Genomic DNA, 221,914 nt, shown 5'->3' on the forward strand with positions numbered 1-221,914 from the left:
GCAACACGTTTTATTATCAGGGTACAAGGGGGATTGAAAGAAATGCGAACAGCGGAGCACACAGCTTCCGACGCATGCTGCACCGTCTGGCTGCAAAGTCAGTAAACTGGGCGCATGCGCATTTCTTTGAGAGCGTTTGAGATTGTAGCCTATATTTATGGGAAATGCTTGGTCAGGACGCGACGCCGATCGTTTATTGAGAGGCGTCTTTTCACGCTGCGTCGCCACTGTGTAGGGTGATCGTTCAAGGGCATCATGCTAGCTGCAATCACCCTGCTGCGAGCTTGGCTCCCGAATGTAGTAGATAACAATATGCTCAGTGGCGACAGAGCATAAGAAGACGCCCCAAAATACCGGCGTCCCTTCTTTATCAAGCATTTCCACTAACAGTAGGCCATACTCTCAATCACTGTGAAAGAATTACGCATGCGCGCCGTTTACTGACAGTGCAGCCAGACGGTGTGGCATGCGTCGGAGGCTGTGTGCTCCGTTCGTATTTCTTTTAATCCCCCCTGTACACAGGCAAATTCCTCTGGCTGACAGAAATCCGGCGGAATAATTTAACGATGCATACTTTCGTAACCTGATTAAGAACGAACGAATAAATTGCAATGCGAATCCACAAAATAGCTGCAGCATGCAATCAAAAAAGCACAAGTCAAACCTGCACGGTCCAGTCATAGGCACACATCCAGCGCATTAATGGCCGACTGAACACCATTCCCATTGTGATGCAACTTCAAAACGGCATTCACCCTTCCGCGACACGCGACACATCTCCAACACTTCTCGATGACGTGATGCGCACGCTTTCTTCCATGTCAGGCGTTCGTTACACAGCATAGGAGAAGGAGCAAAGATGTTCGAAGCGGCGAGGTGACGGGTCCAAGATGGGTTGCGCGGCGGCCTGGTTCATACTTGCCAAAGTTATGCGAGCGCTAGACACGTCTCTAACACTTCTCGATGACGCGATGCACACGCGTCTGATGTGAAATAATGGTACAAGCTGCTTGCTTCTAGCCGTCTTCTTCCTGAACGTTCACACACGCCAACCGCACTTCAATGTTTGTCGCCATATTGGCTACCCAACGAAGACGATGGCATGGCTTGGCTTGACTTCGTTGCAGTCTTTCCGGGTTAGATTTCTTGCTCTTCTTGCGGCCTCACAGGCACAGCACTTTTAGCACTTTTAGCGCTCTTAGCTCCCATCAGCTCTCTTCATGTCTTCAGCGCATTTTTTAGGAGCGAAAGTGAAAAAAAACAATGTTGACCTATTTTGCATAATATTTTGGTTAGAGATTTACGGAGTTTTAAAACTGAACAATGCGCTTCATAATGTCATACCAAAAAAATTTTATTGTTTAAGGGCCTTCATTTCAACTTTTTGTCGCGTGATTTTTGGGAAAAAATAAAATTCAGGAAATCACTTTGTGGGTCCATTTGTATTAGTTTTTCTTTAAACCAATACGTCTCTACGTACTAGACTCATACAAACTAATAGCTTTTAGGTCTATTAGCGGTCTATTAGATCTATTTGTATTTGTAAACTAATACAATTAACCTTATTGGTTCATTTGTATTACATCTTATACGCGAAACTTATAAAACTGATACAAGTTTGCATAAAACTAATACACGTCTTATACACCCAATACAAAAATGTATACGACTAATACAAGCTTCTATCAGAATTTTTGCTAGGGATACGAGTGTAAAGCCTTTCCTCCATGGTAACGGCAGCGTCAGACGTCCATACGGATTGTACGTGATCCAAAAGAAGTAATACAACGGATCATTTAGGGATCATTCGCAATCCATTATGGTCCAAAATGAGCTCTAGGATGGACCACTGAGGGATCATTTACAGTATCTAATCCTGTGGATGCCCCCTGGACGCCCAGTAAAGGATCCGGGACGTTTAGACCATTTGAGGATGTCCTCAGGACGTTTTGCGTTTACTGGGTAGCAATGTTATACACTTTGCCAGCTCACCTCCGCCCGTTTAGGGCATAATACGCGACATCTATAGTTTCCTAGAAGGGATGGAAGGCAAAAAACGTTCCCACACGTGTGCTCCACACCCCCAACCCACATCAGCCCAGCCGACATAAAAGCAAATAAACAAACAATCAAAACACGCAAAATAGCCCGTACACCATCTTGAGCTAAGAGAAAGCACCCGCGTTGGTCGGCCCCTTTTTTCGGATGCTTTCCCGCTAGACCTTGTGATACCGAAGAACAGAAAAGGTACGAGCCGTATACGCATCCACAGCACGCTATGTGTGACAGCGTAGAACCACTGCCGCATATCAGGTGAGTCACACCGGGCGGTAACCGGCAGTGTTCCCCTAACTGCGCGGCGTGATTCCCCTGTCGCTGATTTATCGAAGCAAGAACCAGTCGCGAAGGAGCCAGTGATAGTGGCATGCATGCAGAACTGGTTGGCCGCATGCACCTGCGCTGTGCGTGGTCTCGACAGCAGGCGACGCTCAACCTGACGGCGCAGCGAGTAGTTTTGGCCACCGCTCCCGTGGTCCGTTTACTTCAGCTCATGGCTGTACGTACAGTCGGACGTTCGAAATTCGATGTATTTTGGATGTTTAGTAAAAATTTCCGGAATCACTAACTAGAAGCACTAGAAGTTCCTACAGTGAATACTGCAGCGCACAAGACCAACCGGCAGACAGGCATACATGAACAGAGTAAACTTCCTTCATGTTTCGTTAGCGGTTCTCAATCTTGACATATCCTTCCCCAAACAGATAATCGTTGGAGACGGTGAGATGCCTCAAAAAACTAAAAAGTTTATCTTAATTTTAGAAATATGCAGATGAAACTTGCAATATACAAGTCAGGGTGTTGATGTACAGAATCTTTTTAGTCGAAACGCAAAGTAGCTTTTGTGTTTTGTCTTTTATATTCAATTTAAGCCATTATTTGATGCTTCGTAGTAACTTTGCACGTCCGCTAGCGGATGTCATTCGGACTTGCACATCCGTTTCTGGACATGTCCACTGTACGTTCAAAACTCTACATCCAAGCATGGACGTACAGTGGCTGTCCAAACTGGGCATTGGATGTTCGGCTGTATCAGCTGTATTTTGGATGTCCAACGGACGTCCATGGTTGCTTGGGTAGGTTGGCGGAGCGGGGTCTGGAAGGCCACTTGTGAAACAGGCTGTGTAGCCCGAACCAGCTCTGTCGTCAGCCGTCGTGATATCTTTCCGTGATGGCTTCCAGGAGATCATATTGAGACTGAAGGAGAAAGCAAGGGTTTGAGGCAAGAATGACCGACAAGTGGACGTCGAAGCATGAATGACGTGACGGGTGGCTAGCCCAATGATCGAGTTCCACCCATTCTACGTAGCCCGGCCATTTATGTGGGTATATGGGCGTGACGTGTTTCAACGGCCTGCCGCCAGAACTGACTATCTATATTCAATGGTAACGCCGAGAAAGTTGACACGATTAACCTATCGAATTGGCATGGCCCCCAAGGTTAACATGAGGCGTGTACTGCCCTTTTCTTTCCCGGGAGCAAAACAATTCTTACCTCCAGATAGCTTCATAGCCCCACCGATGAAAGATCGGTTTGAACTAGAGCCACTAAATAAGCTACGCTCTAGTTTGAACCGGCTATATCCAGTGAAACAAATTCAGACATATTTTTTCGAAATTTGCGTATATCGACCTACAGTCCTTCTTTAGCCACCATTTTCTCATAGGCGAAAATCGTTTTTATTTATTTTCACAATACACAGGTAAGTACCATCGTTGTTCCCGGCATCAAACAAAATAGACCACAAAATGCGTCCTTCGTGGCAAGTTTGAGCGCGAAGAGAGCGGCGGTTCGCTCAGGAATTTTTTTTAAATTCTACGTAGTTATCGTCGCAACACCCTGCTTGTCGCGCGTATTCAATGCACCACTTCAGCCCTTTAAACGGACGAGCAAATGATGCATCTGTTTGCGCCCTTTGTTTGTCTGTAATGTGCTTTTTTTCGAAAAGAAAAAAATAATTTGGTGAGGAAGCAAAAAACGCATTAGACAAAGCTATCGTGCGAACACACGCCTGTGCTCACAGAACAGGGAGGATCCTGTGCTCAACGTTTGCCTGTGCTAGCAGACGGCGAGGAACCAGCTTGAATGTGGTCAGTCACTCCCGCCACTTGGGTAACTTGGGAGTACAGTGAACTAGAATATCTTGATCCAGTGGCGCGAACGGGAGCGCTCTGCCGCGTTCGGCTGAAGCAAAGCGCGTCTACCGCCGCCAGGGGCGCCACTGCGCCTTTTCCGAAAACGGTACCGTGGTTGAACGGGCCGTTGCTTGGGGCGCTCGCCAGCTATTGCCGCTGCCGTTTTTTAGTGTGGTACAGTAATTAACCTTTACGGAAGAAATATGATCACTTTTGTTGTCCCTGTACCTTTCTAGGAACGTTTTGTTGCTTATCAGACCCGTTTGAGCCATCGGGCAACGGCTACAAACGAAGTAGCGCTGTGTCGTCTGCTAGCGGCGCAGACGACACGAGGGGATGTGCGATGCGTTGGCGGCGCTCGGTCGGGCAGACTCTCCGTCTGTTTATGGTCGAGGCCGGCCTTTCATTTTCTGCGTGTTTTACGTTTCCGTGATGTTCCCCTACAGAAGCAAGGGGTATCTAATCGTCAGAAAAATAGTTATTGCGAGTGCTGTCGAATAGAGGTTGGACAGGCGCCGGGTAGCCGCGATGTCAAAACGAAGGACGGACACCTATTCCTTTGCTCCGGGTTGTCACAGTGGTTACCCAGGTGCTCCCAAGGCGTCTTTGTTCGCCGCTCCAATGGACGATGAACTGCGCAAAAAGTGGGAACAAAATTGGGGAAGACTGCACAAACTCTTGACCATATCTTTAGCCGTCGGTGAGCGCCACTTTGGGCCCGGGTGCATATATATTGCGGGATTAAATCCACGTAATAAACGGCTGTGAAGTGCGACTTGCACGCGGGAAGCTGTCACTGGCTCCAGGTGCTGTACCTACCATCCTGCCTACTGTGCGTCGAATTCTGTACGGAGCATGCAGGCGGAAGCCGCAAAGAAAAAGGCGGGCAAAAAAAAAAAAAAAGAGTTCCAGTTTCGGCAGTCAGCAAGAAGCGACAAAGCTGAAGAGCCGAAAAAGATGAGGTGCGCCAGCCACCGAGACTTCTCTCTCTCCGCAGGGCTCATCAAATGAAGGCGCAAGTTCTGTGGAATGGGATGCTTTCACAATTAGCCATCTTCAAGAAGTCAAGCTTCCTTCAAAGCTCTGGTGCCGGCAAAATTTTGCCGGCGATCAAAACGTTCTTGGTGAAATAGATTCCCCAGCTGTTGCAGTGTGCTGCAAGAAGCTGACAGCAGTTCGGCCTGCAAAGGGGCCATGGCGGCTACGGCGTTTAGTGATGTATTGCACGTGCTAACGCCGCATTCAGCCCTAAGTGCCTGGGGAAAGCTTCCTCTAAAGGTAATTTGTTCATTGCAAACTTTGCTGCTGAAAAAATCAGCCGGGTGCTACTGGACGCGTGAATAGGGTATAATTTGCTTCTGTAGAGGCAAATTCACGAGTAGGTTCATGCCGGGACTTTATTACAGTAAATACAAAAAAAGTAAATCCATTCGTAAAGAATTAAACATACCAGTTGTCCGCCGGCAGCACATCGAACGCGTATCGATCATCTGCGCAGGTAGCAGACGACACCAAACAACACGATTTATAGCCGTTTCCCTACCGCTCAAACGGGCAGATTTGCAAAAAAACGTTCCTAGCAAGGTACGGGGATGCCAGACGCGAGTAGCTTTTTTTTTTTTGTAAAGGTTAATTACTACCCAACATCGGAACAACGACAGCCACAACAACTGCAGATCGCCTGAAGTACAGCGACTGCCGCGGCGCCTTTCGAAGAGAGCGCAGCAGCGCCACCTGGTGTTTTCTACACAGAAGAGCACACCCCTTCCTCGCCGTTCGCGCCACTAGTTCACTATACTTGGGAGTGAAAAAAAAAAAAATGCACCATTTGCACAAAATCAAAATTGTAATGTTACATCTGGTATAAAATTGTTTTTTTTTGTTTTTTAAAATCTGACACGTGTAGTTTAAATTATATTCCGCTTTTTGTTGTCATCATCATCATCACAAAATAACAGTTGTAAAAAACAAAAAAACGCATTTTTTTTGAACCTCGGCGGCGGTTGCTGCATTAGCCTCGTATTCGTTGTATACCGAACGTTGTAGGTATCGGTATGCTCTAGAATTGTCGCCTGTTTGACGAGTTTTTCTTGGTTAGCTTAGGTTCTAAGTCGTGGTTTTCTAGCCTTCTGTCACTCTCGACGCCGAAATGGACGATATTGACGAGTATGCCAGGGTAAGCATGAACCCCTTGAGACCGCACCCTTTGTTACTCGGGCTTTTCTCTTTTGGCAGCTGTGTTAGTGCTTGTGTCTGTGTAAGTTCCAATTAGTACACAAATTAATATCTTTACTATTTCTTGCAGAAACTTGCAGAACGTGCGAGGGCCAGAAGTAGAAATCGACAGCACAAAGCAGCTGAACTGCCTCCCCCGAAGCGCAGTTTAACTGCCGATGATTTAAATTCGGAACGTGGTAAGCATTTCAAGAATGGTGTAAAACATTTAATGTGCCATACCTTTTCTGCGTACCACGCGACATGTTACTCTCAACGTTTGCCGCTTTTCAAGTAAGCGAATTGTAGGCGACATAAGTATCTGAAAACGGCGAACGTTGTAGATCGCAGGCGCGTATTTCTAGAATTAAGGTTAAGTATTCAGTATTTTCTTCGTGTTTTACGTTACGTTTTGACTTATATAATCTCTTAATCTGCTTTGTCTCTGTGTGGGTAAACTGCCGGAGACAAGTTCGCTCATCGGTGTTCCGACCCGATGGGTATGACAGGGTGTGGTCTCTCCTATCAACGGCCCCGGAATTTCTGTGCATTGTCCGAAACGCGATCTAACAGCAGTACTGCTCGCGTATTGTAGCACCTATCCACGTGGGTGTCAGCGGCCAATTGTTTAGCCCCGGTACTCTTTGCGAGATCCCCATTGTTCGCCACTTAAATGTTCAACGACACTGGGTTTAGGGGTCATTCAGCTGCGACCCACTGTGTGAGGAGATCGGTACATTTGGTACCGGCGAGATGTGTAATGCGCGAGTGTCAAAGTTTTGACAAATGGACAAACAATGGAGTTTTCCGAACGGATTTCTTTTACGTACTGGGACACTAAGTGTAGATTCCTTTTCGCTGAAGTTTAAAATACAGCATTATCTAACGAAAGTTGTGTGATCCATGTGTTGATCTGACAAAAAAAAAAAAACAAAAAAAACAGATTGCCCTGTTTTGCTCCCACCTCCTTTCACGCTGTACCGAGCATAACAGAGTTTGGTAAATGCGCGAAGGTTTCGCTGCTTACAGGGGGGATTAAAACAAATACGGACAATGGAGAAATACGGACAGCCTCGGACGCATGCCACACCATCTGGCTGCACTGTCAGTAAACTGTGCGCAAGTGTAGTTCTTTCAGAGTGTGTCCTACTGTTAAGAGAAAGGCTTAATAAAGAAGCGACGTCAGTCATTTATTTTGAGGCATCTTTTTATGCTCTGTCGCCACTGACCGTCCTGTTATCTACTACATTCGGGAGCCAACAGGCAGCGGGCTTACTGCAGCTAGCGCAATGCCTTTTAACGATCATCCTGCTCAGTGGCGAAGCAGCATAAAAAGGTGCCTCAAAATAAATGACTGGTGTCACCTCTTGATCAAGCATTTCCCATAAATGTAGGCCACACTTTCAAATGCTGTCGAAGAAGTGCGCATGCACGAAGTTTCCTGACTTTGCAGCCAGATGGTGCAGCATGTGTCAGAGGCTGTGCGCTCCGTTGTTTACGTTTCTTTAAATCCCCCCTGTTCATTGTTTGCAGTGCACAAAAACCTTTTTGGAAAGTGTTATAGCCAACATTAGGTTTCAGGTTTTGATGAAACGAGAGGGAGTCATCTAAAGGGTAACCACATGACGGGATTTTTGGGGACAATATGGCAGCAGGTGACAGCAGTATTCTCCCTCTCGTGCTACAGAACTGAGTGACGCATAAGAAGTTAGCGATGGAGGGCACTGGCGACAGTCTGATCTTGTCGCTCGCACCCATAGTATTGGGTCACAGTATCCATAGAGTTAACATACTGCTGTTGCCTGCAGCATTGCTTGCATATATCACTTCGTATGGTTGCACTGTTAATGAAAGTCCTTGAGAAAATTTTGTAAACATATTTTCATTGCTCTAAAAAGAAAAGCGGTCATGTTTGTTGATTTTTAAGATAAGCATACGAATTTCAACTAGGAAGCTTGCCTTCATTAGACCTCAGTGAAGACAAGGTTCCTTTTTTGGAACACTGTTCATGTTTTGCGAGTGTTATTATGCACCGAGCTCAATTGTTCACTCACAATTTATTAGCAAAAACGGCAGCATTGAAAATTAAGTTTCAGTGTTAGCTTATGTAGGCTAGGCCTTCTCTGACTGCTCGAGTACTTTGGTCTCTGCTACAATTTTTTTAACAGCTACAGCTTCAGTGGTCACAGTTAAAGCATATGGTTGAAAAATTTCTTATCGGGTTTTTATATGTCAGGGCTACACTTGGGCTCTAAAGCGAGGTTAGTGGAGGGTTAGGAATTAATTTGGACCACTTAGAGGTCTTTAACATGGGCCGAAATCTTGCAGACCCAGGTGTTCTCGTTTTTCGTCTCCGTCAGAAAAACGACTGTATTGAACCAGATACCTCATTCTGAGCCGTGCCGGGCCCTTAGCCACTGAGCACTACAGTGCATAAAGCACATGGTATGATGCATTGAAGCTATGTTTGTCGCAAAGTGCAGCTTGTCTTACGTCATTGCATGCTATTAACGTGGCCACTAATCATCTGGTTTCAAGTTATCAAAGTATATTCATAAACATTTGAGCCGGCAAAAACATGTTTGGGTAGGGTTTAGATTCTTGACTTGATGTTACAAGTACATTTACATGAGCAGAATGAATTGCAGCCCGATATAAAGAGATTTAAGTACAGGAATCGTATTGAAGACAAGTGTATCAGTTCTCAGTTATTTTTGCTGTGACAATTATTGTAGTGCATGCCATTGCCGAACACTGAAAATCATTCTGGCGTACAAATATTGAAGTGCATGTAATTAAATATCTTTCTCTATGAGGTAGTTGAATGTACCAAGCATGGATCTGCAAATAGAGAAGTGGTAATACGGTAAAGCCTCGTTACAAGAGACTCTGTTACAAGAGACATTTAAGCACTAACCACGTGCAGCGATTTTGCAAGCGACTTGGGGAGCGACGCGACTAGCGACGAACTACTTTTCGCTGCGGACCAAGTCGCTCAACGAATCACTCGGTTCTGGGCCGCCAGAAATAGTCGCTCGCCTCCTGGAAGTGACCTCAGCGACTAGCCAATAGGAGAGCCCCTACGTAAGCACGCAACCTCCGGTTTTGGAAGAGATTGAGAGGGAGATTTGGCGCGCGCGCAAAATCCGCGCAAACTGTGTTTGCGATGCAGCAGCAAAGAAAGCTTTGCATGGCAAAGCTTGTGTATATGCTGAAGCAGAAGCAAGAAGGCTCCCGCACACACTAGGTGAGACCCGTGTGGCAAAAGTGACGTCAAGAAAGCGAATTCTTCATGGCGTTCTGTTGGAGCCGAGAGACGAGGTGCAGAAGGAAAAGCGCGCGCTATCGCTAACCCAAACCAATTTTAGAGATGCAATAAAGTGCAAAAAGCAAGGTAAGAGGGCGTAATACTTTTTAGTCATGATTTTATGACAAATGAACAGAAAAAAATGTTTGTAAACAACCAGCGTACCAAGCGCGTTACTATGCGCAGTGCGGCAACATTGAAATCGCCGTCCTCAGTCGCTCGAGCTGTTGCTGTCATGTGGTTGCCTCGGCGAGCGACTTCGGATCAGCGACTGCGGATCCTAGTCGCGTCGCTGGAAAAATCGCTCCATGTGGTTAGCGCTTTAGTTATAAGAGACATTTAAAAGAAGTTGGTTTGGTTGGTTTTCCTATGTGAGCAACATCGCATACAAGAGACCTTGGTTATAAGAGACATGTTTCCTGGTCCCTTGAGTGTCTCTTGTAACGAGGTTTCACTGTACTATTATCTTATCTTGGGAAAGGCAAGAGTCTCCAGCAGAATATAATAATGCGGCCTAGTATTACAACAGTCTATTTATTGCAAGTCAAGCACGTAGCCCTAGTCGACAGAACAGTGCATACGCAACAGATGCACATGCCTTTGCTATGGGTTAAAGCTAACAAGAAAGTTGCGGTAAATGATTTTGAGCAAGAGCGCCTTGTTGAACAACTCGTCTTCCTGGCAGCATTATTTCGGCCTTTGCACGCGGTTGCAACCGAGAAAAGCTTACCTGCTGTTTTAGATCAACATAAGTTTGTGCTGCAACGAATCAACTCTGCTTTACAGGCATCTGCTTGAGGCATCCCACCCTGCACAGGGTGGGATGTTGCATTGCACAGGCACAGACCTGTTCTAAAGGTAGAGTGCCGGCCTGAACAGAAGTGGCAGTGTACATCCTCTCTATGGCCTTTGGCAGGCGTCATTTGTGCACATGCAGTGGAGTCTCAGTTTAAAATTCCAGCCCATGCAGTTCTCTAGTCCCTATTAAACAGCTAATTTTATATCACGTACTAGTGCGTGTTCCCTTATCCCAACATTAGCCTCAACTGTACACGGCAAGCCTATGGTCTTGGTAAAGAAAACCTTGGTAGAGATGGAAAAAGTTTTATATGCTGCAAAGCACTGGAACACTTCTGGTTTTTTTATGCTTGTTCTTCTTTCACATCTTGTGGCTTTTTTGTGTAATGCTGAAGTTTCGCACAAATGTCAAGCACATGTAAAATGCTTACCAATTACACATTTAGTACAGGGTAAGTTCCACTTGAGGTCAGATTGCTGTTTGTTCATTTCCACTAAGCACGTCTGCAGAAAACTTTTCCCCCAAAAATAAAAAGAGCAACAGGTGCTCTTATGATGTGGCAATGCATGAGCATCCCGTTTTGACAGCAGGTTGCTGGCTTCAAATTGTAGGTTTGTTCTAGGTTGTGGTTAAGGGTGGCTCATTTTTCATCAACTGAAGCCTGAGTGATGCTCACACATAAAAAATATTGAAGCCAGTTCCACGCCTGGGAAATCTGGTGAAACAGCGGAGCTGACTTGGGCATGCTGCGGCCATCTCCCGCAGAGGTGGGGTCGCTCACAGCGCCACTCACTGCGATATGTATGCACTCGAAGCTGACCCATGAAGGTCTGGTAGTTTATCGCTACATATATATGGAGTGGTAGACCGTAGTCTACCGCGCACCCTGGCGCCCAAGCCGAGATCGCACATTGTATGGCCGTCGAGGCAATGGCGCCATCTGTCGGCCAAGTGGGTATCTTTGCCTGGCATGACAGGCATCATCAATGGACATTGTGAGCTCCTAAATAGCTCCGCTGTTAAACCATACCTTCGAAGTTTAGGAGGGTATAGTGGAAATGCGTCTAGGGTATTGAGAGCACAAAATGATGTATACAGATAGTACATGTTTTAAATATGAAAGCAATGCAGTTGGCCTTCGCAAACATATGAGTCAGCCCCCAACCCAAGGGGGGTGGACTGATATGTTTTAAGCCCTTTCGCACACCCGTAGGACCTTGTTACTTTGGCCACTTATCTAGCGGCTTATCTAGTGGCTCTAGGCATACCGACACATCCATGACACAAAACTGCTGGCTTCTATTTTGACGTACTACTCTGTTATGGGCAAGTGCTTTGTGTTTTTCTCTGTAAACAGGTTCATTAAAGCAATGTGCTGGCTTCCCTATAGATTGCTTAATTAATTTTAACAGCCCCTTGAAAATTGATCACTACGCACTATCAATCATATCTAGACAATTTTCTATCAGACCTTCTTTGAAACAAAATTGCGTAGTTTCTCCAGCTGTTAAATGGTTTGCAGTTTGCCTCAATGCAAACCGGTTTGTTTCTGTCAGTTGCACGTCTACGTGACAAGATTTTATGAGGGAGCACTACGCAATCTTCACTGCCTGTCAAAATTATTATTGATAACTTAACTCTCAATAGTGCTATGTTATTGTGTTAACATTAAATTCCCAAAATTCAACATTTGAGGGCACTAATTTTAGTAGTTTTGTTTACTCGACTTTACAGCCACTCTTTGTAAGGTTTCACTGGGGTGTACTATAAATAGTTTTTGATAGTCTACTATTAATATTTATATTGCAGGTCAGCTATTGATAGCATCTCGAGTTCTGTAGATAATTTAGCACAACTAGCCTAGGTGCAAGTGTCCTATGAGCAACACCATCCCTCAGCTGTTGCTATGACGTTTCATTGGCCACTGCTGCAAAAACTGTGCAAGGGAAGCTAGCAGCCTGCATCCTGAAACACCCTGCGCCACCCGCTTTGTTGTGGTTTGTAATAATAAAACTTTAATTTTAAGCACCCCTTCCAAACAAGCTAATGCTCTTTTCACTGTGTTAGAGTGCTGTGCACATAAAGTAACAAATCCTTCAACACTTGTGCCTTGTAGAGCCAAAACACATGGCCTGGTGATAGCATGATGATGTCTAAAAATTGCTGCCAGTGATTGTTGGGCGATTTGCAGGTGAAAGGCAAGCCATTCGCTACTTATCCAAAGTCTGTAAAATCTCAATTACTACGTTAGAGAACTCCAAAACAGATTACTCTTCAGGAAAATCTCAGCTTGCGGCATATTTAAAAAAATCTTGCTAGTTTCTCAGTCATGGTTATGCTTAACATTGCAGTCAATACTAGCTCGAAAACATGTTGCAAAAGCAGAGGCCACTTATGGGACAGTGCCGAGTCAGTCAGAAGTAAATGTAGTGCCGGTTTGTGAAGTTTGGTAGATTTGTTCGCCATGTGCCAGGCCAGCAGCAGCCTGGGACTCACCTGTTAAAATTCCTATGGGGCTTGCTACTTCATGACGCATGGGTTTAAAAACAATCGGGCTCAAAGTTTTACAAATACAAATACAAAAGAAAAGTTTTAGAAATACATACAAATGTTCACGACCTAGTTTGCTTATTTTTGAAATATTTCGCTTATGTACTGAAATAAATACCCAAAGCTCTCACTTGCTAGGCAGCTGGCGCCATCTAACGAAAACTGGATGAACCAAAACACATCTCTTGTTTATTTTTTATCTCAGTAAAGAAGTAATATGTGTGTAAAGAGAGCAAACTGGGCCATTAGGTGCATTTTTATGAATTCGTAAACCTTTTCGTATTGGTGCACGATGCTTTTTAAGCCCGTGGGTTATGAAGTAGTAAGCCTCGTAGGATTGTGATCAAGCGAGTCCCCCTTAAGGTAGCGTTTAAGTGAATCCTTATGAAATGAAACCCACCCATGCACCCGCAGCATGCACTAGCAGTCGCGTAGTGGGGAAATTCTATTGGGCCCATGAACCCATGCTCTGTTTACTTTTGACTGCACCTGTACATAGAACAGGCCCTTATTTTACACCATTAGAATGGGGTGTGTTGGCAAACCATCAGTTGTGCTGCGTGGAAATCATTTTGGGGACGTGTCATGGCTTGCAGGGGAATGACAATTATGGGAGGGGGAGGGGGTGCACTGTGTGTAGTATCTGCTCTTGGTGTTCAGAATCAAATTGTCTTCATTCTGACAGTGCCTTTAGGCATAGTTTTTCCAGCCAACATGAAATTGTTTTAAGCTCAAATAGCTTTGCGCTGTTTGACGGGATGGTTTGAATGAATGTTATTGTTCAGGTGACTGTGTGGCGACTGAAGCTTCACCACCAAAACGCCAGTGCCTGGAAGATGAGAAAGAGAACATTGCCTCAACCACGCATTTAAAGGATTGTGACGGCGGGCAGCGGTCAAGGGATACTTCATCGGCACTAGGTGAGATGCTGTGCTCCTTGCACACTTTGAATATGGGGGCACATATTTGTGCATACAATCTTACTGTGGGTCTGGGCACGGAGTTGTGTAAAACTAGAAGTTCAGGACTCGGTACGTACCGAGTAGGTTGAGACATCACTTTATGCATTCAAAAATTTTCTCTTGGTATTTGTATCTGCTGCCTGGAATTGTGTTAAAGATGTAAAACTGGTGCCCCCACTTCACGCACGGGGCACCTCGAGCAATCTTGGGGACAGTAGTGGTGGTGCCATGGACTCCGAGCCCCCATGCTTAAGCTGCGACATACCATGGCGGGAAGTTTAGAGGTTCAGGGAAGAAGCCATGAAAGGCCTCCACCTTGGTCAGGTGCCAATTGATGGGCTCCCAGGCGAGCACTCCAGGACCTTGCCGAGTGCAAGGGTTGTACCCTTGTACCCATCCTCTTTCGTTCCATCTTTTATGGTTCTTCTCCAAATGATCAGACCCTAAAAAGGATCCGCACTGAAGTTGCTTTTCCACTGCTATCTGCACCATTGTTAATGCGACCAGACAACTTTCCCTGCTTTCTGATAATAAAGTCCCCCTGGATAAAGAAGTATCAGTCACCCCAAGTTTACTATTAACCCTTTCGCTGTCATTGATGTACTGGTACGTTTTCTCATTTCCCCTCCTCAGTATCACTGACGTACCGGTACGTTCTCCATTGTGCGTTCAAAAATTTGCGCCATAGTGCAAAGCTGGTGCGCCTGGACTACTCGCGCCATCTGTCGAATCTTTCTAGTAGCTCGTATTTTCACTTGCTAGCTCTCTGCGACAGTATATTCAAGAGTATGGAACGACCACGCCCACACTTCGTTGCTGGGGGCGTGGTCGCTCCGTGCGTTGTACTCTGTCAGGATGAGTAACCATGTGGCGTGCGTGCGATTACGGGTGCAAGGGTTGTTTTGCCATGCCCAATGGGTTTCTAGGTTTTTTTCTATTCTGTTCCACAATGGCACGCCAGGTAAGCCCAGCGCGCCGTTGCCTCTCCAATAGACCGAAACATGACTCAATCGTGGTTTTCACTCGCTCGCTGCACCCTCACTTGTTACTGTCAGCAGCAAACGAGGTTGTTGTATTAATGTTGTATCTCCTTTTTATCTCTATCTGCCATCGTGATTTTGCAACACGTTATTTCTGTGCGTTGTGTGGGCTACTGAAAGTGCTTCCTCCGTGCGTGCGGTTGCTTTTGGATGGCTGACTACGCGAGGCCTTCGATTGCGGACAGAAGCGATGGTTCTTCCGATTCCAATTCAAATACGAGTCAAGCTCGGATTCGCATCCTGAGAGCTTCTCATCCGAGGGAGGAGTGTGAGTTTTACAGCGTCAATTCTGATGTTGAAACGGTGGGGTCGTCATCCTGGAAAGCGTGCATGGCCAACTGAAAATATCTAGAAGAAAGGCAATTTCTCACCCACACTTTTTCCTTTCGACGTGTTACGTTCCGGATGCTATCATAGTTGAATATATCACTATGCTCCTTCCCTGATACTCCGGAAAAATTTCTCACCCACGCTCTTTCCTTTCGACGTGTTATGTTCTGGATGCTATCAGAGTCAATTAAATCACTGTGCTCCTTCTGTGATACTCCGGAAACCAAGCCGACACTGGGGTGCGTCATGGCCAGAGAGGGTTAAGACATCTTAATTGTTGGTGTGGGTTATACATGTAAAAATATGGTAACTGTGTCGTATTAAATCATTGAACATGAAAAGTTTCATCATACAGTCCCATGACACTGACTTATTGCTTATTGCTTATTGGAAGTACTCAATAGCTCAGTCAGATTGCACGTCGACTTTGGAAGCATTCTGTACCAGGAGGCATCAAAATTGGCGGTGAAAGTACTCAATGCCCTTCATCACATAGGAGTTTGGATGGCAATTTCCCCTTTGAGTCTTTTTCAGAATATTGTGAAGCCATCCAACTGCCCCCCCGTAGTTGGCGCTTCTGTCTGTGCACATCACATTCTTGTACAACCAGCACACTTCCTGGCAGATGATAAACATATTTTTGACTACTTATCTCATGTTCGATCTTTACAGATCATTTCATATCACACAAAATACTGACACACTTCTTTACCATTGTCATTGAACCTGTTGCTGTGGCTTGGTGGATAAGGTATTGTGCTGCTGAGCCCAAGGGCGTGGGTTCGATTTCAGCTGCAGTGGCGGCTTTCTTTTATGGATGAGAAAAGTGAAAGTGCCCATGTATCAAGATTTTGGCGCACATTAAAGATCCCCGGGTGGTCAAGATTAATCCTGAGCCTTCCACTATGGCGTGACTCGTAGCCCAGGTGTAGCTTTGGTGCGTCAAACCCCTCAATCGATCAACCATTGTCGTTGTCGCCTACCATGGCCATCTACACATTTTGGCCCTTCCCGTCGCCTGAGTGCTGGGGGGAGCACTGTCCAGCTTGGACTCTGACGACCAGTTCTGACTGGTGAAGTGAGACCAAAAGCCGGACGCCTCAAGGTCTCTAGCAATAAGGACTCTTCCCCAAGGCTAGCTGCGCCATAGAGACATTTATTCCTCCTTTCTCTCTTTATGCACCCATGGATCACTTTTAATTGCATCACATCTGTGTCATTATATTTTAGCCACATTGTTTATTAGGACTGACCGTACACCAGATAAAGGGTTTCCCTTCATCATAATTGCATTTGTATTTGGTTTGCATTTTTAATAATTTCTTACAGAAACACGTTAGGTTAGATAGGGAAACCTTAGTAATTAAAAGAAAAAAAAAAAGGTGTTTTCTTCTTGACCTGGTGCTTTGGATTTTCGCGTGTGGGAATGTTGTGAATAATGTAAACAAATGCAATCAATGTTTTTTAGTTGTTATAAACTATGACAGGGAATTTTTTTGCTTTGTCATTTAAATTAGATTCAGCAACTGCGGTGATGCTCCGGAGTGTCAGACAGTGTTTTCTGCTGCTGCAGCTCCCAAGAACAGTGAGGAGTGGGAGCTTGTTCCAGCCCCCAGGCGTGTGTTCAATGGGCAAGACGATCTCGGGGCACCGAGAGGACTGGCCGCCCTCCGGCGAAAGCGGGAGACGTCGCCAGATTCAGCCAGTGAGGAGAGGATGAAGGCGGAGGCCCTGAGACGGGCATTGGCTGTTGACGATGGATTCACGAGGGCGCCCAGGGGGCTTGCAGCTCTCCGGAAGAAGCGAGACCCATCACCCGAGTCGGGTAGGTGGGCCGACAAGCTGGTTGTGCCTTCACCCAAGCCTTCCTCCACATATTCGGTTGTGTTCCTGTGGACATTTGGCTCTTTTGCAGCTGGAATGCGGCAACTCAGTTAATATACTTATATGCAGAGAATGGTTAGAGTGAAATACGTTGGGCTACTTCAATATATCGGTGAGGCTCATGTTGGCACTGCGCGAAATGCCACCCTGAAAACTCGGCCCGTTTGGCTCGCCGCTTGGGAGCGCAGGTGGCTCGGGCAGGAAGAAGGCAAAAGAGAGCACCGACGTCTGCGCCCGTGTGACCTACGGCACTTCTGTCTGATTGGCTCACTCGAGTTCGCAGAAGGCGGCGCACGCAGTGTGCCGCAGAAAATTGGTTTGGGACCCATTCTTGCGTGGCAGCGAAATGTTGCCGCAAAAGCGCATTTTGCGGCGTGTGTTTTTGAGTGCGCGGCGTGGCGTGCACTTATTGCTGCAAGGGAGGACGTACCTTTAGAGTGGTTGTTTAACTCTGAAGAAAAAAATGTCTGAGGACACTTAGGCACTTCTGATGAGTTGTGAATGCAGTCCAGTTAAAGGCCGCAGAGTGCTCCTTCAAAGGGGTATGTTGATGTTGCTGCCAATGGAAACTGGCCATGTGCCTCTGGCGGCAGCTGTCACCATCATTGGCCAATCCTTTTCAGTGGTTATGTGAGAGTTGTGGGTGGTTATGTTGATGTCGGTGACAAATGTAAATTGGGAAATCAAACGAAGGTGAGCTTCTGCTGACGGCAGCTATAATCATCTCTGGCCAATCCACCTGAGTGGGATTGTCGTTATGCCTCTGTTCAGCCTTCTAACGAGATGCTGAGCAACTTCAAACTCATTGTACGTTGAGGTGCGTGTTCACGTCAAAGGCCGCAACACATTCACTAAATCACATCTAGTCAGCTGGAACCATGGAGCTGTGGTATTGAGGATGAGTGCTCTAATCTAATTCTGCAGGTCCTGGGTTCAATTCCCATTCAATCCCAAATTTCATAATTTTCTTTTCAACTCATTTACTATACTTTTATTCTCTCTGCATCGTTGGTCATTTTAGAAGCTGTTCTGCTGCTACAGACCCTCAGACCCTAACGCTGGATGATAGTTTTTTTTTGCCTAATCGGCCATTTAATGCTTTTACATTAAAAATAGCACATTATTAGAGGGAACCTTATCATGGTGCTTAAAGTATTGACAGGTGTTTTTTAGCTGCTGCAGTGGCTTACTGTCCTGGGCATAAGCATGGCGGGGACCAAAGCAGGGTTGTGGTGGGGCTAAGGGGACCATGGTGTCCTGGCCTTCCTCCATCACCCTCCTATATATCCAGCCCACATGCACAGCTATATTCAGTAGCTCAGGGGTTCTGCTGCAGAACATGATGTAGCAGGTTTTAACAGCAGAGCTCGTTTAAGCTTTTAGTTCCACCGTCCAACGTTACTAAAAAAAAATACAAAAAAAAAATGCCGATCGCATGGAAGCGTGCACTTCTTGAGGAGCGCCTGGCGTCGTCCAGGTTTGCGCGTAGGCTTGTGCCACGTGAGGAGCTCGCAAAAAAAAAAAACGAGCTCACGTGAGCGTGTGCCTCGTGAGGAGCACCCGACGTCGGCCTGCTCGGCCTTCAAGAGCAAGGGCACTCTGCTCAGCATTCGTGGCATGATCTCTTGCGTGCTGTTCTTCTCGCCAGTTCACGTGCATTCACGCCTGAAGCGCGCATTAACGTGGTCCGCTTTGGGAGAGATGTGAAAGCCTGCACAGAAGACGATCCGGGCCTGCCAGTCAGGGAGAACTTTCAGCCGCAAGTTTGGAAATCCGTGTGAGGTGCAACAGCCGGGTCTCCGACGAAGGGATATGGGCCGCCAACTGTGCTGTTTCTCCAGCCTTGCACCACTAGTGCAAGCTGCGCCAATTTTTTTTTACCTAGCTGTGTGGGAAAAACATATTTTAATGGAGCCCACCTACAAAAAAGCTTGTCTAAAGACTTCCATGTGGTCTAAATTTATCTTCTACTAATGTGCACTCATAGGCCGGGGTGTACAAAACTCATAATTGTCTGATCAATTAAGTTCTAAATTAGAATTTTTAAAAATATTGCTCCCTAAAGTTGACATTTTACAAGATGTTTTATAGGTTTCTTGTCCTTGCATATTTTTACTCGTACGGAGTTGCTTGCACTATTTCTGCCCTCTAATGATATTCACGAGTACTGACTACGCAAGAACCATTGATCACTGTTGTTGAATAGAAATGCCTTCATTAGGTTTCACTGAATAGGGGAACCAAGTTTCATAAAGTGAAGTTTAATTGTATTCTAAAGCCTAGGAAATTTAATTCGTGCTTGATGTTTATCAGGAATGTTTTTTTTTTTTTTGCCATGAACTTAGTCCTCTTTTTCTGCTGCACACGGCACCTATACAAGCTTTGAGACACATTGAATCTGCCTTATTCAAGGGCAATTAACCTGATATTAACTGATTTAATTTTTTTCAGAGGTTGCACCTGCTACGATACCTGCACCGGAGCCCCCAAGGGCTGCAAAGGCAAGCCCGGACAAGCCGAAGCAGTTGGGCGGCAGTTCTGGGGCAAAGTCCAGCAGTGTCCACGCGGAGCCACCAAGAAAGAATCGCTGGGATCCCAAGGTTATTGCCAGCTTGGTATGCTGTGTCCGCATCAGCCAGAATTGTTTTTCATTTTTCACAGAGCACTGTTGCCTCGGTTTTTACGTTGACGTTAACTGCTCCAAATCAAGGTTCTTCTGCTCCAAAATTAAGATTTCACTGCTCCAAAAACTGCTCCCAAACCTGTTCATGCTGTCTCACCTCTGCATGTGGCTCGTACTCCAATTGCAGGAGGCCCAAGGCTTTACAAAGTCTCCATCGGCTTCAAAGCTGAGCTACTCTTTCAAGCCAGCTGGTGACTCGGTGAAAGCTGAACTGCACGAAGGCTCCCCCAGTGCGGTCCCTGCTCCACCTCCACCCCCCACGCCTTTGCCTCAAGTTACTGCGCCTGGGGTTACCACCTACGTCAAGAAAGCAGAAAAAACGCTGGCGCCCAGTGCAGGGGCCATTCATGGACGACAAGCCAACCATCCCTGTTCAGGTAGGTTCTTCCACTTGGCCCCAGAATTGTTCATAGGCAATGTCACTAGCGCACCATACTACAAACAGGACAGCGACATCACAGTGCTGTGTTGTCTCTCTCAGCTGCCCCTGTGGTATGGTTCGCTTGGGGAGCTGCTTACAACCAAAAGCATTTCGCATCATCACTCTTGGTCAAAAAAGAAAAAGGGCTATGAGGGGGGCTTTAGATGGCAGATTCATGAAAAACTTTAATAGCAAAACGGTAATAAAACAGGGCTTTCCACAACTTTTTTGTCATTTGGGAAACTTTTTTTTTTCTCTGTGACAAGACTGTTTCGTTGTACATCTGTTCATTAGGAGAAATTTTTTTGTGCCCATTGATCATTAAGTAATTTAAGGATCCATCAAACTTTAGCAATTGAAGTAAGTCCAGAATTTTTTATCTGAGGCTAATGTTATGTAGAAATGAGTATTTAATTTCTCAGTTTGCAAAAAACATGCCTTGTAAAAATTTGTAACAGGTGCATGTTGGACAGTAGGCTGGTATAGAAATATTTTTTGGCCATTGTCATGACTCGCTAAAATATTAATGATTTGATGATAATCGACAGAGTTTTGCAGGGAGGGAACCAGGTTCAGGGAAAGCTCTAGTAAAGGCTACATACATACCACTTTGGCTTGAGAAGCTTTAGCTGAAACACAACTGCGCTGCTCCACGTGTACACATCATTAAAGAAGCAGAAGTTCCTAATGGGCTAATAACTAATCCAAACAGGTCATGCTTCGTATAGAAAAAAAAAACAATTCGGAAATCCTGTGAATACTGGGAGCAAAATTTTGGGTTAGGCCCCTCAATATTTTTTCATAATTGGGGGTGAAAATCACTGCATTTCAAAAACCTTAAATTTTTACCTATTACACCATATCTAGCCAACAACCACAGCTATCAATTCCTGTAAATATAATATTTTTAAGGGAATAAAATATTAGTAGATTGCATACTAAGAATGTAAACAAGCCATTTGTAAATGCCATAACTATAAAATCGTATCGGTTCCCAGTTTACTTTTCTCCGCCGTGATTAGGGATTTTACAAATTTTAGACAATGAAATGCAGTAGGCAGAGGTTGTTTAGGCATCTTTGTGAATGAAACAGTGAGTTAAAGACATTGAAACGTGAGACATATCTGGAAACATTTATCTGGAAACTTTCACGGAGCATATAGTTTTCAGAAGACAAACTTAGGTGTTTAAACCCTACCAAATGGCCTGCCTCTCTGCTGCGGTTGGTAAGCTTTGTTTCAGTTTAGATTTCACTCGAATATTTTGCTTTGGTGCATCTAATGTGCAGTCGAAGGTTTTATGCAAGGGAATGTGAGAGCTGTATAATACCTCTTTAGGGCCAGAGTACATGTATGCTGTAGCCAACAGCAGAAGTCATCAGATGTGCAGCTGCCAGTGCATGGAAACCAGCTGTGAGCGTTATTAATCGCCACTCTGTCCAACCGTGTGTGTACTTTCAACACTTCTTTCTAGGTGTTGGCATGTCAGCGACCTATGCGGGTTAGTTTGTAGGTTAGTTTGTAGTTTGCCCGCTGATCAAGAGAGGATGTGCTGCCTTGAGACGAGCGAGTTTGCTGTGAAATAAGCCCACTTTACGGCATGGCTTCACAGCATCTTCATGTGTCTTTCGTACACTCAACTGGCTGGTGATTTATACTTTGTCATGAAGAACAGAACAGGTTGCTCTCATCTGGCATTCTTCGTTCGGTGCTAGTTAGTGCACTTTGTGACTTGCTGTTTTACATGACAAATAAATCGAAGGGGGAGGGGAAAAGGAAATGGGAGGTGTAATTTTTAAACAAACGAAGCACCATTTGTAGATGTGTGCGAATAGGGATCTTTGCCTTCGAAGTTAACACGAAGTGAATAATGATTTCCCTTGAATGTCAAGTGAACTTAGCATTCTCACTTCTTAATTCCGTAAAGGACCTAGAGTTAAGGGAATAATGGATTTATTCCATGTGAACAGTACAGCCTAACGCAAATGCGCTTCTCTCTCTTTTCTCTACTTTGTCATGTCCTATCGCCTCGGCTGCCCATGTTCAAGTTTTGGGTTTCAGGTTCCAAAGCGTGCTTGAAGGAAGGGTAGCTCTATCTGGTCTTCTAGTCTGGTCTGATTTGTAGTCTTGCTTTTGGATGCAACCAGCTCCTTTCTGGTTGGTTCCGTGGTTCCTTGGAACTTTTGTCCCTGCAGTGCAATGTGTTTCCCAAGGGATGCTAAAGTTTGGCTCGAACGAAAGCTTCTTCTCACGGGCCGAAGGATGCTGGGGCGTGCTGCGCATGCCAGATGGGCTGTTCTTGGCGCCGTGTGATCTTGGCCCTGGTCTGTGCAGCTTCCGTGCACCCCGGACCAGTGACCCTGCAGCGGGACCCTAGTGAGCTGTCGCTGCAGGAGCGCAAGGCCCTGTTTGAGGCGGCCGCAGTGCAAGCCGAACAGGAGGAAGACCCAGCCTGCGCGGCCCCCGAGTCATTGTCTGTGGCTGAGCGCAAGGCCCTCTTTGAACGTCAGATGAAGCAGTCCAAGGCAGCCGCAGAGCGTTCCAGGATGGTGAGTGGAATGGTGTCCTTTCCCACTGCGTGCTGCTGCTAGTTAAACTCGTTTACTGACTGACCAGTTTACAAGCTCTGAGCTTGCTTGAAATCAGAGTGCCAGGGCAGCAAAATCACACTTGCACAAAACTGTTTAAACGGGATCGGAACGTGTCCTGGATAGTGGGATGGTATCACAGGCCCACACGACATGGGAAAGTGATGCATGAGGGGCAGAACAGTGTGGACATGCATCTATGTAGATGGCAGGAATGATGGAAGCTGACAGTAGATGACCACTGAATGTCAGGTTAGGAATTAGTGAGGAGGTGGGAAAGCGGTACGCTTCAAACGGTAATGGGTGAGGACGCCCATACTTGTGTGCCAATGGCGACGCCATTGAGTCGCTTGGAGACCACAGCTTGAGCAGCTTCATGGGCTGCTGAGTTTTCGGGTAGCCCAGATGGGAGGGAAAGAGCGGGATTGGGTGTCCCTTGCCTTCAGAAGAACAGACGGAGTTCCTGGGGAAACTCTTCTGCTGAAGAAATTCACTGTGGCTGATTTGTATTCGCCGTGGCTGCCACAGCTTCCATGGTCGGGTAGGTTGCTGCATCTACGTAAAAAGTGGGGGTTCTTTGAGGGTACAACTTTTCAAGGGCTTTCGTGCAAGCAATTCTGCGATCCTCATTGTGTGCGGGATGCATGTATTGTTGGAGGGGTTTGATGGGGAACGTCTGATCTATCGAATGGAGGGTGAATTATTACCAGTAGAAAGTTAGAGGTGGTTGGTGAAATGCCTAAGAAGCTGAGTAAGTGTTGACCTGTGTAAATAATAGGGAGTCTTTCTAACTGGGCCGTGTTTCGGTAAGTGAACAAAAATTTTGTCTCTAGTGTCCCTTTAAACAAGAAGGGTGTTAACTTAAAAATGTGAAAAAATTGGCAAGTTTTTTTTATGCCTTTCTTGTCAAATGCTCTGTTGTGTGAACTGCATTTGAAGTCATTACTGCAGGGCTTGGAGAAATGCTTGTGGGACTTGAGGCAGTTTGATTTCTAACTCCAACTTATGAATGAATTAACTAGGGGTGTGCGAATACTCGAATATTCGAATATGAATCGAATAGTACCTCCTCGAATAATTCGATTCGCGAATCAAATATCTACTATGTATTTGATTTTTCGAATAGTCGAGTGGAGTTTCCGAACATTCCCTGGCTTTGTGAAAGCGAGAGACGTCTGCACACGCTAACCCATTGCTGCTACACCGTTTGCTCGGCAAGTTTCATTCAAATCGCACTTTTGACAACGCACCTTGCAGAGGCTGTAAATTTTATCTTGCTGCATGGAGTAATCTGCGATTGCGTCGATAAGATCTTTTTTTTTCGAGCCGTAGACTTTTGATTTTATACGAAGCCGTCGATTTTATACAAAGTAAAATTTGTTAATGGCGGCACTTTTGGCAGCAATTCTTTTAACAAAAACTCAATTGGCTAGCCACAAAGTCGTTGCCGGCCATGCCACGGCAAACTTCTGGCCGAACTATATGGTATCATCTCCTAGATATTGAGGACGTTGCAGTGATTTGTAGAATTTCAGTGGGTGCAAATACAAACACTTATAAATCATAAACACAGTGTAAGAATAATTTAGGAAATAACATTCTTCTTTCATTTGGGTGTACAGCATGTTGTCCCTGCAAAGGCACACTTGATGTACTAATGCCATCCATCATCCCAAGAGCCCCACAGGGGGCAACTTGACATTCAAGATGTTATGGTGAGTAGCACCACCACGGTCCCCAGCTCTGCAGGAGTGCCACCACTGGGCATTCGGTGCCTTGCAACACCATGGACCTTAGCACGTGTGGGTGGGACCCACCCACGCCCTAGCTGTGCGTTGCTTTGCTGTGTCCGGGGGAAAAAGGGAACCTGGTGTCTGAGCCAAAGCTGGGGTTGTTCTGGACCATTCTGGCCCCCCAGCAGCGGCAACATGCCAATTTGGCCCCCACTTTTTGATTCCCCCCGGTCTGACCCGCCCAGGTGGGAATCAAGGCAGTCGCCTTTTCCTATCCTCTTCTCAATTCTTTCTCTTTCCTAGTTCCTTTCCTAACCCTGTCGTGCCATTTCCTTTCTTCCTTATTACTATGTTCCTCCAGGTGGCGAGGGTTAATCCTGTGCAAAGACATCCCTCTCGATTCTAAGCATAGAGTTATAGCGGCGACTTAGGGGTAGCGTAGGATTCAGTCACGTTCCCTTGTTGGGCTCCATGGTGGACGACCGGCCTTGCTACCGAATGTACACCTTGCATTTATGGCTTTACTTCTTTACCCCAAGGAAAACCAATCAGTCCTTGAAAAGGGGCTGTACCGAAGCAATTAGCCTCAAACCAGCTCTACCAGTCCAGGAGACAAAAATCAAATAGGTCTGGAAGATCAATTACAGATAGCCTGGTTGCTGTTGAATCATATGTGAAAGACACCGTCGCTAATAAACAACACTACTTCTCTGTGTTTTTTGACAGGAGAAGGCGTATGATAAAACATGGCGATATGGTATATTGCTGGATTTGCAGTCATTTGGTCTTAGTGGCAATATGCTCAATGTTGTTAAGGACTATCTATCTGATTGCACATTTCGTGTTTGTGTGGGTAATGTGCTGTCTAGAACGATTGTTCAAGAAAATGGTGTACCCCAAAGGGGAGTACTGTGCTGTGCACTTTTCCTTGTTAAAATGAGTTCGCTAAAAAAATGTTCTTCCCTGAACTGTCTCGTACTCCCCTTATATTGACAACAGTACTCCCCTTACATTGACAACATTGAAGTTAGTTTTAAGTCGTGTATTTCATGTATGTGAACACCACATCCAATTAAGTGTGAACGGACTGGTTACATGGGCTGAGCAGCACGGGTTTATGTTTAACTCTTTTGCGACCATGGAAAAATGGCCGATTGTGCATGCTTCCAGAAAACTTTTTTTTTTTTCTTTTGAGCTACTGGACACATTTAGCATTGCTATGCATGAAATTGTAGCTTATAGATTTCTCTTTCAAACACACAACAGCAGTTTTGTGAAAGGTGTAGTTATTGAGTTTATTGGTCGACGAAACAAAAAAAAGTGCAAAAAAGTGTACACAAAGCACAAATACGTGATTTTACTGAGCCTAAAAATAATTTTATAAATTCTAAGATATACGAAATGTTCCTACGTTCCTAAGCTAGGATTCAATATACAGGGTGTCCCAGCTATCATGCACCAAGTTTTAAAAAAAGAGTAAAGGGGTAACTCGAAGAAAACCTGTTGGTTAATGTTTGCAGTACTGTGAAGAAGCGGTGACTAATTTTTTAGTTAATGAGACTTAACTAATTATTTGTAATTAATTATCTAACTCGATAATTACTGTCCTAATCACTGAAGTGTCAATGAGGCATTTGTAGGTATCGACGAGGGCCATCTAACTGCGGTATTTTCAGCGACGAAATAATTGCGTACTCATTTATTCTGACTGATAAAGAAAACCGGCGAAATATGAAAAATACCACGTGACGGCGCATCCGCGCGCATTGTAAAGCAGCGTCCCCAAATAAGCTGATTGAAAGCAACTGCATCCGGTGTTACCCGCCCGAAGAGACGGCGCATCACCTTGATAAGGCGCGTGTGCAGATAAGGCACAAACTCGGTTGCGATTTCTTCTTTCTTTCTTTTGTTTATTTCATTCTGGCTAACTCAGAGGCAGCTTGTTTGAGGGCGTTGCTTTACTATACGCGCGGACGCGCCGTCACGTGGTATTTTTCATATTTCGCAGGTTTTCTTTATCAGTCAGAATAAATGTGTACGCAATTAGTTCGTCGCTGAAAATACCGCAGTTAGGTGCCCCTCGTGGGTATCTACAAGTGCCTCATTGACACTTTAGTGATTAGGACTGTACTTCGCGAGTTAGATAATTAATTACAATTATTAATTAAGTCTCATTAACGAAAAAAATACTGGCCGCTTCTCCACAGTACTGCAAACATTACCCACTAGGTTTTCTTCGAGTTACACCATTACTCTTTTTTAAAATCTTGGTGCATGATAGCTGGGACACCCTGTATACATCAGTGCTGTACACCAAATTCCGGATTTTTGCGGGCCCACCAGCCTAACGGCCCTGACGGCTGCGCCACTCCACGAAGCCAGTTGAGAGTTAGAAGGTCTCTCTAAAATATGCATCCAAGCATACTCTTTTGTGTTCTCACACAAAATCCTTAGCACTTCAGTGGTAAAAAACACGAAAAAGAATGCATCACTCTTGAGAAGCGTCGCGCATTGCTCTGCAGCGCTAATCTGACACGAACGCCAGGCTATCTTAAAAGTGATAACGTGATGCCGCGCGGTGCATGTGGCAAAATATTCCCCCCGTACTTTGTCCAGACCCTACACATCAAAGTAAAACTGCAGTCGTCAGATAGAAAGCACGTTTTGTTTATAAGTACAGCGCGAAGTAAAAAAAGAACCTACCTGGCAGCACCTATTGAAGTCTGAGGTATTTGAATGGGAGCGTTTTTATCAGAACTAAAATCTAACGAATGCACATTGTTGCTGGAGTCATCACTGCTGCTGGGGTAAAAAAAAAATCAGGAGCAGCAGTGGCCTTTTGTAGCAGTGTCGTAATCGTAGCAGCAGCAGTATCGTAATCGTCAGCCAAATGTTTTGTATGGTGCAGTAAAACCTCGTTACAAGAGACACTGTTACAAGAGACACTTGTTATAGGAGACATTTAAATGAAAACAGTTTGGTTCATTTTCCTGTGTTCGCCATGTTAGCAATATCTCATACAAGTGACCTTTGTTACAAAAGAGATGTTTCCTGGGTCCCTTGAGTGTTTCTTGTAACGAGGTTTCACTTTATTGTTGTTTTTAGGTGCCTGGGAAATTTTTTTTTACTCTATGAAAAAAAAAACAAATACCTTGTTTTGATGTTTATTTTATTTCTAGGTTTCCAGGTAAAATGCAGCCTATTTGTGTGAATACAAAGTGCAATGACCTTGTTAAATTCAAACTGAGGAAAAAAAGTTTGCTTCAACAGTAGCAAGAGATAGAAATGAGAAGTACGGCGAATTTAGACAATTCAGAGTTCGTTATATAGAGATCCCATTGTGTTATCTCAATGTACTGCTTAAAGGAGCCATGAAGAGAAAATGCAAGTTGGTTTTATTCGAAAGATTTCGTGTTTTATAGTGCCCCCAGCGCTTGTCCGGATACAAACGGTGCTTTATTCACTGAGAAATGAAACAATTTAGGTTAAAATTTTGATTTTCCCGCTCAATCGTGCGTTTTCGTGGTCCCAAATGACATCACAGGAACCGACCGCTCTGCAGCCTAGAATACCTTCATTCACGCATCCGCCGTACAGGGTAGAGACACGTATACGCTGGCGCCGCCATTTTCGGTTGCTCGCTCGCCGCCGAAGCAAGTCATTGTGTCAAAACCACGCTAAAATTATTGCCGCAACGCGGTTTACTGAAGAAATTTGAATCATATTGTCTGTTTCGCGTTGCTAGGTCTCGTGGGAAACGAAAAGAATAACACGTTGAGCCCGTTGGCCCGATTGCGGCGGCACGGGACCGTTCAAAGGTTGTCTCCACCCTGTACAGCAATTGTTGGTTGGTTCCCGCGCTTCTTTACGTTCTGTAACCTAGATGGCGCCACCATACCGTGGCAAGTGTTTGGTTTGTTTTTGCCCGCATTTAAACCTGGCTTGTTTTTGTTCTGGGAGAAAATATTCGTTCCCTGAAACAGTGCTCGCTCGACAAATGGGGTCACGTAAGACACCGTTGCTTGCATCAATCGGCCAGTGTCGTCTGAGACAACCCCAAGCCCCGTAGTGCTGTGCAGCTAAACCAAGCATGCTTTGCGCAGTACGAACAGCAGAACGCATCAGTACTTCTATGTTTACATGTGCTTTCGTAACAGCAGAACGCATCAGTACTTCTATGTTTACATGTGCTTTCGTATCTTCCACTGTTTGTGCCATCATTCTTATTGCTTTGTAAAGAATGTGCCCTAAATTTAAGCGCAAATCGCTCGTTCGTCTAGTTTGTAAGCTCTACCTAATTTTCGTCTGCTTCTGCCAGCCTGCGCCAATCGCAGAGCTGAGCTCATGTGACATCATAGGTTCTGTTGCGGGAAATGAGCTGGTGGGTCGCATGACCATTCCCATTTTTCGGAATTATGTAGCTTATTTGAGCGAAGTTTACGTTAAAAGTGGTGTCAGTATGATTCTAACGAGACAATCTTTTGAATGAACCAAACTTGTGTTTTCTCTTCATGGCTCCTTTAAATTAGGAACCATATTTGCCAATTCATGGTAATTTAGTTGCACTGAAATTTTTTTGCAAGTGTTAAGCAAAATATAGAGATATTTTTTCTTTGTGCAGGCTGCAAAACCAAACCAGCCTTGTAGGAAGCCTCCATCGAGCAACCAGGGCACAGGCCTTGTTTCTGCAAGTTGCTGTGAAAAAGAAACTCCAACTGAGCCGGAGCGGCACTGTGGCGTTGCTGAGGCCCGAGCTAGACTGGAAGCCAAACTGGCACAGCAGGGCGATCGGGAGTTGACGCCAGAGTACCACAGCTTCAAGACAGTCACACTGCAGCAGCCGGCTTGTGGTCATGGGGCAACCCTTGGCCAGAGCCCGGTGCTTGATGGCAGGAGTGCCGAAGGCCTTACGTGTGCCCAGGTTCCAGTGGTGGCCACAGCTACAACTGACGAGAGGGCAGGTCTAGGGTCTGGCATGTTGGAAGACTTTGACAAGAGGCCAGTGGATGACACTGCATCCGAGGAGGAATCTGATGGCGAATGTGATGGCTCTGCCTCAGATACGAGTCTGTCAAGAGGGCAAGCTCCAGTCATGAGCTCAGTGGTTTCCCCGTGCATGCCTCCTGAGGAAAGGCCAAACGGACCCTGTGGCACGACTGATTACGATGAGAGATATGCGTTGATGAAGTCATTGGAGGAAGAAATTGCAAGAGAAAAAGCTTCTCTGACTGGGAACGTGGTGCAGAGCGATAATATGTCAACAAACCAACTCGAAGTAGAAGAAACTGCTGTCTCTTCAGAATCTGAGCGGCCTGCAAGCACACTGAGGAAAGAGGTGTCCAAGAACCGCCTGTATCCAGAACTCCCATCTATGGACTGGAATGACGTTCCTGTGTGAGTAGTGGGAAGTCTAACTTACTGTTTTGCCCATTTATTGAGTTATGGGTATTATTTTAGTGATGAGTGTAGTTTTTGTGTAATTCTCAACAAAGGCTATGAGTATGCTCAGTGCAATTTCAGTAGGGCACAGTAAAGACATGTCTTCAAGCAACCTGGTTCGCTACTATGCCAACTTTTAAGAAGAAGCTCCCTAAATTTAATTGTCTGGAACTTTGGGAAGGTGCAACTTTGTTTTGGCAACTGAAGGTGTTGCTGTGTCATGTTAAAAAGTTGAAGTAAGGGTTCAGTGGTTTTGCAGGAATTTGGCACGAAGTGGCTTGTGCAGAGAAGACTGTTTCAGTTCTCTGGAACTCATGTACTTACACAGTTCTTTGTAGCTTACTTGCTGTGCCATTCTGTCCTTTTCTCTTCGCCACCGTCATGTTTTTTTCACAGCCTTTCCCCCTTGCTGGGTGAATGTTATTTATTCCCTGCTTACTGGTCAGTTCTTGGAACTATGAGGAGTGCTTGACAGCAATAATTTATAGAGAAAACGTTAAAGCTGCATTTCAGAGCTCACTGCAAATGAAAGTGACACATCTGATAATATTTAGTTGCATGCAAATGTGTTGCGCATAAATTGGTAAAGCACGATAATGGTGCTTCTTACGAGTTGTGTAAATAATGAAATTTCAGCTTGAATTTAGGACTGAATAGTAAAAGTTTTACTTTAAATTCAAAGTGACAAAATCCTTTTTTCTATTGACATTTTCATCCCAAGGTTACCGAACATGTAATGTGTTAGCTTGGTTTTACACTTGGAGAATTCATATACCTATGCTATTCATATAGCAAGGAGACACATTTTGAAGCATGTCGCTTGCTCAAACCCAACATCAGCGGATTCGGTTACCACTGATGGCTGCGAGCGGCCACGTAGACAGCTACATTGTATAGCACAGCGCTTCCCTTTGAATACTGTCATGACCAGTCAGACACACCTGCAGAGTGGTGATTATGCATACAAGATAAGGGTGATGGAAACAGTGTGCGCACATCCCCAGAAGGCCTCTTGTTGCTTCCCGTCAGCGTTCTTAGGCTGTGCTGCAGTGCCATTCGGCCATTGCTCCTGTGCTCCGCTTGCTCCTGTGCGGACCTGTACATTGAGTAGCATGCATGTCAAATTGTCGAACCTGGATATAACGAGCTGGCAGGAAATAAAAAGAATAAACACATTTGATACTCAACATGCAAGGTGTTGTCATAAGGAAGTTCCGATATTCCAGTTTCACTGTGTTTTTTCAATGCTCGGTGAACCTTCAATGCACCACGAATATGCAAGAATGCTAGGTTAGATTTGGCTAAATACCACTGTACTTCACCAGAATTATGACCTCGCTTCCCGTTCCACTGGGAATTGCATGCCACTGTCTCTTTTCAGTGGGGGGTCTTGAGATCTTGCTCCTTATAGTGTTGCTTGCTCAATGAGTAGCTGGGCTACCAGTCCCACTCATCATTTCATTGTTAACTAGTGTGAGGAGAGGCATTTCACTGTTTCTTCTTAAAAGCAGGATCATATTCCTGTTCCTTGACAAAAAGGAAGGTGTCATTTAGATTGTGAGCAAAGAACACACATGGATTCAGAAAGGTCTGCATCTTATGCATGATACAACTGCTGGCCAGGCGAAGCCTTCTTGAATGCTTGACTGGATTCCTGCTCCCCACGTCCAGGCAGAAAGGGATGAAACGCCACTGCCCCCTCAAAGAATGCCTCAAAGAATGCCATTCTTTCCCTACCAAAACCCCATGCAGTGATTCTGGCAGCAATGCATAGCCACTTTGCTGAGAAGGGTGCAAAAGATGTCTTTTTTTTTTTTTTTTTTTTGTTATTACTAGTTCAGGGCTCTGAGGCGATATAAGCACTGCTCACATTTAGAGAAGGTGTTCGAATGAAGCGGTGCGCCCGTAAATTTGTGCCAAAATAATGAAGGTCCGCTGCCATAGGGCAATGTATATTTTTTAAGGCAGGGAGTTGGAACACCGAGTAATTCAAATTAGAGGGGGCAAATTAATGAAGTTTTACTAACTTGAAGCCCTCCGCAACATCACGCCTAAAATTGGCGCTTTGGTATGCTAAGAGCCGTGTCGTCGTCTGAGCCCACGCTGAAGCAGGCGGTCGCGCACAGTGGGTGCCAAGACTACACAGCCCGCTTCTTCGTCCTGTCTGCAGGGTGGTGCCCCCTCCCAAGCCGAGCAGGGCTCCCCCTTCCCCCGAGGATGACCAGCCCCTGGTGCACACGCAGAGCGTCTACAGGCGCTTCGTGTCCACCCCTGTGCGGCACGTAGAGCCACCTGCCCAGCCACCAGTGGTGCAACTGACACCCACAGCTCAGCGTGCCAGCCAGTTGGGCATACAGGACCAGATTAAGGTAAGTGCAGCGGTCCCCCTACTTGCAATGCAAACAGAATTAGTCGATTAATACTGACAGCTTTCATGTAGAGACGACTGCTGGCCATAAGCACTGGCATTTTACTAACGGCAACACAGAGACTGATAAAAAAGTAATGCTTTTACTGCTGTGCATGCAATGTTGAGGCACCAAAAGAACGACTGTATGGCTGGCGAGCAGCGTCCATTTCTTCTTCACTTTATTTTTTATTTTAAGTTAGCAATAACATTTGCACAGGCCTTTAGTTTTGTGACTGACTATCTGTAACCTGATGAAAAGTGCAGAGAGTAGAACAGAGAAAGGAACTGTCTACCTTTACCTCCTCTTGCATTGCATGAAGCCTTTCTTTCTTTCACTACCCCTGTTTTTAGTAATACCTGTCCTGTGCCTGTGAATGATTCATGGCTACGTAATTACTTGCTTAATTCCAGTGTATTGAAATTGGTGTGTTGAACTGGCAACCAGAATTGAACCTCTATTTTTGCGGAGGCTGAACCCAAAACTGAATCATTATTCTTTCAGCCACTGAACTCAAACTGTAACTGAACCGAAAAAAGAAATAATGGTTACCGGTTCATGGGAAAACGGTTCGACCATGTGCTGTAGTGATGCACGGTTAGTGTCACTTGAGGCCGTTTTCTTTCATGTACCATCAACAACTTGCAGTTGCTCATGAATTTTCTTCCTTTCATTCAATCTGAAGAATATAAATGCTATGTTCTTGGTAATGCAATGAGAAAAGGAATGAGCACCAATATCGAAAGTGTATGTTTCTGCTGGTTGGGCACACAGAGTACAAGGCTGTGAAAGAGATATACCAAACTCTGTAGCCTGCAACCAATATGAAACATGGGCTTTGCCTGGCATAGGTCTAGCTGTGACTGTGGGATCACGCAAGCCACAAGCTTGCTGCATGGCACATCGATGAGGGCCTACACCTTCAAAGTGCCTACTCTTATGTCCGCTGAGTATGTACTGCTAGTGAGTCCGCATGTTTGCTGTTGCATTTCAGGCTCTTCAGAGAGAGGTGGAAGCCCAGGAGGTGGTGATGGCTCAAGCCAGTCGAGCCCTGGAAGTGTGCCGACAAACGATGGAGTTCTCTGGCTCTGCTGAGCGGGTAGAGGGGGAGCGCCTGCTCTTGCTTGCCAGTGAGTCCTCAACATGTTCAGCGCATCGCTTGTGTAGGGGACGTCCCATTGTTTTGCTAGTATCGACCTCGTTAGTTATGTGGGATATCACTGTTGTTCTCCTCAGTGATCCTGTAACTCCCAAAGATGCGCCTAACTTACCCAAAGTTACCACCTAGTCTGCATGTCTTTTTTTTTTTGTTCAAAAAAGCTTGCGTGGTTTTGTTTGTGCATATTGTCACGAAGACAAGGACGATGCAGTTGTGTTGAATGAGAAACACGTTTATTGGAGCGAACTTGTGCTCCCCTAACAACTCAAAAGAATACAGAGGCGGCGAAGCAGCGGTCAACAAAGTGACTTGCACAGGCGAGTGTCGTCGAATCGAATGCCCCGGCGTCCGCACTGCAGGCTTTTTATCTTTTGGCGCGCGTGGTTCTCGAAACGTCGATTCGCATCGAGAACATAGTAGATCCAAGAAGATTATTCTGGGCTGTTCACGTTAGATCGGAATGCTCTCCCTATCACAACAGATAACACATGCGGCACAGAAAGAAAGAATGGAACACGCGCTTCCCTTGGCGCAGAGATAACACAGACCGGTGCAGCCGGGCGGTAAAAGCAAAACACAAATAAACAAACCCAATGTATGGTTCGCGGCAATATGTTATAACAGTCAATACTGAATGTGCAGAAAAATGTCATGCTGGTTCTCACTTTCAAGGAAAGGCTTGAATAGACAAGCAAGAAAACCTGTGGGTTTAAACTGTGAAAAAGTTTCATTGCTCAAGTGCTAAAAAATGGTCTGTTTTTGTGCGCACCACCAGCGGAGCGCAGGAGAGCGTGCCTAGCTGAGGTGGAGCGGCTGAAGACTCGCGGGGGCTGTGGAGAGGGGGACTTAGTGGTTCCGGAACGGGCCTGCCTCACCCTCAGCCAGCTGCAGCTGCCCCTCAAGCGAGAGTTTCTGGCCGCTCAGCTCGAAGGGACCTTGGGTGTGTACTCTGGCTTTGTCCAGTTTTGAGTGCCCAGCTGTGCTCGACCTGGCTCACTGGTGCATGTTCTTTTTGTCTTCTTTTTTTCGGAATAGCTGAAAGTCACTTCATGAACGGCGCAAGCTGTCTGTGCTGTCAAGACACCCAGGAAGTTCATATCATCCTGTAATATTTTATGCACAGGCACCGTACACAGAGTAACACGGCAGAAGGCAATGAGAATGTGATGACAGGACCATTCGTCAACATGCAAGCACATCTGTAGCAGCAGCCAATGCTTTGGTCTCTAACTGCTATCCCACTAGCACGAGCCTGGCTAGGCTGCTGTGACGAACACCACACGGATGTGGTGAATGTAGAGCAGCCGTGCAAAGGGTCACTGCCAGCACCGATGGCTTCCTTCTGTGCATTTGCTATGACGACCGCTTGTCTTGCCTTGTGCACCAACACCAATGCACCACACCTTCCACACTTGAAGGCCCCTTATTCGCGATCTGCTTAGAGTGGCCTTATTCAGAATGCCTTGAAGATGATCAGGCACATTGAGGGGAAAAAAAATACAATACAAGTGAGCTGAATTGGTCTCTGTGCACCATATATGTACTTACGTGGCACAGTCCTCACTACTTTTGCTTACATGCCACCATGTAGTTATCTCTCACACCTGCCAAAAAGACAACTAAGTTAGCAAAAAAAGATATTTAAAAAAAACAAGGGCATTTTTACAAAATGAATCCATATTTCACAGGGGTGTTCATTTACCTATTCCTGCTTTCATTGTGTATCTAATTTTTTTCTTATTTATCAACTTGTTCATTTTATTGTTGGTATAACTGTTTTTCATATTTTTAGCCTGCTTCCAGACAGCCCAATTACTTCAAGTTATTCTGTCTTTGAAGTTGTACTGCTTACCTTATTCTTGGTGCTATGCCAGCTTTTATCACTGAGCTTCGTATGCCTGCAATGCAAATTTTCAAAATTACTGCATATATGCTGACTCGTAAAATTGCAAGTCATTTTTCTCAGGAGAATGTGAATGGTAGCAGCACTTGGGCAGGGGGCAGCGCCACTTGATTTTGTGTGGTGACAGATGATGTGCTTGAAGCGCTCTTACCTGTGGCTACTGGCAGTGCATGAAATGTAAAGCAATTCTCGAGATCCTAACTGGGGCATTGAGAATTGCTTTGCATCTGTTGACAAAGTTCGTGAACTGATGCATGTGAAAGTAAAGGGCCAGTCAAGTTCTCATTGCGGTGTTTATGGCTGCAGCCGGTTGCTTTATTTGTAGCTGTTTGAATTTTGTTACATATAATTTGTTACTGTTCTTTTCAAAATTATTTTAAGGAAAGTTATTATTTATGTTGTACTCGCTTTGCAAGCAAAAATCACATCAGCGAATTCCCACTAGAAATACCTAACCCTTATGAGGCTCACAAGTGTGGCCTAAAGTTCCTAGTACATTTGGAATAACCTTTTTGTAGATCCTATTCCTGGCTGCACACAAGCAATTTGTGAAAAATGATGCAGTGAAATGCCCTGAAATGAAGTGATGCAGTGAAATGAAAGTGCCCTCTGTGACAGGAAAATTTCTCACTGTTGTGATCAGCTTTCACCTGTTACTGCAGCAGCTGTCGTGGTTTCTGAACAAAAATTGTGTGTAAATCCTCTTCAGGCGATGACGTCCATTACTTCCTGTGCCTGGTGAGCCATGGGGCCCAGGTGTTGTCAAGCCAGATGCTGTCGACGGCTGACAATGCTGGCAGCAATGCCCTCTGCTTCAGCAATCACATGACCCTGCGAGATCTGAGGGCAGACTTCACCATCACTGTGCAAGTTTATGCCTTGGTAGGTAGTAGTCGAGTCATCTTAGCACCATTTATTTGCAAACAAAAATAGTGTATACCTTATTCTAAGATAGCTAGAGAAGATCCTAAAGGAAGCGGAACAAATATCAATGTGTGATGTATTGAATGAATAAAGGAATGACCTTTAGTTTGCCATTCTAGAGAAAAAATGACAATGGGCGAAAAACCCCAGTTACACAGGCACACTTAACCATGGTTAAGCAAACCCCGGTTAGACAAAACTGCAGTTTGCTGCGTTACACGACAGACGAAACGGTTATCCCGCTAACCTTAGTTAATGCAAACTGAGCTTAGCCATCTCAATTCGGTCACACAAACCACAGTCGCCGCAGCTGCAGTGTTCAAAATCGCACAAGTCAGTTCAGGTGCAAGTGGCAGCGTATCAGCGGAGGCGGAAAGAAAAAAAAAAAAAAAAAAATCACCTGACGTGCGGAGGAGATGAAGGCCCTCACGGAGCCGAAATAGCGGGTGCCCCAAAGCTGTCCCCATGAGGAGCTTGCGCTCTTTTCGTCTCTCTCGCAGTCAGCGTTGCTGCTCGTGACCACGACTGAAGCGAAAGCAGCGGCTTGTTTCCCGATCTACCCGACAATAGCTGTGCTAAATTTGTAAATTCCACGCGTTGTTCGCCAAAAAATTGGATAAAGCAGGCAATCATGAAACATTTTCAGCACTCTGAAACGATTCACGCGCACGTCGGCTGTGCGTGCCCGCACGGCCCTGGAAGTGGCTCGAACCGGCCCAGACCATAGCAGCAACAGCTTGTCGCCGCTCATTGAAATCAACCTGATCGAAAAAAAGAAGTTGCACATGTGAGAAAGTGGATGTTAGTGTGGTGAACAATTGTGCTATGGATTGTAATTCGCAGTTGTAGAGATAGCAGTGGTTAAATGTGCACCGCGATGGGCTTGGGCCCTGCCACCCGTCTTCAAATTTCCATTATTTCTTATCTTAGAGCCGTTGCACTAAGTATGGTGTAGTTGTAAACTAGATGCATTGTTTTAATGATACAAACCAACTTGTCTGTCATCTTTAGTGTCCCTTTAAATGTGGCAATGGTGGTCACTTGTTTCCTCGATTACCGTTTTGGCTCAGGATTTGGGATTTGAGTGCACCAGTATGTCAGGAGCTAACCACGCTGCAGCATATAAAATCTACCATACTCACTTTCGTGCCAGGTGTCTTAACTTAATGACTTCGACTCACGTATCATGTTCTAGCTATTTGCAGCACTCATTGTTGATTGCACACTTAAGTGTGAGGGAAGTAGCACAGTGGGGCCAACATGTTTTTATCCACCTTTCAAAGGGACACTAAAATAAAATGAAGTTTGTAGAACGAGTCTGCACCTTCACAGCCTTGTTAGCATCTGCTCATTGATGCAGGGCACTCTCTCGACCTGGAGATTGACAATCAAAGCAGGAACTACTTCTCCTCATTTACTATGTTTTCTTTGTGATGTAGGCTGAGACATTACAAATCATGTTGAGGAAGTGGTTCCTACTAGCAGCAATTACACATTCCCTGACCAGTAGTTGCCAAATGCACTGTTTGCTTGTTTGCAAACATATATGCTAAAGGTTTTATTTGGGGCATATTTATATGCTGTAATAACAGGCTTGCATGACTTGTGACATCATAAATCATAGTGCAAAAAAAAAAAGTGATGTGGCAATGCTTAGTACTTTTAAAAAAAAGGTGACTATTCATCACATTGTTAGAGAGTGCACGTCTGCTATGGAGTGTGGTGTACTATATAAAGGATTAAATAGTAGAATAGGCACACTAATCTGTTAGTGTGGACCAACTTGTTTCTTTCCTGAAATACTTGTTCGCACAATTTTTAAGAAAATTGATATGAAACAAAATGTTGTTTGATGTTGTACCTGAATTTTAACTTTTGCATAGGTTGCAAGCAGTAAAAACAAATTTGCATTTCTAATTTTAAAGAAAAAATCAAGTGGTATTGGGGTACAGTCTTCCAAGTGGATGTCATTGCGAAAAATTGCAGATAGAGATAAAGCCTGGAAGTCATGTAAAAGTTGTCTTAGTTGCACTGTTCTCGTATTTTTGTGTTCACACTTGAGGTCATTTCGGTGTGAAACCAAAAGTTGCTCAGAATCTTAGTAGCTCACAATTTTGTACAATTACTTAATATAACATCAGAATAGTTTCTTCGACCATTACCAAAAAAGATTTAGAGAACACTGAACATTGGCAGTTTAATGCTACCTTAAGGACTATCCATTTTAAGTGCATCCTAAAATTTTATTTGGTGGAATTTTTTTGTTCAAAAAGAAAAGAGATGTGCTTCTGAAGTGAATTTGTATTTTGTGCAGCAAACAAAGAAGGAGACCCTGCCCCATCGCCGCAAGTATCGCATTGGTGGAAAGGTATGAAAAGTCCAAAATATTTAAGGGGGAAGAAACTAGAAAAACAGAACAAGAAAGGAAAGTCTTGTGTGTTTTATGTCTATTTTGCTTTCTTATCTTCTGTGTAATTGCTTTTAATTTTAAACTTGATAAATATATGCATATTTAGAAATTTAGGCAGTCTTTGATTGATACAACCTTTTTGGGAATGAGATTTTATTATGCAAAGCATATCTGTGTACTTTCACTTACATAGGTTTATTAGTTCTGAGCTTTCATGCTTGGAGATAATTTGGGCTCTAATTTTCAGATACAAACAAGTGACAGAAACTAAGGGTGCACTTGCTAGTGAATAAGCTATGTTTCGATGCCTGCTGTGGTAGTAGCATGGGCCTGAACACGTCAGCTTTTTTGTTGAATCCCAGATGTTATTACCCCTTCTTGTAGCACCTGCAGGGCACATTGTAAGTCATTCATGATTAGGAACCCTTGAAGCTGATTAAACTTTCTCTACGGTCATCAAACACTTTGAATGTCTAGCAAACGTTGGCATGCATTATCAGGCCGCAAGTGTTGTCAGCTTGATCGTGCCCTGGCTGCTGACACAGATAAGCTGCAGGTCATGCCATGCACTTCATTACTCAGTAACTGTGACTGTGCATATCAGTACTGCAACTCTGAGTCATGGCGGCCTTTTGGGACCAGTTTGTGCCATGGGTACAGTTTAACTTTTAGAAGCATTTCTTCGTACTCTAATTGTCTACCAATATTCACAGAAAGCATACCTTTGTTTTTTCTTGTGTCACTGTAGGATGGCAAGCTTAAATTGACACCTAAAAGCAGCAGCAAAGGAAGTGCTGCCAAGGGTCTCCTGTCCCCTGCCACAGGTAAGGTTCAAGAGCCCATTGTGGAAATCTGGGGGACATTCGCTCACTTGAGGGCAGGCATATGGGAACTCGCACAGCATTCAGTTCTCGTCTACATGTGTATGAAGAACCAAAAACGCGATCAGGAACTGCACATTTAAAAGGTGTTTTTTATCGTGTATGTTCCAACTGCATGCAATATCAAGAGGCCAACTTAACCATAGTAACGATCTTGTGGTGTAAAATTGCGTTTTTCCCGAGAAATTTCCGTTTACGCTTTGCACACAGCAGTGCAACTCATGTAGTATGTGGTTTTACGCATGCGAGCAATGATTATTTTTGAATTGTAATTAAAAAATAAGTAGACAATGTGACCTCAGTAATGCATGGCTGAAAAAATGCTGACTTTTCATCTCATTGTTACCCCAAAGCACGTGATAGGCCCATCTTCCTCATCAGGCATAGCCCTGATGTGCACTGCTTTCAGCAAACTGGTGATTCATGCAGAAGTGGTGCCCAGCCCGTCAGAATTTATCGAGTGCTTTCACCCATGTCCGGGTATGATGATAAGGGAGGGGATCATCTAGGTTTTGCTCGTTGCCAAACGCGATTGCAAAAGGCGGGACAGTGATCCAATCTTCAGACTAACACGGCGAGGGGGTCCCTCTCCTCGATCATGCCACTTCTCATGCTAATGCCTACTGTCATCAGGGGTTGGGAGCTGAAAAGGTTTTATCCAAAATGTACTTTATTGCAGGTACATTACATATTTCCTGCGATGCACATAAACCACTGCTATGCAAATTCAAATCTCTCAAAACACGCATTTCCTTTCCGCCTTTCTCGATATTTGATCGCAGTCTGAGACATGTCAGTCCTCAGAGTCCTTTTTTGCACTAATTTCTGCGGTCCCTCACACTGAAGGACACCATTCCTCCCATCCAAGCCCTTTTTTTGCAATGCTTCCAGAACTGTGTACCCATACTGCTCTGATAGGTGCCAAATTTTGCCAGTTTTGTTTCCCCCTACAGAATAATTCGAAGGCCACTTGCTTTCAATCTTGCCTTTGTTTTTATTGCCACTTTTCTTCAAGGCTGCCTCCCTTGCTGAGGCCTCTGCATGTCATCTACTTATACCTAAACGTCTATCTCTTCCATGAACAGCCCAATGGACTGTGATTTGATGAGAAAGGCTTTGCTTCCTCTGTAGCCACACAATCAATGGCAGCTTCTGTGGCAGAGAAGCATGGGAAAGGATTGATGCGAAGCAAAAATGCCCTATTTTATTACTGTATTTGGTGAGCGATGCATGCTGCTAGTTGCTTTCATGGAATGTACGGGTGAGGAGCAATGCAGCTAGCTCACAGAACCTTCTGCTAGGTAAGGGATCATGGAATGCACTTGAGGAAACTTGGTGTGCATAAAATCCTTGTAAACCACTGAAAGCTACATGTGAAATGGAAAAGGCAAATTCTGCTGGGTTTCGGAAAATGATGTGGTGGGGTTTATTTCTCGTGGGGCCTCACGTGACTGGCTGCACACGCGAAAACGCTACGATAAATGAGCCGGGCAACCAGTCGTGACGCCCCACGAGAAATCAACTCCACTGGATTTTTAAAGCTACGCTTTCTATTTCTCACTGTTGGCGTGACTTGCGTCGAAAACGCGCTGCAGGAAAGCCAATCTTCTCTCGCGGGGATGATGACTGTTGTGGGTGAAGTGAAAGAAAAAAACACTTCCTGTGGTTGGAATCAAACCTGGGTTCCTTGGGTTATGTCTATCCAATTGTGCCAGTGCGACAGGATCAAAGCAATTTGGATCCGGAGATGGGTGCAAGGACATGCAAAATTAGGCGAAAAAATCATACACCCCTTTGTCAAGCAAGGCCGATGGTTGAATGCGAAAACAAATGACGAACGTTCAAAGTCAAAGCCGCTGTGATGAAAAGTTCAAACAGTCTGCGAGTCAGTCTAAGCTCATATGACAACCAAGGTATCCCTATTGAGAAAGCTTCGCTTTCAACCATCATCGCCGTTAGATGGAGGAGTGCACGATTTTTTCTGGCACCCAGCGGGATTTGCCCCCAGGCCTCAAAACCAGATAAATAATCAAATTTTGGTTGGATATACTAAAAGAACGGCTGGCGTATGAGGCGTGCTGCAGTGAATGGCTGTTGATTTGGACCGCCTGGGATTCATTAACATGGGTGCTCTATGGCGAACGCTAACTTTAGAGCAAAGCCACTTTTGCTGATATGTCCCTTATGCTTAACTTGCATGTCTCTATCCGTGTATTTGCACAGCCTGCATGCTTCTGTTTGTGTGCCCGAGACCACCATGGCCCTGTTGGGGCATCTATAACCAATGCACCCCTGGAATCGGAATCTCCATGTCGGTTTTCTGGAATCTGTAGCATACATGCTCCTAGTTCATGGAATCATCACATACATACTTATCTGTGTGGGTAACTGACAAGCACCTGGGTTTTGTTAGCATGCACCTGACCTTGTGGTGCGGCATCAACATTAGTAGTCATCATGAGAGCCAGTACTGGCAATCACATATTATGCCGGGCGGAAGGGGTTCTAGAATTTATGATGCGCGCCTGTTGGTAATATAGTAGTGGGGGTCTGCAAGTCTACCAGACATGTGATAGACTGATGACAGATGTGCCATATGGTTTAGTTGGCACTACGTGTGCAACAGGCTTTTGTACAGGTGCCACTGGTGGAGGTCAGCACCAGCCACCGAAGACGGGAGGGTAAAAATTGCACTGCATGACGCCGCTATTTGCGAGCACATTGATAGCATGAGGGGAGGAGCATTATATTTGCAGTGGGTGGTTGGCCGGCACAAGGCAGTTTACACTACAAGTGCTCAATGCTGCACTCGTGCACCGCTTTTGCCACTTTCTTTGGGCGAGCAATGGGTCATCGTGGCTGCGCACGGCAGACTGGTTATTGTGGGCATTTTACGGAGCAATACCTTCTTTCTGCCGCCCACTCCCTCACTCCAGACGTGGAATGTGCCAATCACTCTCGCTATCGGTGTGCTTGTGAACTGTGCTGGAATTTGGTCACTTGCGGTGATCATTTTCCAGTGCACGCATGCGTCGAGTTTTCAGCCTTGCTCGCTTGTTCACCACCTTAGCCCTTAGCCATTCTCGCAGCTTATTTAGTGGCCCTAATTCTTGCTTCTTCCCCTCGGCCTGGCCGAGCTGCTCACTTGCTTTGTTGCTTGGCCCCTACAGAATTTCGTGCGCTCAACACTGTCTTTCAGGAAAAAGTCCGATGCAGAATTTTAGTTCTTTTTACAGTCGCACATCATGTGGAATATTTAAAGTAAGTTAAAAATATTCGTTTATTGATAAATTGAACTGCTTACATAGGTTTCTTCTCCAGGGGTTGAAGCATTTAATCCCCCCCTTTTTTTTAATTAAAGATTTGAAAAATTTCTACTTGCTGATGACAAAAGGGGATACTTACTTATGTGTGTTTTGACAGTTACAAAAGAAGCGTCACAGTCTTCTTTCTTTTCTTTTTCTCTGCAGTTTGTGCTCCACCTGTGTCGACTGTGAGCACTCCCAGCTTTGGCCTTGTTGGATTTTTACAGATAAGAGTGAGCAATTGTCGAAGGCCAACTTTCGTTCTCGAAAAGGTACAGTGCCGCTCTCATTGTATGGTGGGGAAAGAAGAAAGAGGAAAACCAGCTCATTCATTGAAAGGCTAGTCATTATTCACTAGCCTTTGACAACTGGGGATTGACAAGTTCAAGCGTGGCTAAAACATTAAAATGCCTGTCATCACTAAAACACCAGTCGTTCTGCCCAAACCATGGAAGGTCCTTAAAAAATAGTTATTTTTTGCACCAGCTGCTTTTGTTTCTGTAAACAAATTTCAGCAAATTTCGTCCGGTTAGTAACCCTTTGTGGCAGTGGCTGTTAAACTGTAGCTTGAGCAGGGCAGGAAGAAAAGGCCTAGTTGTATCTGAATGATATCACAAGGTTTAATGCTCCCTTTACGTTTGTGGTTGACTGTTGGAGGAGTCATATTACATGACCTTCCCCATCTAGTCATCGTATGTCGATTATTGTAGACTATTGGCTTTAAGAAAAGGCCTTGCTATACATACCAGCACCACGTTACTGAGTCAGCTTGTCGTTGCTGTTGCCTTGTGGTGCTGTATAACTTGTTTGAAGCCAGTTTGTTTTGTGAAGGTACTGCCCCGTCATTTAATTACCAAATTGTTTGTTATTTTAAAGTGCTTTAGTGGATTATATAATTTACCAAATGTAAAAAGTTGTATGAAGTAAAGAGAACGAGGAGGTAGCTAGTACAGCACATCTAACTCCTGAGGAGCGTTGTTATAATGGCACCAGCGGTGTTTAGAATCTCAGTGAATCAGATTGTGGTGCCCTAATCCGTTTTTTGCTTTTGAGTTTTCTGATTTCATCCCTCCATTTAGTTAATGGTCTACTTCTAGTTGCGTCTCTCAGCACCCACTCGGTTACCCTGGTCTTCCAGTGGTTGTCACTTCCCCACAATACATGCCCAGCCCCAGCCAATTTCTTCCATTAATTTGAAATGCGGTGTCTTCCACCCGAGTCTGTGTGGGATGTTTCCTGTTCCTAAGCATTACTGCTATCACGGCCTAAGGCATCACAAGACGGGAACAGCTGGACAACCATGGGAGAGGTCTTTGTCCCGCAGCAAGCACAAACAGGCTGATGACCATTCAAATTAACATTTACGCCATGCTCCTACTTTGCCACTGTTGTGGAAAGTGTGCGTGTTAGGAGTGCTTAGCTTAGCTTAGCCTGTGCTTAGCTAATGGCAATTTTTTTGTAGCGAAGCTGTCTATGGCTAGGATCCAGCAGATCATCTCCAGCAACAGACCGAGCATATACCAACAATTTTCACTGTATTGGAAAAAAAAAAAAAAAAGAACAGGTCCTGGGCACCCATATTTTGATTAGATGAGGCATCTTGCCCCTGAAAGAGTGCCTTCCCAGCAGAGCGTTTGTGTTTAGAGGTGAAGCCGACTTTAAGGCAATTGGTGTGATCTTAGTCTTTGTAAGCTGGCTTTCCCACATTGTTTGTTGCACAGTGAAGCGTGGCCATCTACGAAGGTAGTATAGTTACAGACCCACTTTATATTTGTCTTCACTGTCGCCGTCTCCTTATCGAGTTGTGTGTACTCAGCACGTGTGGCGTCTCTCTCCCCCTTGACTGCGCAATGCCGTGCGGCACACTAGAACTTATGCCATGATAGCATCCCTAGCAAAAATTACCAATAGACAAAACCAATAGCCTATTGGGTTATTGACACCAATAGCTATTGGTGTATTAGTCTATAGGTGTATTGGTACCTATTGGTGTATTGGTCTAGTCTTATAGGTGTATTGGTACCCATTGGTGTATTGGTCTAGTCCTACAGGTGTATTGGTACCTATAGGTGTATTGGTATCATGGGCCCACTGGAGCACCAATTGAAATATGGCCAAATGCATGCCAAGGCCTTTCGTTCACTGCATTCATTTGGTCATGCTACACTTGGTTCAGCAAGTTTCTAAACGCAACGTGGTCCCACTACCCTTCAAATACCACAAAGCCGTAAGTGCTGGTTGACTGCAGCTTTATTGCCCAACAGGCTGTCGAATTTCCGGTGCATATATTCCTCGAGTCAGAGCTGGAAGACCTGCAAAAACAGTATGGCAATAATTAGAAACTTCCGCAATAACTGCACATTTTTATAAGTGTGTCTAGCTTATCGTCCAGGCGAAACATACCACTCTACGGCAGCACGCCGCTCAACCCCAACGAACTACGGTGCGTGAGTGCGCCGATGTGGTCGGGATGCTTCTAAAGCTAGACATTCCGTTTTGATTCCATCTGGATGAAACATTACCCGCGGCACTTCGTTTCATTTGTACAAAACGCTATATGCCCAGTCGTTAATCGGAACACAAAGTCCTACATGCATTTGTACTCAGTTCACACGTGGTTGCATTGATAGTGGCTTTTCCAAAAATGAAAGCGCCGCTTGTCGACCTTCTCTGCTATTTTTAATAAAAATTTTATCAGGAAATAAAAAGCATCTACAGCTTCACGATGAAAAGAAATGTATACATACCTTCAAATGCAAAAATCCGAGCTGCGTAATGCGTGCACGTTCGTCACCTCGCCGTGCGTGAAGACAATAATCCTTGAATACGAGCGACGTCGAAGGTGTCTTTACATTCTAGGGCTCCACAGATGATGTCCTCGTAACATTAAAACTAACAAATAAAATATGTGGCACTAAAATTCACAAACACGGTGGCTGGCCGCTGAGATGAACGCCCACGCCGGGGATCGTGCCGACGCGCAGGACATGGAAGAAGCCATTTTTCTTTTTCTTGCATACGAAACCTCCGTCAGGTTCATATTTTCAGAGAAGCATTATTGAGCAGTTTTAATTAATGTATTTCACCTTAAAATTATGATGCAATTTTAAAATACGGGGTTAATTATTTTGGTGTTAATTTCGATTTTGTAGGCTTTACTTTCTGCAAACATATATATAAGTACGACACACATCCTAAGAATCGGCCGTTGAATCGGCACCCAACACAAATATGGCCGCTCCGCGGCACAGCGAGGCATGGGTCAAACTCCATGCAGCGAGGTTAGAAAAATTAGAGGCAATGGTTATGAAGGCGAGCGCAGATGCTCGCGAAAAAAAATCTATAACTACTGTAGGCACAGAATCACACGCGCGGTGTTTTTTGCTTGTCGCAAGCATTGCGGGCAACCACCATGCGCCGGCGGCTGCAACTCGTTGCTACCAGGAAATTTTTTAGCGCCGGGACATTATTTTTGAGGCGTGCTAAATGCCATATGCGTGCAGCTAACGTGAATCGAATGTCTTCGGGCAGAAACATTGCTTGCAGGGCTGCAGATTAATTTTGACCACCGGTACCGATCGAGCGCCGCAGCGCGAGATCGACACACGGGCGGTTTTACCTTTCTCCTCGATATGAAAAACAACCGCTGCGGCCGGGAGCGCACCCCCGTCCTTGGGCTTTGCATCACACCGCCTAAAAAATAGCTAACAGCTCTACTTTTTATTAGTGCCTGTAAACCAATAGCACCGAATAATGTATTTGACCAATAGATATCCCCTATTGGTCTATTAGGCTGATACAACCAATAGCTATTGGTCCCACTATCCCAATAGCTTTTGGTCCCAATAGCTATTGGTCTCATTGGGACCAATAGAACCAATACGAATTGGTCTATTGGACCAATACATGTCACTCTATTGGACCAATAAATTTTGTATTGGTCCTATAGATACTCAAATAGAACCAATAGCCTGACCTATAGGACCAATACATTATTTCTATTGGACCAATACAAATTTCTATTGGAATTTTCGCTAGGGATAGCCGTGCTATGATGAAACATCATTGTCTGTTCCCACCAATCACATGTGTCCTTAGTCTGTGGCGTAAAGATTGCGCCACTGCCCTTGTAATTCAACATAGCGAATCCCCAATATAGCTAAACCCCAACATAGCAAAAATCCACCAGAGCGCCAGCTTCACTGGGCTTCCCTCTTTATGTAGTCAAGGGTTTGCATACATATCTATGCGGAATCACTCAGTACGCTGCTGAGTGCTGCATTAACCCGGGACATCCAGCTGGTTGCTTCAGTGTGAACAAGGGAGCTCCTGAAACGTCATTTCTATATCTTGGCTTTAGTCAGTGACCAGTAAACTACTTCAAACGCTTCCCTCTTCAAAGGGTGGAAGGGCGCTGATTGTTTTGTAAGCACTTGCATTCAGACTTGTGAGCAAGAAGGAACAAGAGCGCAATTACAGCGTTCATGTTTCGTGTGCCTTGGTTAGGTCCCGACCAATTCACCCTTGGAGGGGACACTGCTGGTTCAGCTGATGCTGAGGCCTGAGCACCACGATGAGCTTCGGGGCTTCTTGGTAAGTGGACGCACTCATTCCCAAAGCACTATGTCAAGGTTTGAAACATTTTGTTATGCGGGAGCATTTAACTGCTGTAACTTAGCTTACCGTAACTGCTGTGCCACCGAGGCTAATCATGTTCATATTGCTAGAGGAAGGCAGCAGAGTGCTTGCTATGAGTGTGTGCTGCTATTTGTAATGGCCTTCCAAGCTGTCATGGCATTTTCCAAGCTGTCATACCTTGTGCCAACAGAAATCTGATGCATTGTTGCAAATGACATTATTAAGTGCAACTGAGTAGCTATTAGGAAGTAGTCAACTTTTTGGCCCTTCGACAGCTTTTTTAGTGAAGAGGATCTGTGCCCATGGTTCTGCTTAAAGGGACACTCAGGTGAATTTGTCAAGCTCCTGTTTTTGCTTGCACTGCATAGACTGATGCAAATAAACACACTTTTCATCGTTTATCTGGGCGATGAGGCGGTATCTATTTTATAAAGTCTGAAAGAATAAGAACTACCATGCACGGTTTGCGGCTGCCGCATCAACTAACAGCAGTGACGTCAATACAAGGTGCTATGTGATTGGACGATGTCCAAGATGAAAGAATTCAAACCAGTTTTGATTTCGGTTCTGTGAAACAACATGCTTGGCATCCAATGTTATTGTTGGATGGGCATTCTCGATATCTCGGTAATTGGCATACTGTGCTTTTGCCATGTTGTTGGCCGTAAAATGCGTCAGCTATGCCTACCAGCACGGCTTGGAATTGTAACAATCACTAGCCGAGGCGTACGCTGCGGATGAACACCTTCCGCATCACCAGAGACACTCAAATGCGATGCGCTTTTCCCCCATCTTTGGAGCTTTCCTGGCGTGTGCCTGTATCGTAAGAGGCATGTTCGCACCAGGCCAAGAGTCGGCTGATTCAGAACTGTGTCCACGAGCAATCTGTGCTTACGGCAACACCATGCCAATGAGAACTCGCCAGCGCGTCAGTGTCAGTCTGCACGCGTTCTGCGAACTTGCTCGTTAAAGCAACACTGAAGTGATTTGTAAAAATTGTGGGATTACTAGCACAAATTGTAGTCCGGAGTGCACAGGCCATGTTTCTACCATTCTGAGTGCGTTTACGCGAATTTATTTAGTAGAAAAACCAATTAGAAAATGCTGTTCTCCTCTCTGCATCCTCGCCCATTTTCTGTGGCGTTTTCATGTGACGTCAGGAGGAGATGACTTGGCTTGACTGCGCTACTACACGGCTCAGCCGACCTTCCAGCAGAGTCAGTCAGCCCAGCGTTTATGGTGCAGCGTTTAGTCTGCCGGCCACCGACGGGTCATCGCAATTTGTTTGCTCAGTTTAAACTAAGCCATGACACATTTGTGAATGGAAGAATGTGTGTTTCTTTTGTTTGTTAGTTTGTACACTGTATCAAGCTCCCAGTCCAGGTCGCTCCACACAAACGCTGCACAAGCGCACATGCCACATGCGACGCTTCGCTGACTGGTACGCTAGTAGGAAAATCTAAGGCCACTTGAAGGCGGGAGAAGTCAGCGAAGCCAATATAGGTACTAAGGAAATCAAATCAACTGAAACTTTTACCGTACAGCATAAAACTAGGCAGCAGGAAGCACTTTTTTGCGCTGGGTGAACAAGTACAGCGGTCAGCAGCACTACTACGCATCTCCGAATGCTTTTCCGTCTAAGAAATGCAATTGCTAGAAGTGAGATATTGTGGAAATCTGGGGGACGCTTACTGCACGAGCGCTATACAACAAATAGTCACCTAAGCTGCTTGAAACGCTAAAACTAAATAAAAGTGTAAACTTGTTATATATTATATACCTCATATTTCCCTCACTGGCAGCGCTGGCCTGTGGCCGAGTGGTCTGGAGTGCTAGGTATCTTAGAAAGTTGCAAGTTCGAATCCCCGAGGGTGCACTTTTTTTTTTTTAGAGATGATTTATTTGCTTTCGGCCAATGTTTTCTATACTAAGTTCACCATTTTTGGGCCGTAACGTTCACTGCTCCACGAACGAGTTCGCAGAACGCACGCAGACTGACACTGACGCGCTAGTGAGTTCTTGTTGGCATCCTGTTGCCATAAGCACCGACTGTTTGCGGGCAGTGGGCACAGGTCAGAATCAGCAGACCCTTGGCCTGACGCGAACACGCTTTTTACGATACAGGCATGAGTGAGGCAAGCTCCAAATATAGGGGGAAAGCGCATGGCATTTGAGCGTCTGCGGTGACGCGGAGGGCGTTCATCCACTGTGTAGGCCTCGGCTAGTGATTGCTACGATTCCAAGCCATCCTGGGAGGCTTATCTTGGGCATTTTACAGCCGACAACATGGCAGAAGCACGGTATGACGATTACTGAGATATCGAGAATGCTCATCTACAGATAACGTCGGATGTCAAGCATGTTGTTTTGCAGAACCGAAACCGAAACTTGTTTGAATGCTAACCGTGGGCATCGTCCAATCATGGTGCACCTCCTCCTGTCGTCACAGCGTTTAGTTGGTTCGGCCGCCGCAGAATGCACATGGTAGTTTTTCTTCTTTCGAGCTTTATCAAATAATTACTGACTTGTCAACTGGATAAACGATGAAAAGTGTGTTAATTCGAGCCATTCTACGCAGTGCAAGCAAAAACGGGAGCTTGACAAATTCACTTCAGTGTCTCTTTAAGCAGTGAACGTTACAGCGCAAAAATGGTGAAGTCAGTATAGAAAACATTGTCCAAAAACAAAAAAAAAAATCAACCGCAAAAAGCAACAAAAAAGATGCACTATTGGTGATTGGAGCTTGCGACTTGCAAAACAATATACCGTATTTATGCGATTATAAGGTGGTCACTAATATAAGGCGAGAGTGCAGTTTGGAGAGCAAGAAGAAACTGCCATAAAATATACTGAGCTTCGAATATAAGGCGGGGTATGACTTTGAGAATACGGATTTTGGAAAAAAAACCTCGCCTTATATTTGAATAAATACGGTACCTAGTGCTCCTGACCACTCGGCCATAAGGCAGCGACGCCAGGGGTTGAAATATAAAGTATATAATGTATAGCCAGTTTACATTTGGATTTAGTTTTAGCATTTCAAGCAACTTAGATGACCATTTCTGGTACAGCGCTTGTGCAGTAAGTGTCCCCCAAATTCCCGCAATATCTCCTGTCTAGCGACTGCATTCCTTAGTCGGAAAAGTGTTCACAGATGTGTGGTCATGCTGCTGACTGCTGTGCTAGTTCACCCAGCACCGAAAGTGCTTCCCGCGCCCTGGTTTTACGCTGTGCGATAAAAGTTTCGGTTCATTTTAATTCCTTAGTACCTATATTAACTTCTCTGACTCTTCTCCCGCCTTCAATTTCCTTGTGTGCTTGTGCTTGTGTGGAGTGACTTGGACTTAGAGCTTGATAAAGTTTACAAACAAACTAAAGGCTCATTCTTCCTGGCACAAATGTGCCGTGGCTTAGTTTTAACTGAGAGAACGACTTGTGATGACCCACCAGCTGCAGGCACACTAAACACTGGGCTGACTGATTCTGTTAAAGGGTCGGTGAGCCGTGCAGTAGTGCAGTCAAACCAAACTGTCTTGTTTTGACGTCATACGAAACGTCATAGGAAATCAGCAAGGAGGATGCAGAGAGAAGGACAGCATTTTTTAATTGATTTTTCTACTGACTAAAGTCGCGTAGATACAGAGAGAGTGGTCGAAACATGGCCTAGAGTCTCCAGACTACAATTTGCACTAGTAATTTCGCAATGTTTACAAATCAATTCAGTGTCCCTTTAAGACACCTTTAATGTCACACCCTTCTCCTCTAGCCAATGAGGGTGATTGTACTGCCGCATGCTTTCAGATCTCACAAAGTGGACCATGACACTAGAATCGGCTGCAACCGGCAGCGCGAGCTTTTGTGTGCTTGCCACTCGAGGCGCGAGCGCACGTGCAGTGCGAGGAGAAGATCATGCCACGAACGTTGGCAGAGGGTTCTTGAAGATCAAGCGGGACGCAGGGTTTTTCTCTCATCTCTGTTCAGGCACAAGTTCGCCCCTGAATAAAACTCCTTTCTTTACAATTGTCTTATTTTCTATGTGACAGTACGCTCCTCTGCTCATTGATTTTGTTCCTTTCTGCAATAAGCTTATCACTGTGCCAGATATGAGGAATATAATCGGGAGTCATTGAGCATCTTATGGCCAATCAGTAGAACTGCATATTAGGACATAGGTAGCAACTGCTTCATTTTTAGAGTTTTAGTGGGTCGGTTGATGAGCTGTGTTGTCAGTAATGTGCGTCTGGTCGTGGACATTATTACACAAAAAGAAAGAATCCAGATTGCACTTGAAAAGTTCCCGCGAATAATGGAGTAGAGTTGTTTCATTTTGAGGGAGCACACGCTCATGCGGGCTAATGGCAGCAAATTAGGCTGTGCATGAGTGTCTTTTGCCCTAACTGTGCCACTACGTCTCAGAGAATGAAAGGAATGAGGGCTCATAATCAGTGTTGAGCAGAAGGCAAGTACGCCACGCTGAATTGTAAATTAAAATTAACACTTCTTTTTTGCAGGCTTCTTACATTGCAGCTGTGGCGTAAGCGATTTGTCACTTTGCACTGCCGTAATAACCAGGGGCCATTAGTTCTCTAATGCTGTGCTCTCCCGCTTGTCCAGTCCATGTTTGAAGAGGTGGGAGGATTTGGAGCATGGCACAGACGTTGGTGTGTGCTGGCTGAAAACAAGCTGTCGTACTGGCGCTACCCTGAGGACGAAACCACCAAGGCAAGTTGCATTTCTTACTCCCAGGCTTTGCACTCACATGGTAAAGACTTATTTCAACTCGGCTTTGTTTCAAATAGGCCACCAGCTCTCTGCATGATCAGAATAAAGCACGAGAAGGCAAACCAGTCAAAGCATGAAAATCCCTCAACAGCGACCAAAAAATTATAGAACGCATGCAGGCAGGACTTGTTGTACTGCCTTTATAGCGCAGGAGAAAGTTTGCTGTGGGGTGGTTAATGGTAGTTAGTGATGCGTTGTGAAAGGAATGATGAAGGCTAAATAACTTGTGGTGTTAACTTATAGCGCTTTCCATTGGGTGAACAGGAGCACTTCTAACTGCACCCAAAGTGCTCTCGCGAGTTCTGGCATCTTCCAGGGGTCGGGCAGGAGCAGGGGCGTTGTGTTTCATTGGTCGATGAGGAGCACTTTTTTGGCGCCAAGAGCAGTCGAGAGCAGTTCCCGGTGTTCCGTCGCCAGCGGCGGAGTAACAGGGAACGCCGAGGAAGTCACGTGACCTCTTTTGCGTCACTTCTGGTTTTATCCCCGGGTGGCGGAGGAAAAATGGCGGAATCCAGCAGCCACGGTAGTCGCTCAGTGCGTACGGCAGCAGCTAAGCGCGGCCGTATGGACAAGGAATTGCTGCTACTTTTAGATGGTGAAAGCACCACAGATTCAAGCGCAAGCTCATCATCGGACAGCAGCAGCAGCAGCAGCGACGACGGCGGCGACGATTTGACATTGCATGAGTTTATGTTCGAGCACCTGTTCACCCTGCCGGAGCAGCGACCAAAGGTAGAGTCGTATCTGGAAAAGACGGTGGACGCTGTTATCGTTCGCAGCTAATTTTTGGGAGACACGATGGTGACCCCTTTATCATGAACATGAACATCCGCTCGGCTTCTTCATTCGTCGCCATGCGGAAGGCGCACACAAAATCACCGGCACGTATCTGGCAAAACTGGCGAGGAATAACTGCGTGCGGACATCACGAGCGCGCGAAATGCTCCGGGAAGCGAGCGCGGGAAACGTTTGGTCACATGACTCTTGACATCTCACCCTCCCCCGCTTTTCACTGCTCCCGGAGCAGCGCGAATGTTTCATTCGCGGAACGAAAGCTCACGTCCCCGTTACTCCCGTGTGCTGCTCTGGCTGCTCGCTCCACTTGCTCCTGTTCGCCCAATGGAATTCGCCATTAAAGATCACCTATTTCGGAAAGTCAAAGTGTGTGATGAGGAGGCTCTCTCACACCTGGAAGGCATTCATGTTTGCTGCTGGATGTGTAATCTGGGGTGGAAGGAGCTTTGCTTTCTAGGCTGTGAGGCTCCAGTTTTGGGCAAGCTAATTTCAGCTCTGCTTGCAGTGTCCTCTGTGCTCTTTCGGCCTGTTCATGCACCCTCTTTCGTGCTTTACTTCTGCTTGCCTTGTCGCTTGCCTTTTGGCCCACTCCTGTCCTCGTAGACTTTGTCTAGTGCAAACTGGTTGTGCTTTTCTGCATTTTTACACGCATGCTCTCTTTCCTTCGCAGCCATCCCTCATTCTCTTTGTGCCTCTCTTTCAACCTTCTACAGTTAAAACGGCACAGGCAAGTTCTGCCTCCTCACGTGCTTCTTTCTCCTGGCTGACCCACAGATCAGTGCGGGGCAAACTCAACTGGAAGCCCTAAGAGATTAACTTTTTAAAATTCAGTTGGGAAAACTAAATGCTCCAAAATACACAGTCACACTTGCCTTTTGGAACTAGTGGCAACTGTCTAGCCATGCAAGCTTGCAAACGTTCTACTGCCATGAGGCGAGTTTACAACGCGGTGTGAACAACAGTTTCAGGACCATTCTTAGCTCTCAGTGCTTGCTTTGCATCAGTCCTGTCGCAGATGCCAGCGGATATCACGTGACCTGGCATGGTTCTGCTACAAGTGTACAGTAGTCAAAAAAGTTAACAACAAATATTGCGGCACCAGCCTATGCACAGAGCGGCAGCTTGCAATAGCGCCTGGGATGATCAGTGATTTTGGGCGCATTTGGAGAAGCCGAGTTCAGGTCAGCCTTGGTAGCACTGATTATCAGCCACAGAAGATGCGCGGGTGGCTATGGTAAGTGGCTGCACTATGTATAGGGTGGCACCTCAACCTCTGTTGTTGTCAACACTTTTGACGACTGTACATTTGTTTAGCATCAAACAGCCAGCTCCTTTCTTGGTAAGTGCAACTGTGGCACTCTGATGCAGGAACCGGTGGGCTGCCTGCAGCTGAGCCGGTGCACCAGTCCCGATGCCCGGCTCGTGTCGCGGGACGTCTGTGCACGACCGCACACGCTAGTCCTGCGCATTGACGGCCACGACCACCTGCTGTCTGCCGACTCTAAGGAGGAGCGCGAGCGCTGGTGCTCCAGCCTCACCGGAGTGCTCCGGAGCCTGCGCATCTGGGCTGGCATGGGACACAGCTGAGCCAGGCACTCCCACGGTGCACCCACTGAGAGAGTCCTGGACTTGTAGTGGTTGCCACAACCCAGCAAGAAGCACCGGTGTGCCACCCTTTGCGATTTCAGGAGTGCGCTGGGTAGCTGTGCTGATGCCACACCACTAAATGCATTCTATAATTCGGTGCATTGCATGGCGAGTTTTCGCTGGTCATTTCTTGCATTTATTTTTACCTTGTCTGGCATTTAACTCTAACTTTTAGCATTTAACCTTGTAGTCATTAGTTGTGTTTCTTTACATACTCTTTTACATTGTTTACAAATTGTGCTGAATGCTGCTGCTTAATATGTTCTCAGTCTTATTAAGGTGCGATGTTTGGTCTTTGCACCTTGGCCTGTACTGCCTGAGCCTGTTCACCTGGTGTAGCCAAATCGAAGAGGTCCATTGTGGTTGTTGCTGTTTGTCTACAAAGGTGTGTGTAAAATGACGTCCTCCAAACACCCCTTTTGGGTGCTGATGATTGATATGACCATTGTGGTCTTGTCGTCATGCTTTTGTATTTCTCATCCGGTTGTGTTTGTTGTTCTGTTGTCTGGAGGTGTAGAACTATGAATTCTTCATCTTTATGTAATGTGAGACTTGTTCTAAAACCTTCTTTTGTCAGCAATGGATATACTATGCTGCTTTATGACTATAATGATAGGGAATTAAAGGGACACTGAAGTGAATTTGTCAAGCTCCCGGTTTTGCTTGCACTGCGTAGACTAGCTCAAATTAACACACTTTTCATCGATTATCCAATTGATAAGTCGGTAATTACTTTATAAAGCGCGAAAGAAGAAAAACTACTATGTGCGGTCTGCGACGGCCACAACAACTAAAGGCTGTGACGACGGGAGGAGATGCACCTTGATATGTCCAAGGTTAGCATTCAAACAAGTTTCGGTTTCGGTTCTGTAAAACAACATGCTTTACATCCGACAGCATCGTTGGATGGGCGTTCTGGATATCTCAGTAATCGTCGTATCGCGCTTCTGCCATGTTGTCGGCTGTAAAATGCCTAAGATAAGCCTCCCAGGACGGCTTGGAATCGTAGCAATCACTAGCCGAGGCTTATGCAGTGGACGAACGCCCTCCGCGTCCCCGCAGACGCTCAAATGCTTGCCTCACTCATGCCTGTATCGTGAAAAGCATGTTCGCACCAGGCCAAGGGTCTGCTGATTCTGGCCTGTGCCCACTGCCCGCAAGCAGTCAGTGCTTATGGCAACAGCATGCCAACGAGAACTCATTAGCGCGTCAGTGTCAGCCTGCGCGCGTACTGTGAACTAGTTCGTGGAGCAGTGAACGTTACGGCCTAAAAACTGTGAACTCAGTATAGAAAACATTGGCCGAAAACGAAAAAGTCAACTTGCAAAAAAAAAAAAGGGAGAGAGAGAGAGAGAATGTACCCTCGGGGATTCGAACTTGTGACTTCCAAAATAACACACCTAGTGCTCCAAACCATTCGGCCACGGGCCAGCGCTGCCAGCATACAAGGTATATAATGTATAACCAGCTAACACTTCTATTTAGTTTTAGCATTTCAAGCAGCTTAGGTGACTATTTGTTGTATAGCGCTCGTGCAGTAAGCGTCTCCCAAATTTCCACAATATCTCACGCCTAGTGATCGCATTTCTTAGACGGAAAAGCGTTCGCAGATGTGTGGTCGTGCTGCTGACCGCTATGCTTGTTCTCCCAGCGCAAGAAAGTGCTTCGTGCTCCCTAGTTTTACGCTGTACGGTTAAAGTATCAGTTGATTTTATTTCCTTAGTACCTCTATTGACTTCGCTGGCTCTTCTCCCACCTTCAAGTGGCCTTAGATTTCCCTACTAGCATACCAGTCAGCGAAGTGTCACATGTGCGCTTGTGTGGAGCGACCTTGACTTGGAGCTAGATACAGTGTACAAACTAACAAAGTAAAGAAAGGCACATTCTTCCATTCACAAACCTGTCGTGGCTTTACTTCAACTGAGCGAACGAATTGCGACCACCCGTCGGCGGCCGGCGGACTAAACGCTGGGCCGACTGACTCTGCCGGAAGGTGGGCGAGCCGTGCAGTAGCTCAGTCAAGCCAAATCATCTCCTCCCGACGTCACACGAAAACACCACAGATAATGGACGAGGATGCAGTGAGGAGGACATAATTTCCAAATTGATTTTTCTACTAAATAAATTCGCGTATACGCGCTCAGAATGGTCGAAACATGGCTTATGGATACCGGACTACAATTCGCGCTAGTAATCCCGCAATGTTTACAAATCACTTCAGCATCCCTTTAAGCCTTGTTGGAGGTGCCAGCATTTACATGACAATTTGTAAACCTAGTACCTGCATATTTCAGTTGCGTGCATAATTTGTAAACCTAGTACATATTTCGGTTGCGTGCATTCACCTTGAGTAGAAACAAATCACATAAGATGGCATTACGATAACTGGAAACTTTTGTTTACATTTATAAGTAGCGAGAGGAGCACAGATGCGGCAAATGCGGGAGATTTTCGGCATTAAAGCACAATGTTGAACTGAACTCGAGCCAGACCCGAACCGATATTTTTTGTCAGAACTGAACTTAAACCCAAACTATAATTTTGTTTAAGGGGTACGGAAACAAAATTTTGAAGGTGATAATTTCGGAAATAGATTGGTGTGAACACACATACATCATCTGCAAAATATCAGTGGTGAATGCAGCCTAGAACATATTTAAAATCAATTTTAAAGTGTGCGAAACGCAACCGAGCAGCCAGCAGAGGACCTCGCGCAATCGACATACCCTGGATATTTTGTAAGTAAACAACATCCAAACACGTCACAAGTTTGTGTTTGCCGTTTCCGCACTGCCGGCATTTTCCGCCGGCTCACAGCTCCAATCAGAGGGCGGAGCCTCTGCTCTTGAGAACGAACGACCTGATCGTTGGCGGCGGAGGCGCCGTGATTTCGTCGCCTCATCGGGCAGCTGGCCACGACCAAAGTTCTGCAGCGATTCCAGGCACTCTATTTTTATTACTTTTTATTTACATTGGACACGAAAGCGCGCCGGAGACACGAAAAGCCCACTGAGCGAGCCGCACGGTTGCTGTGCAGACGGCGGCCACGGCCGTGAAGTGGTGCAGGCCGGCGCAGGTAGCTTGAGTGATAGCTTGTTACCGCTGCACGAAATTGGACTAAGTCCCAACCATGGCAGCTTATATGAGAAAGGAGTTAATGGTGCGATGGCGGGTAGCATTAAAAATTGTCATCTGCACCGCTTACGAGAGCGGCGCTCCAATATCCGCAGCAGTGCTAAGCCAAACACATCTGTAGGCGGACCTGTAGGCAGACTGGCCGGCTGCTCCCAGCGCGCGTCTTCACCCACTGTCTCGAGCATCGCGCTGGTCACGCATCGTTCTCTAGTCGCGGCAGCATTTGCACTCGCAGCACCTGCGTCACGTCCACGGTCGCTTTTTAATTAAGCGGCTCACGAGATAAGTACGTGGGGGCATTCGCAGAAACTGCCAGTGACGTGGATACAGTGCTACGGGCTACGGCAGCTTTGTTCACACAAAATCCATCGTTTCGCGGCACCCGCTGAAACGTAAACTGCGACTGGCCGGATTGAAAATGCCTCTAATTAAACAACCGCTGCACGCTGAAGCAAATGGTTTCTACTGGTGAAAGTAGGTCACTAGCTACTTATCGCAACAAAAAAAAAAACAAGATGCAAAATTTTTGTGTCTGCACCCCTTTAAAATGCCGAACCTGAGCTTCAACTGAACAGAAAAAAAATATCAGTGCACGGTGAAATGGTTTGAACCACATGTCATTTATAATGTGCTGTCAATGTCATTTGGGGCTTCACTCTGTCATGTACCATATTCCTCATGTATTTATCTCCTCTTGATTGATGACAAGAATATAAATGCTGCATTCTTGGTCACGAAATGGGATAAGAGATGCACAGCGATTGCAAGTGTAGTGTACTTGCACTATTCTAATTGCGCACCTTTTCTCGCTGAAAGTAGCCTGCAAATTTGTGTGTGCGTTAGAATCGGGCTCAAAAGGGAATTTGACCGCAAAGCAGCCAGCAGAATCGCCATAAACACCAACTTTTTTCAAAATCGAGTTTAATGCGATCCAAAACATTCTGTCAACATCACGTCGGTAAATTACGCTGTACTTCATCCTTAGCCAGCTGTTGCATGCACAGGTTGCTGGCTGCTACTGATTCTATTAGCACCTCGTTTCAGTCCGAAGAGGTTCTACTGTGAAGCGCAATTAAAGCATGATGTTATTTTGTTTGCCAAGATCTAGGCGAACTAAATGGCATCACGCTCAGTTGTGTGTCCCAGAGACGCATGTATGATTGGTGTAAACAAGGGAGCGCCACATTTTTATGCAAGGCATCAGCGAAAGTATTCAATGGCCCCAAGTATGGACATTTTGAAGACTCACAGGTGGCATTTGTGAAGGAGTGAAGGAGGAGCCAATGTCCTGTAACACCCCGAATTATGAAGGTCAGGGGGCTTCAATTAGGAGATCCCTTCAACTTCCTTACTGTAGTTTTTAGGCCAGCTGCAACTTGATAAGCGAGCTAAAAGCACAAGGGGTTTTCTCTGCCACAGTTGCATGCGTCCAATAGGTGTCATGTCTTTTACATCTGCATGGTAGAATCGGCGTGAAAGTACTTTTTGAGTTCTCATGAGTGAAATTGCCTGTGTCTCACAGTCAGGGGTGCATTAGTATCGTGCAAATATGGTATGTGCAAGAGAGATATTCTGTTACGTGCAACTTTGCCCTTCCTGTGTGTATACGTCTTACACCAGTTGTACGTAACATGAGAAAGCAGGCCAGAAGGCTGCTGCACTGCACACTGGCGAGAGCCTACAACTTCCAGGTGCCTGCCCGTTTGCTGCATTTCATAATTCATTTAAAAAGATTGCACACCTGGAAAGTGTAAATATCTCAAAAGCTGCTTTTTATGGGAAAAAGGGAAGGAAGGGACATGCACCAAACACAAATACTTCTTGAGCTTGTTTGCTGCTTTCAAACATTAAATAAGCACAGAACGATAACGTTGATTTTGCTTGATTGTAAAGTTTGGAAGGAAGTACACTCAGGTTTGTTAAACTTTTGTTGTGGTGATGGAGTCGTAGATGTAGTACTTCAAATATGTGTATATGAACGCACAAAAAAGTTTGTGTGCCATGATTTTTATGGTGTGATGCACAAGTGGGGTCTGTTTCCCAACAGTTCTTGGTCTCTGGCATTAGGCATGCCAAACTGGTGTAAATCATGTTTGTATGTAGTGTTATACCGTGTTACAGTGGCAGTGCAGCTCATCGGTGCAGAAAGATGAAGGGTCCGTGTATATTTTGGATATGCTGTACTGCTTTTTTTTTTAATTGAGGCCTAATCTGCAGGTTTTTATCAAAGTAATCTATTCTGAGTTATAAGAAAATGTTTGCCCATACTTATGTATGCGCGCTGTCATGGCATCCGGATTGCAATTCTCTGCATTATCGTCATGGTGAAGTGCACAGGGCAATCTCCTTTCTCAAAAGCAAACAGTGGGACTGAAAACTTTGCCTAGCTCTCTACCACACCCAAATTCTGGTTTATAGCGTAAAGTTCCATAGCTATATATGCAGGGTAGGAGTGGTTGAAGGTCCATATAATACTCCTCAGAGTAAGTGGGAGCAGGACAGAGCAAGAACAAGACAGGAGAGGAAACGTTGCTTCCTAGAGCGGCCACAAAAGGTCACAAGCGCTTGGCCGAGGTTAAGCTAGCAGCATCTGTCATGGAAGAAAATGTGCGGCTGCTGCGATCGGCGTTGTGCTGCGCTGTCCCGGAATGAATTGTGGCCGCGATAATTTCGTCCATGTGGTGCCGCTACCCTTCCCTTCTCCGTTGCAGGTACAAAGCTTTGTAGTCCGCCTTGGTTTTCATTGTGACATAATCTGTTCGCTCGCCCACGCCTGCCGCAACGGCCCATTTCGCCTCCTATATATATCCTTGCTCCGTGTCCTAGCCTATGTGGAATATATGTATATTAATACTATATGTACTGCGTGTGCGCATGGCTTTTCTTGTATATGAAAGCACTCGTCACCTGCCATCACGTTCTGTGTTCTTACCAATTACTTACGGTAGCCTTGAAATTTCACCTTTTTACCTTTGACAATGCATTGCAGTTTTACAAACATCTTATAGCATTAGCAAAGAACTTCATTTTGGAATTGCTTGGCTTAAAATGGAGTTGCATGTATCTCACTTGTGGCAGTTAGAAGAAACGTGCTAACAATCACTTTGTGTTGATACATTTCAAAAAGTCGCTAACTCTGCCTTGTTTTATATAACATTTTGCTTTTACTTGCTTGTCTTAGTAACTGCTTGTTGGCTGTTGTGTGTTATACAAAAATATAAAGCAGTGTATTTTGTCTGCTGTCTCATTATTTTTGTGTCAAGTGCGGTTTGGGATCTTCATTTGTTGCACCCATGCATTTACACCACTGTTCTGTTTCACAGTGGTCTTTTGGCAAGTTTTATTATGTGCCTACATTTATTATTTTGGAAGGTTTGTTTTCTCTTAATTTCCCAGAAAAAGTTTTTGTACTAAAGCAGTGATACAATTAGCAATGAAGTCACCATATGTTGTAGCTCTGTGCCACCCCAGAATGAAGGCAGAATCAAGGATGTGGGCCGAATAGTTCTCCAATGCTACGTACCCACCACAATGGCTCAGCGCTAAGGCATTGTGCTGCTGAGCACAATAATGTCCGCTGTCTTCCTGACCATAGGGGCTGTTTTAACACAAAATGAATAAATGCCCCATTGCACAAAATCGGTTTCGGCTATTACAAAGCATTGAATCTAAAAATGGCCATTGGCACCAAGAGAATAAAAGAAAAGAAAACAAAAACTGGGTGAATTTGGGTCTGACATTCAAACCTGTGGCCTAAGAAATGCGAGTCAAAACAGTGTCCCTTACTCCACGGCTGATCCTTGGCTCTAGCCAACTAGAGGGGGTCCAGTGAACGTGCTGCAGCCTTGGACTTGCAAACCTGTGTTACAGACATGTTCCAAGGCCTACAGGAGTGATTTTAAAATGTTAATTACACATGCAGCAAAGCATGTTTACACTTATAGTGTATACGTAGGGCTAACAGGGGTGATTGACCGAGGGTGATTGGTCATAGTAATGGAGCGAAGGACACAGTGGGAAAAGACCCATGAGAATGGTAATCAGCAGACACAACTGCACCTCTTCCCACGCTTCTGTTATGTTCTTCAGGTATAGTATACACTGGCGGCCAGCATGGCTGGCCGAGCGCAGGAAAGAGACATCCACACGCAGCGAAGTCGAGACCCAAAGTGAGTGTTTGTCAGGCACGCACGCTCATCCCTGTTGGCACACCCTCTCTCCAGTGGCAGGCTTCGTGCTACTACACGTCTGCTGTCTTTGGAGGCGTTGTGCTTGCCGATATTAGTTATTGCCGATATTAGAAGCTGGAGGTAAAGCGTTGCGCTGACTTCATGCAGCGCCCACTGCACGTGGGAAGTGCTCGGGCACCCTGGCTCTGCTGCACGTGGCTGGATAAGTTGTGCATTGTGTTCGTCAGCTGCGGTGTCCAGACCAGAAGACGCCCGGACCGGATGTCTTCGCGGGCAGCATTTGGGTCAGGTGCGTTCGGTTTCGCCTTAGCTCCCCCACAGTGGTGGTAACCCAATACGACCGCGGTGTTCCAGCTTCTTTCGATATTTTGCCGGGGCGTTGGGTCTATGATCCAGACATCCTGGTTGGTCAAAATAGCAGGGAGTTGCCTGCCATAGAAACTTGACTCCTATGGCGTTGTCCCGTAAGTAACTCCTGTAGCTGTTTTGGAGCGGCGTTGAGCGGTAGGCGAGAAGCGTTTCGTACGGGTCGTTTAGTTTTTTTCATGGACGCCTTGATAACCTTCACGGCCACTTCTGCCAGTCCTTTGCTCTGTAAGTACTGTGGGCTTGAAGTGATGTGGTGGAAATTGCACTGGCGAGCAAATTCTGCAAAAGCTGACGAGTTTGTGCGCGCGAACTGAGGCCTGTTGTCGGAGGTAACGGTCTCAGAAATTCCATGTTTTGCGAACACTGACTTGCAATGTGCGATTACAGTGTCAGATGACAGGGATTCGAAGCACACGATCTCTGGGTATCTGGAGTAGTAGTCTGTTATTATTAGCCATCAGCGGTTGTTGCAGTAGAAAAGTTCCATTGCTACTCTCTCCCATGGTCAGCTTGGAAGCTCTGTTGGCATCATGGGGAGCTTTCTGTTGGTGTTGCAGACATTGCACACAGTTGCTGATAAGCTGCTGTAAGTTGTCTCCTATGCCTGACCACCAAACTGATTCTTCGGATCGCGTTTTCGTTTTGGTTATGCTGAGGTGACCTGTGTGCAGGTCGTACAGAATTGCTTGGCGTAGGGCTTCGGGCCCAACTATTCTGTTCCCAAACATGAGCACCTCGTCTTTAACTGCTATCATGTGCAGTCCTTCCAGAACGATTTGAGTGCCTCTCTTAGATCTCAGTAGGAATGTGCCAACCATTTGTGCTGAACTTAGCAAGTTGCAGGTAGATGCTGTCCTATTGCTGTTCCTTGATGATTGCCTTGAGGCTTGCGGGTGTAGCCGGTGTCTTTGACATAACAAAGCTCACATAAGCCTCAACTTCAGCGGATAAGTCATCTTCGTGTGTTCCTTTGATGGGCGAGCGAGAAAGGGAGTTGGCTGGAATCGGGTCTTTCTTAGGGATGTATACCACATTGTAGTGGTACCGCATAAGTCGCATGCGAAGCCGTTGTAGTATGGGTGTCAGTTCCTAGAGCTTTTTGCTGCCCATTAATTCAACTAGCGGCTTGTGGTCCGTCTGGAGCTCGAAGGACATACCGAGAAGGTAATCTCTGAATTTCTCACATGCCCAGACAAGTGCCAACACTTCCTTCTCTATATAGGCGCACCTCTCTTCTGTGTCCGTCATGGTGCGTGGCACGTAGGCTACGAACTTCCAAGTGTCATCATGCTGCTTCTGATGAAGTGTGACGCCGAACCATTGTGGGCTTCTTCGGGTCATACAGTGCTAGAACAGGAGGAGAATTTAGGAGCTTTTTCGAAGTGTTGAAAGCTTTCTGCTGAGGTAGGTTTCAGATGAAGTCCTGCTTGGAGCTCAGCATTGAGGTCAACACCGTGATCAAGTCGGCCATGTTGGGTATGAAGTGTGCTAGGTAGGTTGCTATGCATACAAGTTGTCGAAGCTTGGGGTGTTTGCGGCTGCTATTCAGCCAGAACACGGGCACCAGAGCCGCAATCCACCACGTGAACGCCGCTGCAGGTCCAATCAAATTACCAGAAGGTGCCAAGGAAAAGCTCAGAGGCAGGCGATGTCGATGAAGTGCACTTTACTCCACAGTCGGTCAAATGTACACGTTGCCCAGTGTTCGTGGCGTAATCTCTCGCGTGCTGTTCTCCTCACCAGTTCATGTGCATTCGCGCCTGAAGCACGTGCTAATGTGGTCCGCTTTAGGAGAGATGTGAAAGGTTGCGAACAAAACGATCTGGGTCTGCCAATCACGGACAACTTTTGGCTCCAAGTTCGGAAATCCATGTGAGGTGCAACAGCCGGGTCTCCGATGAAGGGAGAGGGGCCGCCAGCTCTGCTGTTTCTCCACTAGTGCAAGCTGCGCCAATTTTTTTTTTTCATCTCTCTTCTTGGGCGGGGCTAGCACGAGCAGCAAAACGGAGGAACCGTAGCAGACAGCACGCATTGTGGTCTCTCGCGTTTACTGCTGATGGAGAAAGGAGGAGGGGGAGGGATGGCTTTCTGCGGTTAGTGGCCCAGAACTGACGGAAAGGATAATGATGAATAAACTTTATTGTTATGAGCCCAGGTGCTGCTGTTAGGGCACCCGTCCTGGGGGAGGCGTATTGAATTTGGGGTGGCTTCGATCTCGCTGGCTACTGAAATGCCCCCTCCCCTAGTCACCACTGGTCCGGTGGGTTAGCACTGGCCTGGAGAAAACAGACAAACGGCAATTAGCTGAGCCAACCATAAAATAACGCTCGAAATGTGTTTTTTTTTAAATCAAATTAGCCATTTTTTTTGCACTAAGTTGGCATTGCTAGGTCGTTGTTTGAACGGATACTAATTAAATGCTTTGCAGACATCGCACGATGCATGGCTCAAGTGCACGTGTGCTCACGGGAATTGGGTATGCCCGTTTCGTTCAATTTCCCATGAGGACGTGCATGGACCGTGCGTGGTCATGGGTCTGGCGCAGCGAGTCTAGATTTCAGATGACGATCGTGATTTTCTTTTCATATTTACTAAGAACTGCTGTTGCTGTCCGGTCAAGACAATGGCTGCCACTGATTACAAAAAAAAAATTGTGATCCAGTGGAATTTGACCCCGGGTCTATGTGGTGTAGCAGACCAATGCGCTATCATGGTGCTGGTATGGTGGCTAGAAGGAGAAGTGTGACGTACGGGAGTGGAGGACTGCACAAAATTGCAATGAAAGACACCAGGCATTCTAGATGGCGCTGCCTCTCAGAGGTGCCGTCGCCTCATCGCTGACCGAAACTGTGCAGGTATGGTAGTGTTCTGTGGAGTGGAAGGTTTTAACTGCTAAACTCGCCTGCGCAATACGCTAACGTGTAGTGATGTAGCCCTTTTTCCTATTATTACACAACAGCACATGCAGTAATGTCGGTGAGGCGTGAAACAAGACAGTAGAGAAAATTGCTTCTTCGTTTCGCATCCTTGCTGTTTAATTAAGGTGTCTTAGAAATGTGAATTGGCTAAACTCAACTCTCGTCTGCCTACGCACCGCTGTCAGATCATTCGCATGTTTACAGGGGGGGAAAGGGGCCGGCTTTGCCTGAAAGCAGTGTTTTTTTTTTTAGGGGGGGGGGGGGTTGGGGTTGATATTTAATGCCACACCGCTTCCCGATTGTGTATACATGTACGCACCGCTCCCTTCCTCTGAGCACATTCTGCCAACAGGCGCACTTTCCTGTGGAATTTTTCCTTTCTGGTTTGCGACGCATGGCTGGTGGAAGTCACAGTTCAGAGAGAAAAAAAGAATGAGAACTGCGGAATTGTTTATGCTCGGGGGGGATCCTTGCAGCTGCGTTTGGAGAAGCAAATTTCGGACATTTCACTAAGTTATTTTAAGGACATTCGCGCAAATGCATGATACAACGCGATAGTTACTGGAGTCCAGCTATTTTGCACTCTGTTCATTTTCTTCAATTTTATTGTGCGTGCATGCATGTAGGCTTATCCCCTTCAATTCAAAATTGACTGTCAGTAGTTTGTCACTCAAACGTGCAATTGAATGCCTTGGCCACGGAGAAAGAAGTATTTCAGGAGGGGAATCCGCTGGGCTGGGACAGCGCGGGTGGGCGGCGCGTTAATGTCACTGTCTGGAGAGGAGGAAATGCAGCTTGCGGAGCAGCACAACAGGTGGCGCGTCAAGCGCGTTGCCATAGTTTACATGTTCTTCTACGGGCGCGACTACAAAAATCGTACTATCATCGAAAATATTGTGAAAATTTCCAGATTTCTGCCTGTAAAATGGATAAATAGAAGTGCTGGACATTTTAGCAGCAGTTATTAATAAATACTGCCCTAGTTACAAGCCGTACCGCGCTTGAAAAGAAGAACTGAAAGGAATCCCGGAGCATACGACGTCTGCCTACGCCGCCTTCCCGCCACGAGTGGTTCACTCCCGCCGCTCTCGCCTCTCGCGGGCGGCTTCTCAGATTTGCGCGCGCTTTTCATGTTTCACTGGCAGGGCGGCGAAGTTAGGGCAGTCTAAATATGAACTAATGGCATTGAAGATAAGAACCATCATTCACTGGAACTAATCATACCTAGATTCTCAACCACGTTTTTTTATTGTAGGTTCGTGTTCTAAAAAAATCAAAGCCCCTTCGTCCTACGCAAAATGTTTGAAACGCGATGATTTCATCCGCCGCAAACCGACTCCAATGAAAGTCTAGTCGCGCGAGGGATTCGTCGGCGTCGTCTGCCCACGGCGGCAGCCGGCTATGCACTGATTGACCTTGAACCGGCGAGCCTTTTCCCTTTGGCGCCTCGCGACAGAGGGCGCGTCGGTGCCGTGCCTGGCGCCGTGACTTTATTCCGCCGCCAGCGCAAGCCCAGTTGCGCCTCCTGAATAATTCTTGCTCCGTGGCCTTGGCCACAGTACATGCTGCACAAATATTTTGATACAGTGTAGGACAATTTTTTCCTTTTTACCTTTATACTTTTTTAATTTTTACCTTCAACCTTTCCTGCTGTTCGGTGGCAGCATTTATGTGTAAAGCATGTCATGGAATATCCTGGCAGATTCTCTTAACATCGTTTCATCTCAACTACACTATCAGCTATGGTATGTACTTGGAAAAGATGTCCAATGAATGCACATACAGTGGAATCTCGATTATACGATTCTGGGTGATACGAATTTCGGGATGGCACGAATTTCTGAGTAGTCCTGGCGAAATTGCATTTATTTCAATGGGAAAAATTTCGGCTGTTACGAACGGACCTGCGTAGCTCGGCGGATGATACGAACGACCCGGCAAGGAGCCGACTTCCGAGCGAGGCTCGGCCGGCTCGGTGAGCAAGCGACGGCGCCGTACGGGGTGGTACGGGCCGCCCTCCCTCTTTCTCCCCTCTTTGTCACTCTTTCTCCGGGAAGGGGCGGGCTGTTGTGGTGTGAGCGCGCTCGGCGGCTCGGGTCTTGCTTGGGTGTGGGGCCGAGACCTCCGGAATGCGGGGACCCGCTCGGGCGAGGGCAGCACTGATTCCATCGCGAAGCGGCGTCCTTTTCGCTTCGAGGGAGTCGGGGTAATTCCCGCCGCTGGCTCGTGCGGCCGGCGGTCGCTTTGTGCGCATTCGTGAATAGGGGGGCTGGATGCCTCAGGCGGTGCGGAAGGACAGAATTGGGTCCGGAAGTGCGACAGCGTGCACCCCGAGCTGCATGTGCACTTGCCAGACGCGGAGGAGCGGGCCGGCGGGCGTCTGCTTAGAGCGCTGAAAAGCCGTTCACCAAACGCAGTCGTTTCGCGATGTCTGAGGTGGTGAAACCAGCCAAGGGTCGCCCACAATATTGTTGCGTGGTCGGCGGCCACAACAGTAGCAAGAAGACGAAGGATAAGAATCCACCGGTGTGATTCTACAGACCTCCTAGAAAAGCTTACCAAAAGGAAAGACGGCAAGCATGGATAACTGCGGTGCGAAAGGTCAAGTAGGTGGCGCATTTTTTTTGTACTTCTCCACTTTCAGTTTACATTTCCCGTCTTTCAAAATGCGAACTAGTCTAAAATTATACTGAATCCCCAGCTCCTGGCCCGAATCCTGACAAGATGTTCTGTTCCCGCCGCAGTATCACCCTCACTCTCAGCGGGTCAATCTGTGGGACGAACGTTGCGAACAAAATTCCTTCAAAAACAAGCAAAATAGAAATGCGGTGTTGTCAGAGCACCGCTTTAATAGCATGTGCTTTTTTAATGCGTCTTCCATATGAGTCGGCTGATAATTTCAAGGATTAGCTAACAATACATTAACGGGAATCAATGACGTGTAGTCATGTTTCTTGTAAGCCTCAATGTTTCTGCCGTCTATAAAATCCGGATGTTCAAAGTGGGAAAACACGTGAAGAAAGTAGCAAACAAGAGAAAAATGCGCTCTGCCAAGTTGTACAGCTGTCGCCTGGACGACAAAAAGACGGCCGCCGACGACCACCCAAGAGCACGTATGATCGTGAGACCGCCTGGGCTCTCGGCCATTAGAGCGGCGCGTAGCAGACGACAAGACAAGGGCCGGCCAAAATGGACCCAGTAGCTACTCTACGTGTAAACCGTACTTGCTGGACACTTGCTAACATGCATGCTTTCATAAGTCGAAAGAAAGTTTTACCTGGACGTCATTGCGGAGCGAGAAATGCAGCACGCGTGCAGCGAGAAAAGCACGTGCCAAAGCGGCGGCAGCCCCCGCATACTCCCGCGGAGGGTAAGGTCCCTAAATTAGCGGAGGGTTGGGAGCCTACATGCCGCCGGCATGTAGGCTCCCTAGCGGAGGGGAGAGTGCAGCACCCTCCTGCGATCGTTCCGGAGCCTATGCTCACGGACCGGTGGATGTTTTGTTGCTGAGACACGTGTTCGAGGTTTTCTCTGCGAACGGACTTCTCCCAACGAAATCAACCAGGCTGTCAGCTATGTCGCGCAAAAGGAAAGTAATTTTCCTTAATGAATGGATGAGTTTGTTAGTTCTGGGGCGAGCACCTCTTTGTAACCCCCCACTCCATCTGGCAACGGTAAGCTGGAAATTTTGAATAGAGTCGACAGTGAACAGAAAAGGAAGCGCAGCGACTTGGCAAAAGAGCTCGGCCTGCCGCCGTCGATGTTGTGCACCATTGTTGGGCAACGGGACACGATTTTGAAAAACGTGCAGCACTTCAGCGTGAACGTCAAGCAGGCCAAAACAGCCCATGTCAAGCTCGAAGACATCCTCCTGACGTGGTTCAAGGAAATAACTGCGGCTGGAGTAAACATCGACGGAAAAGTGCCCCGGGAGAAAACCGACAACGTCGCCCTTTCGCTTGGAATTGAGAACTTTCAGGCCTCCGGCGGGTGGGTTCACCGTTTCAAGCAGCGGCACGGTCTTGTGTACAAAACCGTGTGTGGCGAAGGAAAGAAGGTGGACGACTCGGTGGTGAGCGACTGGATGGCCGACACTAGCTGCCGGCGCTTCTATCGGAGTACGAAGCACGGGACGTATTTAACGCAGATGAGGCGGGGCTTTTTTTAATTTGCAACCCAACAAAAGCTTGTGCTTAAAGGCGTAGCTTGTCAAGGTGGACAAAACAGCAAGCAGAGAGTAACTGTGCTCTTCTGCTGTAACGCCGACGGGTCGGAGAAGCTGAAGCTAACAGTCATCGAGAGGTCGCAAAAGCCGAGGTGCTTTAAAAACGCGGATAGTTTGCCTTGCGTAGTACAAGGCGAACAAAAAGGCGTGGATGACCGGCGAATTCTTCAGGGAATTTCTCACGCAGTTGGATCGCAAGATGGCGAGTAAAAATAGAAAGGTTTTGCTGTTCATCGACCAGTGCTTTGCTCACCCGAAAGAGGTAGTTCTGCCTCATTTGAAAGTGGTATTTTTACCGGCCAACACCACCAGCCGCGCCTGCAACCACTTGATGCCGGCATTATAAAAAAACATAAAACATCACTTCAAAGCATGCTGGTGCGACGGTTGCTGGCGAAAATTAATCGCAAGGACGAAGACTTCCAGATCAGTCTGCTGGACTCTGTGCACTTCCTTGCCATGTCGTGGGACCGGGTTACTGCGGACACGATCTCTAACTGCTTCCGCAAGTGTGGCTTTTTCAGCCCCGCAATGACAGCGTCTCCAGAGCCTGAAGAGCCATGGGCTATTGAAGAGTGGGACCAGCTCGGCGTGGAATGCTCGTCGCACGATTTCATCACCGTCGACGACGACCTTGCCACTTCCGGTACCCGGACGATGGAAGACATCGTCGACGAGATGAAGGAGCCGGAGCAGCAGTCGGACAGTGACGGCAAGGACTGCTGCGGAAGTGAAAAAGCACCGTCGACGAGCGAAAGTTCTAGAGCACTGCACGGGCCCGGGCCGGCCCGAAAGCCCGGGCCGGGCCGCCCGAAGTCGATTATCGGCGGGCCCGGGCCGGGCCCGGGCTCAGTGCCGCGGGCCCGGGCCAGGCTCGACGCCATGGGCCCGGGCTCGGGCTTGAATTCATAGGCCCGGCCGTTAATAGTTCCGACGTCAAGTGCAGAAAAGAGCATAAAAATGAATATTCTGAGTTTACTTTTACGCGCTTCTTGATGTTAGTTGTACACATTGTTTTAAAAACGTGTTTTGCTAGGTCTGATAGTCACATACTGTAATTTTAATAACATTTCATGTACTGCATCAAGAGAGAGAGAGGAATTTTATTGAAATGAAAAAAAAAACACAGAAAGGTCGGCATGATGGTAGTATATCTGGCCAGCTATTCTGTGTGTGGGAAGGGAAAGGGGAGGAAAGAGCGTGGATATAGGACGAGAGAGGCGAATATGGCGGAGAAATAAATAAATGGCTATGTATAGAAGATGCCTATACCGATACTGTGCATATGTTAAAGGAGTACTGACACGAAAGGCCGCTGCTGCGCAGAAATGTCAGCACAGCTTTAAATGCCTTGTGGGAACGCTTCGCGTCTGGCCAAGGTCCCAGCAGCACTTCCTCCGACACCACACGACAGTCTAAACGGGCCAATGTTCTCGCTAATTGTTTTCGAGGATGCGCATAGCGTGGACAGTGGCCCTAGCGGGGAAGGAATTAATTAAGACACCCTCGAGCTGTGCACCTATGTCTATGTACGTGTGTTTTATATGTCGAACCGATCTAAATGCGGCTGCCGTGGCTGGAAATCAAACTCGCGTGCTAGAGAAGCGCCACCGCTTAACAACCACTGCAGGGAAAATATTTCAACGCACGCACAACTCGTGGATTCAAACGGGGAACAAGAAATTTCAGCAATACCAACTTGGGACCGAGACAACCACGCGAAGTTGCCAAGAGTCTGGTGATCAAAGATGATGGTGTCTCTCGTGTAAGAACACGACCTATTATTACGCCGATGTGGCGGGAACTGCAGACGGTGCGAGCTAAACTACGTGCACTTTTAAACCCTAGGTTATTTTTTGCGTTTCAATTGAGGACGTGCTTGTACAGACTAGATGCTCCGTCTGATTTCCCGCTATACGATGGACCAAATATAATAAACAAATTTTCTTCAGCGTCTAAGACCGGGCCTGGCCACACACACGCGGGCCCTCCCTAGGCTCAAAAATAAATGACCGGACCCGGGCCGGGCCCGGCTTTAGACGACGGGCCCAGGCTAGGCTCCCTTATGAATGCCCGGGCCCGGGCCGGGCTCGGTGTTACGGGCCGGGTCGGGCTCGGGCTTCACAAAGTGGGCTCGGGCCGGGCTCGGGCCTTAAAACCAGGCCCGTGCAGTTCTCTAAGCGAAACCCTGCATGCCTTTGACGTGTTGCGGCGTGAAGTGAGCTTGGGCACCGTGAGTGAGGAGACGTGCGCCAAGTTTTACGCGCTCCAGAAAGGACTGCTCGGCGACATAGAAGCTAAAAAAAGGCAGAAAAACATCACGTATTTATTCACGCGAAAGTAAGCAAAGAAATAAATAAACTTTTTTTTGTGTGCTTAATTTTTTGGTCTGTTGGTTCATACGAATTCAGGATGATAGGAATATTTTTCGCGGTCCCGCGAGATATTCGTATCATCGAGATTCCACTGTACTATTCTCAATGCGAACTGGTACCAACTTCTTTTGGTGAAGTATAGACCATTCCAACGAGGGCGCCGCCATCTTGCGTGCGCAGCGCCGTCTCGTAGCTGGCCGATTTGCTGGCTTGGGCGTTTGCTCCGCGGCGCATGGGCGCCAACGGCGGTTCGGTGAATTTTGCGTTGTAGCGCGTTGTACGCTCATTTTCGTAATATACTTTAAATAGGAAAGTTGTTGCGTAGGACCAGTTTAAGCGATCTGGCTTAAATTGGCGGCTTTTTGGGCAGCGGTGGAGCTGAAATAACAACATTCAGTCTTGCCAGCTGTTCGGTGGCAGCAGCTACGTACAAAGCCTGTTGTTGGGTACCCTGGCAGATTTTGTGATCACGGTAAGCGAGCTTACCGGGGCCACTACGGCCGGATATTGCCAAGCAGCAGGAGGGGTAGACGGGCGAGCAGCAGACTGGGAACCGGGAGGCGGATGCTCGACGGTTCCTCGAAGGCCTTCACCAAGGCAAGCAAAGCAGCACTTGGCAAATGTTTTTTTTTTTTTTTGTATTGCTATTCTGTCATTGCGGACCGTATTGCTAAAATCTGCCATGGATTTTGTCATATTAACGTTGCCCTAGGGCACTAAGAAACTTAGGTCTAAAAATTAAAGCATCCTTTAATCTTGCCAGATGTTCGGAGGCAGCAGTTATATTCAAATCATGTCGAATGGTGCCCTGGCAGGTTATGCTTTCAGCTAGTGTATGAACTATGAAAAATGCCAGACAAGTGCACATATATACTATGTACAATGCGAATGTACAGTGCGACGCATCATATCATCAATTGCGACGCCTTAAATAAAATGATTGCACCACTTGTGCCGAAGTTCCGACGAGCGCATAGAGTTCAACACAAAGTTTGCGAAGCAATTGTTAACCCCGTTTGTCAAAAACAGATCGCAGCGTGTTGTTCGCCTCAAGTCAAACTACAACCCTTGAACTACTTTAAATATTCTTTTGGTAATGATCAAGATTTGTCATTTCACGTGCATTCACAAACATCGCTTTGGCGGTAGCCTAGGAAACGCACATGCGCCACGTTTTCGTTTTCCCCCAATCAGTCCCACCTGCAACAACAAGAAAGCCTCCTCATAAATTTCACGGCAAAATATAGCAATTCACGCACTTGCTGCTGTCTCAGTAGCAAGTACGAGGAGGCATCCCGGTAGAAACTCCGATAGGGGCGTGCGGAGCCAAGGGCAGGTTGGCTGTTCTCACACGGGTCGCTGAGGTGAGGGAGCTTTGCACCGGCTGAGGCACACCGCTGAGACTCCGACGCTTCGGCTGCTGGGCCTCCCGCAAGGATCCACAGAATAAAAGTTTCTCACTCTCTCTAGAGCAGGGGTCGGCAATCTGCGGCTCGCGGGGCAGTAATATGCGGCCCCCAGCCAGGGTGTCGGAACGAAATGTTTTTCGTTTCGTTTTTTGTTTCGTTCCATAGAGAACAGTTCCGTTTCGTTTTCGTTCCGGAACGAAAAATATAACGGTTCGTAACGGTTCATAACGGTTCGCGTTTGCGCAAAAAAATGAGAACAAAAATTAAAAAGAAAAACAAAAAGCGATGTTTATTGATTTTTGCTAAAAATTTGAGTGGATAAAGAGCACTCACAAATGCACACAAAAACTGAAGCACTTCTTCAGACACATCTTGTGACACTGAACATTACCTCAGAAGCTGAACGTCCTCGAGTGTCACAACTGCACACCAAAATTCAAGCACTTCTTCAGACACACCTTACGGCACTGAATATGACCTCATAAGGAGCACGTCCTCAAGTGTGCTAGGGGAAAGGCGAGATCTCTGGTCAGATAAAATAAACTTTCGCAACGAGAATGCCCGCTCGACGCTGCCTTGGGTTGCTCGAACACCAAGAGCTACCTGCGCTCGAAACGGCCGTCTATTGTTTGTGACAAGCTCGATGGAGCTTTTCACTAGGCCGTACTCTGTCCTTTCAAGTGAAACGCTGCTTGACGAAGTCGGCTGAAGCATGCTTGATATGTCCACTTGCGTGAGCTTTTCAGCAGAACAGTCTTCATACCCGCCGGATGCAACACGCTTTTTGGACACGGCTTTCCCGCCACGCAACGTGTCATAGACCTCTGGATGGCGCCGCTGCAAATGCCGCTCCAAGTTTCCACCGTGATCTCCAGAAACTACTTGTTGGCAGTCGTTAATCTGGCTCGTACATTTGTTCGAGATGCTGTCATAAACGAAAAATCTTCGAGCGCGACTTGTTCTGTCGCGCCCCATCGTAATGAGGTGCGACTACTGTTGTGCTGGAAATCAAGCTGTTGCACTGAAGCGCGAATGCGTGTGTTCAATGGACCTTTCTTCCAGTACCAGTCCTCCTAGCGGTCGCCACGGCGAACCTAAGGCATGTCCCCAGAAATTTGTGGCTTTCGGGAAACCCGTTCGCAAAATGTCCTTGTCCTGCAGTACCACACGCACCCTGCCCCCCGTCACCCCCGCCTTTCGCATGAATGTCACGGTATCAGGCGCACGCTCGCGTGACTAATCTGCAGTGGCCGAATCACCCCTTTTTCTCAATTTTTTTTATTTGCGTTGCTCCTTCACTGGTAGCCCAAAAAGTGCTTGCGGCATGGTCAGCCTTCAAACGTTTTTTCCCCTTTCCTTTGAAAGCCTTTTTTTTTGTGTGCACAACCGAACTCACTGAGAACTGTGCGAAAAGAGGAAATAAAAACGTGCAGATAGGAAGCATAGCCGCTCCCCAAGCAGCCAGATCAGGGGGCACCCTTTTGTTTGTTTCGCCAGGGGCTACTCCCAAGAATGGCGGCCGGCAGCCCAAGCATGCGCAGATCGCTACTGGCAAAAGGTCCATTCAATCAACCTCAAAGCATCTGCACAAGAGCGCACGTACTCGAACGCACTTTGTACTCGAACCGAAAACCGAAACGTTTTTTTTTTTCGGTTTCGCTCCGGAACGAAATTAGAAATAACGTTTTGTTTTCGTTTTCGCTCCGGCCAAAAATATCGTTTTTTTTTTCGTTTTTCGTTTCCGGTTTTCGTTTCGTTCCGACACCCTGCCCCCAGCACGTCGTCATAACCTTCACCCCTTCCCCTGTCACTTCCTATCTGAAGGCCGACACACCTGTTTTGACCCCAAATGCGGTTATACAGGAGACAAGAACAGAGAATTTATCTTTTCCAGTTGGTATTGTCCCCAGCTTCACACTTGGCCAGATTATTGAATATTATTGTCACCTATTATTTTAAATTCGCTCATTTTTTTTTTTTCTCTTTGCCTGCAAAGCCCCCCTCCCGATTTTCCGTCCAGCTCTCCGCCGTGTCGGCTTCATGCAACTTGGCCCTCCATCTCAAAAGGTTGCCGACCACTGCTCTAGAAGAAACGCAGCCGAATGCAAATTCTGTAATCAATTAGCTACGCTCCGCCATATCATTGTGGACTGCAAGGAAACCCCGACCCACCACCCCTTCCAAATGCCTTTTCCCTTGAGCAGTCACCTCCCTCGAGTTTCCCTTGAGCGGTCGCCTCGGAGGGCCAAGCACTTGTAACCAGGGCTACGACGGCGCTGTCGACACTTGGCTTCCTGAACTAAGGATCTGCTCCCACCTTCACAGCTCAATCAACGTTTCACATCTCTCTCCATATTCCCACACTCGGTGACAACCACGCGCGTTCACCGTCCACAAGTTACCCATCCCAGCTTCGGCGCGACAACCTGCACGCCTCAAACGACCTAGGTGTGAGCGTCCGCAACAACTTTGTGGCACACAGAACGATGGAGCAATGGAGCCGCTCAATGCTCATACTCTCGCCGCTCAGCATCACGCAATCACGCCCTCCATTTTCATTCGCCTCTCACACTCGCACTCGCCACTCACAACCTATGCTGACACTGTAAGTTACCACCACTACGAAAAGGGAGTAAGTGCACTCGTGAGTGAGCCTGCTGAGTCGCTCGCTGGACGTTGAATCAATAGTCGATGTTTCTCCTTCGTCGCCTTTCGATCAGTGCCGCAACATCACCTGCGTGGGCGCTGTTGTCTTTCCCACATCATCATCACCGTGGTCACGCCATCGCGAAGCGTGGGGTCACGTGATTGCGGCGCGTGGCACTTCGTTATTTGGAACGCCACAAGGCTTCCTGAATCGTCCTGCGCATCCTCCCAGGTGAACGGCCCTGCTTCCTCCCATTCCATATCACACGGCAGAGCGCAGAGCCTTCGGCACTGGGGTAAGCAACCTGTATGGGCTGGCGTTAATTTCTTCCACACGTAGTTGAAGAAATATGGGGGCATACGTCGTTCCCAGATAACTCGGCCTGGATAGCTCCGATCGACATGACGAGCCGATGGCAGCTGGGGACCGCGCCGCTACCGCATCGCATATCGGGCGCCACCCGTCCACCGCCGGGCCTCGACATGGCTGGACAGTTCGGGACGATGCGACCACGCCAAGAGGCAAGTTACTGGGGTCAAGAATTGTTCTTTAGCTAGGTGTAGGAAACGGCTCAGAATTTAAGAAAATTTATATCCCTTCCACTGCTGTGAAGATTGAAGAACAGTGAAGTTATATTGGTGGCTCCTTGGTGACTCATATCTTGTGTTACGTATGGTGAATTTCAATATTGACAGAATAAAGACGCATACTCATAACTCATTTCAATTAGTTCTAAATTAATCTGATGTAATTGGTGTTTGAAAAGTTTCGGTAAAACAAGAGTTACAGCCGTCTGCTGTAACCGCACTTCCTCCGATGACCATGCATTGACAGCAGATGAGATTTATTTAATGGTTGCAACGTAACTGTAAACTAATCATTACAAGTAAATAAAACTCGGCGTAATGATAAAGTCGATTCAGTGGGCAATTTTCATATAATTTGTTTCGGGGTAGTTTTGATAAAACAAAAGTTACAGCGGTTTTCTTGAACCATACTTCCTCTGGAGACGGCCGTGTAATCACAACGGAAGGGAATGCTCTACAGTTTACAACTTCACTGTGAATTAACTAATTATGACAAGTAAATGAAACTCTGCGCGATGATAGGACCGCATATATAATTTTTTCCTCGAAACCCGTATTACTCAGAGCTACGTGACCCGATAGAAGCCGGCAATTTTGGTGAGAACCTATAGCAAGACAACTTCGATGTAATAGCAGTTTGGGAGCCATGCTGAATTGCCACAGAAGTAGATAAAATGCGCAAACTGGTTATGCAAGAGCGGCTAGTGTCGGGTTCATTCCCTTTTAAAGACTACAGTCGTTTTCGGTCTACTTAAACCCGAAAATTCTGCTCTGCTCTGCTCTGCTCTGCTCTGCTCTGTCCGTCTGTCTGTCTGTCTGTCTGTCTGTCTGTCTGTCTGTCTGTCTGTCTGTCTGTCTGTCTGTCTGTCTGTCTGTCTGTCTGTCTGTCTGTTAAAGCTTTCCAAACTTCTAAATCTAGTACCAATATAACTCCATAGTTGTCGACACTGTCAAGCAAAGAGAAAACCTTAGGCACATTTGAGGCAAAACATGAATACGTTACTGGTACTAGTAGTGTCCTTTTAGTTAATAATAGATGTGTGCTCGATTTTCGCGAAAAGCGAATAAATGACCAGCCGCGGTGGCTCAGTGGCTAAGGCGCTGTGTTGCTGAGACCATGGTCGCGGTTTCGATCGCGGCCGCTATGGCTGCTTTACAGATTAACACCCGTGTGTCGAGATTCCGGCGCGCGTTAAAAGGGCCAACAACCGATTTTGTGGAGTGTACTCTCTATATATCACAAGTAAAATCACTTAAAACACCTTGCACAGAAACTGTTTTCCTGATAGGGCCCTGGAACGTTCGAAAGCGCAATATTTAGATCTACCAGCGTTACGTGTGTTGCAAAAAAAAAAAAAAAATGCTGGAATCCATGACAGTGATCTGTGCTGCAAAATACCTTTACCTGTCAGTGAGATGAAAAGAGGTATTTAAAAACTCGCCGGCAGCTAAAACTATAATGAAATGCGGTCTTTCCTATTCCTTTACGCGCTGCTTGAGTCACGCACGAAACCGGCGGCATTGTTTGTATATGCACAGTAGTCTCACGTTAAACACTTATGCGTGGCGACACTTTTCAAATTTCAGAAAGTTTTGTGCCAAATCTAAAGTACGTCCACCAAATTATTCAGAAATTCTTCGTGGTTACCCTACTATACAAAACGCTGGCTTTCATATGATCCAGCGTTTGGGTATGGGTCATATGGATATAAACTCCACAAACATCGGTTGTCTGTCCCTTTAAATATCCCCAGGTGTTGAAAATTAATCAGAAGCCCTCGATTACGGCGCGTTAAACCCCATACTTTTAAAAATAGCAAATAAAAAACACGTCGAAGACAATGTTCTGACCAAAGATACAAAAAAGTGCTTGCTCTTGAGCCTCGAGGGGACATTCCAAGTGGAACAGTAACAAAATGTTCCAATATATGGCGCGCAGCAGTGCAGGCGCAGGAAATTTGGTTTGTCCTGCGGAAACCTCCACTGTGATCAGTGGTACTAGTAGTTGTGGTTAGAGTGAAAGGAAAAGGAAAGGATAACGCAATGCATTGAATTTGCGAAGCACAGAATAGGCTACTATGGATTACGTTCTTGGACATTAAAGGGGCATATGACAACGTAAACAGAGAACGGCTGTGGAGAATGCTGAAACTCCAGGGATTAGATGACGAGTTAGTACAGTTCCATACAGCAATCTATAAAGACAATAGAGTGCACCTTACATGGGAAGGACAGAAATGCACCCAGTAGGTCAACATCCATCGGGGACTGAAACAGGGATGCCCTTTGAGCCCAATACTGTTCATGCTTTACATGGCAGGGTTATAAAGAGACTGGAAGAAAGTCAAGTAGGGTTTAGCCTAACCCATATGCTGCACGGCGAAGTGGTCCAACAGCATATTCCGGAAATGTTATACGCAGACGACATTGTTCTTTTAGCTGATAACCAAACTGATATGCAGCCGCTAATAAATTAGCGGCTAGGAAGCCACCGACCTCGGGTTAAATTGCAGTGCAGAAAAATCAGGAATAATGGTTTTCAATGACGCTACCACTGACGTAGTGTCTATCCAGCAAGGCGAATTACCTAGAGTGAAGGAATATAAATATTTAGGAGAGTGAATAAACGAAGGGGATAACTACTTAAATTAAGAACTCACGAGGAGCAACGTAAGGTTAAGGGAAAGCGAAACGCAGCTCTAATGAAGCTGCAGCAGGGTTTGTAGTTGGGCAAGTTGGTACATAACTTTAACGAAACAGCGCGAAGCACGGGACAAAAATCTAATGAAGCATAGAGCTCTGTGGGTATAACAAATATGAACTAGTAAGAGGAATGTGGAAAAGAGTAATGGTTCCGGGTCTCACGTTTGCGAATGCTGTACTCTGCTTAAAATCGGACGTTATATCAGGCCTTGAAGCAAACCAGAAAACGGTAGGACGTTTGGCGTTAGGCGCGCATGGAAAAACAACTAACGAAGCAGTTCAGGGAGATATGGGCTAGGCGTCGTTTGAAGTTAGAGAAGCACAGAGTAAAATATGCTTTGAGATGAGGTAGAGGGCAATGGATCAACGAAGGTGGGCAGCTAAGGTTTTTAGGTACCTATACTTGAAAAGCGTGTACACGCAGTGGTTAAGAAAGACTAGAAGGCTAACGATGAAATACGGAAAGAACAGTGGATAATCCAAAACACAGAAAGTAACCAAAAAAGAGGCAAGGCAGATTGAAACGAATAAATGGAGGGGAAAAATGGAAGCTAAAACGTTGTTAGAGATGTACAGGGCTGAGAAATTGAACATCAGAAAGGAAAATTTCTACGATAATTCCCAGGGCAGTGCTTTGCTTTTTGAGGCTAGAGCAGGTTGCCTGCGAACTAAGAGTTTTGTGGGGAAGTATTCACAAATTGATGGGGTATGCGTGGTCTGCGGAAAAGAAACAGAAACTATGCGGCACATAGTGTTAGAATGTGAGGGTATCCATCCAAATCTACATGAAGGAAATATTGGGCTTCCAGAAGCCCTAGGATTTAAGGGTATCACACAGGAAGTTAACGTCAAGGCTGTCGAGGGGACGAAAAGAAGATTAGAATGCTGGTGGACGAAAAGCAGAGAGGGGAATATTGCCTAGGACAGTTACCACCTGTAACAGAAGAAAAAAAAATTTTGTGCCTTTTTGTGCCTGCCCTAAGCAGCGCTAGTATTAAACCAAGAGTTTAAAACATGGGTATATTAGTCCTTTTTGGTAAGATGACATGTCATCACCCCGCTTCAAAGGGGAAACCAATAACAATCGTCATCATCATGAGGAAGTGCACCGGGGATATATTGTTACGGGAAGCAGAAGTGGACACTGGCACATAGCTCCAGGGGGGGGAGCCACCTCGACGGCAATGAGCTGTCTGGCCGCATTGTAAGTAGATTCGTTCCCTTTGTAAATAGGTCGCTTCACCACTAAGCATCGCTCGTCTTATTAGTCTTGCCGCCACGTAACAATATTAATTATCACGGCAGGGAGCTCACCTGCATACAACCCAGTGCAGGGGGAGGGGAGTAGAGGGAAGGGTAGAGGAGAGTGTAAAAGAGATAGCGAGAAAAGGAAAAAAATTCCCCGCATTTCCCCGAGGGGAAGAATGTGAAAGTGCGAATGCACGAGTTGAATTTGCGCGGTTCGGTAATGTTCGCGAAAGAGAGATCACACACACACACACACACAACTACAAAGAAAGAAAGATGCATTTATTCACAGACACCTATTTGTGTTGTCGTTGTACTTGTTGCTAGAGCGGATCTCAGCTTTGAAATTTCGTGTCAGTACTCCTTTAAGCGGGTGCATTAGCCCTTCTCACGCCCGATTCCTGGCCAATCCCCCACGTGGGTATGTGCCATGTCAGCGGTCAGGCAGCGCGCGCCCATCTCCCCCCGTTGCTAGGGAAGACGAGGAGCGCGCGCACCCGCAGCTGTTGCTATGCGGACTACGGCGGCGGACGATCCCCCACGTGGGTATGTGCCATGTCAGCGGCCAGGCAGCGCGCGCCCATCTCCCCCCGTTGCTAGGGGAGACGAGGAAGACGAGGAGCGCGCGCACCCGCAGCTGTTGCTATGCGGACGGCGGCGGACGATTCAGGCTCGCTTAAGAAGTGCATTCGCACTTAAAAAACACGTTAGGCTATCACATCACTATGTCCCGAAGCTAGCTCACACGACGAGCTGTACACCGCTAACGTGGTAGAAAAGCACAGGCGTCTCTCGTGTAACTGAGAATAAACTGCATATTAGGGAGTTTTAGAATAGGGGGCCCTTGCGTTTGGGGCCCCCAAGAAGTTAGGGGAACCCAAACGCAACACGCTTGCCCGAGACCAGTTTTAGTATAGCGTTTTCCCCGGCCGCTTTGCGTGTTTCACTCGCAGCGCTGTTGCGGCAAACGAGCAAAGCTTTCGGAAGGCGTAAATTACAAAATTTTCAAATACTTTAGTGGGTGTACTATATTTTGCCTTCAATGCAACTAATAATGCAGCAAGTATAGTTAAAATATTTTTTTTCTTTTCAAAATATTGGAGCGTCAGCATAATGAAGTCAATACAATCCAATGTCAGTACTGCGGCTAGTTACTTCGACTGGGCTACAGGGTACTCATTTCTGTGCGCCACTTCTCACAGTTGTCTTTTCTATTGTGTTTTCTTTTCTTTTCTCTGTACATAACTTTCAACGGTGTGCATAATTTCACCGTTTGTTTTAGCTTTTTTTCTTATTCAGTGTTGTTTGTAGTGTTCCTGATCGTTGTAGTGTTGTGCTCCTGTAGTGCTCCTCATCGTTGAACGATGCCTAAGTTGAGGCCAACCCGTGCCAGCGTCCTTTGTGACCAGCTTTTGTATTTAGATTTGAGTTGGGCGGACTTGGAAGACCTTTTTCTCGGCTACCGGGAGCCAAAGCCACGCCAGTACAAATCGAGCGGCGGCCTGCTGGACGTCAACAGCTTCGATGAAGAGGAGTTCCGGAGGATGTTCCGCTTCGAGAAGCAGCACCTCGACTTGCTCAAGGGGGAACTGAGAGTGCCGGATGTAATCCGAAGCAGCCAAGGTGTGAAAGTTTCGGGCCAGGAGGCACTCCTGATGGGTCTACGGCGACTGGCATACCCCAACAGGTGGTGGGACTTAGAGCCGATGTTCGGTCGTCATTCGTCGTCCATGTCCAGTGTGGTGAACCATCTGTTCAACCACGTCGAGACCACGTTTGGCCACCTGTTGGGAGACCTCAACTCCCATCAGTGGCTTACCGTGGACGACCTCCCGGAGTTGGCCGAGGTTAGTACATGCTTGCTTACGTTACTCTTCAGCGTGGTGTATTGCACTCGCCAAGTTATGAAATACAGAAGGTACTGACTACAGTGACGGGGCCCATCGCTTTAAAATCTGCGCTACAGTGACGGGGCCCCGTCACTTTAAAAGAATCACTACAGTGACGGGGCCCTCTCAATATAACAAAATCAAAACCAGCCGATTAGCCGCCGCTTCTCGTTCTGTGATTTTGTGTTGTGGTTCTGCCGCTGACTACGGACGTTGCAGTCCGTGGTTCGATTCTCGCACCGTGGTATTTTTTTTGTGTGTGTGCGTGCGTGCGTGCGTGCGTGCGTGTGTGCGTGTGCGTGTGCGTGTGCGTGTGTGTGTGTGTGTGTGTGTGGCTGCGTGGTTAGCGTTTTGTAACAGCAAAACCATTCACACGGTTAGAGCAGTCGGTCTTGGTTTTTTACTGAAGCGGCCGAACCGCTCCCGCTCACTGGAGCCAAGGCCGACGTAGCCATCGCCAGTTACGCCCGATCTCCTGTAATTATTACCAGTGATTAATAATTAACAGTGATTCTGGCTAGTCAGTGAGCGGTAGCGGTTTGGCCGGTTGGGTAAAAATCAAGAGAGACTGCTCTCAAAGCGAGTTGTGTTTCCTCTGGACGGAAATTTAGTGACAGCTGCCGTTCCTTCTGGACGGAACGCTAGACACAGCCTTTCCATAAACAAGCGCCAGGCAGCGCATGCGCCAGGCAGCTCGTGCGAACGACTGACTGGCAAAACACGTGTAGTGCATGAACAGATGAGGGGGCCCGTTACTGTAGTGCAGATTTTAAAGCGACGGGCCTCGTCACTGTAGTCAGTACCAACACAGAAACCCGGGGTCCGTCCGGCATGACACTTCTTTAAATAAGGGAGCCGAGGATCACATTCCTGCCAATTACATTCCGTGCACTGCATTGTAGTCTATGCTATGACACTTCAAAAAGGTGGCTCATAGCAAGCAGCGATGCAGTGAGGTCCACCTTTTGAAAGCTTTCTTCAATTTCAGAACAATAAAGACTACATTAAGATCCTCCTGTGTTAAGCAGCCGACCTGGCATTTTTTTTTTCTTTTTGTGCGTGCTAGTACGGTTACAAGCTTTCCTCGCATTGCGTGTTTAATTAAGACTTTCTTCACTGCAGGCTGTGCACAACAGAGGAGCTGCATTGACAAACTGCTGGGGCTTTGTGGATGGCACTGCAAGGCCCATCTGCCGGCCATCCGTGGAGCAGAGGATCTACTTCTCGGGGCACAAAAGGGTCCATGCAGTCAAGTACCAGGCCATCATGTGTGCTAATGGCATAGTGTGCGAACTGGATGGGCCTTACCCAGGGCACAGGCATGATGCTGGTGAGTGTAGCTATTGTCGTCGGGTGTAGACCACAATAGCTGCGAAGGCAAAGGACACTTGTAGTGCTTGGTAAAGGGCACTTGTGGTATCGGGGCATGAGCACAAAGTTTAACCTTTGTAGACAATAATGCGATTTTCAGCTACTAAGAAATATGAACACATTGCCATGTTTTCGACCAGCTCATTCTACAGCCATCTTTGCGTAATCTGAAGCAGAGACCTTTAACCAGCCAGCAACCGAGCAAAGCTCCGAATTCAGTGTCTCGAGGACAGCATGCCCCGAAGGTGAGATGTGTAAAGTGACCGTATTGTCCAAGAATGAAAGTAACGAAGAGAACCTTACAAAGACAAATCTTTCATTTGTCCCAATTTCTTATTTTAAATGAAAAAGACACGAGTGGCGGCTTGCGGGCACGCTGGCTGCCAGTGACTGCGAACCAGCTGCCTATGGCTTGTTACAGGCCGTCCATACTTTCGGCCAAAAGCAGGACCAACCGCTTTCTCGAAGCAGGGGGCTGGGAGAGCACCCTACGTTGCTATTTTTCACGAGAATCTTCTACAGCTTTGAATTTGACGCCTTTGGCGCTGTTATGTCAATGGCAAGGTAAAGAAAATACTAATTAGCCGATGTTTCGACACGCACGGTTAAAAAAATTCAATGCCCTTCTACTATATGAAGGATGGCCAGTGGAGCTGTGGGGCATAATGTTAGTCATCTCGTGGCTCATTGTCATATAATTTATTTCGCGATAGTTCCGGTAAAGCAACATTTACAGCCATTTCCTGTAACCCAACTCCCTCCGTGGATGGCCATGTATTGCCAGCAGACGGCATTTACTTTTCGTTTTACAACTTCACTACTGACTCAATAACACCAAATTTGGAGCCGTTTTCTGTAATCATACTAACCTGAGGCGGGCAACAAAGCAGCACGAGAACATACTAGCCGTGCTGGGGTTGTTCCTGCTCCCCACCACGGTTCTCGGTCGGCCCGCAATAGACTTCTCTCATGTGAAGAAGTCACACAGCATCACTGTTTCTGCCGCCGTCGCTATCCACCTTGACCACACATCCCTCCCCAACGCTTAGGAGCGCCTATGGCGATCCCTCCAGACTAATTCCTGCACCAGTTGTACCTTCCCACACAGACCAATTCCTGCGCCAGTCATACCTTCCCTCACAAGGTCCATTCCTCTCAGTTCCCTTCCCCTAACTTTCTCTGTGACTGCCTTGACGCCTTCTCTCACACCATGTGGCCTGTCCTCGCAAGTCTCACGCCGCCGCCCCCCCTCCACCACCTAGCCATCTGCAGCAGTGAGCAGTGGTAGGACTTGTTGGGCCACTCGGAAGCGGGGGTGCAGCTACCTGTGGTTGACCGAGCCGCCGCCCTAGCCACCGCAGCCACGTGTTCCTAAGCCAACTTGCTCGTAAAATAAAGGGATTTCTCTCTCTCACCTTCACAAATAGGTAACCATGCTTCCCGGCGAAACACTCAGTGTGGGAAAGCCAGCCTACAAAAACCAAGATTACACCGATCTTTTGAAAGTCGGCTTCACCTCTACGCGCAAATGCACTGTTAGCAGACTCACTTTAGGGAAAACATAAGCCGTCTTCTGATGAAAAATATGAAGGCCGTTGGACCACTTTTATGATTTTGTTTTATCCTCACTGGGATGTTTTTTTTTTGGGGGGGGGGGGGGTTGAAAAACTTGCCTCAGAAGGAGCGTGATGCGACGTTACACCCGGCTGCCGTAAAGCCCAGACGTAGAGCAGCTCCGCTGTTAAAAACTCCTTGCCCGACTCTGTAGCAGAGCGATAGTTGTTTCAATTAGGGCAGTATTTCTGAGGGTGCGTGAACAGAAATGGACAACGTCCCAAGTCTTAATGGTTCTGGATAACTTTGCTTCGGATATTTAGGTACGGCCGCATGATAAAGCTTAACATTGCGTTCTCATAACTAATCTTAGGGGCTTTATTTTCCTAATTTATTATGTGTAGTTTTAGGGGTTCGGTATATATTTCTTTTGTTTTTGTCATTTTTGATGATTATTTTTTCACACCGCCACAAGTTCGTGACATCCCGATGAGGTTTATGAACACTCACATCACCTACAAGCAGAGGCCAGCTTTTGTAGGTGCCCTTGCTTGTCACCTTCCGCCTTCCTTGCGTATCGCAATCTTTGCCGCCTGTATGAGTCCCATCTCTATGACATCGTCTTGTGTGGGTGGTGCTTCAGCGGCTTAGCATGCGGTCTTATAAATGATTTACGACCCAATCATTCAATATAAAGGGACTTGAGCGCACCACTTTGAAGCCAGTTTTGGGTGATAGCTTCACATGCCTTGGCTGCAAATGTGGAGGAGGGTGTAGTGCAACTCCTTTATGCACGTGTGGTGCTGTTTTAGCTCCTTTCTCCTCCCAGAATCAGTTGGAAGCACACAATGCGCAAGTGTTCTCTGCCCTTTTGGGGGCCCGTTTGATATGTTTGCCCCTTCGAGTGGGTGTGGATGTGAATGACTGCGTACTGCCGTTCCATGTCCCTGGAACGTGCTAGCTTCTTGCGTAGCCGACAGTCGAGTAGCTGCTCTTATGAGGTCATGCGATAGGAGCTTCATCATGCAGCCAATAGATTTGCATTGAGGACCAAATTATTGTTTGGCGCTTTTTGCCCTTAGTTGGCCTTGCGCCATTAAACTCCAAACATCATCATCATTGAGGACCAAATTGCCACTCACAAAATTTAGACTATCCAATTTATAGACCATTGGCAGCATTCTTTCCCTCCAAATTGCAATGAGATTTCATCTTTTTTACAGCGAAGCTGAATATATCTCGGATTCCCCATTTTAGGGGTGCGGAAAAATCGGCGGCAGAAATTTTCATGGAGGGAGTTTGGTTACTGAAAAGGGCTGTCATTTCTGTTTTATCAAAACTATACAAAAATGTATGAAAATCAGCTGCTCCGACAATTCTTAGATCGAGCATGTGTCCCAGGTTTTCAGCAGCAGTCGGTGTTCCGTGAATGTGTGGGGAACCGTAACGAGGAACTGCCTTGGCCCCCTAATTAGGCTTCCACGCCTTTTCAACCCACCCACATCCTGCCAAGTCATCGAGAATGAGCTCATCCCCAAATGCCGTGAACGGGCCCTTCAAAGAGGGGTGCTACATCTCACAACAAGATCGAAGCCCCTTCCGCACTTTCAAAGCTGTTTAGCGGTTACTGGAAGAGCGCGATGTCCGGCTGTACGAGTAGCCTCTGAATGGGGCCGACTTGCACCCCATAGAGAGCATTTTTGGGGAAACGAAATAAATTTTCTACCTCACCACGACGACCGCCGACTATTTGTGGCTGGCTGTAAAGGCGGAATGGGAAGTCAGGGCATGGTGAGGTACGCCTCATAGGTACGCCTCATTTCCCCGCAGAATTCATGACACCATTAGGGTGGAAGGTGCTTTGTAGCATGTAAATTACTTTCACGTAAATTATTAAAGTAAACCATTTTCGTGTGATTTTTGTTTCAAAACATGCAAATTATTTTCATGTATTGAAAATTTAAATTAATCGTTCAGTCAAGAACCTACAGTTTACTATAGTTGGGTGTGGTATCGCCTCACACTCCTTCCGGAGCAGGTTTTCCTGCCACGGAAAAAACCAGTTCCCAGTATAGACAAATAGATAAACCTTATAAAAATAAAAAAAGGTACTAGGACATCCATATTTTAGGGAGGCTTTTATTGCCCCTGCAGAAATGCCTTCTGGCAACGCATCTGTCCTAAAGGTGAAGCCAACTAACGAAAAATCAGTGTAAGCTTGGTTTTTGTAAGCTGGCTTTTCCACATTGCCCGTTCCGCAGTGAACCATGGCCATTTACGGATATAGTATGATTACAGAATTTTCATTTTTAGCATAGCAATACCGTGTTTGCAAGGTGCGCCCCACTATAGCGCAGTGAGGCCTTTGGAAGACCGTTACGCCCAATATGGCATGCCAGCAGAGCGGTAATTAAACATATCAGATAGGGCGGCAAGTGCAGTGCGAACGCACTTTTAGACCGGCGCTCCTTGGTTCCCGTCGGCACCCATACGCGGTGCAGCAATGCAGTTTGGCCACCGCTTGCGTGCTCCGTTTACTTCTGCGCAATCCTGTACATGCATGGTTGTCTGAGCAGCCTTGCTTGTGCGACTGAACAAAGTTGTTTTCCAGAAGGGAGTTGAGTGCACTAACACGCTATCTCATTGTCTGCATTTTTCGCAGGTATGCTGAGGGAAAGTGGGCTGTACGAAAAGCTGCAACGGCTGGTGCAAGGGACAACATACACGATATATGGCGACCCTGCGTACCCGTTGCGGCCACTGCTGATGCGGCCATATGCAGGCTCATCCCTGAGCCCACAGCAGCAGAACTTTAACAGCACCATGAGCACCGTGCGCCAGGCAGTTGAATGGGGTTTTGGGAAGACAGTAAATCTGTTTGCCTTCCTTGACTTCAAAAAAAATCAAAAACTTCTGCTACAGAATGTGCCACAAATGTACAGGGTGGCTACAATTCTCACGAATTGCCACACGTGTATCTATGGCAGCCAAGTAGGCATGTTCTTCGGCCTGCGGCCACCATCATTGCATGAATATTTGCACTAACCTACCGTGCTGCATGTTTAGACATCCAGAGTAGTATGACACGGCACTCTAGCCATGCCTGCAGCGATCAGCTAGAGTGTCATTGGATGACACTCTAGACACTGCGTATATTTTTTCCGTGCAGGCTGCGAGTAGATGTGTACTCTTGAGCAGATGTGTGTTGTTGTATGCCCTTAGATAAGGTGGTGGTGCTGATTGCTATTTGATTTTTAATGTATAAATGCAATATTCATGCATGCGCGGCCTGCACTACAATTTGTATTTATAATTTTGCGTGACTTGTACATTAAGTGGCGCAGACCCCGTCAAGTTGCTTTTGTTGGCTTTTTGTCGCTGTAAACATCTGTCCATGAGCACCACAGCTTGGCCCCTGGCGTTGGGTGATTGTGTTTACCATGTCTCCCTGTTCTAAGTAAGTATCGTTGGACATGCATACACATTGTAGTGTGTGAGGTGAACCGAAAGACAGTCAGTTTCTTGGAGCAAAAGAACACGCAAAAGTGGCTAAAGTGTTTTGCGTTGTCTCAAATTACAGGGTGCAGACCAAGTTGATGCCTTATTTGTGGACGATCCCTGGTTTGCAGCTACCTGAGCCCAGTTGCGCAGAGGTGGGGTTAGCAATGGGGCACAATGTATGCCAGAAGTATTGGTCATGTTGAAGGTGGGACGTTGTTTGTGCAGACACTCTTCTGGGGCCCAGCTTGAGGAGGAGGTGGTGGTTTGAGACACCAGTTGGGAACCAGATTTAGGCGCCTTCTTTCTGTCTGTTTGCTGTTTACATCTGCTCCTTTTCGGTCGATGTGCGCGCTCCACGGTGCTTGAAGGTCCACCCCCCCGAAGTAAAATAGTTGCGCCCACTTTTGGAATGCAAGGCTTTTTGTCCGTGCTCTTGACATCTGTATGTTTGTGTATGTCAAACAAACTTATTGATTGATTGAAGAGTGCAAAGGATTGACAGATGCTATTGTCAAGGAACCCGTTTCCTTTAAATTTAACTGTTTGTTTTTTCTTGTTTCTTCTTTTTTTCATAGTTTGTTTACTGCCACCGATACGTTTTGGATATCAGATTAACTTTTAACCATTTTGTTTCACGTTGTCAATTCCTTTTGTTGTTTGCTGCTACCTGTATGTTTTCGTAATTAATAAACTGTTACCATGAATTGCATTTTCATTGCCATTGGTGCTTTTGATTGTCCCCACCCCCCTCCCCTCAAGGCCAGCAGCACTTAAAATCTGATCTCTTAAAAACCATAGACTACAAGATACAGAAATGACAGCCACAGTATGGGTGTGCTGGTCCAATTGGCCATTATAAATTGGAAATTGTAAAACCGGAATTGAGAAGAGTGCAACCGTTATGGCTAGTACGTGAGCAGTGGCTGGAGATGTTCTGAAGGCAACTACAATTCTCATAACAGGCATTGCCATGGATTGGCTGTTATACCCAACTTTTTCCATTTTCTGGGCTTGCAGTAGTGACAAAGCAGCTGACTGTACATTTACGTTTTTGCTGTTTGCATTGTCTTTTGAATTTTCCCTGGTTAATGCCTTGGCGCTGCAGGGTAAACTAAGAACACCTATTCAAGCGGCCTGTAAAATGGCTTTTAGAGGGTGCTGCAAGAGCCGGTGCAGGCTCAACGTTCACAATATACGAAAAACGTGCATGCCCATTACGCCCCTTGCTCATGTGCCCATTGGCACGTGCATCTCTGAGCCCGCAGCAGCATCGGCACTGCATGCCAAAAAGTGAGGCCTCTTTTTAACAGCGAAGCTGTTTACCAAATCGTTTGACTTCCGCATCCACAGTTAAAAGAATAAAAAAATGCCCAGCGCTCGTGTGTGTGCCACGCGGCAACTACCCAGCGTCTTCGGCACACATTTGTCAAGCCAAACATACGACATTGTTGACCAAGATTAGATGGAAAAAAAAAAAAACAGTGTATGCACACACTGTCTAGTGATCATCACTTCCAAAAAAGTGAAGGAAGCTCATGCGTATAGTGATGATGGAGTAAAGACCGTTGCAGCAGCAGCGAAGAAGTAAATTGGCTACGATAGTGGACTTAAATTGTTGTGGTCATGAAAGTTGCATACAGCTTTGCTACCTTCATGTCTTAAGCATAACTGTTTCCCCCCCCCCCCCCCCCCCCCCCCCCTTTTTTTTAAAGGCTGCAAACTTGTTCGCTTTCTAAAAGCTTGAGAATTAGGAACCATTCCACTCTGCGAAAGTGGTTGCCCAGCAAAGCAGTTTAAAATACACATCACACACAAGTGGTTATAAAGCTTACATATATTTATTTCCCTCATCATTTGGTAGTGGCAGGTAAGGGTGAATCTCAAAAAGAAAGAAGGAAAATCTTGAAAAGTAAGAAACCCAACATGCAATCACTCAGTGCCAGGACACACGAAACCTTTCAAACAAATTTGCACTTCTCAAAGAGGACAATAAGGATAGTGTAAGATAGGCTAAACGACAACCCAGAAATGACAATCACAGATTAAGCAGGTGTGGGGGAACAGCATGTAGGAAACAAACTAAAAAGCTAACTTGGAAAACGAAGGAACTACTTGTGAAACGTAAGATCATAAAGGTGTCAAGTACGGTGAATCAACTTCAATCAGCAGAGCTGACAAAGCTGATTACTACAAGTTTAGCAAATGACATTCGTGCGTACAACATGGCAGTGATCCAGGAAACACTGGAACTAGGAGGAAGTTTGAAAACAGCTAAGAGGAAGACAATGTATGCACTCAGAGACAAGAAGGGCAACATTACACACAACATGGACAAGGCAATAAAAGTAGCCGAACATTTCAACACCCGCCTGTATGCCAGCGACGTTAGACCAGGGGAAACTGAGGGAATGAGCTTAGCTTGTAATGTCCAACTACAGTCGAGCCCGCATATAACAGCCCCACTTAAAACGAACTTTCTCTCATAACGAACAAAACCTGTGTGACGGTCAAAATATACGTTATTTCAATGACATGAAATCCCATGTACATTGAACGACTTTGAGCCCTGCCGATCGGTTACAGCGAATGACCGCACCGCGATGTGGGTTGAAACGACAGCCTCTTCCCAGCTCTGCCGGCGACATGCTACTGAAGTGGTTCATCGACGCACGGGCTTGCGACATTCCATTAAGTGGCCCAATGATGCTACGCAAAGCCAGAGACTTCGAATTTTGCCCAGGCAATGGGTGGCTACATCGGTTCAATGTGCGGCACGGCATTGTTTAAGTTGATTGTCGGCAAGGCGGCGTCTGCAAGTGACCAAGATGCTGCAGCGTGGCTTGAAAAAAATGGAGAAGTTATTTCAAGCTATGCGAAGTGTGACGTATATAACGCAAATTGAACGGTGTTATTTTGCCAGATGTTTCCCGATAAAATGCATGCTATGAAAAGCGACACATGCACTGGCAGGAAGCATAGCAAAGTGCACGTCCCACTATTTCTGTGCACTAACATGGATGGCAGCGACCGGCGCATGCCCTTCATCATCTTAAAATCGAACGAGCCACATTGCTTTAGGAGCTATGTGCCTGTGCACTACAGGCCTAACGCTGAGGCGTAGATGACGTGAGATTTATTCGTGGAGTGGCTGAGCGAGTTCGACCGTGACATGCAGAAACAAGGCATGCACGTGCTGCTCGTAATTGGTAACTGCTCTGCGCTCCACGTGCAAACTTCCCCGACGGCAGTGACCCTGCTTTTCCTGCCACCTACTACCACTTCGAAAGTGCAGCCGGGGCGGGGCAAGAGCGATGCGAAGGAATCTGACGTGGATGATGACGAAACTTCTGAGCCTGCGCCTAGAGTGCGCCGGTTGTAATGGGCTACATAGAGGAGCTTAAACAACTTGTTTACGCCAAGGGCCCCGGCAAAGATCACGCGGTTGCTCTAAATAAACTGGAGACCGCCCTCATCAAGTCTGCCCCGCAGAAACAAGCAGCCATCATGGACTTCTTTGCGAAAAAAATACATTCTCTTTTGACTTCTGATTTCTTTTTCTTTACTTTTTTTTACACGGGTCCATTTACTACGAACTTCGGGACATAACGAATGGAGGCCGCGTGACGCTCAGGTTCGTTATAAGCGGGCTCCACTGTAGTAACTAAACAAGTAGAAAAGGCTGTCAAGGGCATGAAAAGAGGAAAAGCAGAACGTGACGAGGACATAATCTTGCATTTCTGAGAGGAACCCGCCGCGGTGGCTCAGTGGCTAAGGCGTTGCGCTGCTGAGCACGAGGTCGCGGGTTCGATTCCCGGCCGCGGCGGCCGCTTTTCTGATGGAGGCGAAAAGCAAAAACGCTCGTGTGAACGAGATTTCGGTGCGCGGTAAAGATCCCCAGGTGGTCAAAATTAATCCGGAGCCCTCCACTACGGCGCGCCTCATCGCCTGCATTGCGTCGGCGCATTAAACCCTACAATCAAATCAAATCATTTCTGATAGGAGGGGGAGATGGGCTGGGGTGCACCCTGCACTAATTCACAAATAAAAGCAGCTACCTCTTTCACTTAAAAGAAGAATATACAATGAAAACATGCTGCTGGTGATGACATATGGAGAGGAAACTTACCACCTCACTAAACAACAGGAAAGCAAAATAAGGTTGGCTCAATGAGCCGTGAAACGAAGAATTACAGAAGCAACACTTATGGACAGGAAACGACCTTCCTGGATCAGGGAACAAGCAGAAGTAGATATCATACATGAAAAAATAAGTAAGTAAAAGGAAAGAAATTAACTGAGGCTGGCTGTGTAGTGAGATGAAGGGTAACAGAGTGGACTAACAGGGTAACAGAGTGGATAACAAAAGACGGGTCTAGAAGACGGAGAAGGTCAATAATATGATGGAGGGACTAACTTGGAAAATTCAGAGGTAAAGAATGGATTATCCAGAGGCAATTACTTTTTCATGGCGAGTGCTCGAATGACATTTAAAAGTGCCTCCTGCTGAGCCATAAACATGCGGTGTTCCTCCGCCCGCTGCTGGAGGAGGGCTTCTTGCTGCGCCAGCAATAACCGCCGTTCTTCTGCCCTCTCCTCTTGCTCCTGCTTTCTCTCCCTCCGGAGCTCGGCCACCTCCTCCATCCGTAGCCGCCGCTCCTCTTCTCGTTCTTCACATGCAGCCTTCCATTCAGCTTTTCGCTGCTCTAATGAGGCCCACTCAAAATCCAGACGCTTTTCTTCTAAGGCGAGGCGCCGAAGCTCCCTTGAGTTTTCTTGGTCGCGCCATCCATTCTCATGGGTAAGTCTTCTTTGAAAGAATTGGAGATTGTTCTCCGGTTCTCTGGGCCTGCTAACGCCTACAAAGTACCAAAAAAAGAAACACGAGATCATTACACTTGTTCTCCAAACAATTCTTTGTAACAGCCTTTTATTAAAATTCAGAGTGGCACGTATTGAGGTTTAAAGTTGAGTTCATAAGTGCTGTGGCTGTATTTTAATGAAGGTAAAATGGGACCGCATTTAAGGTTATAGTGATGGGAGGAAAAAAGTTTACGTGTTTGCAGTTAAGCTTAATATCCCACACACCTCACAGCAGTGTGTAGCTTGGTGGCATAACAACTAAAGTGAGGTGCCACCAACTTTGTTCCCCTTCACAGTTTCCTTTGCTTTTCCACTTGGTTTTGTCAACTGACTTTGTGTGAGCACTTGTCCTTGTTACATGTCGAGGCGGGCTTTGGGCCTTGTCCATTCTCCCCCGTGGACTTGTTTTTATGTATGTCTTATTTAGTCGACTTTTCATTTCACTGTACTGGCCTAGTTAGTGTACAGTCGAAAGCTTTACGACAATAAACACAGGAGATCGTGCCGCTCTGTGCCTGCAGAGCACTCTGGTGAAAGGCTGACACACTCTGAAATACATTTAGTGGACACACTCCCTAAAGAAAAGTGCTGGAGCGTGCCATTGTCTGTGGTAGTTCTGTCAAGGCACGTGGAAATATCAGCGCGTGAAGATACAGCCCTTTCTATCACCCTGTTGGAAAATGAGAAACAAACTTTTTTGTTGCTTGATTTAAAAATAACTGTCTTATCGCTAGATAAAATGCCCCTGATCTGCAAGGGCCTTCTCTGCAATCGCTTCCAGGTATTGTGACGTAACTACCACAGCAGAGAAGTGTGTGATCAAGCGATATCAGGGAGAGTGTCTGGTAAACGTGCAAACTGTGAAAGCATGACAGCCTGTCACCAGAATGCTGTGCATGTAGTCAGTGTACTTAGTGTACTTAGTCTAAGTTTACTTTTTCAACTTCCTTTGTTTCACCCAACCATTGTTACTGCCGCAAAATGAATGTGCATTACATTTTTAATGCAATCGCTAGTTCTGCAAGCCCTGCCGAATTTGCATTTTCAACGAGTAAGTGCGTACAAGTGTTCCGAAGCAGAAAAGAATTATCAACTTGCCCCGTCTTCCTTGTGGAGCTTCCCTGTTGGGGCCGGTGCTCTGGCTGGTCGGTTGCGGGGGGAAGCTTGAGGTTTCCCGCGCACTTGGGACTTGGCTGGCACTGGTGGGGCGGTCGGTGCTTTGGCTCGTTTGTTGCGGGGGGAAGCTCAACAGTTCCCGAACACTTAGCACTTGGCTGCCACTGGCACCTCGGCCATGACTGGAGCTGGGGCCTCGGATGGTGGTGCCTTGCAGGTCATCACTGGGGCCCTCCTCACCACTGCTCCGCGTGTCTTCCGGGATGTCGTCGTGGTATCTGGCATTGTCTTCATAAACATACTGAAGTACGTCTGCCACGCCAGGCGATATACCATGCAGCCCTGGAAAACATTTTGCGTAATGCAAAAAAGTTGCAAATATTTTAAACACAAAGTATAATAATATAGCAACGATTTAAATGGTAGAAAATCGGCAGTTTTTTACGTGCATCCGACAAAAATGTTTTTCAATGCAGCTTGTACGTTCTATCAACAATACCAAAAGCACAGTCAACCACATGACATGAAAAAAGAAACTGCTGGACTCATTGCGCCCCAGTAATAATTTAAGAGTACTTTTTTACCACAGTGTACGATGAGCAACAACTCTGCAAAATGTTACTGCACACTTTTGGGGCACCGCTCCGAGCAACGCTGTTACAGCTGGGGAAGTAGAGTCGAACCTCGTTAATTCAAACTCAAAGGGGCCCAAAAATTTGTTCAAATTAAAACAAGTTCGACTTAACGAAAGCAATTGAAATACACATAACTTTGGTAGGACCGCAGCATCAGTTCGAATAAACCACAAGTTCAAAATAAGTGAGTTTGAATTAATGAGGTTCGCCTGTATTTGAAAATATTGTTACACAGTGGCAATACTCGAACCATGAATGATTATGGATGATCTATTTACAATATTTACAAGCAGCCGTGACAGCCTATGCAGGCTGCTTGCCAGCCTTTTCCTCGTCTTCGATGCCTGGCCATGGCGCCATGGGGCATTGTCCACCCGTGACAATATATTTCACAGCAAATGTTATCTGTTGCAAAAGCCCAATTCACGACAAAACTATTGGGCAGTGCATATTGTGCGAAAGGAACTATTATGTGAAGCGTAATTTTCTCTGATCGAAGCCAACTATGAAGCCCAGCCAGCCTCGTTTGGCGGGGAAGGTGCTGGTAACTTCAACAATTGCACTAAGAAACATCTGTATATATATATATATATATATCTGAGGTTTGCGGGTGACTGTCATTTGTGGGCGTAGTGTATATTTTACCGTTCATGACAAAAACGCAGTTCTTCTACAAAAAAATGTTATAGCATAGTAAGAAATGTTGTAGTTGTTTGACAGGGTTGCTGAATGTTGTCAAGTAGGAACCAATGATAGGGCAACAAAACGAAAGTTTTTCACGAAAAACGGAGCCAAAAAAAAAATCGATGACGACAGGCAGATTTACCACCACAAAATAACCGCAGGGTAAAGGTTTGATGGTCTGTGTTTCTGTGGACCAGACCACAAACAGGAGCGCATTACCCTGTGTTTTTTTTCTTGGTCGGTCTTTTCAGCGCCAGTTCTCAAGATAAAACTTCCTTAAAAACCGGACCACTTTTTTTTTTTTTTTTTACCAAATGCTTCCGTATTTGTACCCGGCACAAAATTTTCTCGGCACCAGACACCACTTATTTTTTTCACTCGGCGCCCCCGTGATGACACGGGCGTCGGCGCCTACACTTGCAATCAATGGGCACGCGGTTGTTTTCTTGATTTCAAAAATAGCATTCAAAAATCAAAGAAACATGCTCGTGGCGGTCACTTACACTCGGGATTTTCCGGCTGCGTGAGGCTGTCGGCGGAGCTCCTGCTCACAGCAGCGGCCGCCGCGGTGTCTCGTGCAGTAGATGCCGCGGTCCGCTCTGCCGCAGTGTCGGAGCGCTGGTGCGAGCGGGCGACGGTTATTTTTCGCACCGCCGACCGCTTAATCTGGTAGCCGAACTCCTTTGCCAGATCAAGCGTATCTTGCATTAGGAGGTGCTTTTCGTCATACTGCTCTTCAGTACCGGACCTGTAACGTAGCGCACGAACTCCTGAACTTCTGTAGGCGGCAGGTGACAGGCAATGAAGCAAATGCCACGCTTTCTGTCAACAAACGCAAGTGGTAGAATTGGCAAACGAAAGCAGCACTTACTTTTTTAAGTTTGTGCGATCTTCATGCACGAACTGTGCGAGCAGCAGGTCGCAACGATCGCGGATGGCCCGCACAGTGAAGATCCTTTTTGTGCCGACTTCGATGTTTTTGGCGATGACCAGCCACGCTTTTGAGTCCTTAAATGGATTTTCTGCGCAAATTTCCTTTAATAAATTTATGTCATCCTCGACGGTGAACCTCGCTCGGGTAGCTTGCCCTTTGGGGTCGGCCATTTTTGTCGATCACGCGAAGTCTCGCTGCCTGCGAGAGCGACGCAAGCTCCTCTTGGGGCCAGCTTTGGGGCGCCCGCTATTTCAGCAAAATAGCGTGCGCGCTAAACGCAAACGCAAAACCCCAAGGGCGGCTTGGGTTCTGCGCATGCGCAGTACGAGGCCCCAAGACGCTTGGGGGCCCCAGAGCGTTGGGGCCCCCTATTCTAAAACTCCCTATTATCTTGCCGACGCGCACGCACGCACGCACGCGCGCGCGCGCACACACACACACACACACACACACACACACACACACACACACGCACACGCACACGCACACGCACAAGCACACGCACGCGCACGCGCACGCACGCACGCACGCACGCGCGCGCGCGCGCGCACACACACACACACACACACACACACACACACACACACACACACACACACACGCACGCGCACGCGCACGCGCACGCACACGCACACGCACACGCACACACACACACACTCGTTTTCTTGAAGGGAAGCTGCATATTACCTTCGTATCTTCGTCCAGAGTCTCCTGCAGGGGCAGGTTCGCCATCATGAAGAGCAGCTACCCGAGAGCCGCCAGTCGAGCGAGCTCCCTCAAGTTCACGATACCAGCCTTGGTGACCCACGAGCTTCATCGCGTGGAATACGTCAACAAGAGCTGCAGCGGCTGTCCGAGCATGCTGAAGTGACTGAGCTCAAAGTAAGTATTCCGATACATGAGAACAAAGTGTTTGGTTTTTCGTAACAACGCGACACACAATGCCCATATTGACCTCTAGACTGACACGTTCTTGCACGTGCGTGCACCTTGCCAGGCTTGTTTACGTTTACACTCCTGTAAGTTGCCTCCGCCACGATGACCCAGAAACATGAATCACTGCGAGGAAGTGCTTCCACATTCGGCGAACGGCGAGGACCGCTGTATGATTGGAGCGAAAAACGAAGTCTGCGCAGGCACATAGCGTTAGGCGTGCATCCCGTTTTCATTGCGCTGTTGTCAGTCTTCCCTCGGCTTCGTCTATGCTCGGCTTCGTCATTCGGCCAGATTCTCACAATGGGTCGCGCCGATCGGTCCTTAGCAAACGAAGGAAGTCTTAGAGTGCAAATGTGCAATTTCAGCCTTTTAGCACTAACAGAGTAGCTGCAACGATTGCCCATGCATTGGCCAAGGTTTTGTGCTGTTGAAATCGGAGACGCGAGTTCGATGCTGAACATGGCGGCTGTTTTTCCGTTGGAGGCAGGATACGGAGACAAGAATCGATGCGCTCCGAGATTGCGTCGCACGTCAGGGATCCTCAGGTGGTATAGATTAATCCATACCCCTAAATGCCTGGCGACTTATTGACATTGGGGCGCTGATACGGCATGCAAAGGTGTGTTTTATTAGCGCACGTGTTACAATATGTATACGCACTGCACCCGCGATTTTTGTATGGGAATACGCAATGCACTGTACGCCCGGATCAACAATTCAAGGGCGGTCTAGCCATGTCAATCGGCAGTGAAAATATTTTCGTAAGCGCACGTGGGTCACCACTGCCAGGTGTGACATTGATTTCACGGGTGTTAAATAAATACCACAACAATGCCAGAGCAAGCACGGCAAGTGGTAAGCCGCATAGCAAACCGAAAAAAGGCGTGCCAACAACTTCGGTACTGTGTAAAAGACAGCAGCAAAAGTGTCCTTGGCTCCTGTTGTGTTTCCGGACAGTATGAGCATTTAGTTGTCGTCACTCGCACTATTTCCACTTCATGGTTGTCGCACGATTAAAGGAAAATATATCTTTAATTGTGCGCTCACTAGAGTCGAACTGGTTATTAACTGCACACATGACCGTGCTGTGCCAAAAACTGTCTGGAGCACAAGCCCGGTGGGAGGTGCTGAACTGCTTCCCAATGTGAAACTGGGATTGCCGCGCAGTCCATTCGTGCGATTCCCCATTTATCGCGCAAACAGGGGGCCAACACGTTTCTATGCCATCAGTACAATGCGTTAGCCACTAAAAATAGAGGCGACTTTTGCTAAATGTAAGGCCGAAATGGATGAGGCGGCACACAAATTTCGCCACTGGCAATCAGAATTAAAAATTTCGTTGAAGGGAAATAACATGATGTCTACCTGAAAATGGCTTGCGTTGGGTGAGCGTGGGTGTGCTGGTTTGCAGTTAAGTCAGCTTTCTTGGCCAGATCACCGAATATTTCTTGTTCTAGCGTTCAGTGTTCATTGATGTTGGATATTACTTGGTAAAGTGTACGATTACAGCATCTTATCGCTGCATTTTACCATGCAACATTGAAAAAATTTTATTCCCAGAATTAAAGGGCTGGTGAAGTGGTTTTGAAAGTGGGTAAATGCTTGTTTTTTACAATTAGTATGTTGGATAGTTTATGACTGTAAAAAAAATTTCGTCATATCTCGCTTGGGGACTGAGATATTCGTCGATAAAGTTGACCCGACGCCCCGCCCACCGCTCGCGGCTGTGCCGCCGGAAGAGCGAGAAACCGAGAGGCAGCGACCGGAAGTAGCGTCATATTCGGAAGACGGCCAGCGGCGTGCGCCGCCGCTTCGCTGTGTCCCAGTTTTCTCAGCGAAGTTCCGAATTAAGCAGACGTGCAATGTGCCCTTTATTAATCTCAATTGTGTAGAGTTGCTACCGCGTGGATTTTCAACCGTAATGCTACTGTGTGCTTCCCCAAAGCGACTCCTAGATACCAGAGATTTCCTACCCGAGCGCCCGTGGCTACTACATTGCCTTCACGAGTAGTCGCAGGGTCGGCCGTGTCGTCGGGTGCTCTGTGCTTCATACGCGAAGAGACTGGCTCGAACAAATATGCAGGTACCCCTAGTTCCTGACCCATTATTATAAGGGGATTAAAAAATTCGTGGGACCGCAGCGCTCAGGGCTTCGCGAACTTCTTGCTCGTTTTGCCGATCGACGTTGTTGGCTGTGACGGAAACTGAGCTGAGTAGCTAGATTTTAAGAAGAAATCAAGCAAGCTGAAAGCATGAAGCGTTTTCTGCGCGCGGAAGCGCTCCGCACACTCGCCGGTCGTGCATTCCTGTACGGCGCACGAAACGGCTCGCACGCACCACGCATATGCCGGGGCAGCGACCACTCTTCGCTGCCGGCCAGAATCAAGGCCGTCGCCAAAAGCAAGTGAACGTGCGAGAGAGTGGATGAATAGTGTGGTGAAAAATTGTGCTAGGGATTGTCATCCAAGGTGATTTTGAAAGAGGTGATCGAATTTGTATCGCGATGCGGAGCGCCGACCGGTCGCGCAGCGCGTCGTCGGCAGCAACCTGCCCGAGCACGAGATGCGGCGAGAGGCCGACGGATGGCGTTACCTGCGCGCAAGAATGAACATAGCACCGATGGCTAGAATGACTATTAACGTGAAAATAAGGTTCGCACGCGAGAAATGGGATGATAGTGCGGTGAAAAACTGTTTTAAGGATAGTCATTCGCGATTGTAGAGGTAGCAGTGACCAAATATCGGTCTCGGTGCTAATATAAAGTTCACAACCTCCGAGGCGATCCGTGCAACCGAAGCTGGCTGGAGTTGTTCGGGAAGGTGTTTTTCTAAAGTTCGTCGGCGACAAGTGTGCTGCGTTTCCGCTACCTTTCGGGTGACCACAACAGTTCGGTTCTCCTATTCTAAAACTGCGTTTGTGCAGCACTGACACGTTCCGCTGACCGGCCGCGCAGCGACCCGGCACCAGCGCGTGTTTCCGTCTCCAAAACGGCGTAACCCCAAAACTTCTGGTGACGTCACACAAAAATAAAAAACAAAAAACAAATACGCAGAAGCCGTCTATGCATTAAGTAGTAATAAGGATAATCATAAAAAGTAAAAATATTGCTGCGCGTGTAAGCATTTGCATCGAAACGTTTCACGCATTAACGAAAGTGGGGCGGATGCGCCACGAGCGCCTACTAGTGGTACAAAGCACCCGTAAAAAAAAAAAAAAGAAAAAGAAACAATGGCGTTTTCTGATGTGTGCGATTTGTCCACGAAGTTTGTGTAGGAACTGTTACGAATGTAGTGCATCATAAGGCTCTAAAGCACTCTAAAGTCGTCTGCGCCGTGTGTGTCTTGCCAAGTCGTCATTTGTACGTGAGGAAGTCGTGGTGGGCTGTTTTTACTCGGAGCGTCGTCACCTATCTCCTGCCGAGAAAGTCCTGGCTTCATTTGTTGCTGGTGTGTTGTGTGTCTGTGTAAAATCTCCCTGATGGAATTTGAGTGGCTCTGTTCTACGACAGCAGTGGTGACAAGCTACAAGGGTTCTTTTTCTGGCTGTGAACATGGGCTCACCCGACGTTAAACGTGAGGTTTACGTAGCTGGTGTTACAACTCACATTCTAGTTCACTCTACTGGCAACGGAAAGTATCCTTTACGGAGTGGTTTCGCAGGTTGCTCTGGGTGGTAGTACAATCGGAGCAACGATGCGTTTTTATCCTGTACACAATCGTCTGAGACTGCGTATCTTACAAACAAAGCAGTATTAATGAGCGCGAATATTTTTCAGGTAATCAAATGCGCTGGCGTTATATAGAGTGTTTCATGACTGCTATGAACTATGGTTGTTCGTAAGCATAAGTAGTTATGTCGGCTGTACAGATACACTGCACTGCACATCGTGTGTGTGTGTGTGTGTGTGCGTGCGTGCGTGCGTGCGTGCGTGCGTGCGTGCGTGCGTGCGCGCGCGCGCGCGCGCGTACGCATATTACAGAGGTGGTACCACATGTTGGCATCGACGGATAATATGGCGGGACCTGGTGCTTCTGCGGGCCACTACATCTTTCCCTCCCGGGGAATAAACAATCATTAGACTAGACAGTCCTGTCTGAACAAATCACCAATACGGTCACCGTTTGTGTGCAGAAATCACCAATACAGTAACTGTCTGTATGAGCCCTGACAGCTGTCGAAACACTGCACGTAATCTTGGAAGTGCACTGGAGGTCTGCGATTTCTCCTGGGCCGGTCAGGTGGTGGCCCTGGCATTGAGTCCGTTTCCCTCTACCGGTTCACTGCACTCCTCAATGCCAGAGCCTGGAGCCAGACTTTGTGGCTGCGAACCTTGCGGCTGTGGTGGGCTCGGTGGAACATGTGGTGGTACAGCGCGTGAAGACTCAAGTTGATCTGCGGATGAACTCGCAGATTGTGTTTGTGGCGGACCCCCAGGTGCAGTGATCCAAGTCTTCAATGGTGCAGCTCTACTTTGGTAGTCCGTCAACGGGGGCATGTTGTACGTGCAAGAGTGGTCCTTAGTTTCTTGCCCTGGTGATGCCTCTTTTGGTACCGCTGATAGCTGTGAAGCATTCCAAGTTCTACCGTCTTCCAGATAGAAGGACCAGCGGCCAATTTTTTTGAGGATCTTTAATAGTGGTCCATAATTTGGAGCCAGGAACTGGTCCAGGAACTGGTTTCTTCACTCGTATGTAGGTGCCACCTTGGAACTTGGGGACTCTTGCAGCTCGCTGTTGTTCAGCGTATGCCTTACTTTTTCGTTCACACTCTGCGACTCTTTTTCCGAGCGGACTCGTCTCCCGTGAAGGATTTGTGCTGAAGTTAGCTGTTAGCTGACCAATGACGTCCAAAGAAGTTCTCATGTGTCGGCCATGTAGAAGAACGGCCGGGGAGAGACCGGTGGTGCTGCGAGGGGTGGCTCTGTATACTCCCAAGTACTCAGTCACAGTTTCCTTCACTGGACGCTGCTCCAGCAGAGCCAGTTGAATGTATGACTTCAGTACACGATCAAATCTCAACGAGATCACTTGCCTGTGGGTTGTACACGGCAGAAAAGATGTGGTTGATTCCACGGTCTTCAAGGAAGGACTCAAATTCCCTTGATGTGAAGTCGACCGTGAACAGACACTATTTCAGTAGGGTAACCCTCACGTACGAAGAGTGCTAGAAGCAACTTCGTCACCGTGTGAGTGGTAACGTCAGTGCAAAAAGCCACTTCTGGCCATTTTGAAAAATAATCAAGTACTGAAATGGCAAATTGGTAGTCTCCAGGTGCACGCTGAAAAGGAGCAACAACGTCAATAGCTATCTTGTCTCAAGGTTTGTCAGGAAGAGGAATTGGCTGAAGTGGTGTGGGTGAGATCTTGGCACTTTTTTCCGCGTGCTGACAAATGGAACTGCAGATAGCTGTTTCATCATGTTTGCCTAACCCTGGCCATCATACTTCTCTCATAGGCATTGTTTGGTTTTCACGATACGAGGGTGGGATTTGTGAACCAGCTGGACAAAAGTCGCTGTGAGTTTGACAGGAACTACGATGCGCTTAGTACGGAAGAGCATGCCATCAACTGCTGTCAACTCCTTTTGGACTTCATAGTATGGAGTCAGCTTAGCTGCCCGATTCTTGTGGGGCGGCCACGATGTCTGCACGTAACGGGAAACTTCTCGGAGAGTGTTATCCTCCACTGTCGCTTGTCTCAGTTCATCTTGATGTACAGACGTCACCAGAGACTATTTCTTCAGACTGGCGTGGTTTTGTGGTGGGCGGTGACAACTTGTTTGAGTGCTGTGGATGCATTTTGGGGCCTTGTGTCAACGTTTTACTTGGTTTGTGTCAATGTTTGGCCATAGTAAGGCAGTGTAATTCTGTGCCCACAATCTGGAGACCAAAAGCTTCTACGGCATCAATACCCAGAAGTGATGTTCCACTTTTGGTAATGTGGAAGGTCACTACAGCTGTTTCCGATTTGTGCACAGTGAGGGCAGGGAACTGTCCACGCACAGGAATTTTTCGACGTGAAAAATCCAGTAATGTTGGTTGCGATTTCTTCAGCTCAACTTGGTCTCTGAAAAGGTTTTGAAAGCTTTGTTCTTTCATTATCTATACAGCTGAGCCAGTGTCCACTAAAAATTTTATGATGCGCCGGGGTGATGCCAGAGAAACAGGTTGAGCCCCGACATAAAAGTAGACACCCGTACGCTTAATTATCAGTGTGAACAGTAAGAATGTTCATGACTCTCAGCGTCTTCCTCTGGAACAATTTCGGCGACTCAGGCCGGGCGTCGCGACGCAAACTTCGACAGTACTGTTGAAAGTGACCTCGAGGTGGCCACACGTGAAGCAGGTTCAACCGCTGGCTACGGAGGTAGACAGTTGTCAGTTTTGTGCGCCGCAATTTACTCACGCGGCTGTGTTTCCGGAGTACGGGATGACAGCGCCACTACATAGGGCACTACAGTAGTATTCTTTACAAGTTATGAAAAAGGAACCAAAGACATTGCTGGATTTGGACCCCGTCATTGCAGAAATCTGAAAGTATGTGGCCCCGCGGCATTACTTGATGTGTTTTTGATAAATTGATTTTAAAAATCCACATACACGCAGTGTTTTATTATGCCTGCTACGCTACTGGTTCGTTGTTCCCGTTGCTAATGAAGGTGGCATCAAAGGGGCCGACTAAGGGTGTACTGATCTCAAATTGCCATTATTTTGTTGGCAGTGTTGGATTCTGTCTGAAGTGTTGTCAGCTATTAAAGTTATTTTGGAATTGTGCAGTGCATTTCTGAGGAATGAACCCAGCAATTTATCTTTCCTTTATTTTTCTTCAGAGTTTGTAGAATGACCTTCGTGAGCAATAAAAATGTGCTTTTGAAATTGTGCTTCATAGTGATGGCTGGAGTTTCATGATTACATTTTGGTGCTTGTGCAGTTTAACAGTAGAGTATAAATTTTTCCAAAGGAGTTTACAAAGTGTATTGGCAAACAGTCAGGTATCCAGCGTCCGCTTACAACGATAGAGCCATTATTCTACCAAGTGGGACAATTTTTTCAGAGACTTCCCATAAATATAAAGTTTGTTTAGATTCAACACCTCTTCCATACACTTGGAAGTTATTATTGTTCTAGCAACCATGACGAGTTGGAGGGGCTTCAGAGTGCTGTGTCAATGATTTTCAAGCATGCACAGTTGCATCTGATTATGCAGCTGCGGTTAGAATAGAAAATGATGCGGCATATCAGAATATTTCAGGACCTAAGCGCTTCATGTTGCTGCATTTCAAGAATATTCTGGCTGTACAGCTGCAGTAAGAATAGGAACCAGTTGCCCAGCAGGTTGCAATGGTTTGATGTCAGTCCTTCGAGGTGCTAATGTTGCTCCTTTGCAGAGGTGGGCTGTTGCTTCTGACTAGAAGGCTACGGCAAGAATTGCAGACTTATGTAGTACACTGGAATGGATTCATGTGAGGCCCTCGGGCTGTAAAGCCGCTGCTTCTCAAGCGCACCTCTTGTTTACAGCCATGAAGCCGCGGTGAGAGAACATGCCAGAGACTGTGAAGTTGGTGCTTCTCATGAACCCAAGTGTAATTTTTGTATAGGACCCACACCTCCACCATGACCTTTGCCAGCTCTCCCAGTATTGGCGTTTTCAATGTGCGTACACAGCCTGGACAGCTTTCATGGTGCAGAAAACACTACTCGAACACTGCGCCATGAAATAATTTTCTTTATGTTGTGCGACGGCTTATGAAGATACGGCATCACTTTCACCTTGTTTTCATCGGGCCTCTGCACTTTCGTTTTGCCTTTTAAACTTGATACGGAGGCAGTCTGCAACCGCCTTAAGCACTGGTGTCAGAAAACCCTCTGCAGAAAACCCTATGAGTCTGGCGGTCAATGTGTTCCTGGATTACGTGGACACAACTTTTCTGCAGTGCACTGCAGAAACGTAATGTGGCTATGCCTCATCAGCGATGGCTCAGAGGTACTGCACTCGCCTCATATGGGGGAAGTACTGGGTTCGAATCTGCACACCGCCGGGCACCCACTGGTTTCGTTAATGGGTACAGGTGTCCCTGGTCAAGTGCGGACCTTTGAAAGGATAACTCACGCCTGGAAAGCTGCCTTTACCCGTGCGAGAGGCTTCCGACCTTTGTCAATCTGGTGGGGCCCCGGCCTTCTACAACACCGCATTGCTGATGGTAGGAAGAGTCTGGCGGCATGTCCTACCACAGGCGGTTACTGAGTAGAGTGTGCAGCGTAGCTGTGGAAGTCGCCATGTGCATTCGTGTGCCTTGGTGGTGCCGGGCACCTATTGAGAAAATAGGTACAAGTCTGGTGCTCGGCCCTTGTTACCACTAGAAGATGCTCCTGGCGTGTGACTACACTTGAAAAGTTGACCCAGCTTGTACAGGAAATCACCTCTATGCAATGAGGTGGCTGGAAAGTGCAATTTTTTTTTTGGTTTGTGTCCCCACACGATTGATCAAATCAATATAAGAAAAAGGGACTGCTAGCTCACATCTTCACCTGAAAAATTGCAATTAATGGGACAAAAAGTCTACGCAAATTGTAGCGAAAACTGGAAAGCGGCAATAAAGTACATAAGTAGTTTACTGAAACACTGGCACTGTTGCCAGTTACTGAAATTTTAGAAATTGGAGCTGAGCTGGTGGTAGATAGTGGCATTGGAGCTGTAGAGAATAAGTGAAAAAAGTTTTGTCAATTGCACCTGCATGATTTCGGTGACACAGGTTTTGGTAATTACATTCTCAGATGTAGGCTATAATTTATATTTTAAGCACCTGCAAAGCAGCCTACTAGGGAATGGTGCTATGAGATGCCCCATACCCTACACTGAACCAACAAAGTGACGCGACTCTGGTCTCTGAACCACTGTTAGATGGTACAGACAATAAACAAAACCGTTCGCGAATGACAGTCAACAGGTGCAGTTTAATTTTAACGCTCTCTTTATCTACTTTTGCTGCTAACCTTCCAATTTTGACACATACGCGTTCTGGGGAAATAGAAATTTCGAGAAATGTGAGCACGGCCCCTGCAAAAATTGTCCCAACTCAGATGCTGCAGTATTATTCCAATATTATTCCTGCGATTATATCACCGTTTGTTAGCGGGCTGAGAAAGAAATCGTGCAATGTACTTTCCGCCCTTGCATTTCAGAAATACAATACCCAGAACTACAACTTTTTCGGAGGCTGTGTTTTTGTTCGTGAACTTCGATTTCGAGAAAGCCCTTGCTTATATCGTTCCGTCCAGGCGGAACGCAAAACAGCGTTCCCGGCTCACAACTCCCAGTGAAGGCAGTCTGTGTGCATTTTTACCATACCGCTACCGCTCACTGTTAATTAGTAAATACCCTCAATAAAAACATCGCTAATTACAGCTTCGGCGAGTGGCCTCGGGGCAAGCAACCGCACTGAAATGGTCCATGTGAAAAGCTTGGCATACTGCTGAAAAACAATGCGATCACAACCATTGTCACTCGAGAATGTAAACACAAGCAGCGCGCCATCGCCTCCTGTACGTTGATCGCGCTCGCCCGCTGTTTATTATTATTATTTTTTTGATAACTGCTACAGACACAACACACCAGCAACAAATGAAGCCAGGACGTTCTCGGCAGGAGATCGGTGACGACGCTCCGAGTGAAAACAGCCCACCACGACTTCCTCACGTACAACTGACGACTTGGCAAGACACACGGCGCAGACGACTTTAGAGCCTTATCGGCCTTATGATGCACTACATTCGTAACAGTTCCTACACAAACTTCGTGGACAAATTGCACACACCAAAAGACGCCATTGTTTCTTTTTCTTTTTTTTTTTTTACGGGTGCTTTGTACCACAAGTAGGCGCTCGTGGCGCATCCGCCCCACTTTCGTTAATGCGTGAAACGTTTCGATGCAAATGCTTGCACGCGCAGCAATATTTTTACTTTTTATGATTATCCTTATTACTACTTAATGCATAGACGGCTTCTGCGTATTTGTTTTTTGTTTTTTATTTTTGTGTGACGTCACCGGAAGTTTTGGGGTTACGGCGTTTTGGAGACGGAAACACGCGGCACCAGCACCTCCGCGCGACGCAGCGACCGGCCGCTCGCTAGCTGCTGCTTGTACGCATCGCAGGCCGCTGCACACAGCTTGTTGTACCGCCTGCCCGAATGCAAAAACAAAGTCGCACATGCGAAGAAGGGGATGATGGTGTGTCGAAAAAATGTGCCAGGAGTTGTGACTAGCGGTGGTGGTAAAAGCGGCGAACCAATATCGGCACAACTTCCCTGCACCCGAGAAGCATAAGTCGGCCATGAGTCGTCGGGGGAGAACCTCTTTCTCAAGCTCGCCGCGAGCGAACTTGTTGCGCTTATACTTCCCTCAGGCTCTCATATTCTAAGGAAAGATTGTGTGAACCCTCCATTCACCAGAGGTCCTTCTGGCCCGTATCTGAACGGGAACAGAATGAGATCGATGAGATCTCCAGGCCGAGCGGTCACGGCAGCGCCGGCACTTCCGAATATGACGTCATCTGCAGCCGGCCAATCCTGAAAGGCAGCCAGCGCTCTGACCGCGCCGCCGGGCAGGCGTCGTTTATTTTGACGAAAAAAGATGGTTTGGGTGTATTTACACATAAAATAAACATGTTTTTCGAATTCAGCGTCAAGAAAACCATAAAGTAATGCCCCCAACAAAATTTTTTTGAAAAGCTCTTCACCAGCCCTTTAAGGTATACAACCAAGACTTGAGAGCTAGAAGTGCTTCTTTCTCTTTTAGTATTCGTACTTGGCGATGCTCAGGTTACTTTATTTTCGTGTAAGCACAAATTTACATGAACTGTTGTTTACTCTATAAAAAAAACCATGTCTTCAACATAAAACAAGGCCTGCGCATTTTTGGAGCGCACCAACCGTGAGGTATTTTTTTTCTTCGAACAATCCATGTAAACCTGCAGTGCACTTCACTAGAAATAACAGCATGCCTGGGCAGCATTTCTCAACTTCAGTAAAATTCTAAATGTGTCTCTTGAATGGTTACAAAGATTCGAAGCATAGGCTTGCTCAATCTGGCAAAGTGCACTTGCAGTAACCTATCGGGAATAAGCTCGCTTAAAATTAAGCGGGTCTTATTCCCGCGAACACTTTGGTGCATTACCTGTTTCTGATATTACGTGAATACGACGCAACTGTTCTGCAGGGAAAAAAAAAGTTGTTTCCCAACTTTAACTATATAGGCAGCTGTAGTGTAGCAGTTCATCTTGAAGTTGGACGTGAGGACAGAACAATCATTCTCGAGGAAGGAATGTCGTCTATTCCAGAGCAGCTAGCCTTAGGCGGGGGTTACTATACCATTCCCCGAAACTTTGCGCAAAATTACGTGAAACGTTGTAGCTTCGAGGCCAAAATTACAATCTCATGTGGCTGTCTGATCCGCACCCGTGGCTAAGTAAGACGTAACTTCATAACAGCTCACCAATGGCACTTCAGAAGAGTTGAACAGCAAAAACACGCAAGCCGATCTGAAGCTGTGTCGCCTCAGTCTAAACGCTCCGGTTTTTGCTTGTCAAGTGCACCGTATATTCGTAATCAGCAAATCTGTGCTATCGGGATTACATATATGCCCTTGCGGTGTGCCTGAAATGTGCCCAATGTTTATATGAAAAGGAACAAATTGGACATGTATGAGCTAGCACAATTTGGTAGGCTTACGTTTTCTTTTAGTGGTGGCTGGGGTCGAAAAAGGGCCTCCGCCGCTGCGCTGTGGATATTGTCATAATTAGACCGCAAAAAGCAATGCAATGGTACCCTGCAGATGCAGGAAAGTTCATTTTTCGCAAAACTATGATGGTGAGGTACATTTTCAGAGGTTTTGAAATTGTTTTTAGATAGAATTTTATTGGTGTTCCATTAGTAACATGAATTCCACACGCCCCGTGCATCTCGCGTTATGACAAAGTGACCTAGAGTGACAGACAACTTGCAAAAATAGTATTCTTGCCGAGTGCTGTCTCGTGCTCACCGTGGTGCAGGCTCCGGCGTTTGCCAAATGGTTCTTGCCGTTCCTCCTGCTTCTCGCCCTGGGAGACGCCAGGCAACACCAGGGGGCAAAGCATCTGAGCACGGTGAGCTTTCTCGGGATAGTTGAGTCAAGCCCTATCTTTCTAAAATACGCTACAGTTCATGCCCACCGCCTGCTTTCTCCTGGTGCCTGCCCGACAACTGGCATAGTTAGGGGTGACACAATGGCTACATTTACACCGGTACTGTTGAGCATGGAAGGTACAATCTCAAAAGGTGTCGTAGTTCGGTCTGCCACAATGCATCTGAATAGCCAACCGCCGCCGTCAAACGTGTGAAGTGTTGAAAGGAATGCTATAGGCCATTTTCAGCGCGCGAAGGGTGGTGCAGGAGAGCTTTAATGGCTTATTACTGTACAAGTGCGGGCACTGCAGCGTGTCCCACATACTACCAGTCGCGGTTCATATTCATATACCACCATCGTGGTTCAAACCATGGTGCCGGTATTATAGACCGCCACTGTTGCTGCCAGAACTACACACACACAAATTTTGAAAGACATCATGAAAGTGGAGAAAAAATTCCCGCCGGGTGGGATCCGAACCCACGACCTCGAGAATACGCGTCTGGTGCGATGACCACTATGCTACCAGCGGGGCTGTTCTCCCCTCCACTTTCTCGCGTATTAATGTTAAGGTATTTGCTCCCTGCGCTTGGGCGTGATAGCCAGCGTCACTCAGACTACTTGGGGTGAAAGGGGCCTTCTTTTTAACCTCTACGACATGTCGAGAGTGGTCGACCAGCGCCGCCAGAAGCTACAAAATTTGGAGTCGAACAGTACCGTTGCCCATCATTCTTGCGTGGACGAACTTCGCGATAGACGCCAAAACGCACACAAGCAACTTGCCCGTTACCGGAAATTGGTGACGCCGGAAATTGGCACACCTCTCAGAAATGACACAAGGCGGCGCTAGTCTCCAACGCGCTTGCATGTAACCGCAACGGCATATTGCCCGATTCGACAAACCAATTCGATACGGTAATGTCGCATTGTGGACGAGGATCACGGCTGCGGATGGAGGTACGGGAGAACGAGTGTGGCTGTGACGCTGCAGTGGAGACCAGGCAGGGAAAGGGGGAAGAGGGAACCGGTGTGACGCAGGCGCTGCAGAGGTGACCGTGCACGGTTAGACGAGTAAAGAGTGTGGCGCTGGGGCTGCCGATGTCGCGCAATTTTCAAAGCCAAGCCGTTACCACGTCCACTGCCAGTCGCAGATCACCCAAGACGGAGCACGAAGGAGTAACGGCAGGGTATAGAATGAGCACCTCAGGGGCGAGAGGACAGCTTCGCCTTCCACCCTTACAAAGTGAGCTGGCCACCAATGAATGAATGGCAATTTTCCCGAAGATGCGAATTTTTTTTTTCTTTCGTCATCGCCTCATCATTGTGGCGACGTGTGCCCTGATGCTTTCGGAGGGGGGTTTAAACCACGGTGACAAGCAACATGCAAAGGAATCGGGCTTTTCGAGCCGACAAATGCTATCTTTTAAAGCTTTTTTCGGTATGGAAACAGTTTTAAAATTGGATGTTCTAGTCATGAGGCCGTATTCCCGCTTTTAGTGATCTCTGAACGGGCCGACTCCAAAAATAGATGCTCCTTCATGCACTATGCTGGTAGGCATGATTTCGCGATAAGGCGATAATAATATTAAAAAACTAAGTTTTCTTGGCTGGGTAACTTGTGCGAATAAGATAGGCCTTTGCCCAGTCGTCTGTATGGGGATAAAATCAATAAAACGCTGCCTACCGGGGTCGTTTACCATCAAATCGTTTTTTATTAAAGTGTAAGAAACATGACACCTGACGGGACACGTGACGCCAGGAGCACACAAGGTGTATCACACATGGATGCATTGATGCAAGTAAAAGGTGTGCCAATAGTGACAAACACTTGAGGGCAAAAAATTGATTTCGCTGAGACAGCTTGGGTTGGAGATAATGAACGGTGATCTTCAGTGGGCACAATCATCAGATGACGACGATGTCCATGGTCGCTTTCCAGTACCAGGCGTCTGGCCCTGACTGGGGGATCGTGCGTCGGCTGCTCGAGCTTGGTGGCCCGCGCGCCGATGGAAATGTATGCTGCTGGTCCGAGACCACCGAGGAGTGCCTGATGTGGAAGAACGCATTAGTGGCTACCCGGCTTACAACTTGTCCGGAGCACTACCGGCTGCTGACACGGCTGCAAGCGCAGGTATTTTGTATGCCATGCAGCTCCTCGGGAACTCTGGCCAGTTTTTGGCGGTGATTTGTTAGCGTCACTTCTTAAAAATCTGATCTCATTTCATGACGACCGTATAGCTGTAAAAAAGTCCCAAACAACAAGAGTTACGATCGACGCGTGAATCCCCCCCCCCCCCCCCCCCACTCCCCCGAGAAAATGCGATATGTTCCTGAGAAAGTCATATTTCCATTGCCACACTATTCGTGAGGGGGTTTCCTGCCTTATATTAAACGCCTTTATTTCCGTCTCTTAATTATTGAGAGATTCCTAAAGTGAAGCCGCTGTTGTGGCTGAGTGACTGAGGCGTTGACCTTCTGTACTCCCCACGGATTTAGGTTGGATCCCACCGCGGCAGCGGGTTTTGTTTTTGTTTTCAATGGAGGCCTGAAACGAATGTGTTCGTGTGCGCGATATTTCGGGGCGCTTCGAAGACCGTCAGGTTGTTAGAATTACTGTAGCGCACGCGCACGCACACGCACAGAGGGAGAAAGAGGTGGAATGGGCTACTTTGCCTCACCCTTAGTTTCGTTGAGTTTTGGCATAGGGAGGACAGAGGAAATATTCCTGCATATGCGTCATTTTGCATCAGGCTTTCGTACCGTCTGTGCGGTAACGTGAGCCCGGAGAGCACGTATTCGGCGCTAAAAAACGCTTTCGGCTGTCGCTGAACAGAGACATGTCCAAGTGTGACGTAACAGCCATGCAGTGGAACGCGAGTCATTGTGATGGGGGGTGTAGACACAACAGATTCGCATTGCGACCGATGTTTGCTGACCTTGTTAACGCAGGTCCTGGCAGCTAAAATAGGCGTGTGAAAGACCGCTGGAAAATATCACCCGGACAGCGAAAACACCTAGTAAAAAAAGCATTGATCGCCATCCCGCCCCGTGAAAGTAGATGTCCAGCAAAGCTGTTGTGAATCACTACAAATGGTGATGGAGGAGGGTATGAAATGTTCCTCGTAGTCTCGGCGGGCTTGTCGCTTGCGCTCGGCTAGTGTCACTACATAAGGGTACAGAGTATTGCCACTCTTTTCTCCTATTGTTTCGTGCCGCCGCCATGATCATTGGTCAGGCCGAATTACGTTACCTTTTTTTGCACTGCGACGGTTCACGGGCGCCTCCATTTTATTGTTTATGCGTTTTAGTCGGTCAACTCTGGTAGGCTTAGCGTCCTCCCTGCTCTGCGGCTGCGCGCGACTGACGTCGTTACGAATGCGAATCAAAGATAACGCGTGTAACAGCATTTCAGCAGCAGAAGTGTGTCCAAAGATTTTTTTTCAACTTTTCAATTCAATTCAATTCAGTTTATTCAGCATTATTTTTACATTCATAAAAACCGTTTATTTTTACATTAAAAAAATGCCGTTTTGCTGCATCTTCGGTAGTGTTGTTCACACACCACCCGGTCGAAGTTAACGGCGATGCCGTTGATGCGGCAATCTCGCAACACTGATAAACGACAGAATGGCCGCAGTTGCTGACTGGCGTGCCTCAGTGGCGGTCCTTTAATGCCTTATCTACTGACACTAAGCTCGGCTTCTCTGACGGCAAATGCTGGGTCCTGCCTACCCTCAGACATGCTCTCGGCGTCTTAATTGGGCAATAACGCTCTATTCACACGATCAATCAGGTGATAGAGAAGTGCACAGAGTATACTGAACCCCTATAAATAGCCTTCATAGATTATGAGAAAGCATTTGACTCGGTCGAAACCCTAGCAGTCATTCAGGCATTACGGAACCAGGGGGTATATGAGAATTACGTAAGAATACTAGAGGATATCTACAATGGGTCCACAGCTACCATCATCATCCATAAGGAGAGCAGTAAAATACCTATAAGGAAGGGCGTCAGACAAGGAGACACAATCTCTCCAATGTTATTCGCAGCATGTTTACAAGAAGTATTCAGAACGTTGGATTGGGAACAGGTGGGATTAAGTGTTAATGGAGAATACCTCAGTAACCTCAGATTTGCTGACGACGTTGCCCTGCTAAGTAACTCGGGGGACGAATTGCAAAGCATGCTTTCCGCACTGGACAAACAGAGTTAAACCGTGGGCCTGAAAATAATATGCAGAAAGCCAAACTAATGATCAATAACCTCGGGACAGCACAGCGGTTTGAGAAAGGTGGCGAGGCCGTGGAAGTAGTAAGCGAATATATCTACGTAGGCCAAGTTGTGACCCCGGATCCCAACCATGAGGCAGAGATAATTAGGATAAGAATGGGGTGGAGTGCATACGGCAAACATTCTCAGATAACAGCCTACCATTGTCCCTGAAGAAGAAAGTGTATGACAGCTGCATCTTACCGGTACTCACCTACGGGGCAGAAACTTGGAGGCTCACTAAGAGGGTTCAACTTAAATTGGGAATGGCTCAGAGGGCAATGGAGCGGAATATGATAGGTGTAACATTAAGGGACAAGAAGAGAGCGGAGTGGGTCAGGGAACAAACGCGTGTTAAGGACATAGTAGTAGAAATTAAGAAGAAATGGACGTGGGCAGGGCATGAAATGCGAAGGCAAGATAACCGTTGGTCATTAAGGGTAACAGAGTGGATCCCTAGAGAAGGCAAGCGTTGCAGGGGGCAGCAGAAGGTTAGATGGGCAGATGAGACCAAGAAGTTTGCGGAGATAAATTGGTTGCAGTTAGCACAGGACCGGGGTAACTGGAGATTAATGGGGAAGGCCTTTGCCCTGCAGTGGGCGTAGATAGGCTGGTGATGATGATGATGCTCTATTTAGTGACACTTGACCTGCCTAGTGTTACGAATCGGCCAGCGCCGCAGTACTTCCCCGCATCACTCCTCGGCTGTGCGGCGAAGCCACTCGTGCGCCTTCGAAAACAGGCGCAATCATGTCGGCAACAAGTTGCGACAAAGCCGCGTCAGACGCTTTGCTCTCTGCGCATTTCAAAACTTCGGCGGCTGCCGGCGAGGCTCGTCTCCACGCTCTTCAAGGACACAGAGGCCCCGTCGATCGCAACGGAGTCCTCCTCTCTCCCCTCTCTCGGACTCAACGTGCCCGAGGCTATGAACGACTTACGAACTCTGGAAAGAGCGTTGCGTGTGTCTGTGACGTTCGCTGCGTGTTCCAGCTTGTTGGCGTTTTAACCGTTATCGCTTTTGGGTATAAATAGAGCTGCCCAAGCGTTGTAACTCATTCCTGTTAGAGCAGCGAATCGATGTTGTCGCTCTACTCGAGTCCTGTATTGTAACCTCGCCCGTTGGGGCATTGTTCTTTGGCTTCCGCTCACCTCTCGCTATGAAGTAAACAGCTACGTTAGCCTACGGCTTCTGGACTTCTTCACGGCTGCAACAGCGGCTGGCCGCTCGCATCATACACGCTACCACTCGTATGTCGGAGGCCACGGACCTCGGATCGGGTGCCCCCGCCCGGTCGCAACACTAGCCTTCAACGATAATCTCCAAACATAATCTTTACCAGGAACACATAGTGGGGGGGTCTCACTGTTCGCAGGGGCCTTGGTTTCGATGCTTGTTTTGTGGTTTCGTAAACGAATTCTGAGATCTTTGCTGTATGCCATGATCCTGACGCATGCGCTCGGCGTCTTAGGCCCTGGCGCCTTGGCGTTTTGGCCCACGGCGATCGTTTTTTCCCACGGCTATGAAACCATTGAAGGGTAGAGGTATACGGCTTTGCTGTAAAAATACGGTCGTCGCCTGCCGCCGCGTCGCTTCGGGGACGAAGCGATGGGCGCGAAATCGTCCGAAGTAAGCGAGGAAGACGTACGCGCTCAAGTGTCGATGCAGACGATTTTTCCTTTGCTAGTTGTGCTCAGATGATCCGGCGTGTTGCCTCGTCACTTGGGCTTTACAAGCTTAAACACGTTAAAAGCTTTAACACGTGCTTATGAGAGTGCCTTCAACTGTGCACGCAGGTTCTGAAATACGCGAGCACATTTTCAAGGCCCGTCACGCTAGCCACCATCATCGCTTGCCTGCACCTATATATGATCGCCATCCACTGCAGGCACCGTGCTTGCAATCCGGACGGTTGCACGCCTGCAGGACAAAGTCAATGCAGAAGCCGCGGTGCTTAAGCGGACATGCAACTAAATATCTGATGATGGTGATGATGACACGCTCAAAAATGTCCGGACATTTAGTTTTTTGTTTTCACATATATGAAGCATTTTTCTATTATTTTTTTCTCAGCTTCACTTTGGCATGGAAGGGAGCCGGGTTAATTGCCTTTCCTATCCCTGCTGCGGATTTTTTATTTCTACTCGTAATTAAAATGTAATTGTAATAAAGGGTCAATATCTGCTCATGCACTAGGAAATAGCTTAGCAGTGCATGTGCTGTTCACATGAAGTAGACGGAAAAGAAAATAGGCAAATGAGGCGACAATGCTTGACCGTTCTGGTTTTTGCTTGATAAAAAGAAGCTGATTCTGTTCTCTAACCTCAGCTAAAGCATAGGGGCGAAGGTGAATGCAAAAGCTGTTAGCTGGACATAATTAAGCCTATTGGAGACCATGACTTGGCCATCCAATTTGTAAAATGAGCCAAAGGGAGCGGGCTCTATTCGGGCCATGGCTTCCGTTTGTCTGAGGGGGCAAAAACAAAAACACTTTTGCATGGAAATTTCGACGCGCTAAGGATTTCCAGTTGGTCTAAATTAGATTTGATTGATTATGAGGTTCAACTCGCCTAAACTGCACCGATTATGAGGCGCGCCGTAGTGGAAAGCTCCGGATTAATTTTGACACCTCGGTATCTTCAACGTGCGCCGAAATCTCGAACACGTGGCGTAAATTAGTCCGTATCCCTCCACAACAAAGCCCATGATAACCCGGAGGTAGCTTCGACTAGAGTTCGTCATATAGGTCTATAGAGGAACTCTAGCTTCGACGCTCAACGCCTCCTCCCCCAATCTGTATTGTTAGTGCCACAAAATCTTACAGGAGCCATGAAGACAAAATACAAGTTTGTTTTATTTGAAAGATTTCGTGTATTAGTGTACCCAGCGCTTGCGCGGCAGCAAATGATGTCGTATTCACTGAGAAATTAATCAATTTAAGTTTTGATTTTCCCGCCAAATCGTGTTTTGGTGACGTCTACAATGAAGTCATAACGGCGCGCATATAAACGACCTTCCACTGCGCCATTCGGTTCTGCAGCCTTGCATGCCGTCAAACCTCCCAGATGGCGCTAGCATACTCAGAACTCCGCCGTTGCGTTGTTTTTGACCGTGTTGAAACCTGGCTTGTTTTTGTTACGGTAGAAAGAAATCGCTTCGTGAAACATGGGGTACGCTTGACAAACAGGGTCACGTAAGGCAACGTCGCATACGCCAATCGGCCAGCGTCGTATAAGACAACTCCAAAGCGTCGGACTGCTGTGCAGCTAAAACAAGCGTAGTGCGCCGAGTACCAACAGCAGTGCGCATCGGTACTACTTCTATGGTTACGTGTATTTTCGTAACTTTTGTTGTTTACCGCACCATTCTTGCTCCTGTAAAATAGATATGCATTACATTTAGGCGCAAATAGCTCGTTCGGCAAGCTTATTAGCTCTGCCTGATTTGCGTTTGCTTTTGCCGACCTCCGCCAATCGCACAGCGGTCTGGTATGACATCATAGGTTCTGTTGCTGGAAATGAGCTAGTGGGTCGCATGGCCATTCCCTTTTTTCCTAATAATATAGCTTATTTGAGCGAAGTTTACGTTAAAAGTGTTGTCAGTATGATTCTAACGAGGCAATCTTTTGAATGAACCAAACTTGGGCTTTGTCTTCATGGCTCCTTTAAGCAACAAAACTTGACAGCCACGTCCCCGAAGTTAGGGATGTGGAAGAGGTCTAATAAGCAATGTGACACCATCTCTCATTGCACCGCAGCAACTCTGCCTCCGCGCTTCCGGCAATCCGGGCAATTCGGGCAGGCTTGTAGCTACCGCTTTGAAGAATTTCGGTAACGAGGCAGGAAAGCGACGCAGCCTTGCACCACACCAAAATGCATCTCCTAACAAAGTTGGAAGGATCCTTCATTCGGACAGAGCCGAAAAACTAGGCAACGTGGGGCAGACGATTACGTGACCCTTACGTACCATGACGTCACTCGCAGGAGGCTGGGAACGAGCACCTGTCCGTGGAGCCAGACGCGTGTACTCGCGCAAGGCGGACCCTCAGGTGCGCAGCATGTTCGGATGGCGGCTCTGCGGACGCGGCTTCATCAGGCGGACTGTCTTCCTCTGGACAAGGTCGGCGCCAGCGCTGGGTCCTTCTCCAGATGCGCTCCGTGTACGGCCTCGTCAAATGGCAGGGGCCATTGGTCACGTGGGTGGCTCTCGAAGGCACCACGTGAAATCCGCCTTTAAACATCGGCCCGGCTGTCACCTTGTCCCGGCGATCCTGACGCCCGGATGTCCTGGCTGTCGAGCAGTGGACAATCGAAGCCATCGCGATGCTCAATGCATGGTTTGACCGGATGGGCCGACCATCAGCGAACTAGCCGGTTAAAGTTGTTTTTCCTTTTTCATGGCACAGGCCTTCGAAACTTTAAGATATTTATTTGTTATTTGTTTTTGTTATGCTTTACGAAATATATTATACATGGGTGGACTTCGTGGTCTTAGCTGTGTTCATAAAAAAGCGCTCACTGCTGGCTTTCCCTCTCCTGCGTGCGAGCGAACTTGTGGCGTTATTGCCTGATTGTTTACTGAAAGATCTGAGGCCCAGCATTAACCCACACGTTTGTTTTGCGCCCAGCATGATACCCAATGTGCCCATCTTTGTGTTCAACTTGTTCAACTTGGCCGGTGTGCACATCGGCCAAGTATTAAGCGTTAGATATATTCTGTAATGCATTAAAATACCATTCTTTCTACGGAAACTATATTAAGTTGCACAAAGCAAGGGCTATTTTTTCTGCGACAGTATTTTTTTTTTCAAATGCAAAACAACAAAAAAGTTCTTGTTAAACAGCGACAGGGTCACAATCCGTTCGTATACCGTTAAGGATACACGGCGCTAGGGAGAGACATACACAGAAAGTGCTCCCAGAGATTGACACTGCATGTAGGACCCCTGACTCGATACGCAGGGTATTTTCGGCAGCAGCGAACGTTACGGGGAGTTGGTATGTTGGTGAACATCAGGAAGTTATTCAAAATCCCGGCCCATCTAGACTAACGTAAACCCAGGAGGGGGGGGGGGTGCGGGGGGGGGGGAGCGAAACATGCAGTGTATAAGTGTATTCTTGGGGCCTTGGGGTTTCTGCCAACGGAGATGTAACCGTTGGGGGTAGAGGTATACAGTTTTGCTGTAAAAGTCTCTTGTCTTTGAAGCACGAATCTCTATCGTGAGGCTTAAAAGAATGTCCCGGTGTTTTTTTATTACGCGTTACGAAGTGCTCCAGCGCGAAGCGTAAACGAGTGTCTGGTGTTTTTTTAGCACGCGCAACGTTCTAGCGCGAGGCGTAAACGAGTTTCCTGGTGTTTTAGTACCGTGACTACATCAGACGACGATTACGACGATGACGATGACAGGAGACGCCAACAGCCCCAGCCCCTATAGGGGCTTCGCCCCTAAAAGAACAGTCAGCGAGAAATTATCTACAATAGTGGGCGGTAAAAATAAGATATGCACAAGTAAACACGATTTTAAAACATTAAATGGGCCATGAAAGAAGTTCTGCCGATACGTGTGTGTTCCCATTTTCAGATAAAGAAATGTTCTAGTAGATGAGTATTAGTGTAGTTACTGAAAATCAAAACTTCGCCATTTCGCCAGCGCCACGGGATCCCTCGTTTCGTCCATCTCCTCGCCCCGCGCGAAGGTGACTGCCAATGATGCCTTGCTTCTCGGTAACATCTGCAAGAAAATCTCTTTTCGGGCTTCTGCTACTACGATATTCTGCGCAACGGCATCGCTTTAGGAAGGGAACTGCTGACTCTTTGCGTTTCGTTTCCGCCGTTTATTTTTTTATCATCCTGCGTATAAATCCTGCACTCCGCTCACGGCTGGAAAAGCTGGCGGAGGGTGTGGGGTGGGACTTTAACCCTTTCACACCACGCCGAAAGATCGCGCAAGAAGAGAAACGACCGGGTCACCGCGCGTTAGCTGCGACGATATGTCTTGGTACACGTGAAAATCTAAAACGTGTGAGCGAATGACTAAACAAATCGGCTCAAAATTTGGAAGACCAAGAGGAAATGCCCAGTCAAGCGCAGGTGTAAAGATACCTACACCAGCCTTTTTGTCTCGAACAGAAGCATCTGTGGTTATATCCACATGTGTCGGGAACTCTTCTAGGTAGTTTTCTAAAAGGCCAGATATCGTTCTCTCCGGCAAGCATTTGTTATTGGAGGGAAAAATGTTGACGAAGTCAATGTCCACCATCGCAGTGCGATAGTCAAACGTAGGTACAGTTAATATGTTGATATTTAAAGGGGCCAGCAAGGACTGGACGAACACTACCTGTGGACGCTTGTACATGGGCCATGATTGGGCAAAAAAGGACGCTGGGGAGTGTACAAAAACCATTTGTGATCGTGATATAGGCAATTCCATTGCACGAAGGTATGCTTCTACTGTCAACACCTTGAAACGAGATATCAGAGGAAGGATTCGAGCCTCCCAGTACAATACCCGAATGGGACGTACCTTGGCAATCCCAAACACAATCGCAAAGCTAGCCTTTCTAATGTAATAAATGGTCGGAGCTTGTAGAACGGATAACTAGAAAAAAGGATACAGCCGAATTCCAGAATATGGCGCACGTACATGCGATAGAGCATAAGGAGGACGTCTCTGCGCATACCCGATTTCTTATTACAATATCTATTCAACACGGAAACCGCTCTCCCCCCTTTCACCGCAATGAAGTCAATATGAGGACGCCAATTCAGAGTGCTCTCATACAACACTCCTAAATATTTCAGAGAGGTAACCTGCGGTATTGATTTCTGTCTGTGTGTCAGATCAATCGAAACTGGGTCTTTCACTGGGAATGCCAAGAGTGCACACTTTTCGACATTTAAGGATAGGTAGAGGCCATCCAGCCATGACTCTAAGGTCGACATATAAAGCTGCAGTAACTGAAACAAGACATGTACATTGCTTGAAGAGCTAAAAAACGCCAGATCGTCAGCATACAAGTACGACTGTACGCCCGCAATAACGGGAACCTCGCTGAGTAAGACATTAAATAAAACCGGAGAAAGAACGGATCCTTGAGGTAAGCCTCGCGTTTGATTGTAATGTGAGGAGGTAACGCCGCTCTGAGCAATAAAGAATTTGCGACCGGTTAAAAACATCCTAACCCACGAAGTAATATATTCGGGAAAACATAATCGATACATCTTTTCTAAAAGTATGCCATGTTCCACGCAATCATAAGCCTGGCCACATCCAATGTCACAAGCGCTGCTGCCTCTTTGGAACGACGAGCCAGATGAAGGCGGCTCTCTAGGTCTATGTGCGCCGACCATATCGAGCAGCCTGGCCTGAAGCCCACCTGTCGAGGACTCAAAATGCTAGCACTATTTAAAAACTTTTAGATTTTGGCCAATAAAACCCACTCAATTTTTACAAGATTAGACGTTAAGCTTATCGGCCTAATGTTATCCAATGAAAGACCTAACCCAGGTTTTTTAGGCAAGGGGACAACTTTCGACAGACGCCAATCGAGAGGCACCCAGGAAGCGCGCAGAGAGTGGTTCACAATATGCAGGAGGTCTTCAGGCGACTCCGTAAACATCAGCTTTATCATTGGGACAGTAATACCATCTGGGCCTGGTGCTGCATCGGGTACACGCTGTAACACATCGTATAACTCTCCCTTCGTAACCTCTTCAAAGTTAAGAGGAGCCGGGCCCAGGACAGGGGAGCCATCGGCCGGTGGGGCCAGTACCGGGTAGCGGGAAGTGAAACGAGCCTGCAGTCCTACAGCCAACTGATCAAGAAGAATTTTTAAGGCTGTTGGCATGTGCATGAAGGAATCAAGGTTTGGTGAGCTGTGGCCGTTTTTTCTAATCCGCAAGAATGAGAAGAGCGCACGCCTATTACTAGTTTTCGAGAGGAAAGAGAAGCGGCTTGTGTTATATATCTCTTTTGCCCGTGCAACAGTACGTTTGAACACAGCGCGAAAATACTTAAAATTGCTCCAATTTTCGGGACACTGGTTATACTGTAATTTTTTCCACGCTGCTTTTCTTCGACGGAAATCCCTCGTACATTCCTCATTCCACCAAGAACTGCTTGGCTTCCCTTTAACCGAAGAAATCGTAAATTTAGCTCGAGTGGCTGAATCCTGGATTACTGATACAAGCTCCTTGGTACGAGCGTCAATTTCTTGAGTTGGTATCGAAGCTAATGCTGAACGCATTAAATTTGGTTGGTTGGTTGGATCCGGAACGAGAATGGCGCGTACCCACTCTGGGGGATTGGCCAAGTCTTATTGTGATTTCACTGCTGAAGAAGCTTAGTAATTTCCGACGCGATACTCGATCGGCCCGTGTGCCAAGCGGTGCTTCTGCCTTCTCGTCGTCGGGCGTGCACCAGCTGTATATCCCCAACGGGGAATTGTCCTTGCATGAACGCCTGTGGTAATTACATCAATCGCGTCCATAATCATTGCTACAATATATATATATATATATATATGTGTGTGTGTGTGCGTGTGTGTGTGTGTGTGTGTGTGTGTGTGTGTGTGTGGTGAATCGGAATAGGAAATGAGGGGCTGGTTTGAAAATAAGACAGAAATAAGGGTTGGCAGTCAAGAAAACCTCGGAAAGCAAAGGGGAGGATGTGGTAGGTCATTGAAACAGATAAAGAATTTGGAAAGACAGAAAGAAAGCGGAGAAAAAATTCCCGCTGGGTGGGATCCGAACCCACGGCCTCCAGAATACGCGTCTGGTGCGAGGACCACTACGCGTCTGGTGCGAGGACCACTACGCTACCAGCGGGGCTGTCCTCCCCTCCACTTTCTCGCGTATTTATGTTAAGGTATTTGTTCCCTGCGCTTGGGGGTGGTAGCCAGCGTCACTCGGACTACTCCGGATAAAAGGGACCTTCTTTTTACCCCCCCCCCCGTGACTAGAGCGTCTACGACATGTCGAGAGTGGTCTTTCCCTCCCTCTTTGCTGAAGTGGCTTGAAGCGTATCTTGGTAGAAAACAGCGGGTTGTTCTCCAGGTAGTGAATTCAGCTGAAGTCGACATGTTATCAGGGGTTCCCAAGGAATCTGTTCTGGGGCCCCATCTTTTTAAAGCTAAGCTTTTTACCTCTCCCCTCCCCAAGGGTTCTGTCGGGACCGTTGGTGTCAACGGAAAACTCCCAGGAATAAATAAAAGAAGTTAGTGGCACCGGCAGGAATCGAACCTGGAACGAACAGACAAACGGAGCGAGAGCCCGTTGTCTTACCGATTCAGCTACGAGCCCACGCGGAGATGGGGGAGACGGACGGTGCTCTCACCGAGCACATCAGTGGGATTACTTGCATCCTTGGTGAATGGCACGTGATAGCATCACGCGACATCTCGCGCCGCTGTGCGCTCCGCCAAAGGCACGTATAGCGATCGTGTGCGTGCCTTTCGCATGCGCTAGGAGCTATAAAAAGTAAAGGAAGCTCGCATTAACGCGTGGCATCGCACTTCTCCTCCGTCTCTGCCGCCGATCTCGTCACCTCCGTCGGCGGCGGCAGAGACAGGGGAGACGTGAGATCGTCTAACACCGGGTTCGAGCTTCCTTTAGTTTTATAAGAAGTTTCCACTCATGTGCTTCACCTATACAACTCAACCAACCCCCGTTCATGAATCATGCATTGATTTAACCTTTAAGTAATAAAGGGTGTGTTAAGTGCATTTCAATTGTAGCTGGTTTCACTCTTGTAGAGCGACGTGTGTGAATTCAAGGGACGCTGCACGGGTAATCGTTGTGGGTGTCGTTTACAGCTTCGCTTTCCAACGACCTTCACAAAGTGGATTGGCGCACATTTTTTTATATTTATAAATGACAAAAGCCAGCGAGTATCCAGTCGCATGCGCATGCATGCAGATGACGTTAATTTTATTTATTTATTGGAGTATACTGCCCAGTGCAGACCTTCTCGGTCCAAGCAGGAGTGGTACATAGGGTATACAGACAGCTGTGTCACGTAACAGAAAGAGACAGACACAATCCAAGAAAAGAAGAAAACTATATGACTGCTGCATATATCGGGACGTCTGCTCGCGATACTGCTGAACTACAAAATGATCTAAATGCTGTGCTATCACGGTGCACCACACGGAACATGACACTCAAATTTTTAAAATGTAATACCGTTCGCTTCAGAAACAAAAGGAACGTTCTGGATACGAATTACTTCATGGGAGGCAATCTTTTGGATGTTGTATCGAGATACGTTTTCTTTACGAGCAACCTTTCCTGTAATGACCACATTGAATACGTGCGCGCCAAAGCGAGCCGGAAGATGTAACTTTAAACAGGTCCCACCAAAACTAAAGGAAACGCTTTATTTTTCTAATGTTCCTTCGATTTCAGAGTACGGTCGTGTGGCTTGGAATCCAGAAACGAAGATATGTACTGTTACTACTGAGCCCGTCGCTGGGCTTCGTCTCATCACTCCTCGGCTGTGCGGCGAAGCCACTACGTGCGCCTTTCGAGCAAGCCCCACCGTGTCGGTGACTCATACTTTCACGTCGAGACGCTCCCCAAGGACACAGAGGCCTCGCGATCGCAGCGGAGTCCTCCTCTCTCCCCTCTCTCAGACTCAACGTGCGCCGATGCTACCGACTGCTCACGAACTCTGGAAAGAGCGTTCTGTGTGTCTGTGACGTCTGTGGCGTCTGCACAAAATAGAGGGAACGCTGTTTTGACCGTTGACGCTTTTGGGTATAAATACAACCCTCGCAAGCGCCATTCCTGTTTGAGCAGTGAATCCATGCTGTCACTCTGCTCGAGTCCTGTACTGTTACCTCGCCCGTCGGGGCATTGTTTTTCGGCTTCGGCTCATCTCTCGCTATGAAGTAAACAGTTACGTTAGCCTACGGCTTCTGGACTTCTTCACGGCTGCAACAGCGGCTGGCCGCTCTTCACACCACGCTACCACACGTATGTCGGAGGCGACGGAGCTCGGCTCGGGTGCGCCCTCCCGGTCGCAACAGTACTATTGTGCTAGAAAGGGTACAGAAACGAGCCGCGCGATTTGTATCTGGTAACTATGATTTCACAAATCGCTGTGTGTGCATTCGCAAAAATTTGGGTAGGCCTCTCCTGCAGGACAGACGCAGATTCTTAAGATTAAATCTATTTCATAATACTTATATTGGTGCCACTGGTTTTATTAGAGACAATGTACATTAAAAATCCCAATTATGCATGCTCTCGCCTAGATCAATCTCGCAAAGTTCGCGAACCCGCCGCGGTGGCTCAGTGGCTAAGGCGTTGCGCTGCTGAGCACGAGGTCACGGGTGCGATTCCCGGCCGCGGCGGCCGCTTTTCTGATGGGGGCGAAAAGCAAAAACGCCCGTGTGTACGAGATTTCGGCGCACGATAAAGATGCCCAGGTGGTCAAAATTAACCCGGAGCCCTCCACTACGGCGCGCCTCATCGCCTGCGTTGCGTCGGCGCGTTAAACCCAACAATCAATCAATCAAAGTTCGCGAATACCGATATCGTATATATACCTTGAAAAACTCGTTTTTCCCAGAAACCATACACGAATAAATAACCTACCAGAATATATAGTCTCCACCCCGCCACCCTCATTTCAAAATGCTTCATCACGTTTTTTGTTCAAACGAAAGATGTAAACTTCTGTTTACTCTATTCACTTTTTCATGCCTTGTTTTTCCCGTGTTCGCAGAAATCTGTACGCACTGTATACGCTGAACGTGCTTACTCGTTTGTTATCGGTATTCATACCATGCATCAAGTTTTGTCTTTGTCCCCCTACTGCAATGCCCAAATGGGCGCTCTAGGTGCTGCAATAAATAAATAAATAAATAAATAAATAAATAAATAAATAAATAAATAAATAAATAAATAAATAAATAAATAAATAAATAAATAAATAAATAAATAAATAAATAAATAAATAAATAAATAAATAAATAAATAAATAAATAAATAAATAAATAAATAAATAAATAAATAAATAAATAAATAAATAAATAAATAAATAAATAAATAAATAAATAAATAAATAAATAAATAAATAAATAAATAAATAAATAAATAAATAAATAAATAAATAAATAAATAAATAAATAAATAAATAAATAAATAAATAAATAAATAAATAAAATTAATTGTCCGCATGGTCCCTTTAAAGACGAGAAAGAAGCTTCATGAAATAAGCACCCCGGAAGAAAGCCGTAATGGCGGACGCGCCAACAAGTATTGTAGCACCCCGGACAGGCGTTTGTTACACCGATCCAAACATTTTGCAACCGCCATTCACCAACCATATTACCATACGTACAGACAGAAATGGAGCCTCCTCGGCTTGGCTACCAACTCCGTACTCATGCACACTCCGAGCGGACTCAACCTTGGCCTTAGAATTACAGCGTTTAAGAACGTGGCGTTCATGGCAAGGTTCAGAGGCATGACTGGCCTCCGCCTTTCCCGCTGCAACATTTCCCCTGCCACGTCTGACCTTACACGCCAGGCACACTCTCCCTTCCTCGCATTCTCACCACATTGGGACTCGAACCGTGAAGGTGTGCGACACCTATCCGACGTGAAGCACGCCTGCTCTACATGTCCTCACGCAAGGGGATCACACCACTTTCTAAATCCGCACTTTTTCGCACCCCACATTCCGTATACACATGGGAGGGCTGCGCCGCTCCTACACCGGAACTCACCGGCTCCTCTCGTCGCGCCTGGCCCTGCCCATTAACCACGTGTGCAGGGACTCCGAAACGTTTTTGGGAGAGGAGGGGGGTAAGTATTGTCGTCTTTGTATGTTGTGCTGATTTTTTTCACGACATTTGACATGTTTATTTACTTACATTATTATTTTAATTGGTATAATTTTAATGACATCCATTATTAATGTTCTAATTTATTTTATTAGGAAAAGAGGTAGAGGTGCAAACAAGTATATTTCCCACAATTTAACAATAGCAAAAAAGAAATTATTTTGAAACCGGAAAGTTAAGCAATGTGAAAATTAAATAAAACACCAAATAAATTGCTCTCTATAGGTCAATAGACACGACGAAACAATACACGGGCATTCGCCAATGGCAGAGACCCTCCACGACTCGTCGGCTGGAATACCCAAGCACGCTTGCCAGAATTGAAGCGGCACTTTGTACTCGACCATGAAGAAAAAATGGCCACATCTCCACTCCGTGGACGATGGCGACGGTGCGGCGTACGGGCGACATCCAAGTTGCCCCCCGAGTGACATCCGATTTGCTCCCCGACCGTCATTCGATTTGAGCCGTGAATTGCACCTTGTGTATTCCCTAAATGAAACTGCAACTCACGGCTCAAATCGAATTCCGCTTGATTTTCGTTTGTTGGTGGTGTGCGCACGGATGGACGCGGACGTACATTGGGAGGTCCTAAGGTACTCCTAAGGTCCTAAGGGAGTAAGCCGTTTGACTCTCGGGTGCTAACTCACGGTCGTAGCTCAAGATTCTACTTCCGGCTTCCGAACGGAGCGGTCGCAGAATGTCAGGCTCCGCCCAAGGAGCGGTTTTGGCGGGCCCTTCGGCCCGCGGTAACAGGTCTGCTGTTTCTTCAAACGATACCCAGGATTATCAAGTTATGCTGCCTCATCTACCATCTGGATCATCTGCCCTCAACACAATTTTTTTGCGCGCAGCCGTCAAAGGAAGACTGCAAGGTTGAAGATTTCCGTGATACGCTGGTTCGTTTGGCTTTGCTCCTCGAGGTTATCTCGTTGGGCGCATATCAGATGAACCATGTGCGAAAGTTGAGAAAAAAATTCCCCGCATTTCCCCGAGGGGAAGAATGTGAAAGTGCGAATGCACGAGTTGAATTTGCGCGGTTCGGCTTCGTCACGGGAGCCCCGACGTCGGCAGTTTGGGGCACGTAGCAGATGATGTCACGTCGACCCGCTCTGGGCTTTCTCGTGCGGGCGAAGATTAAAATAGATTTTAAATATGTTTCGCTGAACGGTTGCTGTTAAAACTTGCTGAGAGATATCTCCTGATAAAAAGGAAGCGTTTTACATAGTTATCTCAGCTTTGAAATTTCGTGTCAGTACTCCTTTAAGCGGGTGCATTAGCCCTTCTCACGCCCGATTCCTGGCCAATCCCCCACGTGGGTATGTGCCATGTCAGCAGGAACAACAACAAGAATGAGCCATGGGGACGCGGCCAGGCAGCGCGCGCCCATCTCCCCACGTTGCTAGGGAAGACGAGGAGCGCGCGCACCCGCAGCTGTTGCTATGCGGACGACGGCGGCGGACGATTCAGGCTCGCTTGCATTCGCACTTAAAAGTTGGTGGCCGCCGGGGAACTACTAGTGAAGGACCGTCGGTGCGTCGTCATCGACACGAGGAACCAGGAGGTGCGCTTAAAGGACCACTGAGTGCTCCACCACGCCCCCGACGACGAAGTTCGGGCCGCCCTAGGGCCTTACGGAAAGGTAACCGCAACAAGTACGGGTCGGCGGAGAGCAAGCCCTGGTCGTCGTGCCCGGGCGAGCGCCCCTCTGCCTGCGTTGCCATCGGAGCGGACACATCAGGCGAGAGTGTAGAGTGCCACGCTGCGCTCTTTGTCGTCGCTTCGGCCACGACGAGAGTCAGTGTGTGCCTTCCTACGCTAATGTAACCGGCTCACCGCAGGACACGGCGACGGCGTCGTTCGTCATGGACGAAGCCGAGGCTGAGGATGCCGCAAGGGGTGGGGACAACGATCAGGCGAAGAAGGTAACGCCCCCCGAGCCAGCTACTTCCCCGGCGGAAGACGGCAGTGATGCTAAGATAGTGCCTCCCAATGAGAAGATGGACGAAACAACAAATGCGTTGGAGGAGGCGGAAATGAAGGACGACGATCGAGCAGTCAAGGGACGAGACAGTGGAGAGCGAGGACATGGAAGATGAGGGGGCGACAGGTTCGGGTGCGGCTACGAGCAAGCGGTCTTGGGAGCTCACCAGCGACAACACGCAGAGCGCAGGTTCTGCGAGTTCCGAGGAGCCACCACTGAAGGCGACCACACAAGTCCGGCGGCCTTCGACCAAAACGAGGCCGAGGGTTCAGCACGACGAAAGGCGGACGGGGAGTGGGCGTGCACGACGCCAGCAGGGATGTATGTGGTGTAAGCGGTCGGACAGTGGCGGAGAGAGGCAGTCGGGGGGAGGTGGCAGAGGGAACCGGCAAAGACGAAAGGATCCACCACCACGGAGCGCTTGGATTTGTATGCGAAGACGGAGGCGACTCCAGCAACAGGAAAACGACCTGAGTGAGATGTCGAAAGGCAACTTTTGTGTTTCTTCTTCTCTCGTTTTGCTCTTCACTTACAATTTTAAATGACAGTCTTCAAAAAACCATTGAGTATTGCAACTTTGAGAGCACGAGGCCTTGCGGAAAGGCGCAAGCAATACCAACTTAGTAGGTTACTAAATGAAAAAGAAGTAGACATCCTGGCTGTGCACGAAACAAAAAGTGAGAGTGAAGAGCGAACCGATTTAATGGTGCGTCCGTTCGCAAACCGGTATAGTGTCTGTGTTAGCCATGCGCTCGGGACGTCTGGTGGCTGTTGTTTGTTGGTTAAGAATGCAGTAGGAATTGAAATAGGGAAAATTTATTCTTGTGAATCTGGTCGTCAAGTGACGTGTGAAATGTCTTATTGTGGGATCCAGTTTTTTGTTATATGCATGTACGCCCCGAATAAGGTGAATGAAATAAAAGCGTTTTTTGAAACGATAGCGAGCAAATTGCAGAACAAAGACAACGTTGTTCTGCTCGGCGATTTTAACTGCGTCTGCGCGCGAGAAGACAGAGCATGACTTAACGCGGAGCGCAACTAGTTCATAACATACGGGATGAGCATGATTTAGCAGATGTGGCTCACTGCGCAGCAAAGGCAGACGCCCTGCGGTGCACGCATTTCCAGGGAGCCAGCCATGCCCGGCTGGACAGAATTTACGTTTCCCGTGGATTAGCGCCGTCGTGTAAAAACTACGCGGTTGATTATGTTGCTTTCAGCGACCATTGTCTGGTCTCTTTTTTATTGGGAGGGAGGAGAGAAGGTTATAACAAGTTTGACTGGAATTTATGGAAGTTCAATGCGAAAATATTAAGATGAGAAGTTTACTGAGGCGGTGAGAGAAAGTTCTGACAGGAACACAAGGCTGGAAAAAGAAAGCTGGGGCAGAAGATAGGAGCTGTTTAAGCAAGAAAGCAAAATGTGTGCGATAGAGAGGGACTCGTTTAGAAAGAGAAGAAGAAACTAAGCTTCGAAATAATCTGAGGCAACTACTAATCCTTGAGTGTGAAAGGCCGGGTGTGTTTATTGAAGACATAGCACTGATAAAAAGCAAGCTCGAAGCTCTAGATAAAGAGCGATTTCAAGGAGCAACGGTGAGGGCGAGGGGAGAAAGGTTTCTGGCGTGGGAAACGCGTACTAAAAGGGTTTTAAGTGACGAAAAGAAATACGCAATTGTGTGGCAAGGAGAGCTGACCCATGAGCGGGAGGTAATAAAGCGGGCATTCGTTGAGCATTATACCGAGCTTTTCAGCCCCGCGTCCCCGAGAATTCAGGAATTTAAAGACGATTTCCTTTCACTAATGCCTCGTTTAGAGGTTGATGTTAGACAAGAATTAGAAGAGCCCGTGTCATTGAGAGAAATCGAAGAGGCAATTTCAGATTTAAAAAAGAGTAAAACACCAGGCCCCGATGGACTGAGCGCAGAATTTTATAAGCATTTTACTGACAGCGTAGCACCTTTCCTTTTTCGTGTATTTGCCGAGGCGTACGACACTGGTGTTTTGCCTCCATCGTTCTCACGTACGCAGACTGTGCTAATACCGAAAACTGACGATTGCCGTAAAAGGCAGTCGGTCACTGGTTGTCGTCCCATAACGCTAGCTAACACTGACTACAAGATACTCATGAAAGTCATAGCACAAAGATTACAAAGAGTTATTACAAGTGTTGTTGGACCGCACCAGACGTGCGGAATCAAGGGTAGGAGCATAACTACAAATATTCATGCAGCCCGCACAGTACTGGAAAGTTGCGATCTGTATGGTCGCAAAGTTGCTATGCTTCAAATCGACTATGAGAAAGCGTTCGACAGAGTGTGCCATGGTATATTGTTTTGTATTTTGGAACATATAAATGTTGGAAGTGTGGTCATAGGAGTGCGTATGGCCTATCGTGAACGCCTCACGCAGTTGGTAATTAATAAGGAAGTGACAGAAAGTATCCCAGTGTTGTCTTCTGTCCGACAAGGGTGTCCGGCTTCACCCCTACTTTTTTGTATTTTCTTTGAGCCTTACTGTTTGAAAGTTATCAACGATGCTGAAATAACTGGGTTTCATCTTCACTCAAGCGAAGTGAAGTTGTTAACGTATGCAGGTGATGTGGCGCTTCTTTGTGAAGATAAGCAAAGTATCACAGAAGCGATCAATGTCTCTTAACAGTTTTGTGGGGTAACAGCAAGTGCAGTGAACTGGACAAAATGTGAAGGTTTTTGGCATGGTGGGTGGGAGTCAACGCCGCGGGTTTTTGCAAATGTCAGCTGGACGGTGATGCCGACGCGGTATCTAGGAGTACCGTTGGACAGCTATGCGAGTAGCAACGAGCACTGGGAAGCGGAAACAGAAAAAGTGCGCGAGAAAGTGTCAAAGTGGGAAGGGCGCGCGCTATCTGTATTTGCGCGCGCCGCAGTGTGTAATCCTTTCTTCTCGCGAAACTGTGGTGTGCTGGAAGCGATACAGCTGTTCCCGAACGCAAGTGCAAAAGATACATCGTGTTTTTGCTGTGTTTATTTGGTGTTATACGTGTGAACGCATGAGCCGAAGTAATCTTTTTCGGCCTGTAAGGCAAGGCGGTGTTGGATTGGCCCATGTTTTCGTAAGGCAGATTGTGAACCGTTTTTTGCTATTGCGGTATGTAAAACATCCATTCCTGAGGACTTGCGTACAAACTACACTATCAAACGTAATTCCAGGCTTTATTGTGTCAACAAGCAACGAAAAATATGTCGTTAAGGGCTTCTGGAAAGAAGTGGTGCAATCTTTTAAATTTCTGTCCGTTAGATTTACCATAGAGTATTTGGCGAATGTATCGAGGAAAACATTAACGAAAAACTTGAACGAAATGCTCTTTTCAGTACCTCTGTATCGTTCATTGTATGGGGCAGGCGGTGGCCATGGCCTGTAACACCGCATGGGATACGTTTCTTGGCAGCGGAAAAGGATGAAGTGCCGTACGACATGATAATGATCCTAGGGTTGCACGCAATTTGGCGCTCCCGTATGGCCGTGCGCCACTGTGATGTGAATGCTATGACGGTGAGCAAGTATTTCTCACAAAGTGTAACCAGTGTACTTGAAGTGTATCGTTTACTGGAACCTGAACGGGAAGGGTTACGTGTATTGGAAGAGCTGGCAAGATTTGATGTTTATTTTAAATCTTTCAGCCAACCAAAGTATGGGCGGCGGTTTTTAATCCAGCGTTGACGCATGTTCATTTGTAACAAAACAGGCAATAAAGAAAAAAACGGTCGTAGCTCAATGGGTAAGACGACTGACATTAAATCTGTCTGGTCTACCAGACACAGGCTCGAATCCTGCCGGTGCCTGTGTTGATTTTTTGCGATTGTAAATGCTGTGCGCACGGATGCGGACGGACATTGTGCGGTGCTTAGGTACTCCGCACCTAAAATTCGAACAGCCAGTTGGAATGGCCGGGTCAGAGATCCTCCCAAAAGGCCGTGTCATGCGGACGAACACACGCAAGAAGGCTGCCGGGTCGAAGTCAGGGGGAGGAGCCGACAAGGTTTCGTCTGAGGCCCGGGGCCGACATCCTCTGTTTCTCTTCTCTCTTTTTTTTTTTGCAATGCCGAGGAACAAGGGAATACTCCAGAAGCTCCTAGCGGAAGCTGACCGTCTCTGGGCGCCAGCACACCCCAGGAACAAGACTTCCGGTGCGGCTGGACCAACGTCCTGCAAATGGAACCACTGTCGCGTGAGGGCTGCGCGGTTCATTTAATCGGATTCCTTAGCCTTCCCGCGAAGTCCGAACGAAACTTCCTTTTTTGGCAATCTGGTTGCGATTTCTGCCGCGTTTCTGCATGTCTTGTGGCCTGCCTAATTGTTGCGACTCGAAGTCAGCATGTCCCAGGCGATCGAGATGCGCCACACTGCGGGCTCAGTGTTTTTCCGCAGGCTTATCTTAGTGGCCAGGATGTCAAGATGTTTTAAAAATTGTGTTCCGTGGTTTGAGGGGAGGGTTTTGCCGCCTCCATTTAGCGACGTATGGCAACGTATATGTCAAGCTATTGTTGGTTTCTTGATCACTGATTTACCTGAATTTTCAGTCGACTATCCCTTTCTTTATTCAGCCGCAAGAGAAGTAGGTACAGTATAGTACTACCATACAGGCTCCATGCGCCTCTTTTGTATATGTCTGATGTAAACACTGCACAGCAGCAGAGAAAATTAGGTGTCGTTTAGTTGATGCAGTTTTATTCTGTTCAGTTTTTATGAGCCGGTTCGGGTACGGTTTGGGTTCGGGTGAATATTTTTTCTGTTCACTTCCGGTTAGACTAAATCCCGTACCGGACAGGTTCGCGAACCGGTTCGCTGAGTGTGCTTATTAGAGAAGTGCAAAAAAAATTGTTCTATCGTTTAAGTGACCATAAAATCTAAATACCAATACGGTTCATTCAAAATACTTTCTCACAACAAAACATGCTCGATTTTAACTAGAACTTAAGAAATTAGGCGACCTATTAAAGAACACAGACAGCGAAGATTGCCAGCCACTTTTCTGCCCAGCCTTCATGTTGTCCTTGGGATTACATAAAGCCTACCGCTATATTATCTACCGCTTTCTTTCCCGCTGCGGAAATCGGCATTATCTCTATGAAATCACCCGTCCCACTCTTCGCTTAACACAGAGTTAAGACTAGTACCGGCGCGTCACTTCCTTACATTAGAAGAGTGCATGTTTAAAAACCAGTGGCGTATTTGTTTTATCAGTTGTTGCATACGAACAAAAAATCTTGCAGCAGCCACGCAAATGCTCGCTCTGAATTCATTGCTTGGTAACCTACGACAATTTGTTAGCAGTCCCCTTCTAAGGTGTAAGTCAAAAATTTGGTTAAAAGTTTGCTTTTAGTTTCAACTCAGTCCCTGCATTATTTCTCTGTTCACTGGACTGCATTTTGAGATAGCTGTGCCTAAATGTGTACTTCAGTATGAATGCATCTCCCTTAAGCCTGACACCCACCATTGTTCCTTACGCTACATTGCGGAATCTTATGACAGAATATATTAACTTATAGTAATTTGACGCGCGCAGCACGAGATCGAACTGTTTCGGGAAGACACTACTTGGTTGAAAGCGTTGTCTCCCCTCCCCCCCTCCACCCCCCTTCTAACAAGCATAACGGTAGCAGCAGAGTAGACACACTAGTCTGTGTATCTCCGAAAACGAGCCAGCCCCGAAAGAGACAAACCAGCAGAACGAGCAGAAAGGATGAGCGGTGGGAAAAAGGGAGTGCGGGACGGGCCGGCCTTTCTGAATGTGTCATTTGCTTTAGTGGGCTTTTTCTTCCAAGAAGAAATGGGCAGTTTCAGCCAGGTCAGAGAATACAGGTTCATGCAAAGGATTTAACTGCGCCCATACGGTAATAGTTTTATTATCGTTATTCAGGCCGTTTAAAAAACGGGAACTTGGCCGCTCTACGCGTTCTAGAAAACTGACGATTACAATAGGCACCACGGCACTCGCTGCCTCCACAGTAATGACACTGTTACGTTTGGCCGTCAAAGGTCGGACAAAAGAAGGGATATCTAGAGGAAAGGCTACCTTTTTGTGTTTTTAAGTGCGAATGCACTTTATAAGCGACCCTGAATTCCGTTGACCGCCGTCCGTCCACATAGCAACAGCTGCGGGTGCGCGCGCTCCTCGTCTTCCTTGGCAACGGGGGGAGATGGCACATACCCACGTGGGGGATTGGCCAGGAATCTCCTCGTCTTCCTTGGCAACGGGGGGAGACGGGCGCGCGCTGCCTGGCCGCTGACATGGCACATACCCACGTGGGGGATTGGCCAGGAATCGGGCGTGAGAAGGGCTAATGCACCCGCTTAAAGGAGTACTGACACGAAATTTCAAAGCTGAGATCCGCTCTAGCAATCAAGTACAACGACAACACAAATAGGTGTCTGTGAATAAATGCATCTTTCTTTCTTTGTAGTTGTGTGTGTGTGTGTGTGATCTCTCTTTCGCGAACATTACCGATCCGCGCAAATTCAACTCGTGCATTCGCACTTTCACATTCTTCCCCTCGGGGAAATGCGGGGAAATTTTTACTTATTGGATGGCTTGGAAGTTTAAAATCACGTGACAGTCCTTTTTTTGTTTTTCTTTCCTGTGGAAACACTCTTGTCAAAAAAAAAATATTAGCGCGTTTGATGCCCCGAAGGTATACTCCTGTGCTATGAGGCACACCGCATTTCGCACGACGGAAGAGTAATTTACTCGACGTGGGAATCTTTAACGAACGCCGCAATCTCGACACACAGACGTTCTAGTTTTTCCTCGACATCATAAAAACGGCAGCCGAGGCGCCGATCGAAACCGCATCGTTGTGGTCCGCAGCCAGCGGCTTGGCCGCTTGGGCACTCCTGCGAGTCACACTTATCGAGTGTTTACACTGTCCTGGTGGGCGACCTATTTAGGCAAATTATGAAATGCAACAGGTATTGCACATTTCGAGCGTGGGCCTTCGCCGTTCCACAGTGCAGCAATCTTGCGGCAAGATTGTCCCTGCCCAGTCTCAGCGAGGGAAGGGCAAACACGATATTTTATGTCGCCTGCAAGCTGCTGAAAGCGTGACATTTCATTTGTTCAGGCTTCTCTGTTCGCCCTACCAGCAGCAACATACCATTGCGGCATTAGTGCGCACCCCCTTCCTTATATTGCGACCGATCTGAAGAGCAAGTGCGTGAGAGGATACGCAGCTGATGGTGCGTGGATGAGAAAAGTCCCGAATAGCACTGACTGCGCAATTAACAGCGGAAGATCGAACCGTTTTGTCGTGAAACGGTAACCGATATCTTTCAGTTCAGTTCCGGTTCGGGTTCAGCGTGTCCAAAAAACAGTTTGGATTCGGGTTCAGCTTCGGAAAAAAATAGCGGTTCGGTTCCGGTTGTTGGTTTGGTTGGGTTCCGGTTCGCGAAGCACCCTGGTTTTAGATGTAATATCGCGCCAGGAATGAAGAGAAATTCTTACGCAGGGCACACTTTATACCGTGGCTTTCAATTATGACAGGATTGAGCAAAGAAAAAGGTAATTGTTACCCTTTATTTGAGGGAAAAAAAAAACGAAGTCTCCTGTTATATTTTCGCAAATCTCATCGTTGTGGTAACTGTGTCATTTGTTGTGCTCAGAAAAACTTGGATATTGGTAATTCATGATTAAATAAGACAAAGGCGAAGCGGAAGCTCACGACATAATAACTAGGATAAGACGACGTCTTCTTCGTTGTGCTCGTCTTGAGCTTGCCGCTCCATCTTTAATTATCTTCTTCATTCGTTGGATTTCCGCTGTAGGACGATGGACTTTCGAAAGTCTCCACCCTGCGCATATGGAGCAATACATTACATTTTCCAGCCGCAGATGCTCTGGGAAACTTAATATATTGGCAGCACGAGTGATCGTTGGTGCAGACCAAAGTTGCATTCCCCAAATGTCGCTGGAATAGAAAATCTGCTTTGATGTTTGGGAATGCACAAAAAATTGTTACGTCCCGCTGCACGCAGGTGCCAACTGCAGACCGATGGTGCGCCTATTTATTTCACGTGGTCACGCGACTTGGCGACGTCTTGTTCGCGCTATTGGCTGTCCGATAGCGCTAGCAACTTCGCGCCAGCCACTGCCTCCGTACCTGAGCGGTGGGAACCTGGTGAAAAAAAAAACGTCCTTACCATGCGGCTTCCGGCCGTACTCAGCTGTAGGTAACAAATGTCATCGCGTACGGTCTTTCCCCGACAGTGCGATGAAAAAAAGTTGCCCAGAATCTTTCAGCATATTTTTCGCGAAACCGTTTCTTCTGGCTGGGTTCGTCTCCGGGCCTTCTGTCGATGTCGACTGTAGCCTACAATCTCGACATCAGACGCACTGCAACTGCTTTTTACAGAAATCACTATCCATGCTGCTGGGACACTGCCTCCACAGAAGTTGAAGTCCAACCACGACTGCGTGCTCTTTTTGTATTCTTTCTAATACTCGTGCTATGAAATTGACCGCGCGCCGAGTGTATCTTCCTCTTTTTTCTGATGCACTATAAAACACTGTGCACTAAGTGCTTCCTCCTATTTTTCTGATTCAAGCTATGAAACAAAACACGCTGAATAATTCTTGTGTTTTATTCTCTGTGGTACGCGTGATATATAGAATGCGTGGAACCCTATGCAACTCGTTAACAACGCTGCTGTGGGCGCTTTTTGGGGAGGATATCTCTGTGGGTGCGCGTTGGGTGCGCGCCAACTCGGTGTGCACTTTCCCCAGCCATAGCTGACTAACGATATCGCGTTAAAAGAAAACAGAAGAACTCGTATTTAAGCCCAGCGTTCAGGCAACAGAAGGTGGGCACTTCCCCCAGCGTCAATAGGCAAAGACTGAGCTCAACGGATCTAGAAAAAGAAGCGAGAACAACGACGACAGGCCGAAGTGGAGAAATGACCAACTAATTCAGCACGCAGAATCACCGAGCATGGCCAGGTCGCTATCTACGAAGTCAGTCGCGGTTCACCCCTACAATTTTTTAAAGCCATCTTGGCTATGAGTATGAAGATCGTGCCACACTGAGGACTGGGTTTCTTTCCGTTGTCTTATCTCGGTGGCCTGACTTGAACTTATTGTAAAAATGTGTTCCGTGATTAAGGAAGGTCATGGCCGCCTACATTTGGCGACTTACGTGTTCAGTATTACATATTTTGGCTATATCATCGCTGATTTGTCTGTTGTCGCGCTACTGTCGTTATCAATTTTAACCAGCAAGAGCAAGTATGATCATGCCGTAAGGTCGTCGTGCTTCTATCTGGATATCTCATGCCAACAGTGCATAGATATACATATACTATACAGCTACAGAGAACATGAGCTGGTGTTGACTTCATGATATAGCTTTATTCTGATATGCTGTAATCTACAGATAGCAGCGGTGATGAAGGACGATGGCTCACATTCGGAGCGGGCATCTTCCGGGCAGTACCCACATTCAGCCAGGAACAGGTTGTGCCTGTTCAAGAGAAAGGGGGGAAAATCAGCTACTGTGAGAACAAACGTTGGTGAGAACACTGCTCATAGGGGAATGCATATACGCACGCAAACGTGCACCCGTGGTTGCCTAGGTAAAAAGCTCTAGGAAAGCATGACGAAGACTACCGACCCGTTAAAGGTATTTCAGTAGGTGCAAAGGTACCTCAGATCGCAGATATTGGTGGGGAAGGATGATGCAGAAATCACGGCGGTGCTCCTCTCTCCTCTTTGAAGAACCTTATAATCGTAGTTAAAATCAGATTTTGCATAATCCTGAAGCGACAGACAACCGATTTTTGTGGAGTACATGTTCTCTAGCTCGTGTGAAAACCCGTCTTTTATATAGCGGGGTTACCGCAAGGAATTTCCAAATAAACAGGCGGAAAAAAGTGGTCGCCACCCCGCCCTGCGAAAGTGGAGGTCCAGCAAAGCTGTTGTAAACCACTAGAAATGGTGATGGAAGAAGGTATGAAATGTTTCTCGTCGTCTCGCTGGGCTTGTCGCTTGCGCTCGGCTAGTGTCACTAGATAAGCGTACAAGGTATCGCCACTCCGTACCGCCGCCACGATCTGTTCGCATTACGTCAGTGTCATTTCGCAGTGGCAGTTCGCAGTGGCAGTTCGAAAAGTCAATTCGCATTACATGACATTTGTTTACATTGTGACGGTTCATTGGCGCTGCCATTTTGTTGTGTATGCAATGCGCTGTAGTCGGTCAACTATATATGGTAGGCGTAGCTTGTCTTCCCTGGTCTGCGGCTGCGCGCGACTGATGTCGCTCCGAATGCAAATCAATGATAACGCGTGTAACAGCATTTAAGCAGCAGAAGTATGTCCAAAGATGACGTTTTGCTGCAGCTTCTGTAGTGTTAACAAACGACACGATGAAGTTAACGGCGAGGCCTTAAATGCGGTAATCTCGCAACACTGATAAACGCCAAAATGGCCGCCTTTGTTGAGTCGCGTGCCTCAGTTGCAGTACTCTAATACGTTATCTACTGACACTACGCGCGGCTTCTCTGGCGGCAAATGCTGGGTCCTGCCTAGCCTGACGCATAAGCTCGGCTTCCTGGGCAAGAACTCCTCTTCCAAATACAAATCAATGATAACGCGTGTAACAGCATTTAAGCAGCAGAAGTGTGTCCAAAGATGTCGTTTTGCTGCAGTTTTTGTAGTGTTAACAAACGACGCGATGAAGTTAACGGCGAGGGGTAACCTCGCAACGCTAGCCGCCTTTGCCGAGTCGCGTGCCTCAGTTGCAGTACTCTAATACGTTATCTACTGACACTACGCGCGGCTTCTCTGGCGGCAAATGCTGGGTCCTGCCTAGCCTGACGCATAAGCTCGGCTTCCTGGGCAAGAACTCCTCTATTTAGTGACACTAGTCGTGCCTAGCCTTCAAGCATAATCTGCAATCAATCTGTATAAGGAACACAATCTGAAGGGGGGGGGGGGGGGGATCCCATTGTTCACAGGCGCCTTATCATCCATAATGCGGTATCGATGCTTGTTTTGTGGTTTGCTTAAGCGAATTCTGAGCTATATGCTGCATGCCTGAGTAGCCTGATGCAAGCACTCGGCGTCTTAGGACTGGAGCCTTGGCGTTTTTGCCTAAGGATATGAAACCGTGGAGGGGGAAGGGGGGGGGGGGTCGAGGTATACCGAGGTATACAGTGTCAAAACGTGACACAAAACACAAACTAGCCTGAATGGGAGTTTTTTGGCTGAAATACGTCTTTTAAACTCCTCACGGCAGGCGGCCTGCTCCCACGTGCGGTAGTATGCGCATTTACCACGATTGTACCTCCCCGCAAAACGCAGTATCTAGCTGTGAATACTACGCTTGTCCTAATGGGAGTATTAAAAACTCCCAAGCCTTTTCCTTCACCCCTTCCTCCTCTACGCCTCCTCACAAAATGGCTGCCAGTTGGCGTCGTGTGTCGTGCGAGCTCTAGCACCCCCTAAAATTTATTGCCGGTGGGAACTTGCGGCTGCACGAATGGGTGTGAAGTGCTTCCCCACAACCGAAGCTCGTTGAGAACACTGTGGAACCAGCCTAGACTACGTGCGACGCACTGCAGCGTTGCCTCCGTGTCACCAACCCTCGAGCCGACGGAGTACGCCAGCGAGCCGACGCGAGGCGTAAATGCAATGATCGCTAACGGAGAATGGCTCGTTAAAAACGTGGTTGTGCCTCTGCGAGGTGGGTGAAGGTAAGATTTGTACGTGTTTTATTGTAGCCTACATTTTGGGAGACTTGTGCCCCTTGTAGTGTCAAATAAACTCTGTGTTCCCCGCGTCACTGAACGGGCGATTCTTCGCCACTGGAGGTGAGCGTTATGCGTGAGAAAGGGCGCCATGCCCGGAACGTCATTGGGGAGTGCGAACAGTGTGAAAGCAATAAGTATTTGCACGGGTCTCGAGCGGAACACTCACTCATTCACACTCGCGAGCAGAATGAAAACTGTCCGAACTCTGAACGGTTGTTAGGTGTTTTTGTTAGGCTGCGTCTGTGGCTTATTGGCAAGCGAAGGTGAGGTTGGCCGGTCAAACGTCGCAGGGCCGTTTTTCTTGAGAAGTACGTGTGGTGCCCGCCGCGCCTGCTATGAGGAGGGGGACTGCCGCGTGCAGCCGGCGGTTCATTGCTTTCACTGGAAAGGGAGAAAATCGGGGCCCCGTGGGAGCTCTCCGTGCGCTGGGCGCGTGTAACTATAAGCGCGTTCACACGGATGCGACAGTAGCGTGTCGCACTGGATTTGTCGCATTACCATACTGCATTGCATCGCATGTAAGCAGGACTATTCGCTTGGAAGGCGCGTCGCATCCGATGCGCTAAACCAGGGTAGATCGAGAACGCAAATGCGACTTCCCGAACGCATGTAGCGGCAGTCGCATTGTATTAGGGCTCCTGCGCTGGAGTTTTGGCGACATGCAGCGCCCCTAGTGGCTGACGCCTCTGGGTAGTACAAAAGAAGACGACCCTCACCGCCCTCGATGTGTTTTCAATTACAAGCCAGAGTGAAAGTTGGTTGTACTTAATTTAATCACATTGCGGTGCGTTTAACTGCATGCTGAATAAAATGCCTTAAAGTAGTTGCAGAAACTAAACAAAGTAATATGAAGAGGACTGTGATTTGGGCGAGTTGGTGAATGTTCATGATTGACAATCCAGCGCGCGAAAACACGGCACAAAAACCGTGTCTAACTCTCGTTCCTTTTTGTGCCGTGTTTTCGCGCGCTGGATTGTCAATCATAAAGTAATATCCCCTACAACGAGCCGATTTATCAGCGTTTTTTTTTTTTTTTTTGAGCTGAGCTGTCGTGATCGTCGCGGCGTGGGGCAGTATCGCTAGGTCGGGTGGTCTAACTTCTTGACGACAATTACCGTTGGCTCTTCTTGCGTGAGGAATACAAAGGATAGTTCACAAGTAGCATGAACAGAACGTTACTGAACCTGAGGTAACTGTAAATGGTCGCTTCAGCAGGAGCATGCCAGCGGACGCGAGGAGCGCAGCCGATTCAGCGGACGCTGCTGGCCTGGCAACGCCTTGAAAACGAGCGGGAAATTTGTTTTGTATTTTCGCAAACTAAATGATTCTTGCTTAACATTTTATGCCACGCGGTTTACGAACGGCGGGGTACACGTATACTAGCGAGTAGGTGAGGCAATACCGTCAAATAAACAAATTGAGCGCAATTAAATGACGCGAATCAAGCACCGAATCGCAAGTCCGTTGCGTGCTTAGATATGTGACATAACACAGTCGCATACACGGTGCACGGCCCAAATATTTACATAAGATCGTCACTGGCTGTGTTGTGCAGAGGTCGTCGAACGCCGACACTCCCGTTTTGTCTTCAAAAGGGATCAGACGGCGAGACAAGAATAGATCAGAATTCATCGCTCCCAGTAGCATAGTCCCCCATCTTCACACTTCGCCAGATTATTGTCAAATATTATTGGCAATTCGCTGATTTTTTTTCTTTTGCCTTCAAAGCCACCCCCCTCTACCACCCGAGTTGCCGTCCAGCTTTCCGCCGTGTCGACTTCATACAACTCGGCAGTACACCTCGAAACATTGACAATCCTTACTTTAGTCAATTAAGAGCGAGCTTGGAATATATGATGCAAGAGCGTAATTAAATACATGTAGTGAGAGCATCAAGAAAACGCAACGGCCACTCAGTGCACCCGACCACTTTGTTATACGGCCACTACTTTCAGAAACACAAAAATATTTGACGCTTCTGACGCTTGCGGCATTTTGTGACTGAGCCACGGAAAAAAAGGCAAGCTAGCGCTGTAATATGTATTCGTAACGATGACGAAAACCAGCAGGGTTTATTAAAAATGCACGCATAAGTGCGCAGGTGAACAAAAGTACGGCTCACCGGAGCGGATGAGCCATGCGGTCCGCGAGACTCGTTGGCTTTTACGCGCGATCTTGTTAGATCGGCTGTTGTTGAAAAGTTCTTGTCACAAAGCGTATTAGTATAAACAACAAGCTTTCACTTCAAAGTTCACTTCATACGACCATCGATCGGTGAATCTGCGAGTGGCAGAGCGCCGTCACCTTCCCAGCACTTTCGTCGACGCTGTAAACGTATTTAGCGGTGTAAAGCTTTTCCCTAATGCCAAGTCGGTCGCCGGACGAGATCAGACGCGTCGGGGATGGGCTGGAGACCGTGTAGCAAAACAGTCGGCAGTATCGAGCTCATTTTGCTTCTGTCAACACGGGATCCTCTGGGACCCCCGCAGCTTTGTACTACCCGGAAGTACTGCCCAGAAGCCGGTTTCGCAGCGCCCCCTGGGAAGCGCAGGAGGCCTTTTCTCGGCTCAGCTTGGGTGTTGGGAACTTTAGGCTTAGCATCGTGGCGGATATTTGATCGCCGCTGTGTGTACAACTGCGGATGACGATCCTTAACACAACTTTTCGCCACATTACCATCCCCCTTCTCGTATGTTAGACTTTATTTCCGCGATAATTGCCGTTTGAGCGATCGGTGTCCAAGACATCTGCCGTGGCCTGTCTTGATTCTTCCGCGCTGGTAGCGCCATCTTTCGGCCGCTCGCCGCACCGCGCGCCGCGGTGCCGGGTCTCGATTCCTCTGTGGCCGTTCAGCATAGGCTAAGCATAGCGGCAGATATCTGATCGCCGCTTTTAAAATCAGCGCTGATAATCCCTAGCTCAATTTTTCGCCACACTAGCATCTACTTTCTCGCATGAGGAACTTCTTTTTCCCGATCAGGTTGATTTGGAAGAGTGGCGACAATTAAGCTGGTGCTACCGTGGTCTGCGTGTGCGCGTGTGGACGGCGTGTGGGCGGACCGTGACCGAGGGCAAGTAAACGCTTCACGATTGCCTGCTGTATCCATTTCTTGCGAACGACGCGCGGAATCGACACATTTAGCTCAGCGATCGTCGTAGTTGATCGGGTGGACCGGGGAACGACCCGCAGGATTCGCTTCAGCCGCGATAGACGCCAAAAAGAACACAAGCAACTTGCGGGCTACCGGAAACTGGTAATGCCGGAAACGCGACCCCACAACTCCAAGATATGACACAGGGCGGCGCTAGTCTCCAATGCGCATGCATGTAAGCGCAAACGCATCGAATTCGCCAGATTCGACGAACGAATGCGATACGCTACTGTCGCATTCATGTAAACGCGCTTTATAACCAGCAAACGCCATTCGAGGGAGCATTCTGAAGAGTCGATGGCCGACTGCTTTTTTTTTTATTGGGAAGTGGGGGGGGGGGGGGGGGGGGCGCAGGCGTCAGTCACACCGACCGAAATTTTTGCTTAACTTTGGGTGAGGGGAGAGAGGGTAAGTGCGGGTGGTAAAACCTGAAACTCGCTCCCAGAACACTACACGCGAGGAAAAGAGGAAGGAGGCATTTTGACAAGTTGGTCGCCACAAGGGTCGCGCTCCATTTCTAACAGCACTTCGTTTTGACCAACTAGTGAGCGCAGGTGTCTCGGAAGGAAGTGCAATTTTGCGTAGCTTTAAATAAACACTCAGACATTACGAAAAGTTTGACACAAGAGTGACAAGTGCGGCTTCATTACAATGCTGTTTTTTTTTTTTTCAGGTAGGATGCCCAATATGCTTCTGTATTTGTTGCCGTAGATATAAAGCGTTTTGTTATCCCTGTAATGCATGTGCTACTGCGGCTTCCTGGGGAACATGCCAGGAGGCGCGGCAACGTCGGCGCTTAGGAAGTAAGTGCAAGCAAACAGCGCATCGACGACATGCTGGCCTCATTGTTTGCAAATGGCTTACATTTTTTCGTTGAAGAGTGCGGTAGTAGATAAAGTTCTTACCAAGATACCTTGTATTCTTGATGTTTTTGTTTTGTTGATTCAGTGTATTTATGTAATTGCTATGGAATAAATTGTCTGTGTGCAGAAAACAAACTTCTCACGTTCTGCCATTCAACGTTTGAACCGGAAAAAGACTAGAAATTACGTAATCCTAACCGAAAAATGAAAATGAGGCCTGCGCGCTCATTAAGAACTCCCAAATACAGTAATAATTCTCCTACAGCGCTTATATCAAACGACCAAAAACAGCAAAAAATACCTCGAATGCAGGTCAACACTGCAGCTCCCAACGCGCCACCTGAAAACTCCCACTTGGAGGAAATAATGTACTCCCAATGGTACCCCTGAAAACTCCCACTGTAGTGGCAGTAAAATGAAACTACCATATGGTACTGAAAAAACTGCGGCGGAAATAATGGGAGTAAGGCGATACTACCATTGGAAGGAGTTTCGAAAACTCCGAATTGGTACTGAGTTATGCGACAAGCCATTTACTCCCATTTCGGCTTATTTGTGTTCTGTGTAATACGTATACCGTATTCGTGTCCAAACTCCTCCGTCGGTTTTAATGCGGGATTCAAAAACCACATAAAGGAATAGGAAAGACTGCACATTATTGTTTTAGCCACGGATAAGGTTCTAAATGCCTCTTTTCATCTCGCGCACAGTTAAAAGTATGTCGCCGCACGGCACACTGTCATAGTTGCCGGCCATGGCAGGTCACGTGTGGTGTTACGATTCAGCGCGCCACTACCCTGTGCTTGCGGCGTGCTGCAAGCGTGTTGCAGTGCGAGCAAGCTTCGTGTGCTTGGTGGTAAAGCCGCCCTCTTAAAACAAGCTATCACATCGTTTCCGCCGTATACGGGCGCTTGCTACGGTGTCCACGGGGCCGTAGCGCTTGCAGTGATTGCAATGTTTGCGGTGCCGCAGCGCTTGCAAGCGCTACGGTGACTTAGCGCTTGCTGCGGCAGTTGCAAAATGCAAAACAAACGGTTCTCCATGTAGAGACTTGCATCTGCGGGCGGGCGCCGCTCACCGAGTATTTCTCTCCCCTCTCTCTCAGACTCAACGTGCGCAAATACGCGTTTCTTCTGAGCGCATTTTTAATTCGGTCAACAGCATCGGATCTTGTTGTTACTGTGCTCGAGCAATACTGTAAGCTCACCCTGCAAGGGTGCCATTCCTGTGTCGTCGCTGTTCATCTCTCGCCACTCGTTTTGCACGCTATTACACTACATGACGGAGGTGACGGAGCCATGTTCGGGGACGCCTTCACCAATGTAACAACTGCTGATAGCGGTGCGGGATCCAACATCATGGACGTCAAGGCAGAATGTTTATGTAAGTTTGCCTTCAATGCGGGTGATCAGAAACTTCCGCTACAGACAAAACTATATAAGGATGACAGGGCCGTTCTCTTAAGTGCCATGGGTAATTGAAAAAAACGCTGTGCTTTGCAGTGGCTCCCTTGCGCCTTGACGCTTTCGAATATGGCTTCGATCCGTCTACCAAGCACTGCGGCGCTGCTCGTTCCTGCTGCCGTATAATGGGCGAGTTGACGACGATGGTGAATCGCTGCCTGTCTGCTCGCCGTTTCACTCTTAGCCAAAAAGGACTAACGGGGCATCGGCGTTAGTCCTTTTGGGGACTAACTGCGTTGCCACTAGAATTAGTCCTTTTTGGGACTAACGGCAAGGGTACCAACTGTTAGTCCCTCTACACTTAGTCCCTTGATGGTTCAACTGTTGGTCCGCCATAAAGACTAACTGTTGGTCCCTTGCAGATCAACTGTTAGTCACCCCTGTTAGTCGACTGGAGACCAACCGTTGGTCCTCTGAGTATCAATGGTTAATCTTTCCCATTACTCTCCCTAGACCAATTGATGCTTTCAAGACTAAATGTTCATCCCTGCAAATGCTCCCCTCTGGATTAACCGTGCATACTAAAAGACGATGTGCTGGCTCGTGCAAGTACTACATGAGTGACTGTCGTTCCATTAGACCGACAATTCAGAAGACAGGAGTAAACACAAGAGACCAGAAGCAGTATTTCTTGGCCACTTGTTCACGACAAAGTACTCACGACAAAGAAAATGTTACTTTCAAGCTTTTTATTGCAACACTGTGTGAGCAACATACACAACAAAAGTAAACCGTACTCTAATCTTGACGTTGGAGTCTATTTCGAAGGCCTGTACGGCACACCTTATTGAGGCGATGCGCCCAGTATTGGGCTATTCCGGGTATACATGGCTGCTGTCCTTGGCGCAAGCGTGCTCCACTTGTCTTGAGGTACTTGTCCGTTGAGAGGAGACAACCATCCTCCGTGACGCTGTCGGCAATGGGCGTATGTCGTCACGCTCCTGCAGGAAATAAATAGGGCAACAAAACAAGTGTTATTCATGGTAGGACGCAAAATTGAGAAAAACGCAGTTTCCAGCAGCCCTAACAAGCATCCGTAAAAAGTACCTCAAAAAGCAAAAAGAAGCAAAATCAACGCTTTATGTAGTGCAGCCAAATGTGGCCTGTGAATTGCACTGAGTATAAGACTACGGATTAATTAAGACCATGGCCACGGTAGTTAACAAGCGAAACTCAGACATTGTTGTTTTTCCGACTCCAGCAGAAAAGACGCCACTCAAACCAGCAATAGAACCTGGGGACTCATGCTCCCTCACTCAACGCATTGAACCACTGTATAAGGGCAACAGAAAATAGAAAGATTGCTCATTTCTCGCATGCAGGTTCGCTATCATTCTCAGAGGCTTACGTAGCACGAAACAAGGGCCTCTTCCCTCTCTTCCACAAGACATGTAGGGAAAGAGACGCTTCCTGTCAGCACCAGCTCTAAATCAAAATGGTTTGACTGCAATCAAAAATAAAAAGAAAACAAGAAGGAATATTTATTTATTGGAAGAAAACCTGCTTTCCTGCGCTGATGGTGCGGGTTTGTATAGAACAAGGTCATTATTGATTTCTGGCTGTGATGTCGGTGTCGAAGAATGCGTTTTTATTTCGAAAATGTATTAAGAGCCAAATTTTCTCAATGTTTAATAAATTTAACAATGTTTAAGAAATAGCCTTGGGCGAAACAAACAAAACGGCGTCCTCTCAGCTTCCTACATGGGGAGTGGCTATGGCTGCACGTTTTTATTTCCTCTTTGCGGACAATTCACAGTGAGTTCGTACGTGCACACAAAAAAAGGCTTTCAAATAAAAGGGGCAAAAATGTTTGAGGCTGACCACGCTGCGAGCGCTTGGCTACCAGTGAGGGAGCAACGAAAATGAAAAAAAGTGAAAGAAGCTTTCGGCCACGTTAGATGAGTCACGCGAGCGTGCGCCTGCTACTGTGAAATTCATGTGAAAGGCACGGGTGACGGGTGGGTGCGGGAAGGACTGCAGGACCAGAATGTTTCGTGAACGAGTTCCCCGAAAGCCAAACAATTTTGGGGGGGCGCGTTACTGCCAGTTAGGTTCGCCGTGGCGGCCACAAGGAGGGCCGGTACTGGAAAATGGGCCATTAGATGACACTGTATTCTCAAAAAAAAAAAAAAAAAAACTTGGCGTGAGATACATAAAGATTCTACGATTTTGTTAGAGGATTTTTATTACAGCGGTCAAACCGCGCCTTCGAGGAAGACTTCATTTTGCCGTTCTGCTGTGGTCCGGCAGATTACAAGTTCGGGTTCCGCAAATTATGGAAAAAAATGCCTTACTCAGCCAATTTACATCAGATTTCAACCGTTTTTGTCTAGTTTTATTCCGGACGTAGTTGCGGTTACGAGGGTGCAACTATTTTTGCCCTACTCAGCCTCAGAGTGTACGTGTCCGTTGCAGTTCCGGCGTTCTGCCAGACTTCTTGCAATTTTCCTGCTTAAAATATCCCGTTTTCATTTAAAATTTAATATGTCTGCGAGTAATTCTTGTGTCCTAACAGCACCATGTTGTTATTTTAATGTTCATATGTTTGCCTAAAAAGTTAGAGCCCTTCAAGATTCTCGGCCACGTGTTAACCACGCTTTGACATTTCTGGCTATAAATGTATTAAAACTGCAATTTCAACAGAAAAGAAGTTAGCGGTTAGCTTCCTTTTTGTACGCTGCTCCTGCTGGGACGGTTATTTATGCGGTTGGGACACTTGTTTAAAGAGAAATTGCATTTTTACTATTTTAAAGTTAAGCAAAAAATTGGGTAAATATTGACCGAAACAAATAAAAATTAGGTCGCCGTCGGCAGTAACGCCCAGCGAATCGACTGGCGTTGGTTTTAAAAAATAGCTGGCACTCTGACGCTACGATGCAAGCTCACGAACTTCAAAAAAAGGGCGAATGGGGAAAAGCGGTCGCCGCCGCAGCTCACCTTTCGCACGTCCGTCCCCGCTGGCCGCCGAACAAGTAGGAACAAGTCGGAGGGCCCCCGCCAGGGGGAGCAACAGCAACGTTGCGGGAGCAAAGGGCGCTGTTAGTCTTTCCGTTGGTCCCGTTCGCGTCGATGGACCAACGTTTGGTCCCTTCATTTTGCACACGGCCCTAATCTTGGCGCGTTTGGTCTTTTGGGTACTAAATGTTCCTCGCGAGGCGTAATTGCTGCAGTTAGTCTTATTTTCTCCCATTTTGGCTTCCGCTCCCTTATAGCTTATCTGTGGTGCAGCAGCGTGGACGGAAACTTTTGGATTCAGCTGAGTTTTGGCTCACGCAACGCCCCACGCTATGGAACGCTTCCCACACACGTGGATATAGTGTACTAGTTTCGTAGAGTGTATGGGCATAATGTCGTCCGGAGAAGGGGGCAGGGAGAGGGAGTGCATTTTGCGATGAAAATTTCTGCTTAGGAGCTCCTACGGTGCGCAGCGCTCCTGGCGGCTGCTGTTCACCAGTTTAGTTTCACAAGTTTGTTTGTTACAATTCATCTTCATTTGTTGCCGTAAATAGTTTTTCAATTTTGAAAGTATGGCCTAAAGGTTCATAAAACACCTTAAACAAGTGTGGAGTTTAAAAACCGATGGATAAAAAAAATGCAGGTGGCGTTCTCGGGGCACTCCTGTGCTCAGTACATTTTTTTCATTGCAAAAAGGAACCACGCCCTCCATTGGATCGTTTCCCGCACTACACACCGCTATCTTCTAGCACACGGGAACGTGGGTTAGGAGCCGTTCCACGGCTTCCGATGCCTACGACGCCTTTCGCTAAATGGGCAATTTCAACCGTTGGCATTATTGAAAATATGCTCGTTAACCGTACAAGGAAATGTACAAGTCTTGCCCAAAATATATGATGAAGAATGAGGACCAATACAGATTCACCCTCCAGTATAATTATTTTCCGTTTTTAGTTTCGTACGTCGCAGCTTCGCCGTCTTTCTCACCTGCTGCCGAGTCCTTCCCGGAGTTGCGAGCAGAGCTCTGCCCAGCGCGACTCGACATGCTCCAAGATGGCGCCGAGATCGTCGCTGACCAGGAGCCGCCGGTCATCGAGACGCGGCTCCTGGTTCTCCTCTTCCTTCTCCTCGACGGACTCCAGGATGGACTCCTCCACCACTGCGCTGGCAGCAGCCCCGGCCTCCTCCTGGAGAGGTGAACAGGCCATGACGGCACGCTCCCAAGAGGGAGGGCAGCTCAAAACTCCCCCACACCCTATAAGGGAACGATTTTTCGAGACGGTCGTGTATATACGGAACGCGTAAAACATTATGGGCCATCACACTCGGTAAAAAAGGGATGACTGCAGGGAACCGTTTTAGTACACAACATAGAGGAGCCACACTATCTAGAAGGCAGGCATGATCAAATTCTTTTTGGAGCTTTTACGGCGGGCATCCCGAAGAAATGCACATGCGTACTCGCCCGCAGACTTTCTTGACTATACTGGTCTCAAATTTGCGCCTACCGATGAATAATCTGCTCAAAATTCAGATACGAGTAATGAGACGTGTAAGTTCTAGGTATAAGTCACGTTTTGATCTTGCAAATGGTGCCCATTAAACTAACCTACTCAAGAAACATATCCGAGAGGCGATACGTATAAGCTTGTGGTAAAAATCACTTTTTTTGAATGACATGTGACTTTGTTGGTGACCTCGTGCTAATATAATAGCACACACACCGGGCTGTCCGTTTTTCAACGTCTCCCGCAATAGAACGCCTCCCGCTTCAGTAAACGTGGAGCGCCGGGAGTTTTTGCTCCCTGCATAAAAAAGAACACGGAATCCTAGCCATATAAACTTCACTGGAAGCATTAGAAAGTAATCTCCTCAATTCCCTTTTGCATATACACATCGCCAGAACGTTAAGAAAATCAATTTTTATAAAGTAGGGTTGGGGAAGTGGGAGGGGGGGGGGAGGGCAGCATTGAGAATTTTGAGCACAAGTAATGAAAGAGGAAAAGGAGCGTGAAAACGTTTCGCACAACAAAGAGGCGCAGAAGACTGCCAGGATGTAGAGAAAGCTTTTTCTTGCAGTGTTTTCAACCGTACGTCTTCCCTAAACCGTTCTGCAACCTGGCCATCCGCGACGACCGGCGTCGTGGTAGCGTGAGGGGCGAGCTTCGGGCATGAGAGTTGACTCCAATCATGCGGCGAGTTAGGGGAGATTTTTTCTCGGAAAAAGCGACGTGAAGAAGGCGATGGAAGCGTGCACTGATTGTCATTTTGTGGAGGGGAAAAAAAAAAAAACAACAGGCAATGCTTGTCTCTTATAAGCTACCACTTTAAGAATGTACGGCAGGACCCTGCAGCGTGGCAAATAAAGTCACACATGAGCACAAAAACCACCAATAATCGCTTTTGTATCAGCCTAATCCTTTCGCCCAGCTTCTCCTGTCACATATGTAAGCGCCACGAGAGCAGTTTATTGAGTCACTAAAACTGTTTTTGTTCTACTAATAAATCATGTAAAGTGCTGTTTAAATCTTTAATAAAGCTGAATTACAACCCACGCTGTGAAGGTTTGACAGGCCAACTGCGGCGAGAACAAACATTGCCATAAAAAATCTGTAATCCCTAAGTCTACTTCGTGACGTGGCAGGCTAATAAGAAATGTTTACTTTCGAACGTCAAAGAAGCCTATTCCAAGGAAAATATTTCTCCATGCGGCATAATAAAAGAACTGGCAGGCCTCGAAATATTTTTGAGCATCAGGGCTACTGAATGTTTGAATTGCTGAAAGCGCTATCACTGGTCTTTTATTTGACGGAACGACGTCTTTTGAAAGGTGCTCATCGTAGGTTCCAACTAAAGAGATTTCTTGTACTAAATATAAAATTTCCCCCATTTCACAAGTTACAGTTCAAAGGTTCAACACAAATTTATGAAAGGAGCTCAGGTAACAGGCCTCTGGTAGGCAGAATCTGGGAAACTGGGAGATACCAGCACTTTTGTCCTCATCCCATGTGGCTTTTTAGATGCATTTTTTAGCCAACGCAAAAACTAAACACAAAAAAAAGGTTGTGATCAGGCTCGTTACTTCGTTTCGATTGTCGCACTATTTCTAGTAACATGATTTCTTTCTTATAGAACCACAGGTGAAGGAAACGCCGAGCCTAACCAGTGATGTAGCTTTTCAAAGCACAGTTAAAATCTTTTGGTAGCTCTGCGGATATTTTTACCATCAGCCCCTTCCTTTGCCTATCTGAGGGAAGTTTTTAACAAACACGCTAGCACGAACCGCCAAACCCCCAATCAATTGCAATAGAAGGGATATGAAATAGCAACAGTAACCAACTGTTTATGAAGCAAACGGTAGGAAAGAAGGAAACAGTACCGAACTGAAGCAAACAGTGAGGAAACAGTAACCAAATGTTTTTGAAGCATGGGAGAAAGCTATTTTGCACATGTTTCGGCATTGAACACGCGTAAGACTTAAGGTATGTCTTGTGTACAGTAAGCAACCCTAAGATAGTCTACTTTTTAAAATTTGAAATTTACTTTAGAGGATATAGAATCATGGCATAGCTCCTAAACAATTACAAATTAGAACCACTCTAATTTGTAAATGTAGTACAATAACCACGCGCCATTTTATCTATGTGTCTATAAAAATAAAAAAAAGGGATACTACCTTCTGCGTTCAGCTCTATTTTTCATTATTGTCGACAATTCCATTATGCGATGCGGAAAGCCAATTTTTAACCGGTAGTGTTGCAGCAGATTTGCTAACATTTTAAATTTCGAGAGGTTTCACGCGCGCAAGCTGTGCCTGGGATACGAAGTGCTATGTGCTAAAGGGATCCGAATAAATTTCGACCACATGGGGATCTCTATCGTGCACAGAAATCTCGACACACGGGAAGTTTTCGTTTCTCGCATTCATCGAAAAAATGGGCGCTGTGGTCGGAATCAAACACGTGGCATCGAGCTCAACAGTATACGCCTCGAGATTCGCGATCGCTGCGCCGCCTGCCGCCGCTTCTCCGCGGCGTTTGCGGGATTAGCGCTGCGTGGCTGATAGGTGGTCATGCAGGGGTTTGGTTCTCTTTCGCTTCTCTTTGCCTTTCCGCGCACTAAACAACTTGTTAAGGTGACGTCTGTAAGCTAACTGTACGTTTAGGGCGCTTAAAAAAAACAGCTGCGTCTTGGTAGAGCGCTCGAACGCCAACAAGAGCTACCCGGGGAGGCGGTTCTGCGCGCTTCTTGGCCGCTCTTGCAGGCGTCGGCGACGGCAGCAGCATATCACCGCTGTCACCTTCGAACACGTCAGCACAAGTGAATTCTATTTATTGTCACCTCATGTAGACCTGATATTGGCACTGTAAGAGGTTGGTTCGTTTTGCAGCGCAGACAACAAATGCGGCTTTGCTTCGAATATGTACGTCGTAGAAAAATATGTTTCGGGGATGTGATTACCCATTAGCGCACAAAAACTTGTGCCTTTTATGGGAATATAAGCCACGCGAGAATGTTAAGTACACTCAAAGGCTGTGCATTGTCAGATATGTGCCCACTCATGCCTTATGGTAAGAACCAAGGTATATGTTAATGAAACCACGGAAAAATGAATGGTCTGCAAGTCAGGAATAAATAGAATAGTCGTACGGGAATAAAAAAAAAAAAACCTAGTGCAGCCTCTGAAATGCTAAAGACGTTTGTTTGAGCAAGGTAGTATTCACCAGACCAACTAGATGCGAAATGCACTGATATTTCGCTAGACATGGGGGGGGGGGGGGGTGAGGAGGAGGACGCTCAACTGTCGTTGTTTACAAATGCGGAGCGAAATCAACAAATGAACGTTTTATTAATCACACACGCAAGCTGCGTGTTCACTTTTCGTTTGTTTTTCGCCTTCAACGAACGGCTGATCATTTGGCGGACGCATTTTTTGAAGAATACAGGGTAAGCAGTTCACAAGAAATAAGAGGTGTCGTTGAAAGAGTTGATTGATTGATTGCAGGGTTTAACGCGCCGACGCAACGGAGACGATGAGGCACGCCGTAGTAGAGGGCTCCGGATTAATTTTGACCACCTGGAGATCCTTAACGTGCGCCGAAATCTCGTACACATGGGCTCGTTGGAAGAGTGTCGTATCTGATAAGGGTCTCTGATTTCGGTTGATGCTAGATTCTGCAGTCTCCCTGTGTCATACGACGATGTTTCGAAGAAGAGTTTGGTCGCAGACGCGGATTATTCTATAAGCCCATCTTCGCGCTTCTCGTGGAGGATAAATGTAACAGGTGAATCTTAGCGAGCGCTCACCTCGCGACAAGACGACCCAGCATTAAATTTGTCGTCGTGTGCTGACTCCAGAGTGTAATTTTGCATTATCCATCGTACTTCTTTGGTACAATGTTTGCGAAATTTATGCCGCATTGGCTTGTTCAGGGTACTGACCAATATCTGATATGTGATATTGGCAGGCGTAACTTGCGTGCTGTAAGGTACGAGTGCTCCGCTGGATTTTGTAGTGCACAAAGGCGATTTACATCATAGTGTGTATGGCCGCAACATGACCATCGGAGGAAACACTGCTTACGGAGACACTGCCACTAAATTTCAGGGCAGCGGAATTGCAATCAGCTGCATGCAAATGCTGGCTTTGGGACGTCGGCCTGTGACACACGCACGGCGCTCATATAGATCTTTCTAAGATCGCGTCATAAACGTTTATACTCTCGTGAACACACCAGGCTTGCAAACAGAGTGCCTGCTCCACGTTATTCGGTATTTCGAACGCGGACAAACGGTAAATCGCTGTCTTGAACGAGCCCCAAAAGCAACGGCGACAGGGGGGAGCGGGCCGGGGACTCCCGCGCCTGCTTTCGAAACGGGCCGCTAGGGGGATTTCAGTGGCGCCCCTACAGGCCGCGCTCGAGGCGTATAGAGCCTTAGTTGTTGATGAAAGGATTACCATCTGGTCTGAAGTTTCAACATTAGAGCATAGTAAAGGAAAAAGTTTCCACATGGCTCAGAGCAATATCAAACACCGAGCCAAGCCCGGTCTTTGTCACGGTTCTAGCCCTTGGCGTGGCCTTCCTGAGCCTCTATTCCACCGATGTAGCGAGCCATGGGAAAGGTCGGGAGGAGTTTTGTGGAGGCCCGTAATGGGGTTCTTGGCGTTGCTTTTATAGATTACGCCGAGCCGTAGGGGTTTTTCTGTGGCTCACTTTCGGCACCTAAAAATATATCCATCATAAATGCGTAAATCAACGCACAGCCTCACCAGCTGTTTCCTGGCAGCAGCTTCTTTAGAACCAAGGATGAGGGACCCTGGAAAGTTCTGTTAACGTTGCTCTTTTTGGCGAAACTATGCTCTCAGCGTCCTTATGTACGTAGAATATATGCCCGATGAGTGAACTTTTTTACAATGCGAAATACATGTGGCTCAAGTGTTCCTGAGCAAACTTACCGGCGTCGGGTGCACAGCGCCCGGGTATTGCCGGGCAGCAGCAGTGGGTGGGTTGGCCAGCAGCAGGCTGAGCACCGGGATGCGGCTGCCCAGTGGTCCTCCCGAAGGTCTGTACCAAGACAGGCAAGAACTCTACTTTGCAAGCATTCCTCTGTGATCACTTTTCTGTCAGTGCAAGCCATGTTGTTTTAAAATGTAAGGTTTCCAAGGATGGTGTTATCCGAGGAACATTTTCCCGCAAAGATGGTTTGAAAACTAAGTATTACCGATTTATCGCTCACTGAAAAGGCCAGCCATAAGGCCTGGTGCTTCCTCTCTTTCCTCGCGCCTCAAAGCACTGCGGATGCTACGAGTTCACCAGCTCGGAGCAAGACCTCCTAGAGACACCTGTCAAGACTCTTGCGCTTCGAGATGAGCGCAGTCATTGGTTCCTCTCGGTGGTACGTCACGCCTTTTTTTAGCGGTCGACGCGCATATTCCGCCAACTACTGGTTGTGAGAGGGCCCCGTGGCCGCTGCTTCTCGCGCCCGCCGTGCTGGCGTCCGTACATTAGCTTCGAATAGGGGAACCCAGTGTTTTGTGGCCGTATAGGGAAGGGGGGGGGGGGGTTAGCAAGCACAACATGGTCGCTCACGAAAATTTTCAAACATTTCAGTCCCGATTGCGTTTCTTACACGCGACGCTATTGCGCCGAATTAAGCGGTCCGGGCCCGCGGCTGGTTCGCGTAGAGAAGGCTTAGCATCGTGCAGCTTTTCGATCACCGCTTTCACAAACCACTAAGACAATCCCCCGCGCAAATTTTTAACGCATGTGTGAACCAATTTTCGCCCTCGTCCCGGCGGTCGGCGACAAATTTTAGCTTCTGCAGCGTACGTCGATTCGTGCCCGAATGATGCTTGCGGTGGTAGCGATGGACCATTTCCGCCTGAAGAAGAAGTTTCATGTTCTTCGGCGTTATCCGTTTCTTGTAAACGACGCGCCATTTCTAGAAACCCAGCTAAGTTCGGGCACGGCCGGACTGGAGCAGCGGCGAACGCGCACTTTCATGAAACTGCGCGCCCGCCGCTCCTCCAGCCCGGCCGTGGTTCGGGCAACGGATGGCGGAGATTGACATTCGTCCCTACAAAAATACGCTGCGCCAGAGGATAGTCACTCGCACAGACGGCCGACCGCATCGCCTGAATCATCAGCGGCCTCCCCGGGAGCCCGAAACGGCGATAAGCTGCACCCACCAATAGCGGCGCCGTAGTCTTCAGCGCCAGCTGTGTCACATCACAAAAAATGTGAGATGTGGCGTCAGTGTTGGGCAAAATGGCGACGAGAATACGCAGGCGAACAAGGCAAGAAAGATCGTTTGGAGGCGCAGTCCATGAACAGAAAAAAACCTAGAAAATACCGAGTGCACGTGAGCGTGCGTCTTGTGAAGAACGCACCGCGGTGTCCAGGCTTGCCTGTGTGCTTGCGCCACGTGAGCGGCTTGCAAAAATGAAAAGCAAACTCGGAGCGCACGTGACAGCGTTCGAGCAAAAAGCGTCGCCCGTAAAACGACTGTAGTCTGTTCCTGACGTCACTCGCCCCGGGTTGCAAGGGGCAACCACCTACGCTCATGAAACTCGGATACGCCGCGGCGGCGGCAGAACCCTGTCCGACTCTGTGCCGCGCACATGGAAGTTCCGGACACCTTTAGATGAGGCGACGTATCAGGAAGCCTGCCGCGCTGCCTGGCGAGAAAGCTATCGCCCCGAAGAAGAACAACAACAAGTAGTGCAGGTCTTCAACGGGGAGGGAGCACTCGACAAAGACTTGGCGCTGGCGCGCGATGAAGTGTACGATGACTGAAGAGGGCACTGTACAAATGAAACACTTATATACTTTACTTTGCGTGTGATGTGGTTTCGGCTGACGAACGCTATATATGTACACAGGGTAAATTGTTCTGAGTGACCTATATGGCGCTCGACGAGTTTAGCTTAGTGGGACGAACACAGCTCTGCTGTGACATCACGCTTGCACCGTTGTGCAAGCTGGCTTCAACTTTTTTTTGCATGTTTGTGACGCACCTACATTACGCATAGGTGTAGTATTTGGTTTATGTTGACGTTGATGCCCACTCTGGTAACTGCGCGCGTAAAATTACATTTCAAAGCAGATTTAGGGCGACTTTATTAGTGACATGGTGCACGCTAAGTGTAGTAGCGAATATCTGTAGATCCTTTCGGTCGCTGTCGTTAAATAAACACCACTACTCGTTCGAGTTCAAAGGAAAACAACAGGATTTCTTTATACAGAAGTACAGAAGGTTACACCGTTCCGTCTTACATGCTTTTCACGAACCAACTGGCCCCCCGCTCCCCGCCGCCGCGGTCCCTTCTTTCGAGGGAGAGAGGGCCACGTTCCCTGGTAAAACAAGAACCATATGTGGCGCGTGCGCGGACCCCGCCGGTGGTCCCAGTTGACAGCCCCCGGCGGCGGCGGCGCGCGCTTTGCTTCGTCCATTCTCCCGCTTCTGCGGGGTTTCTTTCGTCTTCGCGTTCTGCGACTGAATCCGTCGCAACACACTCCCCACCGAATGGGCTCAAGCACATTCCATCTCTAGCGGGTAAATGAGCTGTATTGGGCGCGTTAACATGACGCCGCGTGGCATTCTTACTGTGCACGAGCGCACTTTACCATCCCGTCCCTCAAAAACATTTTCGATCCTTCCAAGCTTCCATAGCAAGCGCGGTGCCGGTTCCTTAAAGGGGTATTCACACGAGAGAGAAATCCGCCGTTTCGCTCCTAGGAGTGCGCACCACGTGACCCCTACGTCACGGTTTCTCTCCGGCGCACCGCCTCCGATGGGAGATCGGAGCTTCTGCTCGCGAGCTACAAACCCTCCGACGCTCCGCGGCGGAGGCGGCGGGATTTCGTCTGCTCGTCGGGCAGCTGGCCGCGACTGAAGTTCTAGAGCGGTTGCAGGCACTTTATTTTTATCGCTTCTTAATACATTGGACGCGAAAATGCGTGGCGCACATGACAGGCGCACTGAGGGAGCCGCGTATACCACCAGCACGGGCGCTTGGCGAGCGGCGGCCGCGGCTGCGAAGTGGCGCAGGCCGGCGCCGGTAGCTCGAGCGACAGCTTGTTATTGCTCCCCAAGGCGCAAACAAAGCTGCGTATACGAGAAATGGGGTAATGATGTGATGGAAAGTTGCTTTAAAAATCGTCACCTGAGCCGCTTGCCAGAGCGGCGATCGAATATTCGCCGCAGTGTTAAGCCTAACATCAGTATGCGGGCCTGTAGGTGGGCCGGTCGGCTGCTACTACGGCTGCGCGCCGTTCTCACCGCGCGGCAGCACCTGCATCGCGTCGACGACCAATTTTTGGTCGGTTGACAAGATAAGTACGTATGCGCTTAACAGAAATTGCCGCCGTCGCGGAATCGGCGGTGCTACGGCAGCTATGCTTTCGAGATAGGCGGCTGCAAACAGTGATGTCCGTCCGAAAGTCGCATCCTCCGTGTGAGCGAAGGAGCTAGCCGAGCGGAGGTCCGCCTGCGGTGACGTCACGACCTCCCTCGGATTTCTCCGCTGAAACGCTCCGTCGTGTGAATACCCCTTAATGAGCACCAGCTGGCCCACTCTGGGAGGTGGCGACTCCTTCCTGTCGGTAGCATAGGCGGATTTTAGCTCTCGCATGTACTCGGCTCCCCATGCCACCCAGAATTGGTTCAACAGGCGTTTTCGGCGCCTCCAGAGCACGCGGAGTGCCTCGGGCGTCGAAGCAGGCTGCTGCGCGACTTCCGTCGGCAGTGTAGTTAGCCGCCTCCCAGTGAGAAAGCTGGCCGGTGTGAGGGGGGTGCCCTCTCCCACGTCACTGTATACCACGACCGGCTTTATATAAAGCCGGTCGTGCTGTATACATACGTGAGGGGACGGGAATTTATCACCGCCTCCACTTCTGTCAAAATGGTGGCCACTTCGTGCCAGCCCAAAACTTTCCTCCCGATCACTTTCTTCAGTGCCCCTTTCACTGAACGCACCAGCCTTTCGTAAAAGCCTCCCCACCATGGTGCCCGCTCGACAATGAATTTCCCCTCTATCCCTGCGCTAGAAAAGTGGTCGATCACGTCTGGATGTCGCAACACGTTCCACAGTTCGAGCAGTTCTTTGGTGGCGCGCTTGAATGTCAAAGCATTGTCAGAGTACACGACGCGACACAGCCCTCTCCGGGACACAAATCTGCGGAAAGCTAACAAAAAACTAGAAGTTGTCATGTCATGTACCAGTTCTAAATGCACAGCTCGCGTAACCGCACAGGTGAATAGCACTATATAGGCCTTACGCGTGACACCATTGTCTCTCACATAAAGTGGGCCCGCAAAGTCAGTGCCGATCACTTCGAACGGATCTGCTCTGGTTGTCCGATCATTCGGCAGAGGTCCCGTTGGCGCGCACCCCGGTGTAGCACTGAAACGCTGACACGTCACACATGCACGCACCACCTTCTTCACGAGTTCTCTGCCTCGCAGAATCCAGTATTTCTCACGAAGCTGGACGACGGTGTCTCTCACTCCTGCGTGCAGAACCTGTCGGTGGGCGCCGATCGCCAGCAGCGTTGAATATCTGTGCTGTTTGGGCAAGACGACGGGGCTTCGCTCGTCGTAAGTCATGTTTGCCGAGTGAAAGCGGCTCTTGATCCGAAGCAATCCTTCGTCGTCGATGAAGGTGATGAAGTCTCGGAGGGGAGAATCACGTGGAGACTTGGTTCCTTCGGTCACACATTTGAGGTCAGCCGAGAACGCCGACTGCTGCGCCTTTCTCAGCCAGTGTGTTCGCGCTGCTTGGATCTCCGTCGCGGTCAAGGGTCCCGATCTTTTTTCCGTGGACTTCAGGTTGTGGAGGAAGCGGAAAATCCAAGCGGTCGTTCGGTTGACCTTGGACGCCGAGCTGAATCTGGAAATGTCGAGCAGTTCAGCAGATGGCTCCGTGGCAATCTCTAACACATCAGCCCGTTGTTGCCGCTCCTCAAGGTGGTCTTGTGGGAGCTCAGTGCGTTTTTCTTTCGGCCAATCCGTCGCCGGCAATGACAACCATTCCGGCCCTCTCCACCAAAGATCCGATGACACCAGTTTCGATGCCCTCAAACCTCGTGTCATCAAGTCGGCCGGATTGTCCTTCCCAGGGCAGTGATGCCATGTCGTGCCCAGAGAGTGGCTTTGGATTTCTCGCACGCGGTTTCGGACGAACAATTTCCATCTGCTCGGGTCTCCCGTTATCCAATGCAAGGTAATCGATGAATCGGTCCAAAAGTGAACCTCGTTCACTTCGATGTCGAGGCACGTTTTGACGTACTTATACAGCCTCGCGGCTATCAAGCCGGCCATCAGCTCAAGCCTGGGCAAGGTGACCTCTTTCAGTGGCGCCACTCGGCCTTTTGCCAGAAGCAGTGTCGTCGTTGTGGCTCCAGTGTCGTCGATAGTTAAGAGGTAGACTACAGCTTCGTAGGCCACCGTGCTGGCATCTGCGTAAATGTGCAGCGCTCGATGGGTCACGTTTCCCAAAAGCTCCGTGGCGTAATACCTCGGCACGCTGATTTCCTTCAGGTTCGCAAGCTCATCGCACCAAGCGATCCATTCCTTCAGTAGCTGCTCTGGCAGCACGTCATCCCATCGAAGGTTGCGTTTCCAGATCTCCTGACAGAGGATTTTGGCCCTCACGACAAATGGTGACAGGAGTCCGAGAGGGTCGTATAATCTCGCTGTCGTCTGGAGAACGAAACGTTTTGTGTCTCCTCCGCGCTGTGCGAACTCGACCACTTGGTCCGGAGAAAAGGTCAGGCAGTCCTGCTTGGGTTTCCAAGTCATTCCCAGCACTTTCAGCACGTTCGCTACTTGGCCCAAGTTTCTTTCAACGCCGCCGTTCTCTTCAAACATTCCTGTTAGAGCTGCACTATTTGAGCCCCACTTGTGGAGTCTCATGCCTGCCAGCATGAATATTTCGTTCGCTTCGGCATACAGTCGCTTCGCCTCTGCCTCGCTGGCCGCCCCAGTCAACAAATCGTCAACGTACACCGATTTCCTTAGCGTCCGTGCAGTGCCTGGGTAGGCGCTCTCCATAGCTTGGAAATGGTGCTGAAGGGTAGCGGCCAGCAAGAACGGACTTGCAGTCGTTCCAAAAGTCACCCTCGTCATTCGCCAAGTCTCGATTTCCGGAATTGGTTCATTTGGTCGCGGAGGGTCTTTGTACCAGAGGAATCGGAGCGCGTCACGATCCTCTTCCTTCACTCCGATTTGCAAGAAGGCCTTTTCCACATCCGCGACCAAAGCTATGGGATGTGTCCGGAAGTTCAGGAGCAAGGCGACCAGATCCGGATTAAGGTTCGGGCCGCTTTCCAAGCTGTCGTTCAGAGATTTTGAGTTTGCACAGTGGGATGAAGCGTCAAATACAATCCTGAGCTTTGTGCTGCTGCTGTTTTCTCGTACTACAGCCTGGTGGGGCATGTAATACAGCACCTTCGCTGCTCCTTCATCGCTACCTTCGTCATCAACCCTTTCTGCTATTCCAGTGTTCTGATAGAACCGAATTGCCTGATCGTACTCTTCGAGGAGACCTTTGTTTTTTGACAGTTTCTTCCTCACGTTCTCCATTCTGTTTAACGCCACCTGCTTGTTGTCGGCGAGCCTCACGTCAGCCTTCCAAGGGAGGGCAACTTCGTATCTGCCATTCGACTGAGTGATGCTGGCTTCAAAGTTTCGCCTAACATGTTCCCCCGGAGGGTCGTCATCCAAGGCGTCGGTGACTCCCACACTTTCGAGTTCCCAAAAGCTCCTTAGAAGCGAGGAAGACTCGAGATCTGGCGCCGTTGCCTTCAGCACGATCGCTTGGGAACAATTCATTCTGCTTGTGCGTGACCCCGTTCGTCCCTGGACTGCCCATCCGAATACGGATTCCACCGCAGTCAAACTTTCCGTCAGTCGGTGGATCCGTCCGGTCATCGCAGTCCAGTAATGGTCGGATCCCAGCAGCAAGTCAACGTCTCGATCGCTCTGTCCACTCAAATCGTCCCCAACTGAGAGGCCAATCTCATCTAACTTGATCAGAATGCTTTCATCAGGGCTGGGAAGGTCGTGCTCACAGATCTTGGGCGTTTCTAGCGCGTCGATCTCAATTTTTTTTGTCGTTCAGTCGGCTTCTCAAGGTTACCAGAACCCTCCGAAAGGTGCGTTCTTTGCTTTCACCTCCGAACACGCCAACCGCCAGAATCTCCGTTCCGAGGAGTTTGCAGTTGAGTTCCCGTGACAGCTTTTCCGTTATGAAGGTGCGTTGGCTGCCGCTGTCAAACATTAGCCTGGCCAACTTCATCTGCCTGCCACTCTCAACCCATGCTGTTACGGTTTGCAATAGAACGGCTGGTCTCACGCTGCCCTTTTCTGTAGTCTGGAGACTGACGGGCTCGTTCGGATTCTTCTCTTTTTTCGCGTCGTCCGATCGGTCAGAGATCCGTTTAGGCGGAGTGTAATGCGGGTCACACATGCTGGTAGCGTGCCGGCCGTGACACTTGCCGCAACTCAGTACGCACGTGCACATTCTCGCTGTATGATGCGGCATTGTGCACCTAAAACACCTCCTGCCTTGCTGCAACATGCGTTTCTTCTCTGTCAGAGGGATTTCTTCGGTGCAGTCTTTTGTGGCATGCTTTTTTGAGTTGCACAGAAAGCATTCCATCCATTTAACTGTGCCGTGCAGCGCGGCAGCTGATGGTTGTCGTGACTTCACAAACTGCTGTGGCTTCTTGTCACGTTCATGCGTAGGGAAGCGAGATGGAGGCTTACCAGTTCCGTCAGGTCGCTCGATGATGGACTTTTCCAGGGTCTCTACCTCGATGCGGAGAAAGTTCAAAAGGTCGCTCAGCATGCCGAGGTGCACCGGCTTTTTTGAAGTCTCGGAGCTGGTATCGCTGCTCGATGTTCCCGCAGAGCTGGCCTCTTCCGCATTCCTCGATGTCACCTTTCTGTTGTAATCCAGGCTCAGGTCGGATGGAAGTGCGCGAAGTAGGCCGAGATACAGCATGGCGCAGTACGACTCCTCTCCCACACCCAACGCCTTCAGGCCTCGGAGGTGAGCTTGGACGTTGTCGTACATACGGCGCAGTGCTCGGACGTTCCGTGGTGACGAGACCGGTGTTAGGTTCATCAGGCTGTCAATGTGGTCTTGGATGAGCGCCGCCTGGTTTCCAAACCTCTGCTGCAGGATGTCGATGGCGTCATCGTAGCACTCCGATGTTGGCTGCAGACCCGCAATTGCCGCTGCTCCGTCTCCGATCAGTGCAGCCCTCAGGTAATTGAACTTTTCCGACGGCGCCAAGTCCGAATTTTCATGAATGGCGGTTTCGAACTGCTCCCAAAAAGGCTGCCAATTCCTTCGGTTTCCGTTGAATTTTAGAAGCTCCAATTTTGGGAGTTTGACTTTTGCCGCCGTTGGTGTCCTTGCTCTTATTGCGTTGCTGTCTTGTTCGGAGTTGCCACCACCTGAGTTATTGTTGCAACTTCGTTTGACCCTGCCTTTCAGTCTCGCCAGGCAGGTTACGATCTTGTCACTGTACTCGATGGCATGAGTAAACTCGTCTTCTGCGTCTTCCTCGGTCAGTAAAGGCTCAATTGCCGCGTTGACATCTTTCAGCTGAGCCTCCACAAGCAGCAGACGTTCGATCAGAACTTCAAGTTCTTCGACACTTGGCATAGGCAGCGGTAGCAGCTTTTCTGCCTCGCCAATGAGTCGACTTACTTGAGCCCGCAGAGTCTTTCGTTTCTTCTTCTGCAGCTCCATGTCGATCGTCGTCCACGTTCAACGGAGCAGTCGATCCCTGTTGCTCGCCGATGCACTCACAGTTCGGTCATCTTTCAAGATCCCGGGTTTCGGCACCAAAATTTTGTAGTAGCGAATATCTGTAGATCCTTTCGGTCGCTGTCGTTAAATAAACACCACTACTCGTTCGAGTTCAAAGGAAAACAACAGGATTTCTTTATACAGAAGTACAGAAGGTTACACCGTTCCGTCTTACATGCTTTTCACGAACCAACTGGCCCCCCGCTCCCCGCCGCCGCGGTCCCTTCTTTCGAGGGAGAGAGGGCCACGTTCCCTGGTGTGACGGTCGCACATCGCCACTGACTGCCGCGTACAACCCATGCGCACGCAGAAACGTGTTCCCAGGTAGAAGCGGGCGGCAGACACTTCGCGTGGCACGAAGAAAGGCCAAGCACGGGCGGAATGTGCGGAAGCACGCGCGGAAGAATGTTAATCTGCAGAAGAATGTTAATCCCCGAGGGCTTGCGGGGTGACGCGCCCACGCGCAGAGCGATGACCGGCCGGTTCCCCAACGAGCTCGTCCTTACCCCCCCTGTGCGTAACCCAAGGAGGGTATAAGAAGGCTAGCGAACGAGGCCGGAGGGCTCTTTTCCCGACTGGACATCATCTTGCCGGGCCGAACGAGGCAGCCGCCCGTAGGAGTAATCCGATCGCGCGCTCCCCCCACTTCAACCCGGGACCAGCCAGCCAGCGGTCACATCTCGGGTCCGCGTCCACGATCTGCCAGGAGCACGGACCGCCTACGCCGACCGACACGAGAATTCCGGCACCCTCCCGAACGGCCCTGCTCGAGCACGTGCACCCTGCAGCGCCGCGCCTGAACGACTTCTCGGCTCCACGACCCAGCGCCAGCCGCCCTACAGGGTCCCAGCCTCTCAACGGGTGAGCGCACCGGCACCAGCGCTAACTATTGTTAATTAAATTGTACCTTTGAGCCTGCGTTGTCTCTTTTCCCCTCAACTCTGCGTGGACCCACCTAGTTGGTAGAGTGACGCCATCTCCCCTCCGGGGAGCGTCACAAGTGGTGGCAGCGGTGGGATTCACTTAACTTAAATCGCAGAGTATAGGCGTGGGACTCCACCCCCACGCCTGAGGGGAAACGAGGCACCATGAACGAGGCCACTATGACCCAAGCGAATGTGTTAGGCGCGAGTGTCATGGCGTTAGGGGGGATGGTTCCATCATTTACAGGGGATGGTAACGGGATAACCATCCAGGACTTCCTACGTGTTCTCGAACAGGTGGGGGGTCTTGGTGGCTGGACAGAGGCGCAGATGAGAGGTATTGCACGCTGCAAAATGGTCGGTGCGGCCTATAACTTTGCGTGGCACGAGGAGGCTGTTGCTGCAGCGGCGACTTTCGCCGAGTTTAAAGCTCTAGCCACGAAAAGGTTCGATACAGAGCCAGAGTACGTGAAGCTCCAAAGGTTTTTGTCCGCCGGACAAAAGGACGGGGAAGACGTCCAGTCGTTCGCGACTAGGCTCCGCGCGTTGGGCAACGCGGCCGTTGGAACGCAGGACGGCACCGAGACTGAAGTAAAGCGCGAGCTCCGCAAAGAGCTTCTGAACGAGCAGCTTCGCACTCAGTTCTTGAATGGGCTGCGAGACCCGGTCCGCAGGTTCACACTTTCTCGTGACCCCAAGAATTTCCAAGAGGCCATCGACGCGGCTGTGAGGGAGGAGAGAAATGAGCGAACAGTAAATGGCGGTCGCACGCCGGTCAGAAGCGTGCAGGAAGGCGAGAGGGAAGCTGAAGAGCTCCACGCACGGCTCGAAAGGGTCGAACGCTTGTTGGAATCTAGCATCGCGCTACAAAATGAACAAATGCAGCAAAAAGACAGGCGTCGCGACAACAAGACGGGACGGCCGACTTGCTATTCGTGCGGCGAGCGTGGACACTTTGCTAGGAACTGTAGGCAGCGCGCGCCCCCCCAGGGCCAACCGCGAAGGGACAACCAGGTAAGCGCGGATAATCCCGCGGGAAATTCCGCTTCTCGGTCGAACCAGGGAAACTAGTCGAGCCCCCTTTGGGCGCACGCGCGCTGGAGGGAAGCAAAGGGGGCATTCAAGAGTTCACAGTGAACATTTGCGGAGAGGCTAGCCCGATAATAGAGTGTGAAATAGGGGGAGCAGCTATGAAATGCCTGATTGACACGGGATCAAAAGTAAGCCTCCTCAAAGAGAGCGCTCTAAACGACGTTTTGCCCGACTGGCGAACGAGATTCCGGTCGGTAGAGCAGAGAACAAGCCTAGTGGGCATCACGGGCGACCGTTTGGAAATCGTAACATGCTGTGAAGTGCCCTTGAAATTAGGGGAACGCATTGTTACGGCGACGTTCTTCGTCTGCACAGAGAGAGCCAGGCTGCCGGTGGCTGGTCTAATCGGACAGAACATCCTTTCGGAAGAAAAGGTAGACTTGCTCCTAAGCAGAGGCGCCATCAACCTAGGAGGCATCGACATTCCCATTCTAAACTGGGCGGGGGGAAACAAGAAGGCAGGCGGACGCGACGACTGGCATTCTTGCGACGGCGCGCCTATCCGCCTCACCAAGGAAAGCTTACTGCCCCCATTGAGCGAGTGCGTGCTGGTGGGGGAGGTAACTTGCGAGCTGGCTAGGGGACAGTTGGGTGTAGCGGAGAGCGGCCCCCTTGAGGTGTCTGGAGTTGCCGGCGCTTACGGTTTAGTTAGAGCTACCGAGACTGGCAAGGTCCCAGTGCGCGTCGTGAACACCACGCGTCAGGAGATTAAGTTGCCTCGCAACAAACTCATCGGTGTCCTCAGGCCAGCGGTGGTAGCCGAGAGGCCAGCAGAAGAGACTGTTTGCCGGCGTGTAGACGAGGTCGACCTCTTTAGCCGTTTTGATCTCTCACACGTGGCCGAACCAGATAAATCTAGACTTCGGGAATTAATCTCCGAGTTCGGCCCCGCTTTTTCTACCAGCGGCACAGATATCGGCCACTGTGAGGTGATCAAACACAGAGTTTCGACTGGCGATGCAGCTCCGGTCTACCGCCGTGCGTATCGGATCCCCTACTCCAAAAGAGACGAGATGGAACGGCAGGTTAACGAGCTGCTCGACGCGGAGATAATCGAACACTCTACTTCTCCATGGGGTGCTCCGGCGCTATTGGTCGAAAAGCCAGATGGATCGTACCGCTTCGTCGTTGATTACCGCGACTTGAACCGTGTGACTCGCATCGACCCTTACCCACTCCCGAACATTTTGGAGACATTGTCAGAGCTCGGTTCTGCGAGATTTTTCACGGTAGTGGACATGGCCTCCGGGTATGGGCAGATTGAGATGCATGAGCACGACAAAGAAAAGACGGCGTTCAACACGCCTTCAGGGCATTACCAGTGGCGACGCATGCCTATGGGCCTCGTAAACAGCGCGGCGGTATGGCAGCGTACGGCAGACGTAATCCTCGCCGGTCTTTTGGGGAAAGTGTGTCATGTATATCTGGACGACATAATCGTGTACAGCAGCTCATTCGAGGACCATCTAGACGACCTGCGTAACGTTTTCCAGAGAGTGCGTGCAGCCGGTCTCAAACTGAAACCATCCAAATGTCAATTCCTGCGCCCCGAAGTTAGGTACCTAGGACACATCGTATCAGCGGAGGGAGTACGACCTGACCCGTCCAAAATACAATGCGTTCAGGAGTTTCCAGAGCCCAGAACAAAGACAGAAGTCAGGCAATTTCTGGGTCTTCTGTCCTATTATCGGCGACACATTCCCCAGTTTGCTGAACAGGCGCGCCCTTTAACTCAGCTCACAACCAAGAAACCATTCAGCTGGGGTGAGGAGGAGCAAGCAGCTTTCTCGGCCATGAAGCGCAAGCTGACCGAGGCTCCCTTGCTGAAGTTTCCGGATTTCAGCAGGCCGTTCACACTTGCGACAGATGCCTCCAAGGTGGCGGTAGGGGCGGTGTTATCACAGGAGTTCGATGGGAAGGAACACCCCGTGGCGTACGCGAGTCGGCAGCTGAACCCCGCGGAGCAGAAATATGGTGCTACCGAGCAGGAGTGCCTTGCCGTAGTTTGGTCCGTGCGCCACTTCCGGTGTTTCCTATACGGACGGCACTTTAAGATTGTCACCGACTGCCAGCCGCTCAAGTGGCTCATGAACGCTCGTGACCCCAGCTCGAGGCTGGCAAGGTGGAACCTCCTTCTACAGGAGTACGACTATGAAGTCATCCACAGGGCGGGTAAAACGAATCAGAACGCTGACACTCTGAGCAGGATGCCAGTCCGGGCACTCGACATTTTCGTGCCATCGGTGGAGGAGGCCCGCATGAAACGGGAGCAGTTCGACGACCCCGGCGTTCAGAAAATTGTCAAATCACTTAAAGCAGGCGACGGTGAGGGACAATATTATGTGGACGACGGGGGTCTGCTGAGGTTCAGGGAAAAGGCGGGAGGAGGTACGGGGCGTTTAGTAGTGCCTGCCTCAATGAAAGGCGAGCTCCTACGTGTACATCACGATGCTCCGTACGCTGGCCACTCAGGGGCACGTAAAACCCGCCAGAGGATAGGCATGACGTACTTCTGGCCGGGGATGCGGAGGGACGTGCTGGATTACTGTCGGAAGTGCCCCTCTTGCGCTCTCCATAAAACGCCTAAGAACCGAAAGCGTGCTCCTTTGCAGGTGTTCGAGGAACTTAGCGCGCCTTTCCAGCGCACCGCGATGGATATAGTAGGGCCCCTACCAACTACGACTGCCGGAAACAAGTACATACTTGTTTTTGTAGACCATCTGAGCCGTTACGCCGAAGCCTTCCCGCTGGCTGACCAGAAGGCGGAAACCGTAGCACGCGTTTTCGTCGAAGGGGTGGTACTGAGACACGGCGTACCCGAGCAACTTCTAACCGATCAGGGCACCAACTTCGTCTCTCGGGTGATGAAAGAGGTGTACGACCTCTTGGGGATAAAGAAATTACAAACGACCGCGTATCACCCGGAGTGTAACGGTGCAGTAGAAAGGCTGAATCAAACCCTGGTGACCATGTTATCCCATTACGTAGCACACGACCAACGAGATTGGGATAGGTGGCTACCTTTCGCTGTGCATGCCTACAACACCGCAGTCCACGAGGGCACAAATGAGACCCCTTTCTTCCTCCTTCACGGACGCGATGCGGCAATCCCGAGCATTGTCGGTGAGACCCCCAGAATGCACTATAACACCATGGAGGACTACCGCGCGGAGCTGGCTCAACGCCTTTCAGTCTCGCACAAGCTAGCGTATGAAGCACTGAACAAAGCGGCGGAGAAGAGAAAGTCGCGTCTTGATAAAAGGAGCCAGGACGCCGGCTTTCAGATAGGCGACAGGGTCTACGTCAAAGTCGAAAGCCAGGCCCGCGGCCTGGCTAAAAAGCTCGCGCCGAAGTGGAAAGGTCCTTTCCGAGTTGTCGAAAAACTGTCCGACGTCACGTGCCGAATCAGAGGGATTCGAATGAAAGACGAGAAAATTGTAAACGTCAACAAGCTGAAAATTGCTTTGGGTGAGGTAGAGGACGAGCTGAGACTCCCCAGGGTGAGTGTTGGTACAGGCAGGCCCCGTCCTTCGTCCCCGGAACGTAGTAGCCCAGCTACGAGTCCATTCACGGACGCTTTACATGGAGCCATGCTCGATGAAATCATTCAGAATTCCCAACCCCCCGCGGTGAACAGCCTCCCTCAGCCGACACACAGCTATGCACTGCGAAGTCGTGGGGCAGCACCGTATCATATTTGACGGGCGTTCGTCCTGTGTATCTGAGGGGCAAAATTCCCAATTTCAGTGTTCATGTTTTGCACCCGTAAACCTGTATGTTGACATTCGCTTGGCTCATGTATATAGAAATTGACAGGATGTTTATGACTAATGTTTACTGGTGCCGACGCGCCTCGCCGTGTGACCTTGCTGACTGCATTCAGTGTGGTGTCGTGATAAGACGGTGCGGTGTGTTTTGCATCGAGCCTTGTGGCCCCACCATAAACCTTTTGTGCTTTTGTGAACAAGACTTTTGCAGTGACAAAAGTCTCCTCTGTGGATGGGCGGGTGTGACGGTCGCACATCGCCACTGACTGCCGCGTACAACCCATGCGCACGCAGAAACGTGTTCCCAGGTAGAAGCGGGCGGCAGACACTTCGCGTGGCACGAAGAAAGGCCAAGCACGGGCGGAATGTGCGGAAGCACGCGCGGAAGAATGTTAATCTGCAGAAGAATGTTAATCCCCGAGGGCTTGCGGGGTGACGCGCCCACGCGCAGAGCGATGACCGGCCGGTTCCCCAACGAGCTCGTCCTTACCCCCCCTGTGCGTAACCCAAGGAGGGTATAAGAAGGCTAGCGAACGAGGCCGGAGGGCTCTTTTCCCGACTGGACATCATCTTGCCGGGCCGAACGAGGCAGCCGCCCGTAGGAGTAATCCGATCGCGCGCTCCCCCCACTTCAACCCGGGACCAGCCAGCCAGCGGTCACATCTCGGGTCCGCGTCCACGATCTGCCAGGAGCACGGACCGCCTACGCCGACCGACACGAGAATTCCGGCACCCTCCCGAACGGCCCTGCTCGAGCACGTGCACCCTGCAGCGCCGCGCCTGAACGACTTCTCGGCTCCACGACCCAGCGCCAGCCGCCCTACAGGGTCCCAGCCTCTCAACGGGTGAGCGCACCGGCACCAGCGCTAACTATTGTTAATTAAATTGTACCTTTGAGCCTGCGTTGTCTCTTTTCCCCTCAACTCTGCGTGGACCCACCTAGTTGGTAGAGTGACGCCATCTCCCCTCCGGGGAGCGTCACACTGGTAAAACAAGAACCATATGTGGCGCGCGCGCGGACCCCGCCGGTGGTCCCAGTTGACAGCCCCCAGCGGCGGCGGCGCGCGCTTTGCTTCGTCCATTCTCCCGCTTCTGCGGGGTTTCTTTCGTCTTCGCGTTCTGCGACAGCAAGATATATCGATCTAATAACGTATAGTGCAACACATATCCTTGGCCGCTGTGCTCTGGCAGCAGCTATGTGCGAAGCACGCCGGGGGGTGGGGGGAGGGGGGTACCCTGGCAACTTCGGTTAACGTCGCCTTTCAATGCGAAAGCATTAAACGGCCCATTGGATGAAAAAACCGGCGTCGACGTCTGGGACACAAAAAGGGCTCTTTGGGATGATTTTCACAATCAATGATGTTCCATTGCACGAGGCGTTTCACAGGGCGAGCTTGACCTCAGCAGTAGCACGAGTAAGCCGTCCCCAGCAGAATCATGTAGAAGGGAGGGGAAGAACGTTACCCACAGACAAGCAGCGAAATTCACCACCGTCGCAACTCCCCCTCCCATCACATGTGCCCTCCCGTAAGAACGATCCGCTGCAGAACACTTAGGGGACAATCCCTCTGAAAGCCTTGGAGCGGAATGCAAAGCAAAGCATATCAAGTGGAAAGATTTACCAAGTCATTCGACAACGCGTGGAAGAAGCGGGGCGCATCAAGCCTTCGAGTAAGCATTCAGGTTTTCGCTTTCAAAGCCCGTGAAAACTGCTTAGCTGTCGTTGCACCTTTTTAATTTAACAACGCTCGCCGAGACCGTATGGACTTAAAAAAAACTCGATGAATGCACTTCTTTGCAATGCCAATTTTTTCCGAGTAGAAACGGTGAAATAACCGCCTACGAAATCATCATATTCGAGCACGTCAGCGCCTTAATTTCTACGCACAAAAAACTTTTTTAATCTTAAATAAGATATTGTACTGCTTTCAGACAAAATTTAACTGCATAATTTACGTAATCAAAGGATCTGTTCATTATAAATGCACTATGCAAGGCATCAAACGAACATATAAATGCCGCTTCGTCTAACTTCAGGCAGTTCCTTGAAGGAGCGTAATTCGACCGCTGTAGATGTTAATGTCTGTTTTCGGCAGGCAGACGGAGGCTTGGGAATCGCGCTGTGATTGGAGTTGGCCTTGTAGTTAGAATATTGAAGATGTACATTCCACATGGTTGCCAAAACCTGTAACTCTAGTTTCTACTACTTTCCCAGGTAAATATTTCCTTGCCATGTAGAATTTTTGAGCTTCCAAATAAGGTTGCTACTCTTGAAATAACCCGCCGCGGTGGCTCAGTGGCTAAGGCGTTGCGCTGCTGAGCACGAGGTCGCGGGTTCGGTTCCCGGCCGCGGCGGCCGCTTTTCTGATGGAGGCGAAAAGCAAAAACGCCCGTGTGTACGAGATTTCGGCGCACGATAAAGATCCCCAGGTGGTCAAAATTAATCCGGAGCCCTCCACTACGGCGCGCCTCATCGCCTGCGTTGCGTCGGCGCGTTAAACCCCACAATCAAATCAATACTCTTGAAATAAACTGAAATTGATAAAAAATAATTCTCTGCGTTGCGAGTTGGAGCGTTCTTTCAGCAAGCCGCTACTAGTAATGCTATACACATTTAACTCGAAGCTGAACAAGGTAAGAATCTGCTACGGCTAGTGTTCTTCGCATAATTTAGCCAGTACATGTTCTGCAATAATTTAACCCCCCGCGAAGATATGCCCAGCTGCAACACCACCGTTTAGATTTTCACTATTTCAAACTTTAAATTACATCTGAGGCTTTTATCACCAACAGAACAGACGAGGAAGCAAGATTTACTCGTCACAGCACATGCCTCTTCGGTTTTCGTGGCTTTTGTTCCAATTTTGTCAAAAGTGGCTGGCTATTATTCAAAGATGAGCCGGCTAATAGCCGCACTATGGCTTGAATGACGTCACTCGTGCTGCGAACAATGTCCACAATGATAAAGAGAAAAATCTGTCGATAGAGTTTCCCAGTTACCCAGAGCAGTAACATTTGGCTTGGGTGCCTATTTGAACTACTCGACAGGTTTGCTGAGTGCATGCACTCTGAAGTTGAAAAAAAGTGTTTCAGGGAACCTTTAAGAACTCAAAAATGCGCTGGAATAAAGAATGGGAACTCATTAAAAATGCGCACAAGGGTCGAGAACTGGGCCATTTGGAGTGCGTTCACACTGTGCTCCTGCTCCCAATAAAACTGTAGTTGTTAGATCAGCTGTTGCTGTTGTCTTCTCTTTGTCCCGTCAAGTTCGCGCTGTCGCATCAGTATCGCTAAAAAGCGCCTTCGTGGATGCCTTCCCTAAAGCTGTGATCCCAATTGCCTCGAAAGACACGCGACTAGTTATTTTCTAGAGTGCACTACACCAGATTTGTAATCATGCTTAGGCAAAATGAAGAATCTTCGCAATTGCTAATTAGAATGAGCGAAGAGAAACAAGGAACCGTGGCCCTCGATCTTATGATGAACCATTTTCTTCATCTCGGAAATACAGTGGTTCTAAGAAGGTGAAGGGAGCGCCTCTAACTGTCGCAGTGTCCCAACGTCAGCATTTGTGCTGTTGCTTTTGTTGCGGGCCCATAGAGACGCTGTAAGGGCCGGAACGGATCATTTATCCTTAATCGATTTTAATGCGTAGCATTCTTTGCCGAGTACCCCCCCCCCCCACCCCCACAGCCTAACGCCCTGCGTTTTCACAAAAATGCAGATAACACGGAAGTTCCACCTGAAATCGCTATAATGGCGTAAAGGGAGATAACTGGTCGCACGAAATTTTGAAAAACTAAAAAATAAGAAAAATAGAAACCAAAGTTTCACCTGTAATCGTTATAATAGCGTAAATGGGGATAATTGTTCGAACAAAATTTTGAAAAACTAAAAAAAAATATTTAGAAATACGGAAAATGTCAAAAAGTATACCGCATGCCATTTACACAATAATGCAAATTTCGCCAAAGTTCCACTTGTAATCGTTATAATAGCGTAAATGGACATAGGTGGTCGAACGAAATTTTGAAAAACTAAAAAAGATAAGAAAAATATAAAATAATCACGGAAAATGTCGAACCGTGTAACGCCCTGCATTTCCAAATGCAGGGCGTTACACGGTTCGCGAAAGTTCCAAATCGTAATGACGTGAATTGAGACGCAGTTAAGCCTGGATGTAACGAACCTCTATGTAACGAATTTCTGGATTTAACGAACATTTTCAATTCCCCAATCCCAGCCCCATTAAACCCATCTGTTTGCGACCTCTGTGTAACGAAGGCATTGCGACGATTAACCTTGATATAACGAATTCGCTACGCTGATGAGGCATTGTTTTTTGCACTTTTTCTGGAAAATCGGAACTAATTTAGCGAACTTCACTCGCACCGCAAACTACCGTTCGTTTCCAGTGACAGAGTGGTGTCGATTAGGCGTGCCTGTCGCCGCCTAGCCGCGAGTCTCCACTGCTATCTGTGGTGTGGCTCCGTCGGCGATGAGTTCTGTTGCCAGGAAAGGAAAGGCTTTGTCTTTTCAAGACAAGCTCGCAATTTTAATGCCATCTCTGCCGGCGAGAAAGAAGAAAAAAAGTCGCCGCTCGGTGCACAGTACCCCAACTAGCACCCTATCAACAATTTTGAGCGCGGAAAAAAGTATCAAGATAGCGAAAAGACGCCCTTTCAACATAAGTCTGGGCATTGAGACAGGTTAAGGCTCCAAGAAGTGTCAAAAGGCTGAAGTGATACTTAAGTTACGTTTGTGAATACGGGGGTAAGTAAACTTCCCTCTGTGGTGGGCCGCGTAGTGACTTTATAGGAAAGCCGCTCACGAAAATGACGCAGTTTTGCACTGTGAAATAAATACTTAAAAGTGAGTTCACCATCACCGATGTCTAGCATTTTGGTTTCGCTTCTGCTTCATTTACGCGAGCCTTAACTAGAAACCTGCATGTAACGAAAACCTGGATGTAACGAGACATTGCGACTTTTTGTCAACTTCGTTATATCCAGGTTTAACTGTAATTCGTCGGACGAAATTTTGAAAAACTAAACAGCAAGAAAAATATTAAAAAATTATGGAAAATGTTAAAGCGTCTGCCGCATGGCATTTCCACATTAATGCATATTTCGCGAAAGTTCCACCTGTAATCGTTATACGTACATAGCCATAATTGGTCGAACGAAATCTTGAAAAACTAAAAAAATAAGTAAAATAAATAATTACGGAATATGACGAACCATGTAACGCCCTGCATTTCCACAATAATGCAGATTCCGCGAAAGTTTCACCTGTAATCGTTATAATAGCGTAATTGGAGATAAATGGTCGGACAGGATTTAGAAAAAAAATTGGCTGGAGAAAACTCACACTCAAGAGAGGCGGCATAAGAATGCTGCGCATTAGTAGATAACTCTGATTTCTGCAGAGCTTTTTTTGCCCTTCTGAGGAAGGCATCACCTCCATATCGCACTGGTGATGGGACAATGAAGTCATGCGGTTTCCCTTCATGAGCAGCTGGTACTAAATCATTGCGTAAATTCTACGTGCTAGAACAAATCCTCACACACATCCTCACACTGTACATATCTGGACACAACTAGCCCCTTGTAAGAAAGGCGGCTTTACCGAGACGCGTCAGCGTATAAAGTTCCACGTACTCTGGTCACGTTTTCGATGGGTTACTTTTGCTGCATCGGAGCTCACGAGTGGGGCAAGGTACTAAGGAACATTCGCAACGTGTACCCTGGTCCGAATACTGGCGGTAGTAGATACTTTGAAGGAAGAAAAACTAAGGGATAATATTTTCGATCCCGGATGCATTAACATTGATACTTAGAATACAGTTTTTACATGTGTGTCCCTAATGAGACGGGCTCGTGATCCCTTTCGGTTCATAGAGCTATAGGGAGAAGCGCTAAGAGAAGATGAGGGAAGGAGTACACATCCTTGCTTTCCAAAACTCTGCGCGATGGTTTAGCATTCCCAAGCCCGTCGCCTCCTGTATTTTTTTTTTTTTTTCAATGCCAAACGCATCGCCCGCTGTACATCTCGCCCGTTTCGGCCACATGTCGCAACGTGAGGCCCCGAGCTTAACTGGGATCACCGACCGTATCTAAATGCGAGAGAGGCTTGTGCCTGGTTGCCAGGGCAACCGATGCTCGAGACCGGGGAGGTAGCGGCTCTCTGGCCAGCGATAGAAAATGCGGCGCCACGGCTAAGCTCGTTTTTGCCTCCGATCGGGGCTGATGCTTCTGGCATTCATAAAATACAAGAAGCGATGCCTAGCGACATTCTGCTTCCAAGACTTTCAGAGGCCTGCCAAATTAGGCCAATGTGGTAACGGACAGACAAGTGAAATTGTCCGTCGGACGATTAAAACTGTCCGTCCGTGCAACCAAAGAACCTCGAAGGGACAACAAGAACAACAACAAAAAAGAAGAGGTGAGGGGAGTCCTGAGAATGGAACCCGGGGGCCGGGACATTTACGCCCTGAAACCGACAACCTTATCACTGGGTCACCCCAAAGGCCCGAGGGGTAGGGGGTTAGCAGCGGCGGGGTACAATATCATGTCAATTGAAAGAAAAAAACGCTTAATGTGGTCGGAATCGAACATAGGTCCCTCGCGTTATGAAACTGGCATCTATGCGACTGAACTATCATACCATTCCTGGCGCACTTCATTTCCTTTGGGTTCGTTGCGCGGGCGTTGGCTTTGGACTTGATCGCGCGTTCAAGCCGTGCTGACGCGTTCACTTTGGGAGAGATGTCGAAGCGTGGGGACAAAACGATCAGGGCCTGCAGTTACGGAGAACTTTCAGCTCCAAGTTAGGAAATAAATGTGAGGTGCAGCATCCTGGTCGCCGACGAAGGAAGAGGGGCCGCCAGCTCTGCTATTTCTCCAGCCTTGCTGCACCACTGTAGCGCAAGCTGTGCCAATTTTTTTATCAATCTTTTTATCTTGGTCTACAGATTGTGCCCGACCCTGACAAAAAAAAAAAAAAAAAACGACCAACAATTCCATCTTTTACAACGTGGTTTATTTACAACGCGATCTTTTTTTTTTTTTCTTTTTTGTCGGTGATACCGCACCTCCTAATTGTGCCATGGCCGGTCGGATTTGTCTCCTTGGCTTCGGGCGGTACCGTCAAGTCTTTTGTTCGCACTAGCGGTTGACCACACTAAGCATTAATCGCTCGACCGGAACCAGTAACATGCTGGTCCTTTCGCGTATGCAAATTAGTTGTCCCGCGTTACGTTCATCGGATGCCGTCAAGATTAAACGCGGCAGTTGCTGTCGCTTCGTGTGGTTAGCGGTTCACCCCAGCGGCGTACGCGGGGTTTCCTTTTGTAGGGGGCCGGACTTCGAGAAAAATGGGAGGCATTTTAGAAGGTTACAAGACACGAACAATTCAAATTCAAATGAAAAAAAAAAATGTCCGCGTGCATTAGGCGTACTCTGCGTACCCCATTGCGTTATACTATAAATTTTTTTCTAGGGCAATGTAAAATGGCTGAACCTTGTGTTGAGAGCAGACGTCGCTGGTAGAGGATAAATAATGTTCCGGCGGTTTTATACAATAGACAAAGTCAGATCCCGCGTATTACCCCGCCGCAACCCCCCCCCACCACACACACACACACACACACACACACAGACAGACACACACACACACACACACACGCACGCGCGCACGCACGCACGCACAATCCTGAAGCTTTCGCGGGGGATGGAGGGCTATGAGGATTATTTTGACTATCTAAGGAATATTTAACGTGCGCACTGGAGTGCCTTTTTTCTACCCTGAATGATGAAGCTCCTTGCTTCCCCCACCAAGGCTATCAGTGCTCGAACTTACACCTCTACATGTCGGGTATACTTGGTGTAAGGTCCACTTATGAGATTAGCAGCCGGGCGCCCGGGCTGCGCGTGAGAACCCGCCGCTCTGTCTAGCGACGTAGCACTACCGACACTGCGCTGCAACCGCCGCTAATTCGTCACGGCATGCACGGGAGACGGATCGTCTGGCCCACCGCATACCTCAAGGATAATCCCCCATTGAGAAAGCAAACAGCGCCGCCGGATTCCAGGAACGTCCGCTCGACGCGCGGAGGTGGTGGGATTACCGGCGTGTCTCTATTGTTGTCGCGCCCTGGTCAGCATGACGCACTGTCGCCGTCTTTCGCTTTCACCCCGCGGGGTCACCCGAACTTGCTCGTCCGCGAGCGTGCCGTTGACCCGAAGGTGGCGGCGCCTCAATGAATAGAGAGTTTTAGCATAGCGGCTCCCGTACGCTACGCTAAGGTTAGCGGGTAGCGGGACCGGACTGCGCATGCGCGCGCGGGGAATGCGAGGAGGTTGCCCCTCAGCGGAGGGAAAGAGCGGGCATGGCGAAGGCAGGCCGCGCGGAACTAATCCACCCCACCGTGACGAATTTGCTCTCCCCAGTCGCGCTCCGCTACCCGCCGCCGTGGCGTTAGCGGACGGAGCACGCTATGCTAAAACTCTCTAATATTCCGTGGCGTGCTGAGTGACAGCTGTCTACGTGAGTTTAGGCACTCCCTTGCGCGTGTACGAACGCTACAGGGGCGTTCCCGAGAGAAGGTGATCTCGAGGTTTTATAAGACCGAACTTGGCCGTTGGAAATGGTTCTTGTCTGAGCGCTGAGCTGGCAGTTCCCGGCGGGACAAGGAGTCTCGACCGTTGAAGCTAGGTTGGGATTTCAGAGCCCCCTAGTCGAGGTTAAGATCGCGTCGGAGGTTTAGGGTGCAGCGCCGTACCGGGCAACTAGACGGATCTTGCGGCGAGACAGAGTCTCGGCCATCGTTTCTCGAGCGGTTTGTGTACGCTCCGAGGATAGGAGAGTTAGACGAAGCTGAGGAGCTCGAGTGATTTGAGCGCACTCGGAGCTAGCGTCTAGCTGAAGTTTGCAGTTTTGCCTTTATTATTCATGTACCCAGCTTTCCCACTGTAAATAGCTGCATATAAACACTTCCGTTTCATTTAATCAACCCCAACGCCTTGAGTTCGTCAATTCGACCGCCGTCTCCAAGAACTTCAACACCATCGCCCAGCCAGCCTCCTGCCAAATCAACCGGAGCCCGGGCGATTGGGTTCCTGATCGACACCGGACTTCGGGGAAACGATCTTCACTCTTGGAATCGCCAAACGTCTTGTCCGTGCTTGCGGATATAATAAAGTGAATTAAGCAGGTCACGTTCGTAGGGAACTATTGAAATTTGTATGTCCCTTCTAGCGTGCAAAGAATTCAGTTACCTTCTGGCGGCGTTGGGCGGCCTTGGTCGCAGAGCGTTGGGCCCTGGAGGCGGAGCCCGATGTTGACGGCCGGCGGGCGCCTCGGACAGGCCAATGGACGTCCGCGGGTGGCGCGGTGCCCATTCGGCCTCTGCTCGGCTTGGCTCGGTCAACCGCAGGAGTCCCGACGCAGTCATCGGCGAAAGGCGTAGGCCTAGCCCGTGCGGTAGGCTGGAAAACAACGACCTCTTTCCTCAAAGGCGGCTGCTTCAACACTGGATAGCGCAAGCGGACGAAACGCTCACTCGCTCAGGCACATCGCTACAGTCGAGGAAGGTCCACTCTGTGGAGCTGAAAGAATTTGGAAAGGTGCAGATCAGGGCTGCCCGGGACAATTAGGCCAGAGTCGCAGTGTTCCAAGTTCCGGGGCACCGCGCGCTGGGACCACGAGCCACCACGCGCCGTGGCACCGTGGTAACCGTGATGGAGATGATGATGTCCAAAGGGGATTGGCGCTTTACGGCGAACAATGGTGGTTGTTGTTTTCGTTGATGCTACTGTTGTTGTAGCCTATCGTAGAAAATGAAAGTTGAGGTAACAAGAAGAGGAAGGGTCCACCTCGGATGTCTCAACTATCATTCTATTACATTGTGTTAGATTCATTGTATTACAAAGCCAAGAATGCCTCGCACCACGTCTCGCTCAACTGGTGTTGTGGTCGTCCTTTTTAAGTGCAATGCACTTCTTAAGCGACCCTGAACCTGCGTCCACCGGCGATGTCCGCGCACGTGGAGATGGGCGCGCGCAGCCTGGCCGCTGACATGGCACATACCCACGTGGGGGATTGGCCAGGAATCTCCTCGTCTTCCTTGGCAACGGGGGGAGATGGGCGCGCGCTGCCTGGCCGCTGACATGGCACATACCCACGTGGGGGATTGGCCAAGAATCGGGCGTGAGAAGGGCTAATGCACCTGCTTAAAGGAGCCATGAAGACAAAATACAAGTTGGGTTTATTAAAAAGACTGCTTAGTCCCGATACCAATGATACAAATATAATCGCAATCTTCGAACAAATAACGGAAATATTAAAGAGAACGTGTGAAGCAGTCGCGACCCCCTAGCCAATTTCCCGCAACTTTTCTATGACGTCACGGAACCTTGTTTCTGCGATTGGCGGCCGCCTAACTGACCTGTCGCGACGACACTTCAGTGGACGTCTGCAATGGGGCCTCTAGTTCCATTTGACCGCATCACTTGAATGCTAACGGGCAGTTAACGCACTGAAAATTAAGTTTTATTGCTGGCCCGTATGACGTCATTCTTGCTCATAACACGTCACTGTGGCGCAAAATTTGAAAGTTGTTAAATACTTCTTGCTTTTTTTTAGTTAAAAAAACATCTGTTGTGGCTGTGATGGAGCTGAGTGAGATACTGAATCCGAGTTCTTTCAAATTAAACGAAGTTATATTTTCTCTTCATGGTCCCTTTAAAGGAGTACTGACACGAAATTTCAAAGCTGAGATCCGCTCTAGCAATCAAGTACAACGACAACACAAATAGGTGTCTGTGAATAACTTTGTAGTTGTGTGTGTGTGTGTGATCTCTCTTTCGCAAACATTACCGAACCGCACAAATTCAACTCGTGCATTCGCACTTTCACATTCTTCCCCTCGGGGAAATGCGGGGAATTTTTTGTTGTTGTTGCGGAATAACTCTCACAGTTGATACAGGGATAATTCCCGGGAGGCGGCGTGAAAACAGTGTACGACGAATGATATCCGTGTAAAACGCGAAAAGTGACTGTCATTGTCCTCACTCCACAGGAATGGCATCAAAATGGCCGTCGCTGAGTGTACAAACCACTGCGGTAGCCCGGTACACAGCAGAGAACTGAACGAGGGATAACCTGATGTGCGCCGAGTGACAGGCCAACGTGAAGGTAGTGCATTGAACGTGAAGGTAGCTAGCACACGGAGGAGGAGAGCTCTGACTGGGGAAGGGGGGGGGGGGAAGGTGCCGCGTGAATTGCGGCCAGTCTGCCTGCCGGAGTAATTCCTGCCAAAAGATGAAGAAACGAACACGAAGCAGAAAAAGACGCAAACACGATGCATTTTCGACAGCCCACTTTGCTGCAATCCTCCAATATTCATCCTGAAAACAAACCTAGTGCCAGTTTTTTGAACGCTCCGGTGGACATGGAGTATCAAACAGTTCCGTTTAAAAGAACTGGATCTTTGACTGTGGGCTCACTGGAATCGTCTCCAAAACAAAAAGCAAAGAAAGGTCAAGGCGTTCCCAAAACAAATGACATCTTGGAAGCTGCGGTGGCAGCCATCAATTCATCGTAATGTCGCTTCGGGTCCTACAATGGAATTGCCGCTCTGTCATGTCAGCTCTCACAGACCTTGATTTCATAGTCTCTAAGGAACAAGCAGACATTATTTTATTGCAAGAAACCTGGCTGACTCCGTGTAGGTCATTTTATTTCCATAATTATCGGATATTCCGCTTAGATCGACTAACCAGAGGAGGTGGATTGTTAATTCTCGTGTCATTGCAATTTTGCCATAAAGCCCATAAGTCATTTGAATTCATGTCGGTGGATTGTGAAATTCTAGCAGTTACATTTAGCCTGCCCGGGTGTTTTGCATTTTCGGTGGTTAACTCCTATTTTAAGGAAGGCGTCATTTCTACCTCTCCTCTCGATGCTGTTTTGCAATCGTGTGAGAATCGCGTTATTATCTGCGGTGATTTTAATTCCCACCATGTCTCTTTGGGGCTCCGCACAGATTCATGTGGTAGGCGGCTAAGTGGTTGGATGAATGATAACAATATGCATTGTTATAACTCTGGCTCAGCAACATTTTTTCGATGGAAGACGTCTTCAGTCTTAGACTTGACTTTTTCAAACTCCGGCAATATCTCTTCGTGGTCTACTCTGGATCACGCGACAAGTAGTGACCATGTTCCTATTTTATTTGAGATAGTGTGCCCTTCTAGGTCCCCACGTGCTCGTATGATTCGGCATACAAATTTACACCGTATGCAAAACAAAGTAAAAATAGCACTTCAATCTATTCCATCCGGTAACGAGAAACGCAGGGCAGTTCAAGTTACTTCGATCATTTCGAATGCTGTTAGGTCTTCCCAATTCATAATCTCTTCTCAAAAAGATGGCAATAGCCCGTGGTGGAACGAATATTGCGCACGGGCGTATAATCAAAGGCAGGCGGCTTGGAAGGTACTGCTAAGAAACCAATGCCCGTCTAATTGGACCAATTACAAATTTGCGGCCGCCATATTCAAACGGACAGTGTCTAAAGCGAAAGAAGCTCATAACACCCAGAAGTTTGCCGCTCTCTCAAAGCCAAAGAATAGGCGATTGCTGTACCAGTTTCTTCGCTCGAAAAAGGTGGTTCAAGAGCTCCACAATGAAAATTCGGTGGTTCACTCAACACAGGAATCTATTGAAGCTCTCGAATAAATTGCACAAGAACTTAAATCCCGCTTTTCTTCTGTGTTCTCCGCTCCTTTTGTCAGTCAACTTTCTAATGTTGGTTTCAACCCAGTGAAAATGTCGGAATTGGCTGACGTTGTTTCACAGCTGTCTGAGGCTGCTCCGGGGCCAGATGGCATTACTGTGCCAATGCTACAGTTTTTATTTGAGGAAACCCCTGAAGATTTACTCAACATCGTAAACACGTCAATGAAACATAGCTGGATACCTCCAGAATGGAAACTCTCTAAGATAGTGCCATTGCTAAAAAACGAAGGATTAGGTTACGTCCCAGATAACATCAGGCCAATTTCCTTAACTAGCAACTTGGTAAAGCTCGTCGAGAGGATATTGCATGGTCGCCTTATGCGATTTCTTGAAAGCAATAAGATTTTAAGCCCCACTCAAATTGGCTTCAGACCCGGGAATTCCATTTGGAAGGCTCATATTGACATTGAGAGCCGCGTTAAACTAGCCCGTAGCCTAAAACACGTAAGCGCACTTGTTACTCTTGATATAACAAAGGCCTATGACAGCGTAGAGTATACTACCTTAATGTCACATCTTGAGAGTAGCGAAATCCCTCTATACATCCAATCGTGGATTGGTGCGTTTTTAACTGGAAGGACATTCTTCTGTTCGAAAGGTGGCATATCATCATCGCAATATCAGCAGTTTCGAGGGGTTCCTCAGGGGTCACTCCTTTCTCCGGTTCTTTTTAATATTCTTCTCAGATCAGTTCCCATAATGGATGGCATATCAACTTACGTTTATGCCGATGATATTGCTTTTTACTCATCGGGCAGAGACATTCATGACTTGTGCCAAAGACTACAAAACTATCTGGCCACCCTAGATAATTGGCTTAACAGGCTACATTTGTCACTTAATGTGGGAAAATGTGCGGTCTTAGTATTTCCGGTTACCATCCCCATTTCTTTATGCCTATTGTACCGACAGCAATCCATCCGTCAAGTTACAGAATTAAAATATCTCGGTATAATCTATGATGACAAGCTTACATGGCGTCCTCATATTAAACATATTGCTACTAAAGGAGAAAGAGCAGCAGGCGTGCTCCGCAGGCTATGTAGCCACAAATTCGGGTTGCGTAGAGATACACTGTTAATGATATATCGCAGTTATGTCCGACCGGTATTAGAGTTTGGCTGCGTCCTATTTTCTGGTTGTGCGGCGTACAAATTAAATCCCCTATTTATCGTCGAGAGAATGGCTTTGCGACTACGCTTGGGACTGCTAAAATATGTCGCTAACCCTATTTTACACCTTGAGGCAGTTTCCTCCACTGAAGTTTAGATTCCAATTATTGACCGTACTAACCTTTGTCAAATTGTTTGAACCCCCACTGCATTTTCCGTCTGAGGCCTGATCTTTTTCAAGGCATTCAGTGCACGCGGTTCCAGAGACCCCAGATGGATCTAGTACAGTCATGGCTTCAGCCACTTCACGCAGACCTTTTCCGGCTCCCCTCTACTTGTTCCAGTGTGTCATCTGTTGAAATAAACTTTGATAATATCTTCCCCCGAATGCCAAGATGTTGCCAGCCCGAATTCTAAATGGATTGCTGGAGGATCATTTGTCAACCCTTCATTACCATATCGTCATTGCTACCGATGCCTCACAAGTTGATGAGAAAGCTGGAGTCGGGATATTCTCCCAGTACCTCGATTGGTCCTTTTCGATCAGGTTACCTGATTTCACACCTATTTTCCAGGCGGAACTATTGGCAATAATTTTGGCTCTTCAAAAACTTCAGCATAGATTTTCCCATGTAGTTATACTTTCTGACTCCCTCTCTGTGTGTTCCGCATTAACATCCGAAAAAGATTCTCCAATTATCCGCACATTCCGATCATTTGTTCCGCATCAGCTTTGTGAGCTTCGGCTAGTGTGGGTTCCAGGACATGCAGGAATCTCATACAATGAAGTGGCTGATCAATTAGCCAGCATGTCTCTTGGTGGCCCTGTGGTCGTGCAATGTCCAAATGACAGTTTTCTATTGGGGGCGAGATTTAAACGTCTACAGCTACTCCAGGCTTATAAACAAGACGCTACCTTCGTCATGCATGGAAGCCAATGTTTCGTGAAACAAGATTATGCGAGGTAGCAATCACTAAACTTCGGTGCAAAATTCCCCCACTAAATTTTTATCTTTATAAATCTCGTCTGGCTCCATCTCCGCAATGCCCTTTCTGCGACGAACTGGAAAATATAGAATATTTCCTATGTAATTGCCGCAGCTTCTCCCCAATGCGACGCACGCATCTGGAGTCAACCTTTAGACGCCTTAACCTTCCGCTATCTAATTCCGAGGTCCTGTCACTAGGCGCTTCCGCCCTAGGAGTCTGCCACAGGGATGTTTTGTCTGCCCTCCATTCTTATGTTGTGGCGACAGGCAGGTTTTCCTGCTAGCCAGCTAAACATTCACACATAGCTCATTTTTCTTCCTGAATCTCCTTTCATATTATACATATTTAAAAAATTCTGTTGGGTATTTCCTTTTCTAAATTTTGGGATCTAAAATAATATAGGTCACATCCTCATTAGGCACAAAACTTCTTGGCCAATCCCCCGCGTGGGTATGTGCCATGGTGGGAGGCAACCAACCAACCAACCAACCGATGCAGCAGTAAAAAGTCGTTGATAACCGCTAGGCTTTCGCCTTCAAAGCACCCAAGCGGGCTTAACTTTCACGGGAATTTTATTGTTTTTCTTTGAGGAAGTTTCAATTTTTTTTTTGCTAACTAGCTAAGGCTTCATCTTTTCCCACAAAATACCCATTAGCGTTTAACAAAAACAAAACTGTTTTTATTTTTTCCTTGACGGATTTAAAGCGTCAAGTGCAACTTACCTGGAACCATTTTGACAATGCTAAGAAAACTGATTTTTTTTAGTTCCAAGAATGTTGTTACGTTATTGGCGTGCAACTACTTTTTTCTTGCAGCTATTTTCAATGTGAACGGAGCAACTATGAATTCCGCATTTCAGGGCCAAAATAGTGCCAGTGTGGGTGTAAAAAACGTAAAAAAAGGAAATAAAAAAGATTGTGTACCTGCTTATTCCGCTGCAAATGTTATCGAAAGACGACGGTCTTCTGCTGCTCGTGCAGCATAACGCGCTCTCCTGCCTCCCCTCCCACCCCTCGGGCTCACCGCCTCTCTGCTGGCTCCTCCCATGTTTCATGTGATGCACATTTTCTCTGTTCAATTCACACTTCCCGTTTTCTCACCGCTCGTGCTCCACCTGTTGGGAAAACGCGCAACTTGCGTTTCTTCTTTTACTTGATTATTTCATCTGCTCTCGTAAAAACCAATCCAATGTGCATTCCTAATTAAACGAACGCTGCTTCTGTCGGTTACGCACTGACATCTTGCCGCAAACGCTCCTGGGGTTTCTTTGGCACTGCATAAAGTGAGCATGTACGACCCAGGCAATTTGGTTTTAGTAGTTTGGAGCAGTCTTGCCTATGCATTCTTCTTTTTGAATTATTGTTTCAGCTTTTAAATTGGTGCTTGAAACGAGTGACAGACGCAGAAAGAAAAACCTTCGCCTTTGGGTAGCTTAAATAACCATCGTCTTTAACAATCGGGGTCGCGCAATTCGAGGGGCGGTGCGTCCTATCACGAGGCCGAGTCGTATACAGCAAGCACGCTGTAAACTAGCGACGATTCTCGAGGAGTGCGCTCAAAATAAATCGTGCAGTAGCCGAGTGAGACCGTGGACCGCAGGGATGTCTCTGTGAATGCCGTGTTACGATTGAGCCCGCCGTTGGGCTTTGTTTCAACACTCCTCGGCCGTGCGGCGAAGCCTCCACTACGTGCGCCTTTCAAGCATGCACCCCCCCCCCCTCCCCCCGTGTCGGTGACTCATGTTTTCACGTCTCGACAAGCCCGGGTCTCTGGCGCCTATCTTTCGGCGCGTTTCAAACTTCGGAGGTTGCCTACGAAGCAGGCTTCAACACGCCCCAAGGACAGGGAAGCCCCGTGTCCGCAGCAGCGTCCTCCTCTCTCCCCTCTCTTGGACTCAGCGTGCGCCGCTACTGCCAACTGCTCACGAACTCTGGAAAGAGTGTGGTGTGTGTCTGTGACGTTCGTGGCGTGTGCACAATCTGGAGGGAACTCTGTTTTGACCGTTGGCGCTTTTGGGTGTAAATACGAGCCCCTCAAGCGCTATAACTCATTCCTGTTTGAGCAGAGAATCAATGCTGTCACTCTGCTCGAGTCCTGTACTGTTACCTCGCCCGTCGGGGCGTTGTTCTTTGGCTTCGGCTCACCCCTCGCTATGAAGTAAACAGTTACGTTAGCCTACGGCTTCTGGACTTCTTCACGGCTGCAACCGCGGCTGGCCGCTCGCTTCACACCACGCTACCAAACGTATGTCGGAGGCGACGGAGCTCGGCTCGGGTCGGCTTTCCCGGTCGCAACAGCCGTTAACGGTTTGTTGGCTGGATTGCGTGGCCACTGAGTTGTGGAAGCGTTTCCATTTTTCCGTTCCGACATTGACTTCATGAAGGATTCCAAAAAAAAAATTCACATTCTTTTTAAAACACTGTTCCTGAGCCAAAAAAGTATTGCATACACCCCCGCGGTCTACTGCACGAGACACAGTGCGCATGTGGCAAGCAGTTCTTACGTATAATGGGGCGTCATAAACTGTTGCACGTGACATTGGAAGCAACCCGTAAAGCATATACAGTAGAATCTCGATAAACGGAAATCGCTTAAACGGAATTGCCGCTTAAACGGAACAGAAGCCAGTAAGTTGGTTGGTTTTGTATTCAGATAACGTAAAAAAACTCTCGGTAATCGGAACTAAAGTTTCCACGTCACCGCTTAAACGGAACCAGAAATGGAACTTCTTGTGAAACCAATTAGCATGAGAATCAGCTTTTTACGGTTCCGGCTGTTTCGTGATTGTTTTTTTTAAATGCGGAGCATTTCTTAGGCTCGCCTTGTCCTGCGTCGTTGATGGCGGCGCCGTCCACACGCTCACTGCGCATGCGAAACTCTCCTTCTCACACCCACAGCTCCGCGATACTACACTATAAGAGAAAGAAATAGTTAGCGGCGCCCGGATTCGATCCCACGACTCTCTGACCGCAACGGGAGGTACGCGGTGCTCTACCCACTACGCTACAAATCCGGGACAGGAGCAAGTGCTACGAACGCACCTTATGTCCTTGACTCATTCAAACTGCGTCAAGAAGCTACTGATACAACGAAGGCACGCGAAGCTGAACGTCAACGGAAACGACGAACTGAAAACTTTAGAGGGGGATGTGAATTTCCCGTGGGAAAGCTGTGGCGGGAAGCGCCACGCGCCTTGCAGCTCAACCAGCCCCGTCCGCAGCGCCTCTGATGCTGATTGTGGCAGGATGCCCCTAGGGATTGGCCAACCAAAGAATCCATCACGAGATAGGTTCGCGTTCAACCACCATCGTCATCTTCCCGTAGGGGAACCGCCGAAGAAGAAGAAGAAGAAGACAAAGCTGCGAAGAGGAGGGCGTGTACATTGCTCTCAGCCGGTGCACCAATGTCAACAACCTTTACCTCACCAACGCTGACGGAGACTACCGATTCTACCACAGAGACAACATCGACAAGAACATGATGGACGAGTTTCGGCGCCTCGAGAACCACCGCCTACTCACCGTAACACAACAGCACTTGCGTGCCTTTGCCACCGGTGTGGACACGGACGCGGAATTCCATCTGGCGCTAGTAAAAACCAGATCACTCAACATAACGGCAACACAATGGAACCACACGGAACCGCCACGATGCTTCGCATCCTCATCAGGGTTCCCCACGGGAAGATGGTGTAATTTTTTTTCCTCCCTCCTCGTAAACCTCGTCTCGTTAGTGGTCAGCCGTGTTAGCGCAACGAATGCAACATCACAGTTCTTGTTCCAGTCGTATGGTCTCGATTTAAGACGCCGAGATTACGGGGCTCTGCTCCTATTGCTTCGTTCGTGCCATCGTGGTGCTATTCGCGCTTCATTACCGCGTTGCCGTCTTCTACATTAGGTGGCTCGTAAGCACTCGCGAAGTTGACGCCTCTAACCTCCGTGAAGACGCAGTTTCAAGGACTCAAACAAACATATTTGATGCATTTGATGCTCAGGGACTATTTGTTGCCAAATTAACTTTGTGAGTGCTGTGCCTAAACCTCTTTTGGTTTTCATGCTTTCTGAAAAACTATCAGCTGCATTCACCTTCTGATGCTTCGAGTTCCATGAAATGGTATTGACAGTGTGTACGCACATAAATTTTCGCTTTCATACATCGATGTCGGTAAGCGGAACTCCTGTTAAACAGAACTAATTTTTTCGGTTCCTTGAAGTTCCGTTTATCGAGAGTCTACTGTATATGGATTTATGCATGTTCGATCATCGTATTCCGATGGGAACTGAATTTAAAGGGAGTATTGATGTTGGATGAGGACATATAATATTGTCCGGGACTGCACATGAAAGTCACATTTAATCCCTCAAACCTACTTCTACTCCATCTGAAAATTTTGAATTTATATTTTGGTTTCTTCGAATTATTTCAACGCTTGGCCAGGCAAGGTTTCTTGCAAGTTTTTTTGTGGTTTTAATTGCTTTGTCTTTTTAGCCTACGCTGATACAATGCAGTTGTAAACAGGCGAATTAAAGCCTACATTGGAATGACACGATTTATTTTTTAGTATACGAGTCCGGTAACGTGGGTTGAATCAGTTAAATCGTTCAGTTCAGCCAGGTCCCTCCTTGGCCAGTGCGGATAGACAACTTAAGGCTTAGCATCGCGGGGGATATTCAGTGGCCGCTTACACTACGACCGCATGTAGCGATTGCTAGCGCAATTTCTCACCACACAACCAACACCTTTCCCTCACGCGTAACTTTGTTTTCACCGAGAGTTACTTTCTGGCGAGCGGCGACAAGCTGTGACTGGCGCTGTACCTGGCTACGTCGTTTCGTTTGGGCGGGACGTGGCATAGCAGTCATACTGCCAGCGCTCGCCGTGTACCGCGCATGCAGGGACGTGTGGGTGCGAGTATGCGGCCACGTCCGCACAGCAGGCGTGCAACTGGGACCTTTTCCCCTGCAGAAAACGCTTCATGACTTCCAAGTTTATACATGCCTTGCGAAAGACACACGAAATCTGCAAACTCCGCTAAGCTGCCATCGTAGCCCGCATGTTGACCGAAGAAGGAATGGTTAAGGCAAGTCAGGGGCTACCCTGAAGAAAACTCACGGGGTAAAGTTTGTTCTTGAAACGCGCAACGGAGCCAAAAAGACGTGTCATGTAACATACCTGAGCTAGGATTCCGAACACACGCGTCAGGGCCTACGCATGAAGTTGAGCTCAATAATATATGTATAGGGCGTACAGTTGCCTTTTATTGGGTATTCGGCGGAAGGCATTTATGCGGGCAGTACACTCCGTTCGGCATCGTGTAACAGGTGGATATTTTTCAAGGAGGCACTAGTGAGATGTGGTATTAGTGTTCGCGGAATGTCCTTACTTTGTTCGGTTGTCACATCTGCTCTCAGGATGAGGGGGTGCTTCCTAATTAGTTCGTTTCCTCAGGGAGTAACCTAGACGCTGAGGTTTGTGCCCACCCATACGGGTTTATTTTAGATGTTTTTACTGCGGACACGAAAAATTACGATTTGCAAAACAACTGCGCTGCTAAAAATAGTCATCTAAGCTGCTTGAAATACTGAAACTAAACAAAAATGTAAACTGGCTATGCAATATATCGTTATGTTTTCGCCCCTGACAGCGCTGTCCAGTGTCCGTACCACGATATCCTCAATAGAGTGTGTAAAATGGGTGTTCCGCCAGGCGTTAAAACATTTTTCTTTAAATTACACACTGGTACGCTCCCTGTTAACACTTGGATGAAAGACCGGGGTCTGTTTATAGCTTTGTCGACAGACTGTCGGCTATGTTCTCGACCAGAGGCAATTTATCACTGTTTTGTAGATTGCAGAGATGCTGTCTTTTTCTGGGACATTTTGCAGGGAACGCCCAGAAAAGACATGGACATTACGCCTTTCTTAATCCCATTTTTGTCATTCGGCTGTCCTGGTGAGCCATTCTACGACATGTTTGTGTTGATTGGTTTCTACAGTCTGTGGCAATGTCGCTGATGTGATATGCATTCGGAGCCACCAAGATAAACAAAGTAATATTTCCGAGAAACTGTGGAATTCGTTCATAGCGTGCATTATTCACTTGACCAACCACCTGACTGGTTCCCTCTTCTAAACGCTTGTGTGTGTTTGCCTGAATTTTGGTGTATTTTTGCTTTTCCTAACTTCAGTGTATCTTATTGTTTCCTCGACTGTGTAGTCCACGTACTGTCACGTTTGAGCGTATTCTCCCATGTAATAAAGAAAAAAAAAGGGCTTATGGGCCAGTGGTCTGGAGCACTAGGTATATTGTTTTGCAATTCGAAGGTTCGAATCACCCGATAGGGCACACTTTTTTTAAGTTAATTTATTTGTTTTGGGCAATATTTTCTATATTTAATTCCACATTTTTGTGCTGTGACGTTCATTGCTACACAAGCGAGTTCGCAGAGTGCTTGCAGACTGACACTGCCGCGCTGGCGAGTTCTCGTTGTGGTGTTGCCATAAGCACTGACTGCTTGCGGGCGCAGTCCCGAATCAGCCGACCTTTGGCCTGGAGCGAACACGCCTCTTACGATACAGGCACGAGCCAGGCAAGCTCCAAAGACGGGGGAAGAGTGCATCGCATTTGAGCGTACGTCTCCGGTGACGTGGAGGGCGTTCATCCACTGCATGCGTACAACTCGGCTAGTGATGGTTGTGATTCCAAGCCATGCTGGTAGGCTTATTTTACGCATTTCACAGCTGAAAACATGGCAGAAGCGTGTTATGCCGATTACTGAGATATCGAGAATGTCCACCCAACGATAACGTCGGATGCCAATTAAGCATGTTGTTTCACAGAAGCGAAACCGAAACTGGTTGGAATTCTAATCTTGGATATCGTCCAATCACGTAGCACCTTGCCTCGGTCGTCGTGTGGTGCGGACGTGTTTTTCGTTCGCTCCTGCGCGGCCGGGGCGGTATCGCGATTATGCCGGCCACGCGTCGCGAGCCATGGGTGATTGTTTCGGGCGGCGCGCGCTCTGCTGCGTGGGGCCGTCGAGCGCCTGCTCCCAGGGACGCCGGAACCGGGGGGGCAAGGGGGGCCAGAGCCCCCCCAAGCATTTTTATGTCAGGGCTCGGCCCCCCCTACTTCCTGCCTCATTGACATTTTTTTGCGCAACTTACGGTCTCCAAGTTTCTATAAATTTGGCTCCATCACTGACGTGAGAGTAGCCAATTTTGCGTTGATAATACTCGCAAAACGTGACAGCTGCAGCCACGGATTACCGAACCGACACGCTGACACTGGTCTGCGTGGCTGCAACTTGCGCTGAGGTAAAAAAAAGCGGGAGCTGTTTTCTCGTCTCCCTAGGCCTGCAGTCTCAGACGTTTCTTGTGCGGGGTTACAATAGGTATTGTACTGACTCAGCATCGCGACGTGGAATAATTGCCACCACCACCACTACCAACAACATCATCATCATCATCATCATCGGCCTATTTAAGTCCACTGCAGGACGAAGGCTTCTCCCATTGACTTCCATCCGCTCCTGTCCTGCGCTGTTCGAGTCCATTCTTTGCTTCCGAACTTTCGTATTTCGTCCCTCCATCGAGTTACCGGCCTTCCCCTCCTTCTGGTCCCGTCTCTCGGTAGCCACTCAGTTACCCTGGTGGTCCACCGGTTGTCATTTCGTCTCATTACATGGCCTGCCCAAGTCCATTTCTTCTTATTTTGAATTATGATATCTTCTACTCGAGCGTGTTCCCTGATCCAGGAGGCTTCGTTTCCTGTCCCTAAGTGTTACTCCTATCATTATTCGTTCCATGGCTCGTTGAGCCGACCTAAGTTTTCTTTCCAATTGTTTAGTAAGGCGCCAAGTTTCCGCCCCATATGTCAACACCGGTAGTACGCATTGGTTGTTTACTATTCTTTTTAGTGATAGAGGTAGCTTAATTTTGAATATTTGGGGGTGCTTGCCGAATGCACCCCGTCCCATTCCTATCTGGGCCAGATTTCTTTCTCGTGGTTAGGGTCAGCACTGACAACCTGTCCAAGATGGATATAATCTTCTACTTCTTCTAGTATTTCGGTACCTAGGCGGAAGAGAGTGCTTCCAGCATGTTTATTTAGCATTACTTTAGACGTATTCATGTTTATCTTTAATCCGATGGCCCAGCTTTCTGACTAGGTCTTGAAGCATTTTTTACAGGTGTTCTGCAGTCTCACTGAACAAGACTATGTCGTCCGCAAACCTCAAATGGCTCAAGAATTCTCCGTTTGCCCGTAATCCCACCTCTTCCCAGTTAAGCTTCCTAAATATATTTTCCAGACATGCTGTGAACAATTTTGGTGCTCCCTTTCTGATCGTAAACTTTTCGCTTTTCGTGTGGAGGATTTTCCTGCCCGTACACCCCTTATATATGTCGTCTAGGAGTCTTATGTAAGTCTCCTCGATTCCCTGGTCCTTTAATGCTTCCAGCACTGCTGCGGTGTCTAGCGAATCGAACGCTTTTTCATAGTCTATGAATGCCATGTGAAGGGGTTTATTATACTCCGCTGATTTTTCAATTGCTTCATTGATGACATGGATGTGATCTGTCGTCCTTTTCTAAAGCCGGCTTGTTCCCTCGGTTGTTGGAAATCTAGGCTGTCGCTTATGCGGTTAACTATTACCTTGGTAAACAACCAACACACCACCGAGAGGAGGCTGATCTCCCTTCTTGTGGATAAGAACCCCCCCCCCCCCCCCCCCGCCCGTAGGTGCGCTGCGCCACTGCTAATGGTGCTTTACATTACCTGCTTGTAGGGAGGCGGCGGCAGCAAAGAGACGAGTGCATTGAACCTTCGGGTCGGGTTATAACTATGCGAACTGACCCCTTCTTCTGGCGGCTTTTCTGTTTTAATCCGGTATTCAAATCCATCCACGCTCTTTCTCCGTATTTTTCCACGAACAAGCGCCCTCCCGTTCCCCAACGGCGTGTCGAGGGAAAACATGAAGTACAATGGCTAATTGTGTCTTACTTTACCTGCCAGTGGCGAGGCTGCGGTAGCGCAGACACAGGCGGCGGCAGCAGAGAGACGAGACGAGCCGTTTGAACCTTTGGGTCGCGAACTGACCCCTTCTTCTGGCGGCTTTTCTGTTTTAATCGGGTATTTAAATCCATCCGGGCTCTTTCTCTGTATTTTTCCACGAAGAAGCACTCACCGTTCCCCATCGGCGTGTTGCGGGAAACGCATGAAATACAATAGCTAATGGTGTCTTACTTTAACTGCCAGTGGCGAGGTTACGGTAGCGCAGACACAGGAGGCGGCAGCAAAGAGACGATAATTGCCTGGTGGGGTCATTCTCCCCGCGCGAGAAAGCGGCAGAGGGGCGCGCAGCTCCAAGTCAGTCTGGTCGGAAAAGGGGATTGACTCGTCACGCCGTGGCGGGGGAAGCAAGGCTTGAGAGTGAGTGGAGGAGACAAACTAGAAACGACTGCTATTGATCCTTGAGGAGTGCTACCGAGGCTGAAAGGCGACGCCGAGCTTTTTCTGTCTTATCAGTAATGCTTGTCAGTAAGTGACGGCGGCAAGCGAGGTACACCAGCTTTTGATGGGTGAAACTGAAGAGAAACCGGCGAGCAGGATTTCGTATTTGTGTTGCACCGGAAGGGGCGACGGAGCGGACAATGTTACCATGCACCAGAAGCCGAGGCGGCAGACAGACGACCATTCTTGCAATGGATGACCATAGCTCTCGAAAGTACGGAGAATTCGGCGCGTCATGGTAAAAGCCACGTGTAAGACCTTAGGTTAACGCACCCACCGGCATGTGTGGTGGTTTGGCGGCAAGATAAGCCGCCAAACGATGCCGCGCCGCCGTGCAGAAGCGCCAACAACAGTTGTTCTGTGCCACCCGTTTCTCCCCTCTATTCCACGTCTTTGTCGAAACCGCAGGAGCGTTCTGTGTACATTATAGGTGTGCAGTCCTCACGTTCGTGCACGGCATGTTAGCTCTCTGAAATGGGGAGGAACGGAGTGTTTCTATGTAAAACGCGTATGGCGGCACTTTAGCTCAACGCATCCAGCGGCATGCGTATTGTGGCGGCGGAAGGGCTCGCACGTGGGCCAGGTCCTTTAGCTTTTATCCGATCAACGTACAGAACGATGGAGATTCATGGTAGGAAGGAGGAAAATGAGGTAGCAGACGATCGGAAAATCTCTTTCATCCCCAGCTTACGATGATCACAAATAGTTGCATAGCTGCTGGTACCAATCACAATAAAATATTCCCACGGTTCATCGTTTTCAATAAAGGTTGGATTTATTCCCTCACCTGATTTCACATTTTCTGATCGCCTGCTGCCTCATTTGGCTCCTTCCTACCATGAATCCACAGCATGCGCTTCGCTCTGCATACCACAGGTGTCGCCGTCGTTTACGATGATGATGATAATAACTTTATTTTGTCCAAAACTAGGTGAAAGGAGGAAGGGTTCAAAGATCAGCTTGCACTGTCTTACACGTCCAAATCGGCCGCCATTCTCCCATATGCGAAAATCGTTTTTATTTGTTTTCAAAGTAAACTGGTAAGTACAGTCGCTGTTGCCGGCGTCAAACAAAAAATACCTTAAAATGCGACTTTTGTGTTAAGTTTAAGCGCGAACCGAGCAGCGGTTCGCTCAGAAAATTGTTTTACGTTTTCAAATTATTGGTGTAACACCGTGTACTAGGCTAGAGTACATTGCGGTCACCTAATATTGCGCGTGTTGACCACGTCCTGAAAGCTTTCCAGTTTGAAAAAAAACAAACAAAAAAAAACACGAAGAAAGCATTACAGGGTCTCATTAAGATAGATTACCCACAGGGAAATTATACCGGGCTTCGCGTTACTGGGAGTTTTAATCTTATTTTAGTCCTGTGAGACACAGAAAACATCTTTCGAGCCGGTTAAGGCATGAACTTACCGAAAAGAAAACTAAACTGTGTGAGCTATGCGCTGGGAAGAAGGGGGGGGGGGGGTTGTGTCTCCCCCATTGACTTTCGACGATCATCGGGGCGCAGCGCATGCACAAACACGCCGTCTATCGTTTTCTTTATTCGCAGTCCTCCATGATCATCATCGTCACCACGGTTATCGCGGTGTTAGGGCGCGCGGCGTCTCGTGGCCCCGGCACGCGCTGCCTGGCTATTTGGAACACTGCAACCGTCGGGTGGCCTTGACCGATGGCTCTGCTTCAGACTGCCGATTTCTTTTACACCCATGGTGAAGCCTCCTCAGCTGGGGCGAGCTGGCTGAGCAAGTAAGCGTTTCGTTTGCCTTCTACGAGCAAGAGTATAGAAACTGCCGCCTGTTACACATGTTTTCCTGCTTTCACCATGGGTCACGGCTAGGCCTTACGCCGAACACTTCTTCCCACGCGCGCTGTCTCGTTATTTGGAACGCTGAAGACCCCGCGTCAGTTCACTTGCTGTTTATTTCCACTGCCCGCTGGGCAGCTTCGTACGCTGCCATAGGCTCCCCGAGCGAGTGAGCGTTTCGCCCGCATGCTGCTAAAGGGTATCGAAAGAGGCGTCTTTGACAAGTTCGTTCTTTTTTTTCCAGCTAGCACCCCGGGCCACGCCTGGGCCTCTCGTTGAAAACTGCGTCGGGAGGCCTGTGGTTGACAGAGCCAGCCCACTGAGAGGCGCAGTGGTGTCCGCGCCACCCGCGGACGTCGATCGTGCAGCCCGACTTACGTGTGGGCCGGCAACCGCGAGCCCCGACATGGCTCGATGCTCTGCGAGCAATTCCGCGCTACGGCGTCTAGAGGTAAGGGATTGAGACCACGAACTATCGTATTTGTTCGATTCTAAGCACCCCCTTTTTTTCACGATCGCGATGCCCAGCGTGAGGGGGCTGCTTAGATTCGAAAAACCAAGTTACCCCCCACCCCCACCCCACCACTTTTTTCGCGGCCGTATCTCGACGAGACGATCACAAGGAATAAATAAGGTTCTATTTGGCAAACATTCAAAAGAAAAAAATGGGTGTTGCTTAGCTCCGCTAACCTTGGATATGCAAAGCAAAAGCTTGGCTTAATCTGGTTTCTTCGTTTCTCTTGGTTAACCTTTGATTTAGCGGTATTGCCGACCACGTCTCAAAGCTGTTCGGTTCCGTACAACGCTCGCAGGAGGAGGCCGGGCGAACGCGGCGTTCATTCATGACGAACGCACCGTTCCTCTTCGCCGGGCGCGAGACGAGTCACGTTGCCCGCAATGACCCAGCGCTGCATGCATGGCCGCAGCGGCGGTGGCGCTTCCTCGACGAAATCGCTGAACGAAAGTAGTAAAGCTTTACTTTAAAATAGGTACAGATGGCTTATGTCTGATCCTCAGTCACCCTCGCCACCAGTAGAGTCTGTTGTGCCGCTTGGGACGCTGGTCTCAGTACCCCCAAGAGGTCGTCTTCTGTTCCGTTGAAGTGGTTTGTAATTGAAAACTAGCGTCAACTCGGTCCCACTTCCACTCGTCTCAAATCCATCCTGCGATGGCTGCTTAGAAATGGGGGTGCTTAGATTCGCATGCAAATTTTTTTTCCCAAGTTTTCTTCCCGAAAGTAGGGGACGGTGCTTAGAATCGGGAGGGGGGGTGATTAGAATCGCGAGAATACGGTATATAACCAAGCTAGAGGTAGAGACAAAAGTAAATAGTGCAATATCAACACACGGGCCGGTTGATGCATTTATTTCAACACCAGCGAGCACGAACGCGACTTTCAGCAATTTCAAGTGGCCGAGATAAGCGGTTTCAGTTCGCGCAATGCTATTCTTGGTGAGAGATACTAAAAGTTACCTCGATATAGGCTGGAAGTAAAACGCGCTATATTAACTGTGCAGAAGATTTCGGCGCTCGCCAAAGATCCCCATTGTGTAGAAACAATAATGTGCCCATCCACTACACATGCCTTAAATCGCTGGTTGAAATTGTGAGTGCGTGCGTGCGCGTGTGTGTGAGCGACCTTGTTGGACGAACCGAGGTCGCGGATTTATTTCCGGAAGGGCTGTTTTTCTGATCGTGGGCCGAGAAGGGGGGCGATATCTCGAGAACCCCTAAGAATTCGTATGAGTTGTGAATGTAAAAGCATTGAATGTCCAATTGAGTAACGCTGAGTGCACCTTGGGTTTTGCGCTGCGGAGGGCTTCGTCCTCATGTCCTTGAGACGCTTTGCTTCTTCCTCTCGATGTCAAAGGGGTTTGTCGCTTTGCAGCTTGACCCGCTGTCATTCTGGCTCGCGTTGTCAAGCGCTGCACCCTTTTGCCGCTTGAGACGCTTTGCCTCCCCATCGCGTTCCCGCGATGCTTCGGCAGCTTGGCGCCCAGGACGCTTTGCCTCGCGATCTACTGTCCTCTCACGCTTTCGAATTGCTTTATTCGGCCTCCGTGCGCGTTGCAGCCGCTTTTTCTTCCCGCCCTGCATTTGGAGGCCAGCTAGGAGTATTTCGCTGCCTTCCCCTTCGGTTGTTAGCTGCGTTCTTCCGTCCCCATACCCCCCCTGTCCTGTACCTGCGTGGAAGGACGCACTTTGCTAGTGCCGAGGTGTCGGTCACCGGTTATTTGGAACGTTTAGACGAAAACTTGAACCCTTCCCTTCCCTTCAGTAAGCAAGTGGAACGAGCAACGAAACGGGAACATGACCTCTTACCAGTCAATTAATGCTTCAGGGATTGCACGTATCTAGAGGGAAGTATTGCAGGACTGGTAATTCTGGCAGCGATGGGCAATTTGAGTGATTCCTTCCTTTCAATCCATATACAATCACCAATTTCAGTATCAGGTCAGCCGGCGCGGCCGTCGTTGCAGCCTCCCGCTCGTGCGCTGCCATATTACGGACGGCATGTCTTTTATGAAACTAATCGCATAAACTACAGAATGTTGAAGCAGGCTGGAGAGTGCTGAGTGTCCTGAATCAAAACACCGCGTTCCACTCCCACGTTTACTTTTTTTATTTTTTTCGTTTTTTCCCACATCGGCTGCAAGCAAGCCGTCAAAACTCCCAAAGATGGGATGGTTGAAGTACCTTCGTATTTCTTTCACAGGGCGCTTGGAACAACAAAACCGACCAACGTTGCCTAGACCACTGCGTCTGGATAAAACCATCTAAAATGTTCGCAGTTACTTTTCTTCCATTTCAGTAAACGTTAACTAGAGGTCATCCCAAGCTCGGACATTTTTTTAGTTTCACCGTGCTACTAAAAAGTTCCCCCCCTCCAGGCCCTATCAATGGAGGTGTGCCTCCCCCCCCCCCCCCCCCCCCCCCCCCCCCCCCCTGGAACCCATGGCGATTGTTATGCATGCAGTGAGTGAATGTTTCGTAGAGTTTATCCTACCACGCAGTATTTACGCACTTTATTTTCGCTGTTCGGTACAGGACAACTGCGGAACTTCAGCGTCAAGTTTGATTTTAATGTTGTCGACCATGCCATCAGCAGAAGTGTAAATAACTAACTAGAGTTCGGTGATTGGTTTCGTCGGTTGAAATGACGTTTCAAGAGCAGCTATTCATCAGCCCGTTCCGATTTTTGTTGTGTGTCGTTGTGCTTGCCTTTGGTTTCGCGTTGGCTTGAAACTATGCATACATGGCTCCAAGACAACCCGATACCATGCCAACCATACCTTCAAGACAACCCGAAGCCATGGTAGGGTGTTGCAGTCGTCCTCTTAATTAGCGACCGCTGCGTACAAACGAAGCTCGAGGGTTCAGCCTCCCTTCCCGGCTAAGATTCAATATCCCGTTGGGATATACGCTCAAACTCAGCTGTTCCTTTCCAGACTCATTTCTTTTACCGTTTTCGTTATTCTCATACATTTCCCTCCCTTCTCGTGTTCGTCCGCCTGTCACTGTTACATGTTTACAAATTGTTGCTTTTTTTCCCTCTTATGCAAACATGCTGATTTCGCGTTACGTACACGTGAGTGGTTCCGTCCTTGCCTCCTCCGTCTGCCCGATTTTTCGTGGGTGAGGGAAAGAGCTGCCTTCACACGCCGTTTAAGTTTATATAAGATCATTTCCACCATATTGTTCATTACCCCTGAAGAAGGCAGTTCCACTGCCGAAACCGTTGGGCAAAATAAAATATTTGTCTGGGTTTTCCCAGTGCTTGCATCCAAGTTTTTACATATAGTGGGTGATCAAAGTTAAGTCGACAGGTTTTTTTGTAAAATTTAGCGCTTAGATGTACGTGAAGACTTCCTATAAAGTGAGGTTATGCGCCCAGGTTAACACAGAATGAGGTGGTAATTATTGATGTCGGTGGCTTAATTAATTAACTTTTAGTGGTTGCCGTAAGCAGGCACGTATGTATTCAAAAGTTAGACGCAATCGCCATCCTACGCAGTTTTATTTTTCCGAATTCTTCTAGCGCATCCGTGCTCCGAGATATCGAACTGCGAAGTTCAGTTGCCGTTCGCATGATTACGCATGCAAGACAGTGAGCTCCGGCGCAAAGCTGCTCCCTTTTGTGACGTGCCTGCTGTGTACGGTGTTTAATTTGACAACGGGGTGGAGGCATAGGCAAAAAGTGATAACTGGCACCCTTTAAATCTTGGCCAGCGTTATAGCAATCTGCAGTACTTGGAATCGTTATCGAAACGCAGAACAAAGAGAAGGAGCTTTGCGCCGGTCTTCACGGTCTAGCATGCGTAATCATGCGATCGGAATTTAAACTTCGCAGTGCGATATCTCGGAGTAGGAATGCGCTAGAAGAATTCTGCCAAATGAAACTGCGCAGAATCACGATTGCGTCGAACTTTTGAATACAAACATTACTATTTACTGCAGCGACTAAAAAGTTATTATTCAATTTTAGTTAATTATGCCACCGACACCAATATTTACCACTTAATTCTATGTCCCCCTGGGCGTGAGATGATCTTAACTGAAACCTAAGCGTCTATTTTTCAAAAATACCTGCAACTTCATTTTGATCACCCTATATATATATATATATATATATATATATACGACAGAGAAGTCAAATTGAAAAACATAACAATATTTATTCTAACGTTTCGACCGGGGGCCGGTCTTTTTCAAAGACCGGCCCCCAGTCGAAACGCTAGAATAAATATTGTTGTTTTTCAATTTGACTTCTCTATCATAGAGTTAAAACCTTATAGCTAGGAACCTTTTCTCTTAACTCTCTCTCTCTCTCTCTCTCTCTCTCTCTCTCTCTCTATATATATATATATATATATATATATATATATATATATGACAGAAAATAAGGGTTGGCATTCAAGAAAACCTCGGAAAGCAAAGGTGAGGTTGTGGTGGGTACTACAGATGAAGAATTTTTTGAGTCAGAAAGAAAGTGGTGAAAAAATGCCCGCCGGGTGGGATCCGAACCCACGACCACCAGACCGGTATTCTGGAGGTCGTGGGTTCGGATCCCACCCGGCGGGCATTTTTTCACCACTTTCTTTCTCACTCAAAAAATTCATCTGTTTCTATTACCCACCACAACCTCCCCTTTGCTTGCCGAGGTTTTCTTGAATGCCAACCCTTATTTTCTGTCTTATATATGTATATATATATATATATATATATATATATATATATATATATATATATATATATATATATATATATATATATATATATATATATATATATATATATATATATATATATATATATATATATATATATATCGGATATAACGATGAACAGCTATGGCATCGCCAACTTTTGTATTCTGTCTATGGTAAAATAAACCGCTTATAACAATGCTCCTGTGCCATGATATCGGATATAACGATTGAATACGGTGATATTGTGCACCAAAAGTGCAACAGTGACGACTCTAATGACGCGGTTGCGCAGCCTACTCAGGTAGTGTCTTCGTAAGAAGCCCAATGCGTGACACATTCCCCCGGGGACTTTGTTTCCACCAAGGACATTAACCTCAGCTAGGTGGGCACCTGTAAATGCTCTTGGAGAAGATTTGCGCTAGCTTAACACGCGGCAAACAAAGGTGATCGAATGCGGCTTCTTTTCCGCAAATTGGTAGTAGTACCACCTTGCTGGCATGCGAATAAAATGTTTTGAGCTCTGTTCCGTCTTTTTATTTCGCAACCCGCTTATAACAATTATCGGTTATAACGATGGGATTTCTTTGGCACTTGGATATTGTTATAAGTGGGCCAGACTGCATATATATACAGTAATACTTTGTTAAGATATACAGTAATACTTTGTTAAGTAGTAAAAACCGGGAAATATTTCGAGATAAGCGGATTTTCGACATACGCAAAGCTGCGCGCGAATTGCCACGAAATATCGAGTTTTTTTGCAAAAAAAGGCTCTATACTTACCAACCCTTCAACAGCAGCTTTCAATCTTGCTTTTTATAAAGGTTTGAAAGAGGGGAAAAAAAAGACAATAGACGTTCACCGGGTGGGTTTTGTGGCACTGCAATATTTCTTAGCAGAAAAGAACTGTGAACCTCACTAGGAGGTTCGTCGGCGTCGCCCCCGTCTTCTCCGTCCGCTCCTTTCGTGGCCATTTGAACGATTTCGGCACCCGTAACTTCTGTGACGGGCACATCTTGCTCGGATAGCCCATACTCCTGAAAGGTCACGTTACTTTCGGTGACACCGTTATCGGTAATCTTTATCACCTCTTGGCAACCAAGAGTTCCAAGAGGTGATAAATGATAAACATCGGCTTAAGTTTTGTTGTAGGCGCGGCTTAACGAGAAAAAAAAAACAAGGTATTTTGGCGCGGCAGCATCACGCGAATCTTGAGAAACGGTCCGCGGCGGCGAAATTTTCCTTCCACACTAAGTCAATACGGTGTGTGTGTGTGTGTGCGTGGGCGTGTGCGTACACGCGTGCGTGCACGTGTGTGTGTGTGTGTGCGCGCGCGTGTGTGTGTGCGTGTGCGTGCCCGTGCGTGCGTGTGTGCGTGCGTGCACACGTGTGTGTGTGTGCGTGTGCGTGCGTGTGTGTGTGTACGTGTGCACGTGTGTGTACGCGCGTGCGCGCGTGTGTGCACGTGTGTGTGTGTGTGCGCGTGTGTGTGTGCGTGTGTGTGTGCGTGTGCATTATATATTTTTAGAATGAGAAATCTTGCCCTGAGAAATGAGAAACCATGCCAGCTTTCAGCAAAATTGTCTCCAATGATAGAACAGTGGCCAGAAAGGAACGCTTACCAAGTGCCGTCCTTGCTTGGCTTGTCGAAGGCCACCGAGGGACCGTTTGCCAGCCGCTTCCGGGTGCTTGCCCTGCTGCTTTCCCCCGCGCAAGCTGCTGCTGCTCCGCAATATTCCGGCGCAGTGCAGCCCACGGTAAGCTTCCTCCCGAACACTTGAGCCCCTTATTGATCCAAATCTGGATTGCCCAATTTTAGTCACTTGTGAAGCGCATGCCCCTTTTTCTCTGCTGCCTTGCCAAATACCGGCATGGTTTCGTATTACACGAATGCTCCGTTCGCACACAAGCCTGAGCCTCGATTCAACAATATTTAGAACACCCGTGGGACTGCTGCACCCAAATGCACCTGAATGGCGAACCATTGTTGTTACCGTTTCAGCGGAATCATTCACTGGAAATGCTGGAATCATTTCAGCGCTTGTCCTGTTCACTTTCTTTGTGTTTCCTTCTTTTCGCGCTGTACCCCGAAATGCAAGATCATTGTTGTAAAGGGGTCAAAGTGGGCCAGTAACATTGTTAAAGGGGCACTGACACAAAATTTTGAAGGCGAGATAACGTCGGAGATAGATTGGTGGGAACACATATACATCATCTGCAAAATATCAGAGGCGAATACAGCCTAGAACATATTTAAAATCAATTTTGAAGTGTGCGAAACGCAACCGAGCAGCCAGCAGAGGACCACGCGCAATTGTAAATAAACAACATCCAAACACGTCACGAGTTTGTGTTTGCCGCTTCCGCACTACCGGCGTTTTACGCGGGCTCGCCCGGCTCGCCGCTCCAATCGGAGGGCCGGAGGGCGGAGCTTCTGCTCTCGAGAACGAACGACCCGATCGTTGGCGGCGGAGGCGCCGTGATTTCGTCAGCTAATCGGGCAGCTGGCCGCGACCAAAGTTCTACAGCGATTCCAGGCCCTCTGTTTCTATTACTGTTTATTACCATTGGATGCGAAAACGCGCCGGAGGCACGAAAAGCCCACTGAGCTAGCCGCACGGTCGCTGTGCAGGCGGCGGCCACGGCCGCGAAGTGGCCCAGGCCGGCGCAGCTAGCTCGAGTGATAGCTTGTTACCGCTGCACGAAATTGTCCCCAAGTCCCGACCATAGTGGCCTAAATGAGAAAGGAGTTAATGATGCGATGGCGGGTTGCATTAAAAATTGTCATCTGCACCGCTTACGAGAGCGGCACTCGAATATCCGCCGCAGTGCTGAGCCGAACACATCTGTAGGCGGACCTGTAGGCAGACCGGCCGGCTGCTCCCAGCGCGCGTCTTGCCACCCACCGCCTCGAGCGTCGCGCGTCGTTCTTTAGCCGCGGTAGCATTTGCACTCGCAGCGCCTGCGTCACATCCACGGTCGCTTTTTAATTAGGCGCCTCACGAGATCAGTACGTGGGGGCATTCGCAGAAACTGCCGTCGATGCGGATTCGACAGTGCTACGGCGGCTCTGCTCTGTGATATCCCTCCGACGGTCACGTGGTCAGCTTTGTTCACACAAAATCCACAAAATCCATCGTTTCGCGGCACTCGCTGAAACCGAAACTGCGACTGGCCGCATTTAAAATCCCTCTAATTAAACAACCGTCGCACGCTGAAGCAAATGAGGTTTCTACAGGTTATAAGTAGGTCACTAGCTACTTATCGCAACGAAAAAAACAAGATGCTAAATTTTTGTGTCAGTGCCCCTTTAAGTAGTCTTACTCCCTCGCATTACTCCATCGCCCCCCCCCCCCCCCCCTTTACTAAAAACCACATCTCAGCAATCGACACAATCATTGTCCACAGTTTGTTGATTTTACGGAGCCTACATGCATTTCTCCAAAGGAAATAAACCCCCTCTCATCTAGCCATCTCTAAAACGGTAATTTATGAATTTATGAATGTGGTGTTTAAAAAGTTCAACCCATCTGGACCATGATTCGTTTTACGTCATGTTTGTGACATCCAGTATATGTTGTTCTGTGCGCTGGCTCAAGACAGGGGATTTCAACGACATAACAAGACAAACGTTCTCGTGTTACGTTTGACAAGCACTCTAAAAAGATAGCGCGCACAAAAACCGGTAGATGGCTCAACCTGGCGCGAAAAACCACCCTATGTCGGTTTTGATATGTGCTCTGAATTAGAGCACTGCACGGGCCCGGGCCGGCCCGAAAGCCCAAGCCCGACCCGGCCCGCGGGCCGGGCCGGGCCGCCCGAACCCGGGCCGGGCTCGGGCTCGACGCCATGGGCCCGGGCCGTGCTCGGGCTTCAATTCATAGGCACGGCCGTTAATAGGTCCGACGTGAAGTGTAGAAACGAGCATCAAAATGAATATTCTTGGTTTATTTTTGCGCGCTCCTTGCTGTTTTATGCATTATTTTAAAAACGTGTTTTTCTAAGTCTGATGGTCCCTATACTGCAATTTTAATGACATTTCTTGTACTGCATCAAGATTTTATATTTTGGTGTATAACATACCAAAGATACGATTCCAAGGAATGCCCAAGAGGGGAAGGAATTAATTCGGATATCCTGGAGCTGTGCACCTATATCTATCTATGTACACGTGTGTTTTAGATGTCGCACCAATCAAAATGCGGCTGCCGTGGCCGGGAATCAAACACGCATGCCAGAGAAACACCACCACTTAACGACCACTGCATGTGAAGTACTTCAACGAGCGTACATACTCGTTGATTCTATTGCGGATCAAAAAATTTCAGCAATACCAACTTGTGGCCGAGACGACTACGTGAAGTTGCCAAGAGTCTGGTAATCAAAGGTGATGATGTCTCTCGTCTAAGAATACGAGCTATTATTACGCCGATGTGGCGTGAACTGCAAACGGTGAAAGCTAAACTACGTGCACTTTTAAACCCTTATTTCTTGCGTTCAGTTCATGACGTGCTTGTACAGGCTAGATGCTCCGTCTGATCGCCCGGAATATAATAAACAAACTTTCTTCAGCGTCAAAGACCGGGCCTGGTCACACACGCGCGGGCCCTCCCTAGGCCAAAAAATAAATCACTGGGCCGGGCCGGGCCTGGGCTTGAGATGGCGGGCCCGGGCCGGGCTCGGGCCAGGCTCACTTATGAATGCCCGGGCCCGGACCGGGCTCGGGCTAGGTGTTACGGGCCCGGGTCGGGGTCGGGCTTCGCGAAGCGGGCTTGGGCCGGGCTCGGGCCTTAAAATCAGGCCCGTGCAGTGCTCTACTCTGAATGTCATCTGTGCTGACAATAAAATTGCGAGAAATGGCCTGGTAGTTGAAATTAAGATGTACTATTTGCGGAAACTCTGCGAAATATGAAGCATGATTTAAGAAATAAGGGACACTTACTGGCAGCGTCTGAAACGTTGCCACCTTATGTCTCTGCAACGAAAGAGATGCACAGTTAATTTGTTTTACTGAACATATGTCACTGCGGATATATAGCTCTGCAACAGTTGAGGGCATCCGGTCATGGGTGTGCAAAATAACGAAGACTAGAGTCGCATCCAATCGAAAGGGCTCCGAATTATACCCTTGTCAAACGTGCCTTTTTAAGTGCACTTAATTACACAGAGTGCACTCGGCTAAAATGTCATTCGGGAACAGCTAAACGGCAAACGCGAATGACACTTTACAAGGAACGCACTTCAAGCTGAGTGTGCTCCCCAAACACACTTTACCGGTGCCAGCTCGCCGAGTGAGTAATCTCGTGAACAGAAGTCCGAAAATCGGAAAAATTAACCTAAAACCGCGAGCGTTTAGATGATAATACGTAACATTAAAAGTTATAGATATATCGCTTATTTACTTTTACAACATTGAAGCAGCAATGAAAAATAAGAAAATAACCTCTCTCTCAACAACGTGCCAGCGCCGCCTGGTGGGTGTTTTGCTCCATGGCAGCCGTTCCCTGCGGCGTTCTCGTAAATGGTTTCTTGTGGCCCTGTGATTGTGTTCCTGCTTCAGCCTATTTCTGTTGTATTCAACGCTTTCAGATAATTTCCTCCGAACAATAATGCTGCTGTCATTCACTGCGCAGTGAATAACAGTGAAGATATCAGCGCCGGTGTTCAGTCGCCGTCCCGACTCTGTTTTTTGTGGTCTTGTGCGAGGCGCCGATTGCGATTTTAAACAATGCAAACACAACGAAACGTTTGCATTATTCCTCACGGGATAAGGAGGGGGAATTTCAAGTACTTTTGCGCAATATTTACGCCGGCAATCGTCACTGACATCACGGCCAAGGGCGCTTTATTTCGTCGTTTAGCAGCGCGCACCCTAAGTGTCACTTGGGAAGCCCGAGTTCACTCGGCGGAAGTACACTTAAATAGGCACGTCTGACAGGGGTTTTCGACTTCCTTTTCTTCATGTGTTCTTAACTGGATCATAGAGACCGTAAACAATTTTTTTGGGCATTATTTGTTGTATTTTTTGCAAAGAAAAGGATGCGCTGGATAGTCTGTGCTGTGGTTCAGTGTGTTCGCCTTTTAGGGGCCGCTACCGCTGTCACGGCAAGCTCAGCCTCGGAGTGCCTCGCGTCCGGATTTCTGGACTTCCGGCGCATGCTGGGAAGTGGTTCCGGCTGACTACGAGTTTCCTGCTGCTTGTGCTGGTCGTCCGCCAGGCAAGCGCTTGCATGCTTATTTTACAATTAAAGGCTATTTCTCACTCGGAACACAGAAGTAGTGACTGCATGTTTCCTTACCACAAAATCTCCGCATTGATTGTGACAAATTGCCGGACAGTCCGCAATATTAGTGGGTGATTCCATGCCCAGTGACCCGTGCCGAACGCTCTTCACGTTAATATATATTTAAAAAATCTCAGCTATTCCCCATTTAGCTCCTTCACAAATGGCGACCACTTGGTTCTACCGCTGTTAAATAAAACGTCGCTGAGGTGAGCCCAAACCTCTTTTTTATCAAAAATATTTTGTGGTATCAATGTCCTCATTGACGAAAATTATGCGTGTTCCAAAGACTGCGATGAATGTAATTCTCGGCATAGCTGGAGGAATTAAGGGTTGCCTTAACCATTCAGCCAGGACTTGCATGGCATTTTTCATGACGAGGATCTGCCTATCAGACAAGCCAAGCATAGGAACTGCAATTATACTGGCTTCAGACATGTAAAGAGACACGACAATATTGTTTTGATTGCGTTCTTAGCTCGACACTCTCCTCTTCATGTATAGAGTAAAATTTTTTGCAAAACTGGATTGTGTTTCAAGGTTGTAATCGCCAACTCTCTACAGGTTCCACAGCGTGAAGTAAGCATATGAGGTACTTTACAACAGTGACCTTGACCTTGATGCTTAGCCTCGTCGCTAGGTCAGTTATGTAGCTCACTGCAACCTCGGGATAAATTTAGGCGTAAATGTTTGGCTAGCTTTCTTGTTGACATACCTAGGTCATATTCCGCACTTTTCAACAATATTCTTGTAAGCCCTGTCTTTTTCTAGACATTCAGTATATGTTTGTAAACAGCTTCGCCTTTGAACCTGTTTTTATAAATTATCACGTGTACCTGTACAGGTTAGTTTTTAAAAAATAGTGAATGTGCAACAAATGGCGTTTAGCGCAATACAAGTACCCCAGTGGCGGTTAGTGCGAAATTAAGGTGCAAATGATAGCGTCACCTTCGATATACTAATTTAGCTGATAAAAAGTTTAGAATAAAATTACCTACACCAAGCGCTCCCGATGGTGTCTGCCTTGTCCAGCCCGTTCGCTAAACCGTTAATGTCTGCTGAATAGCGACCTATCAGCACAGCTAGATAAGGAATACCACAAAGAAAAAAGGCGAAATTTCTGCGCAGCGCGAACTGCAGTCTTCTGGGTCACGGCGCGTAGCTGCTGCGTCTCGGGAAGTGATCGCGTGATCAACTAACGCACCGCGGCGGGCGCTTCTCTGCCGTTATCTCACAGCGGGTCGCCGCCGCCGAGCATGGTGTTGTAAGTCGTGTTTGAGCCTCCCGCGCAAATCTCACATGGTTCGGATGAGCCCCGCAACGAACAGGAGAGAGAGTTATTTCATTGAAAGAGAAAGGAGCAATGAGGAGGACGCCGAAGCACCTATGTACGTGCATCTCGCAGTGCGTGCTGGGCTTCCGAGGTACCGCCTGGGCATACCGCCCTCCCCGTCGCAATTTCGCTACACTTTCCTGCTCCTTTTCCTTCTGTTTTCAGTGTTTCCTTCGTTCGCTTGGTTACGATGTCGACGAAGCCGCAAACCACAGTAGAGCGGCCGGGCACTTAAGTACTGCGCACTAAAACGCTTTGCGTCGTTTTTTTTTTTTTTTTTGGGGGGGGGGGGGGGGGGGGCGATGGGCAGGGGTGGCAGCGGGAGGCACTGGCGTTTATACTGGTGTTTGCATACTGCAAAATTAACATTCGAGCTTATGAAGAAACTTGGCAAGGAAAGTTTAAGGCGCTATTGAGCAGCAGGCGCACACCCGAAATTTTGTTTTGGTTCGAGTTCGAAAATTCCTCGGACCAGTTAAGTGCTTCCGAATGCTTACGAATACTTCCTCATACGTACGAATACAAAACACATACCTTCTTTCAGCTGCGTCGTGTTTGGGTCTCTTCTTTTTCTTTTCTTTGTCTTTTAACGCGAATTATATGGATCGGCTTCTGTTGTTCTAATCACGTGCCATCCCGTTCAGGTGTCACGCAGGACGCCCTACTCTCGGACCATTAGGCACCGTTCAAAGTTCTGTTAAATTTGCGAAGCGGGCATTTTAGCCAGCTCCGTATTTCTGGCTGATCCCCCGATGGATATATGGCCCGCCGAAAGGAACACGAACAGCGAGAACAACTTTTGTTCTGCCGCTGGCAACGTGCAGACATCGCGCATTCGTAGCAACTCGGGATGACACTGTGCAGACCCGGGTTTAAATCCCATCAAATCCCTCTATCATGGAGTTTTCATTTACTCTTCACAGCGGGGGCCCTTTCTTGACCGGACAACGACGATAACGACAGTTGTTCCCAGAATGGGGCACTTGGGGCTTTCGCCTTAAAGGCTGCCCTCATCAACGCGCAGTACAGAACGTACCCGCTGCGCTGTGTTAGCCGACGGATTACCTCGTGGCGTACGTGTACTAATGTCAAACAATTCACTCTCACAGCTGAAGTGGACGCACACCTATTTTTATGTCCGCATGCGGCGTGTCTCACTTTATCGCGTGATTGCAGTGAGGCGTAAAAAACCAACTTGAAGCGGCGAGCGAGCCCTACGTTCCACACCACGATGCGGCGAAATGCGGCCGAGTTCACGTTCACAAATGTCGTTTCAAATCGGGCGCCATCAGCCGCAAAGGGTTCGCAAGCCCCTGCTACGCGGGGCGGTCAAATGTGCATGTCGTGCGGAAAAGACGAGTCGCATACATGGACTAAGTCACCCCGGCTACAACTGACATTATCGACGGCGTAATTATCAAAATCACCGTCTTTATAGCGACTCCACTTGCATGTTCAGAGTACTCCCAAAGATGTACAAGCCTTTTACGACAGCATCGTTTCTCCAAGGAGAGAAGAACGAAGATCGGCTTAGCCGGCTGGTTGCTTTCACCAATTGGCCTCCCACTGTCTGTTCCTCTAATCTTATCGTTCGGGGCGAAGGCGCTGGGTTTTAGCCGTGCAGATCTTTGCTCCGCCGTACACTTATTCATCTCGGAATCTGATCGTCTCCCGTGCTATCCCCAGGCCATGCCGGGCTGCCCTCAAAAAGATCCCAGCGTTTATTAAGATCACTGCTATCAGTGCCTTCCCGCCCGCTGCCTCTCCTTCACCAACTTCCCTTCGTGTTTTATTTCTCTACATACTTTTCATGTTTTCTTTCCTTTAATTTTTTTTTAAAGTTCTGATTTTATTACAGTTTCAACACTTCCTGGTGCTACGTCTCATGTTCGGGCTATTTTTTTGTTATATTTCCCCCTAAAGGCCTATTTTAATTTCATTCCTTAAATGTGTTCCTTTAATCACTATCTAATTTCTCTCGGTGAGCGCCCCTTTCCTGGCCATCCCCCTGAGTGGGTATGAGCCATATCTTCTGGCACCACCACCACCACCACCGCGCTGCAGTCGTTCGCGTTTTGGTTGCCGTGTTTTTACGCAGCGCCTACAATCCTTCGCCCGGCCTCCTTACAACCTTATTAAAGCCACTTCAGAAAAGGCGGACTCAGCGCGTCAAACGGCTTAAAGGGCTGGTGAAGAGCTTTTCAAAAAAATTTTGTTGGGGGCATTACTTTATGGTTTTCTTGACGCTGAATTCGAAAAACATGTTTATTTTATGTGTAGATACACCCAAACCATCTTTTTTCGTCAAAATAAACGACGCCTGCCCGGCGGCGCGGTCAGAGCGCTGGCTGCCTTTCAGGATTGGCCGGCTGCAGATGACGTCATATTCGGAAGTGCCGGCGCTGCCGTGACCGCTCGGCCTGGAGATCTCATCGATCTCATTCTGTTCCCGTTCAGATACGGGCCAGAAGGACCTCTGGTGAATGGAGGGTTCACACAATCTTTCCTTAGAATATGAGAGCCTGAGGGAAGTATAAGCGCAACAAGTTCGCTCGCGGCGAGCTTGAGAAAGAGGTTCTCCCCCGACGACTCATGGCCGACTTATGCTTCTCGGGTGCAGGGAAGTTGTGCCGATATTGGTTCGCCGCTTTTACCACCACCGCTAGTCACAACTCCTGGCACATTTTTTCGACACACCATCATCCCCTTCTTCGCATGTGCGACTTTGTTTTTGCATTCGGGCAGGCGGTACAACAAGCTGTGTGCAGCGGCCTGCGATGCGTACAAGCAGCAGCTAGCGAGCGGCCGGTCGCTGCGTCGCGCGGAGGTGCTGGTGCCGGGTCGCTGCGCGGCCGGTCAGCGGAACGTGTCAGTGCTGCACAAACGCAGTTTTAGAATAGGAGAACCGAACTGTTGTGGTCACCCGAAAGGTAGCGGAAACGCAGCACACTTGTCGCCGACGAACTTTAGAAAAACACCTTCCCGAACAACTCCAGCCAGCTTCGGTTGCACGGATCGCCTCGGAGGTTGGGAACTTTATATTAGCACCGAGACCGATATTTGGTCACTGCTACCTCTACAATCGCGAATGACTATCCTTAAAACAGTTTTTCACCGCACTATCATCCCATTTCTCGCGTGCGAACCTTATTTTCACGTTAATAGTCATTCTAGCCATCGGTGCTATGTTCATTCTTGCGCGCAGGTAACGCCATCCGTCGGCCTCTCGCCGCATCTCGTGCTCGGGCAGGTTGCTGCCGACGACGCGCTGCGCGACCGGTCGGCGCTCCGCATCGCGATACAAATTCGATCACCTCTTTCAAAATCACCTTGGATGACAATCCCTAGCACAATTTTTCACCACACTATTCATCCACTCTCTCGCACGTTCACTTGCTTTTGGCGACGGCCTTGATTCTGGCCGGCAGCGAAGAGTGTTCGCTGCCCCGGCATATGCGTGGTGCGTGCGAGCCGTTTCGTGCGCCGTACAGGAATGCACGACCGGCGAGTGTGCGGAGCGCTTCCGCGCGCAGAAAACGCTTCATGCTTTCAGCTTGCTTGATTTCTTCTTAAAATCTAGCTACTCAGCTCAGTTTCCGTCACAGCCAACAACGTCGATCGGCAAAACGAGCAAGAAGTTCGCGAAGCCCTGAGCGCTGCGGTCCCACGAATTTTTTAATCCCCTTATAATAATGGGTCAGGAACTAGGGGTACCTGCATATTTGTTCGAGCCAGTCTCTTCGCGTATGAAGCACAGAGCACCCGACGACACGGCCGACCCTGCGACTACTCGTGAAGGCAATGTAGTAGCCACGGGCGCTCGGGTAGGAAATCTCTGGTATCTAGGAGTCGCTTTGGGGAAGCACACAGTAGCATTACGATTGAAAATCCACGCGGTAGCAACTCTACACAATTGAGATTAATAAAGGGCACATTGCACGTCTGCTTAATTCGGAACTTCGCTGAGAAAACTGGGACACAGCGAAGCGGCGGCGCACGCCGCTGGCCGTCTTCCGAATATGACGCTACTTCCGGTCGCTGCCTCTCGGTTTCTCGCTCTTCCGGCGGCACAGCCGCGAGCGGTGGGCGGGGCGTCGGGTCAACTTTATCGACGAATATCTCAGTCCCCAAGCGAGATATGACGAAATTTTTTTTACAGTCATAAACTATCCAACATACTAATTGTAAAAAACAAGCATTTACCCACTTTCAAAACCACTTCACCAGCCCTAAGCGTAGCTGCCAACGGTGCCTGCAGTTCAGCAGAGTGCCGCCATCGCCTGCGCTCATGTTGCCGTAATGGACGCACCTAACCAGGGTCTACCTACCCCAAGTGGACCAAGTGGACCAATAACCAGTTAGTCGGAATGCGTCTTCTGACAGGACTGACAGGGACATGAATGAAGGAGAGTTCACAATGGTCACTTACACGAAGACAAATCAGCCGAAGGTTTCAGTTTGTGGCGATTCAACCCCAACTTACTGGCGTCTGAGGTCGTGGCAACGACGCAAGAAAAAAGCCGCCCGCATCTTCCCACGGGGGGAACTCGAGTAAATGCGTCGCATCTACTCGAGTCAAGCAAAGCGTTACGTCAAGCGAACGCCAAGCAAAGACGCCCTTGACTGAATTCCGAACGCGCTCTCCGCCGCTTATATACGTTGAGGGGACTGCGTAAGCCGATCCCAGTCGATGACGTCGGCGTACTTGTAAAGCGGCGTGGACTCTAGGTGTTTGAGCCAAGCGCGGATGTTGCTTCGCCGGAGAACGGCACACCGGTTATATGCGCAGCGCGCCCGAAGGAGAGGAAACCGCGGAAGAGAGAGTACTGCACATGCGCCGGCCCCAGCGCGTCTGCCGCGGCTATGACGCAACGTGCCGCGGCTATGACGCAACACAATCCAACACAATCCACTTTAATCCAATCCAATCCAAATCCAATTCAATCCAATCCAAGCAAAGCCAATCCAACCCAAGCCAATCCAATCGAATCCAATCCAATGCCCCTCGCGAGAGAGTGTTCGAATCCAATCCAATGCCCCTCGCGAGAGAGTGTTCGCTATATCGCCTCGACTCGACGCGCATGCGCAGTGAGCGTGCGGACTACGGACGCCAACGCGGGTGACATCGTGAGTTACTGAAATGCTCTGCATTTAAAAACTCCCAAGCATTTCCCCGAGGGTGAACATGGTTAAGTGCGAATGCACGGGGTGATGCTATGAGGGGGAGTAAAATTAAAATCCGTTGGCATTCGCCCGTGAGCGCGCGCGAGCCGACCCACGGAGGTCTGGCAGTTTATCGCTGCATATATAGGGGGGTACGCCGCGCCGAGCGCGCCGAGCCAGGTGGCTGAGAGAGGAGGCGAGCGCAAGGGGAGAGGGACAGCGGCGCACGGCAGCTGCAGCCGAGCGAGGGGGAGAGGAGAGAGTGTGACGCCACGGTGGAGAGAGAGGCGCGCGGCAGCTGCTGGGGAGAGGAGGCGCGCTGTGACGTCATACCATGACGTCACGGCGCGAGGAGCGGCGCGCACCCGCGCAGCCACGGCGAGGAGGCGGAGCGAGCGCGGTCACGTGGTGAAGTGACGTCACCGCGCCGTTGCTACCGACGCTCCTCTCCGCTCCACGCCGTTGCTAGGGAGAGGAGGACTGCGGACGCCGCCGCCGCCGCCGCCGCCGGCGGTGGAAGGTTTGGGGTCGCTTATAAAGTGCATTCGCACTTAAAAGTTTTGACCCATCGCCTCATGCAAAGATGGTTGCCTCATTGTGATCGTGTCGTCGCTAAGTGCCGTTAACCGACTCCTTCGCATCTGCATCCTTGCGGGTATGAAAGTCGACACGCGCGTGCCGCAGTCATACATGGTGACGTACGGGAAAATTCAAGGCGTGCCCCTCGAGTACACGAATGGGGAACTGGGGAACTACCTGCGCGATCAAGGCGTAACATCTGCCCGTCGCCAAGTCACCTACTCACGGAATGAAAACAAGGCCGTCGCTGAAAGTCGCCCGTGCTCCGTCATCTAGAGTTCAAGCCAGGTTCCGCAATGACAGCTGGCGTATTCCTTGGATTTTATAGAGTCCCCGTCACAGAATACATTAGATCGGCCACGCAGTGCTTCAAATCTTTGAGACATGGCCATATCGCCAAGAACCGCAAGGGAAAACTTCGCTGTAGGGTATGTTCTGGGGACCACTCTCACCAAGACCGTACATCGCGCACCCAACCCAGATGGGCGAAATGCAATGGCCCACATCCCGCGTCGTACAAGGCTTGCCCAAAGAAAATGTAGAAAAGAAAGTGTAGCTGCAGCTACACTTTACCGCAGGGTCGAGTAAACACAAGGGAAAGCTCCTGCACTACTCGAGCCGCCATCTAACCCAGAAACATTCCTTTCAACCTTTACGGCGCCTTCAAACGGCCCTCCGCTTCGAAGTGAAGCTCCCGCCAGCAAGTCTTAAGCGCAAGCCACACGGGACCAACAAACCAACAACTGCAACGAAATTTTCGGCTCCTTAAAGGAGCCATGAAGAGAAAACACAAGTTTGGTTCATTCGAAAGATTGCCTCGTTAGAACCATACTGACACCACTTTTAACACAAGCTTCGCTCAAATAAGCTACATAATTAGGAAAAAAGGGAATGACCATGCGACCCACCAGCTCATTTCCCGCAGCAGAAGCTATGATGTCACACGAGAATGCTCTGCGATTGGCGGAGGCCGGCAAAAGCAAACGCAAGTTAGGCAGGGCTTACCAGTTTGCATAGTGAGCTATATGCCCGTTAAACCTACTGCACATTCCTTTTATGACACTAAGAACGGTGGAGTAAACGGTTGAAGTTCCGAATAAACACGCAAGTGTGTACGCCAATGCGTACGAAACTACCGCCAGCCGAACTCGACATCTCACCGTCGCCACCGTCGCGCAGACGAATTTTCGGGTTGGAGGCTCTTCGGGGCCAACGAACCGTCCCAGCTCGCACAGCCGCGACCTTGCTTGGTATCGTAATCCCTTCACAGGAGGTTGGCCGTCATATCGCCAACCAGCAAAGGTAAAAATAGAAACGAGGGGAGTAAGGAACAGCAAGCAGCGACGAGACAGTGACAGTCGTTGCAGAAGTTTCGGAATGGTTTTGGCTTGCTGCTGTTGTTAGGAGCTCGTTTCCAGTTTACAACAACTGAAAACTTCAGTTTGTTCGAGTACTTTACAATGAAATTTCGTTGCTGCGTTTTGAAATGCCCATGTAGTACGGGCGAATCGTCGAGGGAGTGCGACATCTCCGCCGGTGAGGAGATCTCCTTTCATGTGCTGCCCAATGACGAATCTCGGCGAAGCAAGTGGCTACGTTTTGTGAACTTAACAAACAGAGGAGAAAGAGAGCTAAAGGAAGTACGAGTGTGCTCGCTTCATTTCCGAGGAAGTGATTACGGCAGGGACACTTACGTTAGCTCACCCCTGGGACATGCTGGCGCTCGTCGCCGACTTCGTCAAATCGCTCTGACTTTGGGGAAAAAAATGCCGTACACACCGCGCTCGTATCTTTCTGGTCGGAACAGAGAGCTCGCGCGAACGGCTTTCCATACACGACACCGGCCAACTGGCACAAGCGATACTGCTACTGAAATTGAATATTATTAACCGTAATAAAAATACGGCACATACGTACCAGTCTGTATTCGTCCGTCGCGACGGGGCTGACGAGGCAGCGGTGCCGACGGCTGGCCGTTCGTCTGTTGTGGCTATCGCGGAATGGTCGCTTTCCGGTCCATCCGCGTATCCCACAACTCCTGCCGCTCGTGCACTTAGAAGCATTGAGCGTTCAAGTGGTGTGAGGTTGTTAAATGCAAGCACGAGCTTCTCGGCGAGAGTTTTGTTCTCCGGATGAGGCGATTCCATGACTAGGGCTGCGGGTGCACTAGGTTTTACTAGTATTTTTAAAATGGCCGCGGTCTCGGTTTCGGCACGAGTTCCGGTTCATGTTTGATTCCCGCGTGTGGGTGCTATATGGAGTCGACATACTAAGTATCTGTTTCATGGACCGGCTCGTATGACGCCATTGTCCACGTCACGAAATGTGCAATTTAGCGGGAGATTTAAAATTTTGGCTTAAATTGCCTTATTTCTCAGTGAATAAAGCATCATTTGCTTCCGGGAAAGCGCTTAGGGTACTATGAAACAACTAATCTTTCGAATAAAACAAACTTTTGTTTTCTCTTCATGGCTCCTTTAAGTGCTCACGTCATAGTAACAATCTCGTGCAATGATACATACATGCACTGCTAATCTCTCCAAGTTAATATAAATTTTAGCTCCCCGTGCGCCAAAATATAAACAAAATGCTGCGAAATTCCTCATCAAATCCTCTTTCCGAATATTTTAAAGAAAAATCGCCACAGAACGTAAATCGGCATTGCAACACGCGAGTGCGATACCTTCTGTGCATACGTTAGTGCAAATACTCCCTTTTATTCTGCAAGATACAGTGTGGCCCGACTAAACATTGCATTGTAGTCTGTAAGCTTTTACTAATACACTCATCAATACGTTGTAGTGAGTATTCGTTTATGTAATGGTCCCATACCCGGATTGTTCAACCTATTTGCTTCTTGGGATACGGCAGCATGCGCCATGGGGCAGCCACGCATGATGGACGACTGTAAGGATTGACTGATTGACTGTAGGGTTTAACGCGCCGACGCAACGCAGGCGATGAGGCGCGCCGTAGTGGAGGGCTCCGGATTAATTTTGACCACCTGGGGATCTTTAACGTGCGCCGAAATCTCGTACACACGGGCGTTTTTGCTTTTCGCCTCCATCAGAAAAGCGGCCGCCGCGGCCGGGAATCGAACCCGCGACCTCGTGCTCAGCAGCGCAACACCTTAGCCACTGAGCCACCGCGGCGGGTGACGACTGTAAGGCTTTGCGACCGATGACGGGCGCTTGTGTTCAACGTTACCATGTCGCAGAAGTTTGTGTACCCCGACACGGTGCTGGGTATACTACCCCTTAGCACTAAACGCGCAGGCACAGGTGATTCTGCCCCGCATAACGATGCACGTTTGGCACGCAGTCGCTCTAGTTTGAAACTTGTGTGCTATCTGTTCCACACAGCGAGATCTGGCATCCTGTCCGTCTTGTCACTCTGGTGTTCACCGAAGGCAAGAGTTGAAATTAAGATGTATTTTCGGAAACTCTACTCAATACGAAACATAGTCACGGTTTAAAGAATTCGGGACAATTCCTGGCAGCGTCCGAAACATTATCACCTTTCAACGTCTTTGCAAAGAAACAAACCGATACAAAGTCTATTTTCATTAGTGAACCTGCGGCTATAACTTTGAAACATTTGCGGGCATCCCGTCATGGGTGTGCAAAAAAAACGAAACTAGAGCTGCTTCCAATCGAAAAGGAATTAAGCTCTCCTTTCTTTTCGTGTTCTTAACTGTAGGAAAGAGACCCCAAACATTTTTTATTTGCAATCTTTGTTTTATTTTTAGCAGTCAAAGAAAAGGATGCGCTGGCTAGTCTATTCTGTGGTTCGGTGTGCCAGGAGGCTGATGTGTTTGTGTTTCAGGGGCCGCCGCTACTGTCACGGCAAGCTCAGCCTCGGAGTGCCTCGCCTCCGGATTTCTGCACTTGCGACGCATGCTGGGAAGTGGTTCCGGCCGTCCACGAGCCTTCTGCTGCTTGTGCTGGCCGTCCGCGAGGCAAGCACTTGTGCGCTTATTTTACAGTTGACGGTTGAAGGCGGTATTTTTCCTGACTACTTAATCTCCGAATCGATTACAATTTGTCGGATAATTCTGGATATTAATCTGGTCATTCTATATGATATTAAGCTGGTCATTCTATGCGAAGTGGCCCAGCCTGGGCGCTCGACAGCTTAGTACTTTATTTTTAAATAATCACATTTATTCCAATTTCGCTCCTCCACAAATCGCGACCACTTATTTCCATCGCAGTTAAATTGAACGACGCTGAGGTGAGCCCAAGTTGTTTTTATTACACATTCGCGGCGGTATCAGTCTCCTCAGCGATGAAAATTATACGTGTTTTTAAGATCGCGATGAATGTAGCTATCGGAATAGCTGGAATAATTCCAGGGCTGGAACACCTCAGGCGGGGTTTGCAGAGCAGCCATTTTTCACTCGAGCCACGTGCTTTCAAGGTTTTCAACGAGGCTGTGGTGTTTAGCGGAGAAACCAGACGGCGCCACCGTCCCTGGACGCACGCTTTGTAAACCGAAACCCAAACGTAAACACGGGCGGCCGGAGCGACGGCACGGGACGCGCGGTCAAGTGGCAGAAGAAAGAGAAGCGCACTCGCGCTAGGTTGTACGTTTACGTGTCGTTTTTCAACAAACCCAATATCAGTCTAGCTATGTGTTTTTAATAAGAAGCAAGAACAGTACAGAGGCATACCAGGAAATGTGGTACTTCTCATCCCACAGTTGGGGCGAGCCGCCCGTAGTCAAAGTAATCTACCCACTCAACGGCAATCGGCGACGTTCTGGCTTTGGGGAAATGGCGAAGATGTTGTTGAGGGTGTCTTTTTCCCTTTTCACGGCCCCGCCATCTTGTGATGTTCGCCTCACTCAGTGAAGGCCACTTTCTCCATCGCATTCCCAGCTGGCCGTGCGGTTAATGGGCGAGGCCTCCCGACCGCGAGCCAGGCCATGCTGCTCCTGCTAGCCATCGCCGCCGCACGGCTACTGCCAGTTCTGAGGAGCTGGCCTCGGCTGGTGGACCCCTTGGATGCACCCAGGGGGCTGTCAGCTCGGCCTCCATGGCTTCACTGCGACCCCATGGGAATCCAGCGACAGCCGGTGGATCAGGGCCGTGGTCCTCCTCAGCAGCAGCGAGCTGTGCACCTCCTCCGCGTTCGATCATGTTCTCCGTGTTGTCCTCCGCGCCTAGCGCAGGCCGCAGCGGCGGGCTCCAACTGCTCCCGCTGCCAGCCCGGCACCCTTCCCCCTACATGGCGTAGATGTGCTGGGAGGATGGCTTTACAGAGTGTTTGGGCTGGGCGTCCACAGCTCGCGGTCGTCTCGGCGGCGCGTGTGTAGGACTCAGTGAGGGTCATGCCGAGGAACTGCCTATCACTTCTGCCAAGCATACCACCGGCAAGTCTACTGGCTTCAGATATATAAAGCGACAGGAAACTATTATTTTGAATGCCTCGTGGCTCTACACTGTTCTCTTCGTTTATCGAGTAAACATTTTTTTCAACACTGGACTGTGTCTCCGGTTGTGTTCACCAGCTCTCTCCAGGTTCCACAGCGTAAAGATGTAGGTACCTTAAAACAGTGACCTTCACCTTGATGTTTAGATTCGACGCTAGGTCGTTAATGTACCTCACTGGAACCTACAAATAAATTTGGAAGTTCCAATATGCTTCGCTTACTTCCTTTCTCACAAATCTGTGTCATATTGCGCACTTTTCACTTTTCCCGTAAGCTCTGTAAGCTCCGAGAAATATTTCTGCACAAATTACTCCCATATACACCATTTTCCCTAAGCAGCCGGGAAATAAGGAAAATACTCGCCAACCAACCCTCTCAGAGGACTGCGCGGCTTCCGCTTCCGGCGGACAAGCTTAGACAATTCGTTACCTCGATATCAGCGTAAGCTGATGAGAAGGCATGCAAGGGAAGGAGCTGCTGCATCTGGCACCCTAGACTTCAGGATGCACCTGTGAGCTCCGTACCATCTCTTTACCCTTTTTTCCCTAAAGCTTAACTAATTCTTCCGTAACAAAGATCTTCATGCTCTCTCTCTCTCTCTCTCTCTCTCTCTCTCTCTCTCTCTCTCTCTCTCTCTCTCTTTCCGCAAAAAGCAAAATGTTTAGTCCGGCTTAAAGGCCAAATGCACCCAAAATTTCGACCTCTTGAAAACCTTATTGTCGTATAGTCTGCCTAAAAAGACTTCATGATACAAAATGACAGCTGAAATACGCGTATTTACGGCGCAAACATCCATCAAAAATCGGCGATTTTGAAAC

General features: G+C 48.0%; 6 protein-coding genes across 7 annotated transcripts; 4 read left to right on the forward strand and 2 right to left on the reverse strand.

The window, feature by feature from the left end:
- Positions 1 to 6,162: 6,162 nt before the first annotated feature.
- LOC144154709 (uncharacterized) lies at positions 6,163 to 60,971 on the forward strand. Of its 2 annotated transcripts, none has more exons than XM_077685865.1 (18): positions 6,163 to 6,370; positions 6,500 to 6,608; positions 13,850 to 13,984; positions 16,970 to 17,221; positions 19,732 to 19,895; positions 20,091 to 20,340; positions 22,718 to 22,932; positions 29,326 to 30,098; positions 32,314 to 32,512; positions 33,546 to 33,681; positions 34,486 to 34,650; positions 36,323 to 36,495; positions 38,852 to 38,905; positions 39,696 to 39,771; positions 43,299 to 43,405; positions 47,640 to 47,726; positions 52,386 to 52,493; positions 54,717 to 60,971. In XM_077685865.1, exons 1-18 carry the CDS (start codon positions 6,344 to 6,346, stop codon positions 54,933 to 54,935), a joined length of 3,249 nt encoding a protein of 1,082 aa, XP_077541991.1. In that variant the 5' UTR covers positions 6,163 to 6,343; the 3' UTR covers positions 54,936 to 60,971. The 2 variants fall into 2 exon arrangements, with proteins under 2 accessions (XP_077541991.1, XP_077541992.1); XM_077685866.1 differs by having other exon boundaries at positions 19,732 to 19,880.
- Positions 60,972 to 81,911: 20,940 nt separating this feature from the next.
- Positions 81,912 to 89,838, forward strand: LOC144154752 (uncharacterized). The gene is made up of 3 exons (XM_077685872.1): positions 81,912 to 82,648; positions 83,813 to 84,020; positions 88,278 to 89,838. The coding sequence occupies exons 1-3, from the start codon at positions 82,166 to 82,168 to the stop codon at positions 88,658 to 88,660; spliced, it is 1,074 nt and encodes a 357-aa protein (XP_077541998.1). The 5' UTR covers positions 81,912 to 82,165; the 3' UTR covers positions 88,661 to 89,838.
- A 1,076-nt stretch (positions 89,839 to 90,914) lies between these two features.
- On the reverse strand, positions 90,915 to 97,722 carry LOC144154735 (uncharacterized). The gene is made up of 4 exons (XM_077685867.1): positions 97,283 to 97,722; positions 96,915 to 97,159; positions 95,075 to 95,434; positions 90,915 to 93,972 (listed from the first exon to the last, which is right to left on the reverse strand). The coding sequence occupies exons 1-4, from the start codon at positions 97,513 to 97,515 to the stop codon at positions 93,572 to 93,574; spliced, it is 1,239 nt and encodes a 412-aa protein (XP_077541993.1). The 5' UTR covers positions 97,516 to 97,722; the 3' UTR covers positions 90,915 to 93,571.
- Positions 97,661 to 119,207, forward strand: LOC144159865 (uncharacterized). The gene is made up of 5 exons (XM_077691530.1): positions 97,661 to 97,664; positions 98,022 to 98,227; positions 110,327 to 110,419; positions 112,379 to 112,570; positions 118,693 to 119,207. The coding sequence occupies exons 1-5, from the start codon at positions 97,661 to 97,663 to the stop codon at positions 118,930 to 118,932; spliced, it is 735 nt and encodes a 244-aa protein (XP_077547656.1). The 3' UTR covers positions 118,933 to 119,207.
- Positions 119,208 to 128,987: 9,780 nt separating this feature from the next.
- On the forward strand, positions 128,988 to 219,800 carry LOC144154763 (uncharacterized). Its single transcript, XM_077685878.1, has 6 exons — positions 128,988 to 130,018; positions 196,840 to 197,036; positions 197,339 to 197,545; positions 203,957 to 204,061; positions 208,390 to 208,522; positions 219,489 to 219,800. Exons 3-6 carry the CDS (start codon positions 197,501 to 197,503, stop codon positions 219,650 to 219,652), a joined length of 447 nt encoding a protein of 148 aa, XP_077542004.1. The 5' UTR covers positions 128,988 to 130,018; positions 196,840 to 197,036; positions 197,339 to 197,500; the 3' UTR covers positions 219,653 to 219,800.
- Positions 138,884 to 151,310, reverse strand: LOC144159875 (uncharacterized). Its single transcript, XM_077691536.1, has 2 exons — positions 150,747 to 151,310; positions 138,884 to 139,037 (listed from the first exon to the last, which is right to left on the reverse strand). Exons 1-2 carry the CDS (start codon positions 151,067 to 151,069, stop codon positions 138,884 to 138,886), a joined length of 477 nt encoding a protein of 158 aa, XP_077547662.1. The 5' UTR covers positions 151,070 to 151,310.
- Positions 219,801 to 221,914: the final 2,114 nt, after the last annotated feature.

The sequence above is a fragment of the Haemaphysalis longicornis genome, unplaced genomic scaffold (assembly GCF_048455015.1).
Source record: "Haemaphysalis longicornis isolate Haplotype H1 unplaced genomic scaffold, Haemaphysalis longicornis Haplotype H1 scaffold_1, whole genome shotgun sequence".
NCBI lineage: Eukaryota > Metazoa > Arthropoda > Arachnida > Ixodida > Ixodidae > Haemaphysalis > Haemaphysalis longicornis.

What these genes read in the sequence shown, in the direction of transcription:
- LOC144154709 (XM_077685865.1), top strand. Translation starts at nt 6,344, where the DNA reads ATGGACGATATTGACGAGTATGCCAGG. An exon ending in AGACCCATCACCCGAGTCGG is followed by an intron (nt 17,222 to 19,731) that starts GTAGGTGGGCCG and finishes AATTTTTTTCAG; the next exon opens with AGGTTGCACCTGCTACGATA. An exon ending in CAACTTTCGTTCTCGAAAAG is followed by an intron (nt 43,406 to 47,639) that starts GTACAGTGCCGC and finishes TGCCTTGGTTAG; the next exon opens with GTCCCGACCAATTCACCCTT.
- LOC144154752 (XM_077685872.1), top strand. Translation starts at nt 82,166, where the DNA reads ATGCCTAAGTTGAGGCCAACCCGTGCCAGCGTCCTTTGTGACCAGCTT. An exon ending in ACCTCCCGGAGTTGGCCGAG is followed by an intron (nt 82,649 to 83,812) that starts GTTAGTACATGC and finishes TCTTCACTGCAG; the next exon opens with GCTGTGCACAACAGAGGAGC. An exon ending in AGGGCACAGGCATGATGCTG is followed by an intron (nt 84,021 to 88,277) that starts GTGAGTGTAGCT and finishes CATTTTTCGCAG; the next exon opens with GTATGCTGAGGGAAAGTGGG.
- LOC144154735 (XM_077685867.1), bottom strand. Translation starts at nt 97,515, where the DNA reads ATGGCCGACCCCAAAGGGCAAGCTACCCGAGCGAGGTTCACCGTCGAG. An exon ending in GATCGCACAAACTTAAAAAA is followed by an intron (nt 97,160 to 97,282) that starts GTAAGTGCTGCT and finishes GCTACGTTACAG; the next exon opens with GTCCGGTACTGAAGAGCAGT. An exon ending in AGCTCCACAAGGAAGACGGG is followed by an intron (nt 93,973 to 95,074) that starts GCAAGTTGATAA and finishes GGTACTTTGTAG; the next exon opens with GCGTTAGCAGGCCCAGAGAA.
- LOC144159865 (XM_077691530.1), top strand. An exon ending in CTGAAGTGACTGAGCTCAAA is followed by an intron (nt 98,228 to 110,326) that starts GTAAGTATTCCG and finishes ACCGTGGTGCAG; the next exon opens with GCTCCGGCGTTTGCCAAATG. An exon ending in GGGCAAAGCATCTGAGCACG is followed by an intron (nt 110,420 to 112,378) that starts GTGAGCTTTCTC and finishes GTCGCTTTCCAG; the next exon opens with TACCAGGCGTCTGGCCCTGA.
- LOC144159875 (XM_077691536.1), bottom strand. Translation starts at nt 151,069, where the DNA reads ATGTTTTACGCGTTCCGTATATACACGACCGTCTCGAAAAATCGTTCC. An exon ending in CGGGAAGGACTCGGCAGCAG is followed by an intron (nt 139,038 to 150,746) that starts GTGAGAAAGACG and finishes TCTCTTGAACAG; the next exon opens with GCACAACCTGTTCCTGGCTG.
- LOC144154763 (XM_077685878.1), top strand. Translation starts at nt 197,501, where the DNA reads ATGGCTCGATGCTCTGCGAGCAATTCCGCGCTACGGCGTCTAGAG. An exon ending in CCGGCGCAGTGCAGCCCACG is followed by an intron (nt 204,062 to 208,389) that starts GTAAGCTTCCTC and finishes TTCGCCTTTTAG; the next exon opens with GGGCCGCTACCGCTGTCACG. An exon ending in TTGTGCTGGTCGTCCGCCAG is followed by an intron (nt 208,523 to 219,488) that starts GCAAGCGCTTGC and finishes TTTGTGTTTCAG; the next exon opens with GGGCCGCCGCTACTGTCACG.